Source organism: Periplaneta americana, chromosome 6, assembly GCF_040183065.1.
Source record: "Periplaneta americana isolate PAMFEO1 chromosome 6, P.americana_PAMFEO1_priV1, whole genome shotgun sequence".
Taxonomy (NCBI): domain Eukaryota; kingdom Metazoa; phylum Arthropoda; class Insecta; order Blattodea; family Blattidae; genus Periplaneta; species Periplaneta americana.
Window position 1 is genome coordinate 184887398 of NC_091122.1, and position 284494 is coordinate 185171891.

The following is a 284494-nucleotide window of genomic DNA, read 5'->3' on the forward strand; positions in this document are numbered from 1 at the left end:
AGACTATTGAAACTTATATAGGGCCTATACATATGTAGGTTGTTTTGTAAAATTAGGTTGTTTTATGTTTTATTATTTTTGTGTTAAATTGTATTGTGTATTCTTATTCTATTGTGTATATAATTGTATTGTGTATTGTAATTTTATTGTGTATTGTTTATATTGTGTATACCACTGCCACCAGGTGCTTGCCCACTTGCAGTGTAAATAAATACATACAAGAACAAGAAGAAGAAGAAGTAGAAAGTACTAGTGAAGTGTCCTTACACACGAGACCGAGGCAAAGAGACAGGACTACTGTGCTTCTTTACAGAACCCGGTACTTTATTTTATCGGGAGGCTAGTGCAGAAGCCCTATTCCTAAAGTATGTTGTAATACATTACGAATTCCAACTGAAGATATCGTAAAGTATGGAGCTGTATCTTTCTGTTTGTATTTTCCATCTATGTCTATTTAAAAGACATTTTCTTAGTTTACACCAAAGTATTCAAATTAGTAATAGCCTTACTTACTTACTTACTGGCTTTTAAGGAACCCGGAGGTTCATTGCCGCCCTCACATAAGCCCGCCATTGATCCCCATCATAAGCAAGATTAATCCAGTCTCTACCATCATATCCCACCTCCCTCAAATCCATTTTAATATTATCTTCCCATCTACGTCTCGGCCTCCCCAAAGGTCTTTTCCCCTCTGGCCTCCCAACTAACACTCTATATGCATTTCTTGATTCCCCCATACGTGCTACATGCCCTGCCCATCTCAAACGTCTGGATTTAATGTTCCTAATTATGTCAGGTGAAGAATACAATGCGTGCAGCTCTGCGTTGTGTAACTTTCTCCATTCTCCTGTAACTTCATCCCTCTTAGCCCCAAATATTTTCCTAAGCACCTTATTTTCAACCACCCTTAACCTATGTTCCTCTCTCAAAGTGAGAGTCCAAGTTTCACAACCATACAGAAGAACCGGTAATATAACTGTTTTATAAATTCTAACTTTCAGATTTTTTGACAGAAGACTAGATGACAAAAGCTTCTCAACCGAATAATAACAGGTATTTCCCATATTTATTCTGCGTTTAATTTCTTCCCGAGTATCATTTATATTTGTTACTGTTGCTCCAAAATATTTGAATTTTTCCACCTCTTCGAAGGATAAATCTCCAATTTTTATAGTTCCATTTCGTACAATATTCTGGTCACGAGACATAATCATATACTTAGTTTTTTCGGGATTTACGTCCAACCCTATCGCTTTACTTGCTTCAAGTAGAATTTCCGTGTTTTCCCTAATCGTTTGTGGATTTTCTGCTAACATATTCACGTCATCCGCATAGACAAGAAGCTGATGTAACCCGTTCAATTCCAAACCCTCTGTGTTATCCTGAACTTCCCTAATGGCATATTCTAGAGCGAAGTTAAAAAGTAGAGGTGACATTGCATCTCCCTAGTAATATCCTACTCAGCCAATTTGTAACATATTTTGAAACGAATAATATACTTCATGTAAAGCTAAATCTACTACTCAAGTCATTGCTCAGCTAGTTCATTGGACATCAGATACCTTTCAAGGAAAGAAGGTTGCTACGATCACATTAACTGGAAAGGAAAATTTACTGATTTCTTCATATTTATGCAACAGGAAACAAGTTGTTGAAATTAATGGTAATCGTTCCTCATCTATCGATGTGTCTACTGGGGTTCCACAAGGATCTATCCTCGGGTCATTTCCATTTATAATTGTTATGAATGATTTGCAATTTTCGTTACATGAGAAAATTATCTTTTATCCAGATGATGTCACTGTGTTTGAAGTTTCCGATGATTTTATTATTGACAATACTATTACTGTGGACAATTTAATACAAATATACTTAGTATTAATTTGACAAAGACTCAAACACTTCATTTTAATCTCAGACATAATCAGGGATCTGATGAAGCTGTCAAGCTTCTGTTTTTTTTTTTATTGATAGTAAGTTGCCATGTAGTTATCATACTGAAGAGCTCTGAAGCAAATTGTCTAGACTTACATTCCTTTTAAAGATGCTAAAAGAGTGTATTGGTTTAAGGTGGAGGGGGAAAGGAACTGACCACTCTAATCCATTATCTCCTGACTTACTTGCCTCATGAGTGATGCCTTATTGGTGTCACTTGAGGTTGAAATCTGTCTTCGGACAGTTGACTAAATAACAACAACAACATTGCCTTAGTTGTAATGCCAAGGCTATTTATACGCATGCTTAATAACCAATAAAATAATTATTATTACTAGTACAAGGAAAAAAAAAAGATGTTTGGTTAATCTGACTACATAGAAAAAAAGTTAGGAAGCAACATGAGAAATACTTACCACACCAATGTCTGAACTGTGAAGATGAAGAATGCTACTGGTTCCGGTTTACTGATATTTATTAGCATTTTCAAGCTTGTCAGTAACAATTCACAAGGACCAAACAACATTCTATCAGTGAGCTAAAATATTAACTTACGATAATATATTTACAAGTTTCATATATAAAACATAAAAATATTCCATAATACAAGGTATAGCTTGATTATAAATATGTTAATAATGATAATTGGCTGTTGTATAGCTTCGTTAAGGAACCACAAGTTAAGTATCCAGAAACAGCTTAAGATAAATTCCTCCATCAGTCTATATCATGAAATCCTTTTATGCTGATCAAACTGATAAAGGATGCTAATTGTTTTGGATATTATAAACAATTTGTTTCAGTTATGTTGCACCAAGAACAACATCCATATAAAATCATCCTCTCTTCCGATGTTTTCGCCATCATGAACGTCTTTGCAGATATTGTCAAGTGCCTGATCATTCTTCACACTTCTGTATCCCACACGCAACATCTTCCACTTCTTATAAAATGTAGAAATACTGTTTACAAAACCCCACATGTCCTAAGTTCTGCTTTTTAAATAACTAAGCATCATGTTTACTCACTTCAGTTGAGCACAGTTCATATCATAGTCACTCTCAATTCACAAATCTGGTTTTTCTTTCGTGTAATGTATATAAATGCACAAAATAGTCAAAAACTATTTTTGAGTATCGTTCTTTGTTTCTTAAGAATAAGCTTATACAAAATATATTATATCTACAAGATTACATATCGTTAATATGCTTTCTTTATTTTACAGTACATCTAAAATATATGTTAGTTCTTTAAAAAGATGTTAAGTAAAAAGCTTTTATGCATTAGATGTTAGTTGTGTAGCAAAATGAGTAAAATAACCTTAGGAATTCCAATTTGACGAAGTAAAATAAATACTAAACATATATTTTTTTTATCATGACACATAACACAACGAAAAACTGGATTACAACAGACAAATCTTGAATACTGATTTCTCTCAAATTTAAAACATTTTCTTGATCCAAAAGAAACAAATGATTACTGTATATGTTTGACTAACAAAATGATTTGATCAACCAATAAATCCCACAGTATTTATGTTATTCTCTTAGCACTTCTTTAGTAATATTATAAAATAAGGTTTCCGAATTTTATTTCTGTGAAAAATATTACTTTCGTACTACAAGTTTTTACATTTTATTTTCGTTCTTTCAATCCACATCTTGGAGCACAACTATTTAATTTCCTGAATTAATCAGAATTGTACAAAATATAGGAAATTAAACAGATTAAGTAAGAAAGTAAAGACAACTTAATTAAAGAATGAACAGTCTTAAATGAAATTAAATTATTTTAAAATGAGTGGGTAATAATTAATGTAAATCATGTAATGGAACAAAAGAGAAGCGTTGTTTATCACTTAGTTACTGGACTGCCAAGTAACGCGTTCATTTGTTTGTTTTTTTTTTTTCCTTCGTTCTGATTTATTATCTGTTAGAATTACTGGCAACATTTGATCATGAATTAAATCCTAACCAGACGGATAAAAATAATTTTAATAACATTGCCTACGACCTGAAAATTGCACAATAGTGTCGTCCACACTACATAAGAGAATGATTACGTCATGTCTGTCCATAACGCAGAGTCATGTGCAGTTCAATCATACTATAGAAGGCCATTAACAACAAACAAGGTCATTCGTCTAAGGCAAAAGCCTCTGGTAATAGGCTGGTTTCTTACTCTTCTCGATGACGTAAAACGACTGTGGTTTTCCGTTCCCTGCGAAATATTTCTGTATCATCACTTTGTGCTGGGACACCGGGGCGTAGTACGAGACCGCAGGCGACTTCTGGTTGTTGTGGTTGGACTTCCTGTGTTGCTTCTGGGGTTTCGGCTTCTGGTGGACGTCGTTCCTATCCGTCTGGGTCCACGACGAGGCCTTCTGAATGTTATATATCTTGCTGTCCTGAGCCTGCAGCTTGGAGGACGCCATCTTGCGTCTCGCATTGGCCGCCATCTTCTTCAAGACAGGGATGTTCCAGTGATACACTCTCGCGGGCTTGCCGTTCGCTCTGAAGCTGAGTGGCAGCTTGTTCACCGAGTTGTAGTTGCTGGACGCCTTCAAGGGCTTGGTGTGGGAGTAGTAGTAAGGGTTGGGGGGCAGCTTGATGATGAACATGTGCGAGTCGTCGCTGTTGATCCCGTGATGCCTGGACTCGCTAGCCACGCGCTTCCTGTGGTGGTTGGACGGCGTTCTCCTGCGGGACATCCCCAGATGGGTTAGCAGCTCGTGGTTCGCTTGGTTGGGGGCCGCAGCCGCTGTGCTGGTGATCATGGCGGTGGTGAACAGCAACGCCAGCCAAATCAGAGTCGACAACCTGCAAAATGGAAAGGGGTTGACTTTAAATTTCTATCTTTTACAATTTTTAAGATAGAGATTTCATATTCTGTACACTTTATCTCCTTCATCTATACTAATAATAAATCTGTAGCCGAAATTTTTCTGGTAATTTTCGATTTTCCAAAACAATTGGTCCTAACATATATAATTAACCACCCTGAAACCGAAAATCGCTTTTTTGAAATTTTTGTTTGTATGTCTGTCTGTCTGTCTGTCTGTCTGTATGTTTGTTACCTTTTCACGCGATAATGGCTGAACCGATTTCGATGAAAATTGGAATATAAATTAAGTTCGTTGTAACTTAGATTATAGGCTGTATGGCATTCAAAATACGTTATTTAAAAGGAGGGTTATAAGGGGGCCTGAATTAAATAAATCGAAATATCTCACTTATTATTGATTTTTGTGAAAAATATTACATAACAAAAGTTTCTTTAAAATGATTTGTGATAAGTTTTATTCTCTGAAAATTTTTGATAGGACTGATATTTAATGAGATAAATGAGTTTTAAAATTAAAATAACTGCCATCTAAGGCCGTGTAATGAAATAAAAAACAAATGACTTCGTCTATAAGGGGCCTTGGACACAACAATCGAAAGCTATGAAACATAGCCTACAGACAATGTTTCTGTGTTTGTATGAAGTAATATCGGAAGCTAAATTAACCGATTTGTATAATTAATTATTATTTCATCATTGGAAAGTGTAGTTTCTCTGGATGGACATAATGCTATAATGTTATTACAGTAACTTGTGAGTGAATAGAGGACAGGTAAGATTAAAATAGCTTATTATGCACAGAAAACTTGATAGGTTATTCTGTATATTCATTTCCTGTATTTCTTATAATAATGTTTATGAACATATTCAATTTTATCTCAGAGAATTAACGAATAACGAGAGTGTATTGGTTTAGTATGCAGTAATAGTACGTTAGCTTAGCAATCCATCATTTTATAATTCAAATTTTAACTATGCTCAATTGAATCGTGTTAAAATACATAAAATACATATGCAATAAATGCAATGCAAAAAAATTGGGTAATGAGCCAAGCAGATTATGTTGCGCTGTTGTAAAAGTTGTTCCTCCTGAGATTCAAGAGCTCCCACAACAAATTAAAAACTTTCTAATTCGAGTACATCCGTTATCAACGCACTTTTTCATAATATAATATAATATAAACATACTAATAAATCTGTAGCCAAAATGTTTCTGTTAATTTTCGCTTTTCCAAAAATAATTGGTAATAACAATTAAGAAACATGTTAAAGGAATTGTCATTGCACCAAATGAGTGGTCTCTGGATCAAAATCATCGCATTTTAATATTTTAAATACAATTTAAATTAAGTAACATATTAAACGATTTATCCTTCTATCAAACACGAATGTTCCCTGGATCAAATGTCCTATTTTAATTATGTAATTACTTTATATTTATTTCTAACGGGTGCAGCGGAGCGCACGGGTACGGCTAGTATAAAATATATCCTTGTAGCTATATAAGTTTCATTGTGCCAGATTAATGGTTTTTGAGTTATTAAAATTAAAAAGAAAAAATCCATATTGTTAAAATCTATCTTCTCTTACGAAATTTAACTTTCATGAATGACTTTCTTACATCTCTGATATACAGGGCATATCAAAAGTCCGGTAACACTTTCAATATTTTATTACACAAAAACTACAAATGATAGCACTTTCAAACACACGCCAGTTTAAAGTCAAACTCTCAAAGTTCTGTTTACACCTTACAGAGATTCAATGTGTGAACCATGTGTATTTAGGAAAGAATTAAGTATCCAGAATTTTAAATAAATGAAGATTTTTTTATATATGTAACTTCAAAATTTAAACCTTTAGTGTGATTTATTTATTTAATTGGAAAGTATTCAGTTTATCATAAAATGTTAATAATGTGTTTTCATAGATCATATGCGGAGAGTAAGAGGAAGACAGAAAATAGGAAAGATTGGCGAATGCTGGGTTTGCAGTGAAAGACTTGTCATTTGTCAGAACACTATGTATACAATGTTTTTTTGTCAAACACATTACATAGAAAATAGCAAAAATGGTTATTTACAGATGCTATAGCAATTGGTTTATTATGTTTTGTAGTTTCAGCACGTCATATGTCACTGTAGGTACAGATGTTGATACACGGACATATTTTATATCAGGTACCTATTGCAGTACCAACAGGAATTAACATTTTTAGTTGATTAGCTACGGATCTCAACTACCTGAGGTTATTTAGCTTCGACGGGATTGATGACAGCGAGATAATTGGCGACATGAGGCCTAGGATTCGCCATAGATTACCTAACATTTGCCTTACGGTTGGAAAAACCGCAACCTAGTGATCAGTTCAAGCGGGAATCGAACCCGCGCCCGAGCGTAACTCGGAATCGGCGGCAAGCGCCTTAGCCGACTGAGCTACGCCAGTGGCTTTCAGCTAGTTATGAAACCTGCAATGTGCAGATTTCGCCTTCCATAGTTGGTGATAAATGTAGGTTCAAATCTGAAAATGCTTCCTAATATCACATTGTACTGACAGGGGCAGGAATCGCTTTCCTTTTCAGAATTATTTCTTGAGTTGGATTCTATCCCATTTTCACATCGTTTTACCATTAGGTCAGTGACAAAGTATGACTACCAATATAAAATAAGCCAAAGAATGTTTCAATGTCTATTTACAACTCGCCTAATATCGGTTCCCCTGAAACGTGTCAGATGAGGTGGAATGGAGTTTATGTATCGGCGGCACTCAGAAAACAGAGACGCTTCACTTGGAGGCGTGACAATCAATGGGCTAATGATGCTGAAATAAAGTCGTAAAGAAGTGAGATATGCAGTCTTATACTTTCAAAGCTACGTATGTAGATAAGAGCTATTAAATACGTCTTCTTGCCGCCAACTGAATGAATAATACTGCAAACCATTCACTTGTACATTTCATGATAAGAACACAAGGTGAGTTATTTCACAGTGACGGGTAACTCGCCAAGTTTCTGCCAATTCTTTGACAATCGTTCTATTGATTAGAGCTGTTCCACATCTCCTTGTAAACTGTCTGCCACCAGACCTCAGCCATATATTTTGACTCCACTGTTCGCTTAAAACATACATGGGCACAATTTTCGGTTACGTGAGGCACTCGATTTGAAATAGTTTGTTTACTAGGAGAGGAGACTGCAGAGTAGGATGGGAAATATAAACTGCTGTGACCTGCGTCACCTTATCGTAATCGCTAAGGCGGTCAGTGGCGAATTATTAGGAAAGCGCTTGGTTAACGTGAGAGACTCGGAAACTTTTATTCAATTTGGCAAATTAATTCGGCAGCTTTAATCATAAACCTCTTTACTGTTTCTCCGTCATTGAATTGATTTAAATCACAGGCGAGAAATTGCGTAACTAACCAATAATATTCCATCACGTTGTCTACGTTTATTTTCTTGAATATTCTGGCATTTCTCAAGATTACTTAATAGATTTGCACGTTCTCGACCTAAAATAATTTCAGAAAATCATATTTCGTTTTCTACGCACATTTGATATATTTTTAATAAATTTCTTTTGGAAATAATACATACAAACAACATTTAATTCCTCGTACCTTTTAATGCAGCGTGTTTAAGGTATAATGTCGTATTTAGTATACTATGCAAATGTTAAGATCATAAATTTTCTTCGGAATAGTACGAAAAATAACATTTAATTTGTCTTACCTTCTAATTCAGCATGTTCTTTATGACATAAGGAGTAATGTCGTTGTATATTAAATTTATTAATGCCTTATAGGATTTTCGAGCATAACATACATCGCTTGTTCTCCCCTTCTAAACAGCAAAAAAACTCTTCCTCCCATTTCTCATGAAATAATCGTTTTCTAACGCGTACACACTGCTTTGATAATGAAATTATGCCACCACTGATATTGCTTATGAAACTGATATAGAACCTGCCCACGCCTAGGAGCTACGTGAGGGAGGAACGGGGACTGTGAAGATGATGTCACTCAGAGCGATAAGCTCTGTGAAGGCCAGTCAGGCACAAATTCTCAAGTAAGGCACGATGCCCATCTCTGGCTTAAAACAATAGCCCCAGTCTTTAATAAAAACATACATCGTTATATTAAATGTATACAAAGCCAGAAATGACGTTTCTAGAACACTTCCTTAATGCGCCTCCTTAAACAATGCAAGCTAATGTTAATACAAGACGCTGTGGCGGCTTTTTATGTCAAACAGAGGAGACTCGACTTCTGCCTCGTTAACATTAATCACAGATTTGTTTTGTGTGCACCGTTTTAAAAGCACGACACGAATGACTAAAAAAATGTGTTCCCTTAAGAATGGCTTCGCTCTAGTAAAGTAAAATGTAATTACATACTGAAACAATGTTATTTAATGACGTCTAAATAGGTCATTCTCAATGTACGTATATCAGGACATTATAACTGCTTCTAGAAGTTCAGAAAGATTGAAGAGGTCAATTAGAAGAGATGAAGAAGATAACATACGTTGGCAAAACGTTTTAATTACAAATAATAATAATAATAATAATAATAATAATAATAATTATAATAATAATAATAGTAATAGTAATAATAATATATGGCAGAGTCCGTAGGCTATAGGTCAGTTTCTGTCAGGTGCGTTTCCAATTCACTACGGGCTAAAGCAAGGAGATGTGCTATCACCTTTACTTTTTAACTTTGCTCTAGAAGAGTATGCCATTAGGAAAGTCCAGGATAACAGAGAGGGTTTGGAATTGAACGGGTTACATCAGCTGCTTGTCTATGCGGATGACGTGAATATGTTAGGAGAAAATCCACAAACGATTAGGCAAAATACGGGAATTTTACTGGAAGCAAGTAAAGAGATAGGTTTGGAAGTAAATCCCGAAAAGACAAAGTATATGATTATGTCTTGTGACGAGAATATTGTACGAATTGGAAATATAAAAATTTGAAATTTATCTTTTGAAGAGGTGGAGAAGTTCAAATATCTTGGAGCAACAGTAACAAATATAAATGATACTCGGGAGGAAATTAAACACAGAATAAATATGGGAAATGCCTCTTATTATTCGGTTGAGAAGCTTCTATCATCCAGTCTGCTGTCAAAAAATCTGAAAGTTGGAATTTATAAAACAGTTATATTACCGGTTGTTCTTTATGGTTGTGAAACTTGGACTCTCACTTTGAGAGAGGAACAGAGATTAAGGATATTTGAGAATAAGGTGCTTAGGAAAATATTTGGGGCTAAGAGGGATGAAGTTACAGGAGAATGGAGAAAGTTACACAACACAGAACTGCACGCATTGTATTGTTCACCTGACATAATTAGGAACATTAAATCCAGACGTTTGAGATGAGCAGGGCATGTAGCACGTATGGACGAATCCAGAAATGCATATAGAGTATTAGTTGGGAGGCCGGAGGGAAAAAGACCTTTAGGGAAGCCGAGACGTAGATGGGAGGATAATATTAAAATTGATTTGAGGGAGGTGGAATATGATGGTAGAGACTGGATTAATCTTGCTCAGGATAGGGATGGATGGCGGGCTTATGTGAGGGCGGCAATGAACCTCCGGGTTCCTTAAAAGCCAGTAAGTAATAATACTAATAATAATAATAATAATAATAATAATAATAATAATAATAATAATAGGTTTTCTAAGGTGTCTGAATAAACCCTAGGAAGAGACCATTACCACTTGGCTGCTAGTAACAGCGAAGAAGACAATTACCAGGATTGGAGAAAAGCCACAAAAATATAATGTGATAGGACAGAGGTGTAATGAACTTGGTAAAGAAAACTCAGAATAGGTACGAGAGATAATTAATTAATGAGTTCTGTGTGTACTCTGAATACTGGGGCTGCTAATCGATTCTTTAACATCTGTGATCGACGAAATGGCCGCAATTAGTGATGTATAACATCGAATCAGTTTAACTTCAGCTGATCAAAACATTCATGACCTTATCAAGGAACTGCCCGATGATCTGAAAATGCACTCCTTCACTCAAGCCTCCAAGCAACTCGCAACACTGTATGTATGTATGTATGTATGTATGTATGTATGTATGTATGTATGTATGTATGTATGTATTAGAGATGAACAAAACTAACTGCCGCTCTCGCTCGCTGTGTTGTTGCATTTGTCTTTCGAGTCTCGCTCGTCATTCTCGAAATAGCATTTGGACGGCGTGGAAAGATTTCGTAACTTTGAATAACATACATCATTGAAATAAATAACATTATGAATGTTTACTTACTGCCTTTTAAGGAACCCGGGGGTTCATTGCCGCTCTCACATAAGCCCGCCATCGGTCCCTATCCTGAGCAAGATTAATCCAGTCTCTACCATCATATCCCACCTCCCTCAAATCCATTTTAATATTATCTTCCCAACTACGTCTCGGCCTCCCCAAAGGTCTTTTTCCTTCCGGCCTCCCAACTAACACTCTATATGCATTTCTGGATTCGCCCATACGTGCTACATGCCCTGCCCATCTCAAACGTCTGGATTTAATGTTCCTAATTATGTAAGGTGAAGAATACAATGCGTGCAGTTCTGCGTTGTGTAACTTTCTCCATTCTCCTGTAACTTCATCCCTCTTAGCCCCATATATTTTCCTAAGAACCTTATTCTCAAACACCCTTAATCTCTGTTCCTCTCTCAAAATGAGAGTCCAAGTTTCACAGCCATACAGAATGTTTAAATGAGACAAAAAGACAAAACAAAACAGTATCTTAGTTATCAAAATGTTCTGGTTCTATTATATGATATTGCTTACGGTTATATAAATAGAAAAAAAAAACAATTCTCTATTAAGCAAATCAAGATTTCAGGTATAACTCCCTGTAAAGTTGATTTGAATAATTTCGAGGGAAAAATTGTTCCGGAGCCGGGTATCGAACCCGGGACCTTTGGTTTAACGTACCAATATATACCTGAAATCTTGATTTGCATAATACACGTCACTGTTCGTTAACAGAAAACCACAATTTAAGTCACACGGAGTTAGTGTGCACTCGAAGTTGGTTGCTTGACGGTTGTCAGCCCACTTTGAGGTCTGTGGATATAGAGGGAAAAATTGGATCGGTGTCGGTTAGAGTTCCCGGATAGCTCAGTGGTAGAGCGTTGGTACGTTAAACCAAAGGTCCCGGGTTCGATACCCGGCTCCGGAACAATTTTTCCCTCGAAATTATTCAATTCTCTATTAAATTTGCATTTCTAAGAAACATAAAACATAACGTTAATATATTTTTTTTACTTGAGATTGCACACTTGATCTCAAACATATGAAAAGAATATTCCTACCCTTTTAATAAGGGCCTAGTAATTAAAGATTGGGAAACGGATTATTATACACTGAAAGGTAGAGATGATGTTTCAAATAGGCTACTTGATTGTTTATACATATATAACAGTTGCCAAAGTAGATAAAAGTTCAGTCATGTATAAACAACTGTGGCGATTCAAGACTGCTTGACATTCGGGACTTCGGAAGTGATCAATCTCAGCGTCTCGAAACACTCACAAGCAGTCTTTACGTCAACGACGTGACGTAGATTGTCGTGCGGGTTTTCGGCTTTGCGGGCGCTGTTAGTCTTGCTTTCTCGATCATTGTTCATCTCTATTCTAGTAGGTATGTACGCAGTACAGCTCGGCGGCATCCAATTCTACTACACAGTTCAGGTCTGCTGTTCAGTGAACATGCGAAAACAAAACAAATCTAGGCGTTTATAGATTAGTGCTCTAATAGAGAATTTGATAACAAGCATTTCATTAGGAAAGAAGAAAATCTAATTGATCAGAAAGGAGATATTTTTAATTTGAAACACTCATCATGTGTACAGTCATTCACTGTAATAGGCAATGTACAGATTCGTAATTTGTTTTACTTAAAAATTGTACTGAGATTTTTTTTCATTGTTAGTTTCAACCTTTAATTAGACCTAAAGTAGATGCGTTTTAATGATTGCAAAAATCAAGGCTAGACAATTCCCGGGAGCCAGGTAGCCATGGCGACTAAAAATTTTGGTGGAGCGCCTGTATTTTTTACCAAATTCAAAATTTCACACTGGAAGGAATTCGAAGCACGGATTCGGGACGTTATCACCAATGTTCCACACAACTTCCTTCAGAACACTATGGATTCCATTCCCGGCCGCTTTAGGAAATTCACAACGTCAGAGATGCCTACGTTGAACTTTGTGGTTGCATCCGTACTCCCATTTAATAATGTAGGCTTCATATAACATTAATTTCAATACATTAGCATTGTAAATGTAGATTTTATACGTCTTTTTTAATACCTAGTTACTTCCGCCCACTCTGTAATAAACGAGGCCCTTCATATAGCCCAAAAGAAGTAATAGAGAGGCGTTAAATCAGGGGAGCGGGCTGGCCATGCAATCGGACCTCCTTTTCCGATCCAACGCCCAGGCCAGTGGCCAGGATACTTGCAGCATCTGATGTGATTCAGGATATTTCGGAGAGTGCACCAGAATTTCCTTAGAAGATGAATGCCTGTATTGAAAACGGTGGTCGCTAGTTCTAAAATATTTTGCTGCAATGTACTGTACTATTCAACGTTAATTGTTCCGTTGATGAGCCTACTTTGTTCAATACAGCATTATCACTTCACTGGTATGTTGTCCATCATGTACAGGGACATCCTTTTATTTTTACTTCAATTTTTATTGTACCTGAGTTTTTGAATGTACTTCACTCCCACCCCTTCTACTAACGAAGTTCAACCGTCCTCCACACAGAACCAAGACCGCATATACAGTCATAGTAGCATTACGGTCATAGTAAACAGTACGTTCCAAAAATATGTTCGCGTTTTCCAGTGACGAAAGAGCTTTCAATATTGAATCATTTTCGCACGGGTACTGTCGTCCATTTGCCTACGTCGTATCCCGGTTTCCCCCACCAGCTTTTATTCGCCAGCTAGCGACTGGGCTGTCTTAGCTCTTTTCCGAGAACATTAATTTCTGGTAGGAATTGGACGTCTACGTAATATTATACAACTGTTTAAAATAACTTAAATAAAAGGGCCTCGTTAAGTAATTAACTGTCACGTGATTTCCTCCCTTTCTACGACCCTACGACATAACCACTTGGACGGACAATAAATAGCATGTCTGAGTAATTTTATCTTTTCGGATCCGACAGAAGTGAAGAATGAATTTACAGTACGTAAGGTACTCTTTTATAGAGCAGGTACAGAATTATTTCAACATGAGTTACTAGTACGAAGGACGAAACTGGTAATTGGAATTAGGTACAATAGTCTATAGTGCGATAATATGCACATTAGAACTGAAGCCTTTATCGAAATCAACGGCCACCATTTTAAAAAATGTGTTTAAATATCCATATCATGATTATTTTTCAATTTAATTTCAGTCTCTATATTGTACGCTAATGTGCTGTAGACAGTATAATATACACTGCATAATGAATACGACCACATGGACAGCTCAGTTCGTGAGTAAAAACACTCATTGTTAATACTGTACTGTATTTTAATTAAACAAAAACCTAATGAAAATGATCAAACTGAAAGGCGATATATTTCCTAGTTTACGTAAATGGATGAACTACTTTTCTTCCCTCCTATACCTAGTAAAGTGATTTGTTTGTATATTACGCCAGTATCATCGAACTACAGTCGTGAAAGGGGTAGCAAACGGCGTTGATATAGAGGTATAGGCAAGTTAATGTTAAAAATGTTAGTAAAAATAAAATGAAGTCTCTGTACTTCCTAACATTCATAGCCTTGTACCAACTCAGGATTATTCCTATTGGATAAATGTTGTATATGGACCACTCTATATGCTCCGAAGTTTTGATTCACCCTGTATGTTTGTTTCTGCGTGTCTTGCAAATCACAGCTCAAGAAAATGGACTGCAGATGAGAACTTCATGACCTCAGTTTCTGCAGATCACATAACACGTGTAAAGCGTGAATTTCACGACAGCGGACAGCGATATTCTTCTCTTACAACATTTGTAGCCATGGCAACGGAGCAACTCGATGGCTATGCGTCGTTACGTTAACGAGTACGAATCCAACGCCCGCAGATGACCGTCCAGTATTACCCAATCGTCCTGACCCCCAGATGAAACCGCAATTTATACACCCGTTCTAGTCAACTCAATTGTGTGTAACGTCTCACGGAGCGGACCCCACGAGCATCGCCGACTTTGTTCGACCAAGTTTCTCACGACGATTCCGGGACCCTCCTCTACCTATAGCTATGAAAGGGAAGCCAACAAATTAAGAACTCATTCTGGAACAAGTCGTTACCTCCTCCCCCACCACGATGGCCGTCATCTTGACGACTTCTGACTTATATCGTGCGCAGGCCGCTATATAACAAGTGAATGCAACAGCGGCGCGCGTCTCTTCAACCCTACCTCCGCGACTTTCGAGCCTGCAGTTTTATTCTGTATGCTAGTGGCCTGTAGCAGCAAATTCTGCTTGTTTGCTGGTTGTTGATTTTCGACAAATATAATAATAATAATAATAATAATAATAATAATAATAATAATAATAATAATAATAATATTACTTACTGGCTTTTAAGGAACCCGGAGGTTCATTGCCGCCCTCACATAAGCCCGCCATTGGTCCCTATCCCGAGCAAGATTAATCCATTCTATATCATCATATCCCACCTCCCTCAAATCCATTTTAATATTATCTTCCCATCTATGTCTCGGCCTCCCTAAAGGTCTTTTTCCCTCCGGCGTTCCAACTAACACTCTATACGCATTTCTGTATTCGCCCGTACGTGCTACATGCCCTGCCCATCTCAAACGTCTGGATTTAATGTTCCTAATCCCATTCCGAGGCTTATTTGAGGGATTCGAAACAAGCTGTTTTTTACGGTGATGGGTTGTTAGCCCTTTGCCCAACCCCCAAGCTGGAGGACCACCCCTCATCGGCTGTCCACGACTGCTTATTCAATATATTCACAGCTACCCTCCATATCTGGAGGCCGTCTCCTCGATCCGCAACCTGAGGACGCGCCATGCCGTGGTGATAGGGACCCATGATACTTGGAATAATAATAATAATAATAATAATAATAATAATAATAATAATAATAATAATAATAATAATAATACTTACAAATGGCTTTTAAGGAACCCGAAGGTTCATTGCCGCCCTCACATAAGCCCGCCATCGGTCCCTATCCTGTGCAAGATTAATCCAGTCTCTATCATCATATCCCACCTCCCTCAAATCCATTTTAATATTATCCTCCCATCTACGTCTCGGCCTCCCCAAAGGCCTTCTTCCCTCCGGTCTCCGGTCTATATGCATTTCTGGATTCGCCCATACGTGCTACATGTCCTGCCCATCTCGAACGTATGGATTTAATGTTCCTAATTATGTCAGGTGAAGAATACAATGCGTGCAGTTCTGCATTGTGTAACTTTCTCCATTCTCCTGTAACTTCATCCCTCTTAGCCCCAAATATTTTCCTAAGCACCTTATTCTCAAACACCCTTAACCTATGTTCCTCTCTCAAAGTGAGAGTCCAAGTTTCACAACCATACAGAACAACCGGTAATATAACTGTTTTATAAATTCTAACTTTCAGATTTTTTGATAGCAGACTGGATGATAAAGCTTCTCAACCGAATAATAACAGGCATTTCCCATATTTATTCTGTGTTTAATTTTCTCCCGAGTGTCATTTATATTTGTTACTGTTGCTCCAAGATATTTGAATTTTTCAATCTCTTCGAAGGATAAATCTCCGATTTTTATATTTCCATTTCGTACAATATTCTGGTCACGAGACATAATCATATACTTTGTCTTTTCGGAATTTACTTCCAAACCGATCGCTTTAATAATAATAATAATAATAATAATAATAATAATAATAATAATAATAATAATAAAATAACGAAAAAATGATAATGTACCTGAATATGTAGTTACATCAACCTACTTATAGTTTCTTTGCGTCTTTCTTAGGAAGCAGATGTGTTGTACAGTGGAAATGCAGGAGGCTGATTCTAATTAATATTAATATTTCAGTGTAAACAACATTTTTAGTATAACATCCATCATGATTTTTAAAATGTCCCTGATTGCTAGTTTCCGGAAACCTCTGGAAGACAGTCAACTACATAATAAGTACCTAATATAAAAGTCAAAGCTCACACGAGTAATGCCCGACTGACAATAAATATGGAATTTCCTTTGTTTCCAGTGCGAACCACATGGGATGTCAGGGTGAGGTAAAATTTCCTCTTTATCGGTCGTACTAAAGGAGAAAAAGAAATTGAAAATGTATACTGCAACATATCATTCAATTTACATTGGATTTTCCACCCCTTCTCCTCTATATATCCGCTTAGGGAATAAAATCAAGAGAAAAACAGATGAATTGTATATGCTGTAAATTGTACAGTAGTCTGTATAGGCCTACCTGAACTGATGAATTGTTTATGATTATAAATTGAATTAATCTGCTTACTTTGTATTGTATATGTTTGTATAGTTTTGGCTAATGAATTGTATATGCTTTAAATTGAATAGTAATCTGTATAGCTCTATTGATAAATTGTTTGTGTTTGTAATTTGAAGTAGTTTGATTGAATTGTTTATGCCTTAAATTTAATTAACTTACTTGTTTTGTATTATACATATAGCTCCACTGATGAATGATCGTTTGCGTTTGTAAATTTAATAATCTGATCGGCTATGTATTGTATACTTTTAGTAGAGCCATCGATGTAGCTCAGTCGGCAGACTCGCTGGGCTGCTGATCCGGAGCTGCGTTCGGGCTTGGGTTGGATCCCCCTTTGGTCTCATCGAATGGTTTTTCCCGAGGTTTTCCCCAGCCTTGGGACTGAAGCCGGATGGTCTATGGCGAGTCGTCGGCATCACTTCATTTCCCCCTTTGATTTGATTACCTGGTTGGGTTTTTCCGAGGTTTTCCCCAACCAAAAGGCAAATGCCGGGTAATCTTTTGGCCAATCCTCGGACCTCACCTCATCATTGTAGAAAATTACTACATTGTAAAACTGTAAAAATTGTAAAATATTGTAAAAATTTGTAAAAATTGTATTTGTAATATTGTAAAATTTTGATTTGTTGCACATCTTAAAGCTGCATTGCTCATGTAAGATCTATGGAAGATAATGAATGAATGAATGAATGAATGAATGAATGAATGAATGAATGAATGAATGCATAATGATATTATGCACAAAACCAGAAGGATAGTAAATTGTACTTCAATTACAGGACTTCAAAATATTTCCCTCCTCCCGTTAGGAGTCACCGGATGGGATTCACTGAGAGTTAAAGTAAACCTCTTTATCGGTTGCATCCCAGAATCAAATATTACTGATTTTAAGTGATAGATGGATAAAACTGACTGGGGGTTTAGTCATATTTTAATGTAGCCTACAGACATTGCCCACCTTCAAAATAGAGTTTCGGTTCGTAAGTTCATAATGAATGGATTATTCCAAGAGTGTGGATTCAATTTGCCCTTTTTAAATCACAAAATCGTTAATTCATTTCAAACTTAGCCGCGAAGCCAGGTGGCCCTGGTTCGATTCCCGGTCGGGGCAAGTTACTTGGTTGAGGTTTTTTCCGGGGTTTTCCCTCAACCCAATATGAGCAAATGCTGGGTAACTTTCGGCGTTGGACCCCGGACTCATTTCACCGGCATTATCACCTTCATGTCATTCAGACGCTAAATAACCTAAGCTGTTGATAAAGCGTCGTAAAATAACCTACTAAAATAAAAAAAATAAACATTTCAAACTTGAAGATTTCAACAGACTGTATCTCACAATACATCTCCATAATAACAGACTGGAAGGGAGCAGTACACCATCAATGAAGGCTATTTGCACCACTTATGCTCTGAAATGTTTCTGGCAATCGCTGTCAGTGCCGGAAAACCCCGCGGAGTTTCTAGTTCAGGCCGTCGCGACGTCGCGTCGTCACGGTAGCAGATCAGTGTGCCTCCCACGCGGTGGCGTGTGTGATCTGCGATACAGACAAATACGACCTCTGACATCGTGTGTTTGGGTAACTGTGTGGAGACCCTTTGAAGTGCATAAAGCATGTTACATAGTTTGCACAGGTCAACGTATAGCAAACTAAGTGGATCAAACAATTTCCACGATTCGATATTCTAACCGTTAAGTACGCCTACTCAACTACTAGGTAATATTTATATGAAACAAGTCAAAGTCAAGCAAATCAAGCTTTCAGGTATAACTCCCTGTAAAGTTGATTTGAATAATTTCGAGGGGAAAAATTGTTCCGGGGCCGGGCATCGAACCCGGGACCTTTGGTTTAACGTATCTACGTTCTATAGAGTTCCCGGGTAGTTCAGTTGTTAGAGCGTTGGTACGTTAAACCAAAGGTCCCGGGTTCGATGCCCGGCCCCGGAACAATTTTTCCCTCGAAATTATTCAAATCAAAGCCAAGATAGGAGAAGAAAATGTCAGAGGAAAGTGAAGTACGGAGACAGGAACGACAAGGATGCCCTTAATCACCCACCCTGTTCAACATCTACTTGGAGAATTTAGTGAAGAACCCTTTTCAGAACATGGGAGGGGTGATAGTAGGAGGGAAAAAAATAAAGCGCGTAAAATTTCACGCAGACAGTGTTGTTGCCAATACCGAAGGAAAATAACCCTAAGAAACCTAATGAGTTCAGGACTATCATCCTCATATCACACGAGAAGAATAAGTGCATCAGATTTCACGCAGACAGTGTTGTTGCCAATACCGAAGGAAAATAATCCTAAGAAATCTAATGAGTTCAGAACTGTACATCTTCATATCACGCGAGAAGAATAAAGTGCATTAGATTTCACGCAGACAGTGTTGTTGCCAATACTGAAGGAAAATAATCCTAAGAAATCTAATGAGTTCAGGACTATCATCTTCATATCACGCGAGAAGAATAAAGTGCATCAGATTTCACGCAGACAGTGTTGTTGCCAATACTGAAGGAAAATAACCCTAAGAAACCTAATGAGTTCAGAACTATCATCTTCATATCACACGAGAAGAATAAAGTGCATCAGATTTCACGCAGACAGTGTTGTTGCCAATACCGAAGGAAAATAATCCTAAGAAACATAATGAGTTCAGAACTATCATCTTCATATCACACGAGAAGAATAAAGTGCATCAGATTTCACGCAGACAGTGTTGTTGCCAATACCGAAGGAAAATAATCCTAAGAAATCTAATGAGTTCAGAACTATCATCTTCATATCACACGAGAAGAATAAAGTGCATCAGATTTCACGCAGACAGTGTTGTTGCCAATACCGAAGGAAAATAATCCTAAGAAACCTAATGAGTTCAGAACTATCATCTTCATATCACACGAGAAGAATAAAGTGCATCAGATTTCACGCAGACAGTGTTGTTGCCAATACCGAAGGAAAATAATCCTAAGAAATCTAATGAGTTCAGAACTATCATCTTCATATCACGCGAGAAGAATAAAGTGCATCAGATTTCACGCAGACAGTGTTGTTGCCAATACCGAAGGAAAATAATCCTAAGAAACCTAATGAGTTCAGAACTATCATCTTCATATCACACGAGAAGAATAAAGTGCATCAGATTTCACGCAGACAGTGTTGTTGCCAATACCGAAGGAAAATAATCCTAAGAAATCTAATGAGTTCAGAACTATCATCTTCATATAACGCGAGAAGAATAAAGTGCATCAGATTTCACGCAGACAGTGTTGTTGCCAATACCGAAGGAAAATAATCCTAAGAAACCTAATGAGTTCAGAACTATCATCTTCATATCACACGAGAAGAATAAAGTGCATCAGATTTCACGCAGACAGTGTTGTTGCCAATACCGAAGGAAAATAATCCTAAGAAATCTAATGAGTTCAGAACTATCATCTTCATATCACGCGAGAAGAATAAAGTGCATCAGATTTCACGCAGACAGTGTTGTTGCCAATACCGAAGGAAAATAATCCTAAGAAACCTAATGAGTTCAGAACTATCATCTTCATATCACACGAGAAGAATAAAGTGCATCAGATTTCACGCAGACAGTGTTGTTGCCAATACCGAAGGAAAATAATCCTAAGAAACATAATGAGTTCAGAACTATCATCTTCATATCACGCGAGAAGAATAAAGTGCATCAGATTTCACGCAGACAGTGTTGTTGCCAATACCGAAGGAAAATAATCCTAAGAAACATAATGAGTTCAGAACTATCATCTTCATATCACACGAGAAGAATAAAGTGCATCAGATTTCACGCAGACAGTGTTGTTGCCAATACCGAAGGAAAATAATCCTAAGAAACATAATGAGTTCAGAACTATCATCTGCATATCACGCGAGAAGGATAAATTGCATAAGATTTCACGCAGACAGTGTTGTTGCCAATACCGAAGGAAAATAATCCTAAGAAACATAATGAGTTCAGAACTATCATCTTCATATCACGCGAGAAGAATAAAGTGCATCAGATTTCACGCAGACAGTGTTGTTGCCAATACCGAAGGAAAATAATCCTAAGAAACAAAATGAGTTCAGAACTATAATCTGCATATCACGCGAGAAGAATAAAGTGCATAAGATTTCACGCAGGCAGTGTTGTTGCCAATACCGAAGGAAAATAATCCTAAGAAACAAAATGAGTTCAGAACTATCATCTGCATATCACGCGAGAAGAATAAAGTGCATAAGATTTCACGCAGGCAGTGTTGTTGCCAATACCGAAGGAAAATAATCCTAAGAAACAAAATGAGTTCAGAACTATCATCTGCATATCACGCGAGAAGAATAAAGTGCATAAGATTTCACGCAGGCAGTGTTGTTGCCAGTACTGAAGGAAAATAATCCTAAGGAACATAATGAGTTCAGAACTATCATCCTCACATCACACTCGGCGAAGATTCTCCTGCAAGTACTGAATCGACGTTTATAAAAAAAGAAAGAAAAGTTGGAAGAAGAGCAATTTGGCTTCAGGAAGGGAAAAGGTACGAGAGATGCAACTGTACTACTACAAACAACAGGCGAAAGATACCTGGAGAAGAACAAAGGAGTGTGTGTAGTAGACCTACTTGTGGACCTGGAAAAGGCTTCTGACAGAGCGAACTGGTATAAACTTATGGGGATTCTGATGAAAATTGGTGTAGATTGGAAAGAGGGTAGGCTATTCAGTAATCTTTGTAGGACACAACTAGTCAAAGTCAGGACAAGAGAAGAAAATAATGTCAGAGGAAAGTGGCGTAAGGAGAGGAGAATGACAAGGATGGTCTTTATCACTTACCCTGTTCAAGGTCTACTTGGAGGATTTAGTAAAGAAATCTTTTCAGAACATGAGAGGGGTGATAGTAGGAGGAAGAAAAATAAAGTGCGTAAGATTTGCTGATGATATGGCGTTGTTAGCAGAAGAGGAGGCGATACTAAGGGATATGCAACTGGAGTTAAATGACAGCTGAGAGCAGTATGGGATGAAGATAAATGCAAGCAAGACGAAGACCATGGTCATAGGAAGAAAAATAAAGAAGGTAAACGTGTGAATTTGAAATAAGGCAGTAGAACAAGTTGACACTTTTAAATATTTGTGGTGTAGTATAAGTAGTAACATGAGCTGCTGCCAGGAAGTCAAAAGGAGGATAGCAATGACAAAGGAAGCTTTTAATAGAAAAAGGAGCATCTTCTGCGAACCTCTGGAAAAAGAACTCAGGTGTGTGAAGTGTGGCATTGTAGGGGCAGAAACATGGACATTACAACGAAGTGAAGAGAAACTACTGGAATAAATGAAAATGTGGATATGGAGTAGAACGGAGCGTGTGAAATGGACAGACAAAATAAGAAATGAAGCTGTTGTTGGAAAGAGTGGGTGAAGAAAGAATAATGCTGAAACTGATCAGGAAGAGAAAATGGAACTAGCTGGGTTATTTGCTTAGAAGAAACTGAAGAATGCACTGGAAGGGATAGTGAACGCGAAAAACGTTCGGAGAAGAAGAAATCAGATGGTAGACAACATTAAGATATATGTGGATCGTATGAGGAGATTAAGAGAAACGTGGAAAAGAGGGAAGATTGGAGAATGCTGGCTTTGCAGTGAATGATCTACCATTGGGTGGAAAACTTTGAATGAATCAATAAATAATTATTTTAATTTCGGAATATGTATGCTAAGACTTTCCTGTGTTAAATTTCAACGTACCTCGTTCACATGTTTCGACCTATTTATGGGTCATCTTCAGAACTGGTCGTTGTTGGTCTTGGCGCCACTTGTTCTGTTTCCTGTGAGGGTGTGTTCCTGTGGTATAGTGCAGAGTCAAAGAGTGTGTGTGTTTTGAAGTTGAGTTGTGTGTTGAGAATTTCGTTGGGGTGTGTTTTTGTGTGTCTGTAAATTTCATGTTGTTCTAGTGTGTTTAATTTCTGGCTTTTTGGTTGGATATGTAGAATTTTCATGTCTTGTTGATGTCTCTGTGGGTGTGGTTAGCATTTGTGATGTGTTCTGCATATGTGGAGGCGTTTTTTAATTTTGTTATGGCTGTGATGTGTTCTTTGTAACGTGTTTGAAACGATCTGCCTGTCTGTCCTATGTAGAAGTTGTTGCAGGTGTTACATTTGAGTTTGTATACGCCTGTGTGGTTGTATTTGTTTGTTTGTGTTGTTTGTGTGTTGAGATGTTTTTGTAGAGTGTTATTTGTTCTGTATGCGATGTTGTAATTTAATTTCTTGAATGAAGTTGCAATTTTGTATGTGTTTTTGTTTTCGTATGTTAGTGTGATGTATTTTTTGTGTTCTTGTGTTTGTGTTGTATTCTTATGTTTTTTGTGATTATGTTTTGTCTTACGTATTATGTTGTATCCGGTTTCTTGTGCTATGTATTTGATTGTGTAATCATGATGTATAATTATTTTAAGCTGTTTTTTAAAGCTGGTTTGTGTTGTACATTTAGTATTAACAGCTAATTTCAAGCTTCCCTTTACATTACTAACTTTCAAAGGGAGTTTCGATTGGGTTATTTCCCTTTGTTAGCCTAACGCCAGCCCTGCATAAAAATAGCCCAACCTTTTTTAAGAAGCAACATGAGTTCAGTTTAGGAGGGGACACAATTCAGAATTCCGAATGTATATTGAGTCTCTCATTACAAATTCTAATTCTAATTCATAATTGAACAGGTGATTTTTGTTCTTCCAAGAATTCTGTCTGCATCCTGCAATGAAGACACGAACACGATATCCCATAGCTACGGGCGGTTCAGAAACTTCCTGACGTCAAATTCTTTTACTTCCTGAACCGACGCATTATAAGTCTTGATTGCCCATGAGACCTGCAATCACGTTGTAATGAGTGTGATTCAGCAAATGAATTTCTAGGAAACATAAATATCGGCAAGATTGTGTTCTTGTATCACCAGCAACATGTAGTTACTAGGGGAATCTTCTCTTATGATAATTTCCCTGTCAGACGTCGAATCACGTGTGAGAGGGATCTAGAGAGATTCATCGCGTCTGGTGGCAAGATACACAGAACATTAGCATTACAAATCTGACGCTGGATTTTATTTATTCAGACAAACTCACATTTTACAGTAACCTTATGAACTTCGCTTCTTATGAGAATAGGTACTTAAAACTGAGATTATGAGATTCTGACTATATTACTTGGCAGTTCTGTGGATAGTGAGGGGTAGTCTTAGTCCTCAGTTGTTTAAAATTAGGTTGTTTAGAATAATACATTATGCAACGAGCCTATAATGGCAGTAATTAAGACGCGAGTATGTTTGTTTATGAAACGAGCGCAAGCTCGTTTCATAATTTTCATACGAGCGTCTTAATTACCATTATAGGCAAGTTTCATACGACTTTTTATGCTCGACCATATTTATAACTTGAAATTATTCATAAGTTTTTATGTTATGGTTATGTAGTGACGGACGGAACTGACCTGAATTGTGAGATGTGCGCAGACGCGAAAATATTGATTTTTTTCCGAGGCACGAATATCATTGACCTTGATATAATCTAGAGAATAACATGAACATTAGTCTTGATATAACCTGGAAATTGATTTAGAATTGAAAAACGAGATGACAAATTGAATTTATTTGAATATTATTTACAATTAACGCTAATTATTATAGTAACAGAACATAACCTTCTGCGACAGTATTGGATTTCCAGCGTCCGTGACTTTTCGCTGTCTTTCGATTGCATATCCGAGAATAATCGATACTGACGGGTTTATAACGGTAGAAAGGTGATTTGTCATTGGCTGAACAACTGAATTATAATGAATATGTGTACTTTAATGAGGTGCATTGAAGGGCTACTGCCAGGTGTATAATTACTACATTTCGGCATGGTCGAGCATAAATATTTTAAATGCACAGAATTAGATTTTTTAGGTATAATGTTTATTTATTATTATCATTGTTATTATTATTATTATTATTATTATTATTTTACACAGTCATTACTTTATTTTTCCATTAACACTAATATCTAGGTAATTGTCATTGTCTCAATGTAATCCGTGCTGTGCTGATCACACTAATTGTACTATTCCTTTAGTTGTGAGATTATATTCATATGTATTAATTCTTTTTTTTAGTTAATACTTGTATAATAGAATGTATTTTCCTGTTTGTGATTATGTATTCAGTCCCTTTTTTATTATATATATTTTTTATTATTATTATTTTAAAATTAATACTGATTGTGTATATGTATTCAATCTCTCTTTTTTACTTAATTATGTTTATTATTATTTTTAAGTTAATATTTGTATACCGGTATGTATTTTTCTGTATGTGATTTGATCCTGGTTGAGTGGAAGAGAAGGCCTGATGGCCTTAACTCTGCCAGGGAAAATAAAACTATTATTATTATTATTATTATTATTTTTATTATTATTATTATTATTATTATTATTATTATTATTATTATTATTATTATTCCTCCACGAATACAACAGACTGAAAAGCAGACAATCCATCATTACTAACAGCGATCCATTCCGTTTCAATTATTTATAGCGAAAATGAATTGATTTCATTGTGCTGTATACAAAGCAATGTAGAATTTTTACAGAGAAATAACTGCTTCTTAATTTGTTTCTATCAATTTTCGGAAGAAATTCTTGTGCATACTCATATTACAAACTCTAAAATATTTGTCTGAAAAGTTTTCAATTTAAGTAATACTATCTCGTCAGCTTACAAGTAAAACACATTAAGTCAAAAATATTACCTCTGAGAAAAAGGTTTTTTTGAAAGCTCTTAACAGAACTGAATCCTCAAAATATTATTTTTAGTAAGTTATTTCTCATTATGTGTCTTTAATTTTCCAATTCTAAGTTTATACACATACATTATGTACATTATATACGCCTTTTTCTCAGGAGTAATATTTTTTGACTTACTATGTCTTGCTTGTAAACCGACGATTTTATGTACTTAATTAATTAATCGTTAGTCACTTTCAGTCTATTTTCTCAACAGCTAGCCCCCACAAGTTTTATTTGGAGAAGTTTTCAATTGACGATGTAATTATGTAAGTGATAATTTCTTGAAAAAAAAAATTCTGGAGACATTCTCTACAGCAGTTCATTTCTACGTCATGCGGGCAAATTAGAACAGTCGGGTTAAAGAAATAACCATTCTATGTTATTTTTAAATAAAGACAGCAGGCCTACGTATGAATTTTATTACTTATTAGAACAATCCGTTACGTTCCGCACATAATTCCCAGACGAATTGAACTCATACACTGACTGTGACAAGATTCGAAGGAGAAATTGTTATACATGAACAACAGATAGGATGCTGAAAACCACTTTTTTGGTGCCAAGGGTATTAAAAAATATGTTTCCTTGAAAATCTTGGAACCGATTTTGTAGCAATAACAAAATTTCGTACTAATGACAGAAACTTTAGGAGTAGCCGCTAAACCTGAAGGACTATCTACCGTAACACGTCCAAATCTGAATGCAGAAAAGGAGATTATTTTGACTGTGTTAATCTATATTGGACTACTTTAATAGGAAGCGTACAAGGATTTCGTGGAACGGAAATCACACTGGAGTCATTCGACTTAGGTTGTCATGGAAATGCTTATGTCATATTTGATAAACTGAACAATGCGAACGAGTCCATTCCTGTAAATAAAACGAGTCGCATATACGAATGCATAATTTACTCTGAAGAGTTTATTATAATACATGTAATATTAATTTTAATTTAATTTAATCTACACAATATTTGGTAACATGACGACGCCATTTCCTCATATTCTGTCGTATACTTCAGCGCTCCACGATTGTGTTCTGTTTGCAAATCACGTAAGCATAAGCATGGAAGTTTGGAGTTTGCAAACTTTCATGTTAACGTCATACGGTAATGTTTATGTCAATGCTTATGTGAATCATTGTGAATGATCCCATTTGGTAGCCTGGGCGCAAACTTCTGTGTTTATGTTACGGTTATGTTTAATTTTCATTGTGAATGGGTCTTAAAAGTGTTTAACTGTATGACAAATTTCACGGATTCTGAATTCCGAATACTAATAGTTGAATTTTAAAAATTCGCACACGACTGACAAACTATTGTACTAATTGAATATAGTAGGCTATTATGAATCGAAAAGAACTGTTTCTGTCTTCCATATTTGCTCCATTTCTTCAAACAAATACAATGATTTTAACGTCCTGTCTTGTAAATTTCCGTTAACTGTTACGATACTTATCATAAATTAAAAAAATAATAATTATTTTCAAAACATTAGTGTAAATAATAACAGGCTTTTATGGAAATTTACTCACATTAGGTCACAGAAATATGACGAAAATATTAAAGTAAATAAAACACTAATTCAATAAACCGTGTTCCGTGGAGCACGAGATATCGTGATGTAACACAATTTCATTAAGGAATATTACCGGCACGCCCTCTAGCAACATTCCAGATACACAACGGCGCTAGTCTTAGCAAGTCATGTATTTATACAATCCATCTCCCACAATTTAGTTTAAATTTAATAACAGGACATGTATCTAAAACAAAGACTTAATTGAATTCAGTAATTCTGCTTGAACACGCGATGAAACATTCCACGTTACGATTCAAGAAGCAAGTTTTTACTGGGGACGACTCAGATGATGAGCGTATGACTGGTTAATGTGTGGATGCAATTTATACAGTCTACATAATGGCAGCTTGTTTCCAGAACAAAAGCTAATAGCATAGCAACTCCATATATGGAGCCAATTGCAGGCTCACTTCTGATAGGCGACGCATTCCAGGCTGGGACTGTAAGTACACACAATTCACTCACATTTTGTTGCTAAGAAAATTAGCCAAATGATTTAAGATCGCATATGGACGTATAATATGGATTTTATAGGCCTGCAGTTAGTGTTCATATATCCAGGATTAAAATATTCTTTATTCTTCTATACCTATTCCACTTTTGACATAGATAGGTAATAAATACTCAAAAGTAAATCAACAGGAATTGTTTCGTGAAGTTTGATAAAATTAAATAAAGTAATAAACAATAACTAGTGTATTAGGCAAAACTAAGGGTAATGGGCGATATAATGGGGCATTATCTCTCACAAGCTTACTTGGAACCAAGCAGAAATAGAGACAAATATAATTAAAACAGAGAGAATTCGATAGTAAAGAAATTATTAGAGAAACATTGAAAGGCGCAGAAATTAAATATACAGGGTGTATATGACTATGCAGATTTTAACAGCTTATTTCTTGGGTAGAATACAACAAAAATTTCGAACAAAATATTACTTTTCTGAGAAAAAAATAATTCTCCCCTAAATGTTAACTCTGCTTTATTCGATAAGTAAGGTCCGTACGATTGGGCTTTTTACTCTTATCATTGGAGAAATTGATAAGCAATGATTTATCCCTTTGCAGTTTTTCAATAAAGTGGACGGTTTTCTTGCAAATTAAATAAAAATACCTTGGAGTAACAGTAGCAAATAAAAATGACACTCGAGAGAAAATTAAACACTGAATAAATATCGGAAATGCCTGTTGTTATTCGGTTGAAGAGCTTTTGTCATACAGTTTGCTCTCCCAGAAATGTTGGAATTTATAAAACAGTTATATTACCGGTTGTTATGTATGGTTGTGAAACTTGGACTCTCACTTTGAAAGAGGAACAGAGGTAAGGGGTATTCGAGAATAAGGTACTTAGGAAAATGTTTGGAGCTAAGAAGGATGAAGTTACAGGAAAATGTAGAAAGTTACACAACGCAGAACTGCACGCATTGTATTCTTCACCTGACAATTAGGAACATTAAATCCAGACGTTTGAGATGGGAAGGGTATGTAGCACGTATGGGTCAATCTAGAAATTCATATAGAATATTATTTGGAAGACTGAGGAAAAAAGACCTTTGGGGAGGCCGAGACGTAGATGGAAGATAATATTAAAATGGACTTGAGGGAGGTGAGATATGATGACAGAGACTGGATTAATCTTGCTCACGATAGGGACCGATGGCGGGCTTATGTGAGGGCGGCAATGAACCTCCGGGTTCCTTAAAAGCCAGCAAGTAAGTAATGAAAACCGGCAGAAAAATAAGCACGAAAAAACTACCCCACGAGCACTTCGCCCAGCAGAAAATTCAAGGGCTCTGACCGGAGTCGAACCCCAGCCTCACTGCATTGTTGTGTACGGAAGTTAACGGGGTTGATCTGAGATTGCAGTTTGCGTCGTTAAATGAAACACTACGTAAATCTTACTCGGCTCCAGCACGTGTGCAAACACTTCTTGATTAGCACGAAATATGCCCCCTCTGTATTTGTGCGGACGTATTAATGGTCCCTTTAAATGACCGCAGTTCTGTGCTGGGGTCCGTCCCCCGCCCCTGCGGTGATTCACTTGGTGACAACGATGACCATGCGGCCGTCCGGTGTCGTCGACCTGGCTGTGCACACATCATAAAGTTTGCGCACTTCTAATAAGTGTGTTTTGCTAATTGGCGGCATAACAGTCTGCAGCCAGGTCGGCACTCTGGGAGACTAGTTTTATAAGACACCAGTGCTTTCTGTGAAGACGGACTAAATTTGTTCCAATTTCTGATGTACTGAAAAGACTTAAAATATCTTTACCTATAGGCCTACCCTGTCTTTGGGCAGGTTGTAGCCTACTTCATATTTACAAAACAACAAGATACATTTTTGATAAACACGCGACAACATTCTTTGCCTAATTATTTTTTAAATAATAAAAAAAACACAAAAACAATCAATATCAATAATTAGTTAGATTAGCATTAATTTTATTATCTTCTGTATTTTTTGCTTGCTAGTTATAATTTTGAAATATATATAATACAGTATATGTTCTTAGGAAAATCTTTGGGGCTAAGAGGGATGAAGTTACAGGAGAATGGAGAAAGTTACACAACACAGAACTGCACGCATTGTATTCTTCACCTGACATAATTAGGAACATTAAATCCAGACGTTTGAGATGGGCAGGGCATGTGGCACGTATGGGCGAATCCAGAAATGCATATAGAGTGTTAGTTGGAAGAGCGGAGGGAATAAGACCTTTGGGAAGGCCGGGAAATAGATGGGAGGATAATATTAAAATGGATTTGAGGGAGGTGGGATATGATGGTAGGGACGGGATTAATCTTGCTCAGGATACGGACCGATGGCGGGCTTCTGTGAGGGAGGCAATGAACCTCCGGGTTCCTTAAAAGCCATAAGTAAGAAGTAAGTAAGTAAGTATAATTATGTTCTTAACCCTTTCTTACCTATAGATACCATATGGCAATAATTAAGTTTATAGCATTTATATACGTGTGTGTTACATATGAAGGTAAATTTTGCTGGATAACTTCTATTTCAATACATTTTCATCAATATAGTTTTGTTTCAAATGTTGCCACTCCCGTAACTTGGTCACTGAATTGGTCCTAATACAGCTATTTGTTTCAACATGGATTGCTTGTAAATTTAATTTGGGTTAGAAAGGGTTAAAAGAAACTTTAAAATGTTACATTTAAAGGACAAAACTAAAATTCTCTCAATCACTTATTATCACAATACACTGCTCTCTTAAACTGACTGAGCATATTGGGAATTAAATCAATGGCTTTCTCAAAACACGCTATGAAATACGATGAAAGAGTAATGGAACGGAGAAAAATTCTCTCCGGCGCCGGGATTTGAACCCGGGTTTTCAGCTCTACGTGCTGATGCTTTATCCACTAAGCCACACCGGATACAACTCCGACGCCAGATAGAATCATATCAGTTTAAGTTCCAACTCTTGGGTTCCCTCTAGTGGCCGCCCTCTGCACTACGTCATAGATGTCTATGAACGTAGGACCGAAGTCCACACATGTGCTGAGGTGCACTCGTTATGAGTGACTAGTTGGCCGGGATCCGACGGAATAGGCGACGTCTTAAATCACGGATCCCGGCCAACTAGTCACTCATAACGAGTGCACATGTGTGGACTTCGGTCCTACGTTCATAGACATCTATGACGTAGTGCAGAGGGCGGCCACTAGAGGGAACCCAAGAGCTGGAGCTTAATCTGAGACGAGTCTGTCCGACGCCGGGGTGGTATCCGGTATGGCTTAGTGGATAAAGCATCAGCACGTAGAGCTGAAAACCCGGGTTCAAATTCCGGCGCCGGAGAGAATTCTTCTCCGTTCCATTACTCTTTCATCATATGATGACGCAGAATATCTGCATGGAAATATCATATGTACTTCGGTACATTAAAATAAAATGTTTCATATAAAAGAATTTTTTCTCGAAAAGGCAGCAAAAACAATCAAATTTGTATTAAACCTTTTTGTTTGAAATATCTCAAAGAATAACTGCCTGAAATTACATTACTTACGGTTCACTCTCCACACAGACTATTTTATCCATTCTCTATACTGTCATTGGGCCTTATTTTATAATTGGTACCTCAAATAAGAGGCGATATGCCAGATTCTTACAAACAGATTCTTCTTTGTCTTTTGGAAGCCATACTTTGAGGAACACAATGCTTTTGTGGTACCAGCATGATGGAACCCCAACACATAACATCTTAAGATCTCGTCGTGTTCTGAACCGAAAATATCCTGGTAGGTGGATTGGACGTGGTGGACCAGTTAATCGTCCACCTCATTCTCCTGACTTTACGCCATTAGATTTTTTTTTCTTTGGGTAGTGGTCAAGGACGCTGTCTATCGAAATGCTCCAACACCAGACGACATGTACCCAAAGATCATAAGTATGCACTAATTCCAACGGTCACCGCTTTGAGCACGACATGCAAATGTTCTGTTTTAGTAGGAGTACCAAAGTGCTACAAAGTGTCATTTTATTTCCGACTTACAGTAAGTATGTATCTAGGAGAAAATACACAAACGGTTAGGGAAAACACGGAAATTTCACTTGAAGCAAGTAAAGCGATCGGTTTGGAAGTAAATCCCGAAAAGACAAAGTATATGATTATGTCTCGTGACGGGAATATTGTACGAAATGGAAATATAAATATTGGAGATTTATCCTTCGAAGAGGTGGAAAAATTCAAATATCTTGGAGCAACAGTAACAAATGTAAATGACACTCGGGAGGAAATTAAACGCAGAATAAATATGGGAAATGCCTGTTATTATTCGGTTGAGAAGCTCTTATCATCCAGTCTGCTGTCCAAAAATCTGAAAGTTAGAATTTATAAAACAGTTATATTACCGGTTGTTCTATATGGCTGTGAAACTTGGACTCTCACTCTGAGAGAGGAACATAGGTTAAGGGTGTTTGAGAATAAGGTGCTTAGGAAAATATTTGGGGCTAAGCGGGATGAAGTTACAGGAGAATGGAGAAAGTTACACAACACAGAACTGCACGCATTGTATTCTTCACCTGACATAATTAGGAACTTGAAATCCAGACGTTTGAGATGGGCAGGACATGTAGCACGTATGGGCGAATCCAGAAATGCATATAGAGTGTTAGTTGGGAGACCGGAGGGAAAAAGACCTTTAGGGAGGCCGAGACGTAGATGGGAGGATAATATTAAAATGGATTTGAGGGAGGTGGGGTATGATGATAGAGACTGGATTAATCTTGCACAGGATAGGGACCGCTGGCGGGCTTACGTGAGGGCGGCAATGAACCTTCGGGTTCCTTAAAAGCCATTTGTAAGTAAGTAAGTAAGTAAGTATGTATCGGTATACATATTCTTTTGCACCTCTAAATATTTTTTATCATACATTTCTGCACAGATCTTGAAAAGATTAAATAATTCATTGAATCGGCGTCATTTAAAGAAATGAAGTTATTACTCCTATCTTCTTAATGGACAATCAATCAAACTCCTGTATCTCCTCATGAGAAGCATAGGACATTCACAAAGTGCCTCCATCGGACCTTCTTTGTAGCCAACTTCTTCACTTCGCTCCATGTTTTCCCTTTCCTAGCAATTTCCTCCAAAACTGTTCTCTTCCATGTATTTTTTGGCCTTCTTCTTGTTCTTCTACCCTGGGGGTTCCAATCCAAAGCCATTCTTTCTACTGCTCCATCTTCTTTCCTGATTGCGTGCCCTATCCAATTCCACTTTCGTCTTTTGATTTCTATTGTGATTTCTTTCTGATTTGTTATCTTCCATAGTTCTGAGTTTGTGATTATATCTGCCCATCTAATTTTTAAAATTCTTCGTAAATACCTATTAACAAATGTTTGCAGTTTATTTTGTATAATTTTACTTGTTTTCCATGTCTCACAGCCATATAATAAGACTGATTTCACATTACTGTTAAAGATTTTAATTTTTGTAGATCTAGATATAATGTAAGATTTCCATATTGGGTACAACTGGACAAATGCACTATTTGCATTTTTTTCTTAATGGACAAGGTTACAAGAAAGATATAACATAGTATTAATTCCCCATTGCAATTAAAGAACTTTTATATTTAAACAATTTTTCATTTGGCACCGAAGAAAAAAAATAGTTTTGGTCAGCAAGATAAATTGAACACTCTGTAGATAGCGATGAAAGGCTATGATCGCAGGGAAGATGGGAATTCTTTTCCAAGACTGGCATTCTGCACTTGGACTCAGCGGGTTCTGAACTCTTTCCGTCGGCATGGAAACCGATGACCCAGCTGTTTGACGACACAGCACTGACCTTCGTTGCTGTTTTGTCCATCACAATAGTTGGTCGCTCCTGCCAATTGTCTTGAAGACTGTGTGTCCACGTGCATTTCACTGTGAGCTAGGGCATGGACGTTTACTTCTTACCCGGGGGCTCTTCACGAGTTAAGCGTAAAAAGAAGTCTGGAAAGGCCAGCGTTGAAATTAGATGACTCACCGGCGAATCTCAATGCATGAATTGGACTTTGTTAGGAATGCACCAATTAGCTCTAACTAGAATGAAGCAACTCTGCGCTGAATGAACTTCCAAACTGTTGGCCAGATCCCTCGCCTGGATATGACTCCAAGGCTGTGGTTAATAACCGATTACTTTTTTTTTTCAAGGACTTCTAAAGCCTTTTAAGCGTGGACTACTTCTAATTAGACAATAAATTTTCAACATGAGGTCATAAAACTGTCTTGAAGCAACAGAAAACTTCACAATTAGATTTCTGAGAGTGAATAAATTTCCTATAACACAGTCCATTATCTTCTAGAAAAGAAAAACTTGTAGACATAAGCAAAAACATTGTCTGCGATGTGGAAAGGTAGAGAGGGGGGGATATTAATTATCTCATCTTATGAAACAGTAGTGCCTGCAAGAACACAATTCAGTCTACACGAAATGAGAAGCTAGTTCCAGTTGCTACTGCAGTGAAAGAAGAGTCACTTGTCCTTGCGAAAAATTAGATACCTATACATAGCCTACATAATTTTCTGCCCAATGGCAGGTCTTTCACTGCAAACTCAACATTCTCCTATCTTTCCTACTTTCTGCCTTTCTCTTTGTCTCCGCATATGCTCAATATGTGGGCTATTCCATATGAAATCGATCAGTAAAAAACCTCGCATTTTTTATACTCTAATTTTTTCCCTATTTATACAAGGTGCTGAGGAGAGAGCATTTTCAAAAATATACTATCGAAAGCCAAACGGTTTTCGTACTATTGAGCGACAAATTTAGCGTATTTTATAAAAAACAAGCCTCTTTCAGCGCTCAGAACTCTGGAACCATTTACTGCAGAACATTGAACGAGAGCTCATTTTGAAGCTGACATTTGGTAGGTATTGATAAGAAGTAATACTTATACTTTTATTATATACAGAGAGACAGATAATCTGATTTTACTTACTTTTAGACTTTTTGCTCACTTGTAAAAATGTAAAAAAATATTGAGAAAAAACCTTGCATTATTAAGAGGGATTCGGCATTGTTTGCTTATTGGCTCGACAATAAGTTTAGAGGGTATTAAATAAATTATTTTCACACGCCTAGACTTGAACGGCGCAGTACCCCAAGCACTGGCCGAGAGATGAAGATAAGCGAGCATTGGGTGTCATTTTACTCCTGTGTTTATGAAAACTTGTGATAAAGCTAGCCCAGCCATGGCTGCTAGACGACACATCACGTGTTTGTCTCCTGGCCTTGCTTGTCTCGGCTAGCTCCCGCCTCACAGCTGGTTAGTTCACGCGCGTACTATTTATTTTCTTTATTTGATACTTTCAATACTTTCTTATCAACGGTGCACCAGTAAAAAAATATGTGTTTATTTGTACTTTCAATGCGGAATGTAACTATATATTTTAAAAATATTTTTTCGTGGGCAAAGGCGTCTTAATGAAGAAAAATCTAAATTTCTCCATTTCCATAAAAAGTAAGAAAAACTGTTTACATTTCAATATAAACTTTAATTTCTCAGCATCAAAATAAACCATGTTTTGATCATTGGGTGAAAGGGTTTCGGAGCCACAACAGTTTAAAGTTGCTAATTTAATGAAAATACGATAAATTTAAATATTTTTAATTTAAACACTATGAAGTTCTGATGCCTCAAACTTTGCACAAAGTATTGTATCACAGTTGTCAACGGACAGAAAAAGTTTCATTGTATTTAAAAATTGCAAGGTCAATTTTCTCTATATTTCGGTCGATTTGAGATGGAATAGCCCATATGTATAAGGAATGAATTTCAATGTTTTACTGCACTCCATAGTGATGCTAAATAACATGATTTGCAACACAAGTTAGTACAATGTTAGAAATAGCTTTCAATTAGACCGTAATTAAAATAGCATCAAGGCAATGGCAATGCAAACACTAAGAATTCTTACACGATTCGCACAACAATACAAAACCAGATCACATATACAGGGTGAACCGTAAGTATGTCATTAATTTCAGGAGGTTACTCTTTGAGATATTTCAAACAAAAAATTTTAATACAATTTTGTTCGTCTTTTATTTGATTTCGTGATAAAAATTGTTTTATATGAACCATTTCATAGCGTGTTTCGGGAAAGTCATTGATTTGATTCTCAATATCTCAGTCAATTTAAGAGAGCAGTGTATTATCTGTATGGTTGTTCTGTTTGGTTGTGAAACTTTGACTCTCACTTTGAGAGAGGAACAGAGATTAAGGAAGTTTGAGAATAAGGTTCTTAGGAAAATATTTGGGGCTAAGAGGGATGAAGTTACAGGAGAATGGAGAAAGTTACACAACACAGAACTGCACGCATTGTATTCTTCACCTGACATAATTAGGAACATTAAATCCAGACGTTTGAGATGGGCAGGGCATGTAGCACGTATGGGCGAATCCAGAAATGCATATAGAATGTTAGTTGGGAGGCCGGAGGGAAAAAGACCTTTGGGGAGGCCGAGACGTAGGTGGGAAGATAATATTAAAATGGATTTGAGGGAGGTGGGATATGATGATAGAGACTGGATTAATCTTGCACAGGATAGGGATTAATGGCGGGCTTATGTGAGGGCGGCAATGAACCTCCGGGTTCCTTAAAAGTCAGTAAGTAAGTAAGTAATTATATTATCATGACAGATATAATTGAAAGAATTTTAGTTTTGTACTTCAAATGTGTCGAAATATGATCCGAACAAATGTAATATTTTAAAATTCCTTTTCAGAAAGAAGAGCACAGCTTTACAGTTTGCAAAACTGAGTTTAGAATACCTTTAAGTTGTTCATCGCCGTTTATTACAGGTAATCTAGTTGCGAACTCAACTGATGGCAGTATTTAGAACTGTAATTTATATTTTCATCGATTCATTAAGTTGCAAAAAGTTTCTATTAACGATGTCAGAGTTCCAAGTTGTTTCAATGCAGGATCTGCACTGATTTGATCCGTACATTGTCTTTCCCACTAGGAATCTAATTTGCAAGGAATTCTTTCTGTCGACATTCCATCACGCGTCTCGTACATGTGTACTTGGCATGCAGAGACGAAATTGTTAGGAATCTTTGGCAGGAAGGCGCTTTATCTCAATTACGTATCTAAATTTAAATTCCGAAGTCATTTTCAGATACTAGTACCAGTCAAAACTTCAACCACACATAAATAACCTGAGTTCTTTGTAGAACTTTTAGGCCCAATTGTACAAAACTCCCTGACTCAACTTTGATCGAAAATCGGAAAGTGAATCGAGTTCAGACACTTCTTCCATTGTATAAAACTTTTCTGCGATCAAATTACCTTGGTTCAAATGCAATCTAAGTTCACGTGAAAAGGATTTGGCAACATCGCATAAACAGGTGAAGTATGTGATGAGCGGGCCATGTTGTACAGGTTTGTTCAGTGTTGCCAATTTAGCGACTTTAACTCTTTTTCAACAACAATTTCTTTTAACTTTTATATGGCTTAAACAGGGATTTAGCGACCTTTTAGCACCCCATAGTGACAAAATTTAATCTTTCTTTGTTGATAACGAGAAATCTAGCGACTTTCCAATTACTTTTTGGCGACTTTTCGTACACTCTGTTGGAGACACTGGTTTGTTTTGTACATTGTAAATAATGGCGGACAATAAGAAGAAGGTTGACTGTTCTCCAAGTTGTTATCATGTTATGGTGTTTGATACTGCTAAACATAATAAAGCTTTATAAAACGACAATTTTCGTTTAGTAATACAGTTAATTGAACATTTATGAATGTACCTATCATATCAATTAACAATAAATGGTTGTTATAAACATAATATAATTATAGGTTATGTTATTTGATACTGCTGAACACGATAGAGCCTTATAAAATATAAGAATGTTTGTGTATTAAGGCAAGAAATTGAAAGAAATATATATATATATATATATATATATATATATATATATATATATATAAATGTACCTACCATATCTATTAATATTAATAATAATGGTTATTCTTTTTGCACAATCTGTCACTCGTATATTTCAAACAGAAAAGAAATAACTGAACTTGGATCATCTAACTTAATCGGAGAAATTTCTTCAGTCAAAGTTGACTTTAGTTTAAGACAAATTAATCTCAGATTAGACTTTATACAACACAAAATTCCAAGTTCAGCTAGAACGAGAATCAATTTAACCTCTGATCTAAGATTAAATGGTTTATACAATCGGCCCTTAGTATATTTTCCTTCAGAATTATTATCGAAGAAAAAACGCAGTCCCATAGTATGTCTGAAGAAACGCTAGATCATTACGCTCACTAATGTTATTCTAGTCGCCTATATACTAGTTTCTAAGCAACCTTCTCTAAAGGCACAGCTATCACTTGAATATTACCGTTTACAGAGTATTTTCTGCAACAATTATTATTCAAAAGTCCCACATACTTTGCTGTGTACCCAAATAACAAGATGAGCTATCGCTTTATATAACGCACAAAGATATTTTTCATTACTTACAACTTACAAATGGCTTTTAAGGAACCCGGAGGTTCATTGCCGTCCTCACATAAGCCCGCCATCGGTCCCTATCCTGTGCAAGATTAATCCAGTCTCTATCATCATATCGCACCTCCCTCAAATCCATTTTAATATTATCCTCCCATCTACGTCTCGGCCTTTTTCCCTCCGGCCTCCCAACTAACACTCTATGTGCTACATGCCCTCTCCATTTCAAAAGTCTGGATTTAATGTTCCTAATTATCAATTAATGGGTGAGTTTTATACAGTCAATACTTAACAATATTACATACGTTAAATCTTATGTTACTACATGAGATAACATTTACAAATAATGACAAATGTTTTCACCAATAAATTGGCATCTTCAGGTCAAAGTAAAACATACTGACATAAAATGAACACTTAAGATATTCTAATTAAAAACAGTCGTTAAAAATTAAAATGGTATAATAGGCTATTTGAATAATATGCCATTAAAAACAAGTAGGAAGATAAAGTTATCCAGATATCATAGAGTATACTGGGGACGATACATTAACATAGAAGTATATGTGATGAAGATAGAACGCATGACCTCTTCAAGTTTTGCAGGTACAGTTCCAAAAGGATGAAAAATGCTACAATATAGAACGATCGTGTTGCTGAATATGGATGTATGACCTGAAGATGGCAATTTATTGGTGGAAACGTTTGTCATTATTTGTAAATGTTATCTCATGTAGTAACATAAGGTTTAATGTATGTAATATTGTTAAGTATTGACTGCATAAAACTCACCCATTAATTGATATTGTACTTAACGGACCAACATGCCTTTAAAGTTCCTAATTATGTCAGGTGAAGAATACAATGCATGCAGTTCTGCGTTGTGTAACTTTCTCCATTCCTCTGCAACTTCATCCTTCTTAGCCCCAAATATTTTCCTAAGAACCTTATTCTCAAAAACCCAAGATATTTTTCATACAATTAAAAATAATGCACTTTATTTCATTTATAAATTGTAACTTGAAGTACAGTAGATATCACTCATTTTGCACAAATCACATAACACATTATTGTAGTCATTTCTAATGGTACTGCTTCATTGACTAAAGCAGTCATTTAAAAGTGATATGAATGTTACAATAAATTAGTAAATAAAACTGGAAAAAGACTGCAACTTGTTTGACTGCTTGGTTAGTGATTTTTACTTGCTTGTTTTCCCATTTTTATGACAATTTTTTGTATTCTTTTATAAGCTCCGAAATACTATCTTAAAATTTGTAACCCATACCTGCTCGTTAGGTTAGCACGACAGAAGACCACTGTTTAAAACAACAGTTGACAAACGCGATGTATAAAAAATACTCCAAAGGCATATTTCTTCCCTTCCTTACCAAGAAAGGATCCCAGTTTCGAAGGATTTTCAGAAGAAAATGCAAAAAATACTCCAAAGGCTTATTTCTTCCCTTCCCTAACAAGAAAGGAGCCCAATTTCGAAGGATTTTCAGAAGAAAATGCAAAAAATACTCCAAAGGCATATTTTCTCCCTTCCCTACAAGAAAGGAGCCCAGTTTCGAAGGATTTTCAGAAGAAAATGCAAAAAATACTCCAAAGGCATATTTCTTCCCTTCCTTACCAAGAAAGGATCCCAGTTTCGAAGGATTTTCAGAAGAAAATGCAAAAAATACTCCAAAGGCATATTTTCTCCCTTCCCTACAAGAAAGGAGCCCAGTTTCGAAGGATTTTCAGGAGAAAATGCAAAATACTCCAAAGGCATATTTCTTCCCTTCCTTACCAAGAAAGGATCCCAGTTTCGAAGGATTTTCAGAAGAAAATGCAAAAAATACTCCAAAGGCATATTTCTTCCCTTCCCTAACAAGAAAGGAGCCCAGTTTCGAAGGATTTTCAGAAGAAAATGCAAAAAATACTCCAAAGGCATATTTCTTCCCTTTCCTACCAAGAAAGGAGCCCAGTTTCGAAGGATTTTCAGAGGAAAATGCAAAAAAATACTCCAAAGGCATATTTCTTCCCTTCCCTACCAAGAAAGGAGCCCACTTTCGAAGGATTTTCAGAAGAAAATGCAAAAAATACTCCAAAGGCATATTTCTTCCCTTCCCTACCAAGAAAGGCGCCCAGTTTCGAAGGAATTTCAGAAGAAAATGCTGTCTTTTGAGAAGGGAAAAAGTTATTGGAAATAACCAACAGAATTTACAACATACAGAGACCAACTTCAAGACTGCGTTCATGTGAGGCTGTTCAGTAGTTCCATAGGGAAGACGCAACCCCAAACCCGACTACGTGCATGTGCACAGCAGCACGATTCCCGCTGACTTAAACGAGTTTCGTTACTATACAAAAATAATGAATACAGCCCGCGCGGTCAAGGAGACCTTGTCAATGACAGGGCTGACTTCTCGGACTTGCAAAAAAATTCCGCTAGGACGTCTGTGAAGAAACCGTTGCAATTCCAATCTATCTCTGTGGAACAATGGCCTAACATACGACTGAGAAGATTCAAGACTCTTTCAAGCATGATTCGATTCTGAAGTGTGAAAAGTAACCCCAAGACTCCCAGATTTACAGAGTAGCATATTCATGGAAGATTACAAGAGTCCATGATGGCTGGAAACTAACCAGTATATAATGTGTTCTAACTGAAATTTTAAAATAACAATAAAGAATATGACACTGAAATATTAAACCGGAACAGTTTTCACGGAAAGAAGAAAAGGAAGAGAAAATCTGGTCACAAAAGAGAATATTAATAATGACCGTATTATGTAAATTATTATACAATTCCATGTTATCTTACGTAGTATCCTGCAAAACTGTTGCTCTGTGCGACCACTTTCTCATACTCATACGTTCCCATTATTAGCTAAATAACCTTCAGTTAAATCAATACTCATCACTTCTAGGCACCTGTACGTTCCTTGCCTGCAGCAGGTAAATGTGGTTGGAAAGGTATTTTTTCGCCGTCCAATAATGGTTTGTTTCCAGAATTCAAATGACAGATTAGGGTATCCCTTCGATCAGTTTATTTCGCTCGTGGACCAATGGAATGTAAGAATCTATTGAATTTTAACCAATCAAAGCCAACTATCAAATGCAATCTTTTCGCACCTGATGTGCATTTGTTTAATATCTTCTCAAACCTTATGTTGACATAATAAATATTTTCATTGTTTCCTTAAGAACATCGTGGGCCGTAATATTGCTCGAAGACCGTGCAAGCAAAATATAAGTATTAAATATCTTATTTTATAATACAATCTGTTCCTCTATGTCATAAACAATTATTGATGTATTCGCGAAATGATCGTATTCAAACATAATAAAAATTTTTATTTTGTCGATAATTCACTAAATGAAAGTTCCTAGTTCAAAATAGAATGTTATAACCTCAAATATTTGTTTAATTTTGCTGTTTCACTAATCATAATTTATTTACTTATTGTCTATTGTAGACAGATTGTAAATCTATACTAATAATAAATCTGTAGCCGAAATTTTTCTGGTAATTTTCCATTTTCCAAAAATAATTGGTCCTAACATATATAATTTACCACCCTGAAACCGAAAATAGCATTTTTGAAATTTTTGTTTGTATGTCTGTCTGTATGTTTGTTACCTTTTCACGCGGTAATGGCTGAACCGATTTATATGAAAATTGGAATATAAATTGAGTTCGTTGTAACTTAGATTTTAGGCTATATGGCATTCAAAATACTTTATTTAAAAGGGAGGTTATAAGGGGGCCTGAATTAAATAAATCGAAATATCTCGCTTATTATTGATTTTTGTGAAAAATGTTACGTAACAAAAGTTTCTTTAAAAATGATTTCCGATAAGTTTTACTCTTTACAAAATTTTGATAGGACTGGTATTTAATGAGATAAGTAAGTTTTAAAATTAAAATAACGCCATCTAAGACGGTGCAATGAATTAAGAACAAATGACTTCGTCTATAAGGGGCCTTGGACAACAACAATCGAAACAGGGGCCTTGGACATCAACAATCGAAAGCTATTAAACATAGCCTACAGAGAATGTTTCTGTGTTTGTATGAAGTAATATCAGAAGCTAAATTAACCGATTTGTATAAATAATTATTATTTCACCATTGGAAAGTGTAGTTACTCTAGATGGACATAATGCTATAATGTTATTACAGTAACGTCTGAATAAATCGAGGACAGGTAAGATTAAAATAGCTTCTTATGCACAGAAAATTTGATAGGCTATTTTGTACATTCGTTTTCTGTATGTCTTAAAATAATATTTATGTACACTCATTTTAATCTCAGAGAATTAACGAACAACGAGAGTGTATTGATTTAGTATGCAGTAATAGTACGTTAGCTTAGCAATCCATTATTTTATAATTCAAATTTTAACTATGCTCAATTCAATCGTGTTAAAATACATAAAATATATATGCAATAAATGCAATGCAAAAAAACTGGGTAATGAGCGAACCAGATTATCTTGCGCTGTTGTAAAAGTTGTTCCCTGGATCAAACGTCCTATTTTAATTATGTAATTACTTTATATTTATTTCTAACAGGTGCAGCGGAGCGCATGGGTACGGCTAGTGTGGCATAAGTGTTTAATAAAAAATAATAAAAAGACTAATCATAATTTCTACAGCTATTGTCAGATGTTTATAGAAGAATTTAATATTGCAGGAGGCCGAGATCATGCCTGCCAATGATATACATTAAGTTAGCAACTAAAATATGTTATTTAATAGTAATACAATATTATGTTATTATTATTATTATTATTATTATTATTATTATTATTATTATTATTATTATCAGGGCTAGGATTTTGATGAAATTGCATCTTTTTTCTAGTAAGCCAGAAACATTGCCGCTTTAGTATTTATATGTTATGTGATAAACTGAGTGTTTTAAGACATATTTGTTAGGGCATTTTTTTGCTTTTTTTGCCTGTTTCAACTCATAAGAGCATCTTTTGTTTTATTCGGTCATTTTTTTAGGCATTTTCATTTAATTTTGGCCATAAATCCCCATTATTAATGTAAAATAATGTTATTTCCTTTGATATTTTCTTTACATATTTTGTGCATTAATACCCATTATTTTGTATAATATTTCAATCCTTTTTCTACACAAATATTGCAATTTTAACGCAGTACACCCCATGTAAGGGATCAGTCCAACCACTCCTTCAATATAGACTCCTCTATACCTGCTAATTCCGGATAAGCGTGGCCTTGTGGTAGACTACACGGAAACTAAAAGTAAAGTAAATCCATGGCGCTACAGCCTATGAAGGGCCAACACCGACCAGCTGACTGCTGACCTCACGTCCACATGCCGAAGCAGAGGTAAACAATCATACATGGAAACTACATCAGGTAAAATAATTAATTAAAGTGTACTACTTAGAAAAAATTATGTAAAATTTAATTTAACTACTAGTCCAAATACACGTATTAAGAAGTACAAAACCTCTTTTCCTACTAGCCAATTATGTAAGATCAATTTTTAGGGGATTTTGAGGGCATTTTTTTTTTTTCAAGATTTTTAGGTCATAAATGCATTGTTTTTAGGACATTTTTTCATGATTTATAGGTCATCAAAATCCTAGCCCTAATTATTATTATTATTATTATTATTATTATTATTATTAAGCATGGGGTTCTACCTCCATGCCCCCCAAGTGCCTTCATAGCATGTTACGGGGATACCTTTACCTTTTATTATTATTATTATTATTATTATTATTATTATTATTATTATTATTATTATTATTATTATTATTATTATTCGCCAAATATTCTTCTTCAAAAGCGAGTTCTCATATTATCTTTGATTACTGTGATATTACCTGTAAGTTTTATAACGTTTAATAATGACAAACGTCTTACCATATAGATTTTAATAATTACATCTTTGCATCTATATTGCTTCAATATCTAATTTAAAATTTAAGAAAATTAATTAGATGTCGCCAGTCTGTAATGAACCTTATACATTAGAGTCTTTGTATCTAAGAGTATATTACTGTATTAACACAGTCTAGTATATACAGTCACGAAGCTCAATAAATAGGGAATATGCATTCATAGGTAGTTGCTAACCACTAGGATCGCTACTATCGCCTCATCACAGACAATATGAAACAGTACCGGCACAGTCTATTGTTCCTAGTACTCTCAACAACTCAAGCTTCGTGACTATATGTATATACTAGACTGTGGTATTAATAAGAATGGAGACACGTGAAGCCGAAAATCTTGGCCTGCAGTATTTTTCTGAAGCAAAAGCTTTCATTTCCATAGCAGAATTTACTATGTCTTAAAAATCTTTTCCTATAAACTTTCTGTTCATTTGTTTTTCAATTGCTAGGTAACGAATAATTTGTTTATGTTGTTGGTACTGCTTTTCTAGCTTGATTTTTGTTAAACTGCATCAGTTCAGTAGCTCTACTACGTACAGAAATTGGAATATTTTCATTTAATACTTAAGAGATGTGAAAATATCGGGGATAAAAGACGTTCTAGAAAGATGCAACTCCGACCATAACCCGAGGGCTATTACAGGACAGGCTCACGCCTTACAACTTCAGAATTATTTACAACTTTCAACGCTTTGCCGTTATTATAGGTTATAAATAGAAAGCGATATTTCTTCTGGCACAGATTATATTGATTCCGCACGAGAATGGGATCAGAAAATCACTATTCTCGGTGCAACCCAAGCGATTAAAGTTCCGAGTCTGGCTCGCAGCTGTTATTATATGCGGAATCTATGAATTAGTGATAAAGGAAGAGTAAACAACTTCTGAGAAACTGCTACACACGTTAACAGCGGACTAAGACAATGAACACGATTCCAGACATGTCCATTTACACTATAAATAAATCTCTTGTCCTCCCCTATGGTAGCATTGCGCACTACAACTCAACGGACCTGTCTTCGAGTCCGGGCATGCAAGCGAAGATTTACTCTCTTCCATAAATACAACACGTACTGTACTGTCCGCAGCAGTGGTCAATGTTCATATTTCTGACTGCAGAATGTTGAAGAGCGAAAAGCGTCAATGATCTGCTACATAATAATTGGGAATACAGCATGTTCAATAGAAATTATATGAAAGACTTTCCCAGAAAATTAAGAGAAGCGAAAAGAGAACACTTTTGTGAGTTGTACAAATACTAAAAGAAGAAAAAATGTTATGTAGGATCTTCCACAAATTACCTTCTTTTAAGGGTATATGTATGTGAACGCCCACAAATATTATCAGAAAATGCAGGCTCTAAATTTCTAAAATTTTATAAGGAAGTGAATTCACAATTGGACAAAAATTACAAGGTACCACAACAAGACTTATTAGAACTTAAATATTTTATAAAAGTATAAAAAGGTTAATAATAATATTTTTTAGACTTCACTTTTTACTTTAAATTATATTTTCCAAAATTTAAAAATTTTCACACATATTATTTCATAACTCCACAACCATTAGAGATAGAATTTTGAAATTTTGTACACTGATTTAACATGCATTTATGCAAAAGGCAGACTACAATAATGTCCATTTCTTTGAAAATAGAAAAATTAGGTCACAAAACATTATGTAAATTGTAATATATTTTATATAGGAAAATAAAAAATTAATTGTATTAAAATAAACAACTCTCCATGTCTGAGAGTAGTCTACTTTTCAGAAATAAGTGTTTATTACATGCAGGAAAAATATTAAAGGTGTCAGAGAGACCTTAACAATGTTATGGTTACCAAACGATGTAACTGCAGAATTTTTTGTTTGTTTTTTTTTTTTTTCAAATTTGGATAAAACTGGTTTGAAAAATATTATTAGTAACTTTTTATGCTTTTATCAGATATTTAAGTTCTAATAAGTCTTGTTGTGGTACCTTGTAATTTTTGTCCAATTGTGAGTTCATTTTCTTATAAATTTTTAGAAATTTAGAGGCTGCATTTTCTGATAATATTTGTGGTTGTTCACGTACATATACCCTTAAATAATTCGTTTGTCCCAAACCCTGCATAGCGGAGACTCCATAACAATACAGGGGATTTCAAATCGCTAACCTCCGAAGTTATTTTGTGGTTCTTCGGAATACTGCATGTAATTGCTTGCACGTAAAATAATCATTTTCTATTTCGTTCGTGTACCAATGCACCAATGGAGTGCAAGAATGTACTGAGTTTTAGCCAATCAAAACCGACTATCAACTACAATCTCGTCGAACAATCATGTAGTACCCGATGTGCATTTGTTTAATATCTTGTCGCACCTGACGTGCAGATGTTAAAATATATTTTCATTGTTTCCTTAAGAATACAGTGGGCCGTGATATTGTGTAATGGCCGTGCTTCAACTGTCCGAAGGCAGAACAGTTTGTCTTTATACTTCCTGGAGAGACCATTTTGATTTTGTTTGCAGAAAATTATCAAGAATAATATTTTTCTCTGAAATTTAAAAATGTATGTTCTGAAGAAGTACATTAGAGTTGCCTATTTTTTTTATTTCCATAACATAGGCTACTTTCTTACGAATTACTTTTATGGGGTGATAGTAGGCCTACTCATATTCATAAGGTTTTTTTGTTACAAAAAAGGCTATTAGAATGATAACAAATTCATCAATGAAGGCACACTGCAGACTGTTCGTGAATGAGAACATCTTGACTGTACATCAAAGTATATTTATCAAGCCCTACATTTTGTCAAAGATAATTCACATATTATATTCACACATACGAATGTTGTACATCTATACAATATCAGAAATCGTGATCTTTTCGACGTACCTAAAAATAGGCTAGCCAAAACATTAAATAATTATTTTATTATGCTTCTAGAAATTGATAATAAATTTCCTTTTCATATTTTCAATCTGGAAAGGAGGTCTTTTAACACACTTGTCTCTGATCGGTTGATGAACAAACATTTTTACGATATTAATGAGTTTTTCAATGTTGATGTTGTTTAGTGTTTTTGATACGATTTTATCGTCTTTTATGCCCTCTGCTTGTTTATTTTATATATTTTACTAGTTGCTTGTGCAGCAAATGGTGCAAACTAAGTTCATTAGACGTTCAAATAAACATTTTTCAGATTTGTTTTTAATGAAGAATACCAGACATTCTGAAAGTAATTTGCTTCCATAATAATGAAAGATACTCTCGAGCCAATACTGAAGAGAACCACGCATATAAATATCTACACCACACCGCAATTAAATATATGAAAAAGATCCAATCCCACTTCATTAATAACTATAAAAATATTTGATTTTTAATAATATTATTATCTTACGTAAGTTTTATAGCTTTCAGTAACATATACCATATATACTATATAGCCGCCACTCAGTAAAATATACAAATCAAAATCTAATTTTAGTTATTCTCTACATCTACTTAAATAACCCCAAAACGTTTCACTTTCATATCATCAATATGGCATTAATATGTAAAATTAATGAAAAATAGTGACATCATGGCATTAACTATAATAATATTTCATTTCTAACAGTAATAATGTCATCAAACCACCTCAAGTTTTGTAGTTTTTAATATTCAATACACAGCTCTACTCAGAAAATTACACACCGCAGAATCGAACCTGTAAATTATTTTTAGTAAGTTAAGTTTTTAATAACCAATTTAATTTTAGCTCTAAATATATAGCATTCTTGCAGATCATGGCCTTCGTGCAATATTGTTTACTGTAGTGTGTGTTTTGTTTTATTCTGAAATGCAATTAGCTAGTTCTCAAAACTGACGACAGATGGATTTTGGAAAATAGGAAAATTATGTTGAAAAATTGATATTTCACTGAAAACTACTATTTTTCTGAAAAACTTTGAGTTCCAAGCTTCAAAATGAGGGGTCATTTATTAAAATCCGTTCAGCCGTTTTCCCGTAATTTCCATTACCAGTTCAAATTATATATATATATATATATATATATATATATATATATATATATATATATATATAAGATTACATACCTATGTCGTATTTAATTTGTCGACTGCACATATTTGTGCTCATTGACAGTAATGATATTCGATATACGATACTTCATATGGTACACCGCCTTGTACACAACCTGTTCTGACACATGAACGTCAACAGGTCATCCATCACAGACAATGCCCTCTCCGACTGAACTCTCCAGAAGTCAAGCACATTGCCATGGTCTGTTCTTCCAGTGAAGACTGCCGGACAGATCAGCAGGTAGTTAGCGGACAGAGACGGAAGACGACTGGATTCGCGAGGTATGCGAGGACAAGTTGGTCGGCCTTGCCAGGGTGCAGCAGGACATTTAAAAAGGAAAAGTCTGCTTCCTAGCTGCAGTCAAGTGGGCTGTTGACCCCCCGGTGGCTTCTTTTTATTGCCAACGAGTATTCCTGCCGATCATGCGAATCGGCTTGTCCAGGTGCGTCATGCAACTACAATCTGCATATGATTTGTAAACAGGAAGGCCACACGACAATCGGGTTCAAGCTTTGTTCTAAGAAGCTCAGGGTTTATAAACTGGTGTGGACAAGAGTATCACGGTTTTCTCTGGGGAGAAGTAACCCGGGGAATCTGTATCCCACTCACTTTGACACAAAATAACCTTACAGTAAACGGATTTTGTGTGAGATCGTGCGTATTTGCTTGTTTTCCGCACAGAACCAATACGCGGTAAGTGTGAAATGCCACATTCAGTATTCCCAACGTAACACACATAACAATTTCCCTCTTCTTACCGCTTAAGCGCGACATTCATTTTACTGCTTTAGGCTTTTAACATATTGTTTTTAGAGACGTTCAATATAGCAATAATTATAAATTGGAAATTTACCACTGCAATTTCACCTAAATTGCAATGTTAATTATTGTTTTTTAAATATTTGCAAAAATTAAGTACAGTCTACTACTCCACGAAACTTATTGCATTCCTGATACAAGTAACATTAAGGAAGTCGTGAAAAAATCAACAAGATTCCAGATGCGGATGTCATTACTGGAATATGTTATATAAATAATATTGTTAAAATATTAAAATGAAAAATAAATCATTACATAACCTTACCGTTTGTTTTAAGTTCGCATTTATAGACTGGGGGAAAAAAAAGACAGACGTATATCACGGCCTGCTGGAGTATAGTAAACACAGACAACATTTTACAGCAACAATGTTGAAGAAAGATATTTTGGTGTTCCGAAGTTGGAGTCATTAAACAGAAACCAACATGGAGATTTCATTGCAACTAATTAGAAATTCGTCTTTCAGGTATGTAATAAACGATCTTCGCACAAAATAATGTACGATACACGAGCGGTATGTTTGTTTTCATGTTCTCGGAAATTAAAAAAGCTCAACTACGTTTCGCTTTTTCAATCTTTTCCTCGACCATGAAGACGTCAACATACCGCTCTTGTAACGCATATTACTATTAATTATCATACAAAATAACTTTTGTGCGAGATCGTGCATATTTGCTTTGTTTCCGCACAAAACCAACCCGCGGAAAGTCTAAAATTCCACATTCAGTATTCCCAACCTAACACACATAACAATTTCCCTCTTCAAGTGACATATTGATTTTACTGCTTTAGGCTTTTAACATATTATTTTTAGAGACGTTCAATATAGTAATAATTATAAATTGGAAACTTACCGCTGCAATTTCACCTAAACTGCACTGTTAATTATTGTTTTTAAATATTTGTAAAAATTAAGTAAACTCTACAACTCCACTAAAGTTACTGCATTCGTGATGCAAGTAACATTAAGGAAGCCGTGAAAAAATCAACAAGATTCCAGACTCATCATAGACTGGGGGGGGGGGGAAGACAGACGTATATCACGGTCTGCTGGAGTATAGTAAACACAGAAAACATTTTAAAGCAACAATGTTGAAGATAGATATTTTTGTTTTGCAAATTTGCCGTCATTGAACAGAAACCAAAATGGAGATTTCATTGCAACTAATTAGAAATTCCTCTTTCAGGTATGTAATATACGACCTTCGCTTTTTCAAACTTTTCCTCGAACATGAAAACTTCAACATACCGCTCTTATAACGCATATTATTATAGTTTGGTACTTTACAGCCCTGCGGTAGCTGCGAGGTCAGACCACAGTATAAGAAGATGTTCTCTATACTGTGGTCAGACCTTCAGGCTTACACAGGCGGTCCGGGTTCGAGTTTCGGTCAGGCCTGGAATTTTTCAATGAAATACTTCTGGCGGACAAGATCGCAGTTGGGGTTTTTCTCGGGGTTCTCCCGTTCCCCATATTAGGCATCTACATCATTCCGTCAACATTTCGCCATTTCGTCATCATTCCATAGCATTTCCGCAGGGGGCTGGCCTAGGGACGAATGGGTTGGCTTGCTAGAAACCTGGATACACAGCGAACATTAGTGTAGTCAGCCGGTGTGGGTTGGGAATGCGCCTAGCTTGAGTGTTAGAGCAACAGATCTTGAAATGTCGCAGTGGTGGGTCCAGAAATTCAATTCAATTCAAGAACATACTTTATCTGCGGCGTACTCAGCTTGTGACATACAAAAACAAGCTCACTCTATCTCCATCAAACTTAGTTCGTAATAGGCCTATGTAAAATATACTTAATGGGAATAATGCACTTCATCTGTGTTACACTTATTTGTGGAATATAAACCAACTTTACCAACTGCAAACGCACTTTATCTGTATCACATTTAGTTTGTGGCATATACAATTTCACTATAAACTCACTTTATGTGTCGCACTAAGTTTGTTGCATAATAAAAAACTTTACTTCTGTAAACGCACTTAATCTGTGTCATCTGTATAATAATATAATAAGACATTACTATTTTCGTTCTATTCACTTTTTATTAAATTTCACTGCTTGTGTATTTTGAGACCTGGTCGAATGTAAGAGAAAGCTATATTGCCTTAACTCCGCCAGAATAAATGAATGAATGAATGAATGAATGAATGAATGAATGAATGAATAAATAAGTAAATAAATAAGTAAATAAGTAAATAAATAAGTAAATAAGTAAATAAATAAGTAAATAAATAAGATAAATAAATAAATAAGTAAATAAGTAAATAAATAAGCAAATAAGTAAATAAATAAATAAGTAAATAAATAAGTAAATAAATAAATAAATAAGTAAATAAAATAAATAAATAAGTAAATAAAATAAATAAATAAGTAAATAAAATAAATAAATAAAATAAATAAATAAAATAAATGAAATAAATAAATTAATTAATTAAATAAATTAAATAAATCTCTCACTCTGAGAGAGGAACATAGGTTCAGGGTGTTTGAGAATAAGGTGCTTAGGAAAATATTTGGGGCTAAAAGGGATGAAGTTACAGGAGAATGGAGAAAGTTACACAACACAGAACTGCACGCATTGTATTCTTCACCTGACATAATTAGGAACATTACATCCAGACGTTTGAGATGGGCAGGGCATGTAGCACGTATGGGCGAATCCAGAAATGCATATAGAGTGTTAGTTGGGAGACCGGAGGGAAAAAGACCTTTAGGGAGGCCGAGACGTAGATGGGAAGATAATATTAAAATGGATTTGAGGGAGGTGGGGTATGATGATAGAGACTGGATTAGTCTTGCACAGGATAGGGACCGCTGGCGGGCTTATGTGAGGGCGGCAATGAACCTTCGGGTTCCTTAAAAGCCATTTGTAAGTAAGTAAATAAATAAATAAATAAATTAATTAATTAATTAAATAAAATAAATAAATAAATAAAATTAATGAAAACAATGGAATGCATGTAGAATTAATAGTTCAGAAGATAAACAATTTTTTTTTTTGCATGGAATAAATGAAGAAATTAAAGTTACGGGAAATTGCAATCGAAGTCTATAAAAACCCTGTGCAGCAGAGATTTAAAAATGTCGTCACAGGAGCTCACAAGACGATAAAGGTGCGTTAAATTTTATGTAGCCTAATGTGTTTTTACATGTCAAAGAGTACTTTAAATATGTTATTTATACATCTTGATTACAAACTTTTAACACTTTATATCACTTAGGAATACAAGTTATAGTAACCATTCTCATGTGCTAAAACAAAAACTTAGTTGTAAATCACCAAGTAGACCAGTTCTGATGATGACTCACACAAAGCTGAAACTAGTCAACTAGGTAATAATTTACAACTTAGCTTTCATTGTAAGTTTTGTAATTGATTGGTTTTTAGCCATCTTCTTTCCTTTCTTTAAAATACCGAATGTGTCACTTTTACCAAAATAATAATATACCTCACATGCATCAATCCCGGATAAATAGGCTAATAGATAGTACTGAGTGTCGTGCGTACAAAATCTCTACAGTATCGTTAAGACATGACCTCATAAACAATTCTCTCTTTGGGTAGTAGCGAAGATGAAAACCTACATTTCGACAAAAATGCCAAACCCGTTATCTTACAGCACTACAAAACTTTACCTTACATACACTTCGTGCAATGAGAAAGTGAAAGTAGAACAACCAGCACACCAAGAACGAAGAGGAGGCAAGAAGAAGAATACTAATTGTAATGTCTTCCAATTCATAAGAGGGACTCTATACACAAAGACAATAATTCTTAATGTTCGAGTAAGGTAGGAATGCTGCAGATGAAATATGTGCCGTACATGGAGAGAACATTGCTTTCTGATTAGAGTCTCGGGGTCAGGGAGGTTGTGGGACTTCTGTAACCTACCTTAAAATTCCTCTTGCTAGTAAAGCACTTCAACTGACTTTGTGTACATTATTACTTTTCCCTCAAGCCGGTTTAGTGTTAAGCAAACACTCGGAGTGGAAGTCCATCACTAATACATTAGGCATGAACAGCTTTCCCTGCCCAAGTGGGGAATCAGCGTTTGTTTGAACGCGTAATATAGGTCGCTCAGCGTGTATTAATACGCTCTTATACTACAGATGTCTCTATCATAACGTCGCCTGAATGCAAGAACTAGGTAACTTGATTTTTCACATTTTGTGACATTGTCTATTTACCTATTTATTGCACTAAGGAAAATGTCTAGTTTTCTTTTACTTATTTCTTATATTGGAAAATAGATGTAGCTGGTATCGTTCGATCAGTTACCTAGTTCTTGCATTACATTTTGTGCGATTTTTGCTATGCTATAAAAGAGGTAACTAAAAAACGCAAATTTCGCAAATCAATTTAATTTAAGTAATGTCAGTTTGGAAGCAAACTTTAGTTGCAGTGTGTTGCGACGAGAAATTAATCTAATCTTCAAAGTAAAGGTCATTAGATTCCATGATCTTGAGCCACCTTCTAAGAAGGTTTGTTATCCCGCGATGGTACCAGTTTCTGGCTTTTTTTTTAGTAGGTTATTTTAATGTTGTATCAATATCTCAGGTTATTTGGCGTCTGAATGATATGAAGGTGATAATGACGGTGAAATGAGTCCGGGGTCCAGCACCGAAAGTTACCCAGCATTTGCTCATAGTGGGTTGAGGAAAAACCCCGGAAAAAACCTCAACCAGGTAACTTGCCCCGACCGGGAATCGAACCCGGGCCACCTGGTTTCGCGGCCAGACGCGCTAGCCGTTACTCCACAGGTGTGGACTTCTGGCTTTTGATGCCAAGAATTCGGTGATACCCATTCCGACGGCTTCCTAGTTTCTGAAATGTCTTCCACGCAGAAAGTGGGCCAGGATCGAAACAGGTGGTAATCTGAAGGCTCAAGATCAGGGCTATATGCCGGTGAGGTAGCAGTTCGATTGCTCCCAGTTCCTGGATTTTTTCCATGGTTCTTCGAGAGGTATAAGGTCTCGCATTGTACCGTTGCAGTAAAATTCTATTTGCGATTAACTAATGCCGGTACGTCTCTCCCAAAACTTCATGAACTCGTTCTAGCTGTTGAGAAGATCCTCATCGACTGGACGTCCGTGTGGGGCAAACTTCCAGTGAATCACAGCTTCAAAATTCTGTCAGCAACACAACATTACTTTGGGGCAGAACTGATTTTGTTTATCGACGACTTTGACAGGTTGACGGGGATCCAGCCGCTGTTGTGAGGTGTCGGGGTTTGGTAACATATCCATTTTTCAACACATGTGGCAATTCTCATAAATGTGTCATCCATGGCTTTAGCGATATTCACTCTGCGTTGAGCCTGTTCAGGTGTGAATTCATGAGGTCAGACCCACAACTTCTGTGTGATTTTCTAAGCGTCTTAACGTGACGATATATTGTACTACGAAGCATTCAAATGTCTTCTGACAACCTACCAGTACGTTTTGTGGATTTTAGTCCAAAACTCTGCGTATATATTCAATATTTCTTTCAATGAATTTATTAATGAGTCAATTAGAGAATGAGATACCGAGTGATGAATCAGTGAAGTAGCTAACAAATGCGTGCATTAGTGAGTGAGTGAAAAATGGTTTAGTGAATTAATGAGTACACGCATCAATGAATCAGAGAGTGCACTGGCGAATGAATGAATTAGCAAGTCTATGAGTGAATTAGTGAGTCAGTGATAAAGTGTGTAAACGAGTGAATTAATGAATGGATGAGTTGACTAGTGATCAATGAATAGATGAATAAATAAATTAGGAAGTCTATGAGTGAATTAGTGAGTCAGTGATAAAGTGTGTAAACGAGTGAATTAATGAATGGATGAGTTGACCAGTGATTAATGAATAGATGAATAAATAAATTAGGAAGTCTATGAGTGAATTAGTGAGTCAGTGATAAAGTGTGTAAACGAGTGAATTAATGAATGGATGAGTTGACTAGTGATTAATGAATAGATGAATGAATAAATTAGGAAGTCTATGAGTGAATTAGTGAGTCAGTGATAAAGTGTGTAAACGAGTGAATTAATGAATGGATGAGTTGACTAGTGATTAATGAATAGATGAATGAATAAATTAGGAAGTCTATGAGTGAATTAGTGAGTCAGTGATAAAGTGTGTAAACGAGTGAATTAATGAATGGATGAGTTGACCAGTGATTAATGAATAGATGAATAAATAAATTAGGAAGTCTATGAGTGAATTAGTGAGTCTGTGATAAAGTGTGTAAACGAGTGAATTAATGAATGGATGAGTTGACTAGTGATTAATGAATAGATGAATAAATAAATTAGGAAGTCTAGAGTGAATTAGTGAGTCAGTGATAAAGTGTGTAAACGAGTGAATTAATGAATGGATGAGTTGACCAGTGATTAATGAATAGATGAATAAATAAATTAGGAAGTCTATGAGTGAATTAGTGAGTCAGTGATAAAGTGTGTAAACGAGTGAATTAATGAATGGATGAGTTGACTAGTGATTAATGAATAGATGAATAAATAAATTAGGAAGTCTATGAGTGAATTAGTGAGTCAGTGACAAAGTGTGTAAACGAGTGAATTAATGAATGGATGAGTTGGCTAGTGATTAATGAATAAATGAATTAGGAAGTCTATGAGTGAATTAGTGAGTCAGTGATAAAGTGTGTAAACGAGTGAATTAATGAATGGATGAGTTGACTAGTGATTAATGAATAGATGAATAAATAAATTAGGAAGTCTATGAGTGAATTAGTGAGTCAGTGATAAAGTGTGTAAACGAGTGAATTAATGAATGGATGAGTTGACTAGTGATTAATGAATAGATGAATGAATAAATTAGCAAGTCTATGAGTGAATTAGTGAGTCAGTGTTTAAGTGTGTAAACGAGTGAATTAATGAATGGATGAGTTGACTAGTGATTAATGAATAGATGAATTAATAAATTAGCAAGTCTATGAGTGAATTAGTGAGTCAGTGTTTAAGTGTGTAAACGAGTGAATTAATGAATGGATGAGTTGACTAGTGATTAATGAATAGATGAATTAATAAATTAGCAAGTCTATGAGTGAATTAGTGAGTCAGTGTTTAAGTGTGTAAACGAGTGAATTAATGAATGGATGAGTTGGCTAGTGATTAATGAATAAATGAATAAATAAATTAGGAAGTCTATGAGTGAATTAGTGAGTCAGTGATAAAGTGTGTAAACGAGTGAATTAATGAATGGATGAGTTGACTAGTGATTAATGAATAGATAAATAAATAAATTAGCAAGTCTATAAAAGAATTAGTGAGTAAGCGATTAAGTGTGTAATTGAGTGGATTACTCAATGAGTAACTTGTCTAGTGATTGATTGGTGAATTAGTGACTAAATATACAAGAGAATGAATGAATAAATGAGCGAGTTCCTTAATGAATTAATCCATGACCGAATGAATGAATAAATAAAGGAGAATAAATGAGTAAGTTCGGTGAACGAGTGGTTGAGTGAATGACGAGTTTGTGGATAAATAAAAAAAATGAATGTATGAATCAATTAGAGAATGAGTTGTGAATTAAAAGTTAATAAATAAGTGAGCAAATCAATAAATCATTCAATCAACGAAGTAAAATGTATGATTGAAAATGGTGCAGTTTCAAACGCTGTACAGACTTCTGTACTACAATTAAAGACTGTTGTTTATTGACGCAGGAAGGCGTTGAGGTGACAACATGACACCGACGACGAATGCAGAACAGGATGTGAAAGAGGAACAAGAAATATGGCGGCTGACAACTTCTTCTTGAATACAAATTTCACAGACTTCGCTGTAGACATGGGAGCTGCTATTTCGGAAATGATTCATGGATACGGCAACAAATTTTTGCCGAATTCCTGAAGTATTTGGTTACCCGCCAGTTCCCTGGAGGGGACATCACATTATTGATGCTAAGCATGACCTTCCTCCCTTGTTTCTTATAAATTAGCTAATAAGGGAAGACAAGAGCAGCTGTTCTGCATTCCATCCCCCACGACCCTCACGGCAAAAAACTATTTCCCACACGAAAAACATGAACCAGAGCAGGGAAGGAGCAGAAGTGATTTGAGACGGAACAGTCGTCGAGTTGCAATACAGAAGGCCGTGTTCACACGAGCATGACGGCGGCGGGGCGCACCAACAACTGGAGGGTGTGTTCACACATCAGTCAACACAGCATTACAAATTACGCTGGGGAATTTTTATCTTTCGATCAAGGAGCGACTTCCTTGTTGTGAATATGAACCAAGTTGCAGGTTCTACGCTCTTTAAGGCAGATTATTCTTGAACGAATGAATAATGAGCTTCGGTGTGGAGAAAATTACACGTAATGAGGATTTAACAAAGACAGGATCGTTAACTGGTCTACACTGACAGTTGAAGAAGTAATACACGTGGGCTTCCTGCGCGGCAGATCTTCGTGGTTGCGAATAAAGCAGAACCGGGGTTGATTCTCGGCAGGAAATATATATATATATAATATATACATAATTTGAACTGGTAATGGAAATTACGGGAAAACGGCTGAACGGATTTTAATAAATGACCCCTCATTTTCAAGCTTGGAACCCAAAGTTTTTCCGAAAAATAGCAGTTTTCAGTGAAATGTCAATTTTCCTACATTTTTCCAAAATCCATCTTTCGTCAGTTTGAGAACTAACTGCATTTCAGAAAAAAACAAAACACACACTACAATAATCAATACGCTATTACACGAAGGCCATGACCTGCAGGATTGCCGACATATTTAGAGCTCAAATTCAATTGGTTATTAAAAACTTAACTTACTAAAAATAATTCACAAGTCTGATTCTGCGGTTTGTAATTTTCTGAATACAGCTGTGTATTGGATATTAAAATCTACAAAACTTGAGGTGGTTTGATGACATTACCATTAGAAATGAAATATTATTGTAGTTAATGCCATGATATGGCTATTTTTAATTAATTATACATATTAATGCTATAGTGATGATATCAAAGTCAAACGTTTTGGGGTTATGTAAGTAGATGTAGAGAATATCTTAAATTAGATCTTCATTTCTATAATTTACTGAGTGGCGGCTTACGTAAGATAATAATATTGTTATTAAAAATAAAAAAAATTCTACAGTTATTAATCAAGTGGGGTTAAGTCTTTTTCATTTACTTAATGGAGGTGTGGTGTAGATATTTATATGCGTCATTCTCTTCAGTATTGGGTCGAGAGAGCGCAAAAAATTTCAGTTCCTAAGGAAAGACCAAAAGGTATTACTTACTGATAAAATAAGAGGCCTACAAAATTTTGTAGTCTCCCGATCATTTCAGCAAGATCTCTCAGCAGGATAAAATGATGTTACCCTCTACATTTCAAGGTCTACATGCAGCAGCTACACCAAGAAGTTATGTCTATTGTTCGGAAGCATAGGAAACCTGACATTTTTCTTAACTTTCGCCTACAATGCACAATGACCTAAAATAGCTATTGCTTTACTCCCATATGAAAAACCAACTGATAGTCCTATCATTGTTACTTGCGTTTTCGCGTTGAAACTCAAAAACTGAAGGTGCATAGGTTCAAGAAAAAGTATTTGGCATAAAAAAAACATTCAGAGGGAGTATGTTTCCTTATTATGGAAGCAAATAACTTTTAAAATGTCTGGTATTCTTCATTGAAAATAAATATGCAAAATTTTTATTTGAACATCTAATGAACTTAGTTTGCAGCATTTGCTGTACAAGCCACTAGTAGATATATATTCCTTTCGATAGGAACTGGGCATATTTGTAGGCCTACAAGTTACCACAGTCTAGTATATACAGTCGCGAAGCTCAATACGTAGTAAATATGCAAACATTAGGTAGTTGCTCACCACTAGGATCGCTAATATCGCCTCATTACAAGCAATGCAAAATAGTACCAACACAGTTTATTATTTCTAGCACCCTCAAAACTCAAGCTTCGTGACTGTATATAGTAGACTGTGATGTTACCTTCCGCACGTTGCGGTCCCACGAACAAGGATTTCAATGTGCGGCAATTATTTTTTAGGAAAATAATATTTGCAAGTGCGTGGCTGGAACGGGCTGAAGACAGAGTAGAATCCTACGTCACCAAGGAAACTCTAAATATACAGAAGAGGCAGTACTCTACAAACAAATAAGTTTTGAAAATAAATTACTAAACCAACCATTGGCAAACGGAGTTTGAGGAGAGAGTAGGGTAATTACCCCCTCCCCGAGTTTAAAGATTTAAAAAATAACTGGGAAGTACTACTGAAACAAATGTGAGAACTGTACCTTTTTAACATTTATATATTCCACTTTTATAAACGTTTAACAAATGAAAGATGAAATTTCTTGGGGCCAATTCAAGATAGCCTGTTGCTCGTGGCGAAGATATGTCCGATGTCTTATCCCGTTGGTGTTTTAATTACTTACATACTTACTTACTGGCTTTTAAGGAAGTCGGAGGTTCATTGCCGCCCTCACATAAGCCCGCCATTGGTCCCTATCCTAAGCAAGATTAATCCAGTCTCTACCATCATATCCCACCTCCCTCAAATCCATTTTAATATTATATTCCCATCTACGTCTCGGCCTCCCCAAGGTCTTTTTCCCTCCGGCCTCCCAACCAACATTCTGTATGCATTTCTGGATTCGCCCATACGTGCTACATGTCCTACCCATCTCAAACGTACACTTCATAATTAAAATGTTAATATTTTCTTAGTATAAAATACATTTACGAAGACGGGAATTGATAATGTTCTTTTTTCGCCATTATCTGCAGTAAACTGCTTCTGCAACCAAACCCATGTTTTTCGGAATTCGTGATATCATTACAGATGTTATGATTTGTCTTCAGCTAGAAGTGTCATCAGGCTTTCTTAATAACTGACCACCTGTGAAAGATTTTGTAGACAATATGTCTGAGCTTACCTCTGATTGAGGTTCTGTCTGATCTTATGTACCTACATCTATTACCAGGCAGTACATCTCACTTGACAAGTGTAAGAGGAATAACAATTGCTTTTATACATCTGAAGTCTGATTAGTGTAATATGTTACTAGTCAGCAATGTATGCAATGGAGGGGGAAAGGAACTGGCCACCCTATCCCATTACCTCCTGACCTAGTTGCCTCATAAGTGGTGCCTTATTGGTATCACTTGTGAGGTTTAGACCTGTCGGCCAGAACGTCAATCAGAGGCATTATTATTATTATTATTATTATTATTATTATTATTGTTATTATCATTATTATTAAGAAAGCTAATTTTTGCAATGTTTGTAAACTAAAGAATTTGTAATAATACCGTAAGTAAAGGAAAAAAACAGAGATATTATATACTGGGTGTTCATTTCAAAGTGTGTCATGACGTTACTGTTGTGAGTCAGCGATTTGAAGCGAGTTTCAGCTTTTATGTCAGAGAAGTTGCCTATTAATCAAGACGTTCAATCTGAACTTGAGAACGTGTACGGTATAACTTGAACGTCGTAGCAACAGATGGCGGTCTGTAAAGTCTGTGTGCTACCATAACCTCTTTCGAACTGTGTTTTGCGCGGGCAAGTCGTACGCAGGGTATTTGTTATCATTCCACAATACAAATCAAATGCTCCGTGTCCATGTTGACCGTCGAAGTTAATGTCAACAAATACGTAAGTAATCGTCTTAACCCTCTCCCCATACCCCGACAGTAAGAAAAAAACTCACCTCAATACGTGTTTCCAAACAGTTCACATTCCTGCCACTACAGGTGTTACCGTACGTATCGGTAAGTACTCTTCACAATGAACGCCGTAGGCCTACTTGCTAGGCAACTTCTCTGGCACGTACGTAATACGCCTCTGCGGAAGTGTAGGAAAATTGAATTCTCTAGGCTCATCGACTAGCCACATGACGGCATACAGCGAGTCATGACACACTTTGAACTGAACACGCAGTATTATAAATTTTGTGCGAGATCGTGCGTATTTGCTTGCTTTCCGCACAAAACCAATACGCGGTAAGTGTGAAATACCACATTCAGTATTCCCAACGTAACACACATAACAATTTCCCTCTTCTTACCGCTTAAGCGCCATATTCATTTTACTGCTTTAGGCTTTTAACATATTATTTTTAGAGACGTTTAACATAGTAATAATTATAAATTGGAAACTTACCACTGCAATTTCACCTAAATTGCAATGTTAATTATTGTTTTCAAATATCTGCAAAAATTAAGTAAAGTCTACTACTCCACGAAACTTATTGCATTCCTGATGCAAGTAACATTAAGGAAGCCGTGAAAAAATCAACAAGATTCCAGATGCCGATGTTATTACTGCAATATGTTATATAAATAATATTGTTAAAATATTAAAATGAAAAATAAATCATTACATAACCTTACCGTTTGTTTTAAGTTCGCATTTATAGACTGGGGGAAAAAAAAGACAGACGTATATCACGGCCTGCTGGAGTATAGTAAACACAGAAAACATTTTATAGCAACAATGTTGAAGATAGATATTTTAGTTTTTAAAAGTTGCCGTCATTGAACAGAAACCAAGATGGAGATTTCATTGCAACTAATTAGAAATTCCTCTTTCAGGTATGTAATAAACGATCTTCGCACAAAATAATGTACGATACACGAGCGGTATGTTTGTTTTCATGTTCTCGGAAATTAAAAAAGCTCAAGTACGTTTCGCTTTTTCAATCTTTTCCTCGAACATGAAAACGTCAACATACCGCTCTTGTAACGTATATTACTATTCTTACCTTATAGGCTATTAAGCAAATATATAAAGGTAATGTGTTAGGCAATTAGGGGATCCAGCAAAATGCACAACATATGAAAGGGTTCCTCGAGCTCATACAATTTAAGAACCGCTGCCCTATGGACGGTCTTCCTCAACCTCTGCTGAGGCGTGTGAACGCGTAGCCAGCAGCGCCATTGACAAAGAAATAAAAAAAAAAACTGCGGCAGAAGACCCACAGATTAAATTCCTTTAAGAAATTAAACACTGGAAACTGCATAATCAGTGAATCTATCTACATTGTACCACTACTACTACCACTACCACCACCATCACTACCATTACCACTAGAGGTCTGCATCGGACTTTTCGCTCGAGCGCCAAGTAGTTCATAGCATAATCCGATAGGTAGCGCACATGCATGATGGGTAAAATTGTCGCGAGCGATAAATCCTCGAACGGTATAAGCCGAGCGTTAGACATTCGTTCTTGTTACAGTGATGAACTGTGTAGTAACATCATAGATGTTTATCATTTCAAAACTTTGCGGTGTTTAACTAACCTCTCCTTCTTAGTACAACTACAAAACTTGCTTTAAAATGTAATATAAATGTTGTAGGTAAATGTTTTTTTTTTCTCCCACACAGGAGTGATTTTGTTTTTGCCACATCTGATAGATGTTATTGGATATAAATGTAATTATTATAAACGGAGAACACAATCACGATAATGCAAGAACTGTATCAAGTTTTCTAGTAATAATAATAATAATAATAATAATAATAATAATAATAATAATAATCTCTCTGTAACAGTTGTGCAGCATGATTATTCGTTTTATTATATTTTCTGTGACGTTATCTCTGTACTAATGTTGTTATTAATCTACTGCTATATCAATAATATTTTGTAAAACGTTTCTACATTGTCGCAGTATATAGGCGGAACACTATGTATGGACCTATCATATTATATATGTGGTAAATCAAATATTGAATAATTATTAATTAGCAATAATAACTGTATATCGAAGTTTTTCATACTATTTTATTTATAACTTCATGTTCCTGTTTTGGTACGTTGCATTAAACGTTTGTCATAAACGCAGAAAATAAAGCCTTATTTTTACCGTGTGAGCAAAACATATGTGTATCTTATCTGTCGCCTTCCATACAAGATCAGACATGTCGGTGAGATGACCTTCTATTTATTACGATCGTATCACGACTGATCGTATCTCACTCGAGGGTGCGACACTCGACCGAGTTCAAGCGAGCGATTTAACTCCAATGCAGCACTCTGATTACCATTATCACAATCAGAAATACCAAAGATAACCACATAAGTGTCATTCATGTGATAACCTATTTTAGAGAAATTATTTGTGTCTTTTTTCAATAATTAAAACGTTCAGAAAAGAGAATGGCGGAGAAGCAGAACTTCAGAATAATTCTCAGAAAAAAAAAATGTTTATATTTTTTCTGCTGAACACACCGGAGGACGAATACAAAACGGCTAGAATTCCTTGTCCTGGATGTATTTTTAAGTCGTCTCCCTTCTTAGTTTTTATTTTCAAATATTTTCGTTGCCACGGCAAAAACTCCCCCAAACCTTGCCACACCCACTTTAAACCGGACCTGACCAGCACTCACCAAACATCCCCACATCGCTTGCCTCACAGCGCTGGGAAGCTGGACCAGAGAACAATGAGACTCTACAGAACCATGTGCTTGACAGACAACTGCCAAGGGCTTCTAAGAGGAACCAAAAACACCGTGGACATTATCCTGCGGTCTACAATTATCATTCCCAAATAATATAAAATTAGACACAGAGCGTCACGTAACACGAGCTAGCTGCATCGGTTAGTAGGAAAGTGGGCTATCACGCACTACATCGAGATGTGAAATATTTGTAGTATTAATTAGTTTAAAAAGAGAAAGTATTGTGACGTAAAAATTCAATTTTTTAGAGCCTTTCAGTGAAATATACGTGTTTACCATACTGACGCGGAAGAAGCAGCTTTGGCTACGCCAGCGTTTCTCAAACTTTTTTGAAGTGGGGACCACTTTTTTAAGTTACAACAGTTCTGCGGACCACCTTACTCTTGTTCCCTTCGAAAGAAAATTAATTTAATTTTATATTAATATTAACTAATTAAGTTACTGTTAATAGAAAAAAATTCATTTTCGTTTTTTAATAATTCAAGGCTATTGGAGTTTGGATAATATTTGACTTGTTAACTAATAGTACATTATGCAACGAGCCTATAATGATATTAATTAAGACGCGAGTATGTTTATAAAATGAGCGCAAGCGAGTTTCATAATTTTCATACGAGCGTCTTAATTACCATTATAGACTAGTTTCATACGACTTTTTATGCTCGACCATATTTGTAACTTGAAATTATTCAGAAGTATTCATTTTATTTGTATCTGACTGAAGATCGGAAGTGACCTTGTGCATAGCTCGTGTATTGTGAGATGTGAGCAGACGCGAAAGTATTGATTTTGTCCGAGGAACAATAATGTCATTGACCTTGATGTAATGTAAAGAATAACATGAATTAATTTTGATATAACCTGGAAATTGATTTAGGATTGAAAAACGAGATGACAAATTGAATTTATTTGAATATTATTTACAATTAACTCTAATTATTATAGTAACAGAACATAACCTTCTGTGACAGTATTGGATTTCCAGCCTCCGTGACGTTTCCCTGGCCTAGGTGCCTCACAAGTGGTGTTGTATTTGTACCACTTGTGGGGTTCAGACCTGTTTTCGGACAGTTGACTAAACAATTATTTCGAAATTCAATCGCTTACAGCCTTGCAAGGAACAGAAAAACATTATTTAACCAATTGCTGGAAAACTGATGTTAATATTGTGGGATAGGCACTCTGTCACCTAATCTCTCCGTTCCTTGTTGGCTTCATAAAACCACGTATGAGCACAGGCTGAGGTGAAGTGCCTGCCGGTTTATTTTGTTTGCTACGAGCTCAGACCCCCGGGCCGCTCCAGACTAGTATACAAGGAAACTCCAGACGATGAATCACTGGGTGGTCGTAAAAACAACCAGCACTGCGTCGAAGTCACGGACGTCTCGCTCGTGCGCGGGCACGCACAACTCAACCTGCTAGAATGCTAGATCACTAGTCTAGTCTGTTGTTGTGCTTGTTAAAAAATAACCCTGACAACGCGAACCGGCTGGAAAATCACATTCCTGATTCCTTCCTCGTATTCACTGTCGTTTTCAACTATGGGCTATTCACATCACCGGTTAAGTTGACTACTGACCTTTTCCGGACATTCACATTTTGTCAACAAATTGCCGCTCTCAATTTACGAATTAAAATATGAAATATATTATTATTATTATTATTATTATTATTATTATTATTATTATGTAGATACGCAAGAATGAGTCACTGAAGCAAGGTGTAATAGGCCTATACTTTAACTTCCATATTATAAAATTTATTTTCCTTTTCTTTAAGAGAAAACATGGGAGGGGTGATAGTCACTTACTTACTGGCTTTTAAGGAACCCGCAGGTTCATTGTCGCCCTCATATAAGCCCGCCATCGGTCCCTATACTGAGTAAGTCTCTATCATCATATCCCACCTCCCTCTAATCCATTTTAATATTATTTTCCCATCTACGTCTCGCCCTCCCCAAAGATCTATTTATTATTATTATTATTATTATTATTATTATTATTATTATTATTATTATGTAGATGGGCGGCCGGGTAGCTCAGTTGGTAGAGCAGCTGGCTACGGACTGGAAGGTCCGGGGTTCGATCCCAGGTGGTGACAGGATTTTTCAGAACGGCCCCGAGGTTCACTCAGCCTTCTATAAAATTGAGTACCGGGAAAGACCCGGGGGTAAAAGGCGGTCAGAGAGTGGTGCCGACCACACCACCTCATTCTAGTGCCGAGGTCATGGAAAGCATGGGCTCTACCTCCATGCCCCCCAAGTGCCTTCATGGCATGTTACGGGGATACCTTTACCTTTTACCTTTTATTATTATGTAGATACGCAAGAATGAGTCACTGAAGCAAGGTGTAATAGGCCTATATTTTAACTTCCATATTATAAAATTTATTTTCCTTTTCTTTAAGAGAAAACATGAGAGGGGTGATAGTTACTTACTTACTGGCTTTTAAGGAACCCGGAGGTTCATTGCCGCCCTCACATAAGCCTGCCATTGGTCCCTATCCTGAGCAAGATTAATCTAGTCTCTATCATCATATCCCATCTTCTCAAATCCATTTTAATATTATTTTCCCATCTACGTCTCGGCCTCCCCAAAGGGTCGACCTGGTTGGCGAGTTGGTATAGCGCTGGCCTTCTATGCCCAAGGTTGCGGGTTCGATCCAGGGCCAGGTCGATGGCATTTAAGTGTGAAAAGTGACAGGCTCATGTCAGTAGATTTACTGGCATGTAAAAGAACTCCTGCGGGACAAAATCCCGGCACATCTGGCGACGCTGATATAACCTCTGCAGTTGCGAGCGTCGTTAAATAAAACACAACATTAGGCCTCCCCAAAGGTCTTTTTCCCTTCGGCCTCCCAACTAACACTCTATATGCATTTCTGGATTCGCCCATACGTGCTACATGCCCTGCCCATCTCAAACGTCTGGATTTAATGTTCCTAATTATGTCAAGTGAAGAATACAATGCGTGCAGTTCTGCGTTGTGTAACTTTCTTCATTCTCCTATAACGTCATCCCTCTTAGCCCCAAATATTTTCCTAAGCACCTTATTCTCAAACAACCTTAACCTATGTTCCTCTCTCAAAGTGAGAGTCCAAGTTTCACAACCATAAAGAACAACCGGTAATATAACTGTTTTATAAATTATAACTTTCGGATTGGGGTGATAGTAAGAGGAAGAACTATAAAGTGCATAAGATTTGCTGACGATATGGTGTTGTTAGCGCAGAAAAGAAGACGATACTAAGGGACATCCTACTGGAGCTAAATGACAGCTGTAGGTAAAGACAAATGCAAACAATACGAAGGCCATGATTGTCGGAAGAAAATAAAGAAGGTAAACGTGCGAATATTAAATGAGGCAGTAGAGCAAGTGAACAACTTCAAATACTTGGGGTGTACTATAAGCAGTAACATGAGCTGCTGCCAGGAAGTCAAAAGGACGATAGCAATGGTGGTAAAGGAAGTTTTAACAGAAAAAGGAGCAACTTCTGCGGACCTCTCGAAAAAGAACTGAGGAAGAGACTAGTGTAGTGTTTTATGTGGCATTGTGTGGGGCAGAAACACGGACATTACGACGAAGTGAAGAGAAGCGACTAGAAGCATTTGAAATGTGGATATGGAGAAGAATGGAGCGTGTGAAGTGGACAGACAGAATAAGAAATGAAGCCGTGTTGAAAAGAGTGGGTGAAGAAAGAATAATGTTGAAACTGATCAGGAAGAGAAAAAGGAATTGATTGGGTCACTGGCTGAGAAGAAACTGCCTACTGAAGGATGCACTGGAAGGAATGGTGAACGAGAGGAAAGTTCGGGGAAGAAGAAGATATCAGATAATAAACGATATTATGATATATGGGTCACATGCGAAGACAAAGAGGATGGTAGAAAATTGGAAAGATTAGAGAATGCTGGGTTTGCAGTGAAAGATCTGCCCTTGGGCAGATAATTATGAATGAATAAGAGGAAATATTATGTAAATATGTATGTATTTATTCACACTGCAATGGGTATATACCCGGTGGCAGTGGTAACTAATTACACTCAATAATGACAATAATAAACTTATTAATAAAAAATACAATTAATAATAATACTAATAATTAATACTAACAATAATTTATAATAATAATAATAATAATAATAATAATAATAATAACAACAACAGGGAATATCCTAAATTAAATGAAACAATCACTTAAAATAACATTTGAAATAAATCTAATTTGTATCTTAAAACTAAGATCGAACTAAAACCCACGAGTATGATATGTTCATATCTGCACAAGTACCTTTCAACACTACACTCATTTCGCTGTCAACTCACTCACTGCACTGGAACTACGACACATTTCACTGATTCTATCCTGATTTCACCAACACTTCAAAAACATTTCACTGTTCAAATACTTTGCACTGCCACTATAAACTATAAAGCTTCACTGACAGGAACACGTTTCACTTACACAACACACTTCACTGACAAAACACACTTCACTGACACAACATAATTCTTCACTGATACAACACTTCAATAACAACATATCATTTACACTCTTTAAATACTGTGTATAATTACCGTTTATTAGTAAAGTCCTTAAGCCTATTTTTAAATACATTTTTGGCTGTTGGTAAAGCCTTTAGTAAGTCTGCAGGTAAAGCATTCCAGTCCCTGATAGTACGACTGAGAAAAGAAAACTTTCCAGTGTCCGTCCTCTGCCTTCTTTCCCTCAATTTATATGGGTGGTCGTTCGTTGAAGAGTAATTTGGCGGCTACAACACATCCGAGGAAACTTTATATGCATTTGTGCAAAATTAATTGTAAATATCTGTCTGAATCATAAAATAAGTAACTGCAGTCAAATAGCCTATCAACACATGAAGAAACTCAATTGATATGAAGCGCGTGAAACGTAAGAGAAGGCACGTGTCATCTCCATGGCCCTCATTGTGTTGTTTCAATATGCAAAGCCTCAACTGATCTCCAACACGCAAGAGGCTGGGATGCGTCTGCAATAAGTAATTCTGTCTCTTGATTATTATAAATTAATTCAGATATTTTCTTGCTTTTGTTTCACATGCCAGGCTGTGAATAGCCTTCAGGCCAGTTGTCTAGCGTCTAGGCCGGGTGGTCTGTTTCGTGTGCATCCCTTTCTTTTATTTCTTTGTGTATTTGGACTGGATCCATGTCAAGTTCAAGGCACAGCTTTGAAATTACTCCGCCTTTCTTCCCCTTCGGGAACAGCAATTAGACAACACAACACTTCTCCTCTTCGACGGTGGTCCCATTAGATGACGTCACTCATTCATCCTGATCGGTTTGTTCTGAGCTAATATTACAGGAGGAGGCTATAAACGCCACAAATTAAACCGTTTAATATCTGCCACCAATATTTTGATCTTGTACTCAAGCAAAAAGGGTTTATCAATCAAGAGTAAAACCGACAAACTGTAACTCCAACAGAATTTGTGAACTTGCAATAAACTGCATCGTTTCTATATACTCGGTCGAGCACCACGGCCACTAACATTTACATTTACCTTCATTATTTACTTACTTACTTACTGGCTTTTAAGGAACCCGGAGGTTCACTGCCGCCCTCACATACCTGTCGTCTCGCTTCACTTACCTTTCTTCCCACCACAATCTGAACACACGCTCTCGCCATGAAACAATACTAACAATACCATCCCATCGCACCTCCTCATACTCATCCTCTTTCACAATAGCCCTGCCAAGACTCTGGAATTCGCTACCTGCTAGCATCAGGGACTGTCGAAATAAAATTGAATTCAAACGCAAACTTACTAGGCACTTGGTCAGTAATTGAGACTCGTTCAGACATGGTTTCTTGTAAATAGTTCTCTTAATCTATCACAAAATATTTCAATATCCGGTAATTTCATCACTAAAGAATTTTATTATTGTAGGTTTAATTTGTAATTCAGTAAGTACAAAAATATTCTTTGTTCTTAACTTCTATGATAAAATGTCTAGCTTTCATTAATCAGGTAATCTTCTCGTACTTTAATTTTTATTGTAATTGTAATTGTAAATTTAATATTAATTGTAATTTTATTGTTCATATTATAGTTGTAATCCCCTGGCATTATCACTACCAGGTTAAATAAATAAATACTAAATAAGCACGCCATAGGTCCCTATCCTGTGCAAGATTAATCCAGTCTCTATCATCATATCCCATCTCCCCCAAATCCATTTTAATAGTATCTTCCCATCTATGTCTCGGCCTCCCCAAAGGTGTTTTCCCTCCGGCCTCCCAACTAACACTCTATATGCATTTCTGGATTCGCTCAAACGTGCTACACGCCCTGCCCATCGGGATTTAATATTCCTAATTATGTCAGATGAACAATTACTTTTATTATTTACATTTACTATTTCTAAAATGAAGGAAAAAAAATCAAAATCTGTAGGAAAAGAAACAACTCGTACTTAATCACGGTAGGCTACGTTGTTAACTTAAATTTCTAAGTGATAGGAAAATAATTGAAAAATGTACGCAGGATCAAAGAGTAGTGTAGAGGCTGTCACACGCTGGTTTCGATCCCAGGCAGCAGACTTCTACGACACAGAGATACAAAAGTTGATCCCACGGTATGACAAATGTTTCACTTCCGGTGGGCAATGTGTTGAAATACAGCTCAACAATTGCAATAAATTTTCAATGAAATTGTGTTTTCTTTCTGTAAACGGCCTCAGCAAACTTACTTTCTAGACATGCGTTGTAAATAATAAATGTAGATAATATACAAAACAGTACGCCATATCGCTAGACATGTTAAAGCTCATATCTCCTTAATCTCACTTCGCACACCTCAAGTTCCCTACCTCAAAATGTTCTGTAGAGCATCCTCTATTTCCTGTTTAATTTTTGCACGCTCTTACTGAATCACCCTGTATACAGGGTGTTTCCGAGGTGGTGTTACAAACTTTCACGGGTGATGGCGAAGGGCGCATGTATCAATTTGAGATCAGGAACCCTGGTCCGGAAATGACCGAGTTTGAAAGTTACAAGCAAAAATAGTTGTGTGGAAATGAAATAATTTTATTCCTCTGTACACCTTATTTATGTGTATTTATCTGTACATCTTACACATACTGTATTCATCTGACGTTGTTTACGTTGTCTATTTACAGTATTCCATTCAGTGCGCTGTCTGAGGGGTGGGGACAGGAAACTACACTAAAGCAATGCAGATAGCGTAATGTGTAACGGACATGGTCGGTCCTGATATGCACGTCTGTAGACAGCAGTGTATGTGTACAAGTTGCAGTGTCCAGTCGATCAGTCCTAGTGAAATGGAGGAGTACACCAGAGCGGAATATGCAGACCTGATTTTCTAATAGGGATGAGCCTATGGGGACAGCAGACAAGCTCACAGATTGTATCGGGGCAAGTACCCACGTAGGAGACATCGGGCCCCTACCATTTTTCCACGACTGTTCCAGAAGTTAAGGGAAGGAGGGCACGTGGTGCTACATTACAATTCCATTTCCACACAACTATTTTTGCTTATAACTTTCGACTCAGTCATTTCCGGACCATGGTTCCTTACCTCAAATTGATCCATGTGCCCTTCGCCATCATCCCTGAAAGTTTGTAACACCACCTCGGAAACACCCAGTATAGGCACATTTCTCCTAAACTACTACACGGACTTCATGAATATTCAGTGTTTACGAGTAAATTAACAGGAATCTATGTTCATGAAATAAAAGTATTTCTTAATTATGAATCTACATTTGAAACCAACACACTATAGCCACAGTGTAAACGAAAACCAACGATCATTACTTGATTATGACACGGAACAAACTGACGAGTTGGGTACAGCGCATTTCGAAGCTTTTCGTTTCGATTTCAGTTAGTACGCTTTGGGCCAAATGACTACACAAATAGGTACGCGAGGAACCTTCGTTCTTAAAGGACTAGCGGTAATTACTTGCAAACCCTAAAAGTTACTGGTGGGTGAATTTGCACTAGAAAAGTCAGTCTGATTAACAGTATCGCCGAATTTGAAAGCAAATGAATACGTTTACAGTATTGTTATAAGATATTAAATCCATGGCCCCTCTGCCTGATTTGAAGCCACGATCCTCGGATTCAGAAGACGATTAAGGCCTGCTTCAGTACTGCTCTCCAACCAGGAGATCAACCGTGAAAGGAATGTGCTTACTATTGCGTCATCTATTGGAGCGAAGTAGATAGATCATATTATCGTTATAACGTCAGTTTAAAAACCATGCGCTCTCCTGCATTTGTTATTTCCTGTATGGAGGGATTAAAAGACCAGGAGATTAACTGTGATCTAATTTTGTAACTAGGGTAGTATAAACATGTGTGTAAATGTTATGTTTTATTTAACGACGCTCGCAACTGCAGAGGTTATATCAGCGTCGCCGGATGTGCCGGAATTTTGTTCCGCAGGAGTTCTTTTACATGCCAGTTAATCTACTGACATGAGCCTGTCGCATTTAAGCACACTTAAATGCCATCGACCTGGCCCGGGATCGAACCCGCAACCTTGGGCACAGAAGGCCAGCGCTATACCAACTCGCCAACCAGGTCGACACATGTGTGTATCAATGTTATTGTTTGTGCTGTGAGAGCGAGCCAATAGAGATACGAGTACCCACGTGTGCGACCTTATGACATCAACATTCATTCAAAGCATTACTGCCCTTCGTCTCATCCGGCAGAGACTTTCTCGTGGTTGGAGCACAGTAATAACGGGAAATTGAGGCAAGGGAGATGATTGTAGCTCACTCTTGATAGCAACAAGTTCTCCGAAGAGCCTTGTGGTTACATAATTAACTACCTATATGGAAGTGGACGCATATAGGAAATCACGAGCAGGGTGATGTGGGGTAAGTCCAGCATGTGTTTTATCGGAGCATTTTCTATCTCTGGACGCTGGGGGCCTTGCTCTAATAACATAAAATTGCTGTGTTTACCGCGTTATTGTTTTAGCAATGGGTTCGCGGCTATTCACTCCGCAATTTGCACAAATTTCATCACGCACAGCAGATGGTTACTGCATTACAGGATGAGGCTGAAAAGACCACCACTGCCAGCCACTGGATTAGATCTGGAACATATTTATTACGGCAACTAATTTCACAAACAAGAAGAAATTCATCGCTCGAAGTGACTCTATACTCGTATAATCGAAAGAGAACGTCTCTTCCTAACTACTAGGACAAACAAGTGAAGAAATTGCAATCAGTAAGAACACACGCTCTTTCGGAATATGCCAGAGAACCAGGCACCGTTTGTGTATCAGATTCAATCAATAAATCAATTGAGGCGCTGACATGGGAAAGGTAGTAACTGTCAAAAAGAAAATTTTTCAGGGGAAGCAAAAAAACAAATTTATGAACACTTTCTCACTTACATTATTACAGAAACTGCTTTAATTGAAAGGCATACACTCATGTTTGTGTTACATATGAAATTTGAAAAGTCTGGCACAGATTTAGCTGTGAAATCCTATTTTATGAAATCACTCCTTAGCCAAACTGAGAATTAACGTTATTTATACATTATGCACAACTTTTTCGGTAAAATGCATGATACTTTTCATCGAGGAAGTCTAACATAGACAACAAGTCTCTCTTTTTGGCATAAGGGACGACTGGTCTTCTTTCAAGGCGTTGCAAGCACTGCAAGTTAGTGATTGACGTTAATGACTGTCCTTTCTTAAAAATCTTGTGCTCTGTCCACATTCAAGGTCATTAAATGACTGTCTTGTTTCTATTAGAGGAAAATCAGCTCTTGAGAGTCTAATCCAGTTGAGGGTGCTGATTTTGATAGGAGTTGTATTCAAAAACTTGTCACATTCTGCAGAAAAGTAGAAGAAATCCTCATCCTTCATCATTATTACATTATTAGGCCTTAACTCTTCTGGAACCATGGTCCTGCATCTTTGTTTTTCTTTTCTCTATGATGCCAAATTCCCTATCTCATGGCATGTAGGAATTTTCTGAAACCAGGAATTTCAAGTCCACTGAATCAAAATGTTTCTTGGCAATAATGTAAATCAGGACCATTAGAATCATCCGATTCTTATTCTGCCCTGCACAGTTATCAGCCCATATTTGTCTAGACACACTCTGATGTAAAAGGAGTTACTACCTTCTAACGCCAACAGCTGTGCACATACAACTTACAACATCTAGTGACTACGTTTCCAACTTCGTTTCATTACATACGGACATACTACCTTCTCTGTGCCATTGGCATGGCCATTTACTATCTTCTTAATGAAAAACCTAAAAATTCGAATTTTTGGCAGTTACGACCTTTCCCATGTCAATGCCTCAATTAATTAATCCACGTTCTCATCATTCCACCGTATTAAATGATTTAATCCATACTTACTAACGACAAAAATAAAAATAAAATCATGGATTGCGATGGACGAAGGTTTCACTACAGATGGAAAAATTGCAATGTGTCAAGTGTGCGGTAAAAAAGTCGGGTGCTCTATGAAATCACAACTGGAGAGTCTTACCTATCCTATACCTGCCGGATATTGATATTAAATATTTTCATGATTTTACATATTTTGGTACATATTCAGCTTATTTTTCTTACATAAATATGTACATAATTCAAACCTTGATATTACATAAAAATCCGGTCCCTAGTTATCAGAGTCATATAAACCGTAACGGAACTTACAACTCAAGCTCATTCTTCTGAGTTCCCACATTCTCCGCTGGGCCGTAGGTTTCCTTCACTCTTAATGACACTATAAAACCGACATACAACAGAGAGCATTGACATTTCGACCCCAATATGCTTCTCTTCTGGTTCTACTAATTTCCATGACTGTTTGAACAGTCCATGTATATGTTTGCCCAACACAAGCTCTCCTTTGGTCTTGATGAAATCCCTTACTATTAGGCGAATAAATGTGTGTCCCGACATCAGTGTGATTTGTCCCCATAGTTATATTCTTCTCCGACTTATACCCAATATCATCACCTAACAGACGAACATTAGTGATGCAATCTATCGTATTCACTAGACCAGCCGTGGCGAAAATGTAATCGTGCGCCGAGCCACTGTGTAACCTGCAACGTGCATAGAACCTATGGAGGGAGACGGACACCCGAAGGGGAAGTGAAGCAACTGTCTGACTTATTAACGGATTTTCATTTTCCTTACGTCAAGCACTTAAATATAATTTTATACAGTACAAGGCTACAAACTTATGTTTAGTATGTATAACGAAGAAAGAAATGAACAATAAATGAACAATATCACAACCTAAAGGTCCACACCTGTGGAGTAACGGTCAGCGCGTCTGGCTGCGAAACCAGGTGGCCCGGGTTCGAATCCCGGTCGGGGCAAGTTACCTGGTTGAGGTTTTTTCCGGGGTTTTCCCTCAACCCAATACGGGCAAATGCTGGGTAACATTCGGTGCTGGACCCCGGACTCATTTCACCGGCATTATCACCTTCATATCATTCAGACGCTAAATAACCTAGATGTTGATACAGCGTCGTAAAATAACCCAATAAAATAAAAATAAAAAAACAACCTAAAGTTAACTTAGAGAGCATGATGAAAATTGTTCAGATTGTCAATTAATATAGATAAATACAATATAATATTTGTTACTCAGTCAAATGACAAATCAATGTAAAATAATGACTTATATTATATGGTCATTAAGTTTTATACACATAAATTACATATTGCAAACGTTTTCGCCCATTCAGGCATCTTCAGGCACAATTATACAATATCTCAATATCAAACTGTATAGTCATTACATTGGTGGTAGATGAACTGTTTAAAATAAATGATGTACATCTCCATAATTAAAAATGTAATATTACAGGTCATAAAATTAAATAATATTAAAATTAGAAACAACGTTGTGTTATGATTTAAACTTCATAATAAACTGTGAAACCCATCAATCATTGGATTCTACTGAACAAGAGTTTCACAGCATATTACGAAGTTTAAATCATAACACTACGTTGTTTCTAATTTCAATATTATTTAATTTTATGACCTGTAATATTACATTTTTAATTATGGAGATGTACATCATTAATTTTAAACAGTTCATCTACCACCAATGTAATGACTATACAGTTTGATATTGAGATATTGTATAATTGTGCCTGAAGATGCCTGAATGGGCGAAAACGTTTGCAATATGTAATTTATGTGTATAAAACTTAATGACCATATAATATAAGTCATTATTTTACAATGATTTGTCATTGGACAGAGTAACAAATATTATATTGTGTATATCTAAAGTTAACTGTCTTCAGAATATCTCTGCGACAAAGTTTCAAAATCAGGAATTATGTCACTTACTGCCGGTCGTAGTTGATCACGAAGGTATTTGTCTGTCAGTCGTGATCTAAATTTCGTTTTTACTATTTTAATTGTTGAAAATAATTTTTCACAAACGTAAGTTGTAGCGAACGTGGCTTCAACAGAGCAAACGAAAGAACGAAGCTTCGGATATTTATTTTTTGGTAAAGATTTGTAAGTTCAACATTTGTCAAGTTCTTACATCTAGCTTTCACTTGACATCACATAGTAAATCAGTGAGTTCAAATTCAAGATCTAACCGCATTATTCGTACATCTGCTGAAAAAGGATCGACGTACAGAGATGATGATGATGATGATGATAACAACAATAACACTTAACCTTTTAATGTTTCATCAGTAACAAGTAGTATAATGCCGTTTTATGTTATACAACCGTTTTCCTCATAATACTCGTGAACAAATCATACATTCAATAATCTCATCATATTGACAGCAAAAAAATGCGTCCTCCCATCCTACTTGGAACTTTCGTACATGGTTTCGAGAGAGACATATGCCACTCGCAGGTTAGAGACAAATACAAATGGAACGGAGTTTGACTCCAGTGAGTGAGAGGGTGGGGGTTGGTGGAGGTTAGAAGCAAGAGAAATGCACAGCTATCACTGCGAGCCACAATGTCTCGCGAGTCACGTTCTCGCCACGGCTGAACTAGATGCATAGACAACCTTCAGAAATCTCACTCCCTTCCGTATATTCGCTCGCATACAAAAGCAACGGTAGTATTCAATTGCCGAAGACGCAAAAATAGTTAAAGTTACGACCAAAATATTTAAGACCTAGAGAAATTTTAAAAAATCTGAAAATGAAGGGACCACACCTTCCATACTATCACATTCGCATCACAAATAAGCTGCTGAAGTATAATATTGCCTGAAAATGCGACATTCTTCAAACTTTTACATGGACATGGAAAAGATAACATATATCTGCAAACACTGCGGAAGTATAATAATAATAATAATAATAATAATAATAATAATCATCATCATCATCATCATCTTGATAAACTCGACAAAACCGATTGAAATTGAATAAGATCATATAGTAGTTAATCTGACATAGTAGAGACAGGTTTGGAAGTAAATCCCGAAAAGACAAAGTACATGATTATGTCTCGTGACCAGAATATTGTACGAAATGAAAATATAAAAATTGAAAATTTATCTTTTGAAGAGGTGGAAAAGTTCAAATATCTTGGAGCAACAGTAACAAATATAAATAACACTCGGGAGGAAATTAAACGCAGAATAAATATGGGAAATGCCTGTTATTATTCGGTTGAGAAGCTTTTATCATCCAGTCTGCTGTCAAAAAATCTGAAAGTTAGAATTTATAAAACAGTTATATTACCAGTTGTTCTTTATGGTTGTGAAACTTGGACTCTCACTTTGAGAGATGAACATAGGTTAAAGGTTTGAACAATTTTTCCTTGAAATTATTCAAACCTGCTTTACAGCGAGTTACTACCTGAAAGCCAGATTTGCGTAATAGGTTAAGGGTGTTTGAGAATAAGGTGTTTAGGAAAATATTTGGGGCTAAGAGGGATGAAGTTACAGGAGAATGGAGAAAGTTACACAACGCAGAGCTGCACGCATTGTATTCTTCACCTGACATAATTAGGAACATTAAATCCAGACGTTTGAGATGGGCAGGGCATGTAGCACGTATGGGTGAATCCAGAAATGTATATAGAGTGTTAGTTGGGAGGCCGGAGGGTAAAAGACCTTTAGGGAGGCCGAGACGTAGACGGGAAGATAATATTAAAATGGATTTGAGGGAGGTGGGATATGATGGTAGAGAATGGATTAATTTTGCTCAGGATAGGAACCATTGGCGGGCTTATGTGAGTGCGACAATGAACCTCCGGGTTCCTTAAAAGTAAGTAAGTAAGTAAGTAAGTGGTTATTCTGAATAATTTAAAGTCACATCAGCTAAAAGTATAATAACACGGAAGTTGTTAGCAATAACGATGATGCGAGGCCACTGGTGTAGCTACGCGGTAGCGTGTTTGCCTGCTAATCCACGGTTGTGCTCGGGCCAGGGTTCGATTCCCACTTGAGCTGAATATCTGGTTGGGGCAGAGACATTGCGGTTTTTTCCTAGGTAGGAATTTACATTAACAGGTGCCGGTAATCTCCCAGCGTGATACCACAAAATGGACTCGATGGGCATGTATTACGCTCGGAGGTCTGAAACATGCCTGGTAACGGTGTTCAGAGGCCTCAATCAGTTTTCAATCTCTCGAAGGGTGTGTCTCGCTCTCCGAAGAGCAATCTTAATTCCTTCCCCTAACAAGAAACGCTCATTTTGGATTCCTCAGGTTTCTAATTCTTTAATACCCCGAGCGTGCCCCAAGAAATGGTATTTTTTTCTTCCGTCCTTCCAGTGCAGTGTTGTTGACGTCTGCGTTATACCGGGTGGTTCAAAAGTATTTGTGAAAATGCAAATCTGGCTTTCAGGTAGTAGCTCCCTGTAAAGCAGGTTTGAATAATTTCAAGGAAAAATTGTTCCGGAGCCGGGTATCGATCCCGGGACCCTTCGCTTAGCACGCGAATGCACTACCGACTGAGCTACCCCAGGAACTATACACGACACCGTCACAATTTTTCCTTTTTGTATCCACACGACTCAAATGAGCTGACAAGACGCCAGAACTCAACTATGAGTGCACACAATACTGTGTGACTTAATTTGTGGCTTTCTGTTAACGTACCTCCAGTAACGAAAAATTGTGACGGTGTCGTGTATAGTTCCTGGGGTAGCTCAGTCGGTAGTGCATTCGCGTGCTAAGCGAAGGGTCCCGGGATCGATACCCGGCTCCGGAACAATTTTCCTTGAAATTATTTGTGAAAAGCTAGGTGGTGAAAGATAACGATAGCTGGAATAAAAAATATAAATAAACAAATCCAATATTTGGAAAGTTCCCGAAATAATTAGACTACAGTTGAAATATTCTAACATATTACATAATTTGAAATATTCTAACATACCATGTCAACCATCTGTACAGTAGCCTTTCTTCATTTGTTCATACGTTAACACTTTTGAGGGGGTTCTGTTTTGTAAACAAACGCCTCCCACTGATGGTCGAATGTATAAGAAGACAGGTTAGGTCACTAACCTTAAGAATGCAAGTAGGCCTAGCTCTTCTGAAATAATATTAGACACCAGATTTAATCCTTATGTTATTAAACTTGCACTCTAGGTAACGCGTTCGTGCTGCGAAATATTTAAATAGCCTTGCAGATTTTCAGAGCAAATAGCTCATAAAATTAATATATCATATTGGTGAAAAGTTCATAGTTTTTTTCAGAAAAAAAAAAGGTTTTTCTCAAATGTTTACCAATCTCTTATTCGGTAACTATTGCGAGTAGGATCGTGATTTTTGTCAATATCAATAGCAAATCTAATAAAGAATCATTTATCGCTCTGGCGTATTTCAATAACGTTGACAGTTTTCGTGTAAATTTAATTAAAAACCTTTAATTTCAAGCCACTGCACGATGTGAGCAGCTCACCTACCGAGACACATCGAGTTCGTTGATCTCTTATATCACGAGTAGTGTGTATTTATTTCACTTTTTATTTATGTATTTATTTATTTCATTTCTATTTACATCTGCGTATTGTATGTGTATTTGTATCTATCCCTTTTTTTTCATTTTTTATTTCTATTTACATCTTACTTCCTTATTGCCTTTTAAGGAACACAGAGATTCATTGCCGCCCTCACATAAGCCCGCCATTGGTCCCTATCCTGAGCAAGATTAATCCAGTCTCTATCATCATATCCCACCTCCCTCAAATCCATTTTAATATTATCTTCTCATCTACGTCTAGGCCTCCCTAAAGGTCTTTTTCCCTCCGAACTCCCAACTAACACTCTATATGCATTTCTGGATTCGCCCATACGTGCTACATGCCCTGCCCATCTCAAACGTCTGGATTTAATGTTCCTAATTATGTCAGGTGAAGAATACAACACGTGCAGTTCTGTGTTGTGTAACTTTCTCCATTCTCCTGTAACTTCATCCCTCTTAGCCCCAAATATTTTTCTAAGCACCTTATTCTCAAACACCCTTAACCTATGTTCCTCTCTCAAAGTGAGAGTCCAAGTTTCACAACCATACAGAACAACCGGTAATATAACTGTTTTATAAATTCTAACTTTCAGATTTTTTGACAGCAGACTGGATGATAGAAGCTTCTCAACCGAATAATAACAGGCATTTCCCATATTTATTCTGCGTTTAATTTCCTCCCGACTATCATTTATATTTGTTACTGTTGCTCCAAGATATTTGAACTTCTCCACCTCTTCAAAAGATAAATTTCCAATTTTTATATTTCCATTTCGTACAATATTCCCGTCACGAGACATAATCATATACTTTGTCTTTTCGGGATTTACTTCCAAACCTATCTCTTTACTTGCTTCCAGTAAAATTCTATTTACATCTGTATATTGTATTTATAATGATCTATATTTGTCTCTTTTGTTTAATTTTTCATTATTTGTACTTATATCTCTAGGCCTATATTGTATTTATATGTTGTTTCATATTTCATTTGTATTTATATCTGTATTTATCTCTTTTCCGTGTTATTTCATTTTTATGGCATAAAGAACTATAATTTCTAACTATTTATTTTAATATTTATTAAATAAATATCTCTTTTAGGTCTATATTTCTTTGTATAGGTCAGAGCCGCCGCTCGGACTGACGTGTACTTCCCTGTTTCCACTCTCACTCCAGATAAATTCAATTTCCGCCGTAATGTTGTTACGAGTGAAGATGTTTGTTCTCCAGCAGACGCTCATTTCGGATTCCTAATTCCTCACAGCGTTCTATTATGATATTCTCCTCGCCCGAAGTAAAGAAAACTTCCCCCTTTTGCTGTGTAAATAATTCCTCCAGTCTGGAGGTGGGTCGTAAGTTATTCAGCCGGCACGTCACGCTACGTCACGCTGCACTTCCGTGCACTGCGCTCCTAATTGGCGCGCGGATCATGCCTCGGCCATGGACTGGAGCATAAATACCCTACAGAGCAGAATACACCTTTGATTCACTCACAGGTCTCAGGTTTACCCTCAAATAATGTTTACTCCATCTACTGTCTTCATGACCGTAGTGGAGTTCAAAATAGGTCATTAGTAGAGGAGATGGCAAAACTTGACATGCCAAATCGATGGTGTTGAACAGCAAACTCGTATGTCAAAATATTCAATTTTAAAGGAGAGCGAAAAAAAAAATTAATATCTTGATAACGAATAAATGTCTTACATAAGAGGGAATTTAAATATCTTCTCCCAAAGTACGTACACTTGCCTTGACATAAGATGTGTTTGCAGAAAATATGGAAAGACTTTTTTTTTGATAGGGGTAAAAAAAAATCTCATTTTGATTATTATGTAAAATATAAGAGCTAGATTTCAGCATTTCTTAGTTAAATATAAACTTTTCTCATGAAATTATTAAAGATAATTGGTTTAAAAACATTGCTTTGTATTTATTACTCTAAAATCTTCATTTACACATTCTACATTTTATATTTATATATGTATTTATCCCTTTTTAATTTTTTTTTTCACTTTTAGGGCATAAGTAACTGTAATTTGCACTGTCCAGGCCTATAGTAATTGTCCTGTTATACATAAATCTATACTAATAATAAATCTGTAGCCAAAATTTTTCTGGTAATTTTCAAATCTTCCAAAAATAATTGTTGTTAACATGTATAATTAACCATCCTGAAACCGAAAATCGCTTTTTTGAAATTTTTGTCTGTCTGTTTGTATGTTTGTTACCTTTTCACGCGATAATGTCTGAACCGATTTATATGAAAATTGGAATATAAATTAAGTTCGTTGTAACTTAGATTTTAGGCTATATGGCATTCAAAATACTTTATTTAAAAGGGGGGTTATAAGGGGGCCTGAATTAAATAAATCGAAATATCTCGCTTATTATTAATTTTCATGAAAAATATTACATAACAAAAGTTTCTTTAAAAATAATTTCCGATAAATTTTATTCTATACAAAATTTTGATAGGACTGATATTTAATGAGATAAATGAGTTTTAAAATTACAAAAACAACGCCATCTAAGGCGCTGTACTGAAATAAAAACAAATGACTTCGTCTATAAGGGGCCTTGGACAACAACAATCGAAAGCTATTAAACATAGCCTAAGAGAATGTTTCTGTGTTTGTATGAAGTAATATCGGAAGCTAATTAATTGTTTAATTATTATTTCACCATTGGAAAGTGTAGTTTCTCTAGATGGACATAATTCTACAATGTTATTACAGTAACTTCTGAAACATATAGCAAGTAATATAAAGTATACACGTTAAAACTAAATGATATGTCAATCTTCATTAAACTATGGTTGCATGTAATAACAAATAAGAAACATGTTAAAGGAATTGTCATTGCACCAAATGAGTGGTCTCTGGACCAAAATGATCACATTTTAATTATTTAAATACAATTTAAATTAGGCCTAAGTAACATATTAAACGATTTATCCTTCTATCAAACACGAATGTTCCCTGGATCAAACGTCCTATTTTAATTATGTAATTACTTTATATTTATTTCTAACAGGTGCAGCGGAGCGCACGGGTACGGCTAGTAAATAAATATGTTTCTTCTAAAAATTAAAAGGGACACAGAGGCCAACATCCAATTCTAAGTCTACTCCTGTGGTAGGCTAAAAATGTATCAATAGCCTCCACTTGCAGGTATTTAAAACCCACATTCAAGAGTCAGCCTGATGGTTATTTTACGCCACAGCAAAAATCTGTTCTGCAGGTACAAAGTACAAACTTCCAAAGCATTATTTTGACTCAACAAACACGCCACTGAATATCAGCACACGGTGTGGGTTGCCGACAGTTAACAAGGTAGGAATGTTAATATTTTATTGAACGACTTAAAAAGGCTTATCGATGTCAGATCTGTTCATATTTCCCGGCCCCATTCTGAAGTCATTACATCTACGCAGGATGTGAACTGACGTCTCAATTTCCTGGACTCATTTCCCACTCCGGGGGTCGCTCATGAACAGGACAGAGGAGCCGGTGACGAAACCTTCGACTATGATTCTCTCATAACTCATAACATAACAGATCGATCTGTATTAACAATAACTGTGGACCTGCACAAAGGCCAATGCTACATGGTACTCTAGCAGCGGTTCTTCAACTCCACAATTCGAAGACCCCTATCATGTGGTGTGCATTTTGCCGAGCCCTCGATACGCACTTTTGTTTAGTACGAAATAAAAAAAAGTCTTTTATGCTCGACCATGCCGAAATGTAGTAATTATACACCTGGTAGTCCACACCTGTGGAGTAACGGTTAGCGCGTCTAGCCGCGAAACCAGGTGGCCCGGGTTCGATACCTGATCGGGGCAAGTTAGCTGGTTGAGGTTTTTTCCGGGGTTTTCCCTCAACCCAATATGAGCAAATGCTGGGTAACTTTCGGTGTTGGACCCCGGGCTCATTTCACCGGCATTATCACCTTCATCTCATTCAGACGCTAAATAACCTAAGATGTTGATAAAGCGTCGTAAAATAACCTACGAAAAAAAAATACACCTGGTAGCAGACCTTTAATGGACCTCATTAAAGTACACCTACTCATTAAAGGTCAGGTCTTTCAGCCAATGACGACTCAGGTTACAACTGTTCAGACAATGACAGATCAGCTTTCTACCGTTATAAAACCGCAAGTATCGATTATTCTCGGATATGTAATCGAAAGAGAATTAGCGAAAAGTCACGGAGGCTGGAAATCCAATACTGTCGCAGAAGGTTATGTTCTGTTATTATAATAATTAGCGTTAATTGTAAATAATATTCAAATAAATTCAATTTGTCATCTCGTTTTTCACTGTCTAATTTATTTTTAATGTTATCTCTGTAGGTTCTTATGGCCTAGCAAGGTCATTGTGAACATCTGTTCCTCGGAAAAAATCAATACTTTCGCGTCTGCGCACATCTCACAACATACGGGACATTGGCCAAGGTCAGATACAAAGAAAATTAATATTATCAAGTTAGAAATATGGTCGAGCATAAAAAGTCGTATGAAACTCGCCTATAATGGTAATTAAGAAGCGAGTATGGATATTTATGAAACGAGCGCAAGCTTGCACTCGTTTCATAAATATCCATACTCGCATCTTAATCACCTTCATTATAGGCTCGTTGCATAATGTACTATTAATAAATTACTGAACACTTCCTACCATTCTAAGCTACCTACCTACAAAGGCAAAGTACAACATTACAAGAAATACAATTTCATACAGTACCGTACATACGTAGTCTTAGAAAAAAAGTCTTGTCGCACAGATAGGCCTACTTTGTAAGTCCCAAAAAGGATACAGTGCGCATGATCAGAGGATGTGCGACGTGGTTCACAAGAGAAAAAACTAGTTGAGGTTACAAATTTAGTTTTGTTCCGTAGTAAGTCTGATCATGCGCACTGCCTCCTTTCAGGGACTTATAAAGTGTCTGTGCGACAAAACGTTTGTCTAAGACTACGTACAAATATATATTCTGTTACTAGAAAAAAATCAAAATAAATTTCTAAAATGGTTATATTACAGATAATTATTATCCTACCTATGAGAGTTATGCTACAATGCTTCAACTTTCCATTTTACTAGTTTTCAAATTAGACGAAATTGTCAATCTTTAAACTTTCTTTATAAAACCTATTAACAATAAGTTGTACTGTGTTGGTTTATTTTATTATATAACATTATATGCACCTAAGCTTAGAACGAAATTTCAAATTTATTTTACATACCAAGGACAAATACTGAATCGCACAAAAATTCCCCAGTTTTCCAAATGTTACAGTTATACAGTACAATAAATTACATCCTCATCCGAATGTTGATATTTTGAATATGAATTTCTCTAGATACAGAATTATTTGTTACCATATTTTACAGAATATTGTTGTTAGTTAATTTGAAGCTACTTTCACACATTATTTCAATTTCTCTTTTTTTCTTTCTCTTATTTCTATTTTGCTTCAGTTTTTAATAAGTGTAGGTTTCCTTTTCCTTGTTTATGTTTTATAAATTTATTTGTTAGTCGCGATCATTGTAATTGGGCTTTGCCTGTTATGTTCAACAACGAATGAATGAATGCATGAATGAATGAATAAATAAATAAATAAATAAATAAATAAATAAATAAATAAATAAATAAATAAATAAATAAATAAGTAAACATCATCATAAATTTGATACAAATGAAAAGTAACACAAATCAATTAATATTTAAACTATTAAAATAACAGTTACAAATAAACTAACTCAAGTATTTCACAATTTTAAAGAATGCTGAAAATAGTACTAAAAATGAAAATAATTTTAAATTTTATTATAACAATGACTGTTATAAATTTGGAGCGATCCCCTTTATGACTATCACAGCTATAGTTCTCTGATTCTGGAGATGCAGATGGAAAAGTTTCCAAATCTTGACCCGGTGTTCCTGTACTGTGCCTCTAGCTCCAGCTAACACGTCGTAGATATGAATCCGTTTGAGGCGGTATTTTTCAAGACAATACGGAATTGGAGAGTGTGATCCCAAAACTCACTCAGTCCATGTTTACGATTTATACATGTATATGATTATGTTTAAGTCCTCTGTCATTATATTTTAAGCTTGTTTTCTTCCAAAACAAAGCCAATCCTTGTCTAAGAGTTTGTGTTATTGTGCATGTCACTTAAAAACTCGCTCAGTCCGTAGACCTGTGGATAAAACTAGACAGTCCTTTCATAAGAATGGACTTAACGCGTTTTGGGATCATGCTCTTCAATTGCAGGCTCATGTATTTGCCGTTTTTCATTATCTACAGCTCTTGACCAAAGCTTTGCTCAAATCTAACAGTAGGATCAAGGCAGTGGCGGTTCCTCGGAGGAGGGAAAGGAGGAACGTCCTCCTCACATTTTTCTTCTTTTGAAAGTATATGCCAAATAAAGTATGTGTCTTGAAATTCGATAATTTTTAAGTTCACAGCTATAAGAAAACTTCGGTTGATCGAGTCTTAAACGATGCGTGCTCATGTGCTGCTAGAAAATTGTGAGAAAAATGCGAGATTGTTTGTGTGGAGGAAAGTCAATCCATTCCTCCTTTAGTGCAGTTAGCACACATAGACAACAGCGCACTAGCGGCCAGAGAAAGAAGCAGAGTTCTAAAGCAAGTAAATGAACGAGAGGGAGGAGATCCTCCTCTGAATCAGCGCATGGGCGGGAAATACTGTAGAAACCGACTGGTCGTGCAGCAAGCTCGCTACCGCTGCCATCTAACGATGGTACATTCAACCAGACTATAACACATCTAGGAGGAGACACAATAAAAACAGTTTTAACGCAAAGCTATGAAAGACACCATATAATTTTTTTAATAACAATAAAAAATATTATTCATTGCACTTTATATAGGCTACTATTCATGGTTTAAAACTTTCAAGGATATTTGAAAGTTAAAGTCGGGTTTATACAAAACAAAGTGGAAGTAGTTTTACTTTAGTATCGCAGATCTTTTTGGCCCCTGAAACTCACTTCCATTCATTGTGTACTAGACAGGGCAACAGCCAAGTTGTCAGTTTTATACAAATATATTTGAAATTGAAAGTAGGTACTCCAAACTGCATTATTTTTAACATAAAAAATTAATCGGCCACCGGCAGCTTTGAACAATAATAGTAGTATGACTTTACAAGAACTGACATTCTTCAAAAGCATGTGATACTGAACTTGTAAAATGTACATGTGGCAACACAGACCACGTGGGTGGCTGCAGTGTTCTCGCTTTCTTCAGATTATTTCCCATTCCCATTTCCATTTCCATAAAACGGTTCCGGTTACGAGTTAGTAGCTGGTCTCTTCCAACACGTGTGGTGCTGTAGTGTGCTCGAAAAATGCTGCGAGCTTGTGAATTTCCTTGTAATTGTTAATTTGTGCAATTATCCAACAATGGATGGAAGTGAAAACATAATATATTTTGGAAAATTTAGGAAACTCAGTTTACAAGAACAGATTATTGCTATACAGAAGGGAAGGCCAACCCCAACATTACCTGGTCTTACATGTGTGCATGTAGGCTAATTTGTAGCATGTTTCATTCAAGAAGGTGTCATTTCGTGCTGTTAACTTCTTTCCTCCACTTAAGAAATACGCAGGAGCCGCCACTGGATATAACATTCAGAAGAACCTTCTCCATGCACTAGCACATTAATTCAGCGATGTCTTCTGTTTGTCTCTACGCCATGGATCTCTTCGAACACAGTGAAGTCTTTATCTCGTAGAATGTCGGCAATCTGATCCAATGCGATGTCTGGCGTTTCGCAGTAGCCCACCATACGGGCAAGATCCAAGGACATGCACCAAAGTTCCAGTCTCAAACTCAAGTTTAGCTTACAAACTTCGCTGAACTTAGCTTTGTTAATAATAAAAATGTTATTACTGTACAACATTTTAAATGAAAATGAAGATAGATTTATTGCTGGGATTCAATGGTATTTTCTGGTCTATTTTTAATAATGAAAAACAACAAATTAAATTTTAGTTTGAAAACTCACTTGCGGTGCCATGACTATTACCTCTCGGACCAGAGTTTAAAAACTGCTGCTGTAGAATCTATTCCGTCCGCTAATGTTTACCTAATGTGTGCTAGAATTTCTATGAAAGTAAAATCTAGCCCTCACGTTTATCCTTAGCAAGTCCACTCCAATTATCCTCCGTGGAGTCTACGCTGGGGTGGAAAGAATGGAGTCTACAAGCGAAGAGGGAAAAACTCTGTAATTGCTTCGACATTTTTAGATTTAAAGAAAACACGGTAAATGCCTTGAAGGAAGATATGTGATGTTAATAATGCAGACGTCTGCTTTTCGAAATAGAAGCCTGTCTTCACCATATGGGGTGCGCTACAATCAGCCCGATTCTCGGATTCTTCCTGCACATCAGAACCTGTTCTCATCTACCGGCAGAATAACGAGGTCTGAAGACATGGAAACTGCCAACTCCCACATGAGATACATCACCTTCGCTATTTACTGCTCCCTCACGACGTAGCTACAGCAGTAATACTAGGAATTCATGGAAAGAGTTTCTAAATCGAAATATTTTAAATTGCAATTCTTCAACCGGCTACAAAGACTACTGAGATGCAATGCAACAACGGTATAAAGATGTCTGCAATGCAAAAGAAGTCCTGTAATCGGAGACCGAGTCGATCAGGGTGTTCTGATTTTCTGGATTCTCGAGCAGTTCGTTAAGAAATTAAATCTAAGATGAAATGAAGAAGTGATCAGGTTATTATAGTTTATTCACAGAAAGTGGTTAAAGCATAGACGTCTCAGCCACTCTGCCTCTCCCTGTCTCAGTCTTCGCCACACACTATCTCCATCTCTCTACCACTCCCTGCCTCCGTCTCTCTGCCACTCTTCCTCCGTCTCTCTGCCACTTTGCCTCAGTCTCTCTGCCACTCTTCCTCCGTCTCTCTGCCACTCTTCCTCCGTCTCTCTGCCACTCTTCATCTGTCTCTCTGCCACTTTGCCTCCGTCTCTCTGCCACTCTTCGTCCGTCTCTCTGCCACTTTTCCTCCGTCTCTCTGCCACTTTGCCTCCGTCTCTCTGCCACTCTTCCTCCGTCTCTCTGCCACTCTTTCTCCGTCTCTCTGCCACTTTGCCTCCGTCTCTCTGCCAATCTTCCTCCGTCTCTCTGCCACTTTGCCTCCGTCTCTCTGCCAATCTTCCTCCGTCTCTCTGCCACTCTTTCTCCGTCTCTCTGCCACTTTGCCTCCGTCTCTCTGCCACTCTTCCTCCGTCTCTCTGCCACTTTGCCTCCGTCTCTCTGCCACTCTTTCTCCGTCTCTCTGCCACTCTTACTCCGTCTCTCTGCCACTTTGCCTCCGTCTCTCTGCCACTTTGTCTTCGTCTGTCTGGCACACTATGACTCTGTCTCTCTATCAAAATCAGTCTCCTTCTCTGTCTCTGCAGCTGTCTATTTCTAAATGACTCCGTCTCTGTCTTTGTACGTCTCCGTAGGGAACATCTCTCTCAATTTTCTTCCTCCTTTCTTCCTCCCCCGTCCCTTGGATGTATAGCTTGGCATGTGATCTCAGACCAGCAATAAAGCTAACAACTTTTACAAATGTAATTGCTTGCAATACTAACTACTTAGCTACATATAAATGATCCACACCTATCGTCTGTTTGGAAAAGAACTGTGTCCATTCATTAAATTATCTAGGATTGTAGTCTTTGGTCTGCAGGTTGAAATTTATACAAATAATCTGTCTCAAATTAGTCATCCCAGCTTTCTTTCCTCTTGCACTATTTTCCTGTAATGTCTTATATTTTTCTTTCTCTTTTCTCCCGCTTTCCTCTCCTTCTTCCCCCTTCATTTTCTCTTTGCTTCGCTTAATTATTTCTACTATCCCTCCTTTATTCTTTTTTTCTTTATATATTATCATTCTCTTCTTGTTTAGACTAGTTCTTTCGTTTCCACATTTTCTACTTTCTAATTATTTTCTTTAGCGAATGTTTTCATTGTTCCAGTTACTGTAACTATTATTTACTTACTACTTTTTATTTTATACTCTAGTTGGAAATTCTTTTTGAAATGCAAACGTTTCTACATAAAAGAGTAAACAAAAACTGCAGAATTTTATGAAGTGCATGGGAATGTGTTGGGAGTTGGGAGACTCGTTATCGAGAGCGCCTCAGGTCTCCTCAAATGAAGAGAAGAACTGACTCTTAACTACGACACTGGCCAGCTACTAGCTCCTCAAGTATTGATCATTGTTTCTCCTCCCTCCAGCCATCACGGTTCAAAGAGCTCGTGCTCATCTGTCAGTTTTATTACAAAGAACGCTGCAATCATCAAGGAGGCAGTGCGCGCTCTCTGACCAATGCAACAATGAATTACATTGTCTGCTCGCATATCGCAGCACTGTAATCATCGAGGAGGCCATGATTCATGTTTATTAAGATTTTATACAAACAATTCAAATCTTTCTGCGTGAACTCTCGTTTCACCCATAATTTTCTTTTCAAGGAAGCCGTGCGTATATCATGTCCGCTCAGATTCGTTACAGCAATAAAATACAAGCGGTTGTTCTTGTACACTGCATCATCTGTACAGAGACGGAGCATCATGAAACGAGGTTTAAATTATTTTCGCACGACAATACAGGTGAATACAGATCAGAGAATATCTGACTCTACTCTGGACAAAAATGTAAAAGAAAGATGCGGTAGATATCTCTTTGTAAAGTATAAATAAATAAATAAATAAATAAATAAATAAATTGACAGACAGAGGTAGACAGACAGGCAGACAGACAGACAGGGAGGTAGGTAGATAGATAGATAGATAGATAGATAGATAGATAGATAGATAGATAGATAGATAGATAGATAGATAGATAGATAGGTAGGTAGGTAGGTAGGTAGGTAGGTAGGTAGGTAGGTAGGTAGGTAGGTAGGTAGGTAGGTAGGTAGGTAGGTAGGTAGATAGATAGATAGATAGATAGATAGATAGATAGATAGATAGATAGATAGATAGATAGATAGATAGATAGATAGATAGATAGATAGATAGATAGATAGATAGATAGATAGACAGATAGATAGATAGACAGGTAGATAGATAGACAGGTAGATAGATAGACAGGTAGATAGATAGACAGGTAGATAGATAGACAGGTAGATAGATAGACAGGTAGATAGATAGACAGGTAGATAGATAGATAGATAGATAGATAGATAGATAGATAGATAGATAGATAGATAGATAGATAGATAGATAGATAGATAGATAGATAGATAGATAGATAGATAGATAGATAGATAGATAGATAGATAGATAGATAGATAGATAGATAGATAGATAGATAGATAGATAGATAGATAGATAGATAGATAGATAGATAGATAGATAGATAGATAGATAGATAGATAGATAGATAGATAGATAGATAGATAGATAGATAGATAGATAGATATATTCCTAAGAATAAAAAACCTAAAGAGAAAGCCTGGTTGAGTGGAAGAATCTGACAGGTAAAATAAAGCTCCTACCGCTACTACTACTGCAATGTAAAAGAAATAGAATTTTTAGTGTGGACTACAATAATGTAAAATTTACAAAGGTTTAGTTTCTATTATGTATTAAAAATTGACCTCCTTCCTTACTGCAATTATTACAAATTTTTAATACAAAAAAATGTTTCTTTTACGGACCTCTGGAAAAGGGACTAAGGAAGAGACTAGTGAAGTGCTTTGTGTGTACTGTGGCACTGTATCATTGTATGGGGCAGAAACATGGACATTAAGACGAAGTGAAGAGAATAAAAGAGACTAGAAGTTTTTGAAATTGAAATGTGGGTATGGATAAAAATGGAGCGTGTGAAATGGACAGACAAAATAAGAAATGAAGCTCTGTTTGAAAGAGTAGGTAAAGAAAGAGTGATACTGAAACTGATCAGGAACAGAAAAAGGGATTGGTTGGGTCACTGGCTGAGAAGTCACTGTCTGCTGAAGGATTCACTGGAAGGAATGGTGAACGGAAGATATGAGATGCCAGACGACATTAAGATATATGGATCATATGCGGAGACTAAGAGGAAGGCAGAAAACTATGAATGAAACACACACAATATGAATGTAATATAAACAGATCAGTTCTGTATATTAGTTCTTGGTAGTAGACCCAATACATAGATATCTATTATTCTAAACGCAGTTCAAAAATACTCGATGCTTCTACATATTTGACAAGATGCAACATCCAAAGATCCTGCATCACTTCATACACACTAATAAAATATATGCATTTTTTACCGTTTCAATTAACAATGTCCTCCATTGTCAGCAGTATTTCTACAAATACTGTGAAGAAACGAACAGACCTCTCTATCGGTTAATTCCGTCACACTTAATTCAATGCACATCCCATGATCAAACCCCGGCCACCTCTGGTGTAAAACCCCAACGGCAAAGGCACTTATGTGTGATGAGAACTCTATTGGCATGGTTATCAAAGTTCATTAGGTATATTATATTGATGTCTTGCACCGGAAATTAGCATAGTAATATTAAAATCAAGTTTGTCTCAGTTGATTGGATGATTCTGAGAACTGAAACATTGTTAATGCAATATTCAACAGCTGCTGTATAGAATAATGATCACTTCCTGCAGCTTCATTGTGGACCGGGCACAGCAATGGTAAGGGTACTGAGATCATGGCATAACCAAAAATTATAATAATCAAAATAGTATTACAAGGCAGTCATGCATGAGGCAACACAACTAAATAGGCTGTGGTATCTTTATTTCATTCTGACAAAGCTATAACAAATTTCATCACCACTTCGGGTATCTTCGAACAAATAAATGGATGTTAAATAAGATGAGAAAATACACCTGCCTACAGCAAAGTCCTACAACATTAGCAATTCCAGTATCACTTCATGAGATTAACTCCGTATAAAGATAAAATTACTGGGAATCATCAATGTGGTTTTAGGCATAATAGCTCAACTATTGACCAGATATTTTGTATTCGACAGATAATGAAGAAAAAAATCGGAGTATAAGGGTACAGTGCATCAGTTATTCATAGATTTCAAGAAGACATATGACTCGGTTAAGAGAGAAGTTTTATATGATATTCTTATTGAATTTGGTATTCCCAAGAAACTACTTCGATTAATTAAAATGTGTCTCAGTGAAACGTACAGCAGAGTTCGTATAGGTCAGTTTCTGTCAGATGCGTTTCCAATTCACTGCGGGCTTAACCAAGGAGATGCACTATCACCTTTACTTTTTAACTTTGCTCTAGAGTATGCCATTAGGAAAGTCCAGGATAACAGAGAGGGTTTGGGATTGAACGGGTTACATCAGATGCTTGTCTATGCGGATGACGTGAATATGTTAGGAGAAAATCCACAAACGATTAGGGAAAACACGGGAATTTTACTGGAAGAAAGTAAATCCCGAAAAGACAAAGTATATGATTATGTCTCGTGACGAGAATATTGCACGAAATGGAAATATAAAAATTGGAATTTTATCTTTTGAAGAGGTGGAGAAGTTCAAATATCTTGGAGCAACAGTAACAGATATAAATGATACTGGGGAGGAAATTAAACGCAGAATAAATATGGGAAATGCCTGTTATTATTCGGTTGAGAAGCTTTTATCATCCAGTCTGCTATCAAAAAATCTGAAAGTTAGAATTTATAAAGAGTTATATTACCGGTTGTTCTTTATGGTTGTGAAACTTGGACTCTCACTCTGAGAGAGGAACATAGGTTAAGGGTGTTTGAGAATAAGGTGCTTAGGAAAATGTTTGGGGCTAAGAGGGATGAAGTTACAGGAGAATGGAGAATGTTACACAACACAGAACTGCACGCATTGTATTCTTCACTTGACATAATTAGGAACATTAAATCCAGACGTTTGAGATGGGCAGGGCATGTAGCACGTATGGGCGAATCCAAAATGCATATAGAGTGTTAGTTGGGAGGCCGGAGGGAAAAAGACCTTTAGGGAGGCCGAGACGTAGATGGGAGGATAATATTAAAATGGATTTGAGAGAGGTGGGATATGATGGTAAGGATTGGATTAATCTTGCTCAGGATAGGGACCAATGGCGGGCTTATGTAAGGGCGGCAATGAACCTCCGGGTTCATTAAAAGCCAGTAAGTAAGTATCACTTCATGGTTAAGGGCATTCGGTAATGTTTCCCTGCACTACGTCGTAATGCTCAAGTTTGTCCCATACAATGCCACACTCCACACAGCGCACTTCACTATGTCTTCCTAGTTTTTTTCCCCCAGAGGTGCCTAGGCAGAAAATGCTCCTTTTTCTTCCTTTGCCATTATATAGCCTCCAACAATGTTGAAATGCGGAAAACATCTACCTGTCAAACAGCATTTAGAAGTTCGGCAGTCTTCTCCTTGCCGGTCAGCTGGTTCTCTTCTATATTTGGTGAGAAAACTAATTACAGGCCCTGCAACTGAGTTCCCTATCAACTCAGACCTGCAATTCGGCAATCCTATATCTTAAATTCCCGTTATATAAAAACATTATTACGTCAGCAGACAGAAGGCAATTGTGTTGTGGTTCTGTTCGCGATTAAGGTGTCTCCCGAGGCCCCCGAGTTACGTACGGTACTTGCACTCCGGTAAGACGTGTTATCTGGTCGCAGCACGCGATAACGATCACGAGAAGACACGTCGGACCTTCGCCTTGCACGTCCACACCCCGCAATACGCTCTATAGTGCTCGGAATCGCAACTCCATGTGGCCTGCAACGAGGGAGACAATGCAAAATATTGGAAGCCCTAAAGACATTTCTAAGAAATCAAATTACAGCCAGCGGAAGACATTGACCAACTTTTAACAGCAACACCATGGAGAAGAACTCACGCTCATTTCTATTATTTATTCGCTCGTTTTCATACTCTCTCTCGCTATCATAATATTAATACTCGATCACAACGCGATAACACGCTAGAAATTCCACTTCACACATCATCTCTGTATTCCTCATCTTTCACTGTTGCTACCTCTCGCCATGGAACTCTCTGCCGCCTGAAGTCAAGGACTGCCAGACATTGAAATCTTTCAAATCCAAGTTAGAAAATTATCTTATGACGAGTTACCAAACTAACTTACTATTATGACAAGTGTTGTATTGAATGTTTCCACGTATTCACATTTTTTTATGTTCTAGTGATATTTAACTTATTTTATATTTTCGTTTTCATATTTTCCGATAATGGTATATCTATAATGTGATAAGTTGAGCTATATATAATCATAATTTTCCTTACTGTGTGTACTTAAAAATATTGTATTCATTGTATGCTTTGTACTGCACTATTTTATTACTACTATTACTACTACTACTATTATTATTATTATTATTATTATTATTATTATTACTATTCTTATTATTATTATTATTATTATTATTATTATTATCATCATCAATAATTGTCTTACTTTTTATACTTCGTATGCCTCATTTATTTTGACCTGCTGTTCACATTTTATTATGCTTTTTTCTTTCTTTCTGTATGTTATATATTATGTCTGATTTCTACTTACTTGTTGTTTACATTTTATTATTATTATCTTATTCAGTTTTGTGTGTAAAACTGTAGTGTACTTTGTAAATTTGTAGTGTTTTTTGTAACGCAGTTTTACTCTTGGTTGAGTGTTAGAGAAGGCCGTATGGCCTTAACTCTGCCAGGTTAAATAAATTATTATTATTATTATTATTATTATTATTATTCATTACATTGTAAAATTCCTTCGCAAAACGAAAAGTTACATCTGTTTGGTTCAAATTTCTGCACATTTACAGAACAGAACTAAAATTATTTCAATCATTTATAATAATAATAATAATAATAATAATAATAATAATAATAATAATAATAATAAAATAATAATAATTCTTTATTTATACTGGCAGAGTTATTGCCATAGGGCCTTCTCTTACATTCTACCAGGTCAGAATGTATACAATCAGTGAAAAATTTATAGTCGCGACGCTGTTATTCCCGGCGTGACTCCTCCTCTTTGCTTACGTCTTAGGAAGTCAAGGCGCTATAAAGTCTAGGTAGGTAGTATCGTTCGCCATTTTTGTTCTTTCGTTGCCGAGCTACCAGACGAGGAATCTATTTGCCACACCGTTAAACATTATCATGTCGTAGCTCCTATGATAATAAATCAAACGCAATGTAATTCAGCAAATAATTGAGCGGCAAATAACGTCCTCGTGTGCTTTCTGCGAACGACAACGAAAGAGCCAAAATGGCGGGCGGTTATATATTAAGTATTTATCCAGCCTTAGGAAATGCTTTACATCTTCATCAGCGAATCACAAGACGCACACGTTTAAATGTAGCCGACTTGCAACGTGATTGGCTGCCGGAAATTAGATAGATGGGACTATAACAAAAAGTTAAAGAACAGAATAGGCCTACTAACATATTACAAAAAAATAATGATAACAGTATAATAAATCGACACTAAACAACATGAAAATAATAGGCTACCATAATAGAAAAAAAAAGAAACTAAATACATTGAAATATAGTAAAAGCAACTCATTTAGTACAAACAGTTAATATGGAGAACGTAAGGAAGAATATAACAAAATGGAATGTAATGAAATAATTAAAAAAAATAAAAGAAATACGAAAATTAAATAAAATTCACAATAAAAAGGGTATGATAATAAATTCATCTGGTGATCAAGAGAACAAAAAGGAGAAAGGAAGAAAAAAGATATTTATATATTTTACAAAACTATCGCAGAGAAAAGGGCTTATGACTGAAAGGAATCAGAATTGAAAAAGTGCAATTTTAGTTTATTACATAATACACTGCTCTCTTAAATTGACCAAGAATATTGGAAATTAAATCAATGGATTTCTCAAAATCCCAAAACACGCTACGAATTATTTCATATAAAAGAATTTTTATCTCCAAAAGGAAGCAAAAATGAGCAAAATTATATTAAACTTTTTTGTCCGAAATATCTCAAAGAATAACCCCTTGAAAATAATGACATTAATTACGGTTCATCCTTACAGGTAGGCCTACACTACTTATCTGTAGTTATTAATGTTTTGAAAAGCTGTAAGGAGATCAATCCCAGTAGCATGGCTACCACCTCTCTGCTTTTGAGATAGTATTACGGTGTCGCATTTTTGTAAGGCATGGCATTGTTTTTATTTTCCCATACAGTGAAAGTTGAGATTTATGACTGCAGCAATTTTCTTAAGAAATAACTTGATCGCATAAAATAGACAGAAAATTCAGCAACTTTCACAAGTAACTTTTGCAGATCTTAATTCAGAAATTACGATATCATTTTCGTTAACATCTGTTGATATGAAATCTCCTGATTCGATCTTGTGTTTAAAAATTCATACATTCAATTGTTCCTCTAATAATTGTAACTGTCCTATTCTAAACGAATCTTAAATTAAGTATCTGGAAATAATAATCGACCATCGACGTTGGGATAAACACATTCTTTTTCTGTGCAATAGATTTAAAAAAAGTTATTCACTCTTTTGTTCTCCTACGAAATTACTTGACTGTCCACACTTTATGATCGATTCACCACGCATTAATACAAGCTATATTACAATACGGTATTATAAGATGGGGTAGTGCTTATAGTATCTCCCTCATGCCAATAACCCTGCTACAGGAAATAATGATAAAAATGTCTTAATAAATCTCTTGATTTTCTTCTGAACTGTTGTATTCAGAAATTGAAGTATATGAACCCATCAAATTTATAACAATGTATTATTGAATTTCGTACATAAAAACCTAAATATATTTAATTTGTATTTACATAAATATAAAACTAAAAGATCAGATAACATATGCTTGACAGAATCTAAATGTGCCATAACTGTAGCTTATAATCACAGTAGCAACTTCGGTGCAAGGCTTTATAACAAGATAATAGCTAAATTACCAAACATACAATTTGCTACGTTCCTTATTTTAAAAAATCAATAAAAAATGTCTGTTTAGAGTGAAAATTTAAAGTTTCAATTATTGTGATATCTGTTTTTTTTTCTTTTTTATTTTTACTTTTTGTTCTGTTATTTAATAAAATGTCTTAAAATTATATGGAATGCCCCCTGAGCACGAGTATGTAAGTTACTGTTTCTGGGGGTGCTAGAGTGATTATTATATAACACATATGTATCTTTGTTCTAGCAGTAAAGTATTATTATTATTATTATTATTATTATTATTATTATTATTATTATTATTAATCTTGCTCAGGATAGGGACCAATGGCGGGCTTATGTGAGGGCGGCAATGATCCTCCGGGTTTCTTAAAAGCCAGTAAGTAAGTAAGTAAGTAAGTAAGTAAGTATTATTATCATTATTATTATTATTATTATTATTATTATTATTATTATTATTATAATTATTAACAATATCAGCCTTCGTATTCCTACAAAAGGTTTAAGATTTCAAAAAAATTTTTATAACAGAAATTCAAAATCACTTTCTCCAGTCTGTAGATGCATAAAAAATGTCAATTTGCATGGGCACAATTTAGATACTTTTAAGGTATAGTTTCGTTTTGATTATTAGTATTTACTGTTCTTGTTCTCAATTTTATTTATGTATGTTTTTGTTTATTTAAGATATTATTTATTTGTTTTTGCACCTTTGTATCTTCTGTTTGTGTATTGTGCTGAACTATAATTGGCCTCTGGCTGTTGTTCAGCACACAAATATTAATAATAAATAAATAAATAAATAAATACATAAATTATTATTTAAAAGTTCAATCTCAGAATGGTAGGCTACACTCAACTCTGTATTAGCATGACTACTCGTTTTAATGCTGGAGACGCTGCAGTTGTTTAGTACTAAACCAAGCAAGAAACGTATTTTGAAAAGCAAAATCATAAAAGACACAATAGGGGTAAATAACCTGACGGTTTGCAACATAAAATCTATCAGACTCAAGAGAGTAGACTATGAAATCGTTAAGACGATGCTGAGTGTGTTTATTTCCAAGTCAATATAAATCCAACTTAAGTATTCGTGGTCTTGACTTTCAGAATTAATTTCACTCTCCAAGTTCATTGTCACGCGTGAGGGAATGCAAGCGAACTCAAATATAACAGCTAATCGTCATGTTTTACATCCAGACAGTCTTTCCAGCCTTCGAGCAGCAGAGGAGTAACATGGGCACGTCCCTCTGCCTGTACAGGCTGTTAATACTTCAGGGAATTGGTTTGTACACCGCACACGATTATGGCAACGACGACTAGGTGACGTTGACAACGCGAGAGTGCTGGCGATGATGATATAAAAGGAAGGAAAGAGAACTTTCTCCATATCAAATCTCACAAAACTGATAATGTTCGAACCTTTGTCTCCTTGATGAAAAATCGTCACCTGCAAGACTACACTGCAATTAAATTACTCAATTTCCTTCGTTTCATAAATATTGTTATGGTTACGATGACAAAGGTGATAACAGCACAGTGTTCCCAACTTAATTCTTAAAAAACCGCTATGAAACAGTGCGGAAAACCGCTAAATTGCTATGCTGTCAATGTAATATGAAATTATTTTGCCGCTGTGAGTGCCAAAAATACTCGCTAAATTCCTATATCGGCAATACAAATTTCATAAATTTTACCCGCTAAACCAACACAGAAAAAAGGCAGATCTAGCGGGAAACCCGCTGAATTGGCAACACTGCAACGGCAGTAACTTATGGTTGGACAGGAATGTAACGTTTCACTATCAGAGTTTTTCGTACTCCACCCGTCCGCAATTCTTTAACTCTATCGTGACGTCATTAACCGCAGAGCCAATAAGGATCGAGATCCTCAGGTTATTGTAATAAGCGAAGCGGCAATCAAAACTAGATGACGTGGATCTTAAAGTTGCAGTTGATAGTTGGCTTTGATTGGCTAAATCTCAATACATTATTACATAGCATTGGTACATGAGCGAAGTAGTCAAAGAAATACTTCAACTACAGACTATTGTTGATTACAGCTTATTAACTAATATTAAGGAATATCATGGTTGTGTGTTATAAACCTATTCTTTAATAGTACATTATGCAACGAGCCTATAATGGTAGTAATTAAGACGCGAGTATGTTTGTTTAAGAAACGAGCGCAAGCGAGTTTCATAATTTTCATACGAGCGTCTTAATTACCATTATAGGCAAGCTTCATACGACTTTTTATGCTCGATCATATTTCTAACTCGAAATTATTCATAAGTATTCATGTTATGGTTATGTAAGTGAGGAGTGGTACTAATCTAAATTGTGAGATATGCGCAGATGCGAAAGTATTGATTTTTTTCCGAAACACGAATGTCATTGACCTTGATATAATCTAGAGAATAATATGAACATTAATATTGATATAACCTGGAAATTGATTTAGAATTCAAAAACGAGATGACAAATTGAATTTATTTGAATATTATTTACAATTAACGCTAATTATTATAGTAACAGAACATAACCTCCTGCGACAGTATTGGATTTCCAGCCTCCGTGACTTTTCGCTAATTGTCTTTCGATTGCATATCCGAGAATAAATAATCGATACTTGCGGTTTTATAATGGTATAATCAGTACAAAGGTGATTTCTCATTGGCTGAACAACTGAATTATAATGAATTGGTGTACTTTAATGAGGTGCATTAAAGGGCTACTACCAGGTGTATAATTACTACATTTCGGCATGGTCGAGCATAAAAATATGAACAGGATAGACGCTAATAAAAGCCAAAGTTTGAATTACGTTATTTATGTATGGTTTTGATACAATGGCAACGCTATGTAGAGGAGTAGAGAAATAAGCTGTATTATTGTCTAGTCAACAATGAAGCACATTTTGAACGAATCAGAAAATTTAATTAACTAAATTGAGAAAATTACCCAAAATAAACTGGGTTTCATCCTACAACCAACGGACAATAACATCACCATAGGTTGCCAGGTGACGACAAAAAAGAAAAGATGTGAAGCAAATCAATGAGATGTATAAACAATCGATATTCTTTCAAATCTAAGTATCATAATATTATAGCGATACCATTTAAAATTTAAAAAATTGGTGTCGACTGCCTCCGTGGTCTGTTGGTCGGCATGCTGGCTTGCAGATCCGGAGGTCCCGGGTTCGATTCCCGGGCTCGGCTCTCGGTGAATTTTTCTTGGGTGTCTAGAGTCTGGAAATTTGTATGATTGTGAGTGTGCCGGGTTAATATTAATTAACCAATCATCAAAATATAAAAATACATCAGGACTGTCGCTGGGCAGTAACCTGAACACACGTTTCAGCGTCACATTGTTGACAAGTAACTCCATCTGTTAGCACAACCATAAAGCATCTAATAGATGCTACAGAGTTACCAACAACGGATAAAAAAATGGTGAGGTTTTAAAGTTCTACCTCAATCTCTAAATTTATGTATTTTTTTACGTTTCAATTAAATTTAATTGAAATAAATAGGCCCAGTTGAACTTTGATATAGGCCTAATTATATTGGGATCTTCCTTCTTACCAAAGAAGCTACAATAACCCGTAAAGTGTGACGTCAAACATCTTGTGTGTCCGAGTAACGTAAGAGAAGGTGCCAGCGGGAATTTGCGGTGGAGGCTGGGCACTGTGTAGCGTAGCGGATCGCTTCTCAGTCATTAAGATTCACCAGCTACAGGTGTAGATTTATACTGGTGTAATGACAACACTCTTGCCGAACTCCCATGATTCTAGAAGTCAAAATTCTTCACCCGCTAGTACAAATGATTTCACACGCGTTGAGTTACCATTTCAGAGCAGACAACAGATGCAAATGGAGACGCATGCCATTATCTGCAAATCTTCTCGACACTACTTAAAACAGGTTGGGCTGTATGTTTGTTTTACTTTGTTATGCTTCATTATTTAAGAAGGAAAAAAAAGACAAGAAAAAGCATCAATATTAAAATGTCTGTCCTCGGAGGATATGGACGTGTATAGCAATCGTGTACTTATCTTCAATTGTGTAAAGTAGTGTTTCTCAAATTGTGTTCCGCAGAACACCAGGGTTTTCACGAGCAAATCCTAGGGATTCCGTGATCCTAAATGGGGTTTAAATATTATGTATACTTAAAATAATACTACAAACTGTGTAGAAAAGTTACGAAAACAAGACTCAATACAGCTGGCGCCAGCGTTTTTGACGTGTATCCTAGAGTATAGTGCCCAGTTTGTGAGCATGTTGCTAGTGCAGCTGAGAATGGTACCACTTCCTATACACGTCACATCAGCCATTTGCCAAACACAGTTGTCAGACTGACTGCGGCACTTAACGTTCCCATTACTTATTTCACACGCCAAAAACGGTGACGCGGACTGCAAAAGCGTGATAATGATAATAATAATAATAATAATAATAATAATAATAATAATAATAATAATAATAATAATGACACCTTTTTATTGTATTTTTCATCAAGGAACCAAGAAATGTATTAGTAATTACGTTCCTAACATAATTTTTCTTTGAACTTCGATTAGGCTTTTAAAGTCTTAGGGTGCTATTCATAGACATTTCGCTAGCCCGCGCTAAGAGCGTGCTAAACTAGCCCCGGCTATCGACTGATTACTTGTACAGGATTCATATATATCATATCGCTAACATAAGGTTTATGAATACGAAAAATGTTAGTTCGCTGATTATCCACCGGAAGCCTGCGCTAAGAATGTCTATGAATATGGCCGAGTAAGTTGAACGAAGAGGAAGTTAGGAACGACAAAATTCCCGAGCCCAGGGCAGTAGACTAATCATCTCCCCTTCTACTATAGAGTTCCACCACATTTTTCTCCAGAACAAAAGCACTGGGAAAAACAAACAAAAAACAACAAAACAATAACTCCAGATACTAATGGGTGTGAGAGGTGAGCAACAACGGGCCAATGAAATTTAAACTTTATAAAGTCTCCTTACTTACTTATTGGCTTTTAAGGAACCCGGAGGTTCACTGCCGCCCTCACATAAGCCCGCCATTGGTCCCTATCCTGAGCAAGATTAATCCATTCTCTATCATCATATCCCACCTCCCTCAAATCCATTTTAATATTATCTTCCCATCTATGTCTCGGCCTCCCTAAAGGTCTTTTTCCCTCCGGCCTCCAAACTAACACTCTATATGCGTTTCTGGATTCTCCCATACGTGCTACATGCCCTGCTCATCTCAAACGTCTGGATTTAATGTTCCTAATTATAATATACACAAATAAAATTAATTGGTATAATCATATACAAAGAATGGACCATAATTCTATAACAAAACAAGTTTTAAATTATAATCTAAAAGGTTATCGTGACGTAGGACGTCCGGTAACCAGATGGAGAGATTCTCTGAGTCGGAACAGGCCATGAGACAGCCTACCATGATGATGATGATGATGATGATGATGAATTGTCCGGTGAAGAATACAATGCGTGCAGTTCTGTGTTGTGTAACTTTCTCCATTCTCCTGTAACTTCATCCCTCTTAGCCCCAAATATTTTCCTAAGTACCTCATTCTCAAACACCCTTAACCTATGTTTATAAAGTCCCCTACTTGATGAAAACCTCAGAACTGCATTTACAATTAAAATCATTTCCTAGTGTCGGCAGAATTGCGTATAGACGCCGAACACGGTCATATTTCCTAAAATGTAATAAAATATGTTCGACCGTATGACAAATATCACACTCCAGTTGAGGATCGCCACGCAGCAGATGGCAATGTGTCAGATGACAGTGGCCAATCCTCAACTTCTTCGTGTCGTGACGCTCTTGTGGACGGATCACAAACTCGAACAGTATTCGCCCTCGCACAGACCATCGTAGGCTAAGTACTTTTGTATGTCTTGCCAATATACCAGAGAGCCATTCATAGCACCATCCCTCGCTGCAGCATCCGCCGCCTCGTTACATGACCCGGAATCCACACTACTCCAATCTCGAAGTCAGAGATTGGAAGTGTGTGGAAAAGCTCCTGCGCCTCGTGCAATGTGCTAGGTTAAGTTTCTTAAAGATCAAGTAAACGGGAGTAACCAAAAAATTGTTTAACATCGCTTCATAGCAATAATTAATTTGTTTTAGAAAAACTTTTCTCCAGCTTGTTTGACATTTTATTCTTTACTAGCCGTACCCGTGCGCTCCGCTGCACCCGTTAGAAATAAATATAAAGTAATTACATAATTAAAATAGGACATTTGATCCCGGGAACATTCGTGTTTGATAGAAGGATAAATCGTTTAATATGTTACTTAATTTAAATTGTATTTAAAATATTAAAATGTGATCATTTTGATCCAGAGACCACTCTTTTGGTGCAATGACAATTCCTTTAACATGTTTCTTAATTGTTATTACATGCATCCATACTTTAATGAAGACTGACATATCATTTAGAGTTAATGTGTATACTTTATTTTACTTGCTATATGTTTCCATTGAATTATGATAATAACTTAATTTTAACCCTTGTTTTCTACGTATTCAGTAAATGGCGCTTGGGCGACTATGGTTCTGAACCCTTCAAATAACTTAAATAAATTATATTATATTATATTATATTATATTATATTATATTATATTATATTATATTATATTATATTATATTATATTATATTATATTATATAAAAAATGTGTTGATAACGGATGTACGCCGATAAGTAAGTTTTTAATTTGTTATGGGGGCTCTTGAATCTCAGGAGGAACAAATTTTATTTTACAACAGCGCAACATAATCTGCTTGGCTCATTACCCAATTTTTTTTGCATTGCATTTAATGCATATGTATTTTATGTATTTTAACTCGATTCAATTGAGCATAGTTAAAATTTGGATTATAAAATAATGGAATGCTAAGCTAACGTACTATTACTGCATACTAAATCAATACACTCTTGTGGTTCGTTAATACTCTGAGATAAACATTATTTTAAGAAATACATAGCTTATCAAGTTTTCTGTGCATAAGAAGCTATTTTAATCTTACCTGTCCTCAATTCACTCCAAAGTTACTGTAATAACATTATAGCATTATGTCCATCTAGAGAAACTACACTTTCCAATGGTGAAATAATAATTAATTATACAAATCGGTTAATTTAGCTTCCGATATTACCATACAAACACAGAAACATTCTCTGTAGGCTATGATTCATAGCTTTCGATTGTTGTTGACCAAGGTCCCTTATGGACGAATTCATTTTTTTATTTCGTTACACGGCCTTAGATAGCAGTTATTTTAATTTTGAAACTCATTTATCTCATTAAATATCAGTACTATCAAAATATTTCAAAGAATAAAACTTATCGGAAATGATTTTTAAAGAAATGTTTGTTATGTAACATTTTTCACAAAAATCAATAATAAGCGAGATATTTCGATTTATTTAATTCAGGCCCCCTTATAACCCCCCTTTTAAATAATGTATTTTGAATGCCATATAGCCTAAAATCTAAGTTACAACGAACTTAATTTATATTCCAATTTTCATCGAAATCCGTTCAGCCATTATCGCGTGAAAAGGTAACAAACATACAGACAGACAGACATACAAACAAAAATTTCAAAAAAGCGATTTTCGGTTTCAGGGTGGTTAATTATATATGTTAGGACCAATTATTTTTGGAAAATCGAAAATTACCAGAAAAATTTCGGCTACAGATTTATTATTAGTATAGATAATACACGACATCACGACGATTCTTGAAAATGAGTGTCACTATGTGTTTATTTACTAGTATAATTTCTTCCTTCAGCATAACATGAATCACATGGCAGCAGTTGTATCCAGAGATCAATTTGAGGGCCATTCTTGTTACTTGTCAACATTTGCTATGCCCTTCTTCCTCTAACGCCATCGCCGTGTAATATGAAGATTGCCTTGTAGGTGTACTCTATCTTGAACTTTCATTTTAACAGGCGCCCATGATACCATGAAATGCATCTTATCTTCACCCTCTATGAAACGTTCAGCTCAATAAACAAGCCGTCTTCTGCACAGCATCACGAAGGGATTCTTAAAGCAGCCTTCAGTTTACGACGTGTAAGTTTTTTGTTGGAAGGGTTATATACGTTAGAAGCTAAATATGCTGCACAGAAAGTTCACGGTGCGCTGCAAAATTAGATCTCGGTAGTTTTTAGTGTGTGTAGTAATCCCGAGCATAATTAATGTTAACCTACGACTGGCTATATGATCGATAGGCCTACTCTACCCACCGAACTGTATCAGGAATTTTTACTCTAGTGGTTAATCACAACTTAATGAAAACAATCCTAGTTACCTATTAAGGGTATCAATAAACTCAACAAGGCCTGTTTTATTCATTTATTCATTCATCCATATTTTTCTGCCTGACACGACCTTTACAGCAAACCCAACATTCTCCAGTTTTCCTCCTTCTTCGTCTCCGCATATGATCCATATATCTTAATGTCGTATATCATCTGACATCTTCCTGTCCCTTACTTTTCTCTCGTTCACCATTCCTTCCAATGCATCCTTCAGTAGTCACTTTTACTTCGCCAATGACCTAACTCAGCGTTTCTCAAACTTTTCTGAAGTGGGGACCACTTTCTTAAGTCAGAACAGTTCCGCGGACCACCTTACTCTTGTTCCCTTCGAAAGTAAATTTATAATTTTTGTAGCATATTTTAATACCAGTATACTTATATTTTAAATTAGAATTAATTAATTAAAATTAATTTAATTCAATTAATTTATTATTAATATTACCTAATTAAGTTAATGTTAATAGAAGAAAATTTATTTTCGTTTTTTTTTTTAATAATTCAAGGCTATTAGAGTTTGGATAATCTTTAACTTATTAACTAAAAAATAAATAAATAAATGTTTGTACTCACATTAATGAGATGAATGAACCTGTCGATTCTTACACAGTTCTTCTAGGCCTATATTTAAATGACTAGATATTTCTTTAATGGCATTAGAATCATTGATATTAATATCTTCACACACAGCTTCTGAACTATTAGTAGAGCCTAAATGAAGGGTATCATCACGTTCCTTTCTTTTCAAAGATCCGGATCGAAGCCAGTTTTTCATTATGTATAATGGGCACTATTTGACAGAGACATGGACAACTACTAGCGTGTATCACATAAGAAAGATTTAAAGTCATAAATACATGAAAAGGTTCGGTACTTTGGTCCTCTGTTATGAATTCGGGTGGTCCCTGGCTGGGTTACAGGTGCAGCACCAGAAGTGCAGGGAAAAGATGGCGAAAAACACCACGTTCATAGTGCTTTAAATCCTCTTTTGTTGCTGAGGGTAGAGTGGGAAGTCGATAGACGGGTAGGATAATAAATTTCATAAAATGTCAGTACTGGGAGAAAAAGTGAAAGCGATTGCCATGTGTAATTTCCAATGTCTGAGATTTTCAGCTATAATGTAATACGCAATTCGTTTGAATTTTATTTTTTCTTCTGTCTTTTTTGAAGGACCACAAGGGCAGACCTCGAGAACCACAGGTGGTCCGCGGACCATAGTTTTAGAAACGCTGACCTAGCTAATTTATTTTTCTCTACCTCATCAGTTTCAGCATTATTCTTTCTTGACCTAATCTTTCTAGCACATTTCTTATTTTGCCTGTGCATTCCACCCCATGACCTCTCTTATGACTCGTGAAAATTCTGTCTGTCCATCTGCTATAGTTCTGGAGAAAAATCAATTTCTTCTGAGGTGAGGTACAGCTGGCAAACTCTACCAAGTGTCCTTACTGCAAACGACAAAGAAGGGAGAAAAAACTGTACTTCGATATCGGGGATTGTAACAGAGGTAACGGGCCACGCACTGCGTTGAATGTTGCGCAGCTTCTTCTTTCTCTTCTTTTCTGGCTCTGCAGCCCTTTGTGAGCTTTGGCCTCCTTCACAATTTTCCTTCACTCGTCTCTATCTTGTGCCTTCCCTTTCCATCCTCTTATACCCATTCTTCCCATATCCCTCTCAACGTCCTGTAACCACCTCTTCCTAGGTCTTCCTTTCTTTCTTACTCCTATAACGTGTCCATGAAGCAGGAGTTTAGGTATTCTTCCTTCTTGTATTCTCTCCACATGACCCAGCCATCTCAATCTCATGGGTTTTATATGTTTTACTAAATCTTCTCCTTGCAGTATTTGGTCAATTTCCGTGTTTGATCTAATTCTCCATTCTCCAGCTTCAAATATTGGTCATATATGCGTCTGATAATTTTTCTTTCGAATATTCTTAATGTATTTTCGTCTTCTTTTTTCAACACCCATGATTCAGCAGAATATGTTTATTTCTTCAGATATTGTTCCTTTGTTATTTACTTTAACTCCCAGATACGTGAAGGTAGTAACATTTTCAAAATTAAAGTTTCCTATTTTTATTGTTGTTGCTGTCTTATGTAATCTGTCTGATCCACTTCCATCTTCATATATTTTGTTTTATCTTGCTACCTTTCCCACTGATTCAATTGTTGTAAACATTTCTTGTAAATCATTCATATGTCTAGCTATCAGGGCAATATCGTCTGCATATACGCAAATTTGTTTAGATTTATATAAAATACTGCCAATGATATTTAATTGTTTCAGTACTCTATCCAAGGTCAAGTTGAACAAAAGTGCAGATAATCCATCTCCCTGCCTTACACCTGAGGTAATATTAAAGGTTTCACTCATTGATCTTCCTATCATTACTCTTGCTCTACTGTTCTCAAAGGTCATGTGTACAAGTCGTATGAGTTTTGCTGGTGTATTATATTCCTTCAATACATTCAATATCTATACTCTATTTATACTATCGAAGGCTTGTTTGAAATCAATAAATACAGACGTGGACAAATTATTAGCAAAATTGAAGATTTTTATTATATATTTTTACAAAATATGATTCTTCAATTTAGACTACAGTTGACATTTTTGTGTATTTCCAAATTATTAGCAAAATTGTAGATTTGTATTGTATATTTTTAGAAAATTTAACTCTTCAGTTTGGACTACATCGGATATTTTTGCATATTTACAAATTATTAGCAAAACTGAAGGTTTTTATTACATATTTTTACAAAATTCGATTCTTCAATTTGGAATACAGTTGACATTTTGGATATTCCAAATTATTAGCAAAACTGAAGATTTTTATTTCATAGTTTTACAAAATTTGACTCTTCAATTTAGACTGTAGTTGATATTTTTGCTAATTTACAAATTATTAATAGAAATTTAAGATTTTTATTATACATTTTTACAATATTTAACTCTTTAATTTAAACTACAGTTGACATTTTTGCATATTTCTGTCTACTGTAATGATAGAAATATGCAAAATTGTTAACTGTAGTCTAAATTGAAAAATCAAATTATCATAAAAATCGTCAATTTTGTTAATAATTTGTCCACGTCTGTAGTATATGAAGAGGGATGTTAAATTCCTGACACTTTTCCATTATTTCACGCATTACAAATCATGTTGCGAAGCTATTATTTTTTAATTTAGCTAGGTGTGAAACGAGTCTCATCTAGTTTGTTTTACACAGCCGTAAGCCTAGTCCTTACGCCATAAAGATTTACTTACACAGACTACAGTACGCTCGTACTCTGTGTGTAGCAGAGAGGAGTTCTTTCTAAGAAATCCGGAAGTTACGAAGTCAATGTTTACCAGCCAATGAAAAATGTCGCTCTTCGGCAATATCTTGAGAACAGAAAATGCGTCTGCCACTCACCAAGTGATTTAATAATGCACAGCCTGAGTGGAACGTCACTGGTGGGCGACGTAGGCCCTTCTTGCGTGATCCACACACGCGTGATTGGTCCTCTTCCCAGCTTGCTTTGATTGGGCGCCGCTATTGCGCTGGACCCCTTTTCAGAATTGAGCCTCAAAAGGAAGTCAGTATTCCTTTATAGTTTATTTAATGTCACTACGTCAGACGCAGCTGTTACGCTGTTTTGAATCAAATATTATTACTACACGTCGTGGTTCAACTCCTCTGCACTGACCTCTCGTGCCACATGAATCCGCCCGAGTGTCACGCAGAACCATGCGACCGGGCTGTGTGTATAAGGACGGTTGGAATCCTTCCGCACGCAGACCACCGTCGGCTCCTTGTGAGTAAACCCCTGGCGGGAGATGAATTGATTTCCTGCGGGTGAATTTGCAGCACTCGGACATCAACTCGCTTCATAAAAGTCACTCTTATGCTGAACATCTCTCCGAATGACATGTCTGCAGATACCAGTGATTCTCAACAGGTTGGGGGGGGGGGGGCCGACATTTTAATTGCTTTTTTTTTTTTTTTTTTTTTTTAATTGATACAGAATTTCGTATTACTCCGCTCTACTTTCTGCTCCAGTGTTCCCAGCCCTTTGGATGAGGCTCCCTTTTCCTCACATTACTTTAGCACGGACCCCCTGGCCTTAACTCTCCTACTCCCACTAATACTAGACTAATAATACTAGACTAATAATAATAAATATTATTATATTATATAAATATTATTAATATTATATTAATATTATTATTTTATAATTAATTATTAATAATTACATTTATTATATTTAGGCCTATATCATATTTATTTTATATTATTATTATTATATTTTTATATTATTATTATTATTATTATTATTATTATTATTATTATACTTTTATTATATTATTATTTATATTATTTTATATTTATATATTTATATTTATGTTATAATTATATTATATTTATAATTATTAATACTTACTTACTGGCTCTTAAGGAACCCGGAGGTTCATTGCCGCCCTCACATAAGCCCGCCATTGATCCCTATCCTGAGCAAGATTAATCCAGTCTCTACCATCATATCCCACCTACCTCAAATCCATTTTAATATTATCTTTCCATCTACGTCTCGGCCTCCCTAAAGGTCTTTTTCCCTCCGGCCTCCCAACTAACACTCTATATGCATTTCTGGATTCGCCCATACGTGCTACATGCCCTGCCCATCTCAAACGTCTGGATTTAATGTTCCTAATTATGTCAGGTGAAGAATACAATGCGTGCAGTTCTGTGTTGTGTAACTTTCTCCATTCTCCTGTAACTTCATCCCTCTTAGCCCCAAATATTTTCCTAAGCACCTTATTCTCAAACACCCTTAACCTCTGTTCCCCTCTAAAAGTGAGAGTCCAAGTTTCACAACCATAAAGAACAACCGGTAATATAACTGTTTCATAAATTCTAACTTTCAGATTTTTCGACAGCAGACGGGATGATAAAAGTTTCTCAACCGTATAATTATTAATTATTTTATAGTTAATATTATAGTAATATTATAAATAAATATTATTATCATTACTACTACTATTATTATTATTATTATTATTATTATTATTATTATTATTATTATTATTTAATTGCCGGGTAACTTCCGGCACTGGACCTCGCCATCATTAATTCACATAACTTCATCAACCATACCATAGCCGAGGTTAAGTTCACGGTGCGCGTGCTGTACTTGTACAAGAGCGCGGTCGTTCGGCTACACAATCATTCACAGAATAGGAGTGGTAAGCACAATAAGCCTCAGGCTGCAGTGCAAGCCTTCGAGTCCCTCCTCCGTACAAGGCTAAGGCCAGCAGGTCTTCCCTTCTGCCCATCCAGACTCTAACTGAATACAATATCCTTATTTGGAACATTATAGTGTGGAATTTTGTTCATTTTAAAAATATCACAACGATGTAAATGGATTAGGAAGTTGTTAATGATTGTAGATCTGGAGTAACTTGTAATGTAGTTTTTTTAACAATGAAGTATTTTTTTGTTCGGAGGCTCTCATTAAAGGAGGAGATGGGTGAAGCCTTGGTCATTTTTGGAGAAAATATCCATTTCCGATTTTTGCAAGAAAAAATAATCATTGGCATTTCATTTATATCTTGGCCAATTTCTCAACATATTCGTCCTCAAAATTCAAGCTTTTCACAAAATTACAAACAGGTTTTCGAGACGGAAAATCGACATTTTAAAGTCATTTTTCCACTATTTTATTTTTGCTGCATTTACTCATATTCAAATACGTAGGTTCTACAGGCTCATAACAAATTTCACGCTAAGAAAATAAAATTTTTACTGTACGTTTGGAAAAGTATGGTTGACAAAACTACAGAGCCTTTATGAATAAAGTAAATATTTTAAATAATAAAAAATAAAATAGGCCTACATTATCCGCGCACTAAAGAAATTAATTATTTAACCGGTTTTCAAATATATATATATATATATATATATATATATATATATATATATAAACTAAACAGAAATATTTACACACAAAATAATAAATTTTACAGGAGAAAGAGTTCGTCCAAAGGGCTGGACTTGGGAAGAGTGCCCAAAACGGTCATTGCAGCAAATTGACCCTGGATCGCCACTGCCACTTAGCCTACATAATAACATTGGAAGTTGTTAATATTGATCAATCAGCTTATTCCCTCCATTTTAGTAAACAGTTGTGGAATTTGTTACAAGTGTGGAAAGGTTAGATTTCTTCCTTGAAAAATAGTGAAAATAGGTCGAAATTCAGGAGTGTGCACGTGAAGTGGCAGATTATTGGGATGTGGAAGAAAGACTTGCTGCGAATTTCAAACTCCAGAAAATTTCAGAAAACTGCCATTTTTCCTAAAAAAAAAAAAAGAAAGAAAAAATCTAGATTTCAATGCGCGAACGAGGTGTCACAAATTGTTTAAACAAAAAGGAGTATTTCGCCTATGATCACATTTCGCCTTCTTTCGATAAATTATTGTGGCTCAGGTTAAATGAGAGGAGAAAGTTACATTCCCTTTCTCTCTTATTCCGAATTTTGCACACCTCTACTCCCTCTTACTTATCTGTCCGATTCCACAGTCTTTCTCGGTATCATAACTTAAATACTCGGTCACAATATGATAACACGCTAGAACTACCACTCCACACATCATCTCTTTATTCTCCATCTTTCACTGTTGCTACTTCTCGTCACTGGAATTCTCTGCCGCCTGAAGTCAAGGGCTGCCGAACTTTAATTTCCTTTAAATGTAAATTAGAAAAATATCTTATGATGAGTTGCCAGACCTAACGCGTTGCAAATATTTAATGGAATGTGTTCCACTGTATTTTATTTTTATTTTTTTTTTTTTTTGTTTCTTATTTTTGTTATCTAAATCGTGTTTATTTATCACTTAACGCCAATATGTATCCCACTGTGTTGTTTTTTTATTATTAATCTATTTTTTTGTGTACAGTTTATTCAATTGTCGGTTTCTGGTTTAATTATGTAAATCCTACTTAATTGTAATCTAATACTAATATGTATACTAATGTCTTTATTTTTATTTTTACTGTGTTCATTTTTTTTATTGAATTATCGGCTTCTGTTTTTATGTGATTCGTATTTGATTCTAACAACATTAAATTGTACTCCACTATGTTTATTTTTATTTTATGAGGTAAATTTTATGTAACTACCACTTTTGATCTCATTATGTACCTAAATTGTATCAGTATATAATTACTTAATTCCGATCCAGTTTTATGTTCAACTGTGTAAGCAAGTTTTATTCCTAGTTGAATGTAAGAGAAGGCCTTACGGCCTTAACTCTGCCAGGTTAAATAAAGCCATTATTATTATTATTATTATTATTATTATTATTATTATTATTATTATTATTATTATTATTATTATTTATATAAGAAGTCTTTGAGACATTTCTAACTCCATCCCCAAATTCATTTATCTAAGTACTGTACATTCATTCTGGAGTAATTAATTTTTCTCCTACAAAAATGTAATTTTTCAATAAGGTTTCATAGCAGTAATATTGTTATGTAATCCGCAGTTTGAAAGACAGACATTGGGTTTGCAGTATAAAACCATCTTTTCACAGGCATCAGGTCCCTGTATAAACATCAGGGGTTTCACATAAGTACAAGGACAGGCGTGCAACAACTCTTGCGAAGGCGTGTCGTTAAACTTCTGGTAGAACCTGTAAGTTCCTGTGACTTCCCATCCCTTCACAGGTTTGGAATACTGCAATCATCATCAACATTTCTAACAAGAAACCGGACGAAAAGTCCCAAACATTGTCGCACGCTGGAAGCTCAGTTGCTATCATTAGGGACAGCCCTGTCTTCAGTACGAACATCTTAAAACTGTCGAATCCGTTCCAGATACACTGCAAACTTCGATCGCTTAAAAGTAATTGGCCGAAAATTTCTATCAGTACAACAAAACATAAAATTGTACATAGCTTACAAGTAAAAGAGGGAAGCCTGTGTTTTGGAAGACAGGGCTACTTCCATCTCGGAATAAATTAGTGATTTATTGATTAGCAATGACCTCTCCACGAGACATACGTCACTCTTCATTTGAAAGGTCACGACATGTCAGTGACCCCACATGCTAAACTCGTTGCAGAGAAGTGACTATTTTTACGAGCACAAAACATCATCTACCCACGATCTCATGTCATACAAGGAACTTGAGAGCAGACACAATCTACAGTATATCGGCAATAAACTCGGCTCCTCCAACTTATCTAGTTTTTACAGATTCTTGCTCACTCATTTCAAATAGAGAGTTTTCAATTTCCGTGTTGGAATCATAAATCCCACAGACATGTACGTTATGACGAAGTACTTAAAAAGACTCGGTAACCATGGTAACCCGGTTAAAGACTATCTATTCATAAAAACGCCTAAATAAATTTTTGTGTCATTTCGTATAAATGAGAAAGCACGAGATAATTCCAGAGAGCAAGGAGGTAGAGCTTCCCTTTTCCACAATCTTGGCGCCAGGAGTAAATTAATAGTCAGCATCACGTTCCGGCCGCTGTTATCTTGGTATACAAATTTGGTACCTGCATATGAAATTACATGAAAGGCTACACATTTTATTGTGATGTGAGATTTTCCAAAGCACTTAATTTGGTGCGAATTTTTTTTCTTCCATTTCAAACAATCGTAGAAAACCAACGTTTCGGCTCTATCATCACGGAACATGGAAGGAGCTGACATGGATCCAGATTTCAGTTTTTAAAAATGAGAACACAACGTGAGGATTGTTTTCCCATAATTTCCAAGCTTTTTTAAACCTTTAATAACTACTTTTTTTACACAAAACGTAACATTCCAATCTTGTCTTACAATTGTAAAACTGAGAACAATACACTCACCCAATCCAACTAGCATAATCTTTGCAACATTGGAGAATTGAAATAAAACTCATAAATAGGAACCGGATTTTTATGTAATTACATATTATATTCCTTTCAACCTAACCGTATATAAATAACAAATCTTTGCGAATCTTGTAATTACCATTAGTATATTAAAATTTGATACTACATATTTACCCCACATTACATATTATGGCTTGATATTACATAAATCTACATATTTAGGAGGTTTATTCATTTTTACTTCTCTAACAGGAACAAAAAAAAACTTCCGTTAAGGAAGTTTACAATTTGAAATACACAGATTTAAAAAGCCTTTTTACCTACCGAAGAAAAGATATAGTTCCAGGCACACAACAGTTATTAAATGCCTATAGTTTGAGGTTTTAGTAGGTACGTTGTTCCTTACATGGAGCAGCTAAAATGCATGTGTCCCACATCTCCTCTTATTTTCTCCTAATCCAGTAAAGCGAAACAGTGCTTGCAGTACTGTTGTGTCATTCATTTCACTCAGTTCTCTAGTTTTAGTACTTACAGTATAAAGTGCAAGTGAGTTTATCTACTGCTTTTAACTAACTAAAATGGCCCCTGTATCTTCAATCCTAACGACAAAAATAAAATCATGGATTGAGATGGACGAAGGTTTCACTACAGATGGAAAAATTGCAATGTGTCAAGTGTGCGGTAAAAAAGTCGGGTGCTCTATGAAATCACAACTGGAGAGTCTTACCTATCCTATACCTGCCAGATATTGATCTTAAATATTTTCATGATTTTACATATTTCACACCTTGATGTTACATAAAAATCCGGTCCCTAGTCATAAAGTATATAGAGTACACTCTAAAACAATTCTGAACACAGTAGGTCAGTGGTCGTCAGCAATCGCTGAAATGGATAACGGGTAAGGAACGTATCCCAATATGCACCGTAGTGCAGAAGGGAGAGGGAGAGAAAGCATACCCACCAGCAGCCACGCATGTACGCTAGTGCAATGTCTTATCCGCGAGTAAGAGACGCTAGCCCGAGGGTGTACTGTGTTGATGACCACTGCAGTAGGTCAAGCAAAGAACTTTATCAGGCACGAAAATATTACATTCATTTAAGAGTGCTCCCATTTAGACTTCTTGTTGCACCTTACAATAGTTTTTGTCATGTTTTAATTTTATAAGACCCATCCTACATAAATTTTAAACAACTTGTTTTAAGGGGATACTGGTGAAAAATGTGAAAATTTTAGGAATTTATCCTCCCCCCCCCCACTTAAAAACACCATTATAGTATTCCTTCATCCTACCAAAGGAATTTGTTAAATTTCGCTTCTAAGTTGGTTTTAAAAATGTTTTCATGTCTGTGTGGGCAGTAGAATGAAAATAGTACTTTTAAATGGCCATTTACCGTAACATTTTTAGTAGTGTTTCTTGACGCTATATTTAATAGCAAATACTGTCCAATCTTCATTAAATTTTGCAGGCACATAGACATCGTGCCTAGATGAGTTCCAAGTATAGATTTTGTATCAGTTTGTGCCTCGAATATAGTAATTTTTACTGCTGTCTAATTAAAAATAAATTTAATTATAAGTTTGAAAGCAATAATTACAAAAGTAAAGGACATACTGTATAGGAAAAAAATGATACGAGTTTATTTGTCGAACTATTCTACACTACATATTACAATTTAATAAAACCAGAATTAAATTTGACCAAAAAAGAGGATATAAGCCTACAAAAATACTGAAAAAAAAATCTAATTAAAATTTCTTACTCGAAAACTAGAAGATCAATTATTTTCAAATAATCAAAATTTCAATACAATGTGAATGGAACATGCTGTGGAAGTTTGATTCAAATCCGTAAAATAGAACAAAGTTTTGAAAGTTACCAGAGAATCCCCTTATCGTTCATAACTCATAAGTTATGGATCAGATGTTCTGCTTCGGTCACTTGTTCAACAGCACACTTGTTCCTAGCATTAGTCCACTTAAGGGAAGAGGATGGTACTTTCGGTGAAAAATGAGTAAATTTTCAAAAAACATTTTTTTTTCCTTAAAATACTCTGTGATGTGTGTGAAATACATTGTATAACATTTTGTGGGTATCTGTGCCCTTATTGGATGTTGAGACGCCATTTTTAAACTTCCTGCGCTCTGATTTTTAAATCACACCGCCCTTTGTTTGTTGTTTCCGGAACTTCATTTTTTTTTTTCAAAATCAAATGTTTCTTTAAAATACTCTGTGATGTGTGTGAAATACATTGTATAACATTTTGTGGGTATCTGTGCCCTTATTGGATGTTGAGACGCCATTTTTAAACTTCCTGCGCTCTGATTTTTAAATCACACCGCCCTTTGTTTGTTGTTTCCGGAACTTCATTTTTTTTTTTTTTTTTTTTTCAAAATCAAATGTTTCTTTAAAATACTCTGTGATGTGTGTGAAATACATTGTATAACATTTTGTGGGTATCTGTGCCCTTATTGGATGTTGAGACGCCATTTTTAAACTTCCTGCGCTCTGATTTTTTAAATCACACCGCCCTTTGTTTGTTGTTTCCGGAACTTCATTTTTTTTTTTCCAAAATCAAATGTTTCTTTAAAATACTCTGTGATGTGTGTGAAATACATTGTATAACATTTTGTGGGTATCTGTGCCCTTATTGGATGTTGAGACGCCATTTTTAAACTTCCTGCGCTCTGATTTTTTAAATCACACCGCCCTTTGTTTGTTGTTTCCGGAACTTCATTTTTTTTTTCAAAATCAAATGTTTCTTTAAAATACTCTGTGATGTGTGTGAAATACATTGTATAACATTTTGTGGGTATCTGTGCCCTTATTGGATGTTGAGACGCCATTTTTAAACTTCCTGCGCTCTGATTTTTAAATCACACCGCCCTTTGTTTGTTGTTTCCGGAACTTCATTTTTTTTTTTTTTTTTTTCAATATCAAATGTTTCTTTAAAATACTCTGTGATGTGTGTGAAATACATTGTATAACATTTTGTGGGTATCTGTGCCCTTATTGGATGTTGAGACGCCATTTTTAAACTTCCTGCGCTCTGATTTTTTAAATCACACCGCCCTTTGTTTGTTGTTTCCGGAACTTCATTTTTTTTTTCAAAATCAAATGTTTCTTTAAAATACTCTGTGATGTGTGTAGAATACATTGTATGATATTTTGTGGGTATCTGTGCCCTTATTGGATGTTGAGACGCCATTTTTAAACTTCCTGCGCTCTGATTTTTAAATCACACCGCCCTTTGTTTGTTGTTTCCGGAACTTCATTTTTTTTTCCAAAATCAAATGTTTCTTTAAAATACTCTGTGATGTGTGTGAAATACATTGTATAACATTTTGAGGGTATCTGTGCCCTTATTGGATGTTGAGACGCCATTTTTAAACTTCCTGCGCTCTGATTTTTAAATCACACCGCCCTTTGTTTGTTGTTTCCGGAACTTCATTTTTTTTTTTTCAAAATCAAATGTTTCTTTAAAATACTCTGTGATGTGTGTGAAATACATTGTATAGCATTTTGTGGGTAACTGTGCCCTTATTGGATGTTGAGACGCCATTTTTTAAAGTTCCTGCGCTCTGGATTATTAAATCACACTCCCTTTGATTGCTGTTTCAGGAACTTTATTTTTTTGCTACATTGCCAGAAAAAATCGATATAATTTTTGAACTATTACAGATATATGAATGAAATTTAGAATACACATTCTCTGGACTACTAGGAAACTTTTCTCTGTAACGGAATTTCCCTAATTGATTTCATTTTAAAAATAAGTCTCTCTGTTTGCAAGAAAGAAAATAAAAAAAATGTTATTAAATTTTAATTGTTTATTTTACAAATGTAGCAACTAATATCAAAATTCTGTTACAGACAGTTTGTAGAGCGCGCTTTTACATATAAATTGTAACATAGTGTTTTAATTTATCTTTAAAAATGACTTAGATATATCGAGTTTAGTAAAATCCTGCATTGGGTACATTTTTTTTTTTCAAATCTGTCTCCCAAATAATTTTTTTTTTTTCAAAATATTTATATTTCGTTGAGTTGCTATAGCCATGAGCTCTCTACATACAAAAAATTAATATTTTACACCAAATAAGAAAAAAGTTTTAAAAATTACCATCCTCTCCCCTTAAAGTGATATGAGACAAACCCCTCTCTAATAGGCATTGAAGGTCTATCTAAAGCTCACGATACCACCCTGCCAAAGTAGGCAGACTGCAATACTTAAAAAAATTCCCACCCACTTCAAGCCCACACTCTTGTTGCACCCTTCTCCTTCTGAGACTTCCAACAGTTACGTTTTAAGACAAACAGAGCATCCAAACTGACACTAACGCCCAGTGCAGAAGCTGCTTCTTGAATGTTTTTGAAAGAAATTTGACTTTCATTTTAGTGATAGCCCTAATGATTCAAATTGCTACAGAGGGTTGTTATCAGATAATTGGAAGTTTTTCTGAAGATAGTATTTCCATGAAACTTAAAAAAGTCACTTTCTGATGATTTTATAACACTGGAGTCAGCTTTCTTTTTGTCCATGATCACTACGTATGCCCCATAAAGAAGAATATTCAAATATTGAAATAAATAATAGGGTGATAAAACGCGGAAAATTACTTTAGTGAATTGATTTTAATTTGTAAAAGTAAAAAAAAAAAAAAAAAAAAAAATCGGGCCAAACAACGTTAGTGAATTGACTTTAATTTGTAAAAGTAAAAAAAAAAAATCGGGACAAACAACGTTAGTGAATTGATTTTAATTTGTAAAAGTAAAAAAAAAATCGGGACAAACAACGTTAGTGAATTGATTTTAATTTGTAAAAGTAAAAAAAAAAAATCGGGACAAACAACGTTAGTGAATTGATTTTAATTTGTAAAAGTAAAAAAAAAAAAAAAAAAAAAATCGGGACAAACAACGTTAGTGAATTGACTTTAATTTGTAAAAGTAAAAACAAAATCGGGACAAACAACGTTAGTGAATTGATTTTAATTTGTAAAAGTGAAAAAAAAAAAAAATCGGGAAAAACAACGTTAGTGAATTGATTTTAATTTGTAAAAGTGAAAAAAAAAAAAAAATCGGGACAAACAACGTGCCGTGCCGACTAACATCATGACGGGACTCGGGATATCGGAACCGTCCCGCGAAAATTGCGACCGGTGGCACCCATGCCTGGATCTCTTGTTCTTCAGGAGCGCAGCCACCAGACAGATTAGGTTCCTCTCCACTAGTAGGGGGTGTGATTTTGTCGCTGTGACAGATTTGTTGCTGGTTTGGACTATGACTGTAGCTCCATAATCACAGCTCCGAGAAATCAAAATATCCACTAATACGTGACGTCTGTGATTATACGACTAAACGTGACAATTACAATCGCCAAGAATCAGGTAAACAGAAAAATCATACTGTGACAAAATCGCCATTAACTGTCACAGCGATTTTTTCGAAGCTGTTCAGTTCGAAGCCCTGGCGGCTGAACGCTGTCACACCTCCCCACTACTCTCTACCAGCCGCTCCGAAACTTTGGATGTTTCCAAAAAATGTATTTCTCCTTACATGTATGAATCCAAGCTCCGTCGCTCTCTACGTCATTCATAAATAATTTAATTGTAGATGTGCCCCGCATATCGATCAATTTGTGCGAAATGTGTGTGCAGAGAGTCGCAGCTGAAGGATATAAATTCAGCGGACGCGTCAGTTGACAGGCGGCGCGTCTTTCATGTCTTGCTATCACTTGTTCCATGCGGCTGCTGATGTATGCGTTGCCTCGCACAAAGCTTCTTGTCATTGTCTCCCTCTAGGCGTGACGGTGAGTCATGATTACTTTCTCATCGAATCAGATCTGCCGGCCGCTCTGCTTAATATTTAAGATGCGTCCGCCACCATTCGGTTTACTGAGGAAACATTTTCATCAAGCAGGTACCAGTACTTCAACATGGTGAGTCCTTCAAAATTGTAAATCTTCATTTTATTACACATTATTATTATATTATTATTTATTTATTTATTTATTTTGTTATTGAACATAACAGGTTGTTCTTTATGGTTGTGAAACTTAGACTCTCACTTTGAGAGAGGAACATAGGTTAAGGGTCTTTTAGAATAAGATGCTTAGGAAAATATTTGAGACTAAGAGGGATGAAGTTACAGGAGAATGGAGAAAGTTACACAACACAGAACTGCACGCATTGTATTCTTCATCTGACATAATTAGGAACATTAAATCCAGACGTTTGAGATGGGCAGGGCATGTAGCACATATGGGCGAATCCAGAAATGCATATAGAGTGTTAGTTGAGAGGCCGGAGGGAAAAAGACCTTTAGGGAGGCCGAGACGTAGATGGGAAGATAATATTAAAATGGATTTGAGGGAGGTGGGATATGATGATAGAGAATGGATTAATTTTGCTTAGGATAGGAACCAATGGCGGGCTTATGTGACATAATTAGGAACGTTAAATCCAGACGTTTGAGATGGGCAGGACATGTAGCACGTATGAGCGAATCCAGAAATGCATATAGAGTGTTAGTTGGGAGGCCGGAGGGGAAAAGACCTTTAGGGAGGCCGAGACGTAGATGGGAAGATAATATTAAAATGGATTTGAGGGAGGTGGGATATGATGATAGAGAATGGATTAATTTTGCTTAGGATAGGAACCAATGGCGGGCTTATGTGACATAATTAGGAACGTTAAATCCAGACGTTTGAGATGGGCAGGACATGTAGCACGTATGGGCGAATCCAGAAATGCATATAGAGTGTTAGTTGGGAGGCCGGAGGGGAAAAGACCTTTAGGGAGGCCGAGACGTAGATGGGAAGATAATATTAAAATGGATTTGAGGGAGGTGGGATATGATGATAGAGAATGGATTAATCTTGCTCAGGGTAGGGACCAATGGCGGGCTTATGTGAGGGCGGCAATGAACCTCCGGGTTCCTTAAAAGCCAGTAAGTAAGTATTGAACATAACAAAGCTTAATTACAATGTTCAAGACAGATAATTGATATAATTTATAAAAGATGAACAAGGAAAGGGAAACATAATTTTATTAACAACTGAAACAAAATAGAAAAGAGAGAAAGAAAAAAAATTGAAAATAAGGTGTGAACGTAGCTTGAAATTAACTAAAAACAATATTCTGTAAAATATGATAAATTATTCTGTATTTAGAAAAATTCATATTGAAAATATCAACATTCGGATGAGAATGTAATTTATGCATAATTGTGACATTTCAAAAACTGGTGAATTTTTGTGGGATTCAGTATTTGCCTTTGGTATAAAAAATACATTTCGAAATTTTGTATTGGGTGCATATAATGTTATATAATAAAACAAACCAACAGTGCAACTTATTGTTAATAATTTTTAAGAAAGTTTAAAGATTGACTGGCAATTTCGTCTAACTTGCAAACTAGTAAAATGGAAATGTTGAAGCATGACTTTCATAAGTAGGATAATTATTAATATAACAATTTTAGAAATGTATTTTGAATTTTTTCTAGTAACAGAATATATTACTTAATAACTGGATTCCACATAACCGCAGCATACTCTAATTTAGATCGAACAATGAAATTATACAATATTATGATAGTTTTGACTTTAAATTTACAAGAATTTCTCATAACAAAACCTAAACTTTTATAGGACATCATTCATCTACTGGAAGGATTTAGTGAAGAACTGTATTCAGAACATAGCAAGAGTAATAGTAGGAGGAAGAAGAATAAACTGTATAAGATTAGGATTTATGGGTCGTATGTGGAGACTAGAGGAAGGCGGAAAATAGGGAAGACTGGAGAATTTAATACTTTGTGATTTTTGAGGAGTCTCGAAGATACTGCAGTGTAATTATCTTCAAATATTTTAATATTCCTTCAAACATATTTATATCTTATATTCAGGACGTAAGGATCAAGATGGAAGATTTTAAAAATTGTTTTATTTAATGGCGCTCGCAACTCCCGAGGTTATATCAGCGTCGCTGGAGTGCTGGAATTTTGCCCGGAGTTCTTTTACATGCCAGTAAATCTATGATATGAGAATATCGCATTTAAGCACACTTAAATGCCAAAGACCTGGCCTAGGATCAATCCGCAACCTCGGACATAGAAGGCCAGGGTTATACCAACGGCGCCAACCAAGCCGACATCAAGATGAATGTCCAGTAACAGGATACATAAAATGCATTTCCGACTTCTTTTTCCGGAATAAATTCCACACGGTTAGACTTCACGTTGGTAAGTTTGACATTTACGAAGGTAGTAATCGGTTGAAGGGATGGAATTCTCAGAAGAATCCTTCCTTTCTATCATGAAACTACTTGGAGCTATTGTTTTTACATCCCAGATTCAATGTTATTTTAGAAATTCCAAGAATGTATTGTTTCCAGAGGAAATCAAATAAATGTTTTCCCATCGTCATTGTCTTCATGTTTACAGCTTCTCAAGCTACAGCAATTTAAAATGTAAAACAATTTCATGAGAAATAATTAAATCGATGCTTGTATGTTCATTATAAAACTGTTAACTACAGCTGATAATAATAATAATAATAATAATAATAATAATAATGTCTAATAATTAGTGTATCAATCTTTGCGTCTGTAACAGTTGTGCAGTATGATTATTCGTTTTATTATATTTTCTGTGACGTTATCTCTGTACTAATATTGTTATTAATCTACTGCTATATCAATAATATTTTGTAAAACGCTTCTACATTGTCGCAGTATATAGGCGGAACACTATGTATGGACCTATCATATTATATATGTGGTAAATCAAATATTGAATAATTATTAATTAGCAATAATAACTGTATATCGAAGTTTTTCATACTATTTTATTTATAACTTCATGTCCCTGTTTTGGTACGTTCCATTGACTGTTCCATTAAACGTCTGTCATAAACGCAGAAAATAAAGCCTTATTTTTACCGTGTAAGCAAAACCCTAGATCATATATGTAACAGATAAGTCGGGCTTATAGGCTTTGAGGTTAACAACTATTGTCAGGTTTACTACGCTGCCATCTAGTTGTTACATAAGGAGTCACGTCACAATACCCATTTGAATTGCATTAGCGACTGTGCTGCCATCTCGTGTTCGTTTACGACGGACGGGTGGCGATCCTGGCGGTTGTTCTCTTCAAAGTGCTGCCGATTTTAACGTAGCGAGGAGTTATCTGTTACATATATGATCTAGAGCAAAACATATGTGTATCTTATCTGTCGCCTTCCATACAAGATAAGACATGTCGGTGAGATGACCTTGTACTGTGCTTCTATTTATTACGAGCGTATCACGACCGATCGTATCTCACTCGAGGGTGCGACACTCGACCGAGTTCAGGCGAGCGATTTAACTCCAATGCAGCACTCGGATGAGTAATGACAGAAGTTGAATACGCGTAGGTCGATATCAACATTTGAAAAATGAAGAAACAAAACTTTCGCCAACGGAGAGTCAGAGATTGTTAACCGATGGAATTTAGGGGACACCCGCTACTACCACTGCGTGGTTAGCCAACGTCGCGTCGGTGGAATTTAGCGCGAAAACACTGGCAAGACGAGCTTCACGATTTGCAGCGGGATTGCCTGACATTTATCTTACAGCTGAGGCAAATCTCGCAAAATCAATCAAATACTCAGCTCAACCGGACTGGCTTTCACACCTACAATGCATGGGAGCAGAAAATATAAAAGGAATGTACTTCCTATAGCTTAGTCCAGTGATGTCAAAGCAAGCGCATTTTTCTGACCTTGACGTCGTGCGCGGGCAGCAAGCGCTAAGTATGGAAAGAGGAAGGGTTGTGTATATGAATAAGCAACCCGTTGGATTAAGAAAACAGTGGTGAACAAACTTCAAACGGAAAGTGAAATTTTATGTCCTTATTTTTATATGGCTTCTTTCTGTTTAATATTATCTATATTGTCTGTAAAACAAAATCACTAACACTGATTTCTTAATATTGCACTTGTGTTTTAAATCTTAATAACATAATAGAGAGTTAAGAAGGAATATTCACTTAAATTCCATAGTAGTAGGCCTATAATATTATGCTGTATTAAGTGGATGAAACACATCATTCATAAAGAAAGTGATATTCCAAAGAAAGTGATTGAGTACGACATGATAAGTTGGAATTTATATTGATAGTATCTTTGGCCTTACAAAAGTAATCAATAAACTAATCAAAACAATATTACAGTACAAAGCAAAGTTACCTAGGTACTGTATCTAACTAATATTACATAACAAAACTCTTATCGCATTATGCTTTTAAGGTGATATTTGTGAGCAACTTCCTATCATCAGAATATTAAATTATTTTCTCGAAATCTGCTGAAGCTATAGAGCTGACATTTTTACAACACATGGGCACGTATCTTTTGCTTATGATGTAACAGTAGTTGCTTTGTTAATTCATTTCCTTACAAACAATTTCCATGCGAATATTTTCAAAATTTTCAATACACTATCTTCAGTAATACGTATATACGGTATATTAGATTTACGAAAACATTCTGTAAGGCCTATACCTGAAAATTTCACTTTTCTATACGAAAAGTTGAGAAAATATTTCTTTTGAATAAAAAAAAATCAAACTTGTGAAAAATGAGCATTAAAATGAAAACTTACATTCTTATAATGCACTTATACCTCTGAGGCAAATCTAAAAATTAACATGGATACAGTTTTAATAAGTTCTCTTCCCTTTATCGATTGAATCAGTGCTGGCCATCCCTGAATACAGCTCGACCAAGCGGCATATACCACCTCTTTCGTCTGTCTCTTTCCTTTCCGCTGTAAAGCGCTCAGGCTCTCCTGGGCTCTAAAGCGCGCGCTTGCTCCTGTGGGCATCAATTGACATGCCTGGCTTAGTCTGAACTCTTCAGTGTTGCATTACATTTTTTTCTTAAACTTTGGTGCGCCACAGCTGAGAAATATATCGCCGAAGATTATGAAGTCAATAAAATAGGCCTACTCATACAGTAATTATTAATCCTACTTAAGACGTGGCTTAACAAAAAATATTCCCTTTTAGCTCAATCAGGATTTTACATTGCTTGTAACCGTATAATTGCCTTAAATGCAGCCAAGATATTTGCAATTGTTCCAAGAATCTCTCACACACACGCTCAAAAGTGAAAACACTGCCGACATGTGCGCAACATACCCGAGCATCCACAGGGACTTTAAATTCTGTGAACTGAACCCAGATGCTTTGAGAGAACATGTTGGAAGACGACGAGATTCTAGGGAAAAAGTGTTTCCTTGGAACTTGTACCTGCAATGTAGCCATCAGTTGTGCCGGATGCAGACAGCATTTTTACGACCTCTCTTTGAATGCAAGGAAATGTAAATTTATAAGCAGTCCTTTCTATAACTTAACACGCAATTATGCCTCTCGTAGTGCGATAAAAACTAACATATCAACAGACAGACCTCTCAAGGCCAATGCCAGCTTTTCTTGTACTGAACGACCTGAAGAACAATGGCAAACGTTAGAGCCTAGAAATGTCTGTAAAAATGAAATCCGGGAATATGCACAACATACGTACAAAAAGACGGACATCATGGCAATGAATTTATCTATTCTCTGTTGTTCTGGTATGTAATGAAAGCTATTCCGAGAAACTTCTACCTATAGGTTACCAATAGCTACTCATATCTCCTTACTAAGAAACGTAAAAGAACATTATAGTTGCCAAATTTAAGTAGGCCTATTGTTAAAATCAATCCCGCGCCGTGGCGTCGCGGTCTAAGGCATCCCGCCTAGGACTCGCGTTGCGGAATGCGCGCTGGTTCGAGTCCTCATGGGGGAAGAAATTTTCTCATGAAATTTTGGCCAGTGTATGGGACCGGTGCCCACCCAGCATCGTGATGCACTTGGGGAGCTACGATAGGTAGCGAAATCCGGTTGCGAATGCCAGCTATAACGGCTGGGGGGGGGGATCATCGTGCTAACCACACGATACCTCAATTCTGGTTGGATGATCGTCCACCTCTGCTTCGGCATGTGGGCGTGAGGCCAGCAGCCGGCTGGTCGGTCTAGGCCCTTCACGGGCTGTAGCGCCACGGATTATTATTATTATTATTATTATTATTATTATTATTATTATTATTATTGTTAAATCAACTGTCTCAAGACAGATCTCAACCTCACAAGTGATACCAAAATGGCACCACTTATGAGGCAACTAGGTCAGGAGATAATGGAGTAAACATAAAATAATGATTGACGTTGTCTTCAAAATCATGATGGTAATCATTTATTCATAGTTCATTCATAGTGTTCTGCCCAAGGGCAGATCTTTCACTGCAACAGCATTCTCCAGGCTTTCCTATTTTCTGCCTTCCTCTTTGTCTCCTCATATGATCCATATATCTTAATGTCGTCTGTCTTCTGATATCTTCTTCTGTCCCGAACTCTTCTCCCGTTCACCATTCCTTCCAGTGCATCCTTCAGTAGGCAGTTTCTTCTCAGTCAGTGACCCAGCCAATTCCTTTTCCTCTTCCTGATCAGTTTCAGCATCATTCTTTCTTCACTCTTTCCAGCACAGCTTCATTTCCTATTCTGTCTGTCTATTTCACACGCTCCATCCTTCTCCATATCCACATTTCAAATGCTTCTATTCGCTTCTCTTCACTTCGTCGTAATATCCATGTTCCTGCCCTAAACAATGTTACACTCCACACAAAGCACTTTACTAGTCTCGTCATTGTTATTAAACATTGCTTTTTTGTAATCTCGTACTTTTCCACACATCGATTCACAGTACATCACATTTCTGGAGACATATTTGGGACTTCACAGAACAGAGCTGAACCCTTGTAGAGATAGCGACTGAAGGCTATATGTTACTTTGCGATAAACGATGTGTTAACTTTGACAACATTGTTAAATCTACTAATCCTTCCTTGCATCCCTGCTCCCAGCAACAGCAGCAGTAGTAGTAGTAGTAGTAGTAGTAGTAGTAGTAGTAGTAGTAGTAGTAGTAGTAGTAGTAGTAGTAGTAGTAGTAGTAGTACTATAGTCGCGACGCTGTTATTCCCGGCGTGATTCCTCCTCTTTGCTTACGTCTTAGGAAGTGAAGGCTCTATAAAGTTTAGGTAGGTAGTATCGTTCGCCATTTTTGTTCTTTCGTTGCCGAGCTACCATACGAGCAATCTATTTACCACACCGTTAAACATTATCATGTCGTAGCTCCTATGGTAATAAATCAAACGCACTGTAATTGAGCGGCAAATAACGTCTTCGTGTGCTTTCTGCGAACGCCAACGAAAACGCCAAAATGGCGGGCGATTATATTAAGTATTTATCGAGCCTTAAGAAATGAATAACGTCTTCATCAGCGAATCACAAGAAACACACGTTTAAATGTAGCCGACCTGTAACGCGATTGGCTGCCGGAAATCAGAACGACGGGACTATAGTAGTAGTAATAATACCAGGAGTAGAAGTAGTAGTAGCAGTTATAGTAGTAGTAGTAGTAGTAGTAGTACAGCAGCAGCAGCAGTAGTAGTAGTAGCAGCAGCAGCAGTAGTAATACTAGTAGTAGCAGTAATAGTAGCAGTGGTGGTGGTAGTAGTAGTAGTAGCAGTGGTAGTAGAAGCAGTAGTAACAGTAGTAGTAGTAATACCAGTAGTAGTAGTAGTAGTGGCAGTAGTATGTAGGAGTGGTAGTAGAAGCAGTAGTAGTAATAGTAATACCAGTAGTAGTAGCTAGTAGTAGCAGCAATAGCCTAATAGTAGCAGTGGTAGTAGAAGTAGTAGTAGTAGTAGTAGCAGCAGTAATAGTAGCAGTGGTAGTAGTAGTAGTAGCAGCAGTAATAGTAGCAGTGGTAGTAGAAGCAGTAGTAGTAGTAGCAGTAGTAGTAGTTGTAGCAGCAGTAGCCTAATAGTAGCAGTGGTAGTAGAAGTAGCAGTAGTAGTAGTAGTAATAGTACCAGTGGTAGTAGAAGCAGCAGTAGTAGTAGTAGTAATAGTACCAGTGGTAGTAGAAGCAGTAGTAGTAGTAGTAGTAGTAGTAGTAGTAGTAGTAGCAGCAGCAGTAGTAGAAGCAGTAGTAGCAGTAACAGCAGCGGCGTATTTCACGAACCTATCAACAGCACACGTTATATAGCACTGAAATTCAACGGAAGAAAGAAATGACACACATTTTGCCTGAGTTCTCTATCTGTGCCACGAAACTAGACAGGAGACAGGGGTCCAACTGCTATACTTTCTTCGGGAAGGCAGCCATGTCAAGAAATTTACGTCTTCCAAAATTCATCTGCCTCGGGCGAATTTGAACCCGCAAACACTGGAACTCAATAGCCAACGCGATGACCGCTACAGAAGAGGTGTGCAGTACATGTGAAACATAACTCCATACTACTGTGATCAAACGGTGGAATATGCAAGATGGTCTCCTATCCAGAATAAAACTGACAGTGGCGAACTGCAAGCCAAAGAACGCGACATGGACATCTCAATCCAAGATATTACGCACGTACCGCGGCTTGTGATATCGAGCGATTTGTTGCGTGCAGAGCTGACCGAGGCGAGGGTCGAGCAGATGGGGGGTTAGTGCTGAGCTGCAGCGCTGGAATGTCGAGCTGCGTCCAGGTGAACCAACTACAACTGTTACGGGAATCCGGCGTATTACTATCTTGTGATTCTGTTTCCTTCGCGGGTGAAACAACATAAAAAAAAATCCATCGGGTGACGAACGTCGTCCTTCTGCTGGCGGTTTCATTCAGTCTTCATGTAAAGACCTGTTTTGACGGACGGATTTTGTTTCACCAAATTCTCTATTTCAGATTTAAAAAATTCTATACGAATATTATTTTATACATCAATGGCAGCTCCAACGTTTTCAAACGAATATTTAGTGACGCTACATCAAGAGCGGGGTTTTATACTTTCGGTAGAATTATTGCTGATGATGAGATTGTATTTTGGCGACATGTGTCCGGGAATTCTGTGAGATTAACAGACATTCACCTTACAGTCGGGAAAAATTTCCGAACCAGGCTATCGGCCCAAGCAGGATTCGAATCCACACCCGAACGCAGTCTACTCAGCTGGGAAGTGGAATCGGGAGAGGAGTACGACAAGGATGTCCTTTATCACCTACCTTGTTCAACATCCACTTGGAGGATTTAGTGAAGAACTGTTTTCACAAATAGGAGAAGTGATAGTAGGAGGAAGAAGATTAGAAGAATAAAGTGCATGAGATTTTCTGATGGTACGGCGTTGTTAACAGAAGAGATGATACTAAGGGACATGCTACTGGAGCTAAATGATAGCTGTGAGCAGTATGGGGTGAAGATAGTATATGCGAACAAGACGAAGGCCATGGTTATTAGAAGAAAAATAAAGAAAGTAAACTTAGGAATTCAAAATGAAGCAGTAGAGCTTCAAATACTTGGGGTGTACTATAAGCAGTAACATGAGCTGCTGCAAGGAAGTCAAAAGGAGGATAGCAATGGTCAAGGAAGCTTTTAATAAAAAAAAAAAGGAGCATCTTCTGCGGACCTCTGGAAAAGGAACTAAGGAAGAGACTAGTGAATTGCTTTATGTGGAGTGTGGAACTGTATAGGGGAAGAAACATGACATTACAACGAAGTTAAGAGAAACAACTGGAAAAATTTGAAGTGTGCATATGGAGAAGAATGGAGCGTGTGGAATGGACAGGATAAGAAATGAAGCTGTGCTACAAAGAGTGGGGAAGGAAGAATAATGCTGAAACTGATCAGCAAGAGAAAAAGAAACTGGTTGGGTCACTGGCTGAGAAGAAACTGCCTACTGAAGGATGCAGTGGAAGGAATGGTGAACGGGAGAAGAGTTCGGGGCAGAAGAAGATATCAGATGATAGACGACATTAAGATATATGGATCATATGCAAAGACGAAGAGTAAGGCGGAAAAGAGGGGAGACTGGAGAATTCTGGGTTTGCAGTGAAAGACCTGCCTTGCTAAGAAAACTATGAATGAACGAATCATTAACATTTCTGAAATACTGTACAATGGCTTATAATACGTAGCCTATATCGCATCACATGCATTTAAACTTACTAAAATTAGACGATTTCGATAAGCATAACATGGATGTGTGTGCAGTGGTGGCAAAAAACACTGGACCGACCCTTGTAGCTTATTTCAGAGTCTCGTTCACGCCAGAGCAGGATAGACTGGTAACTAAGACTTTCGTGGTTCGAATCCTGCCTGGGAAGGAAACTTTTTTGTTCCTTATTCAAATTTATTCCCAATACTTTTCGATTGCTGGTAAAATTCATGTTCTGGGAATAATAAGTTAATTAAATAGTAAAAATATCGCTGCAATCGCCCAGGCAGGATTCGAATCACGGAAGTCTTAGTTACCAGTCTATCGTGCTTTGAAGTGAACAAGGCTCTGAAATCAGCTACAAGGGTCGGTCCGGGGTTTTTTGCTACTACTGTACATGCTAAGAACTACAAGTGCAAAGAGAGCGATGGAAAAGTTAAAGTTAAGGAATAGAGACAAGTTTAATTTTTATGACGATATTTAGGACCGATTGTATAAACCATTTAATCTTAGATCAGAGGTTAAATTGATCCTCGTTCTAGCTGAACTTGGAATTTTGTGGTGTATAAAGTCTAATCTGAGATTAATTTGTCTTAAACTAAAGTCAACTTTGACTGAAGAAATTTCTCCGATTAAGTTAGATGATCCAAGTTCATTATTTCTTTTCTGTTTGAAGTATACGAGTGACAGATTGTGCAAAAAGAATAATCATTATGGTAGATACATTTATATTTTTTTTCAATTTCTTGTCTTAATATACAAACATTCTTATATTTTATAAGGCTTTATCGTGTTAAGCAGTATCAAATAACATAACCTATAATTATATTATGTTTATAACAACCATAATAATTATTCATAGATATGATAGGTACATTCATAAATTTTCAATTAACTGTATTACTAAACGAAAATTGTCGTTTTATAAAGCTTTATTATGTTTAGCAGTATCAAACACCATAACATGATAACAATTTGGAGAACGATCAATCTTCTTCTTATTGTCCGCCATTATTTACAATGCACAAAACAAACCAGTGTCTCCAACAGAGTGTGCGGAAAGTCGCCAAAAAGTAGTTGGAAAGTCGCTAGATTTCTTATTATCAACAAAGAAAGATTAAATTTTGTCACTATGGGGTATTAAAAAGGTCGCTAAATCCCTATTTAAGCAATATAAAAGTTAAAAGAAATTGTCGTCGAAAAAGAGTTAAAGTTGCTAAATTGGCTACACTGAACAAACCTGTACAACATGACCCGCGTATCAAATACTTCACCTGTTTATGCGATGTTGCCAAGTCTTTTCACGTGAACTTAGATTGCATTTGAACCAAGGAAATTTGATCGCAGAAAAGTTTTTATACAATGGAAGAAGTGTCTGAACTCGGTTCTCTTTCCAATCTTCGATCACAATTGATCTTTAGTCAGGTAGTTTTATACAATTGGGCCTTAGAGGAGTTAGAGAATTCTTAAACAGCATCTTGCTCCATGTGAGTGAGGTCAAGTAGAGTACGGATTGTTACCCCTTAATTAGCTAATGTGGCACTGAGATTTGGACAAAATATATCCATATTACCAAACTCAGTAAACGGAGATTTCAGCATTATTCCGTTGCTAGTTGTATACTTACATTGTCTTAGCTAGATCACGTTATACAGAAGAGACTTTGGCAAAGTCACTGTAAAGGAAACAGTGAAAACGTCTGAGAAGTTCACAACACGAAAGACCTAAATACGTAGGCTACATCACCTCGTTTTCCGTAATACTTGCAGATATGGCTGACATTCCTTCATCATACTTCACATTCAATTCTGCAATTGACATTTCACAAGTCCCGTTACGTCTTACAATGCAGAAGACTTTGAATAGTTGTTTATTGAGTTCAGCAAATCCTGTATCAAAGTACGCAATCTCGCACAATGTAGGACGGGAAACATTCTAGCAACAATAACTTAAAAAAATAATAAAATCTGCAAATCATCAGATAACCTGGTCATGGCTAATGGCGGTCACTAGACTTCCTTCTCCTGCATTCTTCTCCACGGCACAACATCTGTTAAACGCATCTCCCCTCTTCAGGACAAGCCCTCCACATCAAATATGATTAAACCATCAAACTGCAATTTACCAACATGACAACTGCGGATCCCGAGTTGATTTTTAATCTCCAAGGCAACGAAGAAACAAACCGTCCGGGTTCCCCTCGATAATTCACTCTACTTCTGCGGGGAGGGAAGAAGATAAGCTAATTGGTTAATGCCAAAAACAGAGACTGCACCGCCACATTATAGACTGGCTTCTATGGGGCATTAAAATGGAAAATACAGAAATCAATTCAATATGATTGAGAACTTCCACGACGAACGTGATGCGAGATATTTGGATTTCTGCACCATGTCATGCAACATTTAGGAGCTGCGTAGCGCTACATAATAGGGATATCCTGAACTAGCACCAACAGATAGCGCGCGTGTACTTTGAGGGATGCGCTTTGCGTGTGCATTTGTTTTCCGGTATATAAACATTGAGGATTTACTTAGTGTATTAGTACATTAAATACTCTTTAAAACAACCCAAAATGCCAAATTTTTGTTATGTTCCTATATGTAAAAACCGGGAAACCCTTTTGTCTTCATTTAGGTCCCGAAATATTCTGAATATATGCTTTAAACCATAAACATTCAACTAATTAAATTGCGCCTCGAAAGTGACAGCTATTAAACAAAAATAACTACTTCAAGTAAGGAATTGCTGGCTACAGTTTCATTTTGGAAGAGGGAAAAGAAAAATTAATGAGAACATATGCAACATCGACAGCGAGCTATGTTAGCTTATGATGAAAGAGTGATGGAACGGAGAAAAATTCTCTCCGGCGCCGGGATTTGAACCCGGGTTTTCAGCTCTACGTGCTGATGCTTTATCCACTAAGCCACGCCGGATACAACCCCGACGCCGGTTAGAATCGTCTCAGATTAAGCTCCATCTCTTGGGTTCCCTCTAGTGGCCGCCCTCTGCACTACGTCATAGATGTCTATGAACGCAGGACCGGAGCTTAATCTGAGACGATTCTAACCGGCGTCGGGGTTGTATCCGGCGTGGCTTAGTGGATAAAGCATCAGCACGTAGAGCTGAAAACCCGGGTTCAAATCCCGGCGCCGGAGAGAATTTTTCTCCGTTCCATCACTCTTTCATCATATGATGACGCAGAATATCTGCATGGAAATATCATATGTACTTCGGTACATCAAAATATATATGTTAGCTTAGATTATATTCAGTATTTCTAGGAGTCTCCGAAGTTTACGCCTGCAGTAAACTCTCGATTAACTGGGATGTTTATTATCCAGAACGATCCGTAGTGAAATCCATTTCGTGAATAATGTTTTTAATGTGCTGTAGACTAATTATTAAAACCGTGTTTTTACTTCAAATTTTCAAAGTCATCCTACATAGTATTCAAAACTGCATATCCTTAACCTACAAAACGCAGGAATAATCGTGATACTACTGCGATCATATTATATCAACTTATCAAACATTGCGTTTGAGAAAAAAAATACCAGGAATTCAATCTCGATAGTCCCTTCTCTATAAAAAAAAAACCACACACACACACACACATTGGTGGCTGCATATCCTGTTTTTGTCGTACGGTACTTACAATACTAATGATTAAAGAGGTAATATTCACCTTCGACAAAGTTTCTATTTTATTTATTTATTTTTTTATTCGTGCACCAAGTTCTCGTTTAGGTTCATGGATATTCAATTTACTCCTACCTATCGCCCAGTGTTATACAAGTTTACGTTATTATTTATTGTAAATTAAATTAAATCATGGGCTAAGAAAATACTGAATTATATTAAATTATACCAGGTTATACAAAATAACTGTAAATATAATTTTGACACGCACAGAAAACCAACAAGCGGGAAAACGTAATCAACTGTAGCATATGACATAATATAGCCCTACAACACGTTGTGCCGATGTAACGCTCCTGCCATCTAACGGTAAAACTTTGCACACGATATCCCTATTAGAGGAACGTTAACGTGCCTGTTCAAATCCGTCACCGGTCTCTAATACTGGAGAACAGCTTTGTAAAATAGGAAGTATCAATCGGATCCAACACCGTTCTGACCTACGAGAAGCATTGCGTGATAGTGCGTTGGAACATCCTCCCTACCCGCCTGATTTTAACAGCGTTTCGACGAGAGGTGGTACGCATACGAGTACACGAATCGCACACAGCCAATGATATTCAACGCCTGCATCATCGTTGTCTTGGGTGATTATTTTGAAGGATGTTAGCTGTGAGTGGTGTACTTTGTTTCCTTTTGTACATAATAAAACAATGATTTCTATTAACGCATTTTTTAATTTCCCTTACCCATTTTCTACTCCACCCGGATTCAATTTGGTACTAGCATTGCGAAGCACATTCCAGTGACCTTCAATCGCATATAGTGAATTTATATTCCTGCAGCTTTATTGGCTGATATAATATAGTTGCCATGACTCATGAAATGACCCTCGTATATGATCCTAAAATTTGTGTATAATATCTCTTATAGGTTATATTTAGAAAAACACTGAGTATCCATATTTTAAAAAAGTGTCCTGAGAAAAAAGAAAGAAAGACAATATTTATTTGTCGAAGACATAATTTTCGGGGTTTTCTGTGTCTATTGTGCAGATATTATTTTCGTTTCAAAAGTTACTGTAAGTATTAAAAATTGGATACTTTATCTAATAAAATTAATAGAGCACGCAGAAAAAATTCAGCTTGATAATTTAAAAATTATTGTAGGACTCCTTAGATTTTGATAAGTAAAAATGTGCTATAATTGAAGCGTGAAAAATCACTTTTAAAGTCAATGAAGTAATTACATCTGTTCTTTTCTATAGATGGAACATCACATTAGCGCTGCGATCGGAAAAACATCTGAATATCCATAGCGCCGGAGGCCTGTTGCTATGGTAACAACGATTGAGTTGCCAAAGTTAGAGTTATGATGTGGTGAGTGCTCAATAGCCTTCTTGGCGCCATTTGTTGTGGACACAATGCCAGCTATTAATACGTTTCGTATTTCATTCTCTGTCGGGTTTTGTATTGCTTAATACCTTCGTGTCAAATGTTAATTAATGTTTTAAACACAGCCGTCAGCTGGTAGCTTGCATCAGCTGATCGCATGGTCGCACAAATTGACAACGTAGCGCTGTAGTTCCAAGTATAGCCGCTTAACTGTCATGTACCATCTTTCGAAAAAAAAAGAGGTGTATAAAGAGCGCAGCTATTTAAATATGATGTCGTTACTGACAGTTCTAAGTGTGGTAGAGTTCTGAAACTTTGGTGACACATAGGGTAGGGTCTGTTGATTTATTTTTTGCAGTAAAACAAAAAAGTGATTTTTGATCAGAAATCGTCGCAATTTCATGTGCCCCCCCCCCAACTAGACTTTCAATTGCAGAAGTTATCAGCGTGTGGGCGAGAAATGGCCCCCAAATTCTGCCTGGAGCCCTCTATCAGGGATAGCATTCTTTTACGTGCCGAAAAGCTACGACCTGGACACAGTTTTCCTTTATTCACGGAGAAATCATGTTAAGGATTTCCTCATCCTTTGAAATCAATTTCGTCGGCCGGTTTGAATCCGCTAACTTTGAGTCTAACGACCGAAGAGCATTGACTGAAAAGCATCAACTTCGTGCATTTTCCGTGAAACCCATTGCAATTCTAAGTTAAGCTCATTACTAGGGCTAGGATTTTAATAACCCATAAATCATGAAAAAATGTCCTAAAAACAATGCATTTATGACCTAAAAATCTTTCAAAAATGCCCTTAAAATGCCCTAAAAATTGATCTTACATAATTATCTTAGTAGGAAAAGAGGTTTTGTACTACTTAATATTTAGACTAGTAATTAAATTAAATTTTACATATTTTTTTCTAAGTAGTACACTTTAATTAATTATTTTATCTGATGTAGTTTCCATGTATGATCGTTCACCTCTGCTCCAGCATGTGGACGTGAAGTCAGCAGTCAGCTGGTCGGTCTTGGCCCTTCATGGGCTGTAGCACCATGGATTTACTTTACTTTTAGTTTCCGTATAGTCCACCACAAGGCCACTCTTATCCGGAATTAGCAGGTATAGAGGAGTCTATATTGAAGGGGTGGTTGGACTGATCCATTAACGTGGGGTGTACTACGTTAAAATGGCAATATTTGTGTAGAAAAACGATTAAAATATTATACAAAATATTGGGTATTAATGGACAAAATATGTAAAGAAAATATCAAAGGAAATAAACATTATTTTACGTCAATACTGTAATGGGGATTTATGGCCAAAATTAAATGAAAATGTCTAAAAAATGACGGAATAAAACAAAATATGCTCTTATGAGTTGAAACAGACAAAAAATACATAAAAAATGCCCTAACAAATATGTCTTAAAACACTCAGTTTATCACATAACATATAAATACTAAAGCAGCTATGTTTCTGGCTTACTAGAAAAAAAGACGCAATTTCATCAAAATCCTAGCCCTACTCATTACGTTTGTGCGAGATCGTGCGTATTTGCTTGATTTCCGCACAAAACCAATACGCGGAAAGTCTAAAATTCCACATTCAGTATTCCCAACCTAACAGACATAACAATTTCCCTCTTCTTACCGCTTAAGCGCGACATTCATTTTACTGCTTTAGGCTTTTAACATATTATTTTTAGAGACGTTCAATATAGTAATAATTATAAATTGGAAACTTACCACTGCAATTTCACCTAAATTGCACTGTTAATTATTGTTTTTAAATATTTGCAAAAATTAAGTAAACTCTACAACTCCACTAAAATTACTGCATTCGTGATGCAAATAGCAATCAACAAGATTCCAGACTCATCATAGACTGGGGGAAAAAAAAGACAGACGTATATCACGGCCTGCTGGAGTATATTAAACACAGAAAACATTTTAAAGCAACAATGTTGAAGATAGATATTTTTGTTTTGCAAATTTGCCGTCATTGAACAGAAACCAAGATGGAGATTTCATTGCAACTAATTAGAAATTCCTCTTTCAGGTATGTAATAAACGATCTTCGCACAAAATAATGTACGATACACGAGAGGTATGTTTTCTTTCAATTCTCGGAAATTAAAAAAGCTCAACTACGTTTCGCTTTTTCATACTTTTCCTCGAACATCAAAACTTCAACATACCGCTCTTGTAACGCATATTACTATTACATGTGAACTGAGCTTGAACGAGGGAACATGTAAATATGCTTAACTGCGAATAATCGTGTTCTCTTCAGTTGCACGTGAGAGGGGCTAATTACACTATCAAGTAAGCTCATAACGGGAATGTATGCCACGCTGACAATTAGATTGCATCCTTCCGGTGGCAGCTAGCATGGGCCCATTTGTTTATTACGTCTTGTCCGTGGCGTTATGTTCTCATTACTTCTAGACGCCAGCAACGCAGAGGGTGTACTTCCATCACACATCCTTGTGATCCTGATAGCGTGACTAACACACGGCAATCTAATTCCTCATCTGGAAACTTCTGACATGTGCCGACCGTAACGATCCAGAAGGGGACTGATCCCTGTGTTATTAAGGCAATTAATACCTCCGCGCGTCGTGTTTCTATACATGGTGTCATATACGTGTAGCAGCGCCATGTAACGGAACAGGTATGCAAAGAACCGTGGACTGCTACAGAGCACGAAAGCAGACACCTAAGAAACAATTAAGTATTATTATGATGTAGCCAACTTCCTCATACTGGGTGCGCCAATACAATATACCTGATTTCAGTGTTATATATTTCGTAAAGTTGGTACTATATTTTTCTCGTGTTTTCAGGTAATTCTTGTGCATCCTTGGAAGAATATTTCACAATGGATTTAACTACGTCACAGAAAATTAAAATTTAGACGTTCTCTGAACTACAGGGACACCATTTTATTTTTACTACCATTTTTACTATCAACCTGGCTATATCTTTGGATTAAAGGTCTAGAACCGGAAACACCATTTGCTCCCCCTTCCAAGACTGGAGTTCGATGATACTGGCGTAAAATACAAACAAATCCCTTTACTACGTATAGGAGGGAAGAAAAGTAGTTCATCCATTTATGTAAACTAGGAAATATCGCAATTTTGAGTTTGATCATTTCCATTAGGTTTTTGTTTAATCAAAATATAGTATTGTATTAACACTTAGTATTTTTACTCACGAATTGAGCTATCCATTCGGACGTATTCATTATACAGTGTATATTGTACTGTTACAGCACATTAGCGTAAGCTTACAATATAGAGAATGAAGTTAAATTGAAAAATAATCATAATATGGATATTTAAACACATTTTTTAAAATGGTGGCCGTTCATTTCGATACAGGCTTCAATTCTTTTGTGCATATTATCGCACTATAGACTATTGTACCTAATCCCAATTACCAGTTTCGTCCTTCGTACCAGTAACTCATGTTGAAATAATTCTGTACCTACTCTATAAAAGAGTACCTTACGTACTGTAAATTTAATCTTCACTTCTGCCCGATCCGAAAAGATAAAATTACTCAGAAATGCTATCTACTGTCCGTTCAAGTGGTTTTGTCGCAGGGTCGTAGAAAGGGGGGGGGAAATCACGTGACAGTTAATTACTTAACGAGGCCCTTTTATTTAAGTAATTTTAAACAGTTGTATAATATTACGTAGACGTCCAAAATTCTTAACAGAAATTAATGTTTTCAGAAAAGAGCTAAGACAGCCCAGCCACTAGTCTTTACAGTGGAGCGAGCAGAAGCAGGTGGGGGAAACCGGGATGCGACGTAAGCAAACGGACGACAGTACCTGTGCGAAAATATGATTCAATATTGAAAGCCCTTTCGTCAGTGGAAAACGCGAACATATTTCTGGAACGTACTATACTCACTAACTCAGTACTGCATACGCGACCTCGGTTCTGTGTGGAGAACGGTTGGAAGTTTAGTAGTAGAAGGGGTGGGAGTGAAGTACATTCAAAAACTCAGGTACAATAAAAATTGAAATAAAAATAAAATGATGTCCCTGTACAACTTAACTACAAAATCTTCCATTTGAGATACATTTTAGATCTGGTATAATAGCAGAACGACATTCAAATGTTTTTAGAGGAAACTATGTTTGTTAGAGGGAAATGATATTTTGTCAGGAGGGAGATATGTTATTAAGAATTGAATGTAACATAATATATATTGTAGACGGAGAAACGAATTACGTACGTTGTTATTCCAGGAAACGCCTGAATTTTATTCTTTTATTTTATTTAGAAACAAAATTATGGAAGACGGTGACGAATGGTGAAGAATGTGCGGTTTACAGACGAAGCTCAATTCAAGCTCAATGGATTAGTGAATTGCCAGAATGTAAGGTTTTGAGGTTCCAATACATCAAACGATATTATAGAAAACCCTCTCTACAGCCAAAATGGCTTGTGTTGAACTGTTAGCGTGTGTTTCACTTGCATTTTATACTGAAACAGTTCCAGTTCTTCTTTCAAAATCCTCCTGACGAATGTTGAACACAGCCTCAGTTCTTGTGCTCGTGTTCGATATGGTTCTCTTGTTCTCAGACTGACTGACTGACTGGCTGACTGTCGTACAGCGTCAATGTTTTCTCGTGTCCTCGCCGTCCTGGTCTTCCTGAATTCCATTGTTCAGGTTAAGAACGGTTCCTTTTTCATTGAATTGCTTCACTGCACTCAGACTAAATCCAGACAAATCACAAGCCAGCACCAACGAGCAGTGAACAAAATAGATCTAGCCACTGTATCAATTACAAAAATAAATAATACCACAATTACATATAGTAAAACAGTAACACATTTAGGAGTATACTTAAATTCAAAATTAAATTTTCAAAGTCAAGTGACCTACACATGTAAAAAACTTTTCTATAATTCATTCCCTCAAACACTTAACGAACGATCTGCCTCTCAGCCTTAAAAAGAACCTGATCCAAACTTTAGTGATGTCCCACTTCAATTATTGCGATTCTCTATTCACGAATCTAAATACTGATCTTGCCCATAGACTACAGCGTGTTCACAATATCTGCGTTCGTTTCGTTTGTAACATTAGAAAATTCGATCATGTAACACCGTCACTAGAATTGTTGTCTTGGAATCCACTTAAAGAAAGAAGATTCTTCAACTCCCTCCTATTACTATTTAAAATTATCCACACCTCCAAACTCTCTTGCCTAGCATCTCGTTTTGTGTACCTTTCACTACCTCGAACCTGGAAATGTACCTCCTCTCTACTCCTCTGCACAGAACATCCTTCTACTCATCATCTTTCAGCATGTCGATTCCACACCTCTAGAATTCTCTCCCTGACCATGTCAGAGACAGTCGGACAATATAAAAATTCAAATTTAAACTAAAGAATCACATTCTAGTTCATGAAATTGCTTGTTGAACAACTGTCAGGTTGCGCAACTTCGGCTTAACCCATGACATATAGTAAATATTGTAACTATGCTGATGTAAAATTGACACTCAATAGGTGGTTTTGACATGAAGTGACAATCAGATGTTTGTCCCATGTATCTCTATCCCTATCGTCCATTACTCGCGGTTGAAGAAATTTCTCATGTAGAAACTGTAATTAAGGGAAGAGGATGGTATTTTTTTTTTTTTAACTTTTTTCCTATTTGGTGTAAAATATTAATTTGTTGTATGTAGAGAGCTCATAGCTGTGGCAACTGAACCAAATAAAAAATATTTTGAAAAAAAATATTTGGGGGCCCAAATTTGAAAAAAAAAATATACCCAATACAGAATTGTACTAAAACCGATATATCTAAACCGTTTTTAAAGATAGATTCAAACAGTTTTTTGCAATGTATTTACAAAAGCATGTTCTACAAACTGTCTGTAACAGAATTTTGATATTAGTCCCTACGTTTGTAAAATAAACAATTACAATTTAATAACAATTTTCTGATTTCCTTTCTTGCAAACAAACGGACGTATTTTTAAAATGAAGTCAATTAACAAACTTCTGTTACAGAGAAAAGTTTCCCAATAGGCTAAAAAATGTGTGTTCTAAATTCCATGCATGTATCTTTAATAGTTCAGAAATTATATCCATTTTTGTCTGACAATGCAGCAAAAAAAAAATGAAGTTACTGGAAATCGATAAAAGCAGGCGTGTGATTTAAAAATCCATAGTGCAGGAAGTTTAAAAATGACGTCTCAACATCCGATAAGGGCACAAATACCCACAAAATGTTATGCAATGCATTCCGCACATATCAAAGGGTATTTTAAAGAAAAAAAAAACATTAATTTAATTTACCGGAAACAACAATAAAAGTGGGCGAGTGATTTAAAAATCCATAACGCAGGAAGTTTAAAAATGGCGACTCAACATCCGATAAGGGCACAAATACCCACAAAATGTTATGCTATGCATTCCACACATATGACAGGGTATTTTAAAGATTTTTTTTTTAATTTATTCATTTTTCACCAAAAAATACCATCCTCTCCCCTTAAGAATAACGTAACAAAATAAACAATGTATAATCTACAATACTCACATCTCCGGACGTAGTTTTACGTTTACAAGCTTGCACAGAGCGGAAATATGCTAGGGATTTCTTTTATCCAGTCATTCACCCAACGTCCCCAGCTACGAACAACGCGCCGAAAATAATCTTTTGCCGCCGTATGTGTTGCCCTGAATGCACCATGGGAGACGAAATACTAGCTCCGTATGCTTATGATTAAGGGAGCAATGGTGAAATGCAGCCAGGGGAAACTGGATACCCTAGCACTAAGCATATGTTGTTTTTACCACAAAAATGGCACTTGGACCATGCCGGGATTCGGATGCGGGCTACCAGCGTGGAAAGCCTAAAAAGAAGTTTGAGAAATAATATGCCTTTATAGTTTAATACAATAAGAGAAAAAAAAAGAACGAGAAATGAGAAGAGGGTGAGATGGAAGACAAGAGGAAAAAAAAAAAAGACTACGAAATTTACGTCATACAAAATATCCATTTGTTTGCGCGTTCGTCAGTGGTCTGCCCAGGCATGTCCCTGCTTTAAGACTACAGCCATGTCCAGTTACTTAAGCGGCGACGCCTTGAAGTAAGCAACTCCACCAAAGCAGTCCGATAAATCAGGATCGAGGTAATGTGGGGTGTCAAGATACATGAATTTATATTCCCGTTTAAGATGCAGGAAGGGCTCCAACACTGTTTCGTGATGGGAGGGGAGAGAAGCAAGTACTGTATTCTTTCTGACTGCGTCCACCTTCGGTTTCGTTTTCAAACACCCTGACTTCGGTCCACGCGTTTTCAGAAAAAGAAGCCACCGTCTTTAGTCAATTTCTTTTTTTTTTTAATTGGTTATTTTACGACACTTTATCAAGTGCAACGGTTATCTAGCGTCTGAATAAGATGGTAATAATGCCAGCGAAATGAGTCCAGGGTCCAGCATCGAAAGTTACCCAACATTTGCTCTTAGGCCTAATGGGTTGAGGAAAAACCCCGGAAAAAATCTAAACCAGGTAACTTGCCCCAACCGGGATTCGAACCCGGGCCACCTGGTTTCGCGGCCAGACGCGCTGATCGTTACTCCACAGGTGTGGACTGTTGGTCAAATCGGCCCTTAGACAAATTCACACTACAGGAGAGCGACCATTTTCCATGTCAAAGGGTGTACGTCTGTAAAAACATACACCATGTTTCAGAAATAAGTAGGCCTACAGTTTTTTTAGGAATGATTGCTTGGGTGTAGGTAGTCGTTTTAAGTAAGGGAATTTCGGTACTCCAACGCCAACTTGTGTCTATCTACCTGAAGAGTTAGACAACCGGCAGAGCACGTAGAGGTCTGCCTATACTTAGGCCGTTGTAATCTTGCACTTCACAGTAGAAGAGTCCACTGCAAGAATGATGGATGTCACTTTCTTGTCGAAAATTAACCAAGACTGTCAATGAATAGTTTAAGACATATAGAATGTACATAGAGAGTTATATGGCATTAACACTGATAGTCATTGTCCAGTAATGATCGGAAAATCACAGTTAAGCTTTGAGCGCTAAGAATTTCAAACTTTCAATTGCTTCTCCTGCAAAATGTATTCCAAATGACATCCATCATTCTTGCAGTGAACTCTTCAGTTGTCAACACTTCCTACTAAAAAGTTGAAGAACGCTGTGCTGTAGATTTCTGAACTTATCAGAACATAAATCCTGTTCTAAGACAGGCCTGCACAAACAGCGCTCAACGAGCGCTCGCGCTCCTTCGGAGCGGGAGAACAGTGTTTACCGCTCGCCGAAACGGAGAGGAAGATACGTCAGAATGACATAGACTTCTATACGTAGAGGGGAGGGAAACGACCACTCAGTTATCTAGTGGAGTGCAGTGTGTAGGCCTATTCTCAGTAACTGTTTCACGTTGCTTACCTACTGCTACAGTACAGTATGGAGGAATCTAAAAGACGGAACATAACATTTAACATTTAACGATTTACAGCTCGAACTTATTGATCTTCAATGTGACCTAAGGGCTAAAGATCGTTTGAATAATACTACTAGCCTGGTTGAGTTTTACAAGACTAAACATTAGCAATAATATCCACGACTACACAGGCTGGCTGTGAAAATGATTGCTATGTTTGGCTCAACATTTATATTTGTGAGCAACTGTTTTCTATAATCAACTTTAATAAAGGCAGACATCGAACATCTGTAACTGATGTTTCATTATGATCAGTAGGCTACTGTTCCTTTCAGCTGCCAACAGCATAAAACTTCGTTTTGATGTACTGATAAATAAAAATATAACAAAATGATATTGTACATTTAAGTAGCTATAGAATTTCTATTATTTCTGTAAAATAAATATTTCTTTATTAATTAATAATAGTCCAAGATAGTTTTGCAAACACTGAACGGGAATTCATTTCATAAACACTCGTACTAGTACTTCTTCTTGTGTATATTTTGTATCAGATCACCCTTTCTTCCAGTCCACCCTTATACAGAGCGCAGCTAATATCTGCATTCCTCTCATGAGCTGTGAGCCGGCTCGGAGAGCGCAAACCTTGTGCAGGCCTGTTCTAACAGATGCTGTCGGTTTGCTCTATGGTGACAGTACCACGTGCGTAATCTGTGTTATAAAGCTATACATAACTTGTAGCGCTGCTGTGAAATGCACAATGAAGTTATTCAGAAAATGTTTTGTGTAAACAGGCGCCAGAATTGGTGCGAAGGACTCGTCAATTTTACGAGCAAGAGAAATTATTTCTGAAACAACAGCGGGATGCATAGTGCACACACTTCGTCAAGAGAGAAGGCTGGATGCAGCACACCAAACGCAATGTCATTCCTTCGCTGTATGCTAAGAAAAGACAGGATCGATTCCGTGAAGCACACTGTACGTGCTTAGTCATCAATGTGCCATTATGTAATCGATCTATATAAATTATGCAAATCAAAACGTTATAAAACCGATAAGTTTTGTCAGGAAGCATCCAGCGCCCTGTACAAACCACGCAACTCTACGCAGGATGAAGATACGCAATTCACAGTGCGAATCTCTGGCCAAAATAAACGTTACTTACATTCATCATTATCATCATTATCATCATTATCATCATCATCATCATCGTCACTCCAAGGATTAGGCAATTGCCCGCTCCGACTTCATAATTCAGCCCAACGTTTTCTAGGTCTCCCGACGTCACGTCTTCCTCTTGCTTGATAATTTCTTGCCAACAATGGATATCTCTCCTTACTCATTCCATTCATGTGTTCAATCCACTTTTGTCTATAATTCGTGACTTCATCCAATAAAGGCTGTACTTTTGATTCTTCTCCTATATCCTCATTTCTAATTCTATCAAGTTTTATACATCCTTTAACTTGTCTGAGGAACCTCATCTCCGCCGTCTGTATTCTATCGTTCTGTTTTTTCGTTGGAGCCCAAGTTTCACATCCATACAATATTGTGGGAATTGTCATAACTTTATACATTTTTACTTTTGTTTCTTTTCTAACTTTATTTTTGAACGTTCTCTGTATTGTTCCACATACCGTCTGAAATTTATTTATTTTAGAATCAATATGTCTTTCCATATTGTAACTAATATCACAGCCCAAATATTTGAAACTAGACACCTGTTCTATACTTTGATTTTCTAAAATAATTTTGGATCTCACTGGATATTTTCCTCTAAATGTCATTGTCTTTGTTTTTTTTTTTTACTGATATGTTTAGATCATATAATTTACATATTTTATTCAATTCATGTAAAGATTTCTGTAAGTCATCTTCATTTTCTGTATTATGATTAACCATATGCAAACTAAAGATTATTTATATATACTTCATTATCTACTCTTATTCTTGGATTCACTAAAACATTCCTAACTTAAATAAAAACGTTTAAGTTAATAATCTGATTACGTGTATTTTTTTTAAATTAGACCTCTCACAAACAACCAAATCTAGGCAAATAAAATTCAATTGTAATATTACGAGAATTCTTAGGCTTAAAAAAAAAACTGAGTCGCATATTTTGTCACAAACATTGAGGATATGGCAACACTGTAAAATATTCAGTATTGATGCTACCTTCCAGGAGTTACGGCGATGCTGAATACTTGAATAATAATAATAATAATAATAATAATAATAATAATAATAATAATAATACTTACTTACAAATGGCTTTTAAGGAACCCGAAGGTTCATTGCCGCCCTCACATAAGCCCGCCATTGGTCCCTATCCTGTGCAAGATTAATCCAGTCTCTATCATCATATCCCACCTCCCTCAAATCCATTTTAATATTATTCTCCCATCTACGTCTCGGCCTCCCTAAAGGTCTTTTTCCCTCTGGTCTCCCAACTAACACTCTATATGCATTTCTGGATTCGCCCATACGTGCTACATGCCCTGCCCATCTCAAACGTCTGGATTTTAAGTTCCTAATTATGTCAGGTGAAGAATACAATGCGTGCAGTTCTGTGTTGTGTAACTTTCTCCATTCTCCTGTAACTTCATCCCGCTTAGCCCCAAATATTTTCCTAAGAACCTTATTCTCAAACACCCTTAACCTATGTTCTTCTCTCAGAGTGAGAGTCCAAGTTTCACAACCATACAGAAGAACCGGTAATATAATTGTTTTATAAATTCTAACTTTCAGATTTTTGGACAGCAGACTGGATGATAAGAGCTTCTCAACCGAATAATAACACGCATTTCCCATATTTATTCTGCGTTTAATTTCCTCCCGAGTGTCATTTATATTTGTTACTGTTGCTCCAAGATATTTGAATTTTTCCACCTCTTCGAAGGATAAATCTCCAATTTTTATATTTCCATTTCGTACAATATTCTGGTCACGAGACATAATCATATACTTTGTCTTTTCGGGATTTACTTCCAAACTGATCACTTTACTTGCTTCAAGTAAAATTTCCGTGTTTTCCCTAACCGTTTGTGTATTTTCTCCTAACATATTCACGTCATCTGCATAGACAAGAAGCTGATGTAACCCGTTCAACTCCAAACCCTGCCTGTTATCCTGAACTTTCCTAATGGCATATTCTAGAGCGAAGTTAAAAAGTAAAGGTGATAGTGCATCTCTCTGCAATAATAATAATAATAATAATAATAATAATAATAATAATAATAATAATAATAATAATAATAATAATAATAATAATAATAATAATAATAATTCCAACCAGGTAATTAGTCTAGCGAGTTTGCAACGTTGCTTATTACTTGGGTTGATTCACATGATTCCCGCAACCGTGTGTGTAAGATGAAAATGAAGCAATTGTGGAAAAAGGACAAGGAAAGTCAATGCAGTCGGAGAAAACCTCATTACAATCGAACCTCGGTTGCTTTTGGTGCAAGACTGTCAGGTTACAGAGTTACACTTGAGAATGGAAAGAAAGTAGTCCAACGTAAACACGAATTCTAGATATTTTCAATTATTACTAACCTTATGTATCTATTAGTAGGAAATCTCCTTCATAAACTGTTTTGTTCTTCTCAGCATTTCCCCGTACCAACTGGATCGAGTTTGGTAATCTAGCTTAGCAACCGGGTGATCGTACTGCCTTGCATGGCCATAAAAATGTGGGAAGGAAACAACTTTATAAAAGCAATTATGTTACCTAAATGTTAGTAGACGCAAACTTGTCCATAAAACAAGATAGTTATCATTAAATAAGTTTAGGAAGTCGCCGTAACCTTGAGCTAGATGTGTGAAGATTCCATGGGAGCACCTCGCTGCAACTAAGTCCAAGATAATTACGTCTTAAGTCATTAACACAGGATTCGACTCCTATTAATTTAACAAAGCACGCCTCCTACTGGACAGACTTTGATGGTTCAAGTTCAGAAGCGCTTTACGCATTCAAGTCACAATGCTAACGAAAGTTCTGGAATGCTGTCTTGTCATAAACAGTGTAAACCTGTATGACAACTCTTCGGCGTCTAAGAGTTTGCTTTATGGAAGAAAACAACTTTTTATAACGGCTTTCAACCTGAATATAAATTAATATTGCACTTTCCTATTTGTATAATGAGCTCTGTTTGGGAATACAGTATAGCTACTGTAGTTAGCAATCATATATCTGTTTCACAAAGTTATTCAATTGCATAACAATTGCAATTATATCCCACGCCGTACCCGTGTGCTACAAGGCGTCATGTGCCTCACCACCGATAAGCAATGACTGCTAGTTCGACTCCTCATGAGGGAACAAATTTTCTCACGAAATTTCGCCCAGTATATAGGACCAGTGCCAGGACAGCTATAACAGGTGGTATGATCGTCGTACGGACAACAGTTACCCTGTAGTCGTAGGATGATCGTTCACTTCTGCTAAGGCATGTGTACGTGAGGCCAGTTATTATTAATCCCAACTCTTGCATGAGTAGAAAGACATCGGCAAATAGCTTAACCGCATGAAGGAAGAAGAAACTGAGAATCTGAGCATAGTAAAGGAAAGTTGTCCTGATGAAACTGTAAGACACGCATCGAATTAAAAATTAATCCTTTCTTGAGAACAACATGGGAGTCAGAAAGTAGTGGGATGACGCTACTGCCGCTTTAACCTCCAAAAGGAACTAGCTAAACCATTTCTTAGGAAACTGGCATCTCGGGAAATGATAACAGTTACATTACTGTATTATAATATAAGGTTCAGCAAGAGAAGGGACCCCACTGGTTTGGGGATCAAAGAGTCTTCTGTGGAAAGAGTGGCAAAATGACAGTTAAAATACACGTACGTTTAGGAACTTAAACAGCACGCAGAGCATCTGAAACCAAACAGGTAACTGAGAAGACATACGCAGTGGAATAATTATTCCACTGTTATAAAACAGGTTGTGATTGTGTTGGAGATGAAGCCAGCAGAGGCAGGTTGTGGTGGTGTTGGAGATGATGCCAACAGAGGCAGGTTGTGGTGGTGTTGGAGATGATGCTAGTAGAGGCAGGTTGTGGCGGTGTTGGAGATGATGCCAGCAGAGGCAGGTTGTGGTGGTGTTGGAGATGATGCTAGTAGAGGCAGGTTGTGGTGGGGTTGGAGATGATTCTAGCAGAGGCAGGTTGTGGCGGTGTTGGAGATGATGCTAGCAGATGCAGGTTGTGGTGGTGTTGGAGATGATGCTAGCAGAGGCAGGTTGTGGTGGTGTTGGAGATGATGCTAGCAGAGGCAGGTTGTGGCGGTGTTGGAGATGATGCCAACAGAGGCAGGTTGTGGTGGTGTTGGAGATGATGCTAGCAGAGGCAGGTTGTGGCGGTGTTGGAGATGATGCCAGCAGAGGCAGGTTGTGGTGGTGTTGGAGATGATGCCAGCAGAGACACATTGTCGTGGTGTTGGAGATGATGCTAGCAGAGGCAGGTTGTGGTGGTGTTGGAGATGATGCTAGCAGAGGCAGGTTGTGGTGGTGTTGGAGATGATGCCAGCAGAGGCAGGTTGTGGTGGTGTTGGAGATGATGCCAGCAGAGGCAGGTTGTGGTGGTGTTGGAGGCAGGTTGTGGCGGTGTTGGAGATGATGCCAGAAGAGGCAGGTTGTGGTGGTGTTGGAGATGATGCCAGCAGAGGCAGGTTGTGGTGGTGTTGGAGATGATGCCAGCAGAGGCAGGTTGTGGTGGTGTTGGAGATGATGCTAGCAGAGGCAGGTTGTGGCGGTGTTGGAGATGATACCAGCAGAGGCAGGTTGTGGTGGTGTTGGAGATGATGCTAGCAGAGGCAGGTTGTGGTGGTGTTGGAGATGAAGCCAGCAGAGGCAGGTTGTGGTGGTGTTGGAGATGATGCTAGCAGAGGCAGGTTGTGGCGGTGTTGGAGATGATACCAGCAGAGGCAGGTTGTGGCGGTGTTGGAGATGATGCCAGCAGAGGCAGGTTGTGGCGGTGTTGGAGATGATGCCAGCAGAGACACATTGTGGTGGTGTTGGAGATGATGCCAGCAGAGGCAGGTTGTGGTGGTGTTGGAGATGATGCCAGCAGAGGCAGGTTGTGGTGGTGTTGGAGATGATGCTAGCAGAGGCAGGTTGTGGTGGTGTTGGAGATGATGCCAGCAGAGGCAGGTTGTGGTGGTGTTGGAGATGATGCTAGCAGAGGCAGGTTGTGGCGGTGTTGGAGATGATACCAGCAGAGGCAGGTTGTGGTGGTGTTGGAGATGATGCCAGCAGAGGCAGGTTGTGGCGGTGTTGGAGATGATGCTAGCAGAGGCAGGTTGTGGCGGTGTTGGAGATGATGCCAGCAGAGGCAGGATGTGGTGGTGTTGGAGATGATGCCAGCAGAGACACATTGTGGTGGTGTTGGAGATGATGCCAGCAGAGGCAAGTTTGTGGTGGTGTTGGAGATGATGCCAGCAGAGACACATTGTGGTGGTGTTGGAGATGATGCTAGCAGAGGCAGGTTGTGGTGGTGTTGGAGATGATGCTAGCAGAGGCAGGTTGTGGTGGTGTTGGAGATGATGCCAGCAGAGGCAGGTTGTGGTGGTGTTGGAGGCAGGTTGTGGCGGTGTTGGAGATGATGCCAGAAGAGGCAGGTTGTGGTGGTGTTGGAGATGATGCCAGCAGAGGCAGGTTGTGGTGGTGTTGGAGATGATGCCAGCAGAGGCAGGTTGTGGTGGTGTTGGAGATGATGCTAGCAGAGGCAGGTTGTGGCGGTGTTGGAGATGATACCAGCAGAGGCAGGTTGTGGTGGTGTTGGAGATGATGCTAGCAGAGGCAGGTTGTGGCGGTGTTGGAGATGATGCTAGCAGAGGCAGGTTGTGGCGGTGTTGGAGATGATGCTAGCAGAGGCAGGTTGTGGTGGTGTTGGAGATGAAGCCAGCAGAGGCAGGTTGTGGTGGTGTTGGAGATGATGCTAGCAGAGGCAGGTTGTGGCGGTGTTGGAGATGATACCAGCAGAGGCAGGTTGTGGCGGTGTTGGAGATGATGCCAGCAGAGGCAGGTTGTGGCGGTGTTGGAGATGATGCCAGCAGAGACACATTGTGGTGGTGTTGGAGATGATGCCAGCAGAGGTAGGTTGTGGTGGTGTTGGAGATGATGCCAGCAGAGGCAGGTTGTGGTGGTGTTGGAGATGATGCCAGCAGAGACACATTGTGGTGGTGTTGGAGATGATGCTAGCAGAGGCAGGTTGTGGTGGTGTTGGAGATGATGCTAGCAGAGGCAGGTTGTGGTGGTGTTGGAGATGATGCCAGCAGAGGCAGGTTGTGGTGGTGTTGGAGGAAGGTTGTGGCGGTGTTGGAGATGATGCCAGCAGAGGCAGGTTGTGGTGGTGTTGGAGATGATGCCAGCAGAGGCAGGTTGTGGCGGTGTTGGAGATGATGCTAGCAGAGGCAGGTTGTGGCGGTGTTGGAGATGATGCCAGCAGAGGCAGGTTGTGGTGGTGTTGGAGATGATGCCAGCAGAGACACATTGTGGTGGTGTTGGAGATGATGCCAGCAGAGGCAAGTTTGTGGTGGTGTTGGAGATGATTCCAGCAAAGGCAGGTTGTGACGTTGGTAAGTGTATTTATGACGGTGATGGTAATGGCATTAATGATGCAGTTGACGTTTCATTTATAATGGCGATGGAAATATTATGGTGACTGCAATTGAGTTGTTGATTATTCAACGCGGTCAATCAGTGGAATAAGAGCTTCTTGGTCTACAGTCAGCTGAAAACTTCTAACTCCATGCTCCAGCAAGTCTTGCTACAGTCTAATCGACTTCACAGCACCAACATGGTCATAAAACGATTCGTGTGGTTTGTTGTGCGTTTCTTTATATGTCCATCTGGCCGCGCGGACGCTGACCCCGCCAGTTCAACACACGATCACAGCAGACACTCTATGTGTTTTCCATATTATGCAGCTTGTGAACAAGGCCTGGCCTTATAAGGCATAATACTACCTGCTAGTAAAATGAATGGGAAGTAACTCATACTTGTTATTATGCTGAACAACAGGCAGGCTACGTATATGGGTTCGGATAATTACTGACATCATCTTGTATGCTAGTCCGTCAACTGTGACCTTCAGCATTTTTCTCAAGCTACTAAGCTCAGAGTGTATGTAATGTTAGACAGCTCCTCACGCTCATCGGATCCACAGAAAACTGACACCAGGCACATTAACCCCCCAAACAAACTCCACCGCGCCTACTGCTGAAATGAATCGAGTACAATCTCGATCAACAAGGGTGGAATTTGTTGTGGACAAAATTGCTGTGCGGGAAGTCGTCTGATGCTCTGAAGGAGTGTTAGCCTTGCAGGCTGGCGAAAATGAGCTTCTGGTATGGCACAGAGTTTATACCTGATCACAGTGATCAGACTCCACAAATTACCACGCAGGCTCATGCGATATAATAAGGCATATGGCATTCAGCCGGCTGATATGGGGACCAAAATATTACATTACAATGGAACGTGTTAAACGGTCAGACACAATAAGAAATGAACATATGTTGGAAAGCGTGGGTGAAGGAAGAATGATGCTGAAACTGATCAGGAAGAGGAAAAGGAATTGGCTGGGTCACTGCCTGAGAAGAAGCTGCCTACTGAAGGATTCACTGGAAGGAATGGTGAACGGGAGAGTAGTTCGAGGCAGAAGAAGATATCAGATGATAGACATTAAAATATATGGATCGTATGCGGAGACTAAAAGGACAGAAAATGGAAAAGACTGGAGAATGCTGGGTTTGCACTGAAAGATCTGCTCTTTGGCAGAAAACTATGAATCTCAATGTACAAAATATAATTTTGTAGTATCCAAGGAAAAGTGCAGTTGCATCATTTCGATTGCAGACAGGGTATACTCTATTTTTTTTTTTCATGGAGTGCAGTTTCATAGAAAGGACTTTGCCGACAGACCTTCTACTGCCTCCTACTAATTGGTTGTCATAAATAAATGTCTTCCTTACTATGACGGAAATATTGTCTTCTCTTGTTAGTAACCAATCACAACCCTCGTTCAGAAGAATTGACAGGTGCCCGTCAAATCCACGTGGAAGCAGAGTTGCCGCATCTTTTCCGAATTCCAAGAATCCCGTCAGTTTCACTGCATAATTTCGAAGGTCATCAGGATTGTGACAACTGTGCAATGTTGGAACTAGGGGACAGGATGGAATTGTCAGAGGTGTTTGTGTAGGAAGTCATAAATCTGTAAATGGGTGTTCAAAGGAGCCACCGAACTGCACTCCTTGAAATAAAATAAGGTATATCACTGTTTGTCAAAACACTTGAACAAAATTGGAATTTTTTCTTCATTACTTTGTTCATTCTTCTGTCTTCAGAAAGAAATGGATCAGAATCATAAACTTCTTTAAACTCACTGTGTGCGACAATGTAATAATTTTTATTAACAAACCCTGTATCATGTATATGCTCTTTGAACTAATCGGATAGCAACGAGTCAATGGCTTTATTGCCAAGAACTCGGCATTAGTTAACGACAACTCAAAAAAAGCACTATTTCATGGCACTGTTGAAAACAATATAAAAACAGTTAAAGAAAACATGTTTCTTTATTTTTTAAATAAACTGTTTTTTGCCAACCCTGGGTGGATATCAGTTCGGGATAGGAGTGAAAGACGTCCAGGAAGAACTTAGAATAAAGGAATCGCACATGCTATGAACTGCCACAAACTACCCATGTAGGCGCCCAGAACTGCTCCAAGGTGAAAGGTGACATCTTATATAAGCAAAATTACTAGCCACTTGGCCAATAAAACTGAGACTCACTCAGACATGGCTTCTTGTAAACAGTTCCCTTATTTTAACATAAAAACTTCAATCTTCAGTCATTTCGTCCGTATGTAATTATACGTTTAATTTGTACTTCACTAAATCATTATTCCTCTCTCCTTAACTTACTGTAATTGTAAATTTAATATTAATTTTATTATTATATTCTCAATGTTACAGTTGTAATCCCCTGGTAGAAGGGAAGAGAAAGGCATCACGTCTTTATCTCAACCAGGTTAAATAAATAAATAAATACTACAAAATACTATTTATTCAATCAATCAACCTTTGTTATCAGGTTTTATTAGTAGAAAAATCACCATTTTTACTCCACGAAAGGTATTTTCGAAATACATAGTATTTGACGTCTAACGCTCTTTCTTTACTTTTAGCTGAAATTTCGTAAGTTGATTAAGCTATCATTTTTCCTAAAACTACTTAAACTCCGGAGTTGAAACTTTCAGTATCTGTTCAGCATAGGCCTACTTGTCAATTATGTAACAGTAACCTAACCACCTCAGTATAAAACATCAATAATTAAAGTCCACACCTGTGGAGTAACGGTCAGTGCGTCTGGCTGCGAAACCAGGTGGCCCGGGTTCGATTCCCGGTCGGGGCAAGTTACCTGGTTGAGGTTTTTCCGGGGTTTTCCCTCAACCCAATACGAGCAAATGCTGGGTAACTTTCGGTGCTGGACCCCGGACTCATTTCACCGGCATTATCACCTTCATATCATTCAGACGCTAAATAACCTGGATGTTGATACAGCGTCGTAAAATAACCCAACAAATTAAATTAAATCAATAATTAAAAATATTTGTAATATTACAAATTGTTTTGAAAAAATATATTTACGTCCTTTTTGTTATATGTTCTAGGATAATGATTTCACCTACGCTGCCTGTGTTAAACATAGGCTTAATAACACATTATCACAGCTTCGATTTTATTTTTATTTTAGTACGTTATTTTACGACGCTTTATCAACATCTAGATTATTTAGCGTCTGAATGATATGAAAGTGATAATGCCGGTGAAATGAATCCGGGGTCCAGCACCGAAAGTTACCCAGCATTTGCTCATATGTTGGGTTGAGGGAAAACCCCGGAAAAAACCTCAACTTGCCCCGACCGGGAATCGAACCCGGGCCACCTGGTTTCGCGGCCAGACGCGCTAACCGTTACGCCACAGGCGTGGACCTCAGCTTCGATTATTTGAACTTACGGTACCTACTATTTAATAATAATAATTATTATTACTATTTTATTATTACTATTATTATTATTATTATTATTATTATTATTATTATTATTATTATTATTATTATTATTATTATTACCCTTTTACCCGTACAACCAATACGTTCAATTAAGTGCCATATCCCAATCGCAGGTGTGGACGGTCCTCTCAGAATACAGTTACAGTATTAACATCTCGCAGTTCAAGGCTGCAGACTGCAGTAAAGGCCCTCATTGCATAACCAGACAGAGACGGGAACTCGCTCTGCGTGACCGTTAAATATTTCAGTTCCTGGGTTGGCAATCGCTTCAGGCATGCAATTCTTTGTGCACACCTCGGTTTGTTTACCTTTCACTCAGAGGGCAACATTGAAACAATAAAACTTGCACTCTTAAAAAACACAAGAGCTTCAAACCACAGATGCATTTTCAACCGAAAACAAACGGGATGTTGGCCACTTCATGTCCAGCTGTGGGACATTCGCAATTAGTGGGGCTGTCGTTAGGCGCTTCAATATTTGATTTAAGACATCACAGCGAAATGAGCTGCATTTCACACTAATTTATGAAACTCAACTGTGCTTCAATAATTTAACAATTGAAAGCCTAAGCCAATGTTTGGACTTTCTTCGTCTTATTCTCTTAATCCTAGGATTCCAGCCATGTCTTCTCTTTTATTATTATTATTATTATTATTATTATTATTATTATTATTATTAATTATTATTATTATTACCAATACGAGTGGTGGCTTTGTTTCATGTTACTGATTCATATTATTTTCTTCATTTTTTGTGTGCATTTTATACAGGGACATCATTTTATTTTCACTAATTTTTCTAATATTAACCTGGCTATACCTTTGGATCAACGGTTGCAACCCCCTTCCACGACTGGAGTTCGATGATACTGGCGTAAAATACAAACAAATCACTTTACAAGGTATAGGAGGGAAGAAAAGTAGTTCATCCATTTACGTAAACTAGGAAATATCACGCTATTTAGTTTGATAATTTTCATTAGGTTTTTGTATAATAAAGATACAGTACAGTATTAACAATAAGTGTTTTTACTCACGAACTGAGCTGTCCATGCGGACGTATTCATTATGTAGTGTATATTATACTGTCTACAGCACATTAGCGTACAATATAGAGAATGAAGTTAAACTGAAAAATAATCATAATATCGATATTTAAACACATTTTTCAAAATGGTGGCCGTTCATTTCAGTTCTAATGTGTGTAATTCCAATTACCAGTTTCGTCCTCCGTACTAGTAACTCATGTTCAAATAATTCTGTACCTACTCTATAAAAGAGTACCTTACGTACTGTAAATTCAATCGTCACTTCTGCTCGATCCGAAAAGATAAAATTACTCAGACATATTATCTACAGTCCGTCCAAATGGTTATGTCGCAGGATCGTAGAAAGGGGGGAAATCACGTGGCAGTTAATTACTTAACGATGCCCTTTTATTTAAGTTATTTTAAACAGTTGTATGGGTATAATATTACGTAGACGTCCAATTCCTAACAGAAATTATTACTATTATTATTATGATTATTATTATTATAATTATTATTATTATCATCACTATTTCTTAGCAATGTTTATTATTGTCACACTAACATTACCTATCCAACTTTCATTATTTACTTTCATGTTGTTTTATGGTCTAGATATTAATGTAATAACTATGTAACCAATTGTATTCGTATTCTATCGGAATTAAGAGTCTGGCTGGGCGGAAGAGAAGGCCTACTGGCCTTAGCTCTGCCAAAATAAATAAATTATTATTATTATTATTATTATTATTATTATTATTATTATTATTTGGTAAAGCTGTACAATTTCATCGAATATCGAATGACAACTAGATCTGGAATCAAAATTTATTTTGAAAGCTAAACTACAGAAATGTACGCCTGAAGGTTATCAATTCAGAGATTGGATCGAAGAGAAAAATCTTCAGAGGATTGTGTTGTACGAATTAATATGCTTGGAAGGCTAGGCAAACAAGAGCGCGAGGGGGCGCAGATGGAAGAGCATTATAATGGATATGAGGGTGAGATGTGCACTGAATTGATCTGCCGACGATACGTTCTAATGGCGGACTTACGTGCTGATGCTGGAACTCCAGGTTCTATCTAATGAGATCCATAAAAACTTAACGACCTAGAGAGCTTACACAGAAAGCTCCCACGTAAATAATAATAAAAAAGTCAATAGGTTTTACGTTGTAAATCAGTTATATTACGCCGACATAGTGCGTACAAGCTGGTTTAATAGTCAAGAGGTCCTGTGTTCATCACCTATATCGGTTAAAGAGATTCTGCTTTTTTCGACTTCTTCACACAATTATCCGTCTATTACAGCGAAGACAGCGGATAGTGGACTTCATCTTCTACATTACTGTCAAGTTCTAATACCTCGTACCTATAGATATGCGATGCACTGTGTACAATAGGTGTAACCGAAATCCTTATACACCTGCCAGTCTTCTCTGCCTTGTCTTAGTTTCTACACGAAATATAAAATTTAATTTAAAACCAAAATATGAAGATATTAAAAAGTGATATTGTACTGCATTAACAGGGATACCTATAGTAGGTTTCGCAAACCACATATTCGCGAAATATCGATTTTCAGACGACAGCAAAAATTGTGCCCCAAGTCCTTGTGGGTGCTATTCATAGACATTTTGCTAGCCCGGGCTACGAGCATGCTAAACAGGATTCATATCATATCATATCGCTGACACTGGTTTATGAATACGAAAAACGCTAGTTCGCTGATCATTCACCGAAAGCCCGCGCTAAGAATGTCTATGAATACGGCCCTGTAGGTCGAAATATCGTTAAGTTAAACTGGAGAAATAGCTGCACGAAATTTTGTGTAGATACCTAAGCTACTTAGATATCTAAGATACTTAGTAACCGTAGAACACTTCATTCGCTCTCTCTTCTGTTTCGAGTTCTCCACACTTATACTCCAAATTATTTTCGTTCCCGGTTTAACTACTTATCCTCGAATCACAATCTAAACACCAGATCACAGGAGAGCCAAATCCGAGCAATTCCTGCCCATAGAACATCCCACTATTCATCCTCTTTTACTGTCTCAGTCCCCCGTGACTGGAATTCTCTACCTCAGAAGATTAGGGGCTGCCAGACAATAATCACTTTCAAGAAAAGGCTAAACGATTTCTTACGGGCGCAGTCAAATTGAAGTTATAATTGTGATCGAGTTTAATAATTTAATTTAATTTAGGTATGACTACCATTACTATTATTAATACTATTATTATTATTATTATTATTATTATTAGTAGTATTATTATTATTACATAATTATTTTATTGGTGTTGTGAAGATGAAAAGAATCGTCATAGTTTTATATTAATTATGTATTATATTGTCTTGCATTGTAGTATTGTATTGTATTGTATTAATCATGTTATATTCATAGCATTGTAGTAATAATTTCTATAATACAGGTTGAGTGGAAGAGAAGGCCGAATGGCCTTAACTCTGCCAGTTAAAATAAATCATTATTATTATTATTATTATTATTATTATTATTATTATTATTATTATTATTATTAAGCAAACTTTTTATTTTTTACACGAATTTATTCTAAATTACTGTTTTTCAAGACAAAATAATATTTTTTTGGGGTGGGGGATTTTAATTTATAGTGCCCAAACGATATATTTATTGGAAATCACATAAATCTGTGCGTGAATTAATGCAACAAGCTAAGTTCCTTGCCCTCTGTGCTGTTGGCAGGCATGACAGTAAGTGAAGTTAACTGGTTTTACGATTTTGTTTTAATTAGATAGTGGACTTTTCTTAAAAATAGTAACTGATTAAAATATAATCAGTTGTGCATTGATATGTATGTACAAAATGTTAAATTTAGTATTCAAACCCTATTTCAACACATAATTTTGGATGTAATACTGAAAATATATTTGGAGTAACCTTATTTTTAATATAAAATAGAAATAACCTGAATGGTTTGTGCTGCCCGTTAGTTTATATTATTCACACGCACAGGATGAAAAAATGTTACATAAATTTCTCTATGTAACTTAAGAATGTACAAAGATCCTTATGATTACCTTGATGAAACAGACTTCTCGTCTGTGTAGAAATATTCAGTAGACCCCTAATGCATTTTGCACGACGAGAGTGAAAAAGGTATGGCACTTTTTAAATGTGAAATAAAGCAGGAATTATTGTTTTCCTTTCTATGAAATATCACCGAAATTAACCAAATTTTTATAGCCTATCGAAATTTATGATCTTCATTCACCGTAAAATAAAATCCTTATGTCTAACAAATACAACACAATTTTTTTTAGAGTTGTGAAGAATGTCAAAAAGTAGACAGAATAATTAGGATAATTTGGTGGGAATTTGTTTAGTTTTTGCACAATACCATTAATTCAGTAATATCCAATATTTCGCAGCTGTTTGTTGGCTCATGAAAAGGACAAACGGTGAAATGGAAAACTAGTATTTGCTGAATCCGTTCATTCCCGAGTCAGTTCACAGCAGATCCCACGCATTCCATGCAAAATGATCAAATTATACCGCCAAAATAGATCTGAAAATCAAGGAAATTAAAGTGATCATGTTTCCTTAACTCTGAGTGAAGTTCTGGCTGATATGTACAGATACGGAAATACAATCTGGAGCTCCCTTCCCTTAAAACACTCTGCGCATGTGCAGTAAACAAGAGCCCCTCTATATACATGCTACTTGTGGACAGACGTGCGAAATGATTGTCTACATACAGGTGGACACCTATCAAGACCTGTTATTTTAAGTGATCATTCTTCATTTAATTTAGGATGCTCCTTGTTATTATTATTATTATTATTATTATTATTATTATTATTAGTATTATTATTTATCATTATTATTAATTATTGTTTTTATTAGTTATGTGTTATGTTTATTATTAATTGTCATTATTGAATGTAATTAGTTACCACTGCCACCGGGTATATACCCATTGCAATGTGAATAAATACATACACATACACAAAAAAAAGAATCGCTCCAAATTTAATTTCGTATCTGTACATCTATTATCAGGCAGTGCATCTGAATTGACGATATGTGTGAGAGGAAAAAAAATTGTTTGTATATATTATTTGAGTCTATCCTACCCCATTATTTTTTTATTTTTTTAATTTTATTGGGTTATTTTACGACGCTGTATCAACATCTAAGTTATTTAGCGTCTGAATGAAATGAAGGTGATAATGCCGGTGAAATGAGTCCGGGGTCCAGCACCGAAAGTTACCCAGCATTTGCTCGTATTGGGTTGAGAGAAAACCCCGGAAAAAACCTCAACCAGGTAACTTGCCCCGACCGGGATTCGAACCCGGACCACCTGGTTTCGCTGACGCGCTGACCGTTACTCCACAAGTGTGGACACCCCATTATCTCCTGTCTTAACTGCCTCATGGGTGATGCTCTACTGGTGTCACTTATGAGGTTCAAACCTGTCTTCGAGCAATTGACTAAACAACAAGATTTTTGTAAGACATTTAACACTCAACTAATAATAGCAGTTATAAGACATATTAATTATTAATTTTCAGTAAGATGTTTTGAAATTCATTTTGGATATGACTTTAGAGCGAATTTTATAGTTTTATTGAACCTATTTTAGGGGCCTAAATGCTAAATTTTATAATCTACATTAACCCGAAGTCCAGTGATTATTCAGGAAGCCGCTCGTCTTACATTGTTATAAAATAATAAGTTACAGTATTTAAAATATTATGAACTTAGTAAGCGCCTGCCGGATATGTTGCAAGTGCAACAATTCTCTATTTCTCAATAAATGCCTGAGTTTCAAAGCAGCAAACTGGCAACCCTAAAAATTAATTGGACTACAGAATAAAACAAAACGCTAGCGCTTCAAAAATGACAATTGTAAAAAAAATGGCGCTCTTCTTAAAAGGACAGCATTTCAGCAATGGATGTCGTATAGCGAAGTTCCATGTTCTAACAGCAGACGGATCCTATTAATCCTGATAAACGTCATATTTCTCACTGACTACGTAAACAGATGTGCTTTTCTTGTTGACCGAATGAATTTGGATTTTTACGTACCTAATTAAACTTCCTGTTCAAAGCAATGCAAATGTAACATTTTAAAACGCCCCCTTATATTAAATTTAGTTCAGTCAACTATCGGCATTTATTCTAAAGGAGGCAATTCGGTGATGTGCAGATTATGTTATCTGAGCTAAACAAAGAGCTGTGGGACAAGTTTTCTCTGATCTCTTCACTATTTCGTTATCACCATCATCTGATCCGGAGTTGCGCTCGGGCGCGGGTTCAATTCCCGCTTGGGCTGATTATCTAGTTGTATTTTTTCCGAGGTTTTCCCCAACCGTAAGACGAATGTCAGGTAATCTACGGCGAATCCTCGGCTTCATCTCGCTATCACCAATCCCATCGACGCTAAATAATCTAGTAGTTGATACAGCGTCGTTAAATAATCAAGTAAAAAATTATCTGTAGTAATGTCACAAGAGGTCTAGGATTTACCGATAAATCCACGAGCGAAGCGAGTAACATCTATTAGGACTATTTCATGAGTAAAATAAAAATGTAAATAATATATCCCTAAAATTCGCTCACAAAATGTTAATAATTGTATATTTATGAATACTTAACCTATTCAGACATTGTGAAGTCGAAATAGATTGAATATCGATTACTGCAATAAATAAATTGGATGTTATTCAGTAATACCAATTGAGAAAAGCGAAATACAGGTTTAACAATGTTAATTACATGTACTGCGCTTTTCTCTTGTTATTATAACAGAAATACGTTTTCATTATCTGCTGAAATCATAATTTAATTTAAACATTATTTTATAGCATAATTACAATTAACCTGATTAATACATTAATTAAATGAATTATTATGAAGGAATGCCATTTTCTTTAGATAAAATGGACATGTAATTAGAAGACGAAGATGTTGCCTAGATGTGGAAGTAGGATTTCGCACTTTATTTAGTACAATGGATTCATGCTCATCGATTTACGTGGAAACAGTTGGCGACACTGACTAAACAAAAGAACGACCATGCGATAAATTGATAGTGATAAATCGAGCTGCAGAAATTATCGCGATGTCTGACTGTGATTGGCTGGTATTCAAAATTTAATTACACTTCATTGGCCGAAAATGCAATGACGTCATGTAAACGAAATAGTCAACGTAACCTATAATAATTAATAATAATAATAATAAATAATAATAATAATAATAATAAATAATAATAATAATAATAAATAATAATAATAATAATAATAAATAATAATAATAATAATAATAATAAATAATAATAATAATAATAATAATAAATAATAATAATAATAATAATAAATAATAATAATAATAAATAATAATAATAATAATAATAATAATAATAATAATGTTTTATTTTCGCTGGCAGAGTTAAGGCCATAAGGCCTTCTCTTCCACTCAACCAGCCTTAATCAATACAATACATAAATTTAAATTACAAATATTTTCACTACACTTAAAAGGTTCTCCAGCAATAATCTTCACTACACATTTATTTAAATTTAGATAAATCTATAAGGTAAAGTAGTAACATAATTTATGAGCTAATTTAATTCAATGAATTATAATTAATTTAATATTTGAGATAGCTAGTAAAATGATGAAAATTAATTTAATATAAGCTTACTAGGACTATGTTACAGGGAGAATATATATATTTCTATTTCTATAATGAGAACATTAATGTAATTGCCATTAGATGTTTTGTAAATCTATTTAGAGAAATTAAAAATAATAATAATAAGAATGGACAGATGTTAGTTTCATTATAAGTAACAAATATTAATCAGCAATTCATCTGTTAAGTAAGAATTTATGTAATTTTGACCTAAATGAAGCTATTGTCCAACAACCCCTTATATCACTCGGAAGCGAGTTCCAATTTCTAGCAACTGAAACTGTATAGGATGAAGAATATAAAGATGTCTTGTGGTAGGGTATAATGAGTAAATTGTTATAATGAGATCTTGTACTTAGCTGATGATATGCGGATAAATTTTGAAAACGAGAAGCCAAATATATTGGGGTAGCGGTGCGCAGAATTTGAAATAAGAGAACAAGAGAATGCAGGGCTCGTCGATCGCTTAGCCTTAGCCAAGACAGAGTTTGGAAAGACGGGGAAACATGATCATACTTACGAATATTACAAATATAACGGACGCACGCATTATGCACACGTTGTAGCCTGCTGCTCAAATTTGCATTTAGGTTACTTAATATAACATCGCAGTAGTCAAAGTGTGGCATCACGAGTGTTTGTACAAGGATTAATTTTAATTTATCAGGAAGAAAGTGCTTCAGTCGCTTTAATGAGTGAATAATGGAAAATATTTTTTGGAAGTGTGATTCACTTGTTCGTTCCATTCCAGGTGACAATCCATATAAATACTAAGGTTCTTCACAGTCGTACTGTATGGAATAGTAGTATTATTTACAATTATCGGTGGCAAATTTTGTTTGTCACACTTCGATCTTTGATGTTCTATTAAGATTGCCTGCGATTTATTTGCATTTAAATTAAATCCGTGCGTTTTCGACCATATGGATATAGAATTCAAGTCATCATTAACTTTAGTTATGGCGTCATTTATGTAGTTAGGTCGAGTATGCAGATAGATTTGTATGTCGTCAGCATAATTGATTGGCTGGTATTCAAAATTTAATTACACTTCATTGGCCGAAAATGCAATGACGTCATATAAACGTAACCTCTATAGGGAGGAAAGGAACTGGCCACCCTACACCATTATCCCCTGGTCTAGTTGCCTCATAAGTGGTGCCCTCTTGGTATCACTTGTGAGGTTCAGACCTGTCTTCGAACAGTTGACTAAACAACAACAACAATATCTATAGAACACCTGAAATGTTTGTATTGAAATTTTTGTAGCTCAGGGAGCGAAACTAGTAGTTTCAGTTAACATTAAATCTACTATATACCTATTTTCAGTGAGTCATTTCAGTTTTTGCTTGGGGGAGGGATATTTTTAGGGAATACATTACAGAGCATATCGCGTTTCCACACATAAGCATAGTTTTTAACTTATCCTACTTATAGAATAGACTACGTAATTCAAATGCACTTGCGTAGCTGCCAACAAATGAACACACAATAATTTAGTGATATGGAAATTCTAATTTCAATTAACGAAAAACTAAACTTTTATTTACAGTACGTAACAACCACTAATGTAGCGAAGGCTAACGCGTTGGTTTCATTTGAGCAAAATCATTAATTAGCTTCTTAAGCGTTTACAAGAATGGTATATTTTATATATTAAGAATAGGCCTGCAGTTCTCAAATTTTTATATCTTTTTATTTTATTTGGTTATTTCACGACGCTTTATCAACTGCTATGTAGGTTAGTGGGAGTGAGATTAAGGTAATAATGCTAGCGAGATGAGTTCAAGCCCAGCGTCGAAAGCTGCCCAGCATTTGCTCTGCGAATACCCCGGAAAAAGCCTCAACCAGATAACTTGTACCAACCAAGATTTGAACCCGGACCCGCTAGTTTCACGGTCAGATGTACTAACCGTTACTCCACCTTTAATAGTTACTATTAAATTATAAATTTTTAATGTTAAATTCAGGAGTTGGGAGACGATAGCTCCTAATGACGTCTCCGCCTATTTTATTCTTGTGCCGATTTCACAGCATTCGGAATAGAACCGAATGAAGCAGGTAAACAGAAACAAGCCTTGTTTGCTGGGGTATCCGAGGTCATATTTCACGCGAGATGTCACTGAGAGCTATTCATTCTTGTTCCGGAATGTATGAAAGTGCACGATCAGTATACAATAGGATACAACAGTTCACAAATTGTGAAAAGGTGTCTCAAGGCTGTGAACTACTGTTCAAGATTTTCGACGGAAAAATAGAGGTCCAAGCAAGTGTCACTTCAAACATAAATATAACTAGGTTTGCTATAATACGTGTCCAAAGGTGTAAAAAAGTGAAATTTTGTCCTCTGTAAAGGAGATACGAGGTTTGGAAGACATCAACACCCCATTGTAAAATAACACACTGTCACTATATACCACGGATCTCTTTATACACCTTACTACATCCCAATACCACTAAATGACAATGTAGCAAAACGTTTGATGTTTGGGTACTAATTACGTACGCTTCTTTTTCCATGCAAATCGAATACATAAAGCATGGTCGTTTTCAAAGCAATCTGCGTTACTTGTTAGTTATTAAAATCATATCTACAATATTAGTGGCACATAAATCTATTACGAAAATCATAATTATTTCTTTAAGTTTAAACAAATGTACGGAAAAAAAGGAGTTGTAGAATATGAACATACTGCAACAAAAAGTTTTTCCCCAAGAGTCCTAGTACGAGAAATTACTTCATCATACTCTATGTCTTAAAGTCTTGGACATCTATACTAATAATAAATCTGTAGCAGAAATTTTTCTGGTAATTTTCGATTTTCCAAAAATAATTGGTCCTAGCATATATAATTAACCACCCTGAAACCGAAAATCGCTTTTTTTGAAATTTTTGTTTGTATGTCTGTCTGTCTGTCTGTCTGTCTGTCTATATGTTTGTTACCTTTTCACGCGATAATGGCTGAAAGGATTTCGATGAAAATTGGAATATAAATTAAGTTCGTTGTAACTTACATTTTAGGCTATATGGCATTCAAAATACATTATTTAAAAGGGGAGTTATAAGGGGGCCTGAATTAAATAAATCGAAATATCTCGCTTATTATTGATTTTTGTGAAAAATGTTACATAACAAAAGTTTCTTTAAAAATCATTTCCGATAAGTTTTATTCCTTGAAACATTTTGATAGTACTGATATTTAATGAGATAAATGAGTTTTAAAATTAAAATAACTGCCATCTAAGGCCGTGTAATGAATTAAAAAACAAATGACTTCGTCTATAAGGGGCCTTGGACAGCAACAATCGAAAGCTATGAAAGATTGCCTACAGAGAATGTTTTTGTGTTTGTATGAAGTAGGCTAATATCGGAATCTAAATTAACCGACTTGTATAATTAATTATTATTTCACCATTGGAAAGTGTAGTTTCTCTAGAAGGACATAATGCTATAATGTTATTACAGTAACTTCTGATATGATATGGTATTATATTATATAATAAAATTTAAGTTAGTTGAAGGGTTCACAACCATAGTGGGCCAAGCGCCATTTACTGAATACGTAGAAAACAAGGGTTAAAATTAAGTTATTACCATAATTCAATGGAAACCTATAACAAGTAAAATAAAATATACACATTAAATCTAAATGATGTCAATCTTCAATAAACTATGGTTGCATGTAATAAAAATTAAGAAACAGGTTAAAGGAATTGTCATTGCACCAATGAGTGTCTCTGGACCAAAATGATCGCATTTTAATTATTTGGATGCAATTTAAATTAAGTAACATATTAAACGATTTATCCTTCTATCAAACACGAATGTTCCCTGGATCAAATGCCCTATTTTAATTATGTAATTACTTTATATTTATTTCTAACGGGTGCAGCGGAGCGCACGGGTACGGCTAGTTCTTAATATTACATCCTTAGTATTTATTCTCTTTTGGACTATTCTGTATTATGCATAGTCTACTCTTAAATGAGTCACTCTAACAATAAGATCATTTTTAAATGTAACTAAAGAAAACAAAATAAAGAACCTGAAAATAATGCATATCAAATAATTATCATTACTTAAACTGGCTTAATTTTATTCCCAAAAAGGTGTTGTAAATTCCGTGTTCAAATGGACAAGCGTCAAAGGCAGTGGCGGCTTTTAGTGGTGAATCGGTTCGGCCCGGAAATCTTGGATAATTTTTCTTTCTTTCGTTGTTAAAAATAAAATACCTCCATGAACTGAGTGAAAGGAAGCGTAAACGAAACTGAAATTAATTCTCATGTCTTACTGTTAATGACATTAAGTACGACTTTTATATTTCGATGCCGCTAGTTGGAGGTGTGACCACACAAAATATTATTCTACAGGAGCTACTTTTCCGAAGTACTTTTTTTCAACTTGATTAAGTTAAGCAAACAATTATGATTATAGCTCGCAAGTTCGTCAAAATGTCTTTTTAATCGGTTCCGTGTACCGATAAATTCTCAATCAATAAATGATTTTTATATTGTTACCAATCTCTTACAAGTTTTTTCTTTTTTTTTTTCCATTTTTCCTATTGTACCACTCTTCTGCCTTATTCTTAACTTAATGCCTTTCTCCAATTCTAATGAATAGGCCTATGTATGTTTATAAAATAACCATAGACATAATTTAAAATTATGATCATATTTATTACATTAACCCTCGAAACCTATCAGGTCAAAAATTACGTACAACCTACCTGGGAAATTTTCTGATCCCGGACAATATATTTTTTTCAATTAATTTTTTGTTGTCTTATTATTTTACATATTATGACGTTATATAATGTATTATATATATATATATTTATTTAGTATATTATTGTCGTGTTATTTTTCTCTTTTATTGAATACAGTAAGGTATTATTTGTAAGACAAACTGTATCCAATACAGAACATTGTTGAAACAGCGTTCGTTACAACAATGGATTTAAGTACCAGCTGCATATTGTAGCACACCTGGAGCTAGTACAGAGTCATGACAGCGTTTAAATTAAATAACTTCAGATGAACAAAACGAAATAAAATGAGAAGTAGTGTAAAACTAGCTGGGGTCTTTCGTGACCCCAAATCCAAATATTCAAAATTCAATTACAAATAAATGTGAAAAAAAAAAAAGAAATACATAGGCTATACAAACTAATTTAAAGAGTGTAATAGAAGCATATCCAGAATACTGAATAAATAGAACTACATTCTGCCAACTTACAGGCGTATGTAAAGGTCAGAAAAGACCCCAGATAGCTAGGTTGGAAGGGCTATCTATCTCTCAGTATTAAAGTATAAGGATTATTGATATTCGTTTTGTCCCTTAATAACAACAACAATGATCTGGAAATGGGAAAAAAAACTGTTGCAACAATCACCTCAAATTTAACAAACGGTCTGCCAAGGAGAAACAGGGCATAGACGCAAGAATCACATCAAAATATGCACAGTACATTGTCACAACAATCAGCTCGAAGCGATTTAATTTGGTCTAGCCAAGTAAAAACTTTGTACAATGGGTTTTGTATTAAATTGTGACGAGTCATGCACAAATGTAGTGCGCCATTACGGGTAAATTATATCATTCTGTCCGTGAAAGGGAGAGGTGGATTTTAACTTGTTTTATTGACGTTTTAATTTATCCTTTTCAAGCCTATATATAAAACTGTGTAAGCTTATTTAACAGGCTCTCCTAAGTCTTGACTTAGTATCTGTGTATTATGTTTTTTTTTTTTTCAAACGGATGTAAGGACGTCAATTTTATTTTATCAGTTTTTGTCAGTTTTCTCGTAACTTGTCATTTGGACTTAGGCCAGTTTGGAATCCACTTCTTAAATTCAGTGACGACTTATCAGTCATTCCAGGCAAACTGGCATATTCCAATGAAAAAATTCTTTTTCAGAAATATTTGTTTATTGTTAGTGTAGGATACAGATAAGGCTCTAAATTTAAATATTCTAATGTTTTATTTTAAAAAAGAAAATTTGTTATAAGTTTTATGGCCATTGATTCTAAGTGATCTAGGCTAGGTAATGGGTGCTTGTTTCCCTAAAGTTTGCAGCACTTACTGATAGAGAGATCAGCTGGTAATGTACGTTTTTCAAGCAGCTATTGTTGAAGAAATATTTTGAGAGCCTGCATTATTAATTCCAGACCTCCAGGATCAAGGAACACTTAACTCTGTCCTATTATTCTTTCTGCCATTTATTTTAAGTAGATTGGTTTAACAACAATTTAGCTATCTTACAATTCAGTGAATTTTGACTTAGCACTGTCACAGTTGTTTTGAAACTGAAAAAAAATGAAGGACATTAACTCATCTGTAACATCCGTGACAAAATGTGTGTAACACCCGTGACATGGCAGAAACAGCTATAAAATATTTACCGATTGTCTTTTTGCTCGAGTCAAAGACCTGTGTTTTACACTTTTTGTTAACAAGGTGTAAAGTGAGTTCACAAATCTTTTAACATCCGTGACGGAGCCTTTTATTTATTTTCTACAATGATAATAAATTTTATTCCAACAACTTTTTTTTTTCTGAAAAATGATACTGATCTTCTAAATTGATTCTAATAATAAAAGTTGACAGTCATTTCATTTTCAATATATAGTTTGAAAATAGTAAAAATGTGATATCCGTGACAACTGAAATGGGTGATATTGTATTTTCTACCGATGGTGCTATTCTTCTGTGCCCTCTAACCATGAAAAGGATATTTCATTTCACAGCATATGACGATGGCCATATTATATTGTCTGTTTTCCTTTATTTCATGCCCATTCCTCATGCTTTAATGTTTTTCTTGCCAGTTTATTCAGTCAAAATAAGTGTCTGAACTTGCCGGCTCTAATTATGATATATCAGCAATGAAATAAACGTGTTCAAACACACGTCACTTTAAAATTTACAAATTTACTCATACAATTTTTATTCTGCTGACTTTGTACCAATCGTAGTGCACACAACATACCCTTGTCACCCCTAATTAATTTTGTTAATATGGAGCCTATATAAAATGCAGTTATACTGTTTTTTCTATAAAACGAAGCTGCAAAATATGTTACCGGTAGTGCATCTTAATTAAAAACAAAACATATTAAATGCATTAAATTGCTTTTATAGGCAATAATATGACCAGTTTCAGGTTCCAATGACAGACACGTTAAGTACACAAATGCAAGTAGAAGAAATAGCTAACTTCTCGAGTATTTCAGGAAACAAGCTGAGATACATGCTTGTGGCTGTTTCACAAGCCGCCACTGAAGTGTTTTATTACCTGGTTAACATTTTTGTGGTATTTCCTCGGCTCTCTTCGGTTTGTGTACTCGACAGCTCCCACGGCTCTTGGTTGGATGCGTTGCTTTCAGACGTCAGAAATCGAACAGCATTTGAACAGCGAATGTTTGTCCTGTGTCACGTAACAATGTCACCCCGGTAAACAGACATGAATGTCCTGCAGGCAATTCCGTCTTATCTGCTTTAACGAAGATACAAGCTTTATTTCAACAAACTCCGGTCATCACTAGCACCACTCACAACATTCCACCGCCCGCCAAAAAGGACGAAACAGTTGCAACGCCGTGCACCAACACTCACGCCGGAATGAATAAAAGCGATGGTCTGCGTTTGGCGTTAGTTGTAAGACTTTTAGTAGACCATGCCATGAAAAATACACCTCCAAGCTCTTCTAGGGAGATTCTCCCCCCTTCTTTTCCCCCCTCCAACGCTCCTTCCTTCACCATTCAACAATCCCTCTGTCGTCTGCTGCCCGCGCCGACGTACTGCACGCCTCCGCTGGCTTACCGCCTAAACCAGAGTGCGTGCGTACGGCGTGGCTGGTTTGTTTGTAGTAGCCCTCTGCTTTCTTCCCTCGCAAAGCGTTTAGTGATATTGAATTGTAAAAAGCCTGCTCGGTATTGTGTGTTAAAAGCTTGAAGACTCTTGCCGCGAAATTGATTTACTGCGATTTTCAACCTGCTACGCATCAGGTGCATGAGCAGCTCTTAGCACCATGCCACTCAAGCATGCACGTGCAGGTCGTACGTAGGGGAGAATCACAACGTCCGTGTCTGCTGAATTATTTTCGAGGACTGCAGGGAAGGTCTTACCGTCGTGTACCGAGAGTTACATTCTATTTTGAGCATAAGTTGACAACAAAAACACCTTCAAAATATACAGAAAACCAACCCCCACCACCCCATACAACACAAACATGCTGCATTCAGGACAATGGTACACAGATTACTCAACATACCCATGAGCCAACAACACTACAATGAAGAAGTGAACACAATCAAATACATAGCACAAGAAAATGGTTACAACCCAAACATAATAGACAACATCATAAGGAAGACAAAACAAAAACTCAACAAACACAAAACACAACACAAACACAAGAACACAAGAAATACATCACACTAACATACGAAAACAAAAACACACACAAGATCGCATCCTCATTCAGAAAACAGAAATACAACATAGCATACAGAACAGAAAACACACTACAAAGACATCTCAACACACAAACAACACAAACAAATAAATACAACCACACAAGCGTATACAAACTCACACGAAATAGTTGCGACAGTTTCTACATTGGACAGACAGGCAGATCATTCCAAACTCGATACAAAGAACACATTAAAGCAATAACCAGAGGACACAATACATCTACAGGGACATCACTTTATTTTTACCAACATTTTTAACATTAACCTGGCTATACTCGGAAACACTGTTGCCACCTTCCATTACAGGAGTTTGATGTTACTAGTGCAATATATAAACAAATCATTTTACTAGGTATAGGAGGAGAGAAAAGTAGTGTATCCATCCATTTATGTTGTAGGGAAATACGATATTACGATTTTCAGTTTGATCATCACTTTTACGGAATTTATCAAAATACAGTAGAGTAGTAACATTTTTTTTTTTTCAAAAACTCAACTTTTCAGGCGGCTATGTTCGTTATGTAATGTCTACTTTATTTAGCATATTAATTATTGATGTTATCATAAAATATAGAGAGTGCATTTAAATTGAGGAGGTCATAAGTAAAGGGCTGTAAGTGCACTTAAGTTACTTTTGAGAAAATGGGGTTTAAATGTTTAAGCTTTCGTAAAATCGGTGAAATTTTTATTTAAATTTTAATGTGTGATGCGATTAAAATATCCCTTTGCCACTAAAATTTTAGATACTTTAGCTTACACTGGATGCACTTAACTCATGTTATTACAAATGTCACTAGCATTCCTTTGCTTCTAGCCACCTCAATTCAAAAAAAAAAAGCTAATCTGAATTTTTAAACAAGTTGCTGAAAATGGTTGCCGTTCATTACAATGCAGGCTTCAATTCAGTACGCGTATTATTAAAAACATTTTGAAGCATATTTTCTGAAATTGAATTTATCGTTCCTTGAATATAATTTTTAGTACGATATTATTAATATAGGTTCTTTCTTCTATAGAAAACGCAATCATATTTATGAAACACACTATACACTGCAGTGTTTACTTCACTGCTTGAAGACTTCGAATGCAACAACGGCCGTAAGTTTGTGTGTCTGACGGGAGCAAGGACATTAGTGAAGGGGTGAGAGTGAAGTACATTCAGAAATGCAGGTACAATAAAAATGCAAGTAAAAATAAAATGATGTCCCTGTACATATGCCGAACACATAACTAATGCTAACCACACATACAATAACATAAATACAGACATGGAAATCCTACACATACAACCCAAAAACCAAAAACTCAACACACTAGAACAATACGAAATATACAGACACACTAAAACACACCCTGATCAAATTCTCAACACACATATCAATTTCAGAACACACACACTATTTGACACAACTCTTCATCATACGAACGCACCCACACAACAGGCAGCGAAGTTGAGATAGCGCCGAGATCTAGTAGGCTCTGAGGATGGTGTCAAGTAGCACCGAAACAGCTGTAAGCCACACATGCTTACATAATTAACACGAGTAAGATCGCCATTTAATCAATTATTCATAAATTTATCTTCTTCGCCAGGATGACCCGTGTTTCAGCCGACACCAAGTTATAGAGTCCTACCGCGTGCTAGCTGGAAAGTATAAAATAAACTTCGGTATAAAAGAAGACACCATTCGTTCATAGTTATCTGTCCATGGGCAGGACCTTCACTGCAAAACCAGCTTTCTGTTATCTTGCCTCTTTTTCGCCTTCCTCCTGCATACGATCCATGTATCTTAATGTTGTCTAGCATCTGATATCTTCTTCTGTTCACCATTCCTTCCATTGCATTCTTCAATAGCCAGTGCTCCAAACAATTTTTTTTTCTCTTCCTGATCAGTTTCAGCACCATTCTTCCTTAACCCACTCGTTCTACCACAGTTCAATTTCTTATTCTGTCTGTCCATTTCATAGGCTCCATTCTTCTCCATATCCACATTTCGAATGCCTCCAGTTCTTTCACTTCACTTCGTTGTAATGTCCACGTTTCTACCCCATACAATACCACACTCCAGAAGAAGCACTTCATTAGTCTCTTCTTTACTTAATTTGTTTTTCCTTTGCCATTGCCTCCTGGCAGCAGCTCATGTTCCTGCTTATTGCACCCCAAGTATTTCAAGCTATCGACTTCATCCCATACTGCTCACAGCTGTCATTTAGCATATCCCTTAGTATCATCTCCTCTTCTACTAACAACGACATATCACCAGCAAATCTTATACACTTCATTCTTCTTCCTCCTACTATCATTCCTCCCATGTTCTCAAAACAGTTCTTCACTAAATCCTCCAAGTAGATGCTGAACAGAGTATGTGGTAAGGCATCCGTACTCCTCTCCCTATTCCACTTCCCTCTGACATTTCTTCTTCTGTCCTGACTTTGACTCGTTTCATATAAAGATTAACTGAACAACCTCCTCTCTTTCCAATCCATGATTCCCATAAATTTATTCCAATCCATTCTGTAAAAAGCCTTTTCTATGTCCACAAAGTCCACACTTATGGAGTAACGGTCAGCGCGTCTGGCTGCGAAACCAGGTGGTCCGGGTTCGAATCCCGGTCGGGGCAAGTTACCTGGTTGAGGTTTTTCCGGGGTTTTCCCTCAATCCAATACGAGCAAATGCTGGGTAACTTTCGGTGCCGGATCCCGGACTCATTTCACCGGCATTATCACCTTCATATCATTCAGATGCTAAATAACCTAGATGTTGATACAGCGTCGTAAAATAACCCAATAAAATATGTCCACAAATACTAGGTTCATACACTGCTTTATTCTTCTCTAGATCTCTTTCGCCGATCGTTTGCAGCATTGCATCTCTCGTACTTCTGCCTTGCTGAAGCCAAACTGCTCTTCTTTCAACTGTTTCATATTAGAATATAAACGTCGATTCAGTATTCGCTGTAGAATTTTCGCCGAGTGAAATAATAATAGTAATAATAATAATAATAACAACAACAACAACAACAACAACAACAACAACAACAACAACAACAACAACAATAGGATTGTCCCAAATACTTGTTTTCCAATCATGGAATAATTCGGTCCTCATAGCTTCCTAGACCGTTTCTCCTATCAACAGGCTTAGGTATAGGCGTATTCCATTGTACGTTTAGATATTTCACCATACATCCAGTTTAAATGCTGTACTGTTAAATGGTCCTACTGTATTTAGCGATCGGAAACAAATCATGTCCACAGTAACATCTGCCTTTATAATATTCCAGTGCATCTAGTCTCATGTTTTGAATATTTAAGTTACTATTTAAGCTTTGAGTAGGAAAAAGATAGGCCTGCTTCTACAAAATTATATTGTTTCAGTTTTTCTACCAATACTATTAAGAACATTTTCAAATCTCCTCGTGTTCAAAAACATATAAGAATCAAAGCTAAATAAACATCGGCAGACCTATTCTCATGTGTGGAAGTGAATGAGATGAACATCGAATCACTGCCAATGAAATGAAAGTTCAGGACCTAAAAACTGCGGGCTATAGCTACTAAATTATACGTAAAAAAGGTGTTTGAGAGAATTTAAAACTGACCCTGTTTTAGAGAAAATTCGAAAGTATAAACAGAAATGGAGATATCTGAAATACTTAGAATGCCAGTTACAAGAATTCTACAGCAAATAATAAACCACAGTTCTTTAGCATAAAGGTCTTGGCGTCTGCTGAAACGATGGCGTGAGACCTAGCAAGCCACTAAGCCTATACACAAGAATAAGAAGAAGAAGAAGAAGAAAAAGAAGAAGAAGAAGCTGTATTTTATTTAAACTAAATATATACTAAAATACCTCTGACTGAAGTTCTGACTGATATGTACCTATATCTATTATCAGGCAGTACATCTCACTTGACGATATGTGGCAGAGGAAGAACAATTGTTTGTATGGATCTGAAGTCTGACTAGTGGTATATGTAGCTAGTCAGCGATGTATGCAATGGAGGGGGAAAGGAACTGGCCACCCTACACCATTATCTACTGGCCTAGTTACCTCATGAGTGATGCCTTATTGGTGTTACTTATGAGGTTCAAACCTGTCTTCGGACACTTGACTAAACAACAACAATATCCTAATAAAATTACTAAAACTACACTGTACCTCTCTTCAATCAATCGCATCGGGCAGATGCTATCAATATAAAATCAAAACGGGTTGATCTCCCATACTCATATCTTCACATCCCGCCTCTACCGATCTTTTTAATATGCACCCACAAACCCTGATAGATTTATCTGTCACTCGCACACCTCTATAACTTGGAAAGTCGAGGTACGCTGAGTTGTGACCGAACATTAAAACTGTGGGAATTTCATAACTTTGGCGGCAATGCAAGCTTCATCAATTTAGTATCTATACTAAATTCACCCGTGGAGCCATGTCTACTGGATCTTAATAAACAATACCCCAATATTTTCACAAAGTACAGAGGAGTCCTAGACAAGCAACTTGAGGTAGGGAAACCATGGTCTATGCCAGCCGTGGCGAGAACGTGACTCGCGAGACATTGTGGCTCGCAGTGATAGCTGTGCATTTCGCTTGCTTCTAACCTCCGCCAACCCCAACCCTCTCACTTACTGGAGTCAAACTCCGTTCCATTTGTATTTGTCTCTGACCTGCGAGTGGCATATGTCTCTCTCGAAACCATGTACGAAAGTTCCAAGTAGGATGGGAGGACGCATTTTTTGCTGTCAATATGATGAGAATATTAAATGTATGATTTGTTCACAAGTATTACGAGGAAAACGGTTGTATAACATAAAACGGCATTATACTACATGTTACTGATGAAACATTAAAAAGTTAAGTGTTATTGTTGTTATCATCATCATCTCTGTACATCGATCCTTTTTCAGCAGATGTACGAATAATACGGTTAGCTCTTCAATTTGAACTCACTGATTTACTATGTGATGTTAAATGAAAGCTAGATGTAAGGACTTGACAAATGTTGAACTTTAAAATCTTTGCCAAAAAATAAATATCCGAAGCTTCGTTCTTTCGCTTGCTCTGTTGAAGCCATGTTCGCTACAACTTACGTTTGTGAAAAATTATTTTCAACAATTAAAATAGTAAAAAGCAAATTTAGATCTCGACTGACAGACAAATACCTTCGTGATCAACTACGACTGGCAGTAAGTGACATAATTCCTGATTTTGAAACTCTGTCGCAGAGACATTCTGACGACAGTTAATTTTAGGTTGTGATATTGTTCATTTATTGTTCATTTCTTTCTTCGTTACACGTACTAAACATTAGTTTGTAGCCTTGTACTGTATAAAATTATATTTAAGTGCTTGACGTAAGGAAAATGAAAATCTGTTAATAAGTCAGACAGTTGCTTCACTTCCCCTTCGGGTGTCCGCCTCCCTCCATAGGTGCTATGCACGTTGCAGGTTACACAGTGGATAGGCGCACGATTACATTTTCGCCACGGCTGGTCTATGCATTCAAATATCCATCTCATGGCATAAAAAATCCAAAGATTATGCACGCAACTAACTTATACCATTTGAAATTACAGGAAATAATGCCAAAGCTACATTTTATAGGCAAGAAACGTAAGCCGGAAGAACTCAAATTCCATTAAAAAAAAGATACAATGAAAATAAAATAAAATCAATGTGCAGAGTACAACAGAAATTTTATTCGTGGAACTGACGACCTCCACAGAAAATAGATTTCAAAGATTCCTGGCATTCACAGCGTATTTGAGGGGGCTAGAATCAAAACTAGCTACCGGTATGTCAGTTTGTTACAAAATTTGACTTACCAACGAAATTATTTCAAGTTGGTTGATCTGATTATCTTACTAAATTTTGCATCTAACGGAACTGGCCACAAGACCTTTAACTTGAACGTTAAAATATAAATCATGAACATAACTGGTTATGTTCACGTGCATATATTTAAGTAACATAGTCCTAATTGGTTATCACGTTCATAAATTGACGTAAGTTTTGATTCTAATCCCCTCATATTTATGATAGGTATCTCACAACTCTAGGGAAAAGGTCAACCTCGGGCCATGAGCTTGATACGGTGGAACCAAAAAGGTGTAGTAGTAATATGGATGTCAAATTACCCATAGTTCATTTCTTTTTTCGGTCTGTTTATCAGCTGTTTTGTTCATATTATTACGATTACAAATTGTTTCGTGTTGTGAATATTTCAAAAGTGTAGTTAAGTACAACAGGAGTTATTTTTTATAAATAAGCTAATATTCTGTTCGGCTCAACTGTATAATATATCCGTTGATATGTCCCCCTATGCTTTAACATATGAAGGAATGCCAACATCCTTCTTGATAAGAGAAAGAATGTGGAAATGAAGTGTTCAGTCCATGTCACCACCATAACACTTTTAATAAATATACAGTGAAACATACATTGATATAATAATCTGCTAGTAGTCCTGTTACCTCCAGATCCATTCTAATCCGTTTACGTATGACCAAAACCGGTAGTAGGAATTTAATATTTGGCAATTGGCGGTTTTCGCGGTGGATTATGGGGCGTAAAAGGTGTAGTTTGACGTCATATCCATCGCACCGATTTCAAGCATATTTGGCTTGAAATACTCCCTCCTTTCTTTTTATCCTCTCAGGAAAAGGTAGAGTTTCAATTGTTAACAAATGAGTTCCGATTACAATAACAATGCAGCGGAGTGTTATATTAATCTATAAATTTTGCAGATTATGTATGCTAAGGCTAAATTATGAAAACGCTGTTGAAGAATCATTAGAAATCCGGTTTCCCTCGTTCATTAAGGCGTTAAATCATTCTGATCCAAACTGTAACTCTACTTGGCTTTGGTATTGATTTATGAATAGGCTACCGCATTGTAATTATGTTAGTGCCTTGTACCATAGACATTTACATCTGTGACCAAAGGTTCCCTGTCTCAAATAGTTTGTCTAGAACAGCGTTTCTCAACCTGTGGTACTCGAGGTCTGGCCTTGTAGTCCTTCAAAAAAGTCAGAAGAAAAAATAAAATTCAAACGTATTGCGTATTACATTATAGCTGAAAATCTCAGAGATTGGAAATTACACATGGCAATTGCTTTCACTTTTTCTCCCAGTACTGACATTTTATGAAATTTATTACCCTACCCGTCTATCGACTTCCCACTCTACCCTCAGCAACAAAAGAGGGATTTAAAGCACTATGAACGTGGTGTTTCTCGCCATCTTTTCCCTGCACTTCTGGTGCTGCACCTGTAACCCAGCCAGAGACCACCCGAATTCATTACAGAGGTCCAAAGTACCGAACCTTTTCATGTATTTATGACTTTAAATCCTTCTTATGTGGTACACGCTAGTAGTTGCCTATGTCTCTGTTAAATAGTGCCCATTATACATAATGAGAAACTGGCTTCGATCCGGATCTTTGAAAGGAAAGGAACGTGATGATACCCTTCATTTAGGCTCTGCTAATATTTCAGAAGCTGTGTGTGAAGATATTAATATCAATGATTCTAGTGCCATTAAAGAAATATCTAGTCATTCAAATATAGGCCTACAACAACTGTGTACGAATCGACAGGCTCATTCATCTCACTAATGTGAGTACTAAAATTTATTTATTTATTTTTTTAGTTAACAAGTTAAAGGTTATCCAAACTCTAATAGCCTTGAATAATTAAAAAAACGAAAATGAATTTTCTTCTATTAACATTAACTTAATTAGCTAATACTAATATAAAATTAATTGAATTAAATTAATTTTAATTTAAAATATAAGTATACTGGTATTAAAATATGCTACAAAAATTATAAATACTTTCGAAGGGAACAAGAGTAAGGTGGTCCGCGGAACTGTTCTGACTTAAAAAAGTGGTCCCCACTTCAAAAACGTTTGAGAAACGCTGGTCTAGGAATTCTCTAGGCGTACATTTCGCTGTTGTTCACGAGCATTCAATATACAGTATTTACTGCTCCCCAAAATCTATATTCCTAATTGCTCTGAAATTTCCTTCATTCAGTTTATGATACATCATATTTTATGAGCACAACAAAACATTTCTCCGTACTTCAGTACTAGCAGTTACTTCCTACTCCACACCCAACATTCGCCTCAGATTCTTCTGAAGAGGGAAAACTGTAGAATCTTATGCACGACCTTTCTCGGAGATTATTACATAAGTGGGGGAAATCCTCGTATGAAAACAATAGACTGTGTATAAACGTCATCAATAGACAGTGGTCGAGGGTGACAAGGTTCCAAGAAGATGCAGACATCCCGATAAGTTCCCTGTTCTCGGGTAAAAGAGTTCCTTGAGAAGCAAATGACTGGCGACTGGCTTCAAGCCAAAATGCAAAGTGTGCACACACCTATGGTTAATTACGAAGCATGGTGTCATGAAATATGCAGCGAAATAAATGGAGTGTGTTCTTATTTTAACATGACGTTCTGTTGCATAAACGGTCAGGTTCATCTCACGGAAACTCAGTGTGATTCTGAACGTAGTATTTCAAATTGTGCAGCTCTTGCAGGCGAAATATATCATGCATATTGCGTTATAATTAATCATACTAGTGGCTTGTGGAGCAAATACTGCAATCTAAGTTCATTAGACGTTCAAATAAACATTTTTCAGATTTATTTTCAATGAAGAATACCAGACATTCGGAAAGTTATTTGCTTCCATAATAATGAAAGATACTCTCTCCCGAGCCAATACTGAAGAGAACCACGCATATAAATATCTACACCATACTGCCATTAAATATATGAAAAAGACCCAACCCCACTTGATTAATAACTATAAAAATATTTGATTTTTAATAATATTATTATCTTACGTAAGTTTTATAGCTTTCAGTAACATAGACTATATATACTATATAGCCGCCACTCAGTAAAATATAGAAATCAAAATCTAATTTAAGTTATTCTCTACATCTACTTATATAACCCCAAAACGTTTCACTTTCATATCATCAATATAGCATTAATATGTATAATTAATGAAAAATAGTCACATCACGGCATTAACTACAATAATATTTCATTTCTAATAGTAATAATGTCATCAAACCACCTCAAGTTTTGTAGATTTCAATATCCAATATACAGCTGTACTCATAAAATTACACACCGCAGAAACAGACCTGTAAATTATTTTTGTGCGAGATCGTGCGTATTTGCTTGTTTTCCGCACAGAACCAATACGCGGTAAGTGTGAAATACCACATTCAGTATTCCCAACGTAACACACATAACAATTTCCCTCTTCTTACCGCTTAAGCGCGACATTCATTTTACTGCTTTAGGCTTTTAACATATTATTTTAGAGACGTTTAACATAGTAATAATTATAAATTGGAAACTTACCACTGCAATTTCACCTAAATTGCAATGTTAATTATTGTTTTTAAAAATTTGCAAAAATTAAGTAAAGTCTACTACTCCACGAAACTTATTGCATTCCTGATACAAGTAACATTAAGGAAGCCGTGAAAAAATCAACAAGATTCCTATATGCCGATGTTATTACTGCAATATGTTATATAAATAATATTGTTAAAATATTAAAATGAAAAATAAATCATTACATAACCTTACCGTTTGTTTTAAGTTCGCATTTATAGACTGGGGGAAAAAAAAGACAGACGTATATCACGGTTTGCTGGAGTATAGTAAACACAGAAAACATTTTATAGGAACAATGTTGAAGATAGATATTTTGGTATTCCACAGTTGCCGTCATTAAATAGAAACCAACATGGAGATTTCATTGCAACTAATTAGAAATTCGTCTTTCAGGTATGTAATGCACGATCTTCGCACAAAATAGTGTACGATACACGAGCGGTATTTTTGTTTTCATGTTCTCAGAAATTAAAAAAGCTCAACTACGTTTCGCTTTTTCAATCTTTTCCTCGACCATGAAAACGTCAACATACCGCTCTTGTAACGTATATTACTATTAATAACTCTTGAAGTTTTTAATAACCAATTGAATTTGAACTCTAAATAGTCAGCGATCCTGCAGGTCATGGCCTTCGTGTAATAGCTATTGTTTATTGTAGTGTGTGTTTTGTTTTATTCTGAAATCACGGCCGACTGTTGAAATGCAATTTGTTCTCAAAACTGAAGAAAGATGGATTTTGGAAAATAGGAAAATAATGTAAGAAAACTAACATTTCACTGAAAACTACTATTTTTCTGAAAAACTTGGGGTTCGAAGCTTAAAAATGAGGGGTCATTTATTAAAATCCGTTCAGCCGTTTTACCGTAATTTCCATTACCAGTTGAAATCATATATATAGATAGATGTACAATACGTTGTCAATTAACAGCCGTGTCTAATATTGGCTTCTTACAGTCTCAAACAAATTAGAACACTTTTTGGCGTTTTGCTCCGTGCCTTAGTGGTTCTGCCGTTCTGGACTGGTTGTAAGCGGCCCAACGTCTTCTGTAATCAGAGTGTGCAATGACTTCATTCACAGGCCTGACTAGTGCTTCCGCCCGGACACGAACTGGCAATTTATTATGTGAGAGTACAAATCAGCAGCACCAGCGTGCTGCCCTTCCATCCAGGCGGTCTGATTCGATCTTCGACCTAATCTTGATGGAATTTGTAATGAACAAAGCAGACTTTGAAGAGGGTTTTCCTCGAGATACTCCCATTTCCCTTTTCATTCCACTTAACTCTGCACTTCCTATCATCTCACCTATCATTTACATTAGTTGAAATAGGATGGCATGCAGTGGTACGGTACGAAGCGATATGTGTGGCATGACAGAGCACGGTAAGGAATTGTATGGCAAGGTATGGAGTGTTACTGCAAGCCATTGTATGGTATGAAAATGACACAATGTGTGATAGGGAATAATATATATATTAGCTGCAGTGGTGGTAAGAAGATTAAAATTATTAGGCATTCATACTGACTCACTTAACATGGCAACTTCATATAGTTGCTCTTTGTTGTAGATTATCAAGAGTAATTTGCTTGCTAAAACATTTAAGACCTCTGGTACCGGTATGTAAAAATTATCTTAAATGTTCTTATTTTGCCTTTTTAAATCTGTTATGACTTATCCATAACAATTTGGAGTAATGGCACTGAAATTTCCAAGACTTTAAAGGCTGGTTCACAATAAACCGGGAACGAGAACCAGAATGAAAACGAGAAGCAGAGGACATGAATATGAAAATTTTTGATTCACAATAAACAGAGAACGTAGACGACTATGCATATCGATATGCTATGCATGTCAATAACGATATGTAAAGTCGATATTACGCATTCTGATGTTATTTGTGTATAATTGACCAATGGCGTTCTCTCATGAGTACAAGGCAGCCAATATAAACACAGGTTAACCAACTTCAAAATTTCAACGGTACTATCTTTTTTATCCTCTCAGGATATTATAAATATGCCCATGCATCTTTATTATCACAACCTATTTTAAGTCTACCATAACGTAAAATAATTAGAGAAGAAACATTTATAATAGAACAAAAATGAACACAACAGTAGTTATTGAATTGAAGCGTGAATATGTAGTGTGTAATACAACCAATGCAGTAATATAATATGATTCACTTACGATCGGTGTTCAAAGATGCAGCTATTGATAGCCACGTATTCTCCTTCATTTTCTCATCTTTATACGAGGCGCGCCGCTTATCGTAAAAGTGAGGATTTTCCTCAACACTCAATATTAGAATCTCATGAAATAAAACTTGCTCCATGATGCACAGCACAGAACAAAATAATGCATAGGTTATGTCACGATCTTCTTGCTACAAAATATACTACGACAAAATAGCTTTTAGATGGCAATAGAATGAATCTAGTGGGCTGTGATCGGAAACGTGAACGCCAAAGTTGAAACTTGGCCAACTCTCCGTTCCCGATCCCGGGCTCTGGCAAAGCTTTTCGTAATTGTGAATGCTCACATTTAAATGTACACATTTTAACAATTTTACCGTTTTCGTTTTCGTTCCGATTCTCGTTTCCGGTTTATTGTGAACCAGCCTTAAGATTACAAAGGCCACCGGCGTGGCTCAGTCGGTTAAGGCGCTTGCCTGCCGGTCTGAAGTTGCGTTCGGGCGCGGGTTCGATCCCCGCTAGGGCTGATTACCTGGTTGGGTTTTTTCCAAGGTTTTCCGTAACCGTAATGTGAATGTAAGGTAATCTATGGCGAATTCTCGGCCTCATCTAGTCAAATACCATCTCACTATCACCAATCTCATCGACGCTAAATAACCTAGTAGTTGATAGAGCGACGTTAAATAACCAACTAAAAAAAATTACAAAAATATATTAGAATATCAACCATTTCACCATATGACACCCATTGCAGACCTCTGTTTATAAGGGACAGTATTTCGACTGTAGTCAATATATATAAATGCTTTATATATGTTAAGAAGACTCTTAGTAGTTGCAATATCGAGTCTGTTACACTAGACATAATTATTATCTTGTTGAACCTCATTTCAGATTGGCCAAATTGAATAACTGAATCAATTCTGTTGTCATTTCTATGTTTAACAGATTATCACAGGAGGTCCACAATATGACATTTGTTCAATTTAGAAGGATATTAGCCTACATAAATGGCTTTGTCGCAATTCTTTTTACTCTATTTAAGAATATTTTCAGCTGGATGAGATTAATTTGTTCTCATTGTTGGTTACTGTGTGTTTATTTATGTACATTTTATATTTTATTATTATTGTAGTTAATTTTATGTTTTATTCTTCTTTTGACTAAGTTCATTCCAGCAAACATGCAGCTGATGACAGGTATGAATAATAATAATAATAATAATAATAATAATAATAATAATAATAATAATAATAATAATTGTAGTAGTAGTAGTAGTAGTAATAAATGATACTCGGGAGGAAATTAAACACAGAATAAATATAATAATAATAATAATAATAATAATAATAATAATAATAATAATAATAATAATGTTTTATTTTCGCTGGCAGAGTTAAGGCCATAAGGCCTTCTCTTCCACTCAACCAGCCTTAATCAATACAATACATAAATTTAAATTACAAATATTTTCACTACACTTAAAAGGTTCTCCAGCAATAATCTTCACTACACATTTATTTAAATTTAGATAAATCTATAAGGTGAAGTAGTAACTTAATTTATGAGCTAATTTAATTCAATGAATTATAATTAATTTAATATTTGAGATAGCTAGTAAAATGATGAAAATTAATTTAATATAAGCTTACTAGGACTATGTTACAGGGAGAATATATATATTTCTATTTCTATAATGAAAATATTAATGTAATTGCCATTAGAGGTTTTGTAAATCTATTTAGAGAAATTAAAGATAATAATAATAAGAATGGACAGATGTTAGTTTCATTATAAGTAACAAATATTAATCAGCAATTCATCTGTTAAGTAAGAATTTATGTAATTTTGACCTAAATGAAGCTATTGTCCAAATGGGAAATGCCTGTTATTATTCGGTTGAGAAACTTTTATCATCCAGTCTGCTGTCAAAAAATCTGAAAGTTAGAATTTATAAAACAGTTATGTTACTGGTTGTTCTTTATGGTTGTGAAACTTGGACTCTCACTTTGAGAGAGGAACAGAGATTAAGGGTGTTTGAGAATAAGGTGCTTAGGAAAATATTTGGGGCTAAGAGGGATGAAGTTACAGGAGAATGGAGAAAGTTACACAACACAGAACTGCACGCATTGTATTCTTCACCTGACGTAATTAGGAACATTAAATCCAGACGTTTGAGATGGGCAGGGCATGTAGCACGTATGGGCGAATCCAGAAATGCATATAGAGTGTTAATTGGGAGGCCGGAGGGAAAAAGACCTTTGGGGAGGCCGAGACGTAGATGGGAAGATAATATTAAAATGGATTTGAGGGAGGTGGGATATGATGATAGAGAATGGTTTAATCTTGCTCAGGATAGGGACCGATGGCGGGCTTATGTGAGGGCAGTAATGAACCTCCGGGTTCCTTAAAAGCCAGTAAGTAAGTAAGCAAGCAAGTAAGTAAGTAGTAGTAGTAATACTTAGATACTGTTTTACATTGTGCTGGGCGTATACCTCACTTCTTATAACTACGTTGTCTCGAGATGAATCCAAACAAATTGGAATTTGTTCTTTTCCCTTATAAATATTTTTCATGAGGTCCAAACATACTGTATGTCAGAAATGAAAGAGGTTTCACGTCAGGACAAGTTAGAAGGAACGTAACTCTAGTCGATAGCAAAGTGGCACTTAATTTTCTGCATGCAGTGGTCCGCTAGAAGAGAGAAGAAAAGTATGACTGGGATCACATACGAACCATAAATTCTGTGACCCCATTCAGCCTTGGTCACACAGCGGGAATAGAAATTTCATGGAGTTATTTCCCCCACATAACTATAAAGAGGGGAAAAGAGCAAATCTGTTCTATACGATGCCTTTAGATTTTAGTATGTAGAATAGTGAACGAATGTGCAGCTACTGTAAGTTCTAGTGGGTACTTAACTTACAGCACAGCTAACAAACCCTTTATAAGACAGAGAACATCAATAGCGATGTCTTAATCGGCCAAAAAACGTTCTAAAAATGCAGCTAACACAAATTTAGGTGAAGACATTGTGAAGTGTGGAAAGTGGTGTTCATTCACAAGGCTCTAGCCAAACGACAGACATGCAATGCACAACATCATCATTTATTTATGACAAATCGGTGTCGTCTCTTTTACATAATATCTATTCTTCTTAGACCCAATTTTGAAAATCCTGTATTTGTTTCAATTAACGAGTGTCACACCAACCATGTAGCGGGCAATTTACAGTTTATATTATATTTAAATTAAATTAAATTACATTACATTTAAATTATATACATTACATTTAAATTGTATTACATTCCACTTAAATTATATTATATTATATTATATTATATTATATTATATTATATTATATTATATTATATTATATTATATTATATTATATTATATTATATTATATTATATTATATTATATTATATTATATTATATTACATTACATTACATTACATTACATTACATTACATTACATTACATTACATTACATTATATTATATTATATTATATTATATTATATTATATTATATTATATTATATTATATTATATTATATTATATTATATTAAACTGTACTGTATTGCATTACATTACATCAAGCCCATCTATCTTAGATTATCGTTACAGAACACATGGTCTAAAACGAAGTTGATGATGATGATGATGATGATGATGATGATGATATAATATATTATATTATATTATATTATATTATATTATATTATATTATATTATATATTATATTACATTAGATCACATTACATCACATCACATCATATATCATATCATATTATATTATAGTATATTATATTACTAGCCGTACCCGTGCGCTCCTCTGCACCCGTTAGAAATAAATATAAAGTAATTGCATAATTAAAATAGGACATTTGATCCAGGGAACATTCGTGTTTGATAGAAGGATAAATCGTTTAATATGTTACTTAATTTAAATTGTATTTAAAATATTAAAATGTGATCATTTTGATCCAGAGACCACTCTTTTGGTGCAATGACAATTCCTTTAACATGTTTCTTAATTGTCATTACCAATTATTTTTGGAAAAGCGAAAATTAACAGAAAAATTTTGGCTACAGATTTATTATTATATTATATTATGTAAAAAGTGTGTTGATAACGGATGTACTCGAATTAGGAAGTTTTTAATTTTGTTGTGGGAGATCTTGAATCTCAGGAGGAACAACTTTTACAACAGCGCAACATAATCTGCTTGGCTCATTACCCATTTTTTTGCATTGCATTTATTGCAATGAGCATAGTTAAAATTTGAATTATAAAATAATGGATTGCTAAGCTAACGTACTATTACTACATACTAAATCAATACACTATCGTATGTTCGTTAATTCTCTGAGATAAAAATGAATATGTTCATAAACATTATTTTCAGAAATACAGGAAATGAATATACAGAATAACCTATCAAGTTTTCTGTGCATAAGAAGCTATTTTAATCTTACCTGTCCTCATTCACTCACAAGTTACTGTAATAACATTATAGCATTATGTCTATCCAGAGAAACTACACTTTCCAATGATGAAATAATAATTAATTATACAAATCGGTTAATTTAGCTTCCGATATTACTTCAAACAAACACAGAAACATTCTCTGTAGGCTATCTTTCATAGCTTTCGATTGTTGTGTCCAAGGCCCCTTATAGACGAAGTCATTTGTTTTTTATTTCAATACACCGCCTTAGATGGCAGTTATTTTAATTTTAAAACTCATTTATCTCATTAAATATCAGTCCTAACAACATTTTTCAAAGGATCAAAACTTATCAGAAATCACTTTTAAAGAAACTTATGTTATGTAACTTTTTCAGAAAAAAAAACAATAATAAGCGAGATATTTCGATTTATTTAATTCAGGCCCCCTTATAACCCCACTTTTAAATAATGTATTTTGAATGCCATATAGCCTAAAATCTAAGTTACAACGAACTTAATTTATATTCCAATTTTCATCGAAATCCGTTCAGCCATTATCGCGTGAAAAGGTAACAAACATACAGACAGACAGACAGACAGACAGACAGACAGACATACAAACAAAAATGTCAAAAAGGCGATTTTCGGTTTCAGGATGGTTAATTATATATGTTAGGACCAATTATTTTTGGAAAATCGCAAATTACCAGAAAAATTTCGGCTACAGATTTATTATTAGTATAGATATTATATTATATTAAACTGTATTGTATTGCATTACATTACATTAAGCCCATCTAAGATTATCGTTACAGAACACATGGTCTAAAACGAATTTGATGATGATGATGATGATGATGATGATGATGATATATTATATCACATCACATCACATAATATATCATATTATATTATATTATATTATATTATATTATATTATATTATATTATATTATATTATATTATATTATATTAAACTGTACTGTATTGCATTACATTACATTAAGCCCATCTATCTTAGATTATCGTTACAGAACACATGGTCTAAAACGAAGTTGATGATGATGATGATGATGATGATGATGATGATGATGATATATTAAGAGTGGGTGAAGAAAGAATAATGCGAAAACTGATCAGGAAGAGGAAAAGGAATTGGTTGGGTCACTGACTGAGAAGAAACTGTCTACTGAGGGATGTACTGGAAGGAATGGTGAACGGGAGAAGAGTTCGTGGTAGAAGATATCGGATGACAGACGACATTAAGATATGTGGGTCGTATGCAGAGACTATGAGGAAGGCAGAAAATAGAAAGATTTGAGAATGCTGGTTTTGCAATGGACAGAAAACTACAGTATGAATGAATGAACGAATATTATATACCGTATATATGTGATTTTTCTGTGTAAAGAGACAAAACAGTATTCGAAGGAGGTCTAGATCGGTCTGGGTAGGTGTATATTAAAGATGTCTGGCTCCTGATGGAGGAAGATTATTTATACTGCCTTCATGGGAAATGAAATTACTTTCAGAGGGAAAAAATCTTTTCTGAGGTGACCGTTTCGGGAGGTTTTAATATTTATGGTCTAGTCTACGTAGAGCTCAACTGCAGCTTCCATGTGGCCTCTAGATTGCACCTTACAAATCGTACACAATACTGCTGATTTATTAAAAGCAATATTAGGAGTTAACAGCGAAATTTTAATTTTTATCGTGCTATCCTGCTGCTTCTAGAGCATGTTAGCATGTTGATGGAGTACAACAATAAATGAAAATAATTGTCAATTTATGCGAATCCACGCACCAGCTGTTGCACAGCGACTAATTGCTCGAAACAATTGACTATCAGACCGAGTTAAACAACAGACGTAATTAAGAACACAAAGCAATACCACAGAATGTGGAACAAGCTTGCCTCAAGAATGTCTCAGTGTTTAAATTCTAGCCGACAGATGGCACATGAGCGAGAGAAGAATTCAAAATCCTTTTGTGCGACATCGTGCGTATTTGCTTGTTTTCCGCACAGAACCAATACGCGGTAAGTGTGAAATACCACATTCAGTATTCCCAACGTAACACACATAACAATTTCCCTCTTCTTACCGCTTAAGCGCGACATTCATTTTACTGCTTTAGGCTTTTAACATATTATTTTTAGAGACGTTTAACATAGTAATAATTATAAATTGGAAACTTACCACTGCAATTTCACCTAAATTGCACTGTTAATTATTGTTTTTAAATATTTGCAAAAATTAAGTAAACTCTACCACTCCACGAAACTTACTGCATTCCTGATATAAGTAACATTAAGGAAGCCGTGAAAAAATCAACAAGATTCCAGATGCGGATGTTATTACTGCAATATGTTATATAAATAATATTGTTAAAATATTAAAATGAAAAATAAATCATTACATAACCTTACCGTTTGTTTTAAGTTCGCATTTATAGACTGGGGGAAAAAAAAGACAGACGTATATCACGGCCTGCTGGACTATAGTAAACACAGAAAACATTTTATAGCAACAATGTTGAAGAAAGATATTTTGGTTTTCCGAAGTTGCCGTCATTAAACAGAAACCAAGATGGAGATTTCATTGCAAATAATTAGAAATTCGTCTTTCAGGTATGTAATAAACGATCTTCGCACAAAATAATGTACGATACACGAGCGGTATGTTTGTTTTCATGTTCTCGGAAATTAAAAAAGCTCAACTACGTTTCGCTTTTTCAATCTTTTCCTCGACCATGAAAACGTCAACATACCGCTCTTGTAACACATATTACTATTATATGACAGTAACTTCTATCCGTTTGCTTATGACTACAAAAACCAAATCAGGGGTCTGCGAGCGTGTAGTCGTGGAACAGTGAAGAAGGAAAGGGAGTTGTGAAAGTCATAGTAACATTTTGGTAGATCAGAACGTAGAGAAAAGGGGTATTATTATTATTATTATTATTATTATTATTATTATTATTATTATTATTATTACGTCATTTTTGTCATTTATTAGGGAGAAGCCAGGGCATTGCTTACTGCTACTATTGCTCAATACAATAGCAGTAAGTTGAAAATCTTAGTTTTCCCGAACTAGTTTAACACTTCCTTCCTCATTTTTATTGTTGGTAAAATGCCAAGCGGTCAGATAACATCTCATTGAGGTTGAAATGGACTGCACAGAGTCAAAGACCCGAATAGAGAACAGGAAGGCCTGGCAATCTCTTTGCATAACCTCAACACCAAAATTGGTAGAAATGAATGATGAAAATGATGTTATTGAACTGCTCGTTTTATTAAATTTGATCAAAAGTGTTAATTTACACAACAAATACGCAATCTGAAAGGACACACGGACATTCTGCACGCTGTGCGTATTCTTGGTGCGTGTACTCCATTTTATTTTATTTTACTTTCTGCGTCTATATATCTAGGCTGTAAAAGCAACTGACCACCCTAACCCATTATCTACTGGCTTAGTTGCCTCATGAGTGGTACCTTATTGGTGTCATTTATGAGTAGGGATCGAAGTTTAGACTGCGAACTATGAAGTTAACGTCGCGTACTATACAGGGTGTATCTAAATTGGTGTCAAATATTTCGGGGACATGTTCCTTACACCAAAACACTACAAAAAGTTCATATGAACATTGGTCTCAAAATAATTTATTTCAGAGTTACAAGACAAAATTTAGTGTTACAAAAATTGCTTGGAGTGGCTTCCTCCTGCTTCGATGTGTCCCCTAAACCTGGGTTACATGCTCTGGCGTACTCTGTTGAAAATTCCTGGAGTTTTTCGTATTTCGTGAAATCCAGTTTGGATACGCTCTCAGAATATCAACATTAAGTACAGGAGTCGCATAAACCAGGGACTTTAAATGTCCCCAGACGAAGAAATCAATTGGATTCAAATCAGGCGATCGAGCAGGCCGTGCAATGAATTCCCTTCGACCAATCCATCTTTGGGGAAATCGATCATTAAAAAAAATTACGAACTATCAGACTGAAATGAGCTGGAGCAGCATCGTGTTAAAACACATTGGTTGGATGACGTCCAGAAGCACATCATCAATTAAATGATGCAAATCATTTCGTTCTGTTCACTCACAGAATACATTTTCTTCTGATTTCTTTGCTCTACAAAACACAAACAAACAAAAAACCATCAAACAATCAGCGGTCAATGAAGGGACGAATCCTTTAATAACTCCCTAACGAATGGTTTTCAGACCCATGTTGTTATTGACTTTTTTAATTATTTTGATGTTAGGAACATGTCCCCGAAATATTTGACACCAATTTAGATACACCCTGTATAAAGGTCCATTCACAATGAAAATTAAACATAACCGTAACATAAACACAAAAGTTTGTTCCCAGGCTACCAAATGGGATCATTCACAATGATTCACATAAACATTGACATAAACATTACCGTAAGACGTTAACATGAAAGTCTGCAAACTCCAAACTTTCATGCTTATGCTTACGTGATTTGCAAACAGAACACAACCGTGGAGCGCTGAAGTATACGACAGAATATGAGGAAATGGCGTCGTTGTTATGTTTCCATGGTTACCAAGTATGTTTGCAGTTATGTTTATGTTCCCATCGTGAGTGATGGTATGACTTCTTGATTTTACTGTAACGATAAGTTAACGCTTACGTTATGTTTAATTTTCATTGTGAATGAGTCTTAACTCGATGCACGAATGATTGCCTATTTCGAGAGAGGCATTGGCGCTGCGTTATACGTTACGATCCAGTGTTTATGGTTTAGTTCGCCTACTGGCCGCCAACAATCATTCGTGCAAGGAGTAATAAAATTCGTGTTGTTTACATCAACTCAGGGTAGTAGAGCAGAATCAAAATATTGCTCGACATAATCAGGTGACTAAAACAAGTAGGGCATAACACACATTTTCGAAAGCAACTTACCTCATTCTTTTCTTTGTAGAAAACGGTGATTCATTCTAAATAATAATGGTTTACTTTAAGTGTCAGATCCCCAAGTTCCGTTTCTGAAAATGATGACGATCATCTTCTATTTCCTGTTTAATCTGTACACGCTTTTCGTGAATCACCTTGGATGATGTATGCATATAGGCTAGTGTGTGTATAAGTACGCATGTACGTACAATATATATATATATATATATATATATATATATATATATATATATATATATATATATATATATATATAATTTGAACTGGTAATGGAAATTACGGGAAAACGGCTGAACGGATTTTAATAAATGCCCCTCATTTTGAAGCTTGGAACCCAAGTTTTTCGGAAAAGTAGTAGTTTTCAATGAAATGTCAATTTTCCTACATAATCTTCCTATTTTCCAAAATCCATCTGTCGTCAGTTTTGAGAACTAGCTAATTGCATTCAGGAGAAGCGAAGCGAGCGTCAAGTCGGCCGTGTTGCATTTCAGAATAAAACAAAACACACACTACAGTAAACAATATTACATGAAGGCCATGATCTGCAAGAATGCTGACATATTTAGAGCTCAAATTAAATTGGTTATTAAAAAATTAACTTACTAAAAATAATTTACAGGTTCGATTCTGTGGTGTGTAATTTTCTGGGTACAGCTGTGTATTGGATATTAAAAACTACAAAACTTGAGGTGGTTTGATGACATTATTACTATTAGTAATGAAATATTATTGTAGTTAATGCCGTGATGTGACTATTTTTCATTAATTATTACATATTAATGCTATATTGATAATAAGAAAGTGAAACGTTTTGGGTTTATATAAGTAGATGTAGAGAATAACTTAAATTAGATTTTGATTTCTATATTTTACTGAGTGGCGGCTATATAGTATATATGTAGTATATGTTACTGAAAGGTATAGAACTTACGTAAGATAATAATATTATTAAAAATCAAATATTTTTATAGTTATTAATCAAGTGGGGTTGGTTCTTTTTCATATATTTAATGGTGGTGTGGTGTAGATATTTATATGCGTGGTTCTCTTCAGTATTGGCTCGAGAGAGAGTATGTTTCATTATTATGGAAGCAAATAACTTTCCGAATGTCTGGTATTCTTCATTGAAAATAAATCTGAAAAATGTTCATTTGAACGTCTAATGAACTTAGTTTGCAGCATTTGCTGCACAAGCCACTAGTATGTATATATTTGTCCGTCTGCCTACCTACCCACCCTTTTATCCATCCATTTACCTATTTATGTATTCATTTATTTTTATTTAGGCCTACAGTTCAGCTGTCGACTTGAATCTTGGTGCTGTACTGCACAGGACATAATTATGTTGTTTTTCTGTTACGTGCTCATAAACCCCGGAACTAGACGAGGTGAGTGGTGATTTCTACGCTCTGTTGGTTTAATACCGGAAAATGTGCAATGCAATTAAGTGAATTATATCGAAATGACACTGAACACCAAATAAGGACTACTTGGCACTGAACAATGCCGCGCCACAACAAACTGTTCAGTCTAGGACATCAGCACCGCATATTTTCGTTGGAAATTAGTTCTCTCTTCGCCCTGGTAGAGCGGATGACCCTTGACGGAACTCCCACGGTGATGGTTAGGATGATTTATGGCCGCAGAAGACGCCCACGTGATCCTTGTGGGACTTGTAACCACACCCGTCGAAAGATAAGGGCTCAGTCCCTTGACATGTGTGGCAAAGCATTATGGAGTTGCAACAGGCTTCTGTAAATATTTTCCAGCCTACAGAATGTGGAGCTAATCAACTTCCAGTGAAAGTTTGTGTCCTTTGCAAGGTCAGGGCAGCGTGGTAACCCGCACGTATGCTGCCCTGATACATTACGAACAGACATACATTGCTGTAATTATGTAAATGAATCGGTTATTGTTGAAAGGAACCAAGTCCACTTTTTAAAGTTTTGAGATAATCGAAAAAAAAACTGCTTTGTGAGTAATCTATGAAAGATTAAACCAAAATATATTGTGCACATAAAATATAGGCATACAGAATTAGTTTAGACTCATAAAAATATTAGCACAGTCATTAGAAACTTTATGCTCGACCATGCCGAAATGTACTAATTATACACCTGGTAGCAGTCATTTAATGCATGTCATTAAAGTACACCTACTCATTAAAGTACAGGTCTTCAGCCAATGATAACTCAGCTTACATGTGTTCAGCCAATGACAAGTCAGCTTTGTACCGTTATAAAACCGCAAGTATCGATTATTCTCGGATATGCAATCGAAAGAGAATTAGCGAAAAGTCACGGAGGCTGGAAATCCAATACTGTCGCAGAAGGTTATGTTCTGTTACTATAATAATTAGCGTTAATTGTAAATAATATTCAAATAAATTCAATTTGTCATCTCGTTTTTCAATGTCGAATTCAATAATCAAGGTTATAATATTATAATATTATCAAGTTTAACGGGACTACGTCAAGGTCAATGACATTATTGTTGCTCGGAAAAAATCAATACTTTCGCGTCTGCGCACATCTCACAATTCACGATCTAGAACAAGGTCACTTCCGATCTTGTCAGATACAAATAAAATGTATACATCTGAATACCGGTAATTTCAAGTTAGAAATATGGTCGAGCATAAAAAGTCTTATGAAACTCGCCTATAATGGTAATTAAGAAGCTTGTATGAAAATTATGAAACTCACTTGCGCTCGTTTCATAAATATCCATACTCGATTCTTAATTACTATCATTATAGGCTCGTTGCATAATGTACTATTCTAATCTAGAAAACACGTCATTGGACTTAGTTCTTTTCAACATGGAAATGCTCTATTTATAAAAATGTAAACACATTTTGGCCTGTAAGAACAAATTGGGAATTTATTAAATCACTTGTAATGCATGTCTTAAGCGAAAAAAAATCAATTATGAAACATGTCCTACTTTTCACGTGCGATATTATTCTTCTCTAGTGTTAATATTATATTATATAATTCCATTGCCGCTGTAATTATATTTTAGTTCCTATTTTATTTTACTTATTTATTTATATTATTATTATTTTTTATTTTAATATTATATCTGAACTGCGACCGAGCACGAGCGCTGCTCTTTCGGTCTCAAATTTTGTTAATACTACTGTATCTTCTTTTTATATTGCTTGCATTATTTTATTTGTATTTCTCTTTGTTTGTTTTGTAATTATATTTCTTTATTCTGTATATTTGAATTTAAATAAAATAAAATTTAAATAAAAATTTATATAATATAAGTTATTTCTAAGTTATGTTACTTGCATGGTGCAGTATAACATACCTACATTATTTTCACAAAATACATAGAATGTTTACAGTAGTCATACACCTTTGTAATGAGAATAACTCAGAAAACAAATCAACGTTTTTAAAATATCCATACTATTTGATTGAATTAACCAATATTATTCTTGGGTAAATACAGAACAAGAGTACAAATAAATTACTGTTTTCAATAAAGTAGGTTTTCTTTTCGTTTCGTTGGCCACTGCAATATTTCATCATAGAAATCTTTGCTATCTCCTGATGTAGTAACACAACGATAAACTTTCCTTGTGTCTAGTTTGCTTGTTTTGATTGGAACTTGTCCTTCAGGATAGACTTTCTGTAATAGACTAATAAGATTAGAATTTCTCGTGTATTCCGTCTTCCATTATCTGCTACTGTTATTAAGTATAGAATAATCAAATCTGAACATTTAATGCGACAAACAACTACTGTAGTAATCAACAATCAGTCTCTGCACTCATAAAACCCGCGAAATATTGGAGGCAGAATATACTGTTAGTACAGGGCCGCCAACCTGGAATCTTCGTCGTTTCGTGTTGAAAATCACTATCTACAGGAGTTAGTTCCTTTCAACACCGAACGATTCATTACTATTAACATTTCACAGCAGCATTGTTCCACGAAGAAACTTTATTGCTCGTCTTATTACATTCTTGAAACACTGGGATTCCTGTAATCAGCTGCGATTTTAATTGTTCAAACCATTTCGACTTACTTTATTTTTCTTTTGGTTTGATCTGTAATTATTTATTTTACTTCCCCCAACAGGGAGCGAACTTTACAAACAGAATATCCAAAGAAACGAGTATCTAAAAAGAAAAAGAAAAAAATATATATAACACAAATCAGTCGCTTATTAATATAAGCTCTTAAGGGTCGAATTCATAGTCGTCACTTATAAAATGAGGAAACACTTAAGTAATGAGCATTTCCTTAGCACTTATTTCAGATCGTATTGCAGAGACGCTACTCATTCATATGCCCTGAGCACTCCCTTGACATCGAAAGAAATATGGCAACGTGGCTAGACGTGAGCGCTTTCCTACATTCAATTGTTTTCCAGCGCCTTCAAATTGTTAAGTCGGCATTACTGTCATACACAAATACAGAAGTAAATATTATAGAGCTAAAAATTATACAAGATGTCCAGAAAGCATTTTACAGAAAAGAAAGAAGTGAGCTAAGATAACTAGTTATGAAATATGGAGATGTCGTCGAAAGTAAAAAAAAAAAATTGATAATAATTGTTTTCCCCAAAAGAAGAAATTGACATGGAACAAAATTGCAGTTGAGTTTGATGCAAACTCCGGAAATATTCCTGTAAGTAAATCATTTTCATTTATTTTTCAGTTATTTTTATGCTAAACAAAAAGGAAATGATATAATTACGCAAATTTCAACAGTTTATTCCTTGGGTAGAATACAAACAAAAATGCAAATAACACTTTGTTGGGACGTGAATACTTTTCGAAAAAAAAAAAAATGCCACTTACTGTAAATCTACCTGAAATGCTGCTGTATCATAAAATCTCAAAGCAACCAGTACTTTCAGCAGTGGCGAAATCGGTAAGCCTCATGGTTGTATTGTGAATTGAAATGAGAGACACCAGAATATTCACAACAGTGTTCTTGTCGAAACGGTATCTCCTCTTAAATTGTTGATCATTATACATTTCTAAAGGGTTTTCCATATCTCTGATATATCTTTTGCTTGCCGAAACTCATTTTCATTTTAATTACAGAACTCAATAAATTAAATGAAATCACAAACATCATCTATTGTATACCGAATCAGCTGATTACAATGCATATGAGGAAACACTTGAGTAAGCTGACAAGCTACCTTATTTGAATAAGTGTTCACTTGAGTGGGATTTATGAATTGAAAATTATTATAAGCAACTGCTTAAGGGTTTCCTTACGATAAGTGTTGACTATGAATTCAGCCCTAAGACGCGTGTAAATGATTCCGCAGGATGTAAATAGAGTATTCAATGCAAGGAGAGAAATGTCAATATTGAAGTTGCACCAACCATCAATCCGATAACTTGAATTGAGTTGGTATCCCCCAATAGTAGGTTCGTAAATAGCTCTTTTTTTAGAGTGGACGTCTTCAGGCTAATTCCTGTAGGATTCGAATCTGTTCGTTGGATCAATAATGTTTAATGTAACCTGCCGAGCGAGATGGCATAAGCATCATTATTGTTCAAGTTCTCTAGAATATTCAATTGAAACGGGAGAGTAGAAACATATCTTAACCTTTTCAATTTAGTTTGGAATAAGCGTATCTTATGGTCTGCGTTTTCTGAACATTTAATTAAAATTAGGTTGTAGAATTTATTTTAAATTTTCCAAGATTTTATTTAACGTGAAAGAAGCAGTGTTCATTCTCCGCTCTCTGACACAGATTAAATACAAAACTTAAACAGTATATCGTCTGTATTTTTCTTTTTTAAAATTGTAATAGGTTATTTTACGACGCTGTATCAACATCTTAGGTTATTTAGCGTCTGAATGAGATGAAGGTGATAATGCCGGTAAAATGAGTCCGGGATCCAGCACCGGTAGTTACCCAGCATTTGCTCATACTGGGTTGAGGGAAAATCCCGGAAAAAAACCTCAACCAGGTAACTTGCCCCAACCGGGATTCGAACCCTGGCCACGTGGTTTCGCGGCCAGACGCGCTAACCTTTACTCCACAGGTGTGGACTGTATTTTACTTACGAGTTAAAAACAATGTACGTGGCAATGACCTTCAACTTCCCTGTTCATAACAAGCCAGGTGAAAGGGGGGGGGGAAGCTTCAGAGCAATAGAGCTTATGTGCACTCCGTGCTGATTATACAGCGTTGCATGATCTCGTAGTTCATGTATTTTTAAATTCATATTTTTCTGGAAAACTATTCAAAATGCAGCAAAATGGTGTTTGATTTTTTGGTGTCCTTTACTAAAGGAATCATCCACCAGAATTAATGGCATTATTTACGGTTCATCCTATATATCAAATGTTAAGACGTGGCAAGATCGAAAAGTGTTGGAAGCTGGAAGACAAGAGAGATCTGTACTGCGTGAACAGACCGTTCGCCCTAGAGCCACCCCCTACGTCCCTTATCAGAGTGGTTGCAGACTTGCTTCCGGAGGTGTGGACGAGTCTCTTCTCATTAAATCTCTCTTAACGCAGAGAGGCTGGACAGATACTTTGCTAGGCTGTGGAATCACGCGTCACAGTTAGTGCCTAATAGAATTCTGTAAGAAATATTAAATTTGTAATCCACTTTGGTGGCCTCTATGAGTGTAATTCTTTCTGATATAAAATGATTATATTATTTTAAGGGAGAATGGAAATGGATTTTGGATGAAAACTTCCATTCACTTTTATTTTTCCAATTTATTATTTTGTTTTGCTCTCTATAATTTGGTATAGGGTGTCCGGGTAGCTGAGTTGGTAGAGCAGCTGGCTACGGGCTGGAAGGTCCGGGATTCGATCCCAGGTGGTGACAGGATTTTTTCTCGTTGCCAAACTTTCAGAACGGCCCCGAGGTTCACTCAGCCTCCTATAAAATTGAGTACCTGGGCTTTCCCGGGGGTAAAAGGCGCTCAGAGCGTGGTGCCGACCACACCACCTCATTCTAGTGCCGAGGTCATGGAAAGAGAGTCGAAATGGGCCACGGACCACTTCCCTTCCCCCACTCTTTCTCTTCTACTATCACAAAGAACTTGCTAATTTCTTAGATAGCAAACCTGTACTATGATAATAGGGGAAAATACTTCTACTGTAAGTTCACAGGGCTAACGGCTTCGAAGCTGGGTACCTGGTTCTAATGAAGTGCACTGGTAGCAACTTTAACATGGGGGCATGAGATAGTTACTCTGTCTGCCATAAATAAATTCACTTCAATTAAATCCCCAAGGTAAAAAAAAAGTCATGGAAAGTATGGGGATTTACCTCCATGCCCCCCAAGTGCCTTCATGGCATGTTACGGGGACACCTTTACCTTTTATAAAATGGTATACTTACTTACTGGCTTTTAAGGAACCCGGAGATTCATTGCCGCCCTCACATAAGCCCGCCATTAGTCCCTATCACCACGACATGGCGCGTCCTCAGGTTGCGGATAGAGGAGACGGCCTCCAGATATGGAGGGTAGCTGCGAATATATTGAATGAGGAGTCGTGGACAGCCGATGAGGGGTGGTCCTCCAGCTTGGGGGTTGGGCGAAGGGCTAACAACCCTTCACCGTAAAAAACAGCTTGTTACGAATCCTTCAAATAAGCCTCGGAATGGGACTGATTCTCTGGCACGACCACAGCAAAGGAATAAGGTTTTGAGATTTGGTACTTGGAATGTTACAGGTGGGGTAACATTAGTAGCAAAAGAACTAGCTAGATATAGAATAGACTTTGTGGGAGTACAGGAGGTTAGGTTAGATGGGAATGGCATATCACAAATAGGCGATTATTTGTTGTATTATGGGGAAGGAAACGATAATCACCAATTAGGAACAGGATTCTTTATTCATAAAAGAATAAAATCAGCAGTAAAAAAGGTCGAATTTATCAGTGATAGGTTATCATATTTTGTACTTAAGGGTAGATGGTGCGATATCGTAGTTATAAATGCTCACGCCCCTACAGAAGAGAAAGACGACCATATAAAGGATAGATTCTATGAGGGATTGGAACAGACTTTTGATCAGTTACCTAGATATCACATGAAAATTTTATTGGGGGATTTCAATGCTAAAGTAGGACGAGAGGATATTTTTAAACCGACTATTGGAAAAGAGAGCCTACACATATCTAGTAATGACAATGGAGTTAGGTTAGTCAACTTTGCCTCATCAAAAAATTTTATAAAAAGGTATATCACGTATAAATTGTATACATTTTCATTTTTCGAGTTTCTGAGAAGGGTTATACGTTTTAATTATAACGCTCATTTTCCATAAATTTGCGGATTTTGGGCGGAAAATTCTAATTTATTCTTTGATTTTCCTCTTTCAAATAGTATAGGCCTAGCACATATGAATATACCACATATATATATATATATATATATATATATATAAGCTTGTATGTCTTATTTTAAAGCTCATTTTCCTTAACTTCAGTTTTTCCATACAAAACGAACGTTTTTTTCTCAACTTCTATTTAATCTGGAAAGCTGAAATTTTCAGCAATTGTTTATTGGGATGTTTTACATGTACTGAAACAATGTTTTTGAAGTTTGTTACATACTCTAATACTGTATCTAAAGAAATGTAATTCACCAATTTACAGAAAAGAATAAAGGATATCAAGTCGCTTACCTTAGAAAATCCATGCTGCATTGGTGAAATTCATTGCATCCAGCATTGTGATGGGTTTCATGTTGGTTTCCACGTTGTCGATTCATTCAATTTAACACAGGATACACGCTTTCAATAAAAGTGCTTTAACACTTTTATTGTACCTGGATCCATCAGTTGTAGTTCACTTCTTGACGTGTTGGGAGGTAAATACATTAATATATATATATATATATATATATATATATATATATATATATATATATATATATATATATTTTAAGTAGGCCTACATTTGGGGTGCGCAGGACAGTTGTTAACAAAGAGCGATTTGCCTTCATCGTTCAACATGTGCGTGTATTTGACTTGTGATCGCATGGTAGATTTTTAACGTTCGTGCAGCAGCATGGTTCGCGGAGTTTCTATTAAAGTCCAACTTGTCTAATTCGAAATCGTGAATAATTCGAACTTTTCGCGCTGTCCCTTGACATTTCTATACAACGCAATGTTGACAAATCGTCTGTAATTAGATTTTTAAACATATAGTTCGAAGTGAAATCCAATGAAATTCAATCTCAAATTACGAAAATCAGTCCGCAATATAGCTAGCAGACTGTCGCCCTGTCTTCGGATGAAGAAATTAAAGTGCTATGTTGAAGGACAACAAAACGTGAGGAAAATAACTTCTCAATCTCTCAATAAACTCGAAGAATTTTGCATGAATAAAAGATTAAATGCTAAAAAGCGAACAAAAAAATTGTTCGTCCTGTGGTTTGGCAATGTTGTATTGTTCTTACTCAATTGCACTGATTGTTTAACCTGAGGTTCTGGGTACGATTCCCATAGGGGATCTATAAATTTGGTTAGTTGGTTTGAATCATTTATCTCCAATGAAAATGTCTCCGGCGTAAAAAGTAAGAAAACAAACTGAAACTTGTCTAATTCGATATCTTGGATGAACCGATTTTCAGTAATAATAAAATAATAATCCGTGGCGCTACAGCCCACGAAGGGCCAAGACCGACCAGCCGGCTGCTGGCCTCACGGCCACATGCTGAAGCAGAGGTGGACGATCATCCAACTAGAATGGAGGTATCGTGTGGTTAGCACGATGAGCTCCCCAGCCGTTATAGCTGGTTTGCGTAACCGGATTTCGCTACCTATCCCCAAGTGCATCACGATGCTGAGTGGGCACCGGTCCCATACACTGGCCAAATTTTCATGAGAAAATTTCTTCTCCCATGAGGACTCGAACCAGCGCGCATTTCGTGTCTTTAACTTCGAATGAACCAAGTTCGACTTCCACTATATCAACAACAATGGCAATTTCTGGCAATCGTTCGAATTTGTTGCAAGGAGTGCTGTCTTCAGTATGCACCGAACCAAACAGCACTGAAATTATCGCTCATCTCCTGTCCACGTTTCCATAGCAACGAAGTATTATTTATTGTATACAATAGTTTGATATGTAGTGAATTCAGTGTTTCTTGATTTCTGCAATTATGGTTCTCACAACACAGGAGAAGGTGTTTATCGTCCAGCATTATTTCCGGTGTGAAATTACAAACATACTCTGAAAATCAAGATGTCATTATAACATGCAAGGCGACATAAAACTGATCCCGTACGTCGGAACTTCTCGACTACAGCTAACATCGTTGTGTTATTTGTTAAATCGCTCCTGGTGCTGCTCTTTAACGGGATGCAAGCTCGACCCATTCTGACGCCCCACTGCGTATGACTGGAAATAATGCTCCACGATAAACACCTTCTCCTCTGTTTGAGAACCATAATTGCAGAAATCAACACAACACTGAATTCACAATTTGTAAAAGTATAGTATAAAATCTATACTAATAATAAATCTGTAGCCGAAATTTTTCTGGTAATTTTCGATTTTCCAAAAATAGTTGGTCCTAACATATATAATTAACCACCCTGAAACCGAAAATCGCTTTTTGAAATTTTTGTTTGTATGTCTGTCTGTCTGTGTCTGTCTGTATGTATGTTTGTTACCTTTTCACGCGATAATGGCTGAACGGATTTCGATGAAAATTGGAATATAAATTTAGTTCGTTGTAACTTAGATTTTAGGCTATATGGCATTCAAAATACATTATTTACTCGTAAAAGGGGGGTTATAAGAGGGCCCGAATTAAATAAATCGAAATATCTTGCTTATTATTGATTTTTTTTAAACATGTTACATAACAAACGTTTCTTTAAGAATAATTTGCGATAAGTTTTATTCCATGCAAAATTTTGATAGGACTGATATTTAATGAGTTAAATGAGTTTTAAAATTAAAATAACTGCCATCTAAGGCCATGTAATGAATTAAAAAACAAATGACTTCGTCTATAAGGGGCCTTGGACAGCAACAATCGAAAGCTATGAAAGATATCCTACAGAGAATGTTTCTGTGTTTGTATGAAGTAATATCGAAAGCTAAATTAACCGATTTGTATAATTAATTATTATTTCACCATTGGAAAGTGTAGTTTCTCTAGATGGACATAATGCTATAATGTTATTACAGTAACTTCTGATATAATATAATATAATATAATATAATATAATATAATATAATATAATATAATATAATATAATATGTAATATTATATAATATAATTTAAGTTATTTGAAGGGTTCACAACCATAGTGGGCCAAGCGCCATTTACTGAATACGTAGAAAACAAGGGTTAAAATTAAGTTATTATCATAATTCAATGGAAACCTATAACAAGTAAAATAAAATATATACATTAAATCTAAATGATGTCAATCTACATTAAACTATGGTTGCATGTAATAAAAATTAAGAAATAGGTTAAAGGAATTGTCATTGCACCAAATGAGTGTCTCTGGACCAAAATGATCGCATTTTAATTATTTGGATGCAATTTAAATTAAGTAACATAATAAACGATTTATCCTTCTATCAAACACGAATTTTCCCTGGATCAAACGTCCTATTTTAATTATGTAATTACTTTATATTTATTTCTAACGGGTGCAGCGGAGCGCACGGGTACGGCTAGTAAATAAATAAATACTTCGTTGTTATGGAAACGTGGACAGCAGAAGAGCGATAATTTCAGTAGTGTTTGAATACTGTACATTATACTGAAGTATTTTACATTCTTCCCGAGACAACCTGTGGGCAGACGTGACATGAAACAAAAACGACTACGTAGCCTTCCGAAGATCAACAAAGAGCTAGCAAATCGTATTCTTTTAAGCTAATTTCATTATCCTAATTTATGTATAAACATTGCACGCAATCATAGGGAATTTTCTGACATTCCCGGTCGCTTCTTTTTATAAATCTCATTTCAATGCCAATACCCGCGTACTTTCTATCCTTTGATTTGTTCACGTTCACAGAACAGGACTCCAGTAACTGAATGTCATTCTGGTGATAATTCAACTTGTACAGTATACAATAGCAGAATAATTTTCGTTGTCGTCAGCTTGCGCGTCGTTGGACTAGAAAACAACAACCAAAGATGGATAAATATCGCTGTAACCGAGATTTCATTATCACCGTACATGCGCAGTTGATAAGTACATAGCGAAAAAGTTTGTGAGAAGTTTCATTAACAAATATTAACGAACATCTTTTGATGAACAAGAAATAAAAAAAACAGTGAACACATGATTTTTTTAAAGGACATAAAAAATGTTAATGAACATTATTAAGAAATATATATTATTTTAATGTACCGAAGTACATATGATATTTCCATGCAGATATTCTGCGTCATCATACGATGAAAGAGTAATGGAACGGAGAAAAATTCTCTCCGGCGCCGGGATTTGAACCCGGGTTTTCAGCTCTACGTGCTGATGCTTTATCCACTAAGCCACACCGGATACAACTCCGACGTCGGTTACAATCGTCTCAGATTAAGCTCCAACTCTTGGGTTCCCTCTAGTGGCCGACCTCTGCACTACGTCATAGATGTCTATGAACGCAGGACCGAAGTCCACACATGTGCTGAGGTGCACTCGATATGAGTGACTAGTTGGCCGGGATCCGACGGAATAAGCGCCGTCTTAAATCACGAAGTGATTTACGCATATCATATATATTATTTTAATGTACCGAAGTACATATGATATTTCCATGCAGATATTCTGCGTCATCATACAATGATCGTATTATTAAGAAAGTTAATAAATTCAGCATGGATGCACCAAACCACAAACCAGCTTGCCGGCATAGGCCCGTGTTACCAGCGATGCATCGTGTGAGAGAGGCAGGTCGATGTGATGAGAAATAGTGGAATTCCGTAAGATGAAAAGAGAGTAGCCCGCGAAAACTTTGTAAATAAGGAAACAAAATGTAACAGAAGGTTGCATCACAACAAACACATACACAAGAAACACAATTCGACCTCGAAAACTAAAGACTTGCCAGCGTAATAGGACCTGTAGAAGAAGGCGCACAGCTATGATGTGACGTAACTTATTTAATCTTAATAATAATCCGTGGCTCTAAATGGCCGTGAAGGGCCTAGACCGACCAGCCAGCTGCTGGCCTCACCCCCACATGCCGAAGCAGAGATGGACGATCATCCAACCAGAATGGAGGTATCGTGTGGTTAGCACGATGATCCCCCCAGCCGTTATAGCTGGCATTCGCAACCGGATTTCGCTACCTATCGTAGCTCCCCAAGTACATCACGATGCTGGGTGGGCACCGGTCCCATACACTGGCCGAAATTTTATGAGAAAATTTCTTTGCCCATGAGGACTCGAACCAGCGCGCATTCCGTAACGCGAGTCCTAGGCGGGATGCCTTAGACCGCGACGCCACGGCGCGAGAGTATTTAATCTTAGATCTGTATAAATTCGTATGTTGATATGTTATCACTAATAAAACATTCAATGCCTGTATCACTTGTACATGAAATTTACAATTATATCTCGAAAGAAATTAAATATCCGCTTGCACGTAAAGGAAAGACTCTGAGATGTATGTACTTACCAGGTCACGATGCCGTAGTCTTAATTTCTGGATGAAACGGTGGGAAATGATTAACTTCTCCTCTGATGTACACATGGATGTCCTCACAACCAATCGGAAATAATGTGAAGGCGAAAATCAGCATCCTAAAACGTAAATGTCACATTTTTAATAATAATAATAATAATAATAATAATAATAATAATAATAATAATAATAATAATAATAATAATAATAATATTACTTACTTACTTACTTACAAATGGCTTTTAAGGAACCCGAAGGTTCATTGCCGCCCTCACATAAGCCCGCCAGCGGTCCCTATCCTGTGCAAGATTAATCCAGTCTCTATTATCATACCCCACCTCCCTCAAATCCATTTTAATATTATCCTCCCATCTACGTCTCGGCCTCCCTAAAGGTCTTTTTCCCTCCGGTCTCCCAACTAACACTCTATATGCATTTCTGGATTCGCCCATACGTGCTACATGCCCTGCCCATCTCAAACGTCTGGATTTAATGTTCCTAATTATGTCAGGTGAAGAATACAATGCGTGCAGTTCTGTGTTGTGTAACTTTCTCCATTCTCCTGTAACTTCATCCCGCTTAGCCCCAAATATTTTCCTTAGCACCTTATTCTCAAACACCCTGAACCTATGTTCCTCTCTCAGAGTGAGAGTCCAAGTTTCACAACCATACAGAAGAACCGGTAATATAACTGTTTTATAAACTCTAACTTTCAGATTTTTCGACAGCAGACTGGATGATAATAGCTTCTCAACCGAATAATAACACGCATTTCCCATATTTATTCTGCGTTTAATTTCCTCCCGAGTGTCATTTATATTTGTTACTGTTGCTCCAAGATATTTGAATTTTTCCACCTCTTCGAAGGATAAATCTCCAATTTTTATATTTCCATTTCGTACAATATTCTGGTCACGAGACATAATCATATACTTTGTCTTTTCGGGATTTACTTCCAAACCGATCGCTCTACTTGCTTCAAGTAAAATTTCCGTGTTTTCCCTAATCGTTTGTGGATTTTCTCCTAACATATTCACGTCATCCGCATAGACAAGAAGCTGATGTAACCGTTCAATTCCAAACCCTGCCTGTTATCCTGAACTTTCCTAATAGCATATTCTAGAGCGAAGTTAAAAAGTAAAGGTGATAGTGCATCTCCCTGCTTTAGCCCGCAGTGAATTGGAAAAGCATCAGATAGAAACTGACCTATACGGACTCTGGTGTATGTTTCACTGAGACACATTTTAATTAATCGAACTAGTTTCTTGGGAATACCAAATTCAATAAGAATATCATATAATACTTCCCTCTTAACAGAGTCATATGCCTTTTTGAAATCTATGAATAACTGATGTACTGTACCCTTATACTCCCATTTTTTCTCCATTATCTGTCGAATACAAAAAATCTGATCAATAGACGATCTATTACGCCGAAAACCGCACTGATGATCCCCATCCCCACTGATGATGATATAATAATAATAATAATAATAATAATAATAATAATAATAATAATAATAATAGATTAAAAGTAATTTGCGCCTATTCCATAGGATCCAACGTCATGTCCTCAACAATGATAATCTAGGATGTTAGAATATTTTTGACACAAAGAAGATAGAAGAAAATCATCATTACATGCACATACACACAGATGTACAGGCTGCAAACGGTACAGATACCGAAATATTGATAATGGTAGATATCGTAATTGTAAACAAACATGTCTTAATAAAGTTTATTCGAATCTCTGTATTTTCCCAACAAATTACGATAATTTATTAGTATAGAATTTTAAAAAAAGATAGCAGTTTAAATTAGAATATAACAAAAGACAAATGAATTCATATTTAGAAAAACAAAAGAACAATATGATGTTACTGTTGACTTATATCGTCGTATAGCTGTGGAGGAAATGGAAGAAATATAATATTTTTCTTGTCAAGTTTATTTTTACACGCTTTAACATCTGTAGTCATATCGCCTGTTAGAATTAGAGGGTATATCAATAAGCCGTTTTCACTATTGCTGAGTTTCTGTTTCTATTCTGTTCATTGTGTTCTATTGTGTATGGCTTGCGTTCATGTAGGCTAACTGATTATAGATTTTGATTAGTGTTTATATTGGTGATTGAGGCGGTGATGAATCATAACATGTAAATTTCCAATCCGGAATTTGATTTTGTGACAGAGGGAAACTATGAAAAACCCCAGTTAGATTGGTCGGCAGCGGGTTTTGAACCCAGGACCTCCCGAATGCGAGTCTCAAACGCTACCGTCTCAGCCAATTAATAATTGTAGTCTAGTGTTCCATAGGCTATGCGATATTCATTTATCTAATTTATGGAGACGCTAAATGTAACTAAAAAACAGTACTTCAACACTTCTTGTAACGCTTGTAAATTTTAGTCTTGGAAGTTCACATAAATTAATTAGTAGCCTGTTATTATTTAATTTATCCTTCGAAGAGGTGAAAAATGAAAATATCTTGGAGCAACAGTAACAAATATAAATGAGACTCGGGAGGAAATTAAAGCGCTTTTGTCATCCAGTCTGCCGTCAAAAAGTCTTAAAGTTAGAATTTATAAAACAGTTATATTACCGGTTGTTTTGTATGGCTGTGAAACTTGAACTCTCACTTTGAGAGAGGAACAGAGGTTAAGGTGTTCGAGAATAAGGTTCTTAGGAAAATATTTGGGGCTAAGAGGGATGAAGTTACAGGAGAATAGAGAAAGTTCCACAACGCAGAACTGCACGCATTGTATTCTTCACCTGACATAATTAGGAACATTAAATCCAGACGTTTGAGATGGGCAGGGCATGTAGCACGTATGGGAAAATTCATACATACTTATAGAGTGTTACTTGGGAGGCCGGAGGGAAAAAGATATTTGGGGAGGCCGAGACGTAGATGGGAAGATAACATTAAAATGGATTTGAGGGAGGTGGGACATGAAGACAGAGACTGAATTAATCTTGCTCAGGATAGGGACCGATGGCGGGCTTATGTGAACCTTAAAAGCCGTAAGTAAGTTATTATTTAATATTGTGTTTAATTATTTACTTATTAATGAGGAGCTAATTTAACGACACTATTAAAGCTATTATTTATTTTATTTATTTGATTTCAATTCTCAGTTATTGATATCAATTGTGTTATAGTACATTATGCAACGAGCCTATAATGGTAGTAATTAAGACGCGAGTATGTTTATGAAACGAGCGTCTTAATTACCATTATAGGCAAGTTTCATACGACCTTTTATGCTCGACCATATTTCTAACTTGAAATTATTCATAAGTATTCATGTTATTATCTGACTGGGGAGCGGAACTGATCTTGTGCAATAACTTGTAAATTGTGAGATGTGCGCAGACGCGAAAGTATTGATGTATTGACCTTGATATAATCCAGAGAGTAAAATAATCATTAATCTTGATATAACCTTGAAATTGATTTAGACATTGAAAAACGAGATGGCAAATTGAATTTATTTGACTATTATTTACAATTAACGCTAATTATTATAGTAACAGAACATAACCTTCTGCGACAGTATTGGATTTCCAGCCTCCGTGACCTTTTGCTAGTTGTCTTTCGATTGCATATCCGAGAATAATCGATACTTGCGCTTTCATATTGCTACAATGGTGATTTCTCATTGGCTGAACAACTGAACTATAATGAATAGGTGTACTTTAATGAGGTCCATTAAAGGGCTGCTACCAGGTGTATAATTACTACATTTAGGCATGGTTGAGCATAATAGTAATATGAGTTACAAGAGCGGTATGTTGAAGTTTTCATGTTCGAGGAAAAGTTTGAAAAAGCGAAACGTAGTTGAGCTTTTTTAATTTCCGAGAATTGAAAGAAAACATACCGCTCGCGTATCGTACATTATTTTGTGCGAAGATCGTTTATTACATACCTGAAAGAGGAATTTCTAATTAGTTGCAATGAAATCTCCATCTTGGTTTCTGTTCAATGACGGCAAATTTGCAAAACAAAAATATCTATCTTCAACATTGTTGCTTTAAAATGTTTTCTGTGTTTACTATACACCAACAGGCCGTGATATAGGTCTGTCTTTTTTTTCCCCCCAGACTATGATGAGTCTGGAATCTTGTTGATTTTTTTACGGCTTCCTTAATGTTACTTGCATCACGAATGCAGTAACTTTAGTGGAGTTGTAGAGTTTACTTAATTTTTGCAAATATTTAAAAACAATAATTAACATTGCAATTTAGGTGAAATTGCAGTGGTAAGTTTCCAATTTATAATTATTACTATATTGAACGTCTCTAAAAATAATATGTTGAAAGCCTAAAGCAGTAAAATCAATATGTCACTTAAGCGGTAAGAAGAGGGAAATTGTTATGTGTGTTAGATTGGGAATACTGAATGTGGAATTTTAGACTTTCCGCGGATTGGTTTTGTGCGGAAACCAAGCAAATACGCACGATCTCGCACAAAATTATTTTTTAACATAATTAGAATTTTATATCTGCTTTTGTGTGATTAAAAAAACAAATGATTAATAATAAGCCAGCAATGTGTTACTGACGATTTCTAAGTGTTATTACCTGTTCTGAAAACATGTAATTCTTTCTTTTTGTTGTTTTTTTTAGTAGGTTATTTTACGACGCTGTATCAATATTAGGTTATTTAGCGTCTGAATGAGATGAAAGTGATAATGCCGGTGAAATGAATCCGGGGTCCAGCACCGAAAGTTACCCAGCATTTCTCAATTGGGTTGAGGGAAAACCCCGGGAAGAACCTCAACTAGGTAACTTGCCCCGACCGGGAATCGAACCCGGGCCACCTGGTTTCGCGGCCAGACGCGCTGACCGTCCACAGGTGTGGACAATTCTTTCTTAGTTTAAATTTGAGAATTTCGAAAAATCCTATTACTGGACTTCTTTGTTCAGGTACACCACTCCTATCACCAGTAAAATCTTTGGCATCTATACTATTTATACCATGTAGGGCTATATCAAAAAACAAATGACTCAGAACAAAGAGAGCTCGGATACAAGATAAATAAAAACTTGATTAGATTCCAAAGCCGCCTGGACGTGAGGTTGTTCACGTGCAAGATTTCTTCATTTGAATGGATGGATCCATCGTTGCCTGCACTGTGAGGTAATGTAAATTTAATTCCTCTGGAACCTGTTCCGCCGCGCTGTACAGAAGGTCGTGAGTTTCATTAGCCAGAGAATTCCTGTGCGGAAGCGCGAGGCGAGGCTAGGCGTCCCAAGGCCGGGCACTCATCCCGATGCACGCGGGATCGCTCCCGGCGGTTTCATTGGACGGGTCACACAACAAGATGCCCATGCCATGCCCTCTTCTTTTTGCCATGATCATTTATAGTCGAGTTGTTAAATGAGTAACTGTACCTACCGGTAATTTACTTTCGATTGGAATGACAGAAATAGAGTATCATTCGCTTCCTTAATAGCAACGCGATTGAGTCCTTTTTGAAGTTAATGATTTTCTGAGACTTCGCTGACTTGACAGGAAATGTCTTTGCTCAGGGCTAAACAGGATAAAAATATAATTGTAAAATGCTTTTCGTAGCAGCAGCAGCAATAATAATAATAATAATAATAATAATAATAATAATAATAATAATAATAATAATAATAATAATAATAATAATCTATACTAATAATAAATCTGTTGCCAAAAATTTTCTGGTAATTTTCGATTTTCCAAAAATAACTGGTGTTAACATGTATAATTAACCATCCTCAAACCGAAAATCGCTTTTTTGAAATTTTTGTTTGTATGTCTGTCTGTCTGTCTGGTTGTTACCTTTTCACGCGATAATGGCTGAACGAATTTCGATTAAAATTGGAATATAAATTAAGTTTGTTGTAACTTACATTTTAGGCTATATGGCATTCAAACTACATTATTTAAAAAGGGGGGTTATAAGGAGGCCTGAATTAAATAAATCGAAATATCTCGCTTATTATTGATTTTTGTGAGAAATATTACATAAAAAAAGTTTCTTTAACAATGATTTCCAATTAGTTTTATTCTATGCAAAATTTTGATAGGACTGATATTTAAAGATATACAATACTTTTAAAATAACAATACAATACATTTTCACCGCCCCCTCAGATTATAGCGTTTTTGTTCCTGCAGTAACTCCTATGTGCAAAATATAAAATTTTTGAGTAGGAAGAAAAAATACATTTATTCATTCCATGGCAATGATACATAGGAGATCGTGAATTCTTACATTTTCCAAAGAAAGAAATATAATTACATATCACTATATATGCTGTATCACTAAGTTATTTGAAGGGTTCAGAACCATAGTGGGCCAAGCGCCATTTACTGAAGATGTAGAAAACAAGGATTAAAATTAAGTTATTATCATAATTCAATGGAAACATATAACAAGTAATATAAAGTATACACATTAAATCTAAATGATATGTCAATCTTCATTAAACTACGGTTGCATATAATAACAAATAAGAAACATGTTAAAGGAATGTCGTTGCACCAAGTGAGTGCTCTCTGGACCAAAATGACCGCATTTTAATTATTTAAATACAATTTAAATTAAGTAACGTATTAAACGATTTATCCTTCTATCAAACACGAATGTTCCCTGGATCAAGCGTCCTATTTTAATTATGTAATTACTTTATATTTATTTCTAACAGGTGATGATGATAATAATAATAATATTAATAATAATAATGTTTTATTTTCGCTGGTAGAGTTAAGGCCATAAGGCCTTCTCTGCCACTCAACCAGCCTTAATCAATACAATACATACTTAAATTACAAATATTTACACTACACTTAAAAGGTTCTCCAGAAATATTCTTCAGTTTTAACGACTAGTAGACTACATATTTATTTAAATTTAGATAAACCTATAAGGTAAAGTAGTAACTTAATTTATGAGCTAATTTAATTCAATCGATTATAATTAATTTAATATTTGAGATAGCTAGTAAAATGATGAAAATTAATTTAATATAAGCTTACTAGGACTAAGGACTATGTTTCAGGGAGAAAAAAATATATATATATATATATATATATTTATCTAAAATATATTTCTATAATGAGAATATTAATGTAATTGCCATTAGAGGTTTTGTAAATCTATTTAGAGAAATTAATGATAATAAGAATGGACAAATGTTAGTTTCATTATATGTAATAAATATTAATCAGCAATTAATCTGTTAAGTAAGACTTTATGTAATTTAGACCTAAATGAAGTTATTGTCCAACAACCCCTTACATCACTCGGAAGCGAGTTCCGGTTTCTAGCAACTGAAACTGTATACGATGAATATAAAGATGTCTTGTGGTGGGGTATAATGAGTAAATTGTTACGATGAGATCTTGTACTTAGGTGATGATATGCGGATAAATTTTGAAAACGAGAAGCCAGGTGCAGCGGAGAGCACGGGTACGGCTAGTTAAAAATAAATTCTTAACCCAAGCCTTGCAGTTGTAGAGACGTGAGATAACAACAGATCCAGACGTGCAGTAACAGGTTTGGCTCGACACCAGTAGGACGAGCCAGGCACGGGCCGGACAGGACGGACAGGCGGAAGCGCGAGGTGAACGGATGATAATAACCTTCACATTACACTTTTTATATCCTCTGATGACACACGAGTTCTCCATTACATTTTTATAGGGTCGTGTTATAAATTGACACTTAACTTTAGAGGATATGAGCACTGGGATTATGATGTAAAGTCAAACTCTAGAGCAGTGATGTCAAAGCAAGCGCATTTTTTCTGACCTTGATGTTGTGCGCGGGCAGCAAGCGCTAAGTATGGAAAGAGTAAGGGTTGTGTACATGACTAAGCAGCCTGTTGGATTAAGAAAACAGTGGTGCAAAAACTTCAAACGGAGCGTGAAATTTTATGTCGTTATTTTTATATGGCTTCTTTCTGTTTAACATTATCTATATTGTCTGTAAAACAAAAGTACTGACACTGATTTCTTAATATTGCACTTGTGTTTTAAATGTTAATAACATAATAGAGAGTTAAGGAGGAATATTCACTTAAATTCCATAGTAGTATAATATTATACTGTATCAAGTGGATGAAACACATCATTCATAAAGAAAGTGATATTCCAAAGGAAGAGATTGAGTATGACATGATAAGTTGGAATTTATATTGGTGGTATTTTTAGCCTTACAAAAGTAAACAATAAACTAATCAAAACAATATTACAGTACAAAGCAAAGTTACCTAGGTGCTGTATCTGTTTTAAGTGTAATTAATATTACATAACAAAACTCTTATCGCATTATGCTTTTAAGGTGATATTTGTGAACAACTTCCTATCATCAGAATATTAAATTATTTTCTCGAAATCTGCTGAAGCTATAGAGCTGACATTTTTACAACACATAGACACGTATCTTTTGCTTATGATGTAACAGTAGTTGCTTTGTTAATTCATTTCCTTACAAACAATTTCCATGCGAATATTTTCAAAATTTTCAATACACCATCTTCAATAATACGTACATACGGTATATTAGATTTACGAAAATATTCTGAAAGGCTACTAAATAAATAGGCCTATACCTGAAAATTTCACTTTTCTATACGAAAAGTTGAGAAAATATTTCTTTTGAATAAAAAAATCAAACTAGTGAAAAATGAGCATTAAAATTAAAACTTACATTCTTATAATGCACTTATACTTCTCAGACAAATCTAAAAATTAACATGGATACAGTTTTAATAAGTTCTCTTCCCTTTATCTATTGAATCAGTGCTGGCCATCCCTGAATATAGCTCGACCAAGCGGCATATACCACCTCTTTCGTCTGTCTCTTTCCTTTCAGCTGTAAAGCGCTCAGGCTCTCCTGGGCTCTAAAGCGCGCGCTTGCTCCTATGGGCATCAGTTGACATCACTGCATTACAGGTTAATATACAAGTCTAGTACCATCTGTAGATACTGAATATGAACAAAATCCGTCCACTGGATTAAAAGAAATCGCAATACATAGACACACAAATGGCGTATCCCAAAACAGTTTTTCTGTATCGAGAATCTGAAATCTCTACTTCAGTGAAAATCTTGAATTCAATGTTTTAGTATTCCAACACATTCTCTTTATAATCCATACAGAAGTAAGGAGAAGAATAACAAGATTATGAGGTCATAATGACGAAGTGTAGAGAATTTCAGAGCACATGTCATGCTCCGGACAGCCAAGGTGTTTGATGGCTTCCTTTACGTCTACGCGTTGGTTTTAATGTCTTCTTTTATTGTTCTACTGCTGACTTACAGAACAATGAAGCTGAAGTCACGCTCGATCTTTTTATGTAGCAGTCAATATCCGGTTGAGAGTGAATGTTACCTACAACCAACAATAGTGTAGTCGTATTTCATGGATTTTAATTAACTGCCGATTCATATACACTCCCTCCCATTGTTTGAACTGCGTTTAGAATAAAAAAAAATGTAAAGCTGTCCCTTGTCCCCACAGAGGGCCCAAGGACATCAGAGGCTTTCATAACAAAACAGTTGAATGCAGGGATCATGCTCTGAATGTTTTAATCTTCAAGGGAAGAGGATGGTATTTTTTGGTGAAAAATGTGTAAATTTTCGAAAAATAAGATTTTTTCCTTAAAATACTCTGTGATATGTGTAGAATATATTGTATGATATTTTATGGGTATTTGTGCCCTTATCGGATGTTGAAACGCCATTTTTAAACTTCCTGCGCTCTGGATTTTTAAATCATACCGCCCTTTGTTTGTTGTTTCCGGAACTTCATTTTTTTTTTCAAAACCAAATTTTTCTTTAAAATACTCTGTGATATGTGTGGAATACATTGTATAACATTTTGTGGATATCTGTGCTCTTATTGGATGTTGAGACGCCATTTTTAAAGTTCCTGCGCTCTGGATTTTTTAATCACACCGCCCTTTGTTTGTTCTTTCCGGAACTTCATTTTTTTTTTCAAAACCAAATTTTTCTTTAAAATACTCTGTGATATGTGTGGAATGCATTGTATAACATTTTGTGGATATCTCTGCTCTTATTGGATGTTGAGACGCCATTTTTAAAGTTCCTGCGCTCTGGATTATTAAATCACACTCCCTTTGATTGCTGTTTCTGGAACTTTATTTTTTTGCTACATTGCCAGACAAAAATCGATATAATTTTTGAACTATTAAATATATATGTATGAAATTTAGAATACACATTCTCCAGACTACTAGGAAACTTTTCTCTGTAACAGAATTTTCCTAATTGATTTCATTTTAAAAATAAGTCTGTTTGCAGGAAATAAAATTTAAAAAAATGTTATTAAATTTTAATTGTTTATTTTACAAATGTAGGGATTAATATCAAAATTCTGTTACAGACAGTTTGTAGAGAATGCTTTTACAAATAAATTGTAACAAACTGTTTGAATTTATCTTAAAAAATTGCTTAGATATATCGAGTTTAGTAAAATCCTGCAATGGGTACATTTTTCTTTTCAAATCTGGCTCCCAAAAATTTTTTTCAAAATATTTATATTTAGTTGAGTTGCTATAGTCATGAGCTCTCTACATACAAAAAATTAATATTTTACACTAAATAGGAAAAAAGTTTTAAAAAGTACAGTCCTCTCCCCTTAAAAATAACCCGATCTTCATTGGACAGGAAGATGAATCGATCCAAAATATAAGTAGATAAAGACTCCTGATGAGTAACGAACACGAGACTTTTTGTCTGTTGAATGAGGCCCAGCAGTACAGCGGACTACTTTTAACGGAGAGGGTGAAGGAACGATATAGGATAAGTGTCTGGTGAGCAATGGCTGGGAGATTTCTTTTATACTTGATCACCTATCCCTCATATATCACATCTTCTACAAAATAATTTTGCAGTATTGCGTAACACACTACGCTCTGAGCACATACGAGTAAAGGAAACTAGTCGTGAACTAAATTACTTCAATATGTCAAGTATTGTTGACTCTAAGTTGACATGGGTAATCATACAGATGTTCTAACAAGCTTTCAAGAATTTTATTTCTCCGAAAGAGATTAAAAACAGTTGTACCTCCAAACTATATTCGTCATGCTTAATTTACTTCATTTCAAAGCACTCATAAGGCCTATTCACAAAGAAAATTAAAAATAATCGTAACATAAACATAGAAGTTTGCGCCCAGGTTACCAAATGGGATCATTCACATAAACATTGCCGTTAGACGTTAGCATGAAAGTTTGCAAACTCCAAACTTTCATGCTTATGCTTACGTGATTTGCAAACAGAACACAATCGTGGAGCGCTGAAGTATACGACAGAATATGAGAAAATGGCATCGTTGTTATGTTTCCATGGTTACCAAGTATCTTCGCGGTTATGTTTATGTTCCCATCGTGAATGTTCTTGATTTTACCGTAACGTTCACATTTTTAAGTTAACGCTTACGTTAGCCTATGTTTAATTTTCATTGTTAATGAGCAGGGAACGGATTTATATGGACTAAAAATATATGAAATATGTAAATATATATGTAGTTATTTTTACCAAAATATGGAATTAAATATGGATTTTTACCAAAATATGGAATTAAATATGGACTTAAAATTATGAAAAAATGACTATGTACGTTAAATATTGGTACATTTTAATCAAACTAAACAAAAAATATAATGGACGTACCTTATCTTCCAATGTAGTTTCAACAAAACACAATTTTTATTGTCTGTTACCATAACAATAGGTTACAAACATTTCTTTCAAGTGCTGAAAAGTGAATCTTCTTCTATTGTCTCTGAGGATAGATTTATACTGACTAAAAGAGCGTTCGACGTCACAAGAAGTAACTGGTACATAATTCAATTTCACAATGTCTGCTGGGGATAAGTCCAAGTTAATCTTCACTGTTGATTCACCACTCATCACAGCAACAACCTTTTGTAGTTCTTCATATCCAGGGTTTTTTGAAAGTACAGTGTCCACCTTAGCTCTTACTGCATCTGCAACTTTACCTCTACCACGATTCAGTTGTTCCACAGTACTATTTATAATTTCAAAACTTTCAGATAGTGAAAGGTGCCTATTTTGGAGACTTTTGAGCGTTTTTATGATGCATGAAAATGTATGCTGAATGTGAGCTAAGTCATTCTTCACACTTATGTCACAGGTAACTGTTTTCGCAGTATCAATTGAGACTGCATCTTCAGAGTCCAATGCAAGGAGAACATTGTTAATAGAGTCTATATGTTCGGCATAATATTCAACTGCTTCTAGCCATGTACCCCATCTAGTTAAAATTGGCTTTGGTGGCAATGGAATTTCAGGGTACATTTCTTTCAACACGTTAACTCTACTGGGAGCTTTGAGAAATACTTTTTTCACTGATGAAATCAACAAATCTACTTTAGGGAAATTGTCTCTGACCACTTCTGCCACACGATGAAATGCATGCGCCACACAAGTAAAATGAGTCAATTTAGGATATACAACAGATAATGCTTGTCCAGCTTTGACCATATAAGGGGCAGCATCGCTAATAAAGAATAACACATTATCGTACATAATACCCTTTGGCCACAGGATACCCATAGCTTCGTTGAACAGTTTAACTATAGTTTTGTTATTGCACTTTTCTAGAACATCACAATGTAAAAGAATTCGTTCAGAATATTGTTCACTTAACAAACCGATAACTACATTACCAACAAGTCTACCTTCTTTGTCGGGAGTCTCATCAATGGAAACCCAAATTGAACTATCTTTAATTTCATCTCTTATCTTCTGTATTGTCTCATCGTAGATGGATGGAGCATACGTCTTCCTAAGTGTTGACTCATCCGGGATTGTATGTTGAGTATATTTTTCAAGGAATTCCCTGAAGACCTTATTCTTTAGTTTGTAGAGAGGAATATCAGCAGAGATGAGAGAACGGCACAGGTCGATGTTAAACTCAGATCTTACATTCGATGTTGTTGGTTGTGTTAAAAACAATTTAGTTTGTTGGCCTGATGTTTACTAGTTGTAATGTGTTGTTGCACCAGGAACTTTTGTGTAGATGATACTGCACACTGACACAAATTACAAAATAATATTTTATTGTCAGTTGATAAACCATCTTCTTTAAATTCTGAAATGTAACTTGTTAGTTTTGATTTTAAATTGACTGAATGACGTACTTTTGGCATATTTACCGTCTTTATAGTATGATTTACAAAACTGAACCTATGTGTACTCTGACTGGCATTTAACTGTTGAGCTGCACAACTGAAGTCTGTTAAAAATTTTAAATTAAATTAATACAGTTTTGTAACTTACTTTCCCATTGTTGATAGGACTGCTAATTTTCAAATAACTCTGATGTTAAAGGGATTACTGAACATGTGTTTAAATCTCTATTGTTGAAATGTATTTTTAAAAGTTAATGGAATTTTGTTTTGTTTTATTGTTAAACCTAATATAATATGGACTGTTTTATATGAAATATGGAAAATATATGGAAATTAACGAAAATATGTACTAAACTCTAAAATATGGAAAAATATGGAAAATAAAAGTAGGATTTTTCAACCCTACACATTGTGAAACATAAAGATAATGCAAAATATAAATTATATTAGCTTTATAAGTAGATATGTATTTACATATAAATCCTTTCCCTGGTAATGAGCCTTAACACGTGGAACATCACTATGGCGTAACAGTACTTTTATGAATAGGGTACTTACTTTGCTGCAAAAGGTCTGTAAGAATTTTATCAGCTGCAACATGTAATGAACATTGAAAACTCTTCTTTGTGAGAAACAAAATCATGACTGTAATAAATCTATACACTCTAGAGCTAATCCTATCAAGAAATAATATTCATTTCCATGATACCAGGCAAAGAAATTATTTTAACATCTCAGCTTGTAGACATACCAATCATATAACTTTTAACAAATGTCCCTAGCGAGTTTCCTTACTAATGAATTTTTAATCGTACAATCCCCTCACTGAAACTAGATGCAATACGTCTAGTCATAGGCAAATGTTATCCACGGTTCCAAAGTAAGTTTTAAAACTGGTGCTAAAAGCCATTTGCCCTTACCTCGACCAGTCTCTCGCAATACCAGAAAGGATCACGTCGTACTCGTGAGATCGGCCGTGGATACCTTACTTCGAAACGCGGTGTAGTCGGGATTGACTAGAGGGAATGTGATACACAGCTTTACCTTGAGTTTGTCTATGCATTTATTGTTCTTAGTCTTGTATTATTACAAACTCTCAAACTAGGGTATTCCATAACCGCAAAATTTAGTTGGCTGGTTCCGTTGCTTGAACGGTTCATTTTCATACTGGTTAATTAGCTATTTGTTCCATTCTGTTATTCGTGACTTCTTCTGTTATTGCCTGATTTTTTTATTCTGGTGTTGATTGAATGGTTCCGATATTGGTTAGTTCTGTTGGTTTGTGATCTCGCTTTTTCTGTTCTTGATTTATTAGTCTTGTTGATTGAATGGTTCTGTTTTTGGTTTATTGCTTCGTTACTAACACTATAAGATATTATTGCAGTTCACGAAGATTTTTCCTTACCTCTAGTCAGGTAACGTAAAAATGTTATTTTCTGATATGGAGACATGTAAAGGTAGTTCACAGCTCCCCATCAGATATTTAAATTCTGGCATGAGAAATGAGAAATAAGCGTTGGAACACTCTCATTCAGGGATACGATTTTGTAAGAACCAACTGGCTTTGCTTCTTACTACGTACGCGTATGTATTCTTTGAAGAAAAAGTAATTTTGACAGCCCTTTAAATGCTACGCCCCCTTACAGCCTTAATTAAAAAAATAAACATATTGTAATCATAATTGAGCTAAATCCATTTGGCTTAACAAAATATACATCCTAAAAAAGTGAAATAGAAATAACAATTTTTTGGAAAATTTTCATGATTTTCAGTTGCGTCTCCGCTTAAGAACATTATATCAATCGTCTTAGCGGACCTCTAAACGTGAATTCGGACATAAACATAATCAAACTGTGCAGATTTAAGTTGTGTAACGTCTCTTATCAACTATGATAGTAGCAGCAGCAGCAGTAGCAGTAGCAGTAGCAGTAGCAGTAGTAGTAGTAGTGCTTTTTACCGGTATTTAAAAACATTTTCAACTGCAGAGGTTATCCACCGTTGAAATTCAAAATGGGCGAGAAATGACCGTCAAATTCTGACTGAAGCGCTCTTTGAGGTGCCGTAAATCTACAAAACGGGACTCCCACCTTTACTTCCTTCCATGCTACAGACTTTATTGCTCTTAAAGATCAACTATCCTTGATCGATTTCGAACCTGCGAACTGCAAGATCACCAAAGAGAACATAGGATGTTCACAGACAGTGACAGCGGGGCAACGAACCTAACAGTGGATATGGAAATACTCGAGGAAAACATCCACAAGTCCGGCAACGAACCTCGATCTCGTCTGTCGGGAAAGACGTCAGCTGACTGACCTACGCCAGCGGGGCTCGACCGAGGTTGTGGCTGCAGAGAAAACTTTTAATTGCGCTGCTAATGCTCTCCGACTCGGACCAAGCCGCTTGTGCAAGCAGCAGAGCGCTCCTTGCGGCGGGGGGTGGCAGCTACATTATTTCCGGTGCATTTGTTCCAATAATTTCCTCTTCTCCTTCTCCGCTTTCTGTCGGCATCAACCAAATCTCGACAGTGGAAGGAAGGTCTAATCTATCCGCAGGTAAATTTAAGCTCCAATATAGCTCTTGTTTCTTATTTCATGATAGGGGGCGACCGGAGGGATGCATTTCCAGTAACGGGTGCCCCACAATCTAAGTCTCGAAGGTTTTGTTTTTGTTCGAATAAATTATATGTCCGTTAATTGTAAATGCTGGGTAGATATATGCACCTGGACAGGTTCGTATTTCAGATCTTTCTTCTCTTAAATTTCAGAAAGAAATAGTGGTTTCAATAATATGAAAACTCCAAGTCATCTTCATTTCATTAATTCATTCATTCTTCTATTTATTAACTGCTTTGTTTATTCATTCGTCCGACTGTCGCTCGTCTGTCCATCCGTCCTCCACCGCAAACCCAGCATTCTCCAATCTTTATTCTTTCTTTACCCAATCTTAATGGCACAGCTTAATTTTTTTTTATACAAGGTGGTAATGGTGAATAGGGTTCCCAACCATCCAGGGTTCGGTGGGATTGATCAGGAATCGTATGCTATGTCCAGGAAGAGTTTTTACTTCACCGGGACGACAAAAATCCCAAAATTATAGGCCTAATAATTTTCGATTAGTAACACTTTTAAACATGGGTGATGTTTGAGCCTCTACCTACAAATTCTGGTTAAAGATCTTCAGCTCAGTACTCATGTACGTAGCTGCATAAAGCTATTTACTTTCCCAGAATTTCACTAAGTACTCCCAGTGAAGATGATTTAAAAAAAATGTCTTTCAAAAAACTCCAGTATCTATGACACTCGCTTCTTTTGTTTCATCAGTGTCTGTTTCCAATGCTGAGGACTTAATATGGAAGGGTTTTTAGTTTAGTTCACAAATATCATAAACAAAGTGATAAATCAATTGAAAGCAGAAATACAGGTGAAAATAAATTTCAAAATGTCGTATACCGGGTTCTATGATAATTTAAAAGTAGGCCAAAACTGATCAAGAGAGCCAAATCTCAAGATAATACTGTACATCCATAAATATTCAACTGCGAAGTCTGCCAGTGTAGATGTTTTATGTCTGTCAGTTTAGCTCTTAATTTATTATTTACCAATCGTGACAACTAGGCTAAATGAGTGGATAAATTTGTCTTAAAATCTGAAAAATGTTGGCCAAGATAATGAACGTACTGAATTACAGTAAAATTATCGTAAGAACTAAGTGCGATGGGCTGTACTTACTTACTGACTTTTAAGGAACCCGGAGGTTCATTGCCGCCCTCACATAAGCCCGCCATTGGTCCCTATCCTGAGCAAGATTAATCCAGTCTCTATCATCATATTCCACTTCCCTCAGATCTATTTTAATATTATCTTCCCATCTACGTCTCGGCCTCCCCAAAGGTATTTTTCCCTCCGGCCACCCAACTAACACTCTATATGCATTTCTGGATTCGCCCATACGTGCTACATGCCCTGCCCATCTCAAATGTCTGGATTTAATGTTCCTAATTATGTCAGGTGAAGAAGACAATGCGTGCAGTTCTGTGTTATGTAACTTTCTCCATTCTCCTGTAACTTCATCCCTCTTAGCCCCAAATATTTTCCTAAGCACCTTATTCTCAAATACCCTTAATCTATGTTCCTCTCTCAAAGTGAGAGTCCAAGTTTCACAACCAAACAGAACAACCGGTAATATAACTGTTTTATAAATTCTAACTTTCAGATTTTTTGACAGCAGACTGGATGATAAAAGCTTCTCAACCGAATAATAACACCCATTTCCCATATTTATTCTGTGTTTAATTTCCTCCTGAGTATCATAAGTGCAATGGGCTGTAATTTAAAAAAATATATATATATATTACTTCATAAAAACTGTGCAAATTACTCTGAAAATTGTACTTTTTGCTTCAAGAACTCTTTCTTTCCTGTGCCTCGTATAAGTTGTTCTGGAATTCACGGCCCCAAAATTGGGAACCGTAATGATGACTGTGTTGTATGTATTTATTAGCACTGCAATTGGGTGGCAATAATATGTAATAACATTACCATAATTACAGCAATAATGTTTGATGTTTGTAATGACGATGACACTGATGGCGATGAAGACAGAGACACACTTCCAACATAATTATATCTGCCTCGATGCTGGTGTGAGTAATGTAATTCTTTCAAACTCCTGCGGGCATTCAAAGATTACGGGAAGACGACCTAACGATAATACTACGTAAAAATATGTTCAAGGCAAACCATAAAATATCTCAAAGCTGTTTCGGTCACCTGCTAGGGATAGAACAGTGGCACTGTTTGTGAAATTATCAACAGTAATCTTACTAGAGGTTTTGATTTATCTAGAGAAAATCAAAACTCGAGTGGGATTTAATTGACTATTACACGATTAGAAGAAAGTATATAAAGATTAGAAGTAACGAAGTACTCCAATACAATAAAATATTAATTGACTTACGAAAATACAAAACTGTCTTAAAATTTGTATCATCTCAACATTATAAATATTACGCTAGTAGATGGCAGTAGTGTGTTATTATTAGCTATTTTCTTGGTATCAGTTGTGCCAACTATGGAATCTTCATTGAACTCTGTGGAAGGTTACTGGTCAAGAAGGCTTTGTTGATTCAGTTTCATTTTTATTAAAACAGTTGCATTCCACTTCAATCATCCCGATCCCAGTAATCAACGTCACTTGAAAGATGATTTTCAATAAATCTTAATATTAAACAATCTCTGATACGTGACTATTACAGCATAACCTAAATAATATAAAAAAGTGTTAGAAAAGTTTTAATTAGGGATGATGAAATAAACAAGAAACGTTTTAATTAGCGATGATGACATAAAAAATAAACATGAATAATTTTAAAAGAAACAATTATTGAAAGTACAATTTTCAAATTTGAATGTTTTAATGGTTGGTGGTTCAGTTGATGTTATATTGGACGTGTGCGTAAAAGAATTGAACTCGTTGATGTACATGGTGTATCCCTCAACTTATTCAGAACTTCCGAATGGTGCTCTTCATATATGACCAGTGATCTTTATTAATTCTTGTCCTTGAATGCCAATGCGAGTCACATTTGAAAGTGCTGTGCATCGACTGGAGTGGTTTGTAATTTTCTGTTTTTTGACGTCCAGACCAGTGCAGTTTGAAATGTTGGCAAACAAAGAAACAAATGCTAGGGTAGTGATAAAAATAAACAAATGCTAGGGACGCGATAAAATTAAACAAATGCTAGGGACGCGATACAATTAAACAAATGCTAGGGACGCGATAAAATTAAACAAATGCTAGGGACGCGATAAAATTGTGCGATAAGCAGCCATTATTGGTTGAAAGACGTCCTTTCGTACCGTTTTATTGGTCAAAAGTAGTGTGACGTAGTAAAAGTGTAATAGTCATTGAAACCAGATGCAATACGTCTAGTCATAGGCAAATGTTATCCACGGTTTCAAAGTAAGTTTTAAAGCTGGTGCTGAAAGCCATTTGCCCTTACCTCGACGAGTGTCTCGCAACACCAGAAAGGATCACGTCACACTCATGTGATCGGCCGTGGAAACCTTACTTCGAAACGCAGTGTAGTCGGGATTGACTACAGGGAATGTGATACACAGCGCTACATGCTTCAAGAGTTGCCAGTGTTGAGGGACAACAGACAAACCGAACGTGGTTTTCCCATTCTGAGTTAATATTAGTTCGATACTACCCCTGGAAAAATGTTACACGACACACACGCGACTCCACACAAAACGACTTCTCCGTTACCAAGGAAACAAGCGATGTTCTTAAGGCCCATTCACAATGAAAATTAAACATAACCGTAACATAAACACAGAAGTTTGCGCCCAGGCTACCAAATGGGATCATTCACAATGATTCACATAAGCATTGACATAAACATTACAGTAAGACGTTAACATGAAAGTTTGCAAACTCGAAACTTTCATGCTTATGCTTACGTGATTTTCAAGCAGAACACAATCGTGGAGCGCTGAAGTATACGACAGAATATGAGGAGATGGAGTCGTTGTTATGTTTCCATGGTTACCAAGTATGTTTGCTGTTATGTTTATGTTCCCATCGTGAATAAGGTATGACTTCTTGATTTTACTGTAACGTTAAGTTAAGGGTATATGTACGTAAATGACCACAAATATTATCAGGAAATGCAGGCTTTAAATTTCTAAACTTTTATAAGGAAATGAACTCACAATTGGACAAAAATTACAAGGTAGCACAACAAGACTTATTACAACTTAAATATCTGATAAAAGTATAAAAAAAGGTTACTAATAATATTTTTCAAACCAATTTTATCAGAATATGAAAAAAAAAAAAAAACAAAGAAATTCTGGAGTTACATCATTTGGTAACCATAACATTGTTATGGTCTCTCTGACATCTTTAATATTTTTCCTGCATGTAATAAACACTTATTCCTGAAAAGTAGACTACTCTCAGACATGTAGACTTGTTTATTTTAATACAATTAATTTTTTATTTGTTCTATATAATATATATTAAAATTTACATCATGTTTTGTGACCTAATTTTTATATTAAAAAAAAATGGGCATTATTGTAGTCTACCTTTTTTGCATACATTCATGTTAAATCATTGTACAAAATTTCAGAATTCTATCTCTAATGGTTGTGGAGTTATGAAATAATATGTGTGAAAATTTTCAAATTTTGGAAAATTTAATTTAAAGTATAAAGTGAATTTCTTAAAAATATTATTAGTAACCTATTTTATACTTTTATCAGATATTTAAGTTCCAATAAATCTTGTTGTGGTACCTTGTAATTTTTGTCCAATTGTGAGTTCATTTCCTTATAAAATTTTAGAAATCTAGAGCATGCATTTTCTGATAATATTTGTGGTCATTCACGTACACATGTCCTTAACGCTTACGTTATTTTTAATTTTTATTGTGAATGGGCCTTTACAGTACGTACATCAACGTCACCGGACTCAAACGAGTGGTTCCGCTTGCTTCGGCAGGATAGGAAGGCCAGGCCACCCGATACAAGGAAGTTGGAGGTGCCTATAAACGATCTGCCAGAGCAAGGGAAACAGACCTTCCTTGTGCCGGAGTTACAATTTATGCCCCACCGTTTACACCGGCATCATCGTAACGAATTTCTCATCATCGCTACAAACGTTACCATAGCCATTAGGGGAGACTGTTGTACCTTTAAACACTTTTCACGTTTTATTTTATTTTTTTAATTTTGGGAAATGATATTTTTTTAATTAAAAATACTTTAAATAATTATTGAAGATTCCTTTACAACTTCGTCTATATATTTTAATGTTCTACACATGTATTAAGGATGGAAAAAATAAAATGTAATATGTTCAAAGGTACAACAGGTTCATGTACCTTAGAACACACCCTCTTGTAAATTGGAACACATGTAATATAGGTGGGAATATAGTTGTAAGAACTGACAATCATATTTAAAATGTATTTGTAATCATAAATCAGAGAAGGCTGCTCTGATTGAGATTTTATTTCCTGGAGGAGCAATAACTGCTTGAACAGCTTTCTTCAAGGCATCCGGATCAATTGGGGGACCTCTTAATTCCAGATTTAGTTCGTGGCATGATCTTAAAATAAAATAAAAACAAAAACCAATAGTATTATGTACCTTGCAACATGTTCCGTGGTACAAGATGTTCTGTGTTCAAAGATACAAGAGGGTGCACGTTTAAACAAATATGGCTCCCAAAACTATAGATTCGAATAAATCATGGAAATTAAAATGTGTTATTACTCACCAGATGATAGGGAACACATTGTACTTAATGGATGGTAACAAATACAATCTGGTTTTATGTTAGATAACATATACCAATGAGCGAAATATTTACTTTTGGTACTAAAGAAGATTCTTTCGTTCACAGTACTCACACTTTGCAATAAATCAAACCAAAACTACAACCAGATCTACTTAGCGGCTTTCCCTACAATCTACTTCAGTTTGAGTCCTCTAGGTAGTAGTAAAAAATAAAACACAAAAAATGTTCAAAGGTACACTATGCTAAAGGTACAACAGTCCCCCCTACTGTTATCCTCACTACCACAATCATCAAAGTCATCATCTCTATCATAGTCGTCGTTATAGGCACTGGTATGAGCCAATGGTGACACTTCAAATTTCTACAACTTTTAATATTTGAGGAGAAAAATTCGCTCCGGCGCCGGGGATCGAACCCGGGACCTTGGTTCTACGTACCAAGCGCTCTGACCACTGAGCTATGCCGAATTCAATCCACAGCACCGGATCTAATTCTCCTCCTTCAATGTTTCCCTTTATGGCCTTTTTCTCCTCAAATATTAATTGTCGATATTACAGATATTATTCTGTATGACAAATTAGTACATCTATAATATTCTACAACTTTTGCCTGGAGCCCACAACTTACAAATTCCTACGTAGAAGAAAAATGATCGATAAATTTTGCTGCAGTCCAGTATCAGGAACAGAGTTCTTCTGAGTGCCTTAAACTGACGTCAGTTTACTCTCGGAAGAGGTACGTTACGAAGTTACCGTCCTTTAAAATCCACGACCACATCTGAATCGCGAACCTCGAACCCAAAGGCAGGAAAGCAACCGCTGTCACCGTGGACGACTAGAACGTTGCTTATGCTGCAGACTAACTATAAATCGATGGCTCAGAGCACAAGTATTGTATGTCCACTTTATCTAACTTTCTGAAAACATTGAAGGAAGCGTTTCCTGTTGCAAAGGCCTACATCTTATATAAATAATGCAGCAATAAAAATAAATAATGCCCAATACAATACAATGCAATATAATACAGTACAATAGAATGCAATACAATGCAATACAATACAACACAATGCAATACAATGCAATATAATACAGTACAATAGAATGCAATACAATACAACACAATGCAATACAATATAATGCAATGCAATACAACACAATGCAATACAATGCAATACAATAGAGTACAATAGAATGCAATGCAATGCAATACAATGCAATACAATACAACACAATGCAATACAATACAACACAATGCAATACAACGCAATGCAATACAATACAACGCAATGCAATACAATACAACACACTGCAATACAATACAACACAATGCAATACAATACAACACAATGCAATACAACACAATGCACTACAATACAAACAATGCAATACAATACAAACAATGCAATACAACACAATGCAATACAATACAACACAATGCACTACAATACAATACAATGCAATACAATACAACACAATGCAATACAATACAACACAAAACAATGCAATACAATACAAACAATGCAATACAATACAACACAATGCAATGCAATACAAACAATGCAATGCAATACAAACAATGCAATACAACACAATGCAATACAACACAATGCATTACAATACAACACAATGCACTACAATACAATACAATGCAATACAATACAACACAATGCAATACAATACAACACAATGCAATACAATACAAACAATGCAATACAATACAAACAATGCAATACAATACAACACAATGCAATGCAATACAATACAAACAATGCAATACAACACAATGCAATACAATACAACACAATGCAATGCAATACAATACTTGTGTGGAATAAAGATTTACTCTCATACCATCAGCTCAATTTTGACCAGAAATGGACATACAATATCTGTGCTCTAAACCAACGAAATACAAGTTGGGACGATATTACAAAATGGCTAACAGAAATCACTGACAAGAATATTCATTTTCATGACTAATCGCAGAATTCGAGAAATCGAAGCAAGCCAAACTGTGACTGGGACTGCTGTAGAGTGGGGAAGTGGCCCGGAATATTGGACGATCTGCACGCACAGCAATTATTTGAATTTACATATCGACCGGCATTTATCTGTTTGTGAGTTATCTCTGGGGTCATATGAATGGGCACGGCACTCGCGGGACCAGCAAACAAAACACTATTCTTACCCCTGTTATGACTTTATCGACCAAATTTAACGCTGAGGGCCAGCTAAACTACAATAATTATCATTAGCAATTACTACTTTGTTACTATTAGTAATGGTGCACATTCTGTGAGACATACTTACGTTGAGGTTGGCTCGCTAGACCGTTCCACTACGTGAAACAAAACATAATTTATAATGTAAGAGTGTAAAATGCATAATTGAATATGAAGTACAATACATGTAAACAACACGATATATTGTAAGCTTATACCAACAGCATAGTATGAGTCAACAACGTACCATTTCCTACCTCACAGCAGGTGCTCGAAATAACGGTCACAAGCATTTAGTATTTACAGATGAGGAGGCGAGACCTGGCACGTGAGCTGTGTGAGAAAGGAAAGAATAAGCTATCACAAAGAGCGTTTATTTTATGATGGTTAATATTATATTAATCTACAGACATGGAAGTTCATCGCAGACTAAACCTATCTTCCTCCTTCCATGCCCATTAATGATAGGTCACAGGACAAGTCTTGCCTCTTCTGCTGTACTTTTTGTTTACATTTATTATTTAAATTTAATATTTGCATGTAGGCAAATTCATCACGTTTTGTTTGTTCCTCTATCGTCCACAAAGTGGTTCTATAGTATTTACATTGTCTCATTACAAAACCTGACATGAGTCAAAGACATGCCACAGTACATAATTTATTCATAGATTTCAAAAAGGCATATGACTCCATTAAAAGAGAAGTTTTATATGATATTCTTATTGAATTTGGTATTCCCAAGAAACTTGTTCGATTAATTAAAATGTGTCTCAGTGAAACGTACAGCAGAGTCAGTATAGGTCATTTTCTGTCGGATGTTTTTCCAATTCACTGCGGGCTAAAGTAAGGAGATGCACTATCGCCTTTGCTTTTTAACTTTGCCCTAGAATATGCCATTAGGGAAGTTCAGGATAACAGGCAGGGTTTGGAATTGAACGGGTTACATCAGCTTCTTGTCTATGCGGATCATGTGAAAATTTTAGGAGAAAATCCACAAACTATTAGGGAAAAAACGGAAATTTTACTTGAAGCACGTAAAGAGATAGGTTTGGAAGTAATACCGAAAAGACAAAGTATATGATTATGTTTTGTGACTAGAATAATGTACGAAATGGAAATATAAAAATTGGAAATTTATCTTTTGCAGAGGTGGAAAAATTCAAATATCTTGGAGCAACAGTAACAAATATAAATGACACTCCAGAGGAAATTAAATGCAGAATAAATATGGGAAATGCCTGTTATTACTTTCACCACACTACAACCAAAACAAGCACATACTCGTGTTTAATATCGACTACAATTTTCATATATTTGTTTGGCGTATTGAATGCTGCCACACGTCCGCAGGCCTTGTTCTTAAGAAGGGTCACAAGGCTGGGCCTATCCCATTATCTCTTCACTTAGTTACCTCGTGAGTGATACCTTAATGGTGTCATTTACGAGTTCAGACCTGTCTTCGGACAGTTGACTAACAACAGGAAACAAAACGGGTAGTGTCCCTTTATATCAGATTCTCTCGCCTGGAGAGCCTTGGGATAAAATGAGAAACACGTAGGATAGTCGAACTCCGCACCCGCCGAATATAAGGCAGGCGTGTTAACCACTACACCACTGTGTTCGCTCATGTCATGTTTACTGTGTTAAAATCGATCTTGTTGACATCGTGTTGTGTTGTATTTACGATCGAAAAGCTAAGAATTCTGCAACAAATTTTAATTGAACCAAGACTGAACATTAGATTTATCCTTCGAAGAGGTGGAAAAATTCAAATATCTTGGAGCAACAGTAACAAATATAAATGACACTCGGGAGGAAATTAAACGCAGAATAAATATGGGAAATGCCTGTTATTATTCGGTTGAGAAGCTCTTATCATCCAGTCTGCTGTCCAAAAATCTGAAAGTTAGAATTTATAAAACAGTTATATTACCGGTTCTTCTGTATGGTTGTGAAACTTGGACTCTCACTCTGAGAGAGGAACATAGGTTCAGGGTGTTTGAGAATAAGGTGCTTAGGAAAATATTTGGGGCTAAGCGGGATGAAGTTACAGGAGAATGGAGAAAGTTACACAACACAGAACTGTACGCATTGTATTCTTCACCTGACATAATTAGGAACATTAAATCCAGACGTTTGAGATGGGCAGGGCATGTAGCACGTATGGGCGAATCCAGAAATGCATATAGAGTGTTAGTTGGGAGACCGGAGGGAAAAAGACCTTTAGGGAGGCCGAGACGTAGATGGGAGGATAATATTAAAATGGATTTGAGGGAGGTGGGGTATGATGATAGAGACTGGATTAATCTTGCACAGGATAGGGACCGCTGGCGGGCTTATGTGAGGGCGGCAATGAACCTTCGGGTTCCTTAAAAGCCATTTGTAAGTAAGTAAGTAAGACTGAACATAACATTATGAGCAGCTAGAGGGTCAAGTCCAAAGAGTTTATGTTGCTGAAACCATTTGTGACAAGTATACCAGAAACCCATGGCCATAGGCCATGGATTGTCAGTATATCTTTTCATTAATAATCTTCCTCGTATGTAATCGTGAAAACTTTGTAACTAATTCAACAGTTCATAGCATAAATACACGTCAAGAAAATGACTTTCATACTCCATCGGCAAGTCTATCGTGCTATCAAAAAGGAGTGCGTTTTATGGCAGTAAAAATGTTTAATAGCCTCCCTATCGATATAAAAAATGAAACTCAAAACATAAAATTATTTAGGGCCAAATTAAAGAAGTACCTAATTTCTCACGCCTTCTATTCTGTAGGTGAATTCATGACATTCAATAACACTTCATGAAATTGATACTAAAACTTTGTGTTGTACTAGTAGACTATATTGTAAATCTCGTCGGTATATATTTAATCTAGACTGTGACTATAAATTAAGACTTTATAATAGTATTAAGTTTTTTGACTTGTTCCATATTCTAGCTGTAAGCATGTATGAATACCATGGAATGTTAATAAATACAATACAATACAATACAATACAATACCAACAGGGAGGCAAGTGTTCAGATCTCAGAATGTCAGGCTGAGTACTAGGCCTCCTGATGTCTTTTTTTTTATGTAAAACAAAAACTGCAGAAATAAATAATTACATGTAAAAGTAATTAAATTATCTTTGTAATGGCCTACAGCTGTTACACTTTTTAAATCCACTGGTTCGCTTTTCTAAAAAAAAAAAAAAAAAAAAAAAGAGTGCGCAGAGCCGAGTTAGTTCTGTGCTAGGGCGTCTATCTCTGCCATGCTGTAATGTATTCGTACCGAGTTGTATATTATAATGTAATAGCCTTTATACCTTTATACCGGTAATTGTGAAATAATATAATGTAATGTAATGTAAGAGTCTATACAGGGCTAGCTGTACGACGAATTAAGTAATCAGGGAAATTCGACAGTTGGCCCTCAGTTACCACACAAATCATGATAACGGAAACAAGGAATAACTTTATTTTCTAAGGTTTTTATATTATACTAGTGGCTTGTGCAGCAAATGCTGCAAACTAAGTTCATTAGACGTTCAAATAAACATTTTTCAGATTTATTTTCAATGAAGAATACCAGACATTCTGAAAGTTATTTGCTTCCATAATAATGAAAGATATTCTCTCTCGAGCCAATACTGAAGAGAACCACGCATATAAATATCTACACCACACCGCCATTAAATATATGAAAAAGACCCAACCCCACTTGATTAATAACTATAAAAATATTTGATTTTTAATAATATTATTATCTTACGTAAGTTTTATAGCTTTCAGTAACATATACTATATAGCCGCCACTCAGTAAAATATAGAAATCAAAATCTAATTTAAGATATTCTCTACATCTACTTGTATAAACCAAAAACGTTTCATTTTCATATCATCAATATAGCATTAATATGTATAATTAGTGAAAAATAGTCACATCATAGCATTAACTACAATAATATTTCATTTCTAATAGTAATAATGTCATCAAACCACCTCAAGGTTTATAGTTTTTAATATCCAATACACAGCTGTACCCAGAAAATTACACACCACAGAATTGAACCTGTAAATTATTTTTAGTAAGTTAAGTTTTTAATAACCAATTAAATTTGAGCTCTAAATATGTCAGCATTCTTGCAGATCATGGCCTTCGTGTAATGTTGTTTATTGTTGTGTGTGTTTTGTTTTATTCTGAAATGCAATTAGCTAGTTCTCAAAACTGACGACAGATGGATTTTGGAAAATAGGAAAATTATGTTGAAAAATTGACATTTCACTGAAAACGACTATTTTTCTGAAAAACTTTGAGTTCCAAGCATCAGAATGAGGGTTCATTTATTAAAATCCGTTCAGCCGTTTTCCCGTAATTTCCATTACCAGTTCAAATTATATATATAGAAGATACTGTATATAAAATCAACTTAGTAAACAAGAGCATAACAAATCAAATAGCAGAGTAATAAACACATTTCCAACAGTGGTCTCCACTGCCGGAAAGCTTTAGATTCGCAACTTCGAGTGAGCATGAAAGTTTTATTCACGCAGGGTGAATTGTCCAGGCTGAATAGGTGGAGGGGCAATCTGAAGTAGGGGGAACCCACACATGCTCATATAATTTAACCTGATAGCTGATCCTTCCGACTCGTTTTAATAGGGTTACGGCTGAAAACCCTCCAACGCAATACTCCACACAGCCGAGTGTTGTTTCATTGTTTCATATGGGACGTGGCGAAAGGGTGGAAGGAAAATAACTTCGTTAACATCGCTTACCCTCCGTGACTTCCACTTCTGCAGCACAAACAACACAAATATCCTTCACTATAATAGACATGAGGTACTAGAAATGCTTGTACAGTAAACATCTGCCTATCGAATGTGTCTCTACCCCTTCGATTGCTCCGAACGAGACAAGTGGTCAACGGCTTTGAGCTTACATGCTAGTTGGAGCACTTGTTAAGTGTTTGAGAGGACTAATATGAAGCAATGTGATAACTGACGCCAATCAAAGCTCTGTTGCAATCAGTAGCAAGAGTTTGAAAGCTTCTTCAGCGCCGTATATTTAAAGTACGAGTATTGCGAAAGGTTTGGATAACGTTTAAAGGGACGCTAATGTGAGTTTTAAAGTTTCTACAATTTCATCCAAAATTTAAGAATTTTAAACTACATAAATATGCCTACAACAACATAATCTGTACAAATTTAGTGTCGTTAGAACTAACAGTTTTAAAATTATATATTTTTTACATATTTTATATCGACGTAGAGCAGTTGGGTACGGACTGAAAGGTCCGAGGTTCGATCCCAGGTGGTAATAGGATTTTTTCTCGTTGCCAAACTTTCAGAACGGCCCCGAGGTTCACTCAGCCTCCTATAAAATTGAGTACCGGGTCTTTCCCGGGGGTAAAAGGCGGTCAGAGCGTGGTGCCGACTACACCACCTCATTCTAGTGCCGAGGTCATGGAAAGCATGGGGCTCTACCTCCATGCACCCCACAAGTGCCTTCATGGCATGTTACGGGGATACCTTTACCTTTACCCTTTTTTTATACTGACGTCACTAAAAAGGCTACAAATTTTTTAATATTTTAGTTCATATTTGCTCATAAATAGCCATGAGAATAAAAATTAATTACATAGCTTGTTCAGAAAACAGCATTAAAAAAATTCTCTCAACTGACTTACAAACGTATGATTAGCCACATTTAATTATATAGGATGATATTTATTTAATTATATAGAATGATACGTATCTTAGAACTGCGACGGTTTTAGATTTGAATGGGGCTCGTCTGTATAGCCACAGGGAGTATTTTGTAATTTTTTGCAATTTATTTTTTCTCTATTACAATATAATACAAAAGTCACGTGACATAGTTTCAAGGCCTCTCATATAGGAAATGAAACCATATTATGAAACTAGAAAGTTCAAATATAATTACAAACACAAAAACAAAACAAGAGAAAGTGGATTTTCTTCATTTTTCACCATTATTTCACCATAACGGTAGAAATTTAACAATAGAAAATTGATCAATCAACATATTACGTATAACTTACGTGGATTTCCAGTTGGTTATTAAACGGCTCTACATTAAGTACGGGGTTATTTAGCGTCCATGGAACTGGTGAAAGGGAAATTCGAACCCCAGCCCTGACTTTCACACAGCATTAAGGGAGAATGTCAATAAAATGGTCAGAAATTGAAATTTTAAATTTTATACTTATTATATTCTGATGTTTAAAGATTAGGTTGTCAAAACTTTATTTTTGAAATTCAATCAGGAAATGCCCCAAAATAAAATTATTAAATGTCATGGTTGTACCGTATTCACAGACATTCTTAGCGCGGGCTTCTGGTAGATGATCAGCGAACTAACGTTCTTCGTATTCATAAACCAGTGTTAGCGATATGATATGAATCCTGTACAAGTAATCAGTCGATAGCCGGGGCTAGTTTAGCACGCTCGTAGCACGGGCTAGCGAAATGTCTATGAATAGCACCCCTAAACTTTACGCTTCATTTTCCGAAAGTTACATTTTTTTTTTTTAAGAAAGGACCCATAACTCAAATACCTATGGATTTCGACAAAATTTTGCAGAATTGCTTGATTTTGTACAGTGTTCAAAGATATTGCTATAATATTCTTCAATTGCAAACTTATTAAATATGCTATATATATATATATATATATATATATATATATATATATATATATATATGTTTTTTCTCAAAAAATTACATTAGTAAATTATATTAGTTCATTGTATGCTTACGAAGAAATATAAAACATATTTTAACACAAATATAAATTTCGACATTTCTTCAGAAGTTTGCAATAAAATAAAATGCAGCAGCAATTTCTTTGAGCACTGTATATGCTTTAGTTCAATGTCAGGCAAATCTTTACAGCTGGTATATTTTTGAATTAGCACAATATTAATTAATTATTCTTGCAGAGAAAAATATATTTTGAAAAATTATTTTTAAAAGTCATGTAAGCTAACTCAAGTGTCAGGAAAAAAAAAATCCTGACAAGCAACTGCTTGACTAGGTCTATATAATATGAAGTAGGATGTACAAGATTTCATTTAGTTATCTTCAATGATTTTTGTACAAATAGTACATGAGCAGGCTTCGAGACTTCGGACCCGATAGAGCAGTTCAGTGGGAAATCCGCATAACGGCGTACTGAGTATAGTGGTAAAGCGTACAGTGGGTGGGGGTACTGTAGAATGAATGCCAACGAATACGCAAAGGAAAACGCTCTGGAGTGAAGGTTCTGACGAATAATTTGGTTTTCATACAAAATCTATTTTGAAATGTGTCTCAAACTATTACAAGGTTAGAAAAGTCAGAGCAAGAGATGCCGGAAGCCCTCAAATTAGTTGGGAAATTACATAGAGAATTAATGAGACACCAAATACACCGGTCACTGAACGTGTAGAATAGAAGTAGAAATCAATTTTATGTAAAATTAACGGATATGGAACATTGTGTAATATAAACAGCAAATTAGTGGACATAGAGTCACCCGAGAATAAAGGACTGTCCCTTAGAGACTGCAATGATGTTAGGTTTTTTCGTTTTGCTCCTATCACGTCATACGACGTAGAGCACAGCTTTTCGCAGTACAAACTGTGTTTGGTAGACAACTGAAAAAGATTTACTTTTGAGACACTGAGAATGTATCTTGTAATAGGTACATTGCAATTCGATACTGTAACTGCACTTTCTAAAGACGACCAATAGGATAAATGAAGAAATTAAAATTGCTACATGTTTATTAAATTTCCACCATTAACACTGTGTATAATTAAACACAAATGCTTATAAAAGACAGGAGAATAAATGCTTTTCACATTCTTTTGACATTATCATTGTGTAATGTATATTTACTTTCAGAATGTACATATGTGTGTGTTTACCCATACTACCGTACTCTACTCTAAATAGCAACGCTGTTACCTCAACACATCTCCACCTTTCGCTACCTGCAGCGAGTCAACAACCTATAGTGCATGCACAGTAAACTTATTGTATCGGGTCCCAAGTCTCGAAGCCTGTACATGAGTAAAGTAAAAAAATTACTAAAATCCTTTAAGCCACTCTTGTCAAAAACACTTGTTCAGTTTTCATAAAGAAAATATAATGCATGTTTCACGTACTGTTATGTACATCATATCCAAATTTCATAATGCTATGGCACAAACTAAAGGAGTTATAAAATGTTTAACGATGTGCAGCACTTTCATTGACATCTCTCCTTAGAGCGGTTGCATGCGCTATCCCTAACAACTGGGGATATATAAAAACGCTGAATATTCAATAGTAAGACAGAAAAATGCGGCAATACTCTTTTATCTGTTGGGATTGATGAGGCTGTAGCTGGTCCTGAATCTATTATATGCAAAGTAATTCCGCCCAGACACAAAGAACCTGCACCGCCTTCGGTTCGTACCTCACAACGCACCAGGCAGTATTTATAGCTAGGGACAGCTCCGACCCTTTGCGCAGTGTGACCAATCTCTCACACATTTTGAGAAGTGTGACCAATTCTTAGGACCTCCTTCCCAGAATTATGACGTCAATGTCGTCACTCAGTAGTGTCAGACATAATTTGAGGTACGTTGCATCATTATTGAAATGGAAGATGTAAATGAAATTCCTTCAAAAGGAGAGTTAGTTTTCGGTAAGCGAGCAATCCATTGTTGAAATGGAAGATGTAAATGAAATGCTAGCCCAAATTTCACGTAATAAAGTAGGCCTAATCATGGAGCAATGGAGGAATGAGAATAAAAGCGAAACTGAAATATTCGGAAAAACAACCTTACAGTTGCTTTGTCCAGCGCAAATCATACAAATCAAGCCGTCCGACATAAGTTAACCTACTTGGTGTGCTGTTTCGTCGGAGAGTTTCTTGCGCTCCTGGAACACAGCATAATAAATGATCCCTTCTGTTTTTTACTGCTAAAAGACTCGAGCACCCCGTCATGATTCTTGAAATGATATGACAACTGTGTGGACGGAAGGCTGCTAGTCTATTAGTCAAAACAGTGGCACCCACTGTTAACCATCAGACACGGGCAATCGGCGAAACACAAACAGCCTTCCAAGAATGAAGCCCGGCACCTCACATGGCAGAGGGAAGGAAACTGACAAACAATTGCGACTAGCCACTGCAGTGTCCTAATACAAATAATATCAGTCTTCCAATTCGTTTTTCCTCATTTTTACACAAAACATTACTGATAGTGCACATTATACAAACATATGGTGTTTGCCACACATTCTGCAAATCTTTCTTTGCTTCGCACTTTATCTCTATCTGCGAGCATCCAGTGATCGTAATAACAAGTCTCATGATGAGACTCTCATCATTAAAAATCAATACTTCAATATTTGCAATTTTAACTTTTGTCTATAATTTACAACGGATGTCCTTTCTTTGCTACCAGGCATTTGATTTTATTGATGGGGCTCAGTTGGTAGAGCAGGTGGCTACGGACTGGAAGGTCCGGGGTTCGATCTCGGGTGGTGACAGGATTTTTTCTCGTTGCCAAACTTTCAGAACGGCCCCGAGGTTCACTCAGCCTCCTATAAAATTGAGTACCGGGTCTTTCCCGGGGGTAAAAGGCGGTCAGAGCGTGGTGCCGACCACACCACCTCATTCTAGTGCCGAGGTCATGGAAAGCACGGAGCTCTACCTCCATGCCTCCCAAGTGCCTTCATGGCGTGTTACGGGATACCTTTACCCTTTTACATGCTTATAGCATTTTCTTCTTATACAATCAAAAACTGATACAAATACCATTGTTATGGACTTGCAATTACGGGAGTACATCCAATTTGGGTATACCATAAATGACGACAAAATGAAATATAATTTTCTCAGATATCATAAAGTGTACTAAATTCAAATTAGTGTGATATTCACCATCTCTACTTAAGAAATAATATTCATATCTTAAAAATAAGAGAAGAGAGATCTTCAAGATGGTCAATAAAATTTTGGTGTGTAGCGATATTTCGTCACCATCTTTACAGAGAATACTCAATTTAAATTGTACTAGGTTCTATTTTTCTTATATATCTTAATCTCTTTTGTTTGAAACCTGCTTACGTATATAATTTTTTATTTTTTATTTTATTGTGAAATTTTCTGTGTCGCAAGGCAAACCCAAAATATTGGGTCAGACTAATAAGTTAAATTAATTAGTTACTGGTTGTGAAACTTGGACTCTCACTTTGAGACAGGAGCAGAGATTAAGGGTGTTTGAGAATAAGGTTCTTAGGAAAATATTTAGGGCTAAAAGGGACGAAGTTACAGAAGAATGGAGAAAGTTACACAACGCAGAACTGCATGCATTGTATTCTTCACCTGACATAATTAGGAACATTAAATCCAGACGTTTGAGGTGGGCAGGGCATGCAGCACGTATGGGAGAATCCAGAAATGCATATAGAATATTAGTTGGGAGGCCGGAGGGAAAAAGACCTTTAGGGAGGCCGAGACGTAGATGGGAAGATAATATTAAAATAGATTTGAGGGAGGTGGGATATGATGATAGAGACTGGATTAATCTTGCACAGGATAGGGACCGATGGCGGGCTTTTGTAAGGGCGGCAATGAACCTGCGGGTTCCTTAAAAGTCATTTGTAAGTAAGTACAGTAATTAGTTAATGGTAATTAAATATTAAAATGGCACCTATGAAATATGCAGTGGACAAATCCTACCTGATTTTTATATTTCTCATTATATTATTATTCACTTCCCAATCTATTCTTAAATCTTATGTAGGGCTTAAAATGTACCAGGATTAGTTTTGTAACATGAATAGTTTAAAATAATCTAATATATTAACTCTTCCAAAAGCTACAAAATTTAGTACTTTAGTACTTTACTTCGCCGGGCTGATAAGTATGAGGTGTACGAGGAAATTGGGTGCCTTTCTGCTGACGGTTCAACTCGAAGAGTAGATATCATTATTATAGACCGAAAAAAAATTGTGGACTCATTCTCGGTCCCACAGTCCGTTTTGAGAAAGCGAGGAACAACCTAGAGAAGTCTGCAAAGAAAAACGGGCAATTTATCTGCCATGCTGCAGCGATTTGGGGACCAAATATAACATCAAGACATGGGACGTTACAGGAATTATGATTGGGGCTAGAGGCACAATCCCACGGGAGTCCCTAGAAATCTTCCGAAAATTAAAAGTTCCTGACAGCACCCTGGACATGATATCCTCCACTGCTCTGAAGTCATCGATTTGCATAATTAATCATCACTTATATTCTTTATAAAATGTAATTTGTCTTGTAGCCTAAATTGTTTGTTGCATTTCCAATAAATTGCTCAATGATAGCCTACCTAACTAGGGTTTATATTAAAGAAAAAATTAAATTAAATATAAATATTCATTAAGAATTGATTAGGAGGCCGATTATTAAACCCTGGTTGGGACAGCTATCAACTATCTATATGAAAAATAAATATAATATATATATATATATATATATCACATACATAGATAAATAAGAGTTTCATACATAGATATAAGATTTAAGGAGAGACTGCAAAAAGAATCATAAAAACGTACTGAGAAATTAGGTGGGAAGCGCTTTACCACTACATTTTTCATACGTGCCATTTTGAATATTTCATTATCGATCGGTAACTACAAACTATTTTTAATATCTGAATATTGTTTCTTTTAAGTAGAGGTAGTGAATATTTGTCACACCAGTTCTGAGTTTAATACATCTTCTAGTTTTTGGGAATAAATATTTCATTTTCTCCTTATTTAATATCGGCGTCACAAAACGGCATTGGCGAAAAATTTATGAACGTAATTAACTTCAAGTAGCAATTCAATCATTGACTGTTTTCTGCCCAAGAGCAGGTCTTTCACTACAAACCCAGCATTCTCCAATCTTCTCTCTTATCCATATAACTTAATATTGTCTAGACATTCTTATAAAAACGCTGACATCGAAATACTCAAATTACTCGTAATTATTTTTTGTTCAGAATGTGTCCACACTCTGAGAACTTCGTTCTCTGCCGCAGACTCATTCACGTCAAGGTGGTGGTCCATGTCCCTCAAGAGCGCTGAATCATGTCAGCTGCTGTCGCGTCGGTTATAATCCTCTCTTTCAAGTGATGCAGGTGACAAACAATATTGTGTCCGCCGCTGTGACGTAATGGACAGCGCGTGCGCTTCCCACCCAAGCGGTCCATGGCTCGATTCCCGGCGTGTTTGTCCCCTATCGTGTACCACTTCCTTCGTTGTGTAAGCCACATGGCCTGTGTGTTAGTGACATCAAGGTTTGTATGAATTGGATGATTGCCCATACATGCTCAGACTTACCTCCTACACTTAAGGTCCATTCACAATGAAAATTTAAAATAACCGTAACATAAACACAGAAGTTTGCGCCCAGGCTACCAAATGGGATCATTCACAATGATTCACATAAACATTGACATTAACATTACCGTAAGACGTTAACATGGAAGTTTGCAAACTCCAAACTTTCATGCTTATGCTTACGTGATTTGCAAACAGAACACAATCGTGGAGCGCTGAAGTATACGACAGAATATGAGGAAATGGCGTCGTTGTTATGTTTCCATGGTTACCAAGTATGTTTGCTGTTATGTTTATGTTCCCATCGTGAATGATGGTATGACTTCTTGATTTTACCGTAACGTTTATATTCTTAAGTTAACGCTTACGTTATGTTTAATTTTCATTGTGAATGAGCCTTATAGTTCACCAAGAAGACGTAAGAAGTCGTTGAAGTAAGTTATTTCCCATGGAGAAATCTAACCACATGAGAAATACTATTCCTCCATGGTTCTGCATGATTCCTTAGTGCTATCTTGAAACAGTATGTCTGTAGTTTTCGCTGTTATAGGTAAGTGTTGTTGTAACTTATTTGATTTTCCATAAGCATAGAAAAGATTTATGCATTTCTATAAATTCCAAGAGAAATGCATAAGAACAGTTCTTTAAATCTGTACTTTCATATTTGGAGAGCGCTACAGTCAGGCAGTCTTAGAAGCCTGAAAGGCTTGCCTATAATTTGGTTTGCGTAGATTTCAGAGTACTCGGAGGGAAATACAGTATCTATCGCCTTGATCTCTGCAAAGCTGGGTGGTGCTCTCACTAAGAGACCAAGCTTGCGAACTTCCTACATATTTTAGAAGATAAACAATTGAGGGGGCAGAAGCGAAGGGGTATAAGTGCACTTTAGTTACTTTTGTAAAAATGTGATTAAATATGTTTAAGCTATCGTAAATTCCGTTAAGTTTTAATTTTAAATTATAATGTCTAATGCCGTTAAAAGATTTCTTTGCCACTAAATTTTTAGTTTACGTTGGATGCATTTATCCTATTTTTTTTTTTTTTTTTTTAGAAATGTCACTTGTACCTCTTTGCTTCTGACCCACTCAATTATTATTTTACTTCATTATTTTACAAGATTTTTGCATCTGAAGTTCCGGATAGCTTATCGATGGCCACGTATGTAGTTTCTTATAAATACTGTACTACCCGTTTTATAAACGTGTATGATTTGTCATCTCTGGGTTAAATCCAGTTTTCCATCTTGACAGGCGAAATATGAAATTTCACATTGCAAACAATTCCTTGCCAGAGGTATAGGAACAAGGATTTTCATGACTAAAGACGCGTAGAATGACGTAAACGCTATAAAAAATATCATATTTAATAACGTTTTGATAAAAATTTAATATTTCATAAGAATGTCCATATAGCCAATATATTTTTTTTTTCTCATATTATGTACGAGTTTTTTTCCACTCGTTAATATTTCTATAAATACCACTGAACTCGTATTTCCAAGTATGAGGAATGATTTATTTACTTATTTATTGACTTATTTATTTATTTAGGCCTACTCACTTATTTATTAACTTATTTATTTATTTATTAACTTATTTATGTATTTATTTATTTACTTAATAATTTATTTATTCCTTACTCATTAACTTATTAATTAATTTATTTATTTATTCATTCATTTATTTATTTACTAATTAACTTATTTATTTACTTAACTTATTTATTCCTTATTCATTAACTTATTAATTAATGCATTTATTTATTTATTTACTTATTAACTTATTTATTTATTCATTCATTTATTAACTTATTTATTTATTTACTTATTTATTTATGTAATAACTTATTTATTCCTTATTCATTAACGTATTAATTAATTAATTAGTTTATATATTAATTCATTTATGTATTTACTTATTAATTTATTTATTTATTCATTTATATATTTAAGTACTTATTAACTTATTTATTTATTTACTTATTAACTTCTTTATTTGCTCATTAATTTATTTATTTACTTAATAACTCATTTATTTATTACTTATTTATTTACTTAACTTATTTATTCCTTATTCATTAACTTATTAATTAATCAATTTATTTATTTATGTATTCATTCATTTATTTACTTATTTATTTATTCTTTCGTTTATTTATTAACTTATTTATTTACTTAATGACTTATTTATTCCTTATTCATTAACTTATTAATTTATTTATTTAGTTATTAACTTATTTATTTATTTACTTATTCATTCATTTAATTATTAACTTATTTACTTATTAAATTATTTATTTATTCATTTATATATTTAAGTACTTATTAACTTATTTATTTAATTATCAACTTCTTTATTTGCTCATTCATTTATTTATTTACTTATTAACTTATTTATTTCGTTATTTATTTATTTATTCATTCATTTATATACTTAAGTACTTATTAACTTATTTATTTATCTACTTATTAACCTCTTTATTTGCTTATTTATTTATTTACTTATTAACTTATTTATTTGCTTATTTATTTATTTATTTGCTTATTTATTTATTTAATTGTTTATTTATTTATTTAACTATCATAGCTATCAGGCCTTCTCTCCCACACCATCAGTAATATTTACGTATACGCATAAAATTTTTAATCAGCTGTGAAGAAACTGTCTACATAAAACTACACAATACAGATGTTTTCCAAGCATCACTTGAAAAACCCAAGCCTCCCATCCCACCATCATTCCCGAATTCCCAAAGGCAAGAGAAACCTCTAAATTCCTCTTTACAGTCATTGAACTCTTAGCGTGGATGAATTCGAGAAGCCAAAACAATAAGTGGTTGATATTCCACTTTTGCTCATTCTTTCCAATCTAGTGAAAATTTTTCAGTGTTGCCATGGTTACTTACATACGCGTAAGTAATGTTTTGAGTTTCAATTTTGCTATCTATGTACTTAATGTGTGCTCTTTCTGTAACTTGATGGGTTTTCATCGTACAAAGCAATATTTAATTGGCAGAAGGAGCAATCTTTTGAAAAAAAAATACTTGTGTTGAGTCCAGCCAATGTAAGAACTATTTTATTCTCTCTTTTCAATGTAAAAAATATCGAGGTATGCCTATCTAATTCTTGCATTCTCGTAAGAATTTGATAATGAGGGAAAACTATTCAATTATGCAAATTTATTGTATTTTACTTGTAGTATATTAAATACCGGTACAGAGAATCTACTAATCTTTAAAGGTTTTTTTATTTTTTTATTATTTTTTTTTTTTGTAAATAATGATGTAAACCTGCTCCAAATGGTTTATGAAAGAAGATATTTTAGCGCTGACATATTTATTTCATATTTTGCCTGACGGCCTGTCTCGTTAAATCATAATTTCGGCTATGAAATAACACAGCACAACACACGGGTGTCAGTGATCCCTCCTGTAAGAAAGCAGCATGTCTTAAAATTCGCATGCTTTGGCGATTGAGCATGATAAAAGAACAACAAGTTGGTTCATTTTTCTGAAACTGATTTTTTATTTATCTTTTTTGTTGGTTAGTGTGAGCCAGAGGTCTTACATGACTCCAATGGCCCGTAATATTACAACACCTGTCCTTTAGTGACAGGAAAACCACTCAAATCAAACACTACTCAAATTCGTATGAATTACACCACAACAATAGGGATTTAAAACCAATTACAATTCAATGAAAAAGAAAACTGAGTATACTTTCATTTCACGATACCGTTCTCCACCCCAAACGGAATAAACGAAAAAAAAGGTTCACAAAAAACACCCTCACACTTTGAACAACTAAAGAAGAGGTGAAATGGGAAACAGAACGCATTCCTTCTGCAATCAAGAGAATCTGGGCTATACCAAACAAATCTCTTTCCCGGTCCCCCAAATAGAATCGGTTCAATAAACCCTCTTGTAGCGCCGAGATAAAAGGAACAGGGCTTAAGCCTCGGAAAATATCGAAACAGGTCTCTGTCCTGAAGGATAATAAAGAGATATTCACAAGGAGAGACGACGCCCACGGATTTCCGAAACGCAGATCGGGCACGGTTTATTAGACAGACAGGGTTCTGCTTTCAAAACAGACTCCAACAAAAAACGGGTTATAAAAAGAAAAGCGTGATAAGGCCATCGCACAATATTGATCTTCTGGAATGTGTAAGCGGGATAGTGCTGGTGGAAAGACTGAACACTTCTGACAACATTCACCAATCACATGCAGTGCCGCTACGGCCACATGGTGCATACGGAACGCAGGGGTACAAATGTGTGTTGTTGTGGTCACCATCACGCTTTGGCCTTGTTATCTCCAGTAGAATGTTACAGGGTGGCACAGCAGTGACAGAAATAAAAATTCATCTTTGTCTGAGAATGAACTCACGATTCTTAAGACAAAGTTCACAAGAGGTTAAATAATAATAAAAAAAACATATTTTAACCCTCATAACAAGATATTTAAAATTGTTTTCCGTAGACAACAAATGTAAGATTTATTCAACAATTAAATGGAGTAAATAGTGAGAGAACAGACACCCAAAAATATGAAAAGAAGTAAAGAGAACAAAAAAGAGTTGGTTGTCACGAATTCTACCTAAACCAAGAAAAAGATGGATAGACAAAAGTGAATGAGAATCGAGTGGAGTAGTGACACGGAGAATGAAGTAGTGACACGGAGAGTGAAGTAGTGCTACGGAGAGTGAAGGAGTGACACAGAGAGTGAAGTAGTGCTACGGAGAGTGAAGTAGTGACACGGAGAGTGAAGTAGTGACCCGCAGAGTGAAGTAGTGCCACGGAGAGTGAAGGAGTGACACAGAGAGTGAAGTAGTGACCCGCAGAGAGAAGTAGTGATCCGGAGAGTGAAGTAGTGACACAGAGAGTGAAGTAGTGACTCGCAGAGTGAAGTAGTGACACGGAGAGTGAAGTAGTGACACGGAGAGTGAAGTAGTGACACAGAGAGTGAAGTAGTGACCCGCAGAGTGAAGTAGTGACCCGGAGAGTGAAGTAGTGACACGGAGAGTGAAGTAGTGACCCGGAGAGTGAAGTAGTGACCCGCAGAGTGAAGTAGTGACACGGAGAGTGAAGTAGTGACCCGGAGAGTGAAGTAGTGACACGGAGAGTGAAGTAGTGACCCGGAGAGTGAAGTAGTGACCCGGAGAGTGAAGTAGTGACCCGCAGAGTGAAGTAGTGACCCGGAGAGTGAAGTAGTGACACGGAGAGTGAAGTAGTGACACGGAGAGTGAAGTAGTGACCCGGAGAGTGAAGTAGTGACCCGGAGAGTGAAGTAGTGACCCGGAGAGTGAAGTAGTGACCCGGAGAGTGAAGTAGTGACCCGGAGAGTGAAGTAGTGACCCGAAGAGTGAAGTAGTGACCCGGAAAGTGTAGTAGTGACTAGGAGAGTGTAGTAGTGACTCGGAGAGTGTAGTAGTGACTCGGAGAGTGAAGTGGTGACTCGGAAAGTGAAGTAATGACTCGGAGAGTGTAGTAGTGACTCGGAGAGTGAAGTGGTGACTCGGAGAGTGAAGTAGTGACTCGGAGAGTGTAGTAGTGACTCGGAGAGTGTAGTAGTGACTCGGAGAGTGTAGTGGTGACCCGGAAAGTGAAGTAGTGACCCGGAAAGTGAAGTAGCGACTCGGAAAGTGTAGTAGTGACTCGGAGAGTGTAGTAGTGACTCGGAGAGTGTAGTAGTGACTCGGAGAGTGAAGTGGTGACCCGCAGAGTGAAGTAGTGATCCAGAGAGTGAAACAGAGAACCTGAAAGTGGAGAGGTGAATCAGACAGTCGAGAAACGAGGTACCATAGTTAACCAGAGTGGTCAACCGAAAGAGCGAACAAGTTAACAAAGGAGGAACGGATACAGAAAACTTTATTGGTTTCCGAGGGGATTATTGCGCAGACTTTTAATACGAATTCAATAATTAAACCGTATTGGTAGGTAGCTTACAACATATTTTTCTTATCCCTAATTTGTTACATCTAATGCAAATATTTTTAGCACGATATGTTATGGATTTCCCTTTTTAACCAATAGTTTTATATAACGATGGTTTGAAAGAAAGTTCGGCCACGATATCGGCTTGGTCTAGGAGGCTGAAGAAGATTTCTCTTCCGAACGTGTCAACTAAGGGCGTAATGTACATCTTTTTAAGGAAATGTGTGTCCCTATCGCTTGTCCTTCCTTGTTGATCAGTTTGCCAACACTTCGGAGTAGCCACGTTAACACAGAAGCATAAACATGGGGACACAATCTCATCGTCTAACATCGTCTTGGAAGTTAATTTATTATTTATTGGGTTCGACGTCCATGTATCCAACAGGCCTCTGCGGCCATCTCAACAACGCCGCCCCCACAACGCTCTCCCCTGGCTGTGTTCTTAATCACTGAGGGTTGAAGAAGAGGGAAAGTGAGGGTGGTCCGGGCATGGCTCGTTCCTTGATAAGTAAACTGCAGTGGTCAAGGGAAAAAAGGAAGCGAAGGGTGCGGACGACTCATTGTAGTATTAGTTAGTGCGTGGGAGGGAGCTGCTCCCCCTCCCCGACATGTGATCGTATTGTCAGAGCTTCTCACGTCTTCCCCACATAAGATTACGTTTGGGACATGGACAAAGATGTTGACGTATTCGCCTCAAGCGATAACCTCACAAAAGAAAAACCACACAAATTCTACATCACAACATTCATCAATATGCATCATATTTCACATAATACCCACCGAAAGCTTCGAATGAATGTGCAATTTCATGTAAAACTTGCCGAAATATTTGAATGTCATTATGGACCAAAATAACATAATATGCAATAAGATTTATACTGAGAAAATGAAGGAACAAGTATTTATAATACGTAATATTTTCTACAGAGGCCTACCCACCGTGATACTTACATCCAATAAGACTTATTAAGAAGTGATATTGCAGAAAATATGTTACATCAATAGGTACACTTACATGAAATATAACGAGAAAAATAATGTTTCTAATATACATAGCTTTTGTCATCTAGTCTGCTGTCAAAAAATGTGTAAGTTCGAATTTATAAAACAGTTATATTACCGGTTGTTCTTTATGGTTGTGAAACTTGGACTCTAACTTCGAGAGAGGAACATAGATTAAGGGTGTTTGAGAATAAGGTTCTTAGGAAAATATTTGGGGCTAAGATGGACGAGGTTACAGGAGAATGGAGAAAGTTACACAACACAGAACTGCACGCATTGTATTCTTCACCTGACATAATTAGGAACATTAAATCCAGACGTTTGAGATGGGCAGGGCATGTAGCACGTATGGGCGAATCCAGAAATGCATATAGAGTGTTAGTTGGGAGACCGGAAGGAAAAAGACCTTTAGGGAGGCCGAGACGTAGATGGGAAGATAATATTAAAATGGATTTGAGGGAGGTGGGATGTAATGGTAGAGAATGGATTAATCTTGCTCAGAATAGGGACCGATGGCGGGCTTATGTCAGGGCGGCAATGAACCTCCGGGTTCCTTAAAAGCCAATAAGTAAGTAATGAAGTGCTCGATACCAAATTCTTCTACTAGAAGCGTCTAGCTTTGTTTTGTTTTCGCATGTTCACTGAACAGCGGACCTGAACTGTTGGATGCCACCGAGCTATACTCCATGCATACCAACCAACAGTGTTGCGGGTTGCTTGGAGACTCCAGGTGTCCAAACGCAGGACTCTAGTTATTATTTGTCAAAATTCTCTAGATTAAGCAGGTTGTTATTCTGTGCAGTTAAGCGATACAAAACTATTCCAACTGAGCTATCAAATGACATAGAAAGCATAATATCGATCATTTTGGACTTATCAGGTTTTTCCCATGAACTTTTCATTTATGCTAGAAGCGGAATCGACCTCAGGGCCATAGTGCGGCCGACCGGAGGGATTGGATCATACTGAAAAAAAATCTCTGAGCTTTGGAATCGACCCCCCGACCTTCAACTTTGTAGCGTACCGCGTGCCCCCACTTTTAATGAAGTGTAGGTTACAATTCATGTTTACATGTGTTGCAGTATATTAAATGAGTGGGTCCCCCATAAAATAAATCATTTGCAGGACCTTTTTGGCAATAATGAACTGCTATATTCGTCAGTCCGGCCGAACACGATCGGATGTGGAAACAGAAGCTGCCCGCCCGTTCGTTCCCTCGGCGGTCCGACTCCCTCAGAACAGACGGGGAGGATGAATGAATGCTCCGACACGTTTTTTCATACGTCCTGTGGGAAAAGATCAAATGGAGAAATATTCTCCCCTCTGAGGAAACTTTTCCCCTGTCTAACATTAATATGAAATTTTTAGAAGCAGAATCTCAAGAACGCTGTCTTCTTTTTCCCCATTTTCTGTATGAGATGTTCGATTATTGAACTTTTTAGGAAAATTGAGAATTTGATAGGCCACTAAGAATTCTTAATGAAATTGGCGTATTAAGACACTCATATAACAACTTTTCAACCATTCAGGCCAGCTTGCTGTTCTGAAGGTAACAAAAGCAGAAACGTTAGGGAGACGAAATTAATAATAGTTCTGTGCTGTGTATCTTTCTCCATTCTCCTGTAACTTCATCCTTCTTAGCCCCAAATATTTTCCTGAGAACCTTATTCTCAAACACCCTTAACCTATGTTCCTCTCTCAAAGTGAGAGTCCAAGTTTCACAACCATACAGAACAACCGGTAATATAACTGTTTTATAAATTCTAACTTTCAGATTTTTTGACAGCAGACTGGATGATAAAAGCTTCTCAACCGAATAATAACAGGCATTTCCCATATTTATTCTGCGTTTCATTTCCTCCCGAGTATAATTTATATATTTTGTTACTGTTGCTCCAAGATATTTGAACTTCTCCACCTCTTCAAAAGATAAATCTCCAATTTTTATATTTCCATTTCGTACAATATTCTGGTCACGAGACATAATCATATACTTAGTCTTTTCGGGATTTACTTCCAAACCTATCTCTTTACTTGCTTCCAGTAGAATTCCCAGACAAATTTTCTTTCCTAATCGAGCATTTCATTAGGAAAGAAAATTTGTGTTTCATTAGAAACACTTAAAATGTTTACGTATATCCACGTAGCTAAATTTACTGTCATAAAAAATACTGTATATGGACAAAATCCGACAACAGTTTAGTAGAAATCCCTGTACACAGAGAGACGGCAAATTTTTCGGTATCGGGGATCTGCAAACCGACTTCTTGAGCTTTACAATATTCTGTGTAATGAGATGAGGGATGTCAGTTTAATAAGCTGGTGCGGCACGCAACATGGACTGGGGTCGCACGACATGACGGAGCACCGTTACGATGCACAATAGAGTAGGCTGTGTGCAGACCGCTATCCGCCCACGCGGAGTTATCTGCGAATTGCAGCATGGGAAAGCACGCGCTTAGATCCTGCGAAACTGCCTCCAGGAAATGCATAGAGATCTGCCTATATTGTGAGGGGCTGAGTTAAGTCACCGCAAATCGTATTTCAATTTATTATTGTATACAAAAGAAGAAGCTATCATACAATAGATGACATTAAGATATATGGATCACACACGGAAACTAAAAGGAAGGTAGAAAATACGAAAGATTAGAGAATGCTGGGTTTGTAGAGAAATACCTGCCCATGAGCAGAACACTATGAATCAATGAATTGTACAATATTTACTTACTGGCTTTTAAGGAACCCGGAGGTTCATTGCCGCCCTCACATAAGCCCGCCATTGGTCCCTATCCTGAGCAAGATTAATCCAGTCCCTGTCATCATATCCCACCTCCCTCAAATCCATTTTAATATTATCTTCCCATCTACGTCTCGGCCTCCCCAAAGATCTTTTCCCCTCTGGCCTCCCAACTAACACTCTATATGCATTTCTGGATTCGCCCATACGTGCTACATGCCCTGCCCATCTCAAACGTCTGGGTTTAATGTTCCTAATTATGTCAGGTGAAGAATACAATGCGTGCAGTTCTGTGTTGTGTAACTTTCTCCATTCTCCTGTAATTTCATCCCTCTTAGCCCCAAATATTTTCCTAAGAACCTTATTCTCAAAAACCCTCAATCTCTGTTCCTCTCTCAAAGTGAGATTCCAAGTTTCACAGCCATACAGAACAACCGGTAATATAACTGTTTTATAAATTCTAACTTTCAGATTTTTTGACAGCAGACTGGATGACAAAAGCTTCTCAACCGAATCACTTAAACTTTGTAACAAAAGGAAATCAGAAAATACCGAAATCACGTGACAAGTGTGACAAAATGTGACACACGTAATCTCATCTGTAGTAGCAAGGGGATTTCTACTGGTTTCACATTGGAGGCAATGAATAAGTTAGACGAGACTGCCAGAATGTGTTACATATACAGTGTCACTTTTCTGGGTATAGGACATTAATATTGCCATAAGAAGCCTGTGCACAGTATAAAAACAATCAAGAAATAACTCAGTGGGCCATGTTTAGAAACTAGCAGGCTTTGACAATTTGTAAAACAAGAGAATATCAGGTTTTTTTCCCCCGTTGTTGGTAATTCTATAGGATCTATTAAATGCTTTACGGTTGTGTTAACAGATGGAGTTACTTGTCAATAGTGTGACGCTGAAACGTGTGTTCAGGTTACTGCCCAGCGACAGTCCTGATGTATTTTTATATTTGTGATGATTGGTTAATTAATATTAACCCGGCACACTCACATTCATACAAATTTCCAGACTCTAGACACGCAGGGAATTCTTCTTCTTCTTCTTCTTCTTCTTCTTCTTCTTCTTCTTCTTCTTCTTCTTCTTCAAGAAAAATTCACCGAGAGCCGAGCCCGGGAATCGAACCTAGGACCTCCTGATCTGGAAGCCAGCATTCTGACCAACAGACCACGGAGGCAGTCAGGTTTTTTTTAATACACTAACAAAATTTAGAAAAGGAAATGACCCAATATTAGCATTAAATTTTAGGAAAAAAGAAAAGACATCAAACTTTGAATTAGTTAACGTAAATGATCTTTTCTTGTTTTATGAATTCTCAAAGCCTGCTACTTTTTAATTTTTAATGTTTTTATAATATATAGGTACGTTTCTTATGGAAATCCTAAATCCCTGTGTCCTACACCCAAACAATTGGGTTTCATGTACAAACACAGGTTTCGTCCAGTGCTTGGCAGTATACTGAGCTAGCATGTTTATCGAACGAATAAAACATTTAGGTTTCTGCAAGATTAGGCCATCCGCAGAAAGAACTTCTGTTCTTGACCTTCTGCAGACCTTGAAGGAATCAGCCGTCCTTAGTTCCTTTACTTGGTGATGCCTCTTAAATTGCATTTCCTTTCTTTACATCTGTTAATTGTAGTTTATATCAATTTTAACTAAGAAGTGTGTTACGAACATAAAAACCTTTGTAATTTTTTATTACACATCTTGATTACGCAACTTTTAACACTGTATCACTTCGGAATATGTATGGTAAGACTTTCCTGTGATAAATTTCAACGTACCTCGTTCACATATTTCGACCTATTTATGGGTCATCTTCAGAACTGGTCGTTGTTGGTCTTGGCGCCACTTGTTCCGTTTCCTGTGAGGGTGTGTTCCTGTGGTATAGTGTAGAGTCAAAGAGTGTGTGTATTTTGAAGTTGAGTTGTGTGTTGAGAATTTCGTTGGGGTGTGTTTTCGTGTGTCTATATATTTCATATTGTTCTAGTGTGTTTGTTTAGTTTCTGGCTTTTTGGTTGGATGTGTAGTATTTCCATGTCTGTGTTGATGTCTCTGTGGGTGTGGTTAGCATTTGTGATGTGTTCTGTATATGTGGACTCTTTGACTCTACACTATACCACAGGAACACACCCTCACAGGAAACAGAACAATGGCGCCAAGACCAACAACGACCAGTTCTGAAGATGACCCATAAATAGGTCGAAACATGTAAACGAGGTGCGTTGAAATTTAACACAGGAAAGTCTTACCATACATATTCCGGAAAAATTTTTTTATTATTGCCCGTAAAATGTAACATTTAAAATGCGATAATAATTTATTATACAGAAATTGAATGTCACGGGCAATGTTGCCTAATTCATGAAGTGATGATGATGATGATGGTGATGGTATTTTTGGATTTAGTCCTAGTTCTAGGAACAAATGACACACACGCAATTATAAATTAGGAACTAACTATGCAAGAAAAGTAAAAAGCTGAACCACTCTGGTAGCAAGGCTTGTGTTACTGAAGTGTGATCTATGCCGTGGTATTGCGTTATTACTCTAAGCACAGTTGAAAACACTGATTCCTGAAATAATTGCCTTGTTAAGAGCGAGCCGTGCCTTGCGACGGACACATATACCGAGCCTTACTCATCCCAGCACGTACCCAAGTTTCTGAGAACTGAACCGTTTGAAGTTCTGCAGAAGCATCCACAAGCATGCCATTCCGGAAATTACGTTCCTACAAAAACACTGACCTCTGTCTGTTGCACAATTATACTTCCATTGTGAACAAAAAAAAAAAGATAATTTTAAAATCCCTCGTTTCAAAAACTACGATTTAACGTAATTTTGCAACAGTAATAACAACTATCACATACAAGGATTATTGCATACGCTTGCAGTAAAACATTAATAGCAGGCCGATGAAAGTAGAGATCGTTGCTTGATTCTTCGTGGTATCAATGTCATTTTTGTGATGGTGTGCAGTCTATCTTAACATCTCTTCATTACACTTTGGTGGACCCATTGTGCTACCTCAAATTTTTTACTTTGGCGAGAAATGGTCAACAAATTTTCCCGGAGCCCTCAATCAAGGACAAGGTCCTCTTAAGCGCCGTCGATCTATGACATGGTACATCATTCCCGGAGGAAATCATGCTAAGGATTTCATCGCCCTCGGCCGGGTTTGAACCTGCGAACGTCGGGTCAAACAGCAGCATGGTGACCGTCATAACGTCGAGGACAACGGTGAGAGGACGAACTTCTCCACTGGGAGATTTATAAAGGCAGCACTGGACCGCATATGAAAAAAAAAAAAATAATATGTGTACATTGCAAACACATGTAATGGCTACGGGGTTCCAGGAGATTCATCGCTGCTAAGCGTCTTTGAGGGCACAGCACACCACATAGGCCTACGGGGTGTTGTTTGACATTTTGTAAGCATAACGGAACGGGACATAAGTTCAAGTTTCATTTTCTTGCATATATTTTTTGTACCCCGAAGGCCTCTGAACAGTGTTATTACTAGGGAACGGAATTTGGAGTAGTAAAAGCTAGTATTGGCATCTACACAGCCATTTGTTTACAACCCTTTATATCAAGTCCTCCCCTCCATGACATACTCGCAGATCTCTGCACGTCAACAACAGGTGAAGGGACAGTTGTCGCATAAGAACTTCAACATGCAGGTTTGCAGTTCAGAGTAGTGAAGTGCAGGTACAATGCCGAAAGTGAAACCAACTAACAATACAAAATTGAAAGACTATATTTGTAAAAGCTAAGATCGAGTATCAAAATTCAGGAAACAATTCCCTAAATTATCGCTTCCCCCATGTCCAGTTCTTAATAGATGGGGGTCATGGTTAGAAGCTTGCAATAATTAGTATTACGCACATCACCTCCAATCTGTGAAGAAAGTGGTCCAGTCTTTCGACTGCGATTCAAATATGCCAGGAGCTGCTAAATGATAGAATAATCAAAAAAGAAATCATGGATATTAAATCAAATTTTTTATATTTACCGGATGCCATTATTCGATTAGTACAGTCAGGAGTAGAACTAGTTAAGCAAATAAATATTATGACTACTATTGTAAATAAACTGAGTACAGTAGAAGGTGAAGTAGGAAAACGTGTTGGTGAAAAAATGAACAGAGTTTTGATTAAAAATGATAGGTACAGTATTCTCAGTCGGATTTCAGATGCACTAACAAACACGTGTCCCAATGACGTCATTCAACATGTGAATTTAATTGACGTATTTTGTTTCAAGTACTCTCCAATTGTCTGTGCAGATGTAGAGCGGAGTTTTTCCATGTTAAAAAATTTCCTTCCTTGCAAAAGAGCAAAGTTGTGTTTAGAAAATTTGAAAATGATATTTACAATTTATTATAACAAGGCATAGCAGGAATAATTGTCTCATCACCAAAACATAGCATTAATTGAAAATGCCATTTCGTTTGGCTCTACATTTTGTTCAACATTTAATGATACTCTATTAGGCTATGTTGTAAATATTCTAAATACTGTAGTGTACGTTGTGTACATATTATCATATTTCATAATATTGTAAATAAAGGTTTTAATTTAGCACGCTCCTGACAGAAAAACACACATATTCAGAGTCGAGTTCCACACAGAAGACAACTATCAGCCATCAATATTTCCCCTGACACGCGAGGACGCAGAGATTGATATTTAATTATGTATATTTGTAATGTTGTTTATTGGTGTCTTGTGCGTTGCCAAGAAAAACACATGTAGTTCAAAGTGAAATACAGATTATGTATGTAGGCCACTATATGTCATTAAACTATTCCATATGTTTATTCTGAAATACGTTTAGAGCACGTTGCGTGTAAGTTTGTATGAAGTGAACTGTACTCGTCCATGCTCTGTGACGCAGCTCGCTTGACAGTCACTGAGCTACGAATATCTATATTACGTTTCACCATTCTTTATAATACTCCAAATCCCTTTCCCTGGTTATTACATATAGATGTATATACTATATTTAATTATTAATTTTTATCTTTATATATTGATTGATTTATTTATTTATTCATTCATTCATTCACTTGTATCCTCATTAATTTCTTTACTTATTAATTTATATCTTTATTCAATTATTTATTTATATATTCATTTATAAATTCATTTATTCATTCATATCTTATTGATTGATTGACTGATTGATTGATTTATTCATTGATTCATTGATTGATTGATTTATTTATTCATTCACTTGTATCCTCATTAATTTCTTTACTTATTAATTTATATCTTTATTCAATTATTTATTTATATATTCATTTATAAATACCTTCATTCATTTATTCATTCATATCTTATTTATTTATTTATTTATTTATTTATTTATTCATTTATTCACTTATATCCTCTTTAATTTTTTTACTGCTAGTCGTTAAGAAGAACCAAAGACTTTGCCTTGAGGTAACCAAGAATTGCATGCAGGGACTGATGGAACTTCAGTGTTGCTATTTTTTACATTTATTTTTTCGAAGAACTCAAAATATCGCTATCAAGTATTATTGATCGTATCAAAATATTTCACAAAATTTTCTCGTAATGATCTGATCTGAAATACTTCCGAATTAGTGTAATACGCTTCCTTCGGTCTTTCATTTTCCTGGCTTAGTTACCTCATGAATGCCTTACTGGTACCACTTGTGAGGTCCCAACCTGTCTTCGAACAGTTGACTAAACAACATGTCTATGAATACTCAATAAAATCCACGTGTCCATGTTTTTAGAGCCGTAACATTCAAGCTCAAACTGCAATGGATTCCAGCTTATTAATGCAACCTTAAAATTAAAAGTCTAAGACGGCCTGAGTTATGAGGCAGAGTTTGCTCCCATTCCCAGCGTTATAACAGACATTAAAGGTAATTTGAAGTGAGAGGCTTCCAGCGCCAATTCATTTTACATTAACTGGATCTCCTCCTAACAAAATTCAATTAGAAGTAGGAGCACTGCCGCTCTGATGTGCCTTAAGAAGGCAATAAATTTAAAACGCAATGCACTACTGTCTTGGCATTCGATAGCTGTCAGTTTATAAAGCAGATGTGAAGGAATCCAAATCTATTATAAAGGCCAAACGTTCATCCATCACTTCCTTTATAGAAGTTAACAAAAAATATAAACTAAAGATTGCAAATGTAACAGATTATTTATTTATTTATTTATTTATTTATTTATTTATTTATTTATTTATTTATTTATTTATTTATTTAACCTGGTAGAGATAACGCCATCAGGCCTTCTCTTCCCCTCTACCAGGGGATTACAACTACAATATTAAGAATACAATTACAATTATAATTACAATTAAAAGTAAATTTACAAATACAATGAAAATCAAAGTACTAAAAGATTAACTGATTAATAAAAGCTAGACAGTTTATTGCAAAAGTTAAGAAGAGAGAATTTTTTTTTATTAACTAAATAAAAATTAAGCCTACTCTACGCAGTAAGAAAATGCTTAATAAGTTTGCTTTTGAACGCTACTAAATTCCGACAGTCTCTGATGTCACTGGGTAGGGTATTCCACAAGCGCGAGAGCGAGATTGTGTATGATGATGAATACGATGATGTCTTATGTGTTGGTATGGCTAGTATGCGGCTATTTTGCGTGCGTGTGAAGAGATTATGATATGATGACAGGTAACTGAAACGGGAGGCAAGGTAGGTAGGTGTAGAGGTGTGAAGGACTTGGAAAAGGAGAACAAGAGAATGAAAATTTCTACGTTCGTTAAGCCGTAGCCAGTTTAGAGTTTGGAAGGATGGGGTAATGTGGTCAGCGCGACGGATATCGCAGACGAAGCGAACACAGGAATTATGAACACGTTGTAATCTTTGCGTCTGGTTGATAGCGGGAGGAATTTTCGAATGCTGTTTAAGGAATGTAGTATGGAAAGCACTTTTTTGGTAATATGGGTTACTTGGTTATTCCAGTTTAAATGTGTATCAAAGTATACTCCAAGGTTTTTAACACAGGAAGCAAAAGGGATTATTGTGTCGTTTAAGTTGACTGGAAGAGAAGGAGTAATGTTGCATAATAGACGTTGATGTCCCAATAGGATTGCTTGTGATTTTCTTGCATTCAGAGTCAAACCAAACTTTCTGGGCCATGCAGATATAGATTCAAGGTCCTCGTTAAGATTTCAAGGTCCTCATTAAGATTCCTCATCAGATTAGAGCGCTGACTTCGAACCAAACAGTAGTCTATGCTAACTTTGCCGAGTTCAATTTTCGACACCGTGTACAAGCACTTCCAAAACAAAAATTTCATACTTTAAGGGAGCCTGTACTTCCATACCTTACAATGTTAAATTCCTCAATTTTGGGTGTAATTTTCTCTCAAGTTATAAAAGATACAAATGTAGAAAAAATAGGGCATAATTATGTAACAGACTTTCATGTATACAGCCGGCAAAATAAATTTAAAATTCCACTGAGCGGTAGGCAATTTTTTTTTTTCATTGATAACATTTTTTGCCTTAAGAATTGCCACAAATTATTTTTTTAATTTTTGCTGAAGATGGAAATAATCTTAATTTTTTTAGCTTACTGTGTAAAATGCCATCACATTGATATTGTACATTACGTTCAGCCTTCTGGGTGCGATACTTTTTTTTAGAAAAGTGCACAAATGTCACACAAAATAAGAGTGCAGAAAAAAGGTGTCAAAGTTTGCATATCTTACAATGTTAAATTTCTCAATTTTGGGTGCACTTTTCTCAGAAGTTATAAAATATACAAATGTATAAAAAATATAGGGCATGCATAACATACCTTAATGTATACAACCGGCTAAATAAATTTAAAATTCCACTCAGCGGTTGCCAAAAAATCATTGATCACATTTTTTGCATTAAGAATTACTAGAAAATATATATATATTTTTTAATTTTTGCTGGAGATAGGGCTAAAAGGTAACAATTAGAAGAAATAAAATCATATTATCATTTTACACATATTAAGGGGAGAGGACGGTATTTTTTTTTTAATATTTTCCTATTTCGTGTAAAATATTAATTTTTTTTTACGTAGAGAGCGCATTTCTATAGAAACTAAACCAAATTCCAATATTAAAAAAAAAAAAAGTATTTGGGGGACACAGTTGAAAAAAAAATGTTCCCAATGCAAGATTTTACTAAAACCGATATATCTAAGCCATTTTTAGAGATAAATGCAAACAGTTTGTTACAATTTACTTGTAAAAGCATGCTCTACAAACTGTATGTGACAGAATTTTGATATTAGTCCCTACATTTGTAAAATAGACAATTAAATCTTAATAACACTTTTTTATTTTCTTTCTTGCAAACAGAGATTTTTTTAAGTCAAATCAATTAGGAATCTTCTGTTACAGAGAAAAGCTTCCTAATAGTCTAGAGAATGTGTGTTCTAAATTTCATGCATGTATCTTTAATAGTTCTGAAATTATATCGATTTTTATCTGGCAACGTAGCAAAAAAAAAAAAATGAAGTTTCGGAAACAATAATGAAAGGGCGGTGTGATTTAAAACTCCAGAGCGCAGGACGTTTAAAAATGGCATCTAAACACCCGATAAGGGCACAAACACCCACAAAATGTTATAGAAGGCATTCCACACATATCACAAAGCATTTTGAAGTTTTTTTTTAATTTACCCATTTTTTCACCAAAAAAAAATACCGTGCTCTCCCTTTAAACAACCGAAAAACGATAGAAAAACAAAATTTAATTTTTTGTCAAAAGTCCTTCTAAACTAATGTTAAACAAAATTTAATTTTTTGTCAAAAGTCTTCTAAACTAATGTTAAACAAAATTTAATTTTTTGTCAAAAGTCTTCTAAACTAATGTTAAACAAAATTTAATTTTTTGTCAAAAGTCTTCTAAACTAATGTTAAACAAAATTTAATTTTTTGTCAAAAGTCTTTCTAAACTAATGTTAAACAAAATTTAATTTTTTGTCAAAAGTCTTCTAAACTAATGTTAAACAAAATTTAATTTTTTGTCAAAAGTCTTTCTAAACTAATGTTAAACAAAATTTAATTTTTTGTCAAAAGTCTTTCTAAACTAATGTTAAACAAAATTTAATTTTTTGTCAAAAGTCTTCTAAACTAATGTTAAACAAAATTTAATTTTTTGTCAAAAGTCTTTCTAAACTAATGTTAAACAAAATTTAATTTTTTGTCAAAAGTCTTCTAAACTAATGTTAAACAAAATTTAATTTTTTGTCAAAAGTCTTCTAAACTAATGTTAAACAAAATTTAATTTTTTGTCAACAGTCTTCTAAACTAATGTTAAACAAAATTTAATTTCATAAGTATTTCATTAATTAATTTTAACACTAATTTAAAGTACACGAAGCCGATTAAAGTTATGAAATAAAGCCACTTTCTTAAACTACCTTTTTTATCTCTAAATTTATTTTCTATCAATATATTGCTAGGGTAATAGGATCCTAAAGCGTGAGACGAATGTTGCCAAGTACACCTAGCGAGGCTGAGAAATATACTGCATATAAGTACAGCAACGTATTCTATTGCATTGTATTGTTTACCACAATATAAAGTTAATACACAGAATAAACACAGTGCACACCCGTCTGAGCTAGCAGCCATAAAGACTGGACTAATGAAGTCTATAGACGCAAAACCGAAAAGCTCACAAAAATATCAATTCAATGCATTTGAAGAGATCATGTCTTGATTTTATTCAAGGCCTCGTTGGTTAATAATGAAATCACAGATTAACAAACTGAATTTTCTTCACCATGGAAGAAGGAATATGTCAGAATATATTCTTCAAATCACACAGGAAGATGGGTCCACTTGTTCTTCCCTCTACAAGCACTTCGTCGTGCCACACGTTACAAACCCCTGCCTCCCACTCCACGGCTCCTAGCCTTGACGTTCCAAACTGTGGAATGCACCGCAGGGAAGAATATCTGCTGTCGATAAGGCTCCTAATTATTGGCTTCTAACACAGAAACCACCAAACCACCCTCCACTTAACACCCCGTTCATTATCGTCGTCAATACCGTAACAACGAGGTAACCTTTAAGCTCGTGTTAGATTTCTGTAAGTGTGTGTTTTTTTAACTTTCCCCATTACATAGGTTGTAATAGTACATGTTTTGAGAAACGAAGCTGTGTTGGAAAGAGTGGATGAAGAAAGAATTATGCTGAAACTGATCAGGAAGAGGAAAAGGAATTGGTTGTGTCACTGGCTGAGAAGAAACTGCCTACTGCACTGGAAGGAATGGTGAACGGGAGAAGAGTTCGGTGCAAAAGAAGATAGATAATAGACGACATTAAGATATATGGATCATATGAGGAGACTAAGAGGAAGGCAGAAAATGGGAAACACTGGAGAATGCTGGGTTTGCAGTGCAGGATCCTGTATTCCAAATATAAATCCATACTAGAGGTAGTCTAAATCACATTTTTACGTACACTTTTTGGTTTATACAGATTCAACAAAAAGAGAAATACATACGTATATTCTAGAGACATTAAGTCACAAACATAGTGGAAGATATCCAAATATATCAAAGGAACTGGTTAGATCATGTACAAAGACTGGACCAACATTTTTACCAAAGAAAGCATTACAGTATCAGGTTCAGCTGAACCTAAACCTAAACGGTTCATGATGATGATGATGACTTGTTTAACAGTTTGCAGTCATATATGATTCACTGTTTGGTTACTTCTTTACACCAGTAAATCTACTGACATGAGCCTGTCGCATTTAAGCACACTTAAATGCCATCGACCTGGCCCGGGATCGAACCCGCAACCTTGGGCATAGAAGGCCAGCGCTATACTAACTCGCCAACCAGGTCGACCAGTTTTATAGATTCTTTAACCATAATTCAATATAAAAAATTCTTCAAGATATTATAAAAAATAAAATTTTGGAGAACAACCTCTGAAATTTCACAGTACATCGTGTTTTCTATAATCTCTGACGGATTTCACTCATTAATAACGCAAAGAGTATTAAAGATAGCAATTTGCGGTTACTGCATTGCAATTGTTAACTCAAAACGTTTTTGTATACTCCGCTAGATGTATGTACAGTAGTTTCTATAGCAACACATTAGTATGTGTAATAAGAAAAACGGAGGTACAGCATAAAACACAATGCGTAGCCTGGTATATTAAGACGAAATTTGTAATCCAAACATACAGCAGTTTTAGAACGACGTACCAGCGGTATCCACTATCTGCAGACACCATTAAGGATTGGTGCAACGAACTGATGGACTGGTAGTGTCCTTAAGAGGGAAAGAAGTATAAGATCTATGAAATGGAGTATCTTGCCATTGGACACACAGTGAATGTGGCTCTTTGAATCTTCATTTCAACGCTAGGTGGACTGGTCGTGATGGACTCATAACCTGGCCTCCTCGTTCCCCCGACATCACACCATTACATTTATTCTTGTGGGGTTATGTGAAGAATAAAGTGTACACAAATCAAGTACCGGTACGAAACTCTGAAGAACTAAAACGAAGAATTAGAAATGCAGTACAGAGTGTTCTTCCATTCCCAAAATGCTACAAAACACGTGAAGAGGGCTTTACTTTCTTCTATAAATCATGAACAAATAGAGGAGCCCATGTTGAAAAGATCACAAGTGAATGATACTTTTTGAGTTGATTTTTTATTTTATTTTATTGGGTTATGAAATGAAGGTGATAATGCCAATGAAATGAATCCGGGGTCCAGCACCGAAAGTTACCCAGCATTTGCTCGTGTTGGGTTGAGGGAAAACCCCGGAAAAAAACCTCATCCAGGTAACTTGCCCCGACCGGGATTCGAACCCGGGCCACCTGGTTTCGCAGCCAGACGCGCTGACCGTTTCTCCACAGGTGTGGACTTTTGAGTTGAGTTGATAATTGCAATGCAGAGAATCGCAAGTTGCTATTTTTAATTATTTTTGCGTTACTAAAGATTGAAATCCGTCAGATAATTTAGAAACACCCAGTATATAGCTGTTGATTTATGATAAAAAATAAGATAGGGTAGTTTAAATGAGAAAGAACAAAAGAGAAGCGTAATCGTCATTAGTTTTTAGGTGTAGAAGTTAAATGTTTTTAAAAATTCGAGTCATTATGTAGGCCTATTTCTCATATAGAAAAAGAGAAACAAAAACATAAGATATCTTTGTTACCAATTTATATGCTAACTACGTTAAGAAACGTACATTTGATGTTACAAAACATGTACAAAAGTTGACTACACAGTATTAAGGAAGCAACAGAATAATATGGAATATGAATACGATGATGAAGTCGAAGGAAGGCTGTTACTGATTTGCATTCCGCTATGCGTTCAGCGCCCTCCAACGCTGTGATTTCCCATTATGCTATTTATCACCGAACGGGACAAAGCACCGCCTCTTTGCGTCATGCTATGCACAACCAGAAGCACGAAGAACACATACAGAGCCTCGTGATATATTTCATTTCTCTACTTCTACTTCCCGCCTCTTGCAGATCTTCAACATACTCGCGTAACTGTTGTGAAGAAATTACATTCTTATTCAATTCCGAACATTTTAAAAAGGACATTAAAATATCGCGATAACGAAGAGGAGTGCTAGGAAATTATTGCAGCTTCTTCCATTCATTTCTTAAAAACAGGTAAAAAAAATTAATAAAAAGTAGAGCAGCTTACTAAAAACTATCTACTATAATACTAGTGCTTATAGTTTTCTGGTAATTTAATTGAGCTTAACGAATGTTTGTCATGTTAATTATTTCGAGCTCGGAGGTCGAGAAATAATTATCTAATGACAACAAACATGAGCAGTGTTGCCAACTCAGAACTCCATTTACCTCTGCACAAGCTTAAAAAAAACCGCTAAACTGTAGTTGAAAAACTCCAGATTTTTCTTAACACATCACTTCCAAATTTCAAATACAAACTATACAGTTTTAGGAACTGGAGAATTTTATAAAAATGTAGACTAAATTATGGAAAGTGTGTATCACTTCGTAGGCTCTATATTCTATGCAAAATCGTATGGAAAATTAAATCTGAATATTTTGTATTCAATATCACCTTACATCATTTACATCGAACTTTCGAATTATCACCGGCAACTTCTTCCACCCAATCTTTCAACATATTGTGTTTTTCTTTTCTTTACGTATAGAGTTTTACGCGGCATTTTTCTTCAAAATTGAATAAAGTAGATCAAGAATAATATACTGGACACTTGGGAACAATCACATTCACAGTCACACCAGTCCGTTCGAAATATGATTTCACACTGAGCTGGAGACGTGCCTGCTAACAATGAGTCTGGTTTTAAGTTTTGAGTATGTCTGTGTTACATAAACTACAATGTGGAACGATAAATTAAGTAATATTTATAATATAAGACGACATTAAGATATATGGATCATATGAGGAGACAAAGAGGAAGGCAGAAAGTAATATACCGGGTTTGCAGTGAAAGACCTGCCCATGGGCAGAACACTATGAATGAATGAATCATAATATAAATTATCATAAATGAAAATAATAATTCAGTTCATTATCTATTCTCTATGATTAAACATATCAATTCATTTACAAAAACAATGCCCATTTGATTAGACAAAGAGTTTAACGAAAGTGGCATACCTTACTTGTACAATAATGGATAAGGCAGGAAACGGACATGGTTGTATACGAAATCGAGTTATCATAAAACATTGATATTTTATACTCGCACCATGAAAAATTGTGATAATACCATATTAATCTCTGGTTTATGATTAACTAATGTTCTTGTCCGCAAGTACATATAAAAACAATATAACATCTTTACAGAAAAAAAAAAACTTAAAAATACCGTCTGCCTTTGCTGAAATCATCAAAAAACGCCAAATAGCTAGGCGCAGACGGTAAAAAATTCTGTAGCTGACCATAGTCCTGAAAACACCAGATTTAGCTACAAAACCGCTGACTTGGCAACACTGAACGTGAGTTTAAAAGCGAAATTAAATTACCTGAGGATAACTAATACTTATCACGAATTGTATTCGGCAAGATAATCCTAATGTGAACAACTGTAATCAACTTATACTAAACATTCGGAGTTCAACAATAAGAGCAAAAAAACAGTCGAATCGAAGCAAAGATGAATATAATAAAAGGATCCTTGGAATAAAAACAACTGAATACTTAAAGTTATAACAATGCTTTCTTTTGAATTCTTCTATCATTGCTTATCTGGACTATAATTTTGAACATGTTTAATTTCATTGCAAACCATGTTTACTTATAATAATTAATTGTGTAATATTGCAGTTTATTAACGTTGCATGTCATAATCGTTTGAATGCTGATACATCGAAGCAGATACGATGCAAATGAAACAAAAGAACGTAGGAGCAAAAAACTACCATTTTTTTATTTTCAGCAGAATGATTTTAACTATCAATACAATTCGATTCTCATTGGTTAGTCTAGAGTCAATGAGCTCGTTCATTGGCTGAGAAACGTTTCGCGTGGGATTACAATTAAAATTACGTCAGAGAAATGAATTTAATTTTAATAACAAATAACTTAGTACTTATCGCGTGACATTATTTTAGCTCAGTTAATTCCGAGCTGATATGAAATTCCAATTGTTCACAGTAAAAGTAGTAACAGGGATTTTTCAGCTGTCACAATTTTCATTCTTTCGCAATTACCATGTCGTAATTATCCGGGAAACGCCATCCAATTTCACGTATTCTACACTGGTGGCCATAATTCTGGAAACTTTTTTTGTACTGAATTATTATAACATTTGTATTGATTCACGGATTTATACAATTGAAAATGTTATTCTTGACTGATCCGTTAATTTTGGGGTTGTAATAAAGGTATTATATTAAATCCTGAATATTTTAACAATAAATACTCATTACTATTTGGAAAATTACGTTCTAGTCGTTTAAGATCTAAATATTAATTTCAGATTTCATTATAATTTCCCATTATTTACTGTAATAAAAACTGGTCCATTGTTGATTTTAAGATTATTGTTGATCAGTAGAAGCATTGTTGAGCACTCTTGGCATAAAATATGGACATTATTAGTGCGTTTCTATCATTAGTCTGACTTAAGATTTCGTTAGGTGAACACCTGATTGCTTTACAACAAACTTTATTGATCATTTTATCTCAATGGCTCCACGAAAGGACTGGAAACGTTCTAGGGCAGTCACACTTCGAAAAGAAGGCTATACATTCAAAGATATTGCAAGAAAACTTGGTAATGGTGCTATAGTGTCTGGCGTCCAAAAGGTATGGCAGAAGTACAAATCCACAAAATCTTGTAAAATAACACCTAGGACTGATAGAAAACCTAAAGTAAGTCCAAGAGATGTGAGACAGATTTGTCGAGTAATAATAATTAATACAGTAAAATAATGTGAAATGATAATGAAATCTGAAATGAATATTTAGATCTTCCCATAATTAACGGATCAGTCACGAGTAACATTTTCGTTTGTATAAATCTGTGAATCAATGCAGATGTTATAATAATTCAATACAAAAACAAAAAGTTTCCAGAATTATGGCCACCAGTGTACATTCGAGGAATAAATTCTGCGATCCCAAATACCGCAGCTCTGGACGTCTAATGACCACATAATTCTAGTTAGTCCCAGATTTATAGCCGCATGTTTACGTCAACATAATCTGTCGTAATGGATTGAGAATCAATGGTCAACATTACTTAGGAAATTCAGCCTATACCGACTAGAATTGCCGAGGGCTATGCAATTCTACAGCTTGCGACGTTAGATGCAGTCTTGTTCTAATACAACAAAATGTGGCATGTTATGCGCCCAGTCGCTCATCTTAAAAGGGGCGGAAAATTCCAACTTTTTGTTCCCAGACAGTAAATTGTGCAAAACAAAAAAACAGGAAGTAGCCTATTTCGTTTCGCTAGTGTAAGTGGACTACATGTTCGAAGCACAATCAGTGTGATTTATTACTGAACGTGCCAACATGCTTGTGGAACATTAGGCTCGCAGCTTTACAAGAGAAACTAACTATGACGATTATCCGCTTGCATTTATTATTTGTAAAATATTCTCATGAAAACTTGTATAAGCTGATACCAATTTTATATAGGCCTACGGATCTCTGAAAAACATTAAAAAAAATATGACAAATGAAAATGAGAAAAAATTTTAAACAGCGAGGTCTAAGACACATTTCGAAAAAAAAAAAGTTACATTCATATAAATGTGTCATTAGCTTACATCTCTTACGTCTTTCTCTCCGAAAACTGGGCACTCAAATAGAAGATGATTTTCTGTAATGATTCGTTCCATTTGCAGACTTAATCATACGATCATTAGTATGAAATCTTAGAAAACAGAAATCAAAGCTACCATGGCCTGAAAGAAACTGGATGACAATGTGGCAGTCATCACGAAATTTTGACCTGCAGTACCATCAATACACGAATGAAAGTCGTCGCTATTGGGCTTCTCTACATAATTTATGTATTTATACTTTTTAAGTTGACAAATGTTACTAATTTATTGAAATTAAACAGGCTTCATCCACCTTCATAACATCATTTATTTAAGGGGAGAGGATGGTATTTTTTTAACTTTTTTCCTATTTGGTGTAAAATATTATTATTTTTTTGTATTAGAGAGCTCATAGCTGTGGCAACTCAACCAAATAAAAATATTTCGAAAAAAAATTATTTGGGGACCCAAATTTGAAAAAATATATATACCCAATGCAGGATTGTACTAAAACCGCTACATCTAAACCGTTTTTAAAGATAGATTCAAACAATTTTTTGCAATGTATTTGCAAAAGCATGTTCTACAAACTGTATGTAACAGAATTTTGATATTAGTCCCTACGTTTGAAAATAAACAATTAAAATTTAATAACAATTTTCTGATTTCCTTTCTTGCAAACAAACGGACGTATTTTTAAAATGAAATCAACTAACAAAATTCTGTTACAGAGAAAAGTTTACTGATAGTCTAAAGAATGTGTGTTCTAAATTTAATGTATGTATCTTTAATAGTTCAGGAATTATATCCATATTGTCTGGCAATGTAGAAAAAAAAATGAAGTTACTGGAAACCGATAAAAGCGGGCGTGTGATTTAAAAATCCATAGCGCAGAAAGTTTAAAAATGACGTCTCAACATCCGATAAGGGCACAAATACCCACAAAATGTTATGCAATGCATTCCACATATATCAACTAGTATTTTAAAGAAAAAAAATTTTTTGAAAATTTAAAATACCGGAAACAACAATAAAAGTGGGCGAGTAATATAAAAATCCATAACGCAGGAAGTTTAAAAATGGCGACTTAACATCCGATAAGAGCACAAATACCCACAAAATGTTATGCAATGCATTCCACATATATCAAAGGGTATTTTAAAGAAAAAAAAAATTTTTGAAAATTTAAAATACCGGAAACAACAATAAAAGTGGGCGAGTAATATAAAAATCCATAGCGCAGGAAGTTTAAAAATGGCGACTTAACATCCGATAAGAGCACAAATACCCACAAAATGTTATGCTATGCATTCCACATTTATCACAGCGTATTTTAGAGAATTTTTTTTTGAAAATTTACTCATTTTTGACAAAAAAATTCCATCCTCTCCCCTTAAATATGTTGTGAACACTACTTGGAAGTATAGTATTCGGGAATCATAGCTTGGAAGTCAGCTTTAGGAAAAAGAAAAAAAGGGGGGGGGGGAAGGCACGTATCTTTCAGAAAATAGTAGACCTAATTCTAATTAATCGGTTCGGAAAAATGGCCGTTAATTTTTTTAAATATTGCAAACGCATTTGTATTCTTATCTGTGGTGTGTTCCACTGTATGTATTTATTTATTTTTTTGTGCTCTTATTTTTATTATCTAAATCGTGTTTATTTATTACTTAACGCCAATATGTATCCCACTGTGTTGTTTTTTATTATTAATCTATTTTTTGTGTACATTTTATTCAATTGTCGGTTTCTGATTTAATTATGTAAATCCTACTTAATTGTAATCTAATACTAATATGTATACTAATGTGTTTATTTTTATTTTTACTGTGTACATTTTTTATTGAATTATCGCTTCTGTTTTTATGTGATTCGTATTTGATTCTAACAACATTAATATGTATTCCACTATGTTTATTTTTATTTTATGAGGTAAATTTTATGTGTAACTACCTCTTTTGATCTCATTATGTACCTAAATTGTATCAGTATGTAATTACTTAATTCCGATCCAGTTGTATGTTCAACTATGTAAGCAAGTTTTAATCCTGGTTGAGTGTAAGAGAAGGCCTTGCGGCCTTAACTCTGCCAGGTTAAATAAAACCATTATTATTATTATTATTATTATTATTATTATTATTATTATTATTATTATTACTTTTTACTTTGTTATGATTAATGTAGACTATTATATTGTTTGTATTTTTCTCATTCTCATTTTCTATCATTCATTCTCATCATCATTTTTTGTTCTATTTTGTATCGTGCTAAACTGTAATTGGCCGTGTGCTGTTGTTTTGCACATTAATATTCTAAATAAATAAAATAAATAAATAAATAATAATTATTATTATTATGTCAATTGCATATCATTACAATACTCATATTATTCCAGGCTTCGTTTTTTAATTAACTCACTGATCTAATTTTAATAATTATTTGTCCATTTATTTGTTGCATTTGGCCAATTGATTAATGTAGACTATTCCATTATTTCAATTATCTCATTGTACTAATTTTATAATTATTTATGCTATTCTACTCTGTTGCATTTGATCAATTATTGATGTAGACTATTATATTGTTTGTACTTCATCTCTGTCATTCTGTCATTCATTCTCATCATCATTTGTTGTTTTGTTCTGTTTTGTATCGTGCTAAACTGTAATTGACCTTGTGCTGTTGTTTTGCACGTTAATATTCTAAATAAATAAATAAATAAAAATAAAATAAATAAATTATTATTATTATTTAGCACCTGGTTTGGGATTATTGTTTTTCTTCCTAGTCACGTGATGAGAATTACTCTTCCTCTGCATTAGCAGTTTATCTTATAAGGAAATTTTCGTTTAAGCAATATGTGACAATTTATTTTACGATCCAATAATGTGGATATGGCTGTTCATCAGATAAACCTCATTTCTTCCTTTTTCATCAATGTTAGAGACGATAGCTTACAAAACGGAGAAAACTGTCTGTTTCCAGTTACGTCACAACTTTATTCTTGTTCACATCCTCCTAGCTCGGTTGTCCTTTACACTCTAATCAAAAGGACAGCGCTCACATCCGCTTCCTACTAAATGCAGAAAGCAATGAAAATACAGAAGCTCGCTCACTTCCCATGGCGATCATTGCGATGGATTTAGCTCTGCCGATGTGATTGATTTGATAGCTCTAAGCTAAGCTCATAAAGTGCAGGGAGATTGGAAAAACCTCTCTCGAGAATTAGGATGGTCAGGGTCTGATTCATAATTGGCAGCTGGAAGACGGTCACATAGCGTCTGTTTGTGACAGAGCCGATAACACCAGCATTCTGAATATTGTGTAGTCCTTAACTGCAACACATTTCAAGCGCCTAAGATGCAGTCGTACGTGATTTTAGACGCTAAAGGCTCATTCACAATGAAAATTAAACATAACGTAAGCGTTAACTTAAGAATATAAACGTTACGGTAAAGTCAAGAAGTCAAACCAGCGAATAGGGATTATAAAGAATGGACACTTCGCGTCGGTACCTTTGATGTAGCCGGACTGATTTCAATGACCTTCAAGCCAGCTAGAGCGTGAGATTCTGCTTTCTCCCTAGAGTTGGCGCTGACATCACACCAGCTAGCAGTCGACACAGCGGAAATATAACACATATAATTAATACATCTAGGTACATTATGTACTCAAATAAAAGAAATTGGATCCATAAAATAATAAATCCGTCATTAACTGCAATGTCTAGACTCTAGAGTTCCTTTATAATGAGAATTGAGACGTTGACCCCAACAATTAAAATATGTAATGATTTGATAGCGCTGAAAATGGAAAAACAAAACTCTTACGAGAAGTAAAACCATATACCTATATTATATTATATACAAATATTAAACGAATTCGATACTTAATTTTATAATGTATTATATTATTTTATAATATAATTTATTATATCTGAAATATAAAAATTATTATTACAACTAGTTTGTCACTGAGAAATAAGGAAAGCTGATAACTTGAATTTATTTGAAGCAAAGCGTTACTGCATTATGCAATAAGGTAGGTAATGGTAATAAAGGTAGGCGATATTTGAATCCTGTGTCTCAACTCTATTCTCAATTATCATCTTAGCCTATGCTCGATTACACTAACTTCTAGCGCTTGAAAGTAGAACTAAACGCTGGCGCATATAGAAACAAAACACAAGAAAATTCGCTCAGTGTCCATTCTTTATAATTCCTATTGGCTGGTCATACCATCATTCACGATGGGAACATAAACATAACAGCAAACATACTTGGTAACCATGGAAACATAACAACGACGCCATATCCTCATATTCTGTCGTATACTTCAGCGCTCCACGATTGTATTCTGTTTGCAAATCACGTAAGCATATCCTAAGCATGAAAGTTTGGAGTTTGCAAACTTTCATGTTAACGTCTTACGGTAATGTTTATGTCAATGCTTATGTGAATCATTGTGAATGATCCCATTTGGTAGCCTGGGCGCAAACTTCTATGTTTGTGTTACGGTTATGTTTAATTTTCATTGTGAATGGGTCTTAATTCTTGCTACATCATTGTAATTAGGTTATTTTCATGTTTAATAACTACAGGAATACTGAATAAGCTACGGAAGCTGTCAAGACACAACATCCGTACTTTTAATGAGATTTTATGGCAAAACGAATTTTGAAATATATTTAAAAAAATTCAGTTGGTGAAATTCTGCTCACTGAGTTATTAAAAAATGATGGGAAAATCTGAAAAGGGTTTATAACATACGAGTGTTATAATAATTCTATTTACTTGTTCATTTATTTATTTAGCTACGCATTTCTATGCAAAATATAGACAGTCAATTTTTGACAAACAACTAACATATTAAAAGAATACTTACTTACTTACTTACTGGCTTTTAAGTAACCCGGAGGTTCATTGCCGCCCTCACATAAGCCCGCCATTGATCCCTATCCTGAGCAAGATAATCCAGTCTCTACCATCATATCCCACCTCCCTCAAATCCATTTTAATATTATCTTCCCATCTACGTCTCGGCCTCCCCAAAGGTCTTTTTCCCGCCGGCCTCCCAACTAACACTCTATATGCATTTCTGGATTCGCCCATACGTGCTACATGCCCTGCCCATCTCAAACGTCTGGATTTAATGTTCCTAATTATGTCAGGTGAAGAATACAATGCGTGCAGTTCTGTGTTGTGTAACTTTCTCCATTCTCCTGCAACTTCATCCGTCTTAGCCCCAAATATTTTCCTAAGAACCTAATTCTCAAACAACCTTAATCTCTGTTCCTCTCTCAAAGTGACAGTCCAAGTTTCACAACTATAAAGAACAACCGGTAATATAACTGTTTTATAAATTCTAGCTTTCAGATTTTTTGACAGCAGACTGGATGACAAAAGCTTCTCAACCGAATAATAACAGGCATTTCCCATATTTAGTCTGCATTTAATTTCCTCCCGAGTGTCATTTATATTTTTGTTTCTGTTGCTCCAAGATATTTGAATTTTTCCACCTCTTCGAAGGATAAATCTCCAATGTTTATAATATTAAAAGAATAGGATATAAAAACTATTATATACATTAAATCAGTGGTACCCCTCAGCGGCAGGGCTACATGGAGTTGTCTCAAGTGGTACGCATCCCACTGATTACTTATATAAAAATGTTGACATATCTATTTTATTACACTTGTTTATAATTATTGCATTATATTATAGTTTATTTTGCAATATCACCTCTTGTTTTTCCTTGCTTGAATAACATTTTACATAAATCATTACTAATATTAATGCATCAATAATTAAGTACGTATATAATAATAATAATAATAATAATAATAATAATAATAATAATAATAATAATAATAATAATAATAATAATAATAATAATAATAATAATTTATAGTCTTCTGTTAATTCTTATATAATTGGAATGCAGTTTGAGGCTACAAATATATTTTGGGGGTATGCTAGCAAAAATATTGAATACCTCTGCATTAAACAATACTGTGCATATTAATTACATTAAACAATACTAAACATTTTAAATATTAAAACATAAAATTAGTTCACCGTTATGGGTTAACGGTTAGTACACCTGACCGTGAAACGAGTCGGCCCGGGTTCAAATCCTGGTTGGGGTTTCTTCGGGGTTTTCCCTCAACCAATTGACGCAGAATTTTATTGCTCGGTAACTTTTGGCGTTCGACCTCGGACTAATTTCGTCATCATTAATTCACATATCATCATCATCATCATCATAATCCGTACTATAGCCTGGGTTAAGTTCACATGCAGTGTGCTGTACCTTTGGGTCCCTCCTCCGTACAAGACAAAAAAAAAAAAAAGTGAAATGAATTTATCCCCGTATTTCCAAGGCTTGTTTTCGGGGGTCCAACACTGCATTACGGATAGGCAGAAATAGGAGAAAAATAGGCTATAGACCTAAATTTAAATAATAAAAAGAAAATATAAAAATTACGAAGAGTATATTATGATAAAATTAGTAATTACAATTGAAAGAGTTCATAACTACTATTCTTAAATAAATAAGAATAATGTTTCTTCTTTCTTTAATGTTTCTTTCTTCTTTCTTTAAAGTATCTTTTTTCCTCTGTTTATTGTGTATATATTTTTATTCGTTTCTTTTACTTTATTTAGCGTTCTTCATTTTTTGCCTTGTAGCTTTATTCCGTTTCGCAATTATTCGTTTTTGATAATAAAATTGCAAGCCATGTCTTTTTCCTATAGCTAACATAATTACAAAGGATGCAGATCTTCACTTTTTTAAATGGCGCAACCTGACTCAAATTCTTGCGGATATTAGCTAGCCGAACATATGCAAGCAACATCATATAAGAACCTTCTACTTTACTAAATACGAGAAATAGGCTAAAATATGTATGTAAATAACGCACGCAAGTGTGTGCAACACGCAATACATGCTGGTGGTGCTATAAATTGTCTGCTGAAACTAAAAGCGACACAGACTCCAGATGATATCTGTAATGGCCATGATAAATAGCACATCCGGAAGCCAAGGAAACCGTGAACATTTTACACATCCGTAGCTTTCTGTCTGTCGGGGTGATGGCGAAGCAGATAGCATGACAACTGCTGGTTGAGGCAGATGAAGCGCATATTCTGGTTCAACAATGTGCCCTGCCAGGACGGCAATAATTGGTTACCTAAAGATAACGTTAACATGCTATTAACAATGTGTATCAAAATTTTTACTGACATATCTTTTAACTTCTTGTCGGCACGTCAAGTTTTAGAGAAGTTTGTAACCCTGAAAACGGCGATAAGTGCGCCATCTATTATTTCCAACAAAATCATCGATAAAAATGAAGCTTGCTTAAAAGTGTGACCAAGAAGGACAGAATTGTGGAAATAGTTATTTACGTTACATGGGCCGTCTCCGTTGTAACGTACAATATTTTATTTCATACTATGCTGAATTTCCGTATTTTTATTAAAAAAAAATATTAAGATGAAGACATTACGCTCAGTTCAGGGCCCACCATTGAAACAATCGACACCATTTATGAAAGAATCTATACCATTCAACAATCAGTCGATAGACGAAATTTAATAATCATGGAGGGAGGTTTAGATGTAGAAATGTGTGTTGCAAGACAGCAAATTTGTGAGTGTGCCGGGTTAATATTAATTAACCAATCATCAAAAATATAAAATATATCAGGACTGTCGCTGGGCAGTAACCTGAACACACGTTTCAGCATCACATTGTTGACAAGTAACTCCATCTGTTAGCACAACCATAAAGCATCTAATAGATGCTATAGAGTTACCAACAACGGAAAAAAAAGACAGCAATTGGGAAACTGATCGGTAATAAATCAGAATTATGATAAAGGAATATCAACAATCTTGTTCTTGGAAAACAACTAGAAATTTGAAACAATTGAACGAAGACGTTGTGTTAGCCTATAACCCTTATGTTGAATTTGGTGTTGCTCACTGCTGCTAGTCACTACTGCCTAATCAATCAAAGTTATTTTGCCGCTAGGTGGCAGATAGTGTATGCCGCTATTAACATTATCCCTAAAAATACACGCATATACTGATTACGTTAATAGTGATGTGTACTACCTGCCACCTAACGGCAAAATAACTTTTTTCATTACTCGCACATAAGCATTGAATGAGCAGGCAGTTTACGCAGGCATAGGATGCGATCCAGCCGGCAGTGGCTTTGATACATATATGTCCATTTGCAGTTAATAATTTGTGTATCACAATTATTACAAACCGGTATTTATACTAGCTAATTAATTTGAGAGAAGTGAGGAGTTTATTTCATATTAATAAACGTATGCACCCTATTCATATTAATAAATGTGTTATTTTGTGTATAAAATATACATCGAAGTGGACTGAGTTCGTTGTGAAGTGCTGTCGATAAACAGATCACTAGGACACCTCTCAACACAACTAGATAATATCACAGTCTAGTATGTACAGTCACGAAGCTCAATACTTAGGGACTATGCATCTATAGATAGTTGCTAACCACTAGGATCGCTACTATCGCCTCATCACAGACATTGCGAAATAGTATGGGCACAGTGAATTGTTCTTAGTACTCTCAACAACTCAAGCTTCGTGACTGTATATACTAGACTGTGATATTATAAAGACCTGTCCACACGACGAAGTGTAACCAGCTGGTACGTATCTAAGCAAATGTTTTACATGCGTGGTAGAATCTGAGTGGCGGTGTAAGCATTACAGTAGCGTGAAGTTTAATATTTGAATTCTTTTGAAGAACGTAAACAAGTGAAATTCAACATAGTGTGAAATAAAGAATGTATGCCTAACCTAGCTGGTTTTCGTATATTTTACGGCTTTCTTCTATTTTTTAATAAAAAGAAATCGACGGGCCAGTCGAAGAGGGAAACTCAAAATTTAAAGTTTTGAAGAATCTCAATTTTAAAGTTTCATGTTGAGGTGAAAAATCCAAGGATCATAGAAAGTACTCCAAATTCTGTTAATGATGTTATATATATATATATATATATATATATATATATATATATATATATATATATATATTAGTGTGTTAATTGAATTTTTCACAGTAACATGAAATTTTAAAAATGTAGTTTTCTCAAAAGTTTTAAGGGGAGAGGATAGTATTTTTTGGTGAAAAATGAGTAAATTAAAAAAAAATTCTTCAAAATACTGTGACGTGTGGAATGCATAGCATAATATTTTGTGGGTATTTGTGCGTTTATCGGATGTTGAGTCGCCATTTTTAAACTTCCTGCGTTACGGATTTTTAAATCACTCGCCCACTTTTATTGTTGTTTTCGGTATTTTAAATTTTCAAAAAAAAAAAAAAAATTTTCTTTAATATACTCTTTGATACGTGTGGAATGCATTGCATAATATTTTGTGGGTATTTGTGCGTTTATCGGATGTTGAGTCGCCATTTTTAAACTTCCTGCGTTACGGATTTTTAAATCACATGCCCGCTTTTATCGGTTTCCAGTAACTTCATTTTTTTTGCTACATTGCCAGACAAAATGGATATAATTTCTGAACTATTAAAGATACATGCATGAAATTTAGAACACACATTCTTTAGACTATTAGGAAACTTTTCTCTGTAACAGAATTTAGTTAATTTATTTCATTTTAAAAAATACGTCCGTTTGTTTGCAAGAAAGGAAATCAGAAAATTGTTATTAAATTTTAATTGTTTATTTTACAAACGTAGGGACTAATATCAAAATTCTGTTACAGACAGTTTGTAGAACATGCTTTTGCAAATACATTGCAAAAAACTGTTTGAATCTATCTTTAAAAACGGTTTAGATATATCGGTTTTAGTACAATCATGCATTGGGTATATATTTTTTCAAATTTGAGCCCCCAAATATTTTTTTTTCAAAATTTTTTATTTGGTTGAGTTGCCACAGCTATGAGCTCTCTACATACACAAAATTAATATTTTACACCAAATAGGAAAAAAAGTTAAAAAAATGCCATCCTCTCCCCTTCATTTTAAGTTATTTCCCTTTTGAACTGGCCCGTCGAAATTGTATCCGTGTGAAAATATGTGGGCTATCTTCTCGCCATACTTGCTATAAAATAATGAATTAAAAAAAGTATTTTTGCATGCACTACGAAAGATCGGACAGCAACTACCTTGGTGATAGTGGTTCATCGTGGTGATAGTACATGCAAAATGTTTATTTTATCTCAAATATCGTGGGGGGAGGGATAACTGTTTAAGAAATAACACTCTACTGATAATAAACAATGTAGCTGATATGAAATCAAGCCTCCTCTGAACAAAGATAATTAGCCGCAGGATAGTCTGTAGCATTGTCTTGATAAGTGTGCATTATACTTCCCGCTCAGCATGTGGTCAGAGGGGTTTCTTTATGTTAAGCCGTGAACTCCAGACTAGCAAGCCATTAATCATAGCCTTCGGAGTTGGAGACGGCTCCTTGTATGGCCAGCATATCAACAAAATCCATTGTTGCTACAGATGAGGTGGTTGGCAATGCAACATATGAAATGCGACAAGCATTGCGTAAGAAATGAGCGCCAAGAAGAATATAACACATACTTTCTTGTACGGGTCTCATAACGAACAATTAATGAGGTTACGTCATATGAACACATAAACCAGTGCCCACAAGAAACCTGAAGACACAGTTCAGTTTCCTGGGAAAAGTTAAGGACAGTGTTGCCAAGCCAGCGGTTTTGTAGCTAAATCTGGTGTTTTCAGGACTATGATCAGCTACAGAATTTTACCGTCAGCGGCTAGCTATTAATTTGGCGTTTTTTGATGATTCCGGCAGAATGAGAAGACATGTTTAACTTTTTTTTCTGTAAAGATATAATAATTGTTTTTATATGTACTTGAGGGCAACAAAATTAGTTAATAAAAAATCAGAGTTTAATATGGTATTATCACAATTTTTCATTGCGCGAGTATAAAATATCAACGTTTTATTTTAACTCGATTTGGTACAACCACGTCCAGTTCCTGCCTCAAACATTGTTATTGTACAAATAAGTTATGCCGCATTTTGTTAAACTCTTAGTCCAATCATGTATGCATTGTTTTTGTAAATGAATTGATATGTTTAATCATAAAGAGTAGATAATGAACTGTATTATTATTATTATTATTTTCATTTATGATAACTTATACTATGATATATTATTTAATTTATCATTCCGCATTGTAGTTTATGTAACAGACATACTTATAACTTAAAACCAGACTCATTGTTGGCAGGCACGTCTCCAGCTCAGTGTGAAATCAGATTTCGAAACGACTGGTGTGACTGTGAATGTGATTGTTTCCGAAGTTTCCAGTATATTCTTGAGCTACTTCATTCAATTTTGAATGAATATGGCGCGTATAGCTCTATACGTTATAAAGTTTAGATATGTGTGGGGGAAAAAAAATCTGTTGAAAAATTAGATGGAAGAAGTTGCCGGTGATAGTTGGAAAGCTCGGTGTAAATGGTTAAGGTGATATTGAATGCAAAATATTCAGATTTAATTGTCCACACAATTTTGCACAGAACATAGAGCCTACAAAGTGATACACAGTTTCCATAATTTAGTCTACACTTTTATGTATAATTTCTATTTCAAATTTGGAAGTGACATGCTAAGAAAAATCTGGAGTTTTTCAACTACAGTTTAGCGGTTTTTTTTAAGCTTGTGCAGCGGTAAATGGAATTATGAGTTGGCAACACTGGTTAAGGAACTGACACTGAAATACAGACTACCACCAATACAGAAATTATCTTCCACAGCAAACTCAACAGATGAAAATCAAATTAAATATAGCCTGCAGCTTAATGTAAACACTGAGAAAAAAGCAGATTAAAATCCCATTGCACGCAATCTAGCGTTAGATACTATTAATCAAAATTACGAATAAGAAGAATGGCTTGAAACTGATACAAGCCGATCGCTAAAAGATATTGAAACAGGTGCAGCAGGTGTCCCAACAAGTTCTTTATTGTTCGGTAGGATCGGAAACTACTAAATTTGACGGTGATATCTTAGCATTACAAAAACCTTCTGTTTAGAAATGAAACATTTCAAAAGCAGTTATTCCTTCCGATTCAAAAATATTCACGCCCCCGTCAAAAGTGCAAACTCAACCTTAATGTAGGATATTAACAATTTGTCACCCAGCTTCAGAAAGAAAATGTGTGTGAGAATAACTGCAATATATTTCAATAAATGTGATAGGTTAGGAGTATTATACAGCTGGTAAGATGGCCTGACAGTTTCTCAAGTCTAACTCACATAGTTTTACTACAAAGTGTACTAATAACGTGGAAAATACAGGCTTCGTAAAACAATGTTTAAAGTTAAATGATATATTATTGGTCGTTATAGATATGAATCGCATGCGGAGACTAAGAGGAAGGCCGAAAATTGGTAAGATTGGAGAATGCTGGCTTCTTAGTAAAAAAAAAAAACCTGCTCTTGGACAAAAAACTGCGCATGTACAGGGTGGAAGTGAAATAACATTGCAGACTGAAAGGGACGATAGGGTACACTTAAATGAATAAAAAACCTATATTACATTTTGTGATTAAATGATTTTATAGTTTCGTGTTAGGCCTACATATAACATGAAATATTCGTTCTGGAAATATGAAAGGCTATTTCACTTCCACCATATATATATATATATATATATATATATATATATATATTATAGACCTATATAGAAAATTATTAATGGAAATAATGATGAAAAATTAAGAAAATCAACTTTTTTTCTTTTACGATCGTAATTATATTTGAGGCTGTTTTAAACCATCAAACCATATAATCAAATGTGGGCAAACATACGATGCGTGTGTGAGTTGAAAGAAATTTTTTTTTTTAATTCTGTTTTCTCGACTTTAAAATTTTAAGCATTTTATTGAAGCAAAAAGCTCCTTGCACAACAGTTATTGTCAGATTGGTCTGAAACTTCTCACCGAGGTCAATTAAATGTTGATAAATTAAATTTAATTCACATTTTTATGAAATATTAATATTAAGTTCTTTCAGACCATATTGATATTGCACCTAGATTAAAATATGTTGTAATGGTAAATTCGTGAAATTAAAAAAATATTGTGACTCTGCATTTAGACTCAGCTCAAAAGGGTAGGCTAATTAATTTTATTCCCATGATTATTTTAAGCTTTTGAGCAAATATGAACTAAAATTTTGGAAACTTTGACGCAAGGAGCCTTTCTAATGATGTCAATATAATAGTACATCATGCAACGAGCCTATAATAGTAGTAATTAAGACGCGAGCATGTTTGTTTGTGAAACGAGCGCAAGCGAGTTTCATAATTTTCAGACGAGCGTCTTAATTATCATTATAGGCAAGTTTCATACGACTTTTTATGCTCGACCATATTTCTAACTTGAAATTATTCATAAGTATTCATGTTATGGTTATGTGAAGAGCGGAACTGACCTAAATTGTGAGATGTGCGCAGACGCGAAAGTATTGATTTTTTTCCGAGGAACAAACGTACTGACCTTGATATAATCTAGAGAATAACATGAAGATTAATCTTGATATAACCTGGAAATTGATTTAGAATTGAGAAACGAGATGACAAATTGAATTTATTTGAATATTATTTACAATTAACGCTAATTATTATAGTAACAGAACATAACCTTCTGCGACAGTATTGGATTTCCAGCCTCCGTGACGTTTTGCTAGTTGTCTTTCGATTGCATATCCGAGAATAATATACTTGCGCTTTTATAATGCTACAACGGTGATTTCTCATTGGCTTAACAACTGAACTATAATGAATAGGTGTACTTTAATGAGGTGCATTAAAGGGCTACTACCAGGTGTATAATTACTACATTTCGGCATGGTCGAGCATAAAATATATTTAAAAATATATAATTTCAAAACTATTAGCATTTTGTACTTATGAGAGTATTGTAAGCCTGTTTTTGTAGTTTAAATTTAACAAATTTTGAAAGAAAATTGTGGAAGTTTTAAAAACCATGTGTGTCCCCTTAAGAATGAACTCTCGTCAATATAAGCAACTAAAAATGCAATTTCTACCCTGTTACCGACCAACTCCTCTTAAGCTGTAACATCTGATTTTTTGCAAATGCATAAAAACATTACGAGTTACGATAAAATACACAAGAAATTCTTTGTTCCTTTGCTGCACAAATATTTTCACCTCTCCATAACAATCTGGACAGACAATTAATTCCAACTCCGTCTCATGATACAAACAAAGCAACGCACAGGATTCTAGTGACTGATGTCAACGCCTGGAATCAGACACAAAGGAGACGAAAGATTGGCGACGATAATGACAATGATGATGATGGTGATAATGATAATGCTTATTGTGCAGACTTGTACTCTACAGAGTTAGGAAGGCATGTTAATGAAGGATGTCTTCTCCTCCATGTCTATTATTTGATTCCAATCGGATCATTCTGGAACATATTTTTTATTGTTATTTGTCGTGTAGTTGCAATATAGTTCTTTGATGTACGACTGCCATCTCCACATAATTTCTGATTCGTCAGGCATTATCATCTTTGCATTTCTCGCTCTTGTGCTAATGCTGAAACATTAATGGAAGAAAAGTTACTTTGTAATATTAAGGTGTGCCGCGATGTTACAAGCGAGGTCTGTCTTTGGAACAGCTGCTTGACAAGTCGGACTTGCTTCATTATTAAATTCTGTCGTCAAAGCCGCAGTTAAATTCGGTCCATCAACTCACAAGCGTCATGGAAGCAATATTTCAGGCAGGGCGTAAAGAAGTGGTTGCATGATCAGCAATGACAAGACTGCTAAACCGGCCTCGATATAAACTTTTTGGGGATCAGAACTTTCAATTTCTGTCCCTTGACAACAATGATCACAATGTTATCTCGCCTGACGCACAAGAATGTGCCAAACGATGGACAAGCTACAATACGTCGACTGCCGACAAAAACAGAGACAACAACAGAGACAAATTCACTAAATGTCAATTCCAATCCACAAATGTCTACAACGTCAAACTCTGTACAATCAAAAACAAAGAAACCTCCACCCATTGTTTTAACTACAAAACTACCCAATTTCTTCTCCGAAAATCAGAAATTCCGCACCAACCTACAGGGCAACCTAAGAATTGTTTATTCCAATGAAGGATCAAATATTTGTGCGATAATGATCAAGATTACAATAGACTCGTGGATATTTTCAGTGCTAACAAATATGAATTTTATTCTTTTACTTCGACCAACAATCGTCCGATAAGAGTTCTGATTAAAAATCTTTCACCCAATATCACAGAAGCGGAAATTTCAGATGAACTTAAGTCTCTCAACTTTCCAGTATTGAATGTTCAACAATGGATACAAAACAAAAATGATGAGAATTATTCTTACAGATTACCCATCTTTCAAATTACATTGGAAAATAATCCAAAATCAAGAGAAATATTGCAGTTAAACAGCATAAACAACATCATCATTAAAGTCGAGGCTTATAACCCTCAACCTCGTTTACGTCAATGTCATAATTGCCAATCTTTTGGACACGTATTTTCAGGTTGTAAACGAGAACCAAGATGCTTAAAATGTGGGGATAAACATTTAATAGCACATTGTCCATTCAAAGGGCCTGATTATACCCCTAAATGTGCAAATTGTCACGGAGAGCACACCTCAAACTACAGAGAATGTCCAGTTAAAAAAAAAAACATATTGACCTTTTCAATATGAGTTTATCAAGTAAGCCTGTACAACAATCAATGCCACCTACACTCAATAATAAATTTCCTCCACTGCCAAAGAGAAGGTTCCCTCAAAGCCAACAAAATATGT

At 35.8% G+C, this 284494-nt stretch overlaps 1 protein-coding gene across 1 annotated transcript; it reads right to left on the minus strand.

Moving 5' to 3' along the window:
* Nucleotides 1–2392: 2392 nt before the first annotated feature.
* Nucleotides 2393–171213, minus strand: LOC138702120 (uncharacterized). Its single transcript, XM_069829714.1, has 2 exons — nt 170754–171213; nt 2393–4757 (listed from the first exon to the last, which is right to left on the minus strand). The coding sequence occupies exons 1-2, from the start codon at nt 170762–170764 to the stop codon at nt 4082–4084; spliced, it is 687 nt and encodes a 228-aa protein (XP_069685815.1). The 5' UTR covers nt 170765–171213; the 3' UTR covers nt 2393–4081.
* Nucleotides 171214–284494: the final 113281 nt, after the last annotated feature.